Raw genomic sequence first — 243,793 nt, forward strand, 5'->3', positions numbered from 1 at the left:
GAGTTAGTGCGCACTAACGGGGAGTTAGTGCGCACTAACGGGGAGTTAGTGCGCACTAACTCGAGTTAGTGCGCACTAACACGATTTAACGATAAATCGTTAGAATTTCTATTGTATCGTGTTCTATAACGATTTAAGACGATATAAACATTATCGGACGATAATTTTAATCGTTGAAAAACGATTCACATCCCTACCCGTTTCTCCTTTTCCTCACTACTAAAACTGCCACCGAGAAGGACTATTTCCACTGACATTTTTGGCCATCAAGCTATAGTGAGCGGGACTACAGATCCAGTCACATTCAAACCAGCAATGTATGGCATTCCCTGCAGGCATTAACATCTTTCACTCGACCAATACAAATGTTATTTTAAAAAAAGCTATTGTATTAGGATTATATGTGACTTGGGTGGAGGCTAATACAGTAACCTAAGTATAGTAATGCACAATTTGTTTTGAGAGAGAGAGAGAATGAATCTATAAGACCTGCATAGTAGTTAAGTATTTATATCTCTATAGGGGGGCCACCTGTTAGGTCGAGGTGAGGTGTTAGTGGTGGTTTAGGGTTTAGGGGCCAGTCTCACATGTAGAGTGAGACGTACGAACAGCACAGTACACCTTGGTGAAGATTTGACATCATTTGGATGAGGAAAGTCTCTCAAAGATGAAATTTCTACTGTGTTCTCTCACCCTAGCTTGATGGTTTCTATAAGGGGTAATAGTGCATGGAAAACGCGCGACAACCCCCCCCCCCCCCCCCGAAATTAAAAGCGCTCATCACATGCAAATGCATGTTGATGAGCCTATTAATTAGTCACCCGGAATACTGAAAGTAAAATATGCGACCAAGGCGCACATTTTACTCTCAGAAATTAACACCTGCCCAAGGCAGGCGTTAAGTTCCAAACAATCCTGAAAAGTGTACAGAAAAGCAGAAAAATTCTGCTTTTCTGTACACCCTCCGACTTAATATCCTAGCAATATTAAGTCAGAGGAACCAAAAATTTAAAAAAAAATATGCCCGCTGGTCTTCGGGCTAAAAAACAGACGCTCAATTTTGCTGGCATCCGTTTTCCAAACCCATAGCTGTCAGCGGATTCGCAAACTGACACCGGTAAAATTGAGCGTCAGTTGTTGGTCCCGCTGACAGCCAACCCTAACGCTAATAAGGAGGCGCTAGCGATGCGCTATTGTCCCTAGCACCTCCTTATTAGTGTGCGGCCTCATTTAAACAGAGAATCACGCACCCAGAAGAGGTGCCTGGGCGCATGTTGGAATAGCAGCTGCTCAACACGGAGCGCCGGCTCTCCCACACTTTTTAATGAATCGGCCTGTAAGACGGCCTGCTGTCTGTCGTCGTGTTTCATGATTCTCTGCTTCTCTCCTTCATTTGAAAAGAGAGATGCATAGAAAACAGAAAACATGGAGGAAACAGAGATCCATTGAAACTACGAAGTAATATCAATCAGTTATAGTTAAACATGAGCAAGAGTTTGAGTCTTATTTTACTTCCCAATTGCAAGTCTCACTAAATAGTGTACAGGATTTATTGAATTTGACGGAGTTTCCTGACATCCCTAATAATGGGGTATTATGTGCCAATGTTTTTGCACAGCATTGTGTTTTCAAGATTTCTAAATTGACAGTTGCTCTAGACCAGGATAGTGATTTGGTATCTAGACAAGATTTTGATACGAATGAGGATAGTAAATGGAGTGTGTTGGGATTTGTGGGTTTCATGGACCCTTGGCCCAAGGTGATGGTTGTTACAGCCTGAGGGGTGGGGCCCCACATGTTCACACCGTCGGGAGGCGAGGTCAGCTGTAGCAGGGAACAAGGTAGTAGTGCAGTAGAGAGAACGTCCTGTGTCACTACCACGTGATCGCAGACAAGCCCAGAGCTGTGCCATGAGGCAGACCCCAAGGAGCGGAGAGTGCAAGGACAGGGTCTCCAGTAGGCGAGTTGCAGAGACTGTCCCAAGGGGTGGGACAGCGTAGTGATCAGAGCTCCGATATGATAATGTAGGGGCTACCCCGAGGAGCAGGGAAAGTGCAAAGTCAATCTTGGCAGTAGTAACGTAGGCTGCTCCGTGGTGCGAGGAAGCTAGAGTGAGTCACTCATATAGAGACGTAGACACTGCCCCGAGGAGCGGAGAAGTGCGGGGCAAGTTGCTGATATAGAGACGTAGGCACTGCCCCGAGGAGCAGGGAAGTGTGGAGCAAGTCACTGATGTAGAGACGTAGGCACTGCCTCGAAGAGCGGGGAAGTGCAAGGCAAGTCACTGAGTCGCTGATGTAGAGACGTAGGCACTGCCCTGAGGAACGGGGAGGTGTGAGACAAGTCGCTGGTGCAAGGCAGTTCTCAAGGCAACCCTGAGGAGCGGGGAGGCCAGCAGGTAGGACCTCTGGAGAGGTGCAGGGACCACCCCGAGAAGCGGGGAGGTCTGGAGACAAGTCTCCCAAGGAGGCGCATGTAGGGCCCCCGAGGAGCGGGTACCCAAGCCAGAGTCCAGAACTGCAGGTAGAGATCCGAGTCCGACACCGAAGTCCGAGGAGACAGGAACAAGCACCAGTAGCAAAGGAACTCATAAGAACATAAGAAATTGCCATGCTGGGTCAGGCCAAGGGTCCATCAAGCCCAGCATCCTGTTTCCAACAGAGGCCAAACCAGACCACAAGAACCTGGCAATTATCCAAACACTAAGAAGATCCCATGCTACTTATGCAATTAATAGCACTGGCTATTCCCTAAACTTGATTAATAGCCATTAATGGACTTAAGAACATAAGAACATGCCATACTGGGTCAGACAAAGGGTCCATCAAGCCCAGCATCCTGTTTCCAACAGTGGCCAATCCAGGCCATAAGAACCTGGCAAGTACCCAAAAACTAAGTCTATTCCATGTTACCGTTGCTAGTAATAGCGGTGGTTATTATCTAAGTCAACTTAATTAATAGCAGGTAATGGACTTCTCGTCCAAGAACTTATCCAATCCTTTTTTAAACACAGCTATACTAACTGCACTAACCACATCCTCTGACAACAAATTCCAGAGTTTAATTGTGCGTTGAGTGAAAAAGAACTTTCTCCGATTAGTTTTAAATGTGCCACATGCTAACTTCATGGAGTACCCCCTAGTCTTTCTATTATCCGAAAGAGTAAAAAAACAATTTACATCTACCCATTCTAGATCTCTCATGATTTTAAAACACCTCTTTCATATCCCCCCTCAGCCGTCTCTTCTCCAAGCTGAAAAGTCCTAACCTCTTTAGTCTTTCCTCATAGGGGAGCTGTTCCATTCCCTTTATCATTTTGGTAGCCCTTCTCTGAACTTTCTCCATCGCAATTATATCTTTTTTGAGATGCAGTGACCAGAATTGTACACAATATTCAAGGTGCGGTCTCACCATGGAGTGATACAGAGGCATTATGACATTCTCCGTTTTATTCACCATTCCCTTTTTAATAATTCCCTATATTTTGTTTGCTTTTTTGACTGCCGCAGCACACTGAACCGATGATTTCAATGTGTTATCCACTATGACGCCTAGATCTCTTTCTTGGGTAGTAGCACCTAATATGGACCCTAACATTGTGTAACTATAGCATGGGTTATTTTTCCCTATATGCATCACCTTGCACTTGTCCACATTAAATTTCATCTGCCATTTAGATGCCCAATTTTCCAGCCTCACAATGTCTTCCTGCAATTTATCAAGACAATTAGCATAGGGCTAGAAAGGTGCTTATAAACCCCAGCTTGTGTTGTCATCAATCAGGGACGCCCCTGAGTTTCCCGCCATAGCGTCTTCAAAGAGAAGCGTGGTGGCGTGCACGCCTAGGTAGGCCCGGTGGAAGCATGGTGGTTGGTGGCATCCCAGCCATCATGAGAAGTCTTGGGAGGCAGACGGCATGCAGCAGCAGCGGCTAGACACAGCTGCGAGTTTGCCTGGAGAAGCGAGCAGGGCTTCACATGATGTGAGTTGGGTCAGCCGCGGCCGCCCACGGCCGACAGTCATAACAGAATGCTTTTGAACAACTGGCTTCTACTGAGGTCACTTTGACTGTCTCTGCATTAAAGTCATCGCATTGTCTGCTGGATGTATGTCTTTTTGGGTTTACATGCTCTGCAGGATAGAGTTTCAGGACTATTGACTATATTGGTGAACCTGTCACTGAGTGAGCGCATTTTCCTAGTGCAATATAGGAGATATTGTTCATCCTATGTCGAAAAATAGCTCTCTTTCTTGGACGGATCTAGTAAATTATCATCTTGTTTCATTCTTCCTCGATAAGTAAAGTTTTGAAGAAGATAGTACTAACTCAACTAATGGAGCATGTAGAACAAAATGCTGTTCTTAGTGGCTTTCGGCAGGATCACAGCACTGAGACCTTGTTGGTCTCTGTTGCCGACTTTGTGCTGCATGAATTGGACCAGGGTCACTCTGCTATTATTTATTTATTTATTTATTTATTTTATTTATTTATTATAGTATTACTCAACGTTCCGCAGTATTCGACTCTATTCCATACACATTATTGTTGCAGAGATTTTAGATATTGGAACAGGCAGTAAGGTAGGGTGGCACTTTTCTTCATTTCTGTCAGCCTGCTCTCAACAGGTGCAGGTGGGTCATTTTATATCCAATTGGGTTCCTATCAGTTTTGATGTTCCTCAGGGCTCATTATTATCACCGTTGTTGTTTAACATATATTTGAGCCCTTTGTATCACACGATGGAGGACATAGAGATCTTTGTAAAATTATACGCTGATGATATTCAGTAGCTTCCGGTGACTTCCCCTATAGTGAAAGTTGTTAGGCTCATTTCCACCACTGTAGAAGATGTGAATCAATGGCTTAAACAGAATAGATTAGTTTTGAATATTGTAAAGACCAAGATTTTATCTGTCATGTATAGAGATGATTTGGCCCCTCCTTGTAAAATACAGATAGAGGGTATAGGTGTTGCTCCTGTGGAGGTTGCCCGTGTCCTGAGTGTATATTTTGACAGATCATTTACCCTTCAGTCTCAGTTATGAAAGGTCGTGAAAACTGGATTTTTTAAGTTGCATAAATTATGCCATTTGAGGTTTATACTGGACAAAAAATGATTTGTTTTATCTGTCATAGATTATTGTTCTGCCCTTTATATGGGCTTCCTAATTGCTGCTTGTGCTCATTACAATTATTACTAAATGCGGCGGCCCGATTGGTAGCCGATGTTCTTCAAGAGATCATATTCCCCTATTCTGTGGGATTTACCCTGGCTAACAATTGAGCAGAGAGTTAAACTCAAGATTCTTATTCTAGTGCACCAGGTTATATATGAAGTTAGCCCAAGATATTTGAAGTGTTTATTGCCATTATACCAGCCCCAGTAGTCGCTACGCTCTATGGGACAGCAACTTTTAATTGTTTCAGCACCGGCGTCTGCTAGGTTACAGAGTACACATCATCGTGGGTTTTTTCTCAAGTGGCTCCCACCCTCTGGAATAGTCTCCCTGGGAACTTCCAGCTGCTAGCGGACTACAAGTGCTTCAGGAAAGTTTTAAAGGATCCATTATTCTGTGAGGCTTTTACTTACTGACTTCATTTTAAATAATTGGGGGGTTTTTGTTTTGTTTTATTGATTGTTTGTGCTGCTGTTTATTTTATTTGATTGTTATCTGCTACAAACAGGTTGTCTGGTAATACAGCAGATTATAAATTTTTGTAAATAAATAAGCTTTCTTCAGAAAATGGTCTAAAGTGAAAGAGGTCAATTTTAAAATGAGTGTGTGTGCGCCCATATATGTGCGTATCGGCGAGCAAAAAAAGATATGCTGTAATTTTTAATTGTGCGTCCATTTGCACGCATGTTTTAAAATGCACCAACTACGCGTAAGCATGCTCCTAATTTTAAGCGGTTACTCGAGCACTGCTAGTGTGCGTGCGACTTCCATAGGACCTTGTCAGCTTTTATGCCTGAATGTCGGCAAATTTTAAAAACATGCTGGTGCGAGGGATCAACTCAGTTTTCCAGTTAGTCCACCAGTTTGTCCAGTTAAGAGCAAGGTTTTTCAGACTCCTCTGATTCTCCATCCTACATGTCCCCCAGCTTACCCAGAGCCCTCTTCTATAAGCCCTAAAACAGGAGATCTACAGACTTCTCCTCATCAGGAGCAGAATTAAAGTTATGCGGATATCTGGTGTATGTGCACTGCGGTTTCTGGTGTACGTGCACTGCGGTTTCAGAATTGCACATGTATGTCTTGGGCACACCGGTACATACATGTATATTTTGAGGCTTTTTTAAATCTGTATTGCTCGTGCATGGTCCACATACACATGAATATAGATATTTTTATGCGAGCAATACCCTTTAAAATGAACCTGAAAGGCTATAAGAGCTATGCACTTAAACACTGTGCATTCCTGTTTGATCCTGATAAACTGTCAACACCACCAATCCGAAGTACTAGAATATATGCAGAGGTAAAGATAGGTCATCCATTTTCAATTACTATCACAGTTACCTAATTAGTACATTTGACAGCCACCATAATCAATTTATCAGACATGCATTGATCTTGATCACTTCCCTGTTTGCATATCATTAATCCATGAGTTTGAGAGCTAACGTAGGAAAAGACAATATTGAAAGTCATTCCTCAAAGAGAAATATCTGATCCAGCACCTGGGGAACATTGGCATTGCAGGCACCGCCAAGCTGCTAGCAATAACTTTCAAAAAGGAGATAGAGCAGCTTTTAAACTAGAACAAGGGGGAAAGCCGACAGTCACTCAGCAGTGCATGGTTCGGAGAAATGTATCCTTGAAGGATACAAATGAAACAGAAGAGTTAGGGCATCCCAACAGAGAGGTTCCATTAAAAGCATACGTAGTCCGTCTGCCTATATATAAAAAAATCACCGAAGCTAAAGATTTCCAACTTATCCCTAACAACTGAAAAGCAGGTTGCCGGAGTCTTCACTTCATCTTCTCTTCTTCCTGTGTGGGGAACCACAAGCGTGGTCCGTGATCTGTCTTCATTGGCTGATGTGGTAGTACTGCCTCAGTATTCTGCAAGCAACTTGAGTGGGGAACCACTAGCGTGGTCCATGACCAGCCTACCCAGCTGTGTAGGGTGCGCCACCTGTGTGGTCCGGGACCAGTCCGGCTAGGTTGTGTAGGGCGCATGATGTGCAACTCACGGCCCTCCTGAGTTTCTTTCCCTACGTGACCAGAGTCTCATTTCACTCCACGTATCTAGAATCTCCTTTCTCTCTAAGTGTTCAGAGTCTCGTTTCACTCCACTTCACTTTCAATGCATATACAGCATAGTTCTCTGCTTCAACGGCAGGGGAGAAGAAAAACTGATACTTCACACATCCAGCAGAGCTCTCTGCTTCAACGGCAGGGGAGAAGAAAAGAGGGTTCGCACTCACAAAGCGGGGAGTAGCTGGCTTGTTACGGCGGTTACTACCCCAAACCAAATGTGCCTGATACTTCACTTTCGATGCATATCCAGCATGGCTCTCTGCTTCAACAGCATGGGAGAAGACTGATACTTCACGCATATCCAGCATAGCTCTCTGCTTCAACGGCAGGGGAGAAAAAAAGAAAACTGATACTTCACGCATATCCAGCATAGCTCCCTGGTTCAACGGCAGGGGAGAAGAAAAACAACCAATAAGGGCTGTATAACATAGTCTGGGTAAAACAAATAAGCATGGGTGTAGCTTGCTTATTGGCAGGGGAGAAGCTTGCTTATTGGCAGGGGAGAAGAAAAACAACCGATAAGGGCTGTATAACATAGTCTGGGTAAAACAAATAAGCATGGGTGTAGCTTGCTTATTGCGGCGGCTACTACCCCTAACTAATCAAGCTAGATATTTCACTTGGATGCAGCTCCATCACTGCTCTCTACATTAAAGGTGGGGGTGGAAGGGAAATAGAACCAAGAGCTAAGAGAAACAGATAAGTATGAGAGAAAAAATGTGTGAAGCTTGCTGGGCAGACTGGATGGGCCATTTGGTCTTCTTCTGCCGTCATTTCTATGTTTCTATGTTTCTATGAGTGTCGTTCCACTCCACATATCCAGTCTTGTCCCACTTCAAGTCTTTGTCTTCATTTGATGTCTTCGTCCCTCAACCACTGTCCGTCCTTTCGCAGTTGCTGCTCCCGAGTGGCAGGTCCGAAAGGGCTATCGAGTGGTTGGAGGACTACTCCAGAGACCAACATTGTGTTGTTGGGTCTCCTTTGCTGTGTATTGGTTCGGAAGTGGCCAGGGCGCTACTTCCAATACTTCTAGAAACACCAGCCCATGCTTGGACACTCTTCACCTGCCTTGGCGCTTGCCGGAGCTCCTCTGTGGCTGCATCGTGGCCCAAGGGTACACAAAATCACCAGAGATGGGTCCGCTACCCATGTTCCCACAACAAAAAGGTGAGGTGAAAGAGGCTATTTTAGCCTCTTTAACATCCTTCAAAAATTTGAAGAAGGATCCATCTGAAGAAAATAGGATAAAACATAAGCATTTTCAAGTAAAGTGTAAAACACTGATAAGATAGGCAAAGAGAGAATTTGAAATGAAGTTGGCCATAGAGGCAAAAACTCATAAAAAAAACTTTAAAAAATATATCCGAAGCAAGAAACCTGTGAGAGAGTCAGTTGGACTGTTAGATGACCGAGGGGTTAAAGGGTTTCTTAGGGAAGATAAGGCCATTGCAGAAAGACTAAATTAATTATTTGTTTCCATGTTTACTAATGAGAATGTTGGGGAGATACCAGTCCCAGAGATGGTTTTCAAGGGTGTTCAGTCAGGCGAACTGAACCAGATCACTGTGAACCTTGAAGATATAGTAGGTCAGCTTGATAAACTAAAGAGTAGCAAATCACTAGGGATGTGAATCGTTTTTTGACGATTTAAAATATCGTCCGATATATTTTAAATCGTCAAAAAATCGTTAGGGCCACGATACAATACCAATTCCCCCGATTTATCGTTAAAAAATTGTAAATCGGGGGAAGGGGGAGGGCAGGAAAACCGGCACACTAAAACCCCCTAAAACCCACCCCCGACCCTTTAAATTAAATCCCCCACCCTCCCGAACCCCCCCCCCCAATGCTTTAAATTACCTGGGGATCCGGCGGTGGTCCAGAACGGCGGCGGTCTGGAACGGCCCCCTCAATAGAATCGTGTTGTCTTCAGCCGGCGCCATTTTTCAAAATGGCCGCTGCAATATGGCAGCGGCCATAGACAAAAATGATTCGACGCAGGAGGTCGTTCCGGACCCCCGCTGGACTTTTGGCAAGTCTTGTGGGGGTCAGGAGGCCCCCCCAAGCTGGCCAAAATTTTCCTGGGAGTCCAGCGGGGTTCCGGGAGCGATTTCTTGCCGCGAATCGTTTTCGTACGGAAAATGGTGCCGGTAGGAGATTGCATTACTCAGAAAATAATTCCCCAATACCAAAGAATAACCAGGAGTCAAGAAAAAGAAATACAGTAGGCTCAGGTAGGATTACACATGTGTCCCATAGTCACCCATTCGTGACAGATTTGCAGCCAACAAGTATACCCCCCCACTCAAGCAGGTCATTAAGTAAATCATTAAAAACCAGGATTACAGTGGGCTCTGGTAGAATTGGACCAGTTACTAGGAGACACACACAGTATCAAATGCAACAAGAACAAAAAGCCTTCCCTATATTAAAAACTGAAGTCCTAGAGAAAAACATTGAAGTGTTACCAGAAAAGAGAGAAAACCAATGCATGCAGAATTTCAAGATACATAACCAAAAGAAAAAGCAAATTGAGATGGATAACTCTGGCATCAGTGGCACAACTGCAAAAGGAAAGAGTGAAGTGAATAACAAATCTCAACTAAAGTCTCATAAGGAGTACAGGAAAAGCAATAATCTTAAAGAGAGTACCTGGAAAGCTATGACCACAAATGCTCATAGTTTGGAAATAAAATACCAGATCTGCAGGCCCTAATGATAGAGGCAGAAGTGGACATTGTTGCTATCACAGAGACATGGTTCACAGAATCTCATGATTGGGATACGGCAATACCAGGCTATAACTTGTTAAGGAAGGACAGAGTGGATAGAAAAGGGGGAGGTGTGGCTCTTTATGTCAGAAACAATATCCAAGCATCTGAGCTACAAGGAAGTTGGGGCAAGGAAGAAGCACTATGGGTAGACCTAAAAACAGATGATGGAGCATCAATTTATATTGGAGTGGTTTACAGGCCCCCGAACCAAAAGGAAGAGCTGGACAGAGACCTGGTTGAAGACATCCATAAGATAGGTAAGAAGGGAGAAGTGGTGATCGTGGGTGACTTTAATATGCCAGATGTAGACTGGAAAATCCCATCTGCAGAATCTAAAAATAGTAGAGCAATAGTGGATGCCATGCAAGTAGCTTTGTTCAAACAAATGGTATTAGAACCCACGAGAGAAGGAAATATACTCGACTTAGTGCTCACTAATGCAGATAATGTCTCTGATGTCGAGGTGGGCACCCACCTCAGCACCAGTGATCATCAAACAATATGGTTTAATATCACTAAAAGAATAGGGAAAAGAACCACAAAGACCCGAGTTTTACAATTCAAAAACACAGACTTTGAGGAAATGGGGAAGTACCTAGAGGAAGAACTAAATGGATGGGAGAATGAGAGAGATGTGGATCAGCAGTGGATCAATCTAAAAGGAGCAATCACCAAGGCAACTACTCTTTATGTTAGAAATGTAAAGAAAAGCAAAAGGAAAATGAAACCTATCTGGTTCTCAAACGAGGTGGCTGACAAAATTAAAGCTAAAAGAACAGCATTCAAAAAATACAAAAGATCCCAAAGGGAGGAGCACAAAGAAGAATATTTGATTCAACTGAGGGAGACGAAGAAATTAATCAAGTTGGCAAAAAGTCAAGCGGAAGAGAGGATTGCCAAGGAGATAAAAAATGGTGACAAAACATTTTTCAGATACATCAGCGAAAAGAGAAAAGTCCATAGTGGTATAGTGAAATTGAAAGGTGGAAATGATCAATGTGTGGAGAGAGACGAAGAAATGGCAGAAATATTAAATGAATACTTCAGCTCTGTATTCACTAAAGAAGACCCTGGAGAAGGACCATTTCTACACAAGAAGCTGGAGGGTAGTGGAATAGATGAAAATCATTTTACAGTAGAAAATGTATGGGAAGAGCTAAAGAATCTGAAAGTGGACAAAGCCATGGGGCCTGATGGGATTCATCCAAGGATTCTGAGGGAGCTCAGAGATGTGCTGGCGGGTCCGCTGTGTGACCTGTTCAATAGATCCCTAGAAACGGGAGTGGTGCCGAGTGATTGGAGAAGAGCGGTGGTGGTCCCGCTTCACAAGAGTGGGAACAGAGAAGAGGCTGGTAACTACAGACCGGTTAGCCTCACTTCGGTGGTGGGAAAAGTAATGGAGTCACTGTTGAAAGAGAGAATAGTGAAATATCTACAGTCCGGAGAATTGATGGACCAGAGGCAGCATGGATTCACCAGGGGAAGATCCTGTCAGACAAATCTGATTGACTTTTTCGACTGGGTAACCAAGGAATTGGATCAAGGAAGAGCACTAGATGTCATCTACTTGGATTTCAGCAAAGCTTTTGATACGGTTCCGCACAGGAGACTGGTGAATAAAACAAAAAGCTTGGGAGTGAGTGCCCGAAGTGGTGACCTGGATTGCAAACTGGTTGACGGACAGAAGACAATGCGTGATGGTAAATGGAACTTTCTCTGAAGAGAGAGCGGTTTTAAGTGGTGTACCGCAAGGATCGGTGTTGGGACCGGTCCTGTTCAATATCTTTGTGAGCGACATTGCGGACGGGATAGAAGGTAAGGTTTGTCTTTTTGCGGACGACACTAAGATCTGCAACAGAGTGGACACGCCGGAAGGAGTGGAGAGAATGAGACGGGATTTAAGGAAGCTGGAAGAGTGGTCGAAGATATGGCAGCTGAAATTCAATGCCAAGAAGTGCAAAGTCATGCATTTGGGGAGTGGAAATCCGAATGAACTGTATTCGATGGGGGGGGGAAAGGCTGATGTGCACGGAGCAGGAGAGAGACCTTGGGGTGATAGTGTCTAATGATATGAAGTCGGCGAAACAATGCGACAAGGCGATTGCAAAAGCCAGAAGAATGCTGGGATGCATAGAGAGAGGAATATCGAGTAAGAAAAGGGAAGTGATAATCCCCTTGTACAGGTCCTTGGTGAGGCCTCACCTGGAGTACTGTGTTCAGTTCTGGAGACCGTATCTACAAAGAGACAAGGACAAGTTGGAGGCGGTACAGAGAAGGGCGACCAGGAAGGTGGAGGGTCTTCATCGGTTGACATACGAGGAGAGATTGAAGAATCTAAATATGTACACCCTGGAGGAAAGGAGGAGCAGGGGTGATATGATTCAAACTTTCAGATACTTGAAAAACTTTAACGATCCAAAGACAATGACAAACCTTTTCCAACAGAAAAAAATCAGCAGAACCAGAGGTCACGAGCTGAGGCTCCAAGGAGGAAGACTAAGAACCAATGTCAGGAAGAATTTCTTCACGGAGAGAGTGGTGGATGCCTGGAATGCCCTTCCGGAGGAAGTGGTGAAGTCCAAAACTGTGAAGCACTTCAAAGGGGCATGGGATAAATATTGTGGATCCATCAGGTCCAGAGGACGCATATAAAGAGCAGGTAGTAAAATACTGCACGGAGCGGCAGTAGCCACAGAGGCATTCACGGAGCGGGATGCCAGTGGCCAGTGGTAGGTGTCCATATAAAGAGCAGGTAGTAAAATACTGCACAGAGCGGCAGTAGCCACAGAGGCATTCACGGAGCGGGATGCCAGTGGCCAGTGGTAGGTGTCCACCTTCATGGAGCGGAAGGATGGAGGGCTGTCATCTCCCAATTAAATAAAAAACAAAAACAAAAAACAAAACAGGGATGGGATCCATCAGGTCTAGAGGACACATATAAAGAGCAGGTAGTAAAATACTGCACGGAGCAGCAGTAGCCACAGAGGCATTCACGGAGCGGGATGCCAGTGGCCAGTGGTAGGTGTCCATATAAAGAGCAGGTAGTAAAATACTGCACAGAGCGGCAGTAGCCACAGAGGCATTCACGGAGCGGGATGCCAGTGGCCAGTGGTAGGTGTCCACCTTCACGGAGCGGAAGGATGGAGGGCTGTCATCTCCCAATTAAATAAATAATAAAAAAACCCAGGGATGGGATCCATCAGTTCTAGAGGACGCATATAAAGAGCAGGTAGTAAAACACTGCATGGAGCGGCAGTAGCCACAGAGGCATTAACGGAGCGGGATGCCAGTGGCCGGTGGTAGGTGTCCACCTTCACAGAGTAGAAGGATGAAGGGCATCCATCTCCCAATTAAAAAAAGAAAAGAAAAAAAGAAAAAAAAACAGGGATGGGTTCATGGGCTTATAGGTATTACCAATTATTAGGCTTTTCAATATTTGATGATAGTTAATGTGACTTTCAAGGCATTCTTCACTTTCGGTGCATGTCCGGCATGACTCCTTGCTTCAATGACAGGGGAAAAGAAAAACTGATACTTCACACATTTCCAGCATTGCCCTCTGCTTCATGGCAGAGAGCTATGCTGCCGCTTACCCAACTAATCAAACTTAATATTTCACTTGGAAGCAGCTCCAGCACTGCTCTCTACATTAATGGTGGGGGTGAAAAGGGAATTAGAACATAAGGTTACTAAGAGCCAAGAGAAACAGTTAAGTATGAGAACAAATGTGTGAAGCTTGCTGGGCAGACTGGATGGACCGGTTGGTCTTCTTCTGCCGTCATTTCTATGTTTCTATGTTTCTATGACTGCAGGAGGTCGTTCAGCGGCGGTCCGGAACCCCCGCTGAACGACCTCCTGCAGTCGATCTCCTGCCAGCGCCATTTTCCGTACGAAAACGATTCGCGGCAAGAAATCGCTCCCGGAACCCCGCTGAACTCCCAGGAAAATTTTGGCCAGCTTGGGGGGGGGGGGCCTCCTGACCCCCACAAGACTTGCCAAAAGTCCAGCGGGGGTCCGGAACGACCTCCTGCGTCGAATCGTTTTTGTCTATGGCCGCCGCCATTTTGCGGTGGCCATTTTGAAAAATGGCGCCGGCTGAAGACAACACGATTCTATTGAGGGGGCCGTTCCGGACCGCCGCCGTTCTAGACCACCGCCGGATCCCCAGGTAATTTAAAGCATTTGGGGGGGGGTTCGGGAGGGTGGGGGATTTAATTTAAAGGGTCGGGGTGGGTTTTAGGGGGGTTTAGTGTGCCGGCTCACGATTTTAACGATTTTTCACGATAGTTTACACACCCAAACGGCAACAATACGATTCACTCCCCCTCCCAGCCGAAATCGATCGTTAAGACGATCGAGGACACGATTCACATCTCTACAAATCACCTGGACCAGACGGTATGCATCCTAGGGTACTGAAGGAACTAAAAAATGAAATTTCTGATCTATTAGTTAAAATTTGTAACCTATCATTAAAATCATCCATTGTACCTGAAGACTGAAAGGTGGCCAATGTAACCCCAATATTTAAAAAGAGCTCCAGGGGAGATCCGGGAAACTATAGACCAGTGAGCCTAACTTCAGTGCTGGGAAAAATAGTGGAAACTATTCTAAAGATCAAAATCATAGAGCATAAAGAAAGGCATGGTTTAACGGAACACAGTCAACATGGATTTAGCCAAGAGAAGTCTTGCCTAACAAATCTGCTTCATTTTTTTGAAGGGGTTAATAAACATGTAGATAAAGATGAACCAGTAGATGTAGTGTATTTGGATTTTCAGAAGGCATTTGACAAAGTCCCTTATGAGAGGCTTCTAAGAAAACGAAAACGTCATGGGATAGGAGGCGATATCCTTTTGTGAATTACAAACTGGTTAAAAGACAGGAAACAGCGTAGGATTAAATGGTCAATTTTCTCAGTGGAAAATGGTAAACAGTGGAGTGCCTCAGGGATCTGTACTTGGACCGGTGTTTTTCAATATATATATAAATGATCTAGAAAGGAATATGACGAGTGAGGTTATCAAATTTGCGGATGATACAAAATTATTCAGAGTAGTTACATCACAAGTGGCTTGTGATACATTACAGGAGGACCTTGCAAGACTGGAAGATTGGGCATCCAAATGGCAGATGAAATTTAAGGTGTTGCATATAGGGAAAAATAACCCTTGCTGTGGTTACATGATGTTAGGTTCCATATTAGGAGCTACCACCCAGGAAAAAGATCTAAGCATCATAGTGCATAATTAATTAATTAATTAATTAATTTAGGATTTTTATATACCGACCTTCTCAATACAAGTATCAAATCTGGTCGGTTTCCATAGAACAAAACTGTCGCGTTTAAGGCGTTACAATAAACAGAGTTTCTGAACATAAGAACATAAATAAATATTACATAGACAACAATAACTCGTCAAAATAATGTGAATAAATATAGGGAATGGCTAAAAAAAGGGGAAGTGTAACTTGGGATATACAGTTAACAGAAAACTGTGTTGATGGGCAAAAACATGAGTAATGCATGAGCTCGAAGAACTAATAATACTTTGAACTAATAATACTTTGAACTAATAATACTTTGAAATTGTCGTCTTAGTGTGCTTCAGCAGTCAAAAAACCAAACAGAGTGTTAGGAATTATTAGGAAGGGAATGGCTAATAAAAAAAAAAAGTCATAATGCCTCTGTATCGCTCCATGGTGAGACCACACCTTGAATACTGTGTACAATTCTGGTCGCCATATCTCAAAAAAGATATAGTTGCGATGGAGAAGGTACAGAGGAGGGCAACCAAAATGATAAAGGGGATGGAACAGCTCCCCTATGAGGAAGGCTGAAGAGGTTAGGGCTGTTCAGCTTGGAGAAGAGACAGCTGCGTGGGGATATGATAGAGGTCTTTAAGATCATGAGAGGTCTAGAATGGGTAGATGTGAATCGGTTATTTACTCTTTCAGATAATAGAAGGACTAGGGGGGCACTCCATGAAGTTAGCAAGTAGCACATTTAAGACTAATTGGAGAAAATTCTTTTTCACTTAACGTACAATTAAGCTCTGGAATTTGTTGCCAGAGGATGTGTTTAATGCAGTTAGTGTAGCTGGGTTCAAAAAAGGTTTGGATACGTTCTTGGAGGAGAAGTCCATTAACTGCTATTAATCAAGTTTCTTAGGGAATGGCTATGTTGCTCTGGAGGTGGACCCTTGGCCTGGTGCAGGATTGGTACAGCCCTCCAGTCGGACCTGGAGAGCGCCTACCATCAGGAGGCAGAGCACAGGAGGAGACAGAGGATAGCTGGACCTTCGGCAATAGCAACCCGGGGTTCCCTCAGGTTGAGCCCTTGGTTACCCGGGCCACCTGGTCTTAGGTGGGCCTCTCAGGGTCTCCTAAAGAGGAAGCACAGGTGAGTGCTCACCATGAACAAGGGTGCATGGTCGATGTCCAAGCAAGAATGTCCAGAAGTCGCAGGAGGCCAGAAGAGAGTGTCTGAGTGGATAGTGAAGATCAAGGCCAGAGTAACAGTCTAGAATCATCATCCGAAGCTGGGAGTAGTCAGGTCAGGCAAAGGTCAAGTTCCAGGCAGCAGTCAGACGAGGTCAGTGGACAGGCAGAGGTCAGTTCCAGGTAGCAGTCAGATGAGGTCAGTGGACAGGCAGAGGTCGGTTCCAGGAAGCAATCAGACGTGGTCAGTGAACAGGCAGAGGTCAGATCCAGGCAGCAGTCAGACGAGAACAAGAGCAAGCAAAGGTCAGTACCGTGAGATCAGTCCGAAGGTTACTACCAGGGATGGAGAGACGAAGGAACAGGAGACACTGGAACAGGAGACACAGGAGACACTGGAACAGGAGACACTGGAACAGGCAAACTAGAGAACACCGGAGTGTAAGACCCGAACGAGGTGCTCGTCGGACCTGCGCCCTGGCCACCGCGGAAGCGGACGCCGGACAGAATGGTGGTCCCAGGATGCGGTCAACCGGGAGTGGGTCCCGAAGAGCCACTGGACAGGCAGGTGTGGAATGACACGATTCCAAGGCAAGGAAGTGGTGTCTGACCACTTCCTTAAATCCTGTTGTCAATCAGGGCGCGTGCTGCGGAGCTGATCTCTGCCCAGGAGGTCCGCGCGCGTGCCTAGGGGCAGGGCCGATGCAATGGAGGGCGCCGAGCCCTGCTGTGAGGCCTGGACGGGAGACTGTGAGCAGGGGAGCCGGGGACACTGCAAACTGGCTGCGGCTATGGAGGAGGAGAGGCCGGAGCTCATGGATGGGAGAGAAAGGTGAACAGGGCCGGCCACGGAGCGGACGCGGCCGGGACGCGCAACAGTACCCCTCCTTCTAGGCCTCCCCTTACTGGCCTGGGCTTTTCAGGGTGAGCCCGATGGAACTTTGCGAGGAGGTCCTTGTCATAGATGTGGTGGGAGGGCTCCATCCTGAAGCCCTCCCACGACAGGAGGTATTCCCAATGGCCTCTTCATTGCCTGACATCAAGTTAACCTGGAGGATGTCTTCGGGTTCAGCAGTAAGTTGGGTAGGAGCAGGAGACCTTCGAGAAGGCCAGGTCAAGATTAATGGCTTTAATAAGGAGACATGGAATGTGTTGTGGATTCCCATGGAGGTGGGAAGTTGCAACTGGTATGTAGCTGCTCCTATGCGTCGGATGATTGGGAATGGTCCAATGAACCTGGGAGCCAATCGTTGTGAAGGCAGACATAATCTAATGTGTTTTGTGCTGAGTCAAACTTTCTGGCCTGGTCAGAACAGAGGTGCAGTGCGACGGTGAGCATCAGTGAAGCGTTTGGCTTTCTCGGCAGCCTGACACAGCCTCTCCTTGACCTGATTCCAGAGACGGCGAATCATCTGTGCCATAGACTGAGCTGCAGGCGAGGGCACGGAAAGCGGCACTGGTAGAGGTAGGCGTGGCTGGCGACTGACTACTATGGAGAAGGGAGAGACGTCAGTGGCAGAGGCGACATGGGTATTGTGGGATAACACGGCCCAGGCCCAGGGCAAGAGGTCAGCCCAGTTATCCTGCTGATCATTGATGTAGGATCTTAGGAATGTCTTCAGAGAGCAGTTTGTCCTCTCGGCTTGGCCATTCGCGTGAGGGTGGTAGGCCAAAGTCAGATTCAGGGTAATATCAAACTTTTTACACAGGGATTTCCAGTACTTGGCAGCGAATTGTGGCCCACGATCAGAAACGATCTCCTTGAGTAATCCATGTAAGTGGAATACATTGTTCAGGAAGAGTTTTGACATTTCAGGAGCCGAAGGGAGGCTCTGTAGTGGAACGAAGTGGGCCATTTTTGAAAAGCGGTCGATAATAACCCAGATGACCCTGTTGCCCTTTGATGGGGGCAGGTCGACGATGAAGTCAGTAGAGATGCTTGACTGGGGTTCGGTGGGAGCCGGAAGAGGTTGGAGGAGTCTCCAAGGATGGCCAGTCGGAAGTTTTTGCTGTGCACAGATGGGGCAGGAGTCCACATAACTGCGGGAGTCTTTAACCATGCTAGGCCACCAGTAATGTCTTCTCAACATCTCAAGGGTCCGAGCCCGGCCAGGATGGCCGGCCAACTTCGAGTCATGGGCCCAGCGGAGGACGCACTCTCGGAGATGGTGTGGGACCACCGTCTTCCCGGCTGGTACCGTGTTGGTCACTGTGAGAGTTATGCAGGCTGGGCCGATGATGTGTCTAGGAGTTTCCGACGTATCTTCTGACTTGAGGGAGTGAGAGAGGGCATCCTCTCGGCTGTTCTTTGCTGCTGGACGGTAGCGGAGTTCAAAGTTAAAACATTCAAAGAACAGCGCCCAGCGGGCCTGTCTGGGGTTCAATACCTGGGCTTCCTTTAAGTGTTCGAGGTTCTTGTGGTCTGTAAAGATAGTGAACTTACGCTGTGCTCCTTCTAACAAGGGGCTCCATTCTGTTTTGATCCAGTTTGATTCACTCAGTTTTAGTTTCTGTAAATTTTCAAAAAACGGTCTCTCTTCTCTCTTCTTTCAACTCTCTGATCTCTTTCTAAGAATTCACTAGAAGCACAACATGAATGGAGCAAATGATGCTGATGAAATTGCAATTAAGCTTGCAATTAAGATAAATCCCTTCATGATTAGGGGTACAATTCTTTTGATTATTATTGTATTACTCTGTCAGCTAAATACATGGGAGAAAATTAGATGTCATTACAAAGCACATTATATTGCTTATAATTTAAAGATAAACATAATGCCAGGAAGGTAACAGAAGGAGGGTACTAGGGGAATAGAAGAGAGGGACTTTTACAGGATAAAAAAAGAGAACAGGAGACACCAATTAAAGGCAGGTCTGTAGGCTAGGAACCCTTCAGGGACTGCTCTGATTTTGGCAGGGGGTCCAAGCTGGATTCCTACCACTTGGTTCCATGTCATAAGGAACAAACTAGTCCTGTCCTGGTTTTACCCATTACATGCACAGATTTAAGAAAATAGCACAACACATATGTGTATGCAGTGTATTATTTATCTATTTTGTTATTTATCTATTTTGAAACTGTTATTATTTGTGATAATTGTGGGTGGATCATTGGGCAGGTGGCAGATGACCACGCCCATGGGGGAAGATCCCGAGAGGGACAACCGGTCAGGCTCAGAGTTGGGAGACAGACACACACTAGTTCTTTTATTAAACTGTTTTGGAGAACCACCAGAGGTGGCAGTAGTGAGCTGGAAGAGCCCGGCTGGGCTGTAGTCCCTCAGGCACTGGAACAGCGATCCCAGGATGGCTGAGCTGTAGAGAAACTGAGATAGTGAGTAGGCAGAGTATGCAGAGTTCAGGAACAGAACCTTGATGGTAACACTCATACAATAGTCCCTTAGAACAGCCCAGGAGCTGAAATGAAGTAGACCCTCGAGGAGCGAGTACCTGGTTCCAGGGAAAGCTCTGAGAGAGAGATGGTAACTCACTGCTGTTGTAGGCAGCGGTGACTTCCGGGCAGAAGTTATATTCAGTAGCAGGTCCGGGAACGTGGGCCCTCGAGGAGCGAGTACCGGTTCCAGATTGCGACCTGAAAAGCAAGAGAGAGAGCGAGACCCCCGAGGAGCGGGTATCCCTGGTAAAATCCAAGGAGGCAGAGTAGCAAGGTATGCGGAGAGTGAATCCCATCCGAAGCGATACCTGGAGGCAGCTAGGTAGGAAACCCTTTGCTAACTCGATTAGCTAGCAAAACAAGAGACCTTAAATATCTGGCGATGATGATGTCATCTCATGGGGACGCCCCTGAGGTTCGCGCCACAGCTAGTACTTGAGTTGGGGCCGCGCGGCGCGGGTGCCCTTAGGCCTCAGGAGAACATGGCGGAAGGCAGCGTCTAGCCGGTCCGGGAACGCTGGAGGAGGTCGGCAAGATGACGCCGCAGCAGCCAAACTTCCATCAACCAAAGAGGGAGTCGCCAAAGTGGTAAAGTGGGCGGAGTGGAGACATCGGGCAGCGACGGTCGCAACAGTACCCCCCCTTCAAATGGCAATCTCCTCTTCGGGTACCGGGCTTGGGTTTAGAAGGATGCGCGATGTGGAACTGACGAAGCATCTCTTTGTCCAGAATATTGGTCTGAGGCTCCCAAGAGTTTTCTTCGGGACTGAAACCTTCCCATGATAGAAGGTATTCAAAAGTATTGCCTCTTTTTCGAACATCCAGAATCTCTTCGACTTTGAACTCTAAGTCGTCTTCTGCATTGATGACAGGTGGGTCATGAGATTTGGAAGTAAATTCGCTGAGTATGAGCGATTTCAGAACTGAAATGTGGAAAGCATTATGGATGTTGAGACCAGGTAATAGCTTCAGACGGTAGGTGACTTTGCCAATACATTGAAGGACTGGGAATGGTCCCACGTAGCGAGGAGCAAACCGAGAGGAGGGTAGTTTAAGTCTGAGGTGCTTGGTTAACAACCAGACCTTGTCTCCTGGCTTGAAGACTGGAGCTTGCGAATGGTGCACATTGTAGTACTTCTTAGCACGGTCACTCACTTTGATTAGATGTCCTTTGTCTGAACCCACAGATTATGGATATCATCAGTAGTGGATTGAGCTGCTGGGGACGTCACTGAGAGCTTCAATGGAAGTGGCGGTGTTGGAGAACGTCCAAAAACCACTTCAAAAGGTGACAATCCAGTAGATGTTGCTGGATGAGAGTTGATGGCAAATTCAGCCCATGGAAGCAGTTCTGCCCAGTTATTCTGTTGGGACATGACATAAGCTCGAATAACCTGCTTCATTGTTTGATTCATTCGTTCCGTCTGGCCATTAGACTGCGGATGATAGGCTGAGGTGTAGTCTAGAGAGATGTCAAACATTTTGCACAAGGCCCTCCAGAATCGTGCTGTGAATTGGGACCCACGGTCGGATACGATGTGAGAAGGTAGTCCGTGAAGGCAGAATATGTGCTGTGGCTCATCAGGTACATTCTCTGAATGAAAGGAGCGTGACAGCGCATCTGCTGTGGTGTTTCTATCTCCAGGGCGGTACTTCAACACAAAATCAAAACAATTGAAAAATAAGCACCATCTGGCCTGTCTGTAATTCAGATGTTGTGCATGGCGGAGATACTCTAGATTTTTATGATCTGTGAATACAGTTATTTGATGTTGAGGGCCTTCGAGCCAAGGCCGCCATTCCTCGAATGCAAGCTTTATTGCCAAGAGCTTTTTTTAAAAAGTTTTTATTTATTAATTTTTCAAAACTATTACAAAGTAATAATCAACTTTGCAAAATGAAATATTAAAGTTTTGAACATACATTCTAATCACACAACTTATAAATAAGAAGTAAACATATTTGTTGAAAAACTAAACATCATAGAGGCAATTCCAAGAGAACGAAATTTGTAAGTGAGGAGATTTTTTTTTTTTTAAACTTATAATAGAATAATTTGAATATATATATATTAGTATATCCAAACAATATACTAATTACTTACACCTCCATCTTTAATATATATCTGCATCCTAGCATTAAAAAAATCTTGCAATTGAGATACCTCAAAGAAAATAAAAACATTTCCCTGTTGTTTTATTACACATTTAAATGGGTATTTTACAACCATAGTTGCCCCCAGTGCCATGACGCTGGGCTTTAAAGAAAGAAAAGCTTTGCGTCTAATCTGAGTACTTCTGGCAAGGTCAGGGTATACCCTGACCTTACCACCTAAGAATTCAATACTCATGTTTTTAAAATATGCCTGCATAACCAGATTCATTTCCTGTTGGGTCTGAAATGTTACTAATAAAGTGATCCGATCCAAAATCTCATCTTGTGTTTCCTCCAAATATTGGGTTAAATTCTGGAAATCTATAGATTGCTTAGATTTAGTATTTTTTTACTTCATTTTGCTTATAAGGTAATTAAATTATTTTCTTTATAACAGAAATTTTTTCAGAGGAAATTTTTAAATTTTTTTCCAAATATTTTTTTAAAGGTTGTCAATAAATTTTCCTCTCTTAATTTAGGGAAATTTAATAATCTAATATTCAAATGTTTTACTGTATTTTCTAAGTATTCTATTTTCCTCAAAGTAGCAGATCTTTCAACGAGTAATAGTAGTGGTTAGATCTTTTAAACCTCTAACTTCCCCTTCCAAAGAAATAATCTGTATGCACTGATCTGAAAGGATCCGTTGATGATCTTGAGTAACAGAGTCCAGTTTATTGGACACATGCTGTAATAGCTTTAATTGTTCTTGAATGTTATATGCCAATCTTTTCATTAGATCTGCCAAAGAGTCTAATGTTACAGCTGATTTTTCTCCAGTCCCCGCTAGGATGCTGTTTCCTTCATCCAGATCTAATTTAAAATCTGGAGTTGAAGACCTAGCTGTTATGAATACGCTGCCCGCGGGGTTCCCCCCCGCGAGCAAGCTGACTCACCGCTGCTTTCTTTGCCGAGGCGGCAGGACGCCGCCCTCGGCCTTCCCACGCGGCCCGGAGGCCGCCCTGGACTGTCTTCAGCTCCGCGGGCGGAGCCGCGGCTTCCCTCGGGGCCCGGGACGCCCCCGATGCCATCTTGTTCTTCGCAGCGTTTAGGCCGCAGCCCCGGGCTTGATTAGCGGCAGGAGCCGCCCCCGGGGCCTCCCGCAGCAGCTGGTGCCGCTTCCGACATCTGGGCCCGCCTCCCTGGCTTCCTCCTGCCTTCTCTGCGTCTTACGCGACGACGCTGTGCAGGCCGCTGTCCACGGTCCTGCACAGCCCTGTTCCTGCTCCTGCCTAGGCTCGCGGCCGCGTCTCTTCACATTATTTAAAGGGCCAGACACAGGAAGTGTCTGGGCCCCACCTAATGACTGTTTCCTGGTTCCAGCCCTATAAAGGGGCTGCTCCGTCAGTTCTTCGTTGCCTTGCATCGTGGTCAGTCTTCGCTCTGGAGGCCCCCGCCTGACAGAGCTCGTTGTAAGGTCTTCTTCTTGGAGCTCCTCACCTTGATGTCTCGTTCCATGTTCCATGTTATGCCTGAGGTCCATGTCCAGGTTTCTTCATCTTTGTCCTGGTGTTCCTGCCTTCCTGATGTTCTCGCCTTCACTCCGCCTCGTCCTCGCTCTGGAGCCTTCTGGTACTGGTAGGCCGGGGGTCCCTCAAATGCAGTATTCCTGGGTGGACTAGGCTGCTGGTGGACGGTCATCCTGTGCTCCTGAGCCGTGAAGCCTGCTGTGTGTTCCTGCGCTGTCCCGCTCCCGTCGTGGTCCGCGACCAGCCTTGGGGCTATGTAGGGCGCGTAACGGACAGGGTGGTCCGCGACTCAGTCCCGCTGGTGGCCTGAGTAGGGCGCCCTGAGAGACAGTGCCAATGTCCTTGCCTTGTGTCTTGCCTTGATGCTATGTGTCTTCGTCTGCCCTATCCAGCCATGTGTCTTGCCTCGGATGCCGTCCGCATCATCCAAGCCATGAATCCTTGTCTTGGATGCTGTCTGCATCAACCTCATCAAGTGTCTCGTCTGCGATGCCGTCCGCATCGATCCTGGTGTCTTGTATCCACAGCTCTGGTGTCATGTCTTCTGCCAAGTGTCTTCGTGCCATGTGATGCCGTTGCATCAACTCCAGTGTTTCTATGTCAAGGCCCGTCTGCCCTCAACCTCAGGCCAGGCCTGCTGCTCCATGCTGCTCACAGCAGGTCCGAAAGGGCCCAGAATGGTCGGAGGACCATTCACCTTCCAACATCCACGGATGTTTGGCTTTGGGAGCTTGCTGGCCTGGCAGAGGGTAGAGTGTCCAGCCACGCGGGGCCACCATCAACCCTTGGTTCGGCCCTGGACGGCCGGGGTTGGGCTGAGGCCCATGGGCACACGAAAACCACCGTTCACAACAGAATGCAAGGCCTTTCGAGGCCGATACATAACACTAGCTTTCTCCAAACTACCCTCAATGTTCCCAACATGCTGGGGTAATGGAGCGAGAGTTTCTCCTCCTACTCCAGCAACATTCGAAGGAGTTTGTGGGGAAGCTATAATCAGCTAGCGAGGTAGGGGTGGGCTTAGTGATATTTCCCCTGGTGAAACTTGTGTTTCTCCCACATTCCCACCTATGGGATTTGCCAAGCCCTGAGTTGATGTTGAAACAGCATACTCAGAAATAAATCTTTGTTGTAGCGAAGGTGATTATTCTGCTGGGTATACTGTCACCTTGGCTTTACGTTTATGAGGCATATTATACTAAAGAGATTAAATATTCAAAGAATATATCCAGAGATACCCTTCCACATTACCAAACCTAAGATTCGCCTCTTGGTGGGACAGCTATCAGAGGAAATAACAATTTAAACGGAAATATTAAAATATATTAGCCTTCACAAACTAACCCAAACTAATCCGGGCTAATCCGGGCAAAGCCTCGCGCACCCCTTAGGTGCACGCGGCTTTGGTGGTGCGCCAACAGCAGTGGCGCGCCGCTCAGTGCCGATCTTAGAGGCACTCTCCAGCCCCTCCCACTGATGTCAGAGTCCAGATGGTAATTCAGGGTCCAGATGGTAATTCAGTGAGAACAAACTCACACAAAGCTTCGATAATGGTGAACCCCAAGAATCTCCTTAAAGCGTTCAGGCTGGTAGGTTGGGCCCAATTCTTGATACTTTCAAGTTTGTGAGGGTCTATTTGGAAGCCTTCTTTTGACACAATGTAGCCTAGAAAAGACATTGAGTCTTTGTGAAATTCACACTTAGAGAGTTTGGCGAACAGCCGGTGTTCGCAAAGACGGTGGAGTACTTGCTTGACATCTGCAATGTGGGTGTCCAAATCCTGGGAGAAAATTAGTATGTCATCCAGGTAGACCACAACATTCTTGTACAGCAGGTCCCGCAAGATGTCGTTCATCATGTTTTGGAAAATGGCGGGTGCATTGCACAACCCGAACAGCATTACTAGATACTCGAAGTGGCCATCTCGCGTGTTGAAGGCCATTTTCCATTCATCGCTGCTCCGAATGTGAATGAGGTTGTAGGCCCCCTTCAGGTCAAGCTTTGAAAATATCTTGGCCCCTTGCAGCCAGTCAAACAGCTCCGAGATTAACGGCAAGGGGTAATGGTCTTTGATCGTGATTTCATTTAGACCTCGGTAATCGATACATGGACATAGGGTACCGTCCTTCTTCCCCACAAAGAAAAAGCCTGCACCGGCTGGCAACTTTGATGGTCGGATAAAGCCCTTCTGGAGATTTTCTTCAATGTATTCTGACATTGCCTTATTCTCAATGGCTGAGAGAGGGTACACTTGTCCTTTTGGTGGCTCAGCATTGGGCTTCAGTCTTATGGCACAGTCATAGGGCCTATGTGGAGGAAGAATATCAGCTGCTTCTTTGAAAAATACATCCCCGAAGGAAGCATATTGGGCCGGCAGTCCTGGCATCACTGGAGTTGTAGGCATGTAAATGATAGGCTAGATTTCCTTAAGACACCTCCCGTGACATTCTGGGCCCCAGCAGGAGAGATCCAAGGATGCCCAGTCAAATTGGGGTTGGTGCACTTGCAACCAGGGTAACCCCAGGACAATAGGGTGCATGGCCCTTTCCAGTACAAAGAAGGAGAGCGATTCCTTATGGAGAGCGATTCCGTATGGAGAGCTCCAGTGCGGAGAATAATAGGTACGGTTTGGCAAGTCACGTTGCCCAGTAAGGGCTCTCCATGAATGGAGGATAACAGTAGTGGATCTTTCAACTTGATGAGGGGAATCCTCAAGTATTCCACTAGACATCTGAGAATGAAGTTGCCTCCTGCCCCTGAATCCACCAGGGCAGGAGTCTGAACCGTGACTGGTCCGTAGGTCAAGGAGACTGGGAGAGAGAGCTGAGGAGAGGGCCTAGTGAGGCCTAAGAACAGTCCTCCTGCCGAACTTAGGCCCCGTCCGTTTTCCAGACCAATGTAGCATGTAGAGATGTCGTGACCGGGCTGACCACAGTACATGCAAAGGCCGTGCCTCTTCCAAAGTCTTCTCTCTTTGGAAGTCAAACGTCCATGACCAAGTTGCATCGGTTCATCTTTATCAGCAGCAGGGATTACTGGAACCATCCGAGGTGCAGATATAGCACTAGCCTGTTTCAACCCAGGTAACACCTTAGGCTGGAGTTCCTTCACTTTGTCCCGGAGCCAGTGATCAATCCGAGCGGCAATCTATTTCAGAGGCTGAAAGGTCTATGCCAGGATAATTTGAAGGCATTTAATCTTACCTTTCCTTTTCTTTTTAACCATTTTCTGATTATAGTGTTTTCTGTTTTTTATGACTCATTTTATATTAATTTTAGAGTCAACCTTTTGTTTAATTAGTTTTAAAGTTTATATTATTTATGTTTATGAATTGGAATGTTTTAGGTTTTTTTATTTTATCCATTTCAATTGAATATTAATCATGTAAACTGTTATGATTGACTGTTAGAATAACGGTATATAAAAGTCTCTAAACAAATAAATAAATATAGAGGTGCACATTAAAAGGGGCTGGGTCTGAAACACCAACAGTGACCTCAGCTCCGCAGATTAGAGAAAATAGAGGAAAGGTAACCTCCTCTAGGGATGTGAATCGTTTTCCATATCGTCTTAACGATAGAAATCGTGTGGCAGGGCAAGAAAATCGTGTTAGGCATGATTTTTTAGTTAAAAAATCGTTAAAAATCGTTTTTTCCGATTAGTGCGCACTAACGGGAGTTAGTGCGCACTAACGGAGAGTTAGTGCGCACTAACTGAAAATGATACAATTTGACACTTTTCAGGTCAGTTAAGGTCAGTTTAGGAATGAATATGTATTCCTATTGGCTGCCCTCTTATTTATTCATGTTACCAAGCTTCCCACTGACAGTATATGGGGGATGGGAAATGGAAACAGTTGGTAGCTTGACAAAACAAGTAATGTGATCAGTCAATGTGACTAGAACTTGTGCCCTAACCCTGATACCAGGGGTATTGTGATCTTCCTGCACACAGTGCCCTATTCCTGATACCGGGGGTGTTGGGATCTTCTTGCACACATCCCGGTATCAGGGATAGGGCACTGCATGCAGGAAGATCACAACACCCCTGGTATTAGGGATAGGGCACTGCGTGCAGGAAGATCACAACACTCCTGGTATTAATAGGGATAGGGCACTGCATGCAGGAAGATCACAACACCCCTGGTATCAGGGATAGGGCACTGTGTGCAGGAAGATCACCCCGGAGGAGTGAGGGTCAGGCAGCTCCCCCCTGTCTGTGAAGCCAGCCTCTCACTAGTAATGCAGGGAGGGAGCTGTCTCAGACTTCACCATCCTCCTCCCCCCCCCCCTCACCCACACACCATTCACTAGCTGGGACATGGGGGAAGTCAGGAGTGAGGGTCAGGCAGCTCCCCCCTGTCTGTGAAGCCAGCCTCTCACTAGTAATGCAGGGAGGGAGCTGTCTCAGACTTCACCATCCTCCCCCCCCCCTCACCCACACACCATTCACTAGCTGGGACATGGGGGAAGTCAGGAGTGAGGGTCAGGCAGCTCCCCCCTGTCTGTGAAGCCAGCCTCTCACTAGTAATGCAGGGAGGGAGCTGTCTCAGACTTCACCATCCTCCCCCCCCCCCCCCTCACCCACACACCATTCACTAGCTGGGACATGGGGGAAGTCAGGAGTGAGGGTCAGGCAGCTCCCCCCTGTCTGTGAAGCCAGCCTCTCACTAGTAATGCAGGGAGGGAGCTGTCTCAGACTTCACCATCCTCCTCCCCCCCCCCCTCACCCACACACCATTCACTAGCTGGGACATGGGGGAAGTCAGGAGTGAGGGTCCGGCAGCTCCCCCCTGTCTGTGAAGCCAGCCTCTCACTAGTAATGCAGGGAGGGAGCTGTCTCAGACTTCACCATCCTCCCCCCCCCCCCTCACCCACACACCATTCACTAGCTGGGACATGGGGGAAGTCAGGAGTGAGGGTCAGGCAGCTCCCCCCTGTCTGTGAAGCCAGCCTCTCACTAGTAATGCAGGGAGGGAGCTGTCTCAGACTTCACCATCCTCCCCCCCCCCCTCACCCACACACCATTCACTAGCTGGGACATGGGGGAAGTCAGGAGTGAGGGTCAGGCAGCTCCCCCCTGTCTGTGAAGCCAGCCTCTCACTAGTAATGCAGGGAGGGAGCTGTCTCAGACTGGTATCAGGGTTAGGGCACTGTGTGCAGGAAGATCACAACACCCCTGGTGCCAGGGTTAGGGCACTGTGTGCAGGAAAATCACTTAAAATCTACACTTACCAACAATCAATTACATATATTTGAACTGTGTACAGTTCCAGCCAGGACCACCTTTCTAAAATGCACAGTGATTGGCAAATTCAACATGCACTAGCATTTCAGGTGCCTGCTAACAAAAATAATAAACAAACAAGTTCTAGTCACGTGAGTGCTGATCATTACATTACTTTTTTTGTCAAGCTTCCAACTGTTTCCATTTCACATCCCCTCAACCATTACCTCAGTGTTAGCCTTGGTAACATCAATAGATAAGAGCACAGCCAGCCAATAGGAATACATATTCATTCCTAAGTGACCTTTACTGACCTGGGAAGTGTGAACACTTTGTTTCATTTTCTGTTGGTGTTCGTTAGTTTCCAGTTCCATTTCCCATCCCCCCAACCATCACCTCAGTGGTAACCTTGGTAACATCAATAGATAAGAGGGCAGCCAGCCAATAGGAACACATATTCATTCCTAACTGACCTTCAGTGACCTGGAAAGTGTTTATTTGTATCATTTTCAGTTAGTGCGCACTAACTCCCGTTAGTGCGCACTAACACGATTTAACGATTTTTAACGATAAATCATTAGAATTTCTATTGTATCGTGTTCTATAACGATTTAAGACGATATTAACATTATCGGACGATAATTTTAATCGTTGAAAAACGATTCACATCCCTAACCTCCTCACTAATTTCTACAAAGATGAGAAGCCTACAAAACTGTTCCAAAAATTTCCTCCTCTTTTGAAAACTTTAAAAACATAATAGGGTAATTTTAAAAGGAATGCGCGTGCACCCATAAATACACGTATTGGTGCGCAAGCAGAGTCGCTGCAATTTTAAATTGTGTTCACGAGTACTTGTGTTTCATTTTAACGTACTCTTCCTGCGCATATTTCAGCTAGGGCTTTAGCGACTTTTACACGCGTATGCAGGTGGGTTTTAAAACCTGCTCGCGCGAGGGAAAAAACATTTTTTCCAGTTTGCCCAGTTCATATCGAGGTCGAGACCTCTACTTGACCCCGAGTCCTCACGCTTGCTCCTCATCAGGATCCCCAGACTTGCTCCTCAGCAGGAGCAGAAGTAAAATTATCCGGATAACAAACCGATGGTCAGCTTTTATAAAATGCGGACTTACGCACCTCAGTCTGGCCCCGCCTCAGAACGCCCATGCTCCACCCCCCTTTTCACCACCTTCTTCTTGACACACGCATGGGTAGGGTAGGTATGTATGTACTTCGCAGCTTCTTAAAATGCGCGTTGCTCGTGCGAGGCCCACATACGCCCATGTCTGGCCGTTTTTGCACAAGCAAAGCTTTTAAAATCGTCCCATAGGAACAAAAGAAATGTGTGTGCTGGTCATGCCATCTTAGAAAAGACATAGCAGAACTAGAAAAGTGCCCGGGGGGGTTCAAGAAAAATATTAAGAGGATGAAATGACTCCCCTCTGTCAAGTCAGGTTAGGGCTCTTCAGCTTGGAAAAGAAATGGCTGAGAGGGAACATGATAGAAGTTTATAATATCATGAATGGGGTGGAATGGGTAAATAAAGGTTGGCTCTCCTTTCAAAAATACTAAAACAAGGGGACACTCCATGAAACTAACAACCAGCAGATTTAAAACTAATCCTGGAAAGTACTTCTTTCACTCAACGCACAATCAAGCTGTGGAATCTGCCAGAGGACATGCTCAAGGTGAGTAGCATAGCGGTGTTTAAAAATGTTTCTGGTGGAAAAGTCCATAACACATTATTAGCCAGATAGACTAAAGAAAGCTATTGCTATCCCTGGGAGTGAGTATCAGGAAATAGATCTATTTTATGGGACCTGCCAGTACTTGCAACCCAGACAGACCATTCTCAGAGACAGGATGCTGGGCTCGATGGGCCTACATCTGACCCAGCATGGCATTTCTTAATGCTCTTATGTTCATGCTAGGTCAGACTAATGGTCCATCGAGCCCAGCCTTCTGTCTCTGACAGTGGCCAGTCCAGATCGCCTGGAAATGCCTGGCCAATCCCAGTAGATAAGTCTGTTTCATGTTGCTCTCCCCAAGGAATATCGAGGCACAGAAACCAAAGTCTCTCTGGCTAATAATAATTTATGGATCTGCCCTCTAGAAATATGTCCATACCTTTTTTTGCAAACTGTGTTATATTATTAGCCTTCACCACATTTTCTGTCAACAAGCTCCATAGCTTAATTGTGCGTTGACTGAAAAAAATATTTTCTTAAATTTGTTTTATGGTTTCCAGAAGACAAATACAGCAAATTATTGAGGCAATGAAGACACATCAGGCAGGATTCATGGCAGGCAGGAAAAGGGAAGGACCACTCCCGTGGGTCCGCTTTTTATTGTACATAAATTCAATAGCATACAATGTGTCATCACATCATTGGCTCCTCTCCCCTTAGCATACAGACGTGTCACTACACTATTGGCTTGGCTCAGGGGTTGTGTACGGATCATTTCATTGGCTGCTGAATCCTATACCTCCTGTCTTTATCCTGCATCTGACTACGTGGCAACTAGCTATTCTTTCAGGCAATCAGGGTTAATTATAAGCTAGAGAAATACGTGACAGTCAGGTATCCTCTCCTTAGGCAGAGAGGTTTAAGCACTAGTGTTGCTTCATTCAGATAATCATACACAAATACAAAGATTGCAGTATTGAAGAAATCCCTCCAATCTTTAGCAAGCATCATTGTCTTCTTCATTCTACTCCTCCCCCCCTACAACTGAGTATTACGATACTGAAAGTGAATTTACAATTCGCCTGCAAATTCTACAAGATAAAGAGTCTAGGTTTTTCTTGGAGACCGACAATTTCTCCATAAGTAATAAGGTATGCATTTGTATACATCATTGTTCCAAGGTTGGCGCATCTTTACTTACCCTTTGTACCAATATACATTTTTTAATTATACAACAAGCTTTGCACATATATAGTAATAAATATACTTATCAGACAGATCATAATCATCAGAAATATCTAGTAAGCCTAGGGATGCATCCAGCAGTACTCTTAAATTTGCTTTAAATATGCTGCCTGCTAGTTTCAGGGAATGTGCCCAGTCCTAGCACTATTTGATAGTATAAATAACCATTCCATATTAACCTGTTCCACGCCACATATAATTTTATAAACTTCTGTCAAATTTACTCTTAGGGGCGGATTTTCTAAGTTGGCAGAACTTAGAAAATCTGGAAGTAACGGGGGGGGGGGGGGGGATAGGGTGGGCTTGCGCTAGCCGTCAGCGATCGCACAGCCGCGGTGCGATCGCTACCGGCAACGCGCTGAATAACTACACCTTTTATGGTGTAGTTATTCAGCGCCGAATAACTACACCTTTTATGGTGTAGTTATTCGGCGCGAAATGGCGCCTTACCTTTTCGCTGTCTGCGGGGAGTCGGCCCCTGTGACACCCCGACTCCTCCTCTTCCAGGGCCGACTCCACCCTGATGTCCCTTTCGCAGTCGTGCGCTACAATTTCTAGCTGAATATGTTCTGTAATTTATATTAATCTACTCTTTGTTTGCAGCTCTTTCCTGACGCAGCTGCACAGTGAAGTACAAACTATATCAGAGGACTCATCACCTCTACACAGGAATCTTGCTATTAAATCCATTTGAAACTTTATACTGTGGTTTTTCTGAGGACAGACCAAGGGTTGTTTGGCGATATACCCCCTCTGCTTCATTTATATTCTGTCCTTCCTGACACTTCAAAGCAGATTACACTCAGGTATTGTGGGTATTTACCTATCCCCAGAGAATGCACAATCTAAGGGGTAGATTTTCAAATAGCGCGAATTGGCCTACTTTTGCTGGCGCATCAGGCGCAAGCAAAAGTACGCTGGATTTTAGTAGATACGCGCGGAGCCGCGCGTATCTGCTAAAAACCTGGATCGGCGCGCGCAAGGCTATTGATTCTGTATAGCCGGCGCGCGCTGAGCCGCGCAGCCTACCCCCGTTCCCTCGGAGGCCGCTCCAAAATCGGAGCGGCCTCGGAGGGAATCCTCTAACACCCTCCCCTCACCTTCCCCTCCCTTCCTCTACCTAACCCACCCACCCGGCCCTGTCTAAGCCCCCCCCTTACCTTTGTCGGGGGATTTACGCCTCCCAGAGGGAGGCGTAAATCCCCGCGCGCCAGCGGGCCTCTTGCGCGCCGGGACGCGACCTGGGGGCGGGTACGGAGGGCGCGGCCACGCCCCCGGACCGCCCCAGGCCGTAGCCACGCCCCCGTACCCACCCCCAAAACGCTGCCGACACGCCCCCTAAACGCCGCGACGACCGGGCCCGCCCCCGACACGCCCCCCTCAGAGAACCCCGGGACTTACGCGAGTCCCGGGGCTCTGCGCGCGCCGGTAGGCCTATGTAAAATAGGCTCACCGGCGCGCAGGGCCCTGCTCGCCTAAATCCGCCCGGTTTTGGGCGGATTTAGGTGAGCAGATTTTGTACCTGAGGGGGAAGTGACTTGTCCAAGGTCACAAGGAGTATCAGTGGATTTGAACCCTGGCTTCCCTTGTTCGCAGCCTGCTGCTCTAACTACTAGGCTACTCTTCCACTCAATTCAATCTGCCCTGTCATTTTCCAAAATGGAAAATTTAAAGAAGATAGTTTATTTCTTCAAATTTTAAAGTTTGCCCTATCAAACTATCCCAAATGGACAGTTTTAGAGAGGCAAACTTTACACTTAACAAAAATACATTTTTTACATTGTAATGACCAAATTGCACCTTTTTTTCTCTGTAGCAGGTATAATTAACTTTTGTAAATTCCTATTAAACAGTATTAAATATTAAAAGCAAGATGCACCAGTAAGGTACACATTAGCTTTTTTGCCCATTGACAAAGCATGGTCAAAAACCACCTTAATAAATCAGGCCTACAATTAGGTAGCAAAGTGCGACCTGTTGTAAATAGCCCTTTTAAATTCCCCAACAGTGTTAGCTCTAGGTTGTAAATGATATTGAATATTCTAGAAGTGGTATCCCTTTAGCACTAGCACAAAACTAACTGGAATTGAGTCCTGATCTCTAGTAGCTTGAATGGTTGTCATATAGTTATATTCCTCTCAGGTCTCAATGACCACACTGAGTTCAGTACAAAGATAAGAAACTGTCAATGAAATACTGATTAGTGAAAACTTGTCTTGTGTGATATTCCTCCAAAAATAGGCTATCATCTGCTCTACTGAGTCTCTCTTTTGTTTAAAACTGAATAAATAACAATCAACAGCTTTAAATTCCCAGGTAACTTGTTTGATGATAAAAAGGCAAGATTCTGAGGATCCCAAAGTCCCGTACATCACATCACACAGAATGTTTCGGGGTATTAAGATGTTGCTGTCAGTGGAAGAAAAGTCTTTGAAGATCAGGTTAGGCCCATACAGATGAGGCAGCAGCACTGACAACTTGGTTGACCTTATCTGAGGCTCAGTGCGTCTGCATCCTCTTTTTTTTGTAAACTCTTTATTTCGTAAAGGTTAGAATATAAGAAAAACAACAAGGTAGCAACATCCACTGGCATCCAGAACAAAATCCAAGATGACAAACCATTACTCAGAAAAGCAAGTAGGGTTCTTTCAAGGCTCAGAACCTTGGAAAGATTATTGATTCAATAATGGGTAATTACAATAACGTTATCAGAAAAAGAAAAAGCTAAGGGGTAGATTTTAAAAAATTACACGCGCGCATATGGACACGAGATTTAATAACATGCGCATGCCAGTGCGCTCTTGTTATAAAATCACGGGCGGCGCACACAAAGGGGGGGAAGACTAAAGCAAAAATCACACGGCGACGCATCGCCGGGCTTCCCCAGTTCCCTCCCAGTCCGCTCCAATTAAGGAGGGGACTGGGAGGGAACTTCCCTACCCCCTACCCTAACCTCCCTTCCCCTCTCCTACCCGCCCCCTATCTTTATCCTAGACAGCCCCCATTTTTTTCCAAAACAGTAGTAGCAGGTTGCGCGCGCCGGCACAGCAGCAAATGGCCGCTGTACCGGTGCCTCCAGCCCCGCCCCACCCCTTTGCCGAGGCCCGGCTCTTGTGCGTGTAACCCCTGTTTTTTTGGCATGCTCGGGCCATTTAAAAACCAGGCCTTAAATGTACACCCAAACGATCATTACATTCGAGCAGGCAGCCAAGACTATACTCATCTTTCTATATGTTTGGCAATGTCTGTTTCCCTCTCTTTGATATTCCATTTGAAGTGTAGCCCCTAGGCAACAGAAAAGGTTGAAAAGTGTAAACTGCAGAGGATGTACCTTGGGTTGTGTGATTTCCCCCTCAGGGAAGTGGTATAAAGGACAAGAGAGCAGGGAAGGTTCCAGATAACACAAGGTTATCCAATGGTCTGAGGCAGTGTATGGAAACTCTTGACTGACACATTTGCTCAGCCCCTAGGGAAGGAAATATAACCCCCGGTTAGAGTAAGGGTGGGGGTCCCCCCTCACCCCCAGAGTCACCATGTGAAGAGAAGGCAGCAGTCTGAACCCTCTCCAGGGGTTTCAAAGGGGAAGGAGGGAAAAAATGGCAGAAATCCTCCACCAGGGTCTGAAGGGAGCCCGTGTAAGGCACCTGGAACTGGATTTAAGAGTTAAAAGTACGGAAAGAGGAAAGGAACTGGGAAAGGAAATGTTGGGGCAAGAAAGAAACTCCTGTGCCCAACTGGATCTTGGAATCAGGGTGGAGAGTCTCCCATTTCCTCTTACTGCAAGGGATGTGAATAGCTCGAAGCCATCCTAGAGATAAAGTGAGTCCTTAACAATTTACGAAAGGGGGAGAGGAGATCTTTACACTGTGGGCACTTAATATGTACATGGACTGTATTTTAAAGTATCTGAGGCCTTCTAGGAAGCAAACAGAAGAGTCTCTCTGGCGTTTCTATGAAGTTGGACGCTGTACCTTATCTACGGTAACTGAAGCCATCTCAATAATCTGTCTGTACTTTCTGGAGCAGCAGTTTGGTTGTGGACGTTGGGTTTTGTGACGAGCTTGTGTGCGAGTGCCCTGTACTCAGTGTGGCCTTGCAGCCCACGACCCCACAGAGACCCCAGGCCCCCCAAGGTAGAGAAGGTGAGCCCCAATGGACAGGAGGTTAGAGAAGTAAACAAAACAAACAAATCACTCTAATTTAAAATGTACCTAAGGTTAGAACTTCTAAATTTATCTGAGTAACATAAGCATCTTCAAAATCAGGTCAGAGGGTGAAGACAGCAATGGCTTCTCAATTCTGGGACTATAATTATGTCTCTGGGCTGATGAGTAAATGTCAAACATATGCAGGGAAAACATGTGTGAAACCAGCACTTTTCCACCCTCAGCTCCTGGCAGTTGTTAAGATCGTGCAGCAATACCAAATAATCCAAATTGGCTCCGGACCCCTGCCAAAAGAACAGTGCTAGCATCACACAGTTTAAAAATTGAAGATCTACCCCTCTCCCCTCCAGGTCTTCCATACAATCACACGGCACCGGTCTCCGAGCCTGCCAGCGCCATTTCAAAATACCAACCCAGTGAAAAGGGGTGATTGACTCATTTGGACATACGGTTCCCAGAGATGGAGTAAGATGTGTCCGGTGGGGGGAGGGGGGGGGAAGATATCCAGGAGAAGGCATCAATTTTTGAATTGGCACTGGTTTATTTTGCAGGAGGGAAGGGGGATCCCCAGCTCCTGCATTTCATTTTTTTTTTCTTTTATTTTCTTCATTGGTTTTATTTTGAAACCTAATAAACAAACAAATGAAACAAACCCCCCCCCCCCCAAAACATGCAATGAAAAAAATAGAAGTGCAAACTATGTAAATTAGCCTTTTTTCTTAGGCCATATGTATACAAATACATCTGATGAATATTCACCGCAGTCAACCCTGAAAACCAGGCTTGTCTGCGGTCCTCACTGAGCATCTCTGAACTATAAATAAACTGCATGGACTCGGAAGGGCTACCTGACCCGAGTACTTCCCTCACTGTTCCCACCTCCTGCAGCCCATTTTCATCTCATTTTTTTTATTTCTCTCACCTCAACAGCATCTGAGGACGTAATTAATAGAACTGGCGAGGCTAACGTATTTACATTAATTCTGCAGTAGCAATCTATACTCCGGAGGTAAGGACTGCAAATAAACCTTAAATAATCCTGGATCACCAATTTTTTTTTTTGATTGGGTATTCATGACCTACTCAAAGCCGTGAACACCTGAATTCGAAGTCCATATCCCAAGGAAATACGGTATATAACACACCAGTCAATGCTGAATGGGCTGTTTTCAGAGACACACACACACACTGACAGCCATGCAAGATGCTTGGAGGTTCCTCCTCTTTGACAGGAACTGCCTTGTGCTTCAGAAGGAAGTGATGTTTTCCCAGGCTTGTTACAAGCTGATCCACAGCTTGCTCCATAACTATTCCATCATTGATGAACCTGAGGAGAACTGAATATTTATATATTTACAGTTTGTAAATGTTTCATGTAATCTACTATGGACAAGTTATGTAACATGAAATTTTAAGAACTACAAATGTTTTGTAACCAACACAGTGATATTGGTTGCTATTGTACCATTACTTCTTTTCTTTTTTTTTTTTTTTAATAAATAAAACATGTTTTGAATTTAAAAAAAATAATTCCCAAATGTATATATATAGGGCAGATTCAACTATGGAAAATTCACACACATCTCCCTGAGTATCTTAATTTTCTAAGGCAGTGCTCCATGAGCACTAAGGTTGCATTCTTTATGCTCTGTCATGCTGTTTAAGGACTGTGCTAGTGTAGGTAAAGTGGGGTTATGTGATTACACAGGAATTCGGTACAGCAGCTTCTGCTCAGATGAACTGAGCTTGCTACCAGCACTGCTTACCAGCTATTCTGTCTTTCTGAATTTTAAATTCATGTTGTGAATACTGGAGAATGATAATCTCCCTGGTAATTTATCTTTGCTACATAAAAGACCAGCCTGTAACATCTCATACAGATACATATCTAAATATTGGAGAGATTTGTTCTTACCTGATAATTTCCTTTCCTTGAGTCCAGCCAGACCAGTCCAGACAAATGGATTATGTATACCCACTAGCAGATGGAGACAGAGATTAAAAGGTCTGCTGATGTCACCCTTTATAGGCTCCTGTGCTGACCTCAGCCTGCCAGTATTCGTTGTAACAAGCTAACATTAAATTTTCCCCTCTATTCACTAACAGGGGCCTTCCAAGGAGAAACAGAGAAATTATATACATTGTCATTGTAAGACATATTCCTTCCTTCCTTTCATTTTCTTTTCTCCCTTTATTTTTTTTTTTCATATTGAACCTCAGAATATGCACCTTAATGTAATATCCACAGCTACAATGAACATTTGGCAGAATAGGGAGGGTCCTGCACTGGTCTGGCTGGACTCAAGGAAAGGAAATTATCAGGTAAGAACACATTTCTCCTTCATCCAGCCAGACCAGTCCAGACAAATGAGATATATCCAAGCTATTCCTGACCTGGGTGGGACGCTGCCAAACTTGCTCTCAGAATCTCCAAAGTGAAGGAGGACTCCTTCTTGGCACTCATATCCAAATGATAATGTTTTTAAAAGGAATGTAAAGAAGACCATATCGCTGCTTTACAAATCTCTACCAGCAAAACTAAATGACGCTCCATCTATGATGTCTCTTAAGTTCTAGAGGAATAAGTTCTGATCTTCTTGGGCAAAACCTTACCCTTATCAACACAGGCTGCTGTAATCACCTCTTTAATCCAAAACGCCAAAGAGTATTTCATAGCAGCTTCTACATTTCTTGGTCCACTGAACAACACAAAAAGATGATCAGACTTCTTGAAGACATTAGTGACTTTAAAATAACAAAAGAGTCCTCCTTATGTCTAAAGAATAAAGCTGTGCCCATTCTTCTGTTATGATTCCCCCTGCAGCTGTGCCACAGGAGGAATCTCACCTTTTCTGGAGGCCACTCCGAAGCCAGGGTCTCGCCTTCGAACTATCCAGGATTTGTTTCAGGGCCTGGGAGGCCTTTGAGGTCCTTGGGGCCTGCCTGAGGCTTGCTTTGGTCTGTATGGACTTCCTGGTTGAGACCACACCCTTTTCCCTAGGGGCCAGCCCACAGCACTTCTCCTCAGTTATAGGGCCAGCTAGGTGTGGCCCATCCTAACTCCTCCCAGGGAGTTGCCTGTCTACAGCAGTATAAAAGGATCTTCACTTCAGTTCCTGTGGGCCTTCGGATCGGGTTCCACAGTTGCCTGTGTCTTCAGACTGGTCCGGGTCCTCCATGGTCTCATTTGCTTTGATGGCTTCATGTTCAGTGTCCTCATGTTCCTTGTTCCAGCTCTTCCTGATGTTTTGTTTCCTGTGCTCTTGAGCCTTCTGTTCTGCCGGCTCTTTGGTTCTCCGGGTGACGCGTCTTCGTCATTGGAGTTGCCTGCAGTGGACTCATGTCCTGCGCTCCTGAGCCTCCTGACTTGCCAGCCCCTGTGGTTCTCCGGATGACATCGGCTCCGTCATGGGAGTCTCACCTCGGCTGGATTCCTTCCCTGCGCTCATCCTGCTCTCCTCGTGGTCCGTGACCAGCCTCCTCGGGCTGTGTAGGGCACGCAGTGGGACAGGGTGGTCTGCGACCAGCCCATTGGGTCCGCCCGTGAAGGTGGGCTGTGTAGGGCGCCCTGAGAGACAGTGCCAATGTCTACCTTCCCAGCTTCTTGCCTTGTCTGTGATGCCGTCGCATCAGCCCTTCGTCTGTGATGTCTTCTATGTTCCAAGGACTCCGTCTGCCCTCGTCCTCGTTCTGGCCTGCCGCCCATTGCCGTACCCAGCGGCAGATCCGAAAGGGCTTGGAACGGTCGGAGGACTGTTCAATCAACATTGCCTTGTTGGTTGTCCAGGGTGTGCAGGTCCGGTTGAGGGTCAGACCTTGTTCTCTAGTCCTGGCTTCAGTCATGTTTTGCCTTGTTACCCATGCTCGCACCAGCTCATCTCCCGCGGTGTGGCTTGGGGCTCCTCCCTGGGTCATGCTGTGGCCCAAGGGCTCACAACCCTGTTTGAGAGATGACCGCGCCTCCGTGCCTCGGAGAGTAACGGCCGTCGGAGGTTGCGCTCGTAACATCTTCCTTATACGAGCCTTAGCAAAAGAGGGTAAACACACTACTTGGTTAAGGTGAAAAGCTGAAACTACTTTGGGAAGAAATGAAAGCACTGTATGAATCTTTACCATAAACACCAAAAATGGCTCCCTATGTGAGAGTGCTTGCAATTCTGAAATTCTCCTAGCTGAGCAGATCACTACCAAAAGCACTGCCTTAAGAGTGAGAATTTTTAGTGAAACATCCCTGACAGGTGAACCTGCCAAGAAAGACAACACCAGATTCAGATTGAATCTGATCTCTCACCAGGGACCCGATATGCTTGACTCCTCTAAGAAAATGGGATACATTATGAATGCAAGGATAAAGGTTTTCCTAACACTCAAACCCTATAACATGCAATAGCTGCTACCCGAACCGTCAAAGAATTAAGAGCCAACCCCTTAACCAGACCTGCCTGCAAAAATTCCGAAATGCAAGGAATCTGAACACCAGTTTTTAAAGATTCACGGACTCCCCCCATAAGCCAAGGAAGCAGAAGTCTTTCTCGCACTGAAAAGAGTATTCACCACTTCCTGGGAACAACCCTTCTGAGTCAGCGGAGCCCTCTCAAGAGCCAAGCCATAAGACAGAACTGATCCAGCTCCTTGTGGAGAAGCAGGCCTTGAGACAGAAGATGCCTGTGCTCAGGCAGACATATCCGTTCTCCATTCAATAACCTGACTGGATCTGCATACCAGGGACGTCTGGGCCAGTCTGGAGTAACCAGAATCATGAGGTCCCGATGACCAGAGATCTTCTGCAGAACTCTGGGGAAAACACATACCGGATTGCCTCTGAAGGCCACTCCTCAACCAAGGCATCCAGACTGGCTGAACCCAGCTCTGTCTTTTCCAGTGAAGAACCGATGTGTAGGGAGATATCCACGTTTTACCACTGAAAGCATGAAATATGAATCACAATAGCCAAGAAATGCACAGGCTAAATACTGACAGGCCCCAAAAGCGCTGCCACAGCAAGAGAAAGAACTTTTGCCCAGATGAACTTTAAAACAGCACTGTCTCCGTGGAAAAAACAGGAGATACACTGAATGATTCTTTATCAAGATGTGCCTGTGTGTAGGGGCCTGTTTAAATAAAAAAAAAAAAGCAGACAGAGTGACAATACTGCAACTTAAGCTGATAAGCCAGGAGTCAGGAACCAGACAAGGCAGAGTCTATAGGTCGGAAAGACCCCCACCCTTGCAAGAAAGGGGGAGCAGTCAGAGACAGAGAATAACACTCTGGCACACAGATGAGGCAGTTCTGTTCTCCCCCCCCCCCCCCCCCCGCCCCGAAGGAAACGGGAAGGGGAAAAAGACCTGCAATGTGGCAAAGATCCTCCACCCACCACGTGATTATGCATGAGTTTATGAATATTTATTAGCTGGAAAGTATAAGGTGGGGTAAAATAAGACTCAGGAGGTGAAGGCCCCCCCGAAGGAGTGTATCTGTTGCGTTTGTGCCTGTTCTAGCCCTCGCTCCACCCTCTCTACCTTAGTGTCAACTCCCTTCGGGTCTGACGGACAGATGCTGCCGTGGCTTCTCCTCATCGTGCTTCCTGGAATCTCCGGGCTGGCCTGACGCTGCGGATCCACCATGTTCCTGATGATGTAAGGGCGCGCACGCGCTCCAGAGTTTGTACCAGCAAGGGCGCGAACCTTGGGGGCGTCCCCCTCGTAGTGATGTCATCCACTTCCATTTTAAAAGGTCTTTGCTTGCAACTACAAATTGAGTTAGCAAGGGGAATTCTTTCTCCGCTGCTTTGCCTCCACCACCTTACCAGGGGTACCCGCTCCTCGGGGCCCTCGCTCTCTCTTCTTGATTTCAGATTGCTAAAACGGAATCCGGTACTCGCTCCTCGAGGGCCTACGTCCCTGAAAGCTCAGAAGACTCCTTACTGCTTGGAAGTGATCGCAGACGTGAACACGGTGAGTTCTATTACAGATAGGAACCGGTACTCGCTCCACGAGGGCCCATGTTCCTAAATCCCTGCTCTACTCTCTTCTATTTCAGAAGCTATTATATACCTATATCTTGTGTATTAATATTATAGATTGCAGATAGGAACCGGTACTCGCTCCACGAGGGCCTATGTTCCTAAAACCCTCCAAAGATTCTCTTCTCTTCCATAAGCCATCTCATACACAGATATTGTGAGCTCTCATTCCAGACTGCTTATAGGAACCAGTACTCGCCTACGGCTCCTGTTCCTGAATATACTGAAGACTCTGTTGCAGAGAAGCCATTACAGATATCTACAATTGTGAGTGTATCATCTACTACTGGTTATGTATCCAGCATACCCTGTCTACTCACTACCTATAGTCTCTCTCTACAGCTCAGCAACCCAGAGGCCGCAATTCCAGTATCTGAGGGACTTCAGCCCTGCCAGGCACATCAGCTCACTACTGCCACCTCTGGTGGTTCTACTTCCTGTCAAAATAAAAAACTATCTGTGTTTGTCTCCATACTCCAGCCTAATCGGTGGTCCCTCTCAGGATATCCTCTTGGGGGCGCTGTCATCTGCCATCGGCCCAGGGATTCACCAATTTACCTCAAGTGTTCATTCCTTACACTACTAGGGCGGTATTATACGACTGCCACTCTGTGGGAAGCCAACCCACTACAGATCATTAACTCCACCTACAGAGTATTACAATTGTTAGCTCTTCCCCTTGGCAGGGTGATCCATAATCGATTGCTAACTCCCTGGCGGACTTATAACATATTGCTATCCATAGCAGCAGGGACTGATAACAGATTGTTAACTCTTCTCTCTCCAGAAGGAGATCCATTTCAGACTGCTAACTCCTCCCCCTACAGGAGGAGCTTGATAATAGATAGCTAACTCTGAGCAGCAGAATTATAATAGATTGCTAACTCCTCCTCTCTGGAGGAGCAGATATACAACAGATTTCTAACTCTGCAGTCTAATCCACAACAGAGTGCTAACTCCTCCCTTCTTGAGGCATAGATCATAACAGATTGCTAACTCCTCCCTTCTTGAGGAGTCAAGCCTAACAGTATCCTAAAAGCAGACCGTAAGAGTGAACCCTGAGAGTGACCCAGAAATGAAGAGCGAAAGGGGAAGCTGAAGCAGACTAGCACTCCCTGCTATCAAGGAGGAAGATTAGGTGTGGTCAAGAGACTGGGGCAGGAGACTGGAGAGAGGAGATGCCCTGCTCAGGTGCGGAGGGTCACACGATGTCTGAGATGGAGAGGGACGAGAGCAAGTCCCAGACTGCTTGGCAAGTACCAGAGCCAGAAGCCAGTCTCCTTCCTGGATCGCAGCCTCTAGCTCTGCCAGAACCCGTCCCAGGGTCTAATCTCCTTGCCTGTCCACACTCTCCAGCTCTCCAGCCAGTGCCTCTTCAGAGGTAGACAGAAGAGATCACCTGAAGCTGTTCCATGGGTAAGTGAGTTAGCCATAAGTTAATATATTAAGCAGGCTAAGGTTTATGGCATGTTTGTTACCACCCATGGTACAGAACTTTCTTTAGGGAAAACTGGTGCTTAGTGGCCAGGATGTTAGAGACAGGAATTATTGTTATTTTCTAAATGCTAAATCCTGCTGGATCTGAGAAATAAAACTCTGTTTCTGAGAAGAATACATGTTGTCTTTTCCTGACTTAGGATTGTGAAGTATGGTAGGAGGAAAGCTGGAAGTGTCCCGTAGCAGACAGGTCCCTGCTCCCCTAAACTTTCTTATAGATGCATTTTTGCATTTCTGTTGGGTCACCATAAGGTTCATGACGGGATATCCCCACTTGTGTACAAAGAGATTGAAAGCTTCCTGAGATAACTCCCGTTCTCCAGAAACTAAGAATTTGCGACTGAGAAAATCTGCCTGAACATTTTCCACGCTGGCTATGTGTACCGCCGAAATTTGCTTTCCATTCTCTTCTGCCCAACGAATCAATAGCTTCATCTCTTCAGCCACCTGATGACTTCTGGTGCCTCCTTGATGATTCACATAAGCTGTTGACATCACATTGTCTGATAAAATGCTGACCGCTCGACCTTGAAGTGAAGGAGAGCCAACCAAACTGCTCTGGTTTCCAAACAACTGATGAACCATTTCATTTCTTCCTCTGGCCATCATCCCTGAATGATCCTGCCCAGACAAGGAACTCCCCAACTTGACAGGCTGGCGACGGTCATAACAGTCACCCAAGACAGTGACCGAGATCTACTCTCTTCTCCAAATTCTTGGTGTTGGGCCACCAGCATGAGCTCACGCCAACCTGCCCTGGTACAGAAAAGCCTTACTGAGTAGTCCTGCGACTGAAGAACCAAATCCAGTGCCACTACCTTTCCTCTCCCATACCATCAACAGGTAATAATTCTGAACATGCTATGGTCTTTGCCAGGTACCTAAGCCCATCCCCTAAATTCTGAAATTCTGTTCTAGACAGGTCATTGGTCTCCGAGTGGCTTATAACATCACTTTTCACATAGTTGTTTAAGGACTGCTCCTACTCTATAGCTTCTACAAGTACACATGCATCATTTGCCAAATGTGTTAAACAAATCAACTACTGCTTTTGAAATCTAATACATTTGTCTAAACCATACAGGTTCAAAGTGAATTCAGAGCTTTGATGGGGATTTTCAAATACTTGGCCGGAAACTGGCAGATTTTTATTTTTTTTTACTGGAGATTCAAACATGTTAAAAGGACTTTCAGGAGTTGACCATGCTGGATAGACCAACAAAATGCAGAATACAGGAGCAAAATAGACTGGAGACTCCTAACACAATTCTGAACTTGGAGGCTATGTTTATGAATTAACATCTCTTCTGGTTTGTGTAGTTAACTTAAACAGTCCTGGGATCTTTGCAGCCATAAATGTCATGGGAGGTCTGGGAGTTAATGAGTTAAATGCAGTGGTGGGACTGTGTATAGGCCAACACACAGTTTGCAGTTTCATGCTAGTTGGGCTTTCTTTGCTGCTGTTACATTTGCTCTGGTAAGGCACTCAGGCAGAACTCTGTAATTTGAGCTCAAACCCTATACTTTTGAGCCACTGCTCTCTGACAAAACTGGCAACATAGATTTACTGTCATTATTTTCCCTATCAGTGCTTTGCTTTCTCGGTTTCTTTTGTTGCAGGGTATTGTATTGCATACAAAGGGATCTTACAATATTTTTGAACTAATTTCCTGGAAACACTTTTTGGGAAATGCCTGGATTATCGGTGGGGGTGGTATCTGGACAGCAAATAAGACAAAATGCAAATGAGATATGCACATTCTTTAGTGCTTGTGAGTAGCAAAAAAAATAAAAAAAAGACTTGAAAGAAATAAGAAAGAGATCAAACGTTTACGTTTTGAAGAGAAAGAACTAGCCAGCAATCGGGGATGGATTAAGGATACCATGTGCCCCTGGGTGGTACCCAGGGCATGGGTCCCTCTCTAGGCTTGGGCTCCTCTCCCTTCTTTAATCTGTCACTGCTGGGAATGCCCAGATATTCCATCTTGGTAGCACTTTCCTTCTAGTTCCCACTACTCTCCCTCTGGTCCTTCCTTTAAAGCACAGATAATAAAGACTATTCTTAAAGCTTTCTTTTTAAAACTTAATGTAGTTAAGATGTCTCAGATCTGCATTATGTTATGATGATTTCAGATCAGTAGTACAGGCACTTATTTGTTTTCTCTACCTTTGCATATTGCAATAGTACCTATTGTGGACTACCTAAAAAACTGGACAACCTGCAAGCTCTGCAGGTTGTCCAGAACTCTGCAGTCTGTCTTATGATGGCCTGTGGAAGAAGGGAGCACATGACCCTTAAACTGATGGCTCTGCATTGGCTCCCAGTTGCCTCAGGAGTAAAGTTTGTTTCCTCCCTTTATATCTAAAACCTTGCAAAAAGATGGTTCAGAATATTTAAAATCATTACTAACCCGGTACATTCCAGCCCATTCAGTCTGATGTGTGGAAAGTGGACAGCTCGTGATTCCATTTATGGGCAAATTTTTAATCCGTCGCGCACATAGAATCCGGGGGTTACACGTGTAGCCGGGCCTTGCGTGCGCCGCACGCATTTTAGAAGGGGTCCAGGTGTGCACGTAACTCCCATTACGTGTAGAAGTGCCAGACCAAAGAAAAGGAGCGATCCTGGGGGCAGGGAAGGGGCGGGGCTGGAGGCGCCGATACAGCGGCCATTTGCCACTGTGCCGGGGAAGCGCGTGCCAGCAGGTGGCTGGTGCGCGGAAGTTATTACTGCTCCAGAGGAGCAGCAACTTGAAAAACAAAAAAAAAACCGGTAAGGTAGGGTTGGTTTAGGGGGCAGGGAGGAGAGGGGAAGGGGAAGGGAGTTTAGGGTAGGGGGTAGGGAACTGGGGAAGCCCGGGATGTGTCGCTGCACGAAAACTACATTATTCCACCCCCCTTGCACGCGCGAATTATAAAATCTGGCACACGTGTGCGTATCCTGATTTTATAACAGTTGCGCGCCAGCGAGCACCTGTTATAAAATCAGCACGTCCATGTATACCCCTTAATGATTACTGGCTGCAGTCCACACAGTGTCCAGCTTTTCAAATTGCAGGTCAGCGCACAATTAAACACTGGAATTTGTTGCCAGGTGTTGTGGTTAGTGCAGTTAGTGTAGCTGGGTTTAAAAAAGGATTGGATAAGTTCTTGGAGGAGAAGTCCATTACCTGCTATTAAGCAAGTTGACTTAGAAAATAGTCACTGCTATTACTAGCATCAGTAACATGGGATAGACTTAGTTTATGGGTACTTGCCAGGTACTTGTAGCCTGGATTGGCCACTGTTGGAGACAGGATGCTGGGTTTGATGGACCCTTGGGCTGACCCAGTACGGCAATTTCTTATGTCCTCATAATTGGCATGCTTTGCCTATGGCCCTAGGCAGGAGACAGATTTAGGGCAGTTTTGAAAAACATAGAAACATAGAACCATAACATAGAAACATAGAATTGATGGCAGAAAAAGACCAAATGGCCCATCCAGTCTGCCCAGCAAGCTCCCACACTTATTTTCCCATACTTATCTGTTTCACCGACCACCAAGTTCAGGGCCCTTGTTGGTAACTGTTTGATTCAAATTTCCTGCCACCCCCTGCCATTGATGCAGAGAGTAATGTTGGAGTTGCATCAAAGATGAAGCATAAGGCTTAATCGTTAAGGGTAGTAACCGCCGCATCAAGCAAGTTACCCCGATGCTTGTTTACCCAGACTGTTGGATGTTGTCTGAATGTAAATCCTGTTTTCCACATTTCCCCCTGCTGTTGAAGCAGAGAGCAACGCTGTATATGCATTCAAAGTGATGTATCAGGCTTAATTGGTTTAGGGTAGTAACCTCCGTAATAAGCAAGCTACCCCACACTTATTTGTTTACTCACACTGTGTAGTTTAGTCCTTGTTGGTTGTTGTCTGAATCTAAATCCTCTTTTCCACATTTCCCCTTGCTGTTGAAGCAGAGAGCAATGTTGGAGTTGCATTAACCATGTGAAGGCTTATTGAGTAAGGGTAGTAATCACAATGTGGTAGCCTCCATTCCAGCAAACCACCCCCATTGCTCTTCTCTTCATTCCCATCCTCTAGCCTTTATGGATCCACAGTGTTTATCCCATGCCCCTTTGAAATCCTTCACAGTTTTATTCTTCACCACTTCATTTATTGCGGCATGGTGATGAAACAGTTTTTAGTCTTATTCTTTTATATTTTGGTTTTAACTAATTTATTCTGGCAACATCTGGTTATTATTTTATGTAATTTTGTATTGCTTTGTGCATCCTTTTAGATGTTTCATAATTTTACTGTTATTTGTATTGAAAGATCTTGTACTGAAAATTGTAGAATAGAAATGTTTTAAACAAATAAATATTATTCTATATGATAAACTTAGATGCTCTGCTCTGATCATCTCCTAACTCATGCTTCATTCCATTTTTAGGTAGAGATCCCAGTATAGAAGATATTGATGGTAATTTGATCCATTTGATAGTTTGCTATAGCTAGGTTCATTATTTCATGGCATACAAGCATTAATTCATTCCTATCACTTTAAGAGTAGAGAGGAAATCTTTTATAAGAGTGCAGCATTTCTCAGCTTTCCAGACTGATTCCTTTACAAGCAGACATCTGTCATCTATTGCCATGATTTCAGTCTTTTCTTTTTCAATTACTGCACCAAACACATGAGTATTTCTAAGGCTGCCACATCGACCAAGTGAACCCAAAGAAGCTGAGCCAGTCTTGGCTTTTTACCATGCATTGTAATTCTGAACAAAGTTTTGAGTCGCAGCCCTGCTTCTATTCATACAGTTTGATGAGGCCTCCCAAAATGGGCTACATCACACACACACACACACACACACACAAAGGGTATCCACCACCAGGTTTCACTTCAAGTTGCTAAAAAAAGTAAGCTCACACATACACACAGAGAGGCAGATACCCCACTACCAGATAGACAGAGAGAAATAGATTCCTCATATCTATACACCCACCCATACCAACAGAGAGAAAAAGACACCCAAATAGACATAGACAGACACAGAGAACCCACAGACATCCAGAAAAGCAGACACCCCACATTCTGACAGAAAAACAGATAGGTATAAACCACAGCACACCAGACAAGCACAGACACACTCACTCCACACCTAGACACATAGGTCACACACCACAATGGTAAAGGCTGTGACCTCTCTCCCTGGGTAGAGACCTGGCAGCAGCAGGAGCTCCTCAGCTGAAGCCTGAGGGTGGCAGCTCTTTTTGGGGCTGTGGACCACCCCAGTGCTTCACCCATGTCCAGTTCTGCTGAAGTTTCTCCCCACCTGACTCGTCACAGCAGAAGCAGGCTCCACTCTCCAGCCCATTGAGAGTCGCATGGCTGAGCCATGGCATGCTTACAGTTGTGTCACTACATCCTGGCAGCTCCCTCCCTCCTGAGCTTGCAGCAATTCCACAGCACAGAGACTTGACAGCGTAGCCATTTTTATCTCCATGATTGGCTAGTCAATGTAGCCCCCTTAAGGACTGTTCCCCCCCCCCCCCCCCAGTTTGCCCACCCCTATTCTTATCCACTTGGGGACCAATGACTTCGCTAGAAACAGAAGTGATGTAGTGCATAAGAATTTAAGGCTTTGCCCCTTTCCTCCCACATGGGTTTCCATAGTAACAGGAAGCCTGTTTGGAAGGAGAGAGCAGGGTTTTCAGCATAAGGCAGGCGGCTGCAGGCCCGGCCTTGAATTTCTTTTTTTAAGTTGCTGCACTTTAGGTAAGCAGATGGGGAGACACAGCAGCAGTGGCAATGCTCTGGTGCCTATCAAAATTTTGCACCAGAGGCAGTTGCCTATGTTGGCAAGACCTAAATCCAGGCCTGGCTACACAGCTGACTTCAACATGTAGTTCAAAACCTGGTGCAAAGAAGTACTTAGATATATTAAGGGCTGGGGCCATACAGGGAACAATAGAAGGCTATATTGTAATCATTTTTTTTAAAATTTTATTTAAAAACATTTATCACCCGCCACTCCAAGGATCGTGGCAAGTTACACTAATAAAAAATAATCATAATCATAACAAAAGAATTAGAATATAACAAAGAACACAAAAGACAACAGCTTGCATTCAGCAATAGTCCTGGTAATAAATGGAAAAAAATTTCACAATCAGCTGGAAAATGCCTGTTTAAAAAGCCAGGTTTTTAGGTTCTTTTTAAATTCCTTAATGTAGCTATCAAACGTAATTCTTCTGGGATGGAGTTCCACAGTATGGGACCAGCTTCTGATATTGCACACTCTCACACTTCCCCTAAATGTGCCTGATGTATTGTAGGAATGACTAATAGACCTTTATTGACTGACCTAAGAACTCTTGTGAGGTGAGGACATGGAAAGTAGCGCCCAACCATTTTACTGTGAGAAAAAAAGAATCCTAAGTGAAAAATTCAGATTGTACATTGATAGGTGTTTACACTTAGTGGCGGGGGTGGCAGAATGAAACTGATGGATTCAGGCTACCACCGCCAATGAAGATTGCGGGGAAAAACTAGGGAATACGTATGGAGCTATAAAGAGTTTAAGCAAACTAAGTAGTAATAGCTGGAAAGCTTAAACACAAATGCTCATATTCTATGCAATAAAAGTACAGGTCTACAAGTCCTAATGGTGGAAGCAGACCTAGATCTTGCTACTACTGTTTTATTGTAACTGCATTCCTTAGCCTTCTCTTGTTTAATGTTTTACTACTATTATTATTATTATTATTATTAGGATCAATGTTATTTTTTGCCTTTTTGTTCCCTATCCACTTGTTAATTGTAAACCGACATGATGCGATATTTTATCGCGAATGCCGGTATAGAAAAACTTAAAATAAATAAATAAATAACTAACTAACTAACTAACCATTGAGATGAGCTTCAATGAGTCCCATGAATAGAATATAGCCATGCCCGGCTATAACCTGTTTAGGAAGGATACAAATGAAAGAAAAGCACTTTGTGTGAAAAACTAGTATAAGTATGCATGTAATATCACTCCCTTGACAGTGGACACAGTCAGACTGCACAGGAACACAACGTGCGTACTTTTCATCTCTCGTACACCCAAGGCGTTGCACATCCTTAAAATCGTCAGCAGTCTCCTTAACATGTTGATGTAATGCATTTTGCTGGAATCTACAGGATTGATCTCAACTAACAGTTTCTTTCCTCGCGCGTGGTGGGAAAGTCGCCGCGCAGGATTCAAGCGAAGGGCAGATTCGTTGTCCCCAAGTACCCCTGGGAGGGCATCAGCACAGAACCGTGCCCATCACACGCCGCCCTCCGCATCGTCACCCCTCTCTCTCTCTCTGCCTCCCGCGATTCCCGCCCACCCACCGCCTCGTTCCCCGGCCCTGGAGACGGCAGAGCGGTTCACTAGGCAACGGCGTACCCCCGGGGGTCACGTCGGGCCTGCGTATGACGTCGAGGGGGCCAGCTGTCAGTGACGCCGCCTGGCCGGGTAGCAACCGGCATGGCGACCTGCGGGGAGCGGGTGCGGCCGCGCGCCGGGCGCTGAGGGGCGTGTTCGAGCGCGCGGAGCATCGGGAGACCGGGGGGGGGCGGGGTGGACGGGAAGATGAGGCTGCCGGAGGATGCAATGGACGGGCGGAGGAGCAGAGGTAGGGGGCCGCAAGGAGGAGGAGGAGGAGAGTGGTGCGACGCCTGAGAGGCATCTTAGGGTTTTTGCATCCATTTTGCTGCTTTAGTCATATGCCTGATAATCTCCGATTTAACTCTGAATAGTCATTGGGTAGTTGGCAGCAACAAAAATAAATACCCCCCCCCCAAATATCTATATATAGGTATTTTTATAAATATTAAAAAAAACCCCACCCCAAACTTTCACAATAAGAAATAGCATGCTTCTTCTATCCTGATCGCCTGCAAAGCTGCCTCCTTGAATTCTCGTGGGGAGGGGAAGTCATTTAATTTAATTTAACTTAATTTGATTTCCCTTTCCTGCTAGCCCATTTCTGTGGGAATGCAGAGCAGGAGTGACCAATGTCTGTTTCATATGCAAACTTGCTGTCACTTAAAATATCGATGGTAGGGATGTAGAGAACAATTGCAAATTAATGGGTTGGAATAATGCACAAGAACGTGAATATTTTAGGAAACAAATTGTGCCATTCGATAAAGATTGGTTCTTTCAGCTCAGCGGGTCTTGCTCACTGATTAATTTTGTTTGAGAAATAAAAATGAAACAATTTAATACCACTTAGAGGGCCTTTGGTGCGTACACAAAGCCAGACAAAGTAATAATGTTAATGCATTTGGAGCAAGGATTATGTATCACAAAAATATAGATGCACAACAGGCAAGCATTTTCCAGGGGAAAAGATAGTTCTAGAGCAAGGAGACTAAAAGTGGGCAGAAGCAGAATTAAGGTAAGGAAACATTTCTTCATAGAAACATAAATACATAAGATTTCCCATACTGGGTCAGATCAAAGGTCCTTCAAGTCCAGTCTCCAAAAGTGACCAAGCCAGGTCACAAGTGCCTGGCATGATCCCAAGAGGTAGATAGAATCCAAACTACTTATCTCAAGAATAAGTATTTCTGCAACTCTATCTTAATAAGAACATAAGAAATTGCCATACTGGGTCAGACCAAGGGTCCATCAAGCCTAGCATCCTGTTTCCAGCAGTGGCCAATCCAAATCACAAGTACCTGGCAAGATCCCAAAGGTCGAAAAATTCCATGCTGCTTATTCCACAGATAAGCAGAGGATTACCCTAAATCCACCTTAATGGTTTATGGGCTGGTCTTTTTCAGGAACTTGTCCACCTTTTTAAAACCCAGCTACACTAACAACTTTCACCACATCCTCTAGCAACAAATTCCAGTGTTTATTTATTTATTTTATTTATTTATTCCATTTTATATTCCCCCAATTCCAAATCCAAGGTGGATTACAGTTTTTACATTCATAAATTCATCACATAATACATAAAAATAAACATATTAAAACCATTAATACAACTAACACAACATATAAAATAAATTTAAAAACTCTGCACTTTAAAGTTCTCATTAGACTATCATCTACTTCTCATATACTTGTTTAAAGAAAAAAGCCTTCACCTGTTTTCGAAATTTTAGATAATCTGATTCTTGGAATACTTCCACTGGCAATGAGTTTCACAATTTTGGAATTGCCAGGGAAAAAGATCAGCCAATTGTAAATTTTAATCGATAAGATGCCAGCAGGGGAAGAACCATTAATTTTTGCCCAACAGAATGCAAAATGTGTTTCGGGTTATATCACTGTAATCTATCTGTTAAACAGTAATTCTCCCAATACATGGTTTTATATGCCGTAGTCAAAGCTTTAAAACAAATATATTCCCTTATCGGTAGCCAATGTAATTTCTGACGATATGGTGTCAAAATTGAACCATATGGTAAACCAAATATAACCCGTATAGCAGCATTTTGCACTAGTTCTAAAATTGTTATAAGCTTTTTCGGTAATCCCAAATAAAGCAGATTACAATAATCCAATTGTTTTAAAACTACTGCTTGCATCACAATCCTAAAATCTTCCTCAGTATACTTTTTAATGGACATATCATCTTCAGTTTTAAAAATGCTACCTTGGCCACCTTAGCTATTTGAGGTTTAAACAAAAGTTCTAAATCTAAATAGTCCCCAAATCTCGAACCTCATTATGAATTTTCAAGGGATATCCAAACAACATTTCCTTATAAGTCAATGCTAAAGGAGCTGATCTTCCTAACCAAGTAACAACTGTTTTCTCATGATTTAATATCATCTCATGTAGTTCCATCCAAGTATCTACCTCCTTCAGTACTGATCTAAGGTCAGCGATAGGTACTCCACCCCTTTGTCTACTTGAAATAAAAATTTGGACATCATCTGCATAGATTTTAAACAAAGTACCTAATGACTGTAATACATTTGCTAATGAGCTAATGTAAATGTTGAAAATTGCAGCTGATAGACATGATCCCTGAGGGACACCTCTATTAATCAGATACCATTCTGGAATATCTCCATTATTGCTAACTCTTTGAACACTCCCAGTAAGATATGACTGAAACCATTTATATACCAACCGACCCACTCCCATCTCTTTATTAAGCAACCCACCATGAGGAACACATCAAAAGCTGATTTAATATCTAACTGTATAAGAATTCCAGTATAACGTCTATCTAATTCTTTGTAAATATCCATTAAAGAGACTAACAAGGTCTCTGTTCCAAATTGCTTCTGAAAACCGAATTGTTCTTTGTGTAATATCTTGTTTTCAACCAAAAAATCTTCTAATTGTATCAAGACCCATTTTTCCATAATCTTACTAGTGGTACAAAAATTAGACACTGGGCCATAGTTTGTTATATCTAAACAATCTTTAGTCTTACTTTTGGGAGTTGGTCGTACTGTCACTTGCTTTAAAAATTCTTTTACCTGTCCAGAATTAAAAGATTGATTAATAATGTTAATTAGAATCATATCAGCAGATGTCAATAGTGCTTTTATTATCCCAAATGGACAAGGATCTAAATCACACCTTGTTATCTTAATCATTGATATTACCTCTTGCAACCTTCTACTAGTTCAAAAGTGTCCCTTTTCCACTCCTGTTCTTTCATATTACCACTACCTATCAACTTAACATTACCTCCTGCACTCCAATATTCTCAGTTTTCTTCTTAAAGTAACATGCTAATTCGTCACATGTTGGAAAATCCTGTATATACTGTGAGGGTGTTATTAATCTTCTCATTGTTGTGAACAGTTCCAATGGTTTATTAAAGGACTTATATTCTAAGAATAATATTTCTGAGTTAGTAAGTAAGTTAGTAATATTTCTGAGTTTAGTTATGCGTTCAATAAAAAAATAATTTCGGCTATTTGTCTTAAATGGCATCCTAGTAATTTCATTGATTGTCCCCTATTCCTTGTGTTTTTTGAAACAACTGATTCGCATTGTTATTTTATAGACCTCTATCATCTCTTCTCCAAACTGAAGAGCCTTAACTTCTTTAGCCTTTCCTCATCGGGGAATTTTTATCCCTTATCTCATTTTGGTTGCCCTTCTGTGTACCTTTTCTAATTTTGCTGTCTTTTTTAAGATGTGGAGACCAGAACTGCACACAGTACTCAAGGTGCGATATAGAGGCATTATAATATTCTCTGTTTTTTTCCATTCCTTTCCTAATAATTCCTAGCATTCTATTTGATTTCTTGGCTGCCGCACACTGAGCAGAGGATTTCAACATGTTATCCACAGTGACACCTAAATCCTTTTCCTGGGTGGTGACACATAATGTGGAACCTTGCATTGTGTATCTTTAATTTGGGTTGCTCTTTCCGACATGCATCACTTTGCACTTGTCCACATTAAATGTTATCTATGTCTACCAATTATATTTATGTCATGATGTAAACCTTTGTGATCTTCATTTGGAACGATGGTATATAAAATGGCATCATAGTGGATAATACTTTGAAATTGTTGGCTCAGTGTGCTGCAGCAGTCAAGAAAGCAAACAGAATGTTAGGAATTATTAAGAAGTGAATGATTACCTCTGTATCGCTCCATGGTGAGACTGCACCTTGAATACTGTGTACAATTCTGGTTGCCGCATCTCAAAAAAGATATAGAGAAGGTACAGAGAAGGTACAGAGAAGGGCAACCAAAATGATAAAGGGGATGGAACAACTCCCCTATGAGGAAAGGCTGAAGAGGTTAGGGCTGTTCAGCTTGGAGAAGAGACGGCTGAGAGGGGATATGATAGAGGTCTTTAAGATCATGAGAGGTCTTGAACTAGTAGATGTGAATCGGTTATTTACACTTTCGGATAATAGAAGGAATAGGGGGCACTCCATGAAGTTAGCAAGTAGCACATTTAAGACTTAACGGAGAAAATTATTTTTCACTCAACGCATAATTAAGCTCTGGAATTTGTTGCCAGAGGATGTGGTTAGTGCAGTTAGTGTAATTGGTTTCAAAAAAGATTTGGATAAGTTCTTGGAGGAGAAGTCCATTATCGGCTATTAATCAAGTTGACTTAGGGAATGGCCTCTGCTATTACTGGCATCAGTAGCATGGGATCTTCTTAGTGTTTGGGTACTTGCCAGGTTCTTGTGCCCTGGTTTGGTCTCTGTTGGAAACAGGATGCTGGGCTTGATGGAGCCTTGGTCTGACCCAGCATGGCAATTTCTTATGTTCTTATGGCTAAATAGATACAATCTGTCATTTGGATTCTCAGTTTCCTAGTCTTGCAAGGTTCTCCTGCAATTTCTCACAATTCTCTTGTGGTTTATCTAATTAGAATAATTTTGTATCAGCAAATCCCATCACCTTATTTGTTGTTCCCATCTCTAGGTTATTTATCAATATATTAAAAAGCAATGGTCCTAGTACAAATCCCAGGGACATGCCACCATTCACTTTTCTCTATTGAGAAAATTGACCATTTAGACCTATTCTTTGATTTCTATATTTTAACCAATTCTTAGTCCACAACAGAACCTTGCCTCCTATCCCATGACTTTTTAATTTCCTCAAGTGTCTGTCATGAGGTACTTAGTCAAACACTTTCTGCAAATCCAGATACACTATATCAACTGGCTCACCTTTATCTACGTTTAATTACACCTTCAAAAAAATGTAGCAAATTGGTGAGGCAAGACTTCCTTTGGCTAAATTCATGTTGACTTTGTTCCATTAAAATTGTCTTCAGGTACTGTAGCTGAATTTAATGATAGTTTACAGATTATCAACAGTAGGTCTACAATTTAATTTTTCAGTTCTTTCAGCACTCTGGGATGTATATCGTGATGTCCAGTGATTTGCTACTCTTTAGTTTGTCAGTTTGCCGTAGTACATCTTCCAGATTCGTTGAGATTTGTTTGTTCCTCTGAATCATCACCTTTAAATATCACTTATGGCATGGGTATCTGCTTTACATCTTCCTCAGTAAAGATTGAAGCAAAGAATTCATTTGGTCTGTCCACTATGGCCTTGTCCTGCCCTAACGCCTTTTTACTCTCTCGCAAGCTTTTCGCTTCAAATGTACCTGAAAAAGTTTTTATTACATGTTTTTGCTTCCACAGCAAACTTCTATTCAAATTCTGTCTTTGCTTCCTTATCAGTGCTTTGCATCTTACTTGCCATTGCTTATGCTGTTTCCTGTTTTCTTCGTTCAGATCCCTTTTCTGTTTTTTGAAGGCTGTTCTTTTCTCTAGAATAGCCTCCCATCTCACCTGTTAACCATGCAGGCAGGCATTTGGTCTTCCTTCCAACTTTTTTAATGCATGAAATACATATGGACTGGGCTTCCAAGGTGGTATTTTTAAACAACATCCATGCCTGATGTAAACTTGACCTTTGCAGCTGCTCCTTTCAGTTTTTTCCTAACCATTTTTTTCATTTTATCCTAATCTCCCTTTTGAAAGATAAATGCTATCACAGTAGATTTCCTTAGCATCCTCCCTCCAGTTATCAAGTCAAATTTGATTGTTATGATTACTGTTTCCAAGATACCCCACCACCATTACCTCTTTTACCAAATCATGTGTTCCACTAAGGATTTGCTCTAAAATCGCACCCTCCTTGTCTGTTTTTGTATCAGCTGCTTCATGACAGTCATTTATTTCACCTAGAAGCTTTTCCTCCGTAGCATGTCCTCATTACCCATCTACCAAGAAAATTAAAAAAAAAAATTCTTAGAGCTTTCTTCAACTGGCATTTTGACTTGAAATTAGGCTATAATCTTTGGTGTTGTAGCTTTTCTGTTTAGTTCTTTAGTGTTTGCCATTTGATGTATTATGTTAACTTTTTTTTCTCCTGATGGTTATGTATGTTTTTATCATAACCCGCCCCAAATCTTGGAGGGCATGGGATATCAATCCTTATTAAATAAATTCCAGGGTAATTGAAATCACCCACTATTACTTTATTTCTATTTTTGTTAGCTTCCCTAATTTCTGTTAGCATTTCATCATCTGTTCTTTCTGGCCAAGTGGATGGTAGTGCACCTCCACTGTTATTCTATTCCCCTTCTCACATGAAATATCCATAAAGATTCAACAGTGCATTTTGTTTTCTGCAGAATTTTTATCCCGTTTGACTCTGTCCTCTGTAACATATAGCGCCTCCCCTTCATTCTGTCATTGCGATGCAATTTGTACCCTGGTATTACAGTGTCTCATTGGTTAGCTTCCTTCCACCATGTCTCTGAGATGCCAATGAAATCTACCTCTTCATTCAATGCTACACACTCTAACTCTTCCATCTTATTTTTTAGACTTCTAGAATTTGTGTACAGACATTTCAAAGTATGCTTATCAGTTGACAGGTCATTTGCAATCTTTCTGCTCTGTTTGCTCTTTCCTTAAAGGCCCATGGGCTGTTTTAGCATTTATTGCAAGCCCTCTAAGGATGCCCTAACATCCCTGTTTTGTTAGTAATCTTCAAAGATACATCATTCTGTCCCTTGGGAATCAAACTACCGACTAGTTGCCCAGGAATCCATATTCTCATCTTTTCAGATCAAGTAAGTAACCTTTGCAAACTCACAATTTTAATACTTACAATCAAATACTAACTTCTAGGAGCTCACAAATAACTCAAAGTCCTGTTTCTAAACGCACACAGTTCTTAACAATTTCAAACAAATACTAACATATAAACTCAAAATTAGCTCAAATCGTACTAGCTTTGAACTGTCACAATTCTTAACAGTGGCAAGCAAGTACTACTACAAGCTCACAAAATAACCCAAATTCTTATTTTTAAACTCACACAATTCCTAACAGTGGAAAAACTATTACTTCCCTTAAAAACTAACACACAATAAACACAGCCAGTAATAGTTTAATCATTTAAAAATATATATTTTTTATTTTAGGTGTTCTTTCCCAGCAAGTCCAAATTACCACCAGCAGATAAACCTCTGCAGTCAGTACTCCTTGTGTAGTAGGGAATACAGGGAACAACCTGCCAGTTAAGTTGGTGGAGGTCGAAACAGTAATTTAAGGTGGTCCAGGATAATCGTAGCGGAGTCTTAGCTGCAAACATATGAGGGTAAAAGCCTGAGATTTGAGGGCCCCTGCAGAATTACATCAGGACTGGGCAGACTAGATATGTCATGCTCATATCATTGTCTATGTTTCTGTGAAGGATAATTTCCTATCACTTAAAACTGTAGTTAGTGGCACTTGTTAATGAATTTAATGTGGTACAGTTTTGGCTGTAGTCTTATTTTCCTATTTCATCACATTCCAAAAGAGGTTTTGCAAAGCATGTTAGAGTACAGAAGAATTTAGTTTTATGGCATTATTTCTTAAGGTTATACGTCGCTCATGTGATTTGTACTTGGCAATCGATCCTCTCAGGATGCATGTGTCTATGGAGATGATGTTGCAGAGTCAAAATAAAACGACACTGTGGTAATGGCAGTGCATGGAAACAAGTCAAAACAAAAGGTAACCATATCAGCACAGGTCTGTGGAGACCGCGTGATAGGCGAAGAGCAGAGGTTCCCAAAAACTCTCGAGAAAACTTAGCAAGGAGACGACAAAATTGTCAGTGGGACATTTATTTTAAAAGGTTTAGGAGCCTGCACACTTTCAGTTATTTACGTAGAGAAAATGTCAGTCTTGAAGCCCACGTGTGGTAACCAGAAAAATAAAATTAAATGATGCACAGAGGTAGCGATTAGATGTGGTTAATTTCATTAATTATTCTAAAGTTCCCATCAGATATTGCTTACTATGAGCCACTAGCACAAAGAAAAACAAAAGGAATCTTTTCATCATGTAGAGCACACTTTTTTTTTTTTTATTGCTGTCTCAGTTGATTTTCTTCTGCACTGTCACTGGTTCATCAGCTGAGATGGAGAATATTTTTACTAGGTCTGTGCATTGGAAACAGAGATGTCACTCCCCAAAACAAAAGGAACAGGAGCATGTGCTTTTCTTTAGAATGGGTACCAAAGAATCTACTGCAAAAGAAGGTCATTGCTAGTAGAGATGTGAATCGGAACCAGAATCGGTTCGGATTTCAGTTCCGATACACATCTCTATAGATGTGAATCGGAACCAGAATCGGTTCAGATTTCAGTTCCGATACACATCTCATTTGCTAGTCAAATATTTAATGGGCAAATTTTGTAAGCCCTTTAATGTAATGTTTCCAAGAAAAAATGGAAAAAGATTTTTAAAAGTCCTGAACAGAGCACAAAAGAAATAATCAAATCATCTGTAAACACTGTGATTTAATATATGGTAACGTTAATAAATCTACGTTATGACCTTATTTTGTGTAACTGTTTTTGCATTTTTGTAAACATTCTTTGGGTATTCCCAATGCAGCATTAAAGCAAACGGGACTGGTTTGAATACTGTCTGTGATTTTCAGAATATTTTGACAGGCAGCTTGATGGAAACTGGCACCACCATGGGAAGGGTGCTTCAGGGCTCATCTGTTCAGTTTATAGGTCTCAAATAAGATTTTTCTGTAACATTCTCACTTGCACATGGATAACATTTCCTGCTATAATAAGAAATCAGTAACACACTTATAAAAACAATAATTTAATTTAACAGGAGAACAGTTACCAAATTCAGCATTTTAGTTAAAAAATCGTTGAATCCTGATTTGTTTTAAAATTGAAACATTGGTGATTTTGGTAACTGCATATGCCTATAAAATTATTTTTTCTTCATATGTTTAGTGCAGACTTCTTTTGTCAGATGGTGCTAATTGCACAGATGTTGAGCTCCACCTGGTTCAGCTCACCAGTTATTCTGTAATGAAGTTAATTTGAATTCCTTACATGTATGACTTCATGAAATAACATCATAGACCCCTAGATTCATCAAAATGCTATAATTTTGCATGGATAACACCCGCAATCAGAAAAAGGGGCGTGGTTATGATCATTTTAGAATTATTGCATCATGCATTATCTTACCGCTTCGCATAGGTAGTTTACCGCAACATGCGGTAAAGTTTTCGCACCCCGCAATACTTGTAATTCCCTACATGCTAAGTGCCCAGACAGGCATTTACACTTGGGGGGAGGGAGAGAGAAAGATTCTTTATAAGACCTTCATAGTACTTAACTATTTATAGCAGTATAGGAGGGCCAGCTATTAACTCGAGGTGAAGTTTTGGTGGTGGTGTAGGGTTTTAGGGCTAGTTTTACATGCAGAGTGAGACTCTCTACCAGGGTTCTATCAAGCTAGGGTGAGAGAACATTGAAGAAATCTCATCTTTGTGTGACTTTGTTCACTCCAAATGATGTCGAATCTTCACTGAGGATTACTGTGCTGTTCGTATGTCTCACTCTGCATGTAAAATTGGCCCGAAAACCCTACACCATCAGCAAAACCTCACCTTGAGTTAATAGCTGGCCCTCCTATAGCAGTATAAATAGATGATTACTGTGTGCCACCCCAGAGGCTCTCTCTCTCCACTCCTCTCCATTTCTCTCCCCCTCCCTTCTCTCTCTCCTTCTCCACAGGCCCAAAAATGCCCGAAATGCAATTTGCAATCTTTATCGTGAATTGCGTTACAGCCGTTTTTGACAATTCGCACAGCTTAATACCAGGAAAAAAGGTGTAGTTATTTCTGGTATTAAAAGCGTGCGATAGCTTGTGTTATGCTATTGCACAGTGCAATAATGTCCCTCATTTTCATTAATCCCACCTAAACCCCTCCCCAAACCCACCCCTTTGAAAAATTTGCATTCGCGCCTTGCGCTACCATAACTATCGCGTGCGTTATGGCGTTATCGCAGGCATTTAACGCCATAACGCATTTTGATGAATGACCCTGTAAGAGAAGTAACAAAGAGGGGAGGGAGTGACATCATCGGTGGGGATGGCAGCCTAATCTAAGAGCGACCCTCCTGAAACATTTATCTACCTCCATCGAAGCTGATCCAGCATTTGCCCTTATATATACTAGCTGAACTTAAGATCTGGAAACGGTGCCATGTCTTCTAAGTGCAAAAATATCGACTTTCGTCAATTTTCATACTGCAAGGAAGGAGAAACTGAAGCCGAAGCTCCCAACAGTGAAATATGCAATACCCAAGATGGCGGCTCCATGAAACAACTCGAGGAGGAAATATCCAATTTAGATTCTAAAGTGCATATTTCCTCGGATATGCCTACTAGATCGGAGTCAGAGAATGGTTTGCAAGCTTGAGAAAAGATATAAAAACATATTGCCAAGAAATGCTTGAGCACATGGATGAGATGTGGGAGGAAATGGCGTCCCTAGGCCATCGAGTGGATGATATAAACACCCGCCTGGACTGCCAGATCAAAACTACTAAAAACCCCAAATAGCTTGCACTGACATCCAAGCTGACAACAGGATCTTGAAAGCTAAGCTTTATGACTTAGAAAACAGAGCCCGAAGAAGCAATTTACTCTTTTGAGGATTTAAAGAACCTGTGGGGAATGAGGACTGCAGAGCATTAATTACCCAATTTTGTCGGTTTCTCCTGACATCGCCAAACAGAAGAAGCACCTGATCCACTTGATATAAAGCTAGATAGAGCCCATCGGGCTTTACGCGCTCCTATACCCAATCGAAGCAGAGACATCGTGGTATGCTTCCACGACTACAGCTTGAAAGAACTAGTGGTGCAAGCAGCAAGAAAACAAACTGTCTGGTATTGGGAGGACCAGGATTTCTCCATCTTTGCAGATCTTTCCCAGGCCATCCTCCAAAACCAGCAAGACTTTAGGGAGGTTGCCGCCTTCTTAAGGAAAGATAACTTCTGTTACAGGTGGTTGCACCCATTTTGGATTTCTTTCTCAATGGATGGAATCACACACAACTGCAAGCTCCAGAAGAGGCATCACCAGTCTTAACATGTAGGAGCTTCACAAGCACCCGAGCATCAACCAAGGCAGCTAAACCTGCTAATTCTGTTGTATTGTAAACTGACATGATTTGTATATCATACAAGAATATCGGTATATAAGAATCCAAAATAAATAAATAAATAAATAATTCAAGAACTGCACTACCAGCGAGGCAGAGGATCAGGAAGTGCAACAGCAGGCTACGCAGACACTCAGGAGGCTCATTATCCAGCCAAGGATATCTAGCCCCTGGACCCTGTAACTTCATTAGGTACCTATAGGTACCCTACTAAACAAAGGGCATATTTATGCGTGGTTTATGATCTCCAATTATGTACGGCATTCGATCTATTTACTAAATCATTTTGTAGTTAAATATATAGTTATATGACTTATAACTTTCTTTGGGTGATTTCGGGACGCCATTCTGCTGATGACAGCAACTCCTCCATGGCAGGCCGTGGTAACGGTCCGTGTGGAGGTTAATGTTGGCCAGTTTCAGACCGGGGGGGGGGGGGGGGGAGGATGTTAATTCAGGGATGGGTGAATGCTGCCACTACTGTTTTTTCTCTTTTAACCAGAGCAGAACTTGTATCCGCTAATGTGTGTGATTCTCCTATGGACATTCTTAATTCTTTTTCTTTTACAGCTTTCTCTCCGGCCACACCATGGTTTACTTTATCTCATAAAACTGGCACACGGGGCAATAGCTCTGTATTTAGTAGATGAGGAATGCGGTAGCTATAAATCACTTGCTGTGCACTTTTATCCGATTAAATGACACCATTCCGCTTACTCTCCATTAACGCTAAGGGGCTTAAGTCACCGCAATAAAGGAAACTGTTATACTGTGAGCTAGTTCTAAATAAAGTTGATATATTCATTCAGGAAACCCATCTGTCCTGTCGTTATGAACATCTACTCTACTCTGCTAGATTTCCCTATCAATTCTTAACGCCTCGTAGTTTATCTGCTAAATATACCGGGATGTGTATATTGTTATCCAAAGATTTTATTTGTGAATGTACCCTTTGTATATCAGACCCACTAAGAAGATACCTGCTTCTACAGGTATTGATTAACGGTCTAGCCTATACATTAGTAAACGTTTATGTCCCTAATAAAGACCAGGCTACTTTTTTTCAAAAGCTACACCAAATACTCTTCACACATAGATCTGGACCTTTAATCCTGGGCGGCGATTTTAATGTAGTCCTATCTAGCAGTCTTGATACATCTAAAGGCATCTCTTATCTGGACAAATCTCATGTAGCATCTCTAAGATCTCTCATGGACGATTTCCAGTTAGTAGATATATGGTGTTTCCAGTATCCAAAATCACGCTCCTGTACTTATTACTCAGCGGCACACGACTCTTACTCAAGAATAGATTACATGTTAATAGATAAATCCCTGACTCACAAAACCACAAAGGTAGAGGTGGGAATTATTTCCTCGTCCGACCATGCCCCAATATCCTTAGAAATGTACTTTGACCAGTATGATAAAGGGAGAAGATTCTGGCGCCTCAATGATTCGCTCTTGCAGGACTTGACCTACGTTGAGGCTACTACCTCTACCATCCAAGAGTTCTTTCTTAATAATGAGAGCTCAGTGACATCCCCACTCATAATTTGGGACTGTTTTAAAGCCTTCATCTGGGGAGTGTTCATCTCCCATTCCTCTTTCCTAAAAAGACAGGAAAAGAAAGCTAGCACTACGCTACACCACGAAATTCAATCCCTCACTAGGCGACACTCTTCAAATAGGTCCATCGAGTGGATGATATAGACACCTGCCTGTTTTAGCACAGCTTACCAGAGCCCGAGAGGACCTACGTCGTTTAGAAGCTGAATGTATAGCTTACTAAATGGAATTGGCCAAACAAAAATATTTTGAAGGAGGGGAAAAAGGAAAGATGCTAGCAAACAAATTGAGAAAGATTACCTCTCAAAATCATATACTAAAGGTTAAAAACAAGGCAGGCCAGATACTCACTACCAATACGGATATTAGGAAACAGTTTCTTAAGTTTTTCCAGAATCTATGTAGCTCAAATTCTCCCATCTCTAAAGAAGAAATTACATATCTGAACAAAGTAGCTATAGTTCCTTTGACAGAGGAAATGTAGACAGATTTCTACTCCTGAAATTTTGATGGCTATCAAGAACCTTAAGTTAGGTAAATCCCCTGGACCTGATGGCCTGACAGCAAATTTTATAAACAGTTTGCCCCAATTCTGGTATCGTATCTACAGAGAGTATTTAACTTTTTACGCAATGGTGGTTCCCTGTACGTACCAGGATCAGTCCAGGACACCTGGGTTGTGACCCCGCACCAGTAGATGGAGACAGATTAAAACTTGTGGGCGGAGCTACATATGCTCCTGTGCCAGTCACAGCCCCTCAGTCTTACTCTGTCTCCAGTAGGTGGTGCAGGTGTAGTCACAGCCTCTGGGTGCCCTGAGGACTGATATTTAGTTTAGTCAGGGTTATTTTAGTTCTTTTAGTAATTTTAAGCTCAGTTTGTTTCTAAGGTAAATTTTTTTATTCTAATTTTGGTTAGAATTAGTTTAAAAGAAGCTGTCCGTCCTGCCTCCCAGGGGGGTGGGAAGGTTCTGAGAGGACCATCCCCCCCCTGGTTGAGGCCGCTGCTGAGGGTCGAGGACCCGAACTGCCAAAGCAGCAGCGTTGGGGTGACACCGGGGAGCCCGGTTCACTCACCCCCAACAGGAGCAGGAGCCCCAGGACCCTGGACAGCGGCAGGTTTGATTTAAAAAAAAAAAAAAAAAAAGTGTATTTTATTTTTTTTTTCGGCGCTTTAAATTTTATTTTTAATTTTCCTTCGCGTTCCCGCGCGACTGTGAGGATGCCTCGGGGTACAGTTTGCCGCGCTTGCGGCTCGGCGCGCGCGCGGCTCTCCCGTGAGGGGATTTGTTCCGCCTGCATTCCGGGCGGGGAGGGACCTTCTACAAAGAGCAGGGGGGTCCGTTCCCGGTCGGTGCGGTCGCCGTCGCGCACTACCGCCGTTCCTGTCACGCCAGCTGACCCCTTCCCGCTCAGTGCGGGAGCGGCGGCCATCTTGGCTTCTGTTCATGAAGTCAGGCAGGAACCTGCAGGGGATTCTGCCGTGCCTCCCGCGTTGTCGCCTCAACAAAGGTCTTCAGGGGGGGCTTCCACCGGGGGGGCTAAGTCCCCGGATGAGGATGGTGATGATTCGGTCACCTCAGATTCGGAGTCCTCGTTTTCGGCGGATTTTGCCCTCCTGCTGCGCAAAGTTTTAAAATACAAGGGCCGCAGACGCAAGGAGCTGCATAGCCACTCCAAAGGGGACACTCCAAAGAAGAAAAAATCCCGGGATGACCCTGCGACAAGAAAACGGACACCAAGAGGTGTCCCGCAGGATACAGATACCGACTCCACCTCACAAGATGAGGTGGTTCCGCCTGATGAGCCCCTGACGGGGGTCGATGGTGCGACGGGGGACAATTCTGCCCAGTCGGGGCCGGGCAAACCTTCGCAAGCCGGTGATGGGGACGACCCGAAGGTGGTACGTCTTTTCCGAAGGGACGAGCTGTCCCCGCTTATACCGGCAATCCTCAGCGAGTTAGGGGTTGAAGCCCCACCGACAGTCTCGCGCCCCGGAGCAACTATGGATCCAGTCCTGCTAGGACTCACTGGTCCAGCGGTAGCCTTCCCATTCCATTTCTCGGCGTCTGACATTTTGTTTCGGGAGTGGGATACTCCTGAACTAGGTCTGAAGGTATCTAAGGCAATGGATAAGCTCTACCCTTTGCCAGAAGACGCACTGGAACTTCTTCGGCTTCCAAAGGTGGATTCAGCGGTGTCGGCAGTAACTAAACGTTCCACGATTCCGGTCACTGGGGCCACAGCCCTTAGAGACATACAGGACAGGAAGCTTGAGGTGCAGCTCAAAAAGATCTTCGAGGTCTCAGCGTTGGGGGTCCGGGCTGCCATTTGTAGCAACTATGCCATGCGGGCTAGTTTGCGCTGGGCCCAAGTTATACAGGCGAATGCAGGTCTTTCTCCTGAAGAGGCCACGCAGGCGGATCGCCTAGAGGCTGCCATTGCTTATAGTGCGGATGCTCTCTATGACCTACTACGTACTTCAGCAAGATCCATGGTCTCTGCAGTCTCGGCGCGTCGTTTACTTTGGCTTCGCAATTGGTCGGCGGATGGATCCTCCAAGGCTCACCTTGGAGCCCTGCCCTTCAAGGGGAAGTTGTTATTCGGCAAAGAGTTGGATGATCTCATGCTTTCTCTTGGAGAGAACAGAGCTTTTAAACTCCCAGAAGACAGGTCCAGAGCCCGATCCTCCTATCCGTCCAGGTCCCGGTTTCGAGGTAACAAGAGATCTCGTCCACAGAGGTCCTCGGCTCCTTCTTATCGCTCGACTTCTTCCCGGGCCTCTTCGTGGCCACAGTCCTTTCGTGGGAAACGTTACGGCAGACAAGGAGGCACCCCGTCCGGCACGGGTCCCAAAGCCTCTCAATGAGATACAGCGGGTTCATTCCTTACGGCAGCCGCTGGCCTCCGTTCCAAACGTAGGGGCGAGGCTGACCTTGTTTTTCGAGGAATGGGCCAAAATAACTTCCGATCAGTGGGTTCTCAACATCATAAGACACGGTTACGCGTTAGATTTTGTACGGACTCCAGCAGACAAGTTCCTGATGTCGCCCTGCAAGTGCCCAAAAAAGACGACGGCAGTGCTAACCACCCTCCGGCGCCTGGAAGATTTAGGAGCAATCGTCCCCGTTCCTCCCAATCAACAAGGCACGGGTCGTTATTCCATATACTTCATCGTGCCAAAGAAGGATGGCACGGCCCGACCGATTTTGGACCTCAAAGGAGTAAACAAGTGTCTGCGTATTCCACACTTCAAGATGGAAACGATTCGGTCAGTGATTGCCTCGGTTCGTCCAGGCGAATTCATGGCCTCCTTAGACCTCACGGAGGCGTACCTCCACGTCGGAATTCATCCGTCTTTCCAGAGATTTCTCAGATTTTGCATCTTGGGCAGACACTACCAATTTCGGGCTCTTCCCTTCGGCCTCGCCACGGCTCCGCGAACATTTACAAAAGTGATGGTAGTGGTGGCGGCTCACCTTCGACGAGAGGGTTTCCTGGTGCACCCCTACTTGGACGATTGGCTGATTCGAGCCAAGTCCGAAACCTGTTGCCGTCAGGCGGTAGCCAGAGTCCTCCAGTTGTTGCAGACCTTAGGTTGGGTTGTCAATCTCAACAAGAGTCAGCTTGTTCCTACCCAGTCCTTGGAATACCTGGGAGCTCTTTTCGACACGAAGCAGGGCAAGGTTTTTCTGTCCACGGATCGTGCACGCAAGCTTCAGTGTCAAGTGCGTCGATTATTAAGTCTTCAGCTGCCGCTGGTTCGCGATTATCTGACGGTTCTGGGATCTATGGCGTCCACACTGGCGTTGGTTCCTTGGGCTTTTGCTCATCTGCGACCATTACAATTTGCGTTGCTCTCCCGTTGGAAGCCGGTATCAGAAGAGTTCCACCTACCACTTCCACTCACGACTCAGGCGCGGGAGAGTCTTCACTGGTGGCTCGATCCGGGCCATCTCTCTTGCGGAGTGTCTCTGTTGGTCCCCGACTGGACAGTGGTGACGACGGATGCCAGTCTCTCCGGTTGGGGAGCGGTCTGTCTAGACAAGTCGGTACAGGGCCGATGGTCCTCCGTCCAGTCGCAGTGGTCCATCAACCGTCTGGAAACCAGAGCGGTTCGCCTGGCTCTGCAAGCCTTCCTCCCGTTGGTCCAAGGGAAGGCGGTCCGTGTGTTGTCAGACAATGCAACAACAGTATCATACATCAATCGCCAAGAGGGGACAAGAAGTCCACTTGTGGCGGAAGAGGCAAAGCTCCTGATGAGTTGGGCAGAGCGCCATCTCAACTCCATAGCAGCGTCTCACATAGCCGGGGTCGACAATGTTCAGGCGGACTTTCTCAGTCGACACCACCTCGACCCCGGAGAATGGGAGCTGACGGAAGATGCCTTTCATCTCATTTGCGATCGGTGGGGGCTGCCCCACATGGACCTGATGGCCACGTGGCACAACGCGAAGGCTCCTCGGTTTTACAGTCGACGTCGGGAGCGAGGAGCCGAGGGCATCGATGCGCTGGTTCTTCCTTGGCCAACCAACGTGTTGTTGTACGTATTCCCTCCGTGGCCAATGATAGGCAAGATCTTAAGGCGCATAGAGTTGCACCCGTCCAACGTGATCATGGTAGCGCCGGAGTGGCCACGGCGCCCTTGGTTTGCGGATCTCGTTCAGCTGTCGGTGGATGCTCCCCTTCGGCTACAGGGGTTTCCGGGGCTCCTTCGTCAGGGCCCCGTTTGTTTGGAGGATGCGGATCACTTCTGTCTCGCGGCATGGCTTTTGAGAGGCAACGTCTAAAGAAAAAAGGCTATTCAGATGCGGTGGTAGCCACGTTACTGCGGTCCAGAAAGCAGTCTACGTCCTTGGCTTATGTACGTGTCTGGGTAGTTTTTGAGGAGTGGTGTATCAGCCGAGGGCTAGATCCCATTTCCGCGTCCGTCTCTGATATTCTGGCTTTTCTTCAGGCCGGTCTAGCCAAAGGGCTTTCTTGTAGTACCCTTCGTGTACAGGTGGCGGCGATTGGTTGTTTGCGGGGTAAGGTTCGCGGTTCCTCTCTGGCCCTGCATCCCAATGTCTCTCGTTTTCTTCGGGGGGCTAAACATCTTCGTCCACCACTACATCATCCATGTTCCTCCTGGAATCTTAATTGGGTCCTTTCTTCTTTGTCTACGGCTCCGTTCGAACCCTTAAAACGGTCTACTCTTAAGGATCTTACTTTAAAGACCGTTTTCCTGGTTGCGATTACCTCGGCTCGGAGAGTCTCGGAATTACAGGCTTTGTCTTGTCGGGAGCCATTCCTGCGGATTTCAGATACGGGAGTTTCCCTGCGGACGGTTCCGTCTTTTTTGCCAAAAGTGGTGTCACCGTTTCATTTGAACCAGTCTATTGAGCTTCCTGCTTTCGCAGGTGCTGAATATTCCGACCCGCAATGGAAAGAATTGCGGAAGTTGGATGTGCGGAGGGTTCTCCTCCGTTATCTAGAAGTCACTAACCCTTTCCGGGTGTCGGATCATCTCTTTGTTCTATTCTCGGGCCCAAAGAAAGGAGGCCCGGCTTCCAGGACGACAATCGCACGGTGGCTTAAAGAGGCCATCGGCTCAGCGTACGTGTTACGAGGGAAGCCTATCCCGAACGGTCTCAGGGCTCATTCGACAAGAGCTCATGCTGCGTCTTGGGCGGAATCTTCTCAGGTTTCGCCTCAAGAGATTTGTAGAGCAGCTACCTGGAAGTCCTTACATACCTTCATTAGACACTATCGGTTGGATGTTCAGGCTGCGAATTCTGGGGGTTTTGGAGAGAGGGTACTCCGAGCGGGACTCTCTGCTTCCCACCCTCGGTAATTTAGCTCTGGTACATCCCAGGTGTCCTGGACTGATCCTGGTACGTACAGGGAAAGGAAAATTAGTTTCTTACCTGATAATTTTCGTTCCTGTAGTACCAAGGATCAGTCCAGGATCCCGCCCGTACTGTTCTGAAGAAACGGAGAGTCCGCTCATTTCTTTGTTAACTATTCCGGTTATTGCTTCGTTCCCTCGTTTTGGGGTTCTGTTCCGGTTGGGGGTCCTTGAATGGCTCCCTGTTAAGGTTAGTTATTTAGTTTGGTTGTTCTATTTTTTGTCTACTTTGACATTACGTATGACTGAGGGGCTGTGACTGGCACAGGAGCATATGTAGCTCCGCCCACAAGTTTTAATCTGTCTCCATCTACTGGTGCGGGGTCACAACCCAGGTGTCCTGGACTGATCCTTGGTACTACAGGAACGAAAATTATCAGGTAAGAAACTAATTTTCCTTTCCCTATTACCGGACTCCAATCTAGCCGGTATAACAATCATCGCTAAACCAGGACGGGATCCTGCACTCCCTGGTTCTTATAGATCCATCTCACTAATAAATTTGGATATAAAATTATTAGCCAAAATATTAGCAGACCATCTTACTCACTACATCCCATAACTTATTCATCAAGATCAAGCTGGATTCATTCCCGGCAGAAAAGCAAGTGACAATGTGCAAAAAAGTATTAAAATTATCTGTGGAGCTCACAGAGACCAGATTGACACTCTACTACTCGCCATAGATGCTGAAAAGGCATTCGATATGGTCCACTGGCCAGTCTTATTTTCTGAGCTAGATAAAATGGGCTTTGGTGTCTTCTTTCAAAATGGGCTTTGATCTTTTTATCATAAGCCCAAAGCCTGACTTAAAATCAATGAAGGCTACTCCGATGCTTTTGAAATGCAGAGGGGTACCTTTTATTCGCCCTGTTTCTGGAACCACTTGCCATTACCATTAGAAATGACCCGCTTGCATCTGGATTTCAATTAGGCAATCAGTCTTTCAAATTATCCTTGTTTGCAGATGACATCTTATTCACTATTTCCAAGACACACACTTCATTGATAGCCATTGAATCCAACCTAACCTCTTTCAGTGCAGGGTCTAGCTTCAAAATTAACTGGGATAAATCGGAGCTTTTAAATATCACATGCAATTTACAGCTAGAATCTCACTTAAAATCACAACATCCTTTTAAATGGGTGTCACATAAAATTAAATACCTGGGCGTCCAGATTGGTAGACACTTAAATGTTCTATACTTATTAAATTATGTCCCTTTATTCAAGAAAATGGGAACGCCTCTTCCTAAAGTGATTGGGGAGAATCTCTAAAATTAAAATTAATATTTTACCAAGGTTTCTTTGTTTCAGACCCTTCCAATATTACTCCCCAAATCCAAGCTAAGAATCTGGCAAAAGAAACTTCTTCATTTTATATGGAGACACAGATCGCCCAGAGTAGCACGATCTGTTCTATATAAATCCAAACTAAATGGGGGTTTAGGAGTACCTAATCTAGCATGGTATTACATAGCGGCCCAAATACAACCTGTCATTCAGTAAGGGGTAATAGCGCATTGAAAACACGCGTCCAACCCCCACAAAACTAATAGCGCCCGCAACATGCAAAATGTGCAGCCAAGCAGCACATTTTACTTTCAGAAATTAGCGCCTACCCAAAGGTAGGCATTAATTTCTCTCGGCACCAGGAAAGTGTACAGAAAAGCAGTAAAAACTGCTTTTCTGTACACCCTCTGACTTAATATCATGGCGATATTAAGTCGGAGGTCCCAAAAGTTAAAAATAATAAAAAAAAAAATAATGTAAAATCGGTCCGTGGCTCGCGGGCTGAAAACCGGACGCTCAATTTTGCCGGCGTCCGGTTTCCGAACCCATGGCAGTCAGTGGGTTTGAGAACTGACGCTGACAAAATTGAGCGTCGGCTGTCAAACTCGCTGACAGCCGCCGCTCCTGTCCAAAAAGAGGCGCTAGGGACGCACTAGTGTCCCTAGCGCCTCTTTTTAGCGTGGGCCCTCATTTGAATATTTTTTTTTCTGAATTGCTCACACAGGAGAGCGGGCGCTCGCCCGCTCTCCTGCGATTTTTACTGTATCTGCCTGATAGATTGGTATAATTCCAAAACGGTAAAACACTGGGTCCAAATTAAGCAATTCTGGATGAAAGATATGCCTCTTCCGGCTACTCTATGGCAACCTCGTCATTCTTGGCACCCATGTCTCACAACGGCTCCCACCACATGACATACTTTGAAGCTCTGGTTTAACTGGAAGCATCGGCTAGTAGGCTTAACTTCATATTTCCACTCATCTTTTCTCTTTCACAAGCTCCAGTTCACTCCTTGCATACTTACTCAATACTTTAAAGCATGGAAGAATAGAGGACTGTTTCTCTTTGAACATGTATGTTTAAATGGAAAGATGATCTCCTTCAGCATTCTTTAATCTAAATATCAAATCCCACATTCAGAATTCTTATGTTACTTCCAGATTAAACATTATATAGCGGACATACAAGCAAGATGAGCCCTGGCACTTGAGAAATCCCTTTTTGAAGGTTATTGTTCACAGGCTGACCATATGAGGAGATTGATTTCTAAGATCATATGTATTGCTGAATGCCAGGCAAAGGGACAAACCCGCCCACATAAAAGCTTGGGAACATGATTTAGAAACTTCGCCGTCAACTGAGGATTGGCTTAATATTTTCCAATCAATCAAAACATCCTCAATATCCTTGCTGTTGATAGAAAACAGCTATAAGCTATTATTTAGATGGCATTATACTCCAGAAAAGCTCCATAAGATTTGCCCTCAACTGAGTGATTTATGTTGGCGGGGTTGCTCTTCCTTAGGATCCTTTCTTCATATGTGGTAGGAATGTCCGTATGTACAAAGCTTGTGGCAGCAGATATCTACCATATTATACAAAATATTGAAGAACCCAATCAGACTGTCAAAGGAAATATCATTATTGAATCTCCTGGCTCTGGCTGAAAATTCATCTACCCGGATTCTAATTTAGCAAATTTGCATTGCTACACGAATGGAGATAGCTTCGAAGTGGAGTCAAGATGTGGTTTCCTGGCTGGACAGAGTATGTATCATGAACAAAATCACGGCTTCCAAACACCTCAAGCTTGATAGATTTTCCTTAGTCTTGGACCCTTACTTAGCTTGGAGACATTCAGCTTTATCTTGATAGCTTATGATGCAAGTTAATCTCAGGTTTTAGGGTTTTTCTACAAACATGAAGGTATTCCATGGGACACTAACTGTCGTACACCTAGCGATTAACCTGTTGTTGTAAACATATTCTTTATTATTGGCAGAGGGGGAGGGAAGCGGGAGAAGGGTTATTGGGAATAAGTAAAACTAAATTTGTTGTCAAAGTACAATGTCAGCCAAATTATGTTTTGTGGCAACTAAGTGTTTGTTACCTTGGACAATAATAAAAATTGCAAATAGAAGAAATAGCAAAGAGGCTCATTGGAACAGTCAGGATAGCAAACATTTGCTAACATTAGCTAACATTAGCCCTAACTAATACCCAAACACCTCCACCTTCTTCCCCCGTCCTACCCTCCCCCAACCCCTCCCTGACCTCCCACCCCTCCCCTCTCCCTACCACCCCTATGGCATCCCATCCTCCTTCACCCCCCCTCCCGCCCTCTCCTCCTTGTCTCTTGTTCTTCAATTTTTGCTACACAGCCCTCTATCCAGCCCGCCTCAGCTGATTCCCCCTAGCCCCCCCCACCCTATCTCAGCTCCCTGCTAGAGTGCCCCAGTGACTGTTGTCACCAACCTGTTTACCAAGTTATTTAAGTTATATAAGATGTTATATTCATATTTGTATAAGTTACCAATTGGTCACCACTATGTATAAGTTGTTTATCCTGTAAACCGGAGTGAAGGCATCCCGCTATACTTCGGTATAAAAAAGCCTCGAAATAAATAAATAAATAAATTTGGCCTGTGGATTCGGTTTTCTGTTTTGACTGTGCATAAAAAATAACACACACAAAGAATAAATAATGTTTTGTGATGTTCTTTTTGGAAGGATAGGCAGGCTGGAGCCTAATAGGTAAACATTATAAACGTGGAAAGGAGTGAAAATCATTGGGGAAAAATAGAGTATAACCGGCATGATGTGATTGTATCATGAATGCCGGTATATAAAATTTTAAATAAATAAATTTAAATAAATAGTGAAAAGGCAATAACAAACCAAACATGTCAAAATATGGATAATTCAAAAACTGGCAGAATTTGCTATTTTATTTCATCAACAATTTTCCTGTTATCTTGGACATGGTGACATTTAATTTCTGTGCTGGCAAAACAGTTCCTAGAATGAAGTGATTACAAACAATTCATTAATTAAGTCTTTTAGATGTGTCATTTTTTCATTCTGTTCTGTCCTATATAAAGCTGTATGCTTAAGATAATTCTTTCACAATTAATTCTTGATTAATAGACAGAGAAATCTGTAACCTAAATTAATCCCGTATTCAGAATATCAAGCAGAATGCTTACTTTTGTGTAATACCTCGTTCACTCATTTTATCTGCTAGAAGATCTGTTTGTCTAAGATTAGATCCGTTGAGATGAGAATGACCCTAAGCACCAATGAGGTAAGAATGATAAAGCGCTAGTGCAGGCTAGCCCATGTGGAAGACCTGGGTTTGATTCCTAGTTCAGGTTTTCCATTCCCCAGATTGACCAGGGCTGGGAATGCTCTGGAGTCAGCATTCGTAGCCCCTGCTGGGAAGGAGATGCAGCCATTGCTCAACAGTGACACCTAGTGGCTGGATTTAAGACTCATAATTGTAGGGTTTTGAGAGGAGCCCTGCTGTAGGGCTCCCTTGGGGGATATAAAATAGAGGAAACATTTCCTGGTAGTTGTGATCTTAGCCCCAGTTCCAATTAAGCCAGAGCTTTCCAAACCAGTACTGGAGACCCCACAGTCTGGTTTTCAGGATATCCGCAGTGAATATGCATGAGAGAAATTTGCATATACTGAGTCTCCATGATAAGCACATATATCTCATGTATATTCATTGCAGATATCCTGAAAACCCAACTGGCTATGGGGTCCCAGGACAGGTTTGGGAAGCTCTGCATTAAGCTGAAAGCCCAAAAGAGCAGGAGGAAAGTGACATTCCCCTAGCCTCGCACCCCCCCCCCCCCCCCCAAACAAGCCATAAAACACTAGGGTGTCCTTGTTAAATGTCATTTTGCTTGGCTGACTGGCATGCATTCTGTATTTATAAGGCAACTTCATTCAAGGGAAGGCAAACTGTTCCATAGTGCAAAATCATTTCATCCTATTACTTAAAAAATCTTTATAAAATCTTTATCTATGAATTTGAAATGTGGTGATTCCTTATAATAAAGAACTACATTAGTGATCTTAATTTATCTGCTTTCATATTTTGTTTCTGTTCTAGTATGTTGGATGGGTTTCATACCATATTTCCATCTCCCCTCCCAGACAATCTACCCAACGAACAATGTTTTCTTTGCTGGCTGAAGACGGAGTGAATTCTCCTGAGATTATACCTCTGTGCCAGATTTATACTTGCGAGAGACATGGCCGTAGAGGCAGCTATCTCGCCTCTCACCCAGTGCATACACCCGAGCTCCGTCAGTTCTAGAGGACGAGAGACTCAAACTCTTGTGCTACAATGTGTGTCATGGTGAAAAGTAGGGTAATATTTGGTACTGGTATTTCTCATGATCTGCATCTCCTTTCTAAACTGTATAATATCTTGTCAGAAAAGTAACTGTTTACAGGGGTCTAAGAGTACATTCCATGGTGTAAATTTTGCAACATATCTCTTGGCTGGCAATGATGTGCTTTCTTTTTTTATTCTGTACTCATGTTCTAAGGTTCTTACTACTATTTACTATGCATTTATTTTTTCTGACCTTTTTTTTTTTCATATTTTTTTTTTGTGAAGTGAACAGGTCTCCATCCATTCCCAAATATGGTCTGGCAAGTCCATTTAAAGGACATTTCAGTACTAAGAGCAATGGTAAGTGTATGTTTTTTATGCAATAAATTGGTTTCTTTCTCTTCATGACTATGGGCCCTTTTTTGTTCCTGACCCAAAATAGGTTATTCAGGATTAGTACCAGGTGGGGATAGGGTCTGTGAGGAATTCTGTACAATTCTGTGGGCTGTCAGCTTTCTTTTTACATTTCTCATTTAATTATTTGCAAGATGTCATGTCAGAGCCTGAACCTAGACTGGTGCACTATATTCTCGTGTCTGTTGTAAAACCAACTCAGTAACCATCTATATACATTTTATGGAGTCTTAGTTGCCTTGGGACATTTTCATCTGACTTTCAATGAGGTGGTTTTATTGTATATTAAATTAATGAGCATATTTTTTTGTCTTAAAAGATTTTTATTTGTATTTTGGTTAAAAGATCAGCTTGCCTAATAGAATCCCAAAACATATCTAGTATTCAGTTCCTCTGTTTGATTAATTAGAATATCATGCTTCAAACCCTAAAAAGCAACTAGATTACTTTTTGCATTAACCTGGTTCATTTCCTGAACTGGAATGGAATTTGTGGTTAAAATTCATTGTACTTCATCCCATTTTGAACTATTAAAGACCTGGCTCTTCAAACAGGCATACCCAGAGTAGGACCCTACTCCATAAATTCACCCCCGCAGTTTTTGCCTCTAAACTACTAACACTCATGCCATGTTATGATGTTACTATGTTAGGATGTTATCGTGTGTTATCATGTTACTTCTCTACTTATCTGCAGCCTTATATCCCTCTCCTTCGTTAGCTTCTCCTCTAGATTCCTAGTTACCCCAACCCCTTTCTCTGTTTAATGTAATTTCTACCTGCAGTTTTGGATGTAAACCGATATGATGTTCTTACTAATATCGGTATAGAAAAGCCTCTAAATAAAATAAATAAATATTCAAGTAATAAAATGGTTGAAAAATAAATGTTTTCTGTAAGAAGTATTGTCATATTGATGGTCCAGCATCTAATAACTGGGTTCAATTAACATCAGGACTGGATGTCAGCTGCATAATGTATTAGGGGATACCAGAATTCATTTTGGGCCAAAAGCTGACAATGGGAACTTTAAGTGTAAAACTGGATTGCTGTAGGTTGTATGATTATTGGAACATATTGATATTGCCTTGTAGGCTCACTGCTGTACAGAAGCACTGCTAATCTCTGAAACGCAAACTGGAAAGGTTTTTTAAATAGTGCAGTGCTGAAGTTATAAATAGTTTTAAACAAACAAGTGAACTTGTTGTTTTTGTTTGAGAATAATGTGCTTGATTGAATCTTTAGCCACTTTGTAGCCAGGTTTTGCTTCTTTTAACTGGCTGCAACTGACTTTTTGATGTGCCACCTTAAAGTTTGTAACTATCAGGTATGTTTTGATGTTACAGCTTTTTGCACTGGCTCTTCCAGCAGACTGAGTGATCAGTTCCGAATCCAAGATCACATGACTGCTCACTACAATAAAATTCTTTCAGCAAAAGGTAAAAATATTCATATGTGTTTGTCACCCAATTTTCCTCTATAGTTTTGTTGAGTACAGAGCTTATAGCAGCTTGGCTAATAGAGAAAACATTTCAACATTAATTGGACTTTTTTATATATGTGTGTCCTTCATTTATTTCAGTATACTAGTATATGTCTGGTGGTAACAGTTTCCTAGAAACAATGTCTGATCAATGTAACTTGTCTTATTTTGAAAATTTGATTCATTGTGTGTGCATCAGCAAAATATTTTTCAAAACTATAAAAATTTTGTATTTTATAATTCATAAACTGAGTTTCTGGGTTAATATTTAGCACAATCTTATAAGTACTGTATTTATTTATTTAAAATAATGTATATCTTAAACTATCTACAGTCCTAATCGGATAATAAAGATTACATATGTAACAACATAAAACCATAACAGAAACAATACATATCATTTGACATCATAACACAAAAAGTGACCGATTACCTATAAAACACCACCTAATCCTAACACTAACCATCTAGGCCTGTATGATAGCTACTGCCATGCACCATCAATTTTAAATTGCCACAGATCCACTAGCTGATGTTCCAGTGGTCTGGCTAAATACAATGCCTGATTGCTTTCTGAATGTGTGGGTGCAAATTATCGTCCTTAAAGGGTCTGTCAGAGAATTCCACAATAGTGGGCCTGCCATGAAGAACATTCATGCCTGGGATTCCACAAGTCTGAGGGTGCATTGAGCAGATTATACCCAGAAGTTCTTAGTAAATGGGGAGCCTATAAATCCTCAAGACCACATTTGGGAAAATTAGTACATTGTCACTTAGAGCCTTAGGTAATGCTGAGTTTTCTTTATCTCACACTGAAGTATAATAGGCACAGTTACAAGTTGCATAACCTCTTGGAAGCCTAAGCTATCCATATTCAGTCAGTGCAAGCACTGGATAGTCCCTCATCCTGACTGATCAGCAAGACACCGGGAGAGCAAGTAGGGTTGCTAACTTCTAATGCTAGCTGGGACCAGCACACAGGCCCTATGTCTTTCTCTGCGCACCCCAGTTCCCAGCAGATACAGGCATACCCAAGCAAACATTTCATTTAAGCAAGAACACATGCACCCCAGCACATGAAACTGGTAGTTCTGCTGATAACCACTAACAGGAGGAGCAATTTGATTGCATTCCCTTGAATAAAATTACATTGTGGGGGCAATTTTCGAGCTGTCTGCATTGGTGCAAAGTCCATGAGTAATTTTACCCAGACTTTTTTCCAGTTTTGAAATTGAAAGTACCTGAAAATTATCTTGGGAAAACTACTGGTAGACACACACGCAATTCTGTGTAGGTAGTTTTCCTGAGAAGAAATACACACACACTTTTGAAAATTCAAAAGAATTCTCTTAAGTGCAAGCCCCTCTCCCATCCTACCCTTAGGAACACCTCTTCTCACTGCGGGTAAAGTTATGAGTGTAGCAATACTACGTGTAAGTTTACCCACCCACAGGGAGGGCAGTTTTCATAAGCTCATTTCCATGGGTGAAGCACTGTTACCTGTGGAAATGGCTTTCGGAATTACCCTACCTTTGTACTGCATGCATTTTTGAACCCAGGTTGGAGCAACAACCCGAGGTATCTTAGAAAACTGCTGATGACCCTTAAAATCATGTCCTGCTGTATGTTGCGTAGGAGGTGGATCCTTGGGCTGAGGTGGTGTTGACGCAACCCATAGGCGAGGGCCTATGGGTCCCCACCGTCAGCAGGCGGAGTCGGCTGAAGCTGGAGACCACTGGAGCTTCACCTATACCAGCCCACGTTCCCCTCGGGTTGAGCCTTCAGGTGCCGGGGCCAGCAGGACTTAGGCGGGCCTCAAGGTTAAGTACAGGGAGTAGATGGTTCAGCCCAGAGACAGCAGCCAGCAGATGGCGTGGTCCTATCCTGGATGGGATATGGAACAGGAACTCAAGCACCAAGGAACAAGAAGGAACTGAAGGTGCCTGAGCAAAGGGAGGCCGAAGCCTTAATAGTCCAGAGAATGTGTCCAGAGAATAAGGACAGAGGCATCACTGTCAAGCTTGAATGGAAGCTGGCGGCACTAGGAAGGTGTAGCATGCAACGTGGAACTCTGGACTCTAGAAAGTCTGAGGCGAAGTTCGTAGCAATGGTCAAGGCACGGAGAAGGCAGGCGTAGTCAGTCGTAGCAATAGTCAAGGCACGGAGAAGGCAGGCATGGTCAGACGAAGCAATGGTCAAGGCACGGAGAAGGCAGGCGTGGTCAGACGTAGCAATGGTCAGATGGAGCAATGATCAAGGCACAGAGAAGGCAGGTGGTCAGGCTTGGGGAAGGCAGGCAAGGACAGGCGTAGCAGTGGTCAGGCTTGGAGAAGGCAGGCAAGGTCAGGCGTAGCAGTGGTCAGGCTTGGAGAAGGCAGGCAAGGTCAGGCATAGCGATGGTCAGAACCAGGAAGTCAATCAGCACACAGACGAGACAAATACGGAACAGGAACCAGCAACTTGGAGAAACAGGAACATGAAGCAAGGCTCACGAAGAAGCAACGAGTACAAGGAAACTTGGAACAGGAGACCAAGGAGACCTGTTGCAAAGGCAATGCTTCAGTGCGAGGCCTGAGCATTTAAGCGCGGAGGGAACTGACGTCAGCATCCGGGTCCATGGCCAGGTTCCCGCCGCGGGCTCTTTAAAGGTTTTACTGGTGTGCGCGCATACGCCTAGGGAGGGGCGTGGTGCCGCCTGCGGCGTCTCTCCGTGAACCCCGTGGAGAGGCCCGACGGATGGAGGCATCCTGGCTGGAGGTCCCGGGAAACGGAGCAGGGCCGGAGGGGCTGGCGGAAGTCCGAGATGGGGACTGGCGGCCCACCACCGTCAGCAATGAGGAGCTGGAGCCCGAAGCTTGTGTAGAGAGGTGAGAGGGCCGCACCGCAGGGCTGCCGCAGGCAGCAAGCGTAACACTGTAGAGTAGATTTTCTACCACTTTCATCTCTTTTTTTCTTTTCTACGAATATTAAGAATTATATTCATAGTAATTAGCAAAGAAACCAGAGTTCAGATCAAAAAAATGAAAAACATGAAAATTAAACCATTTTGGGGTCAATATTCAAAATTGGCCAGTTCAGTAACTTAGGCCTAGATTCATCATTCCGCTATAAATGTAGTGGAATGATGAGCTGCCACGAAAAAAGGGGCTGGGACAATAAAAGGGGTGGGGGGGGGGGCAATAGTGTGCAGCTGGCCGCATTGTGGCGATGCGGTTTCGTCTGCCGCAGGTGCAGCCGTGTTGCACACTATCGCCCCCATAGCGCCACGGCAAAAGTGATGCTATTTCCTGTGCTACTGCCGGCGATAATGTCCAAAACATTATCGCCGGCAGCAGTGCCGCCACCTCATTACCCTTAACCCCACCCAAACTCCTCCCTAACTCCACCCCTTCCCCTTCACGATAACGGCCCATCGTATTTTAGAAAATGACCCTATTAGCTGGTTAGAACTTATCCAGCTAAGTTTCGATGTATATTCAGCGGCTTAGCTATGTCGCTGAATATACACGAATAACTGATCACTTAATCATAGAAGTCTAACCGGCTAAGTAACAAGTATAAGAAAAAAAAAAAGAGTGCATGGCTTGCTGGGCAGACTGGATGGGCCGTTTGGTCGTCTTCTGCCGTCATTTCTATGTTTCTATGTTTCTATATGTTTCTAAGTTTAGACCTGTTCTAGGGCACATCTAGCTTAGTTGTACAATTTATGTGGCTAAGTCCAAATATCGGCAGTTAATCACATAAGTTGTATGGGTAATTCGCCCACTTTATGCTCACTTATGTCGCTAACATTTTAGCTGTTTAAAGGGCTTATATAGCTAAGCAGCAGCTGCTGAATAGGACGTATTATTCAGTGGCTGCTACTTAGCCGCAGAAGTCCTGCTTATCCAGCTAAATAAGCACTGAACGCGCTTTGAGTATCAGGCCTGTTGTAAACATATCTACATACAAGTCTTATTTGACTTGGAAGATAATACCAAAGAGGGAATATTTTTTAAAATGTTGTGTTTATTTTTATAAATGATGTTGTACACTTTAGAGAGAGAAAATCTTCTTCCCTGTACTTACCCAGATCAGTCCAGACTTCTGGGTTTTGCCTCCCTTCCAGCAATGGAGACAGAGAAAGTTTCGCTGACACTGGCATATAACCTGGTGTGCCACCTGCAGTTCGCTAGTATTTCTCTGTCTCCAGCAGATGGTGGTGAAGCAAAACTTGCAGTCTGAGTAGTTTAAAAAAAAAAAAAAAAGCGGATTACAATTTTAAACTGGAAGAGTTCCTCCCAGAAGATTAGTAGGTCCTGGTGCGGCCATCCCTTCTGGTTGAGGCTTGGACGAGCAAGGGGTTGGAAGCCCCTTCTTACTTCGGTACTTTCGCCAAGGAGGGGGATAACTGGTGGTGCCGGTTCCCTCCCCCCCCCACCCCCACTAAGAGGACAACCAGTGCTGCAGCCCTGCTTCAGGGAAATGTTTGCTTATCTTTTAAAGTTTGATTTAAAAAAAAAAAAAAAAAGTATGAAGTGTTTTTCTTTTTCGATCGAGGCTCGTTAGCAATGTGGTGGGGGGAGTTGTAGGTGGCTCGGTGGGGGGAATCTGTTCCTCTTCATATTTCTTTTTGCAGCGGCGGCCATTTTCGCACAGCAGTAGACCACTGGGGGCCATACAGCACTGCAGTTATGTGCAGCCTGTGGAGAGGAAAGCAGAATCTGTTCCCGATGCCGCTCCAGGGGAGAGGGCAGCTCGGGGATGGCATAGAGACCGGCGGAAAGGCATCGGGCACCAGCAGGGTCCATGAGGGTTACCAATGCAGGTGATGGCATCGTCTCGATTTTAGCAGGAGCGGTGGCTATCTTGGCTTTCTTCTCTGCAGCTGCTGAAAAGGCGGGAGAAGGGGGAGCCCTTCCCTCACTGCTCTCCCCAGTCGATAGAAGACCCACAGAGGCCCAGTGGTCTTGAGTACCTCTGTTTGAGGAGGATGAGGACCTCCTGGGTCAGGATTCTGAGGATACTGCTGCTTTTTCTCCTGACTTCATGCTGCTTCTTCACAAGCTTACTGCGCCAGGAAAGCCACAGGACACAGATTTTCCAGGAGCAGAAGTCCGTAGCATCAGGGTTGTAGCAAGCAGTCCAAAAGATGTGATTGGGTGGGTCAACCAAGGTTCAGCGAGCTCTAAGTCAGACCACCCACTCTATGGACACATATGAGCCGTCGGGAGAGTTGGATGGTGGGGAGCCTCTGGTGGAGGTACCTTAGGGGGCGAATATTCCTCCAGACCATCAGGATCCAGATGAGGAACAGGGTCAAACCCCTACTGTGGAAGGAGACAATCCGAAAGTTCGTCAGTTTCACAGAGAAAGCTATGGCCCCTGATTCCTTGTGTTCTGAAGGAGCTCGGAATAAAAGAGCCGCAGGATGGATTTGACCATGGAGGGCTTAAGAGATCTGACGAAGGCCTTTCCTTTTCATAAGTTGGTGAAAAAGCTGGTGTTTCAGGAGTGTGAGACTCCAGAGACAAGCTTGAAGGTGGGCAGAACTATGGATAAGCTGTATCCCTTGCCGGAGGTCACATTGGACTTATTGTGTCTGTCAAAGGTGGATGCCTCCGATTTCGGCTATTACAAAAAAAACTATTCCTGTGGTTGGTTCTGCTGTGCTTAAGGATATGCAAAATAGGAAGCTAGATTTTTGAGGTGTCTACCCTGGGTTTTCGAGTGCAGTATACAGCAGCTTTATGCTTCGGGCTGGTTTGTGCTGGGTGCAGCAATTACAGTTTGGTAAGGCAATGTCAGTGGCAGAGTCCAAGCAGGGCAAGTGGCTGGAAGCTGTGGTGGCCCATGGAGTGGACGCATTGTATGACCTCCTCCGCACTTCCTCCAGGACTAGGATGCCTGCGGTCTCGGCCAAGCAGCTCCTTTTGTTGCTGAACTAGTCGGAGGATGTTTGTTTAAGTCTCACCTTGGGGTGTTACCCTTTAAGGGGATGTTACTTTTTGGCGAGGACTCAGAGGCGCTGCTAAAGCAGCTAGGTGAGAACTCCCAGGGGGATGTGAGGTCCTGGTGGGGCCATCCCCCCTGGTTTGAGGCGAACGAGCAGGGGGCTGGTGACTCTTCTAATGGCTCGGTCTGGAGGTCCGTGGGGTGGATATTTGGTGGTCCAGATCCCTCATCCCCCACGAGGCAGTGGTGGAACCTGCTGGCAGTTCTGCACTGAAAGCCCAGTGGAGCAGGGAAGTATCACTGTTATACAGTTTGTCCTGGGCTGGTTTGCTAAGGTTTGGCAAAAGGCGAATGATATAGCCAGTGGTCCGGCTCCTTTCTGATCTCCCATGTGGCCTGCGCTCCTGGAACCTGAACCTCTACACCAAAGGAGAGTATTGGTTTCTATGTATCTCAGAGAGTAAAAAAAGAAAAAAGAGAAGAAGGAACTAGGAGGAGAAATCTGTGCAGCAGTGAGGTTCCAGAGGGGGAAGCTACCTCAGCAGCTTGGGGAGCTCAGCAATGTGGTTTTTAGTTTAGCAGCTTCTTCGCCTAGGGAAGAGGCCAGGTGTTGGCTCCATAGCACTGAGGGTCTGTCCCCCTGCATGCTGTTGAGACACTGGCGGTGCTACAGGTGCCGGAAGGAACAGCGTGTGCGTGCAGCAAAAGTGTTTGGGAGTTTGCATCTAGTATGACTGCACCGGTAGACCAAGCTTCGTGGGTGATGGGGTCCAGTGCTGAAGCTTTCCCTATCAGCGTGGAAACGGTGGCCATTTTTTGATCCCCTAACAGCTTTGGCGAGAGAGGTAGGGGAATCCCCTCCTCAACTATCGCAGGTGGTTTCCTGTCCCGCAGAGGTGCAGAGAGGCACTTGCACTGAGGAGTCGTCTCTGGTCCTGGTAGAGGTCTCCTGCTGGTTTTAACTGGCTTATGTGCTATCAAGTAAATTTTAAAAGCCCGCTGCGCGTAAGAAACGGGTTACATGTGTGGCTGGGCCTTGTGCACGCTGCGCGCATTTTAAAACAGACCTGGTCACGCACATAACCCCTGTTACATGCAGAAGGGGACGGGCCAGGGAGCGTGGGGGGGGGGGGCGGAATGGAGGCTGGCCGGGACAGTGGTCATTAGCCGCTGTCCCAGGGAAGCACATGCCAGTAGCCAGCTGGTGCATGGAAAATACTTCTGCTCCAGAGAAGCAATAAATAGGTAAAATCAAAAAATTTTGGGTAGCTAGGTAGGAGTTAGGAGTCGGGGTGGAGAGCGGAAAGGGAAGGAAGGTTAGGCAGGGGAGTAGGGAAGTTCCCTCCCAGTCTGCTTCTTAATTGGAGCGGACTGGGAGGGAACTGAAAAAAAGACCACTTGCGTCATCGGGCATAATTTGAAAATCCCCCTCCCCCGCGCATATGAGGATGTTAAAATCCAGCGCACATGTGCACGTGTACATGCGTGCACCAACGTGCGCATATTATAAAATCAGTGGGTCCATGTGCATGCATGGTTTTGAAAATCACCCCCAAAGTGTATTTCGAAGGGCGCTGGCTCTTGGCTTCAGTCTCCATGGATTCTCAGCCAGCCAAGAGGCCTAAGCAGTTGAGCAATTCTTCACGCCGATGATATTTGATGCCAGATGTTAAACGAATCCAGGCCTAAATGCGCGGAAGGTGCAGGTAGGGTTTACTTAGCCATGTGGTAGTCCACAGCAACGGTTCTTTTTTCGTGTGTGTAGGCATGTGCGCAAACTCTCGCTGCGTGGTGGTTGCACATGCATAAGGCCATGCCCTAGATTTAGGTGCGTATATCTGCATCCTAGTCTCGAGCATGTATTGGCACAGCTATTTGTGCGCATACGAATATGACCTATAGGAGCGCGTTTTTGCGCATGTACTTGTGCACGTATGACCGTGACCTGGTCATGAGCACGTATTTGTGTGCATCCTGGAGGGGTGTGTGTGTATTACCGTGTGGCATTGGTGTGTGCACAGGAGGCCGCCTAGAGCCAAAGTTCAGGACAGCTAGGCACAGGGGATTAAAAGGTCCAAGCGCCTTGCTATCTGTGAGACTTGCTGTCTGATAGCAATTCAGTCCTCATTCTGTCTCTATTTGTGCCAGCAATTTGACTACTACAGTGTTTGCCCATGTGGAGACATCCCCTCGGCCTATGGTGTCTCTGGAGGGGGAGTGGAGGAGTAGGAGTCGAGGCAATGGTCAGTTCTCCTCCCTTGTTCCCGAGGGCAGAAACAGTGCTCCCTTGGCTGCAAGGGATTCTCCTGTATGTTTTTTCGCCATGGCCGCTGGTGGGCAAAGTCTTATGGTGGGTTGAGAGACATCCAGGGGAAGTGATTCTGGTAGTGCCGCAGTAACCTGGTTTGCGGATTGGTTCAGTCTCGCAGTGGACGGGCCACTGTGGCTCACTCATCTCTCCAACCTCTTACATCAAGGTCACTTCTGTCTCACAGCTTGTTTTTTGGGAGCAAGTGTTTGAGGGGTAATGGATATCCTGATGATGTCATTTCCACCCTATTGCAGGCCAGGAAAACATTGACGTCTTTGGCCTGATTGCAGGTGTAGAGAGTTTTTTTAGATTTGATGCAAAGAGCAGAGTGTTACTCCTATTCGGGCGACTATGGCGCACATTTTGTCTTACAACGAGGCTTGGTAAAACAATTGGTTTTCAACTCTCTCAGAGTTCAAGTGGCAGCTATAGTCTGTCTCAGGGGCAGGGTGCAGGGTGTATCCCTGTTGTGGTGCGATTTTTCTGGGGGGAGCGAAACATTTGCGACCTCTGGTAGGAAGTTGTGTCTCCCCTGGAATCTTGATTGAGTTCTCAGAGGATCATGTGCGGCTCTGTTTGAACCGATTTGAAGAGCTAGAAGAATTTCGGAGGTATGAGCTCTGTAATGCAGGGATCCTTTTCTAAAGATAATGGAGGCGAGAGTCTCGTTGCGTACAGTTCCTTCTTTGCTGCCGAAGGTGGTGGTGTTTTGTCACTTAAATCAATTGGTGGAGCTTCCAGCTTTTCTGAACCTGGATGATTCGGTACCTCATAAGAAGGAGTTGAGTTATTTGGATGTGAAGCATGCCTTGTTACGTTATCTTAACGTCACTAACAGCTTTAGGCTGTCTGATCATCTTTTTGTGCTATGGAGTGATGCAAAGAAGGGTCAGATGGCTTTGAAGGCCACCATTGCGCGGTGGTTGAGAGAGGCGATGTTTGGTGTACATATGTCAGGGCCATGTGATTCCTATTGGCTTGAGGCCTCTCTATTCGGTCTCAAGTGGCATCCGGGGCCGATTGCCAGCAGGTGTCGCCACAAGAGATTTGTAGGGTGGCTGCGTGGAAATCGTTGCACACTTTCGCCAGACATTTCTGTTTGGATGTCCACACTCCAGATACCATGGGCTTTGGTGATAGTCTACTTTGAGCAGTTGCAGTCCCACCCTGTTTAGGGAAGCTTTGGTACATCCCAGGAGTCTGGACTGATCTGGGTACGTACAGGGAAAGGAAAATTGGTTCTTACCTGCTAATTTTCGTTCCTCTAGTACCACAGATCAATCCAGAGTCCCGCCCAGTTTGGAGTGCTTGATCTGTTATTGTAAATACTCTGAAGGTTGGCACAGGTTGTCTTTTTGGTTTTCTTTTGATCTAAAGGTTGGACAGTATTGTTTTTATTAAGGGTTTTTTCCACATCTTGCTAATTGTTCCTGAGAGATGTGTTAAGTGTAGGCATATTGGTTTAAGTGCAGTAGCATCTTGGCTTGGGTATAGGTCAATACTAGCAGACTGCAGGTGGCTGTTGTGTCCGTTGGTCTTTGACGGCTTCACCCCGCCTACCTCTCTATACTTGCGGCTCTTACCGCTCACCTTGGACTGATGGCCGCCGCGGCGTCTGCTTGCTGTTCTCTCTGGTATCCCCGGACCGGCTTTAGTGCTGCCTCCCGCCATTCTCCTTCAAGGTACCTCTAGGGCACGTGTGCGCACGCCGCCCTCATCTTTATCTTCATGTTGGCGCGAACCTCAGGGAAGTCCCCCTGTTCTGACGTCACGACTCCAGGGTATATCTGCCTATAGTATTTTCTACCTCGTTGAGTTAGCAACAGGATTCGTACGGATGGGATTTGCTCTCCGTTCCTAAGCTACTCTGCCACTCCAGCTCTACCTGGAACTCTTACTACCCTTCGGGGTCGCTAACGGGGTACCCGCTCCTCATGGACTTCTCTGCTTCTTTCCTGTGCTATCAGGAAACTGGTATTCGCTCCTTGAGGACCCCTGTTCCCTGTGTCGCTGCCTGCTACTTCTACCTTTCTACTTGGAAGAACTAACTTGTAGTCACCATCAGTGAGTACAGAAAACATCTCTCTCTCCAGTACTGCTTCGCCGGAATCAGGTACTCGCTCCTCGAGGGCCTGCTCTCTGCTCTGGTGCCAGACCTCTTGTCTAGTGGAAACTCTGCTACTGCTACACTGCTCTACAGAGGATCTGCTGTTCCAGCGTTCTGTGAGAGACGCGCCCAGCTTGGCTGTACAACCACTACTCACTATTGCCACCTCTGGTGGTTCCATAAACTGTTTAATAAAAGATTCAAATCTGTGTTTGTCTGTCGGGAGTTTAGCCTGACACTATGGTCCCTCACGGGACTGCCCCCCGTGGGCATAGTCAGCTGTCACAGTGTCCAAGGATCCACCCAAACACCATTAACCATAACAGATTGCTAACTCCATGGATCCGGCTCAGCTCAACGCCTTGCAGGCCTGGCCTTGCGCATTGCTGAACAACAAGACGCATTGGAAAAATTGACTACTGCGTTTCATCAGCTGCACGCACAGAAGAATCAAGGTTCTATATCCAGTAATGAAGGTCAGTTACCTGAAGTAACTATAAAGACTATTGTGCCTCTTGCTGCTCCAGTATGTTTTTCTGGAGAGATTCAGAGAACTAGAGGCTTCTTTAACCAGTGTTGTATGCATTTTGCATTGCAACCTACTCATTTCCCCACAGCCTATGCCAAGTCTACTTATATTCTGTCCTACCTGGATGGAAGGGCCTTGATTTGGGCTTCCGCGCTGTGGGAACTCAAAGACCCTATACTTCAGGATATTGACGGATTTATGGACTTGTTTAAATCCGTTTTTGATGATCCTTCCTGATATACTGTTGCTGGTTCTACATTGGTGGACCTGAAGTAAGGCAACCGACCCCTGGCTGATTTCACTATAGAGTTCAAGACTCTTGCGACTGAATTACATTGGGACCCTAGATGCCTGAAAACTCTCTTCTTCAAAGGTTTGGATTCCCGCTTGAAGGACGAGCTGGCTGCTTGCGAAACACCTGACTCGCTGGATGAGCTAGTGGCCTTAGCTACTAGAATTGATCACTGGCTTAGTGATAAGGTGCAAGAGCTCAAGCCTTGTAAAGTACCTTGTAAAGGAAGTTCTTGCTAAGCCTGCACTCAGGATGGTTCCTTTGATCCCTGTTGCCATTGAGGAAGAACCAATGCAACTTGGTCGCAGTCACCTGACATCTAAAGAGAGAAGACTTCGGAAGAGGAATGAATTGGGCATGTACTGTGGACAAGCTGGTCATGCAGTTCAAACATGCCCGATATGTCTGGGAAACGGACGGGCCTAAGTCCTGCAGGAGGACTCTTCTTAGGCCTTACTACACCCTCTCCTCCGTTCTCTCTCCCTGTCTCTCAGATCTGTGGACCTTTGGAGTTTCAGTCTCTTGCCCTCAGTCTTGGTGGACTCAGGGGCAAGAGGTAATTTTATTCTTCAATGTCTAGTGGAACACTTGAGGATCCCCCTCACCACTATGAAGACTCCACTACTCGTTTCATCTATACATGGGGAGCCTTTACTGGGTGCTGTTACCTGTTGTACCGAACCAGTATCCCTCCGCACTGGAGCTCTCCACATCGAACTAATTTCCTTCTTTGTGTTGGAGAAAGCCATGCACCCTATAGTTCTGGGGTTACTCTGGTTGCAGCTGCATATGCTGCAATTCAATTGGGCCATGTTGGAACTCTTCCATTGGGGCCCAGAATGCCATGGCAAATGCCTAAAGGAGGTTACTCCTATTCTTTGTATGCCTACAACTCCAGTAATGCCAGGACTGCCGCCTCAGTATGCATCATTTCATGATGTTTTCTCCAAAGAAGCTGCTGACATCCTTCCACCACATAGAACTTATGACTGCGCCATAAGACTGAAACCCAATGCTGAACCTCCTAAAGGATATGTCTACCCCTTGGCGGTGGTGGAGAATAAAGCCATGTTGGAGTACATTGAGGAAAATTTGCAAAAGGGTTTCATTAGATCATCTAAGTCTCCTGCGGGCGCAGGCTTCGTGGGAAAGAAGGACTGCACACTGTATCGATTATCGAGGTCTGAACGAGATCACGATTAAAGACCGATACTTCTGATCTCGGAGCTTTTCGATCGACTTCAAGGAGCCAAGATATTCTCAAAACTTGACCTGAAGGGAGCGTATAACTTGGTTCGCATTCGCGAAGGCGACGAGTGGAAAACAGCTTTCAACACTCGAGATGGCCATTTTGAATATTTGGTGATGCCTTTCGGCCTGTGCAATGCCCCTGCCATGTTTCAGAACATGATGAACTACATTCTGCGGGGCCTTCTGTTCAAATGTGTCATTGTCTACCTAGATGACATCTTCATCTTTTCACAAGATATGTCTGCTCATCTAGCAGATGTCAAACAAGTATTACTGAGACTTCGAGAACACCATTTCTACGCCAAATTGTCGAAATGCGAGTTTCACAAAGAATCTGTGCCTTTTCTTGGCTACATTATATCAAAACAGGGCTTCCAGATGGATCCCCAAAAATTAGAGAATATCGAGAATTGGTCTCAACCTACCAGTCTGAAGGACCTGAGACGATTTTTGGGGTTTACTAACTACTACAGAAGTTTCATAAAGAACTATTCTTCTTTGACAGTGCCCTTAACTACTATGACACGGAAAGAGGCTAATGCTTCAGAGTGGTCTGCGGAGGCCATTTCCGAGAAATTAAAGACTGCCTCTTCCACTGAGCCATGTCTGCGTCACCCGGACCCCAACAGACCCTTCATCATGGAGGTTGACCTTCAGGCGTTGGAGTAGGGGCCGTGTTGAGCCATACTGGAGATTCTAAAGCCTTACATCCCTGCTCCTTTTTCTCGTGGCGCTTTTCTCCTGCAGAGAAGAACTATGGGATCGGAGATAAAGAGCTCCTGGCTTATTAAAATGTATGTATTTTTATTTATTAGCTTTTATATATCGACATTCGTGGATACATCATGCTGGTTTACAATATAACTGAAGGAGGAAATTACAAAAAATCCAGGGTGGGGGGAGAGGGAACAGATAGGAAGAGAGAAGGGGCAAGAGAAGAGGGGGGGAAAAACAGGAAGAGGAGAAAAGGAACAGTACCTGATGGAAAACAACAGAAGAACATAATAAGTAGCATTGCAAATTATACACTCAGTAAGGGACTGTGTATAACCTTATACCTTGTGGATAACCTTATATAAATTATACACTCCAAAAAGTATTATATACAATAATAACAAAAAGTATTATATACAATAATATACATTATCTTTAACTAGTACATACAGTAGACACTATATATGACATTACAAATTATGCATTCAGAAAGGCAACTATATATAGACTAGCAGGGTTGCTATAGGGAAAAGTAAGGTTTAAAGGATAGCGGAGAGGGGTAAAATAAAAGGGGTATAAAAGGGTTACTATAGGGAAAAAGAGTATAAGGACAGGGGAAGGGGGAAAGGGGTATAAATGGGAGTAAATAAGGAGGTGAAGAGAAATGGGAAACAAAACAGAGTATAATTAAAGGAATAAAGGAGAAGGCTATGAGTACGTTAATGGCATTCGAGAAATGGCTGCCTTGGCTCGAAGGCGCCCACATCAAATTACCGTATTCTCGGACCATAAGAATCTAGAGTATCTCCGTCATGCGCAACGTCTTAACCACAGACAAGCCAGATGGTCCTTGTTTTTTAATCGCTTTGAATTTGTGTTCAAATACCGTCCGGGAGACAAGAATACCAGAGCCAATGCCCTGTCTCGCTCTTTCCTCTCTGAGGATGTTCCTGAAGAACCTCAGCATATCATAGACCCAAAGAAAGTAATCTTGGCGGCTACCCATTCCGTGCCTGCCGGTAAAACGATTGTACCGAAGAACCTCAGAAAGAAAATTTTACATTGGGCTCATGATTCCAAGCTGGCTGGCCATCCTGGTTAACGCAGTACCCTGCTGAAATTACAGAAGCACTATTGGTGGCCTACTATCAAGGAAGACACGTACTCCTATGTAGTGTCATGCTCCAACTGTTCCAAACATAAGCCTACTTCTGGTCAGCCTTGGGGATTGCTGCAACCGCTGCCAGTTCTGGAGGAGCCATGGACTCACATCACTACAGACTTTGTAGTTGATCTGCCTCTTTCTGGAGGAATGAATACTATCTGGGTGATGGTTGACTGTTTCAGTAAGATGGCCCATTTCGTGGCGCTGCCTGGCTTACCCTCAGCCTTGGAGCTTGCTAAACTCTTCATCGTCCACATCTTTCGCCTACATGGCCTACCGAAGCACATTGTCTCTGATAGAGGATCGCAATTCACGGCAAAATTCTGGAAGGCTTTGTGCAAGCTATTTGATATTTATTTATTTATTTATTTAATTTATTTCTTTTGTATACCGACATTCGATCGAGATATCACATCGGTTTCCAGATAACTAAAGGAATAGGGTGGTAACAGCCCTATTTTACATTATAACATGGTATTAAATAGATATAAGAATATTTTACATTATAACATGGTAATAAATATAACAAGTTGTAACAGAACTAACAGGAGTACATGGAACATTAGACTATAGTATATAACATATGTACATAAATGGCTTGTTGATGAGGATAAATTATGGTAAGGAGAGCAGGGAGTGTAGAGGGGGGAGGGGAGAGAAAGGGATGTGTGGGAGGAAGGTAGTGATAGGGAGGGAAAGGGTGGTGGGAGATGCTTGTGTAGGGAGGGAGAGGTGTGGGGCGAGATGCTTGTGGAGGGGGCATGGAGTGGATGGTGCGATTGGGCGGGTTATGTGTCGGGTGGGAAAGCTTTTAAAAATAGCCATGTTTTGAGGTGTTTTTTGAAGACTTGCAGTGAAGGTTCGTTTCTGAGACAGGTGGGGAGGGTGTTCCATAAGGTGGGGCCCGCTATTGTTATGGCTCGTTTGCGGGTGACGTTGAGGTGTGCAGCTTTGAGATTGGGGACGGCTAGGAGTCCAGTGTTGGTGGATCTGAGAGTTCTTTGAGTGGGGTAAGGTTGTATTCCGTTGTTTAGCCAGTCCATTTTGTTGTTGTTTATTTTTTTGTGCATGAGGGTGAGGGTTTTATACTGGATTCTTTGTGTAATGGGTAGCCAGTGGAGTTCTTTGAGCGTGGGTGTGATGTGAGGGGATTTTTTGTTGTTAGAGATGATTCTGGCGGCAGCGTTCTGTAGAACTTGGAGGGGTTTGATGTGTATTTCTGGTAGTCCGAGGAGGAGGGAGTTGCAGTAGTCGAGTCTTGACAAGATAATTGATTGGAGGACTGTTCGGAAATCGTGCTCTTGGAGAAGGGGTTTGAGTTTTTTTAGTGTCTGCAGTTTGAAGAATCCATCTTTGATTGTATTGGAGATGTGTCGTTTAAAGTTGAGTTGGCTGTCAATTGTTACGCCTAGGTTTCTTGTGGACGGCGTGAGTGAGGTTTGTGAGATTTGTGGCACTCCCGGGTTGATTGAGTTTCCTGGGTGGTCAGAGGGGGTGCACATGAGTGGATAGGAGGGATGGTCATCGTGGATGTGAATGATTTCTGTTTTGGCTTGGTTGAGACATAGTGATAATTGAGATAGTAAATGGGATAAGTTTGAGCTGAGTTTGTTCCATTTTTCCATAGTGAGTTGAATGGAGTTGTTTATGGGGAGTAATATTTGTATGTCGTCTGCATAGACAAAGTAGGTGAGGTTTGCCTCTGATAGGTATTTGCATAGTGGGATGAGGTATATGTTGAAGAGGGTTGATGATAGGGAAGAACCTTGTGGGACTCCATGAGTGAGGGGCACTTGTGAGGATTCAGATGAGTTCATCTTGACGATGTAAGATCTGTTTGAGAGGTAGGATTTGAACCACTTGATTGTGGTGTCTTGGAGACCAATTTCTTTAAGTCTGGTGAGGAGTGTTCTGTGATTGATGGTGTCGAAGGCGGCTGATATATCAAGAAGTATCAGGAGGTACGATATCTCTCTGGATTATAGATCTGCCTATCATCCCCAATCTAATGGCCAAACTGAGAGGATGAATAGGTCCCTAAAACAATTCATTCGTGCCTATGTGAGTTGCCGTCAGAATAACTGGGCTGAACTGTTGCCATGGGCAGAATTCGCCATTAACTCACATCCAGCGTCATCCACTGGATCAACACCATTTGAAGTGGTTTATGGACGACTACCTTCCCCGCCACTTCCCCGCCACTTCTCCCAGTGTCGTCCCTAGCAGCTCAGTCCACTGCTGATGATATCCATCAGTTATGGATTCAGACTAAAGATATGCTAATCAAAGCGGGTGAACAAGTAAAGAAATCATGCGACGCTCATCATTCTAAAGCGCCTGAATTTCTATCTGGTGATAAAGTCTGGCTGTCAACTAAGCATTTGAGGCTAAAGTTACTTTCTACTCGATTTGCTCCACGCTACGTTGGACCGTTTCCAATCCTCCAACGTCTTGGCAATGTTACATACAGTGTGAAGCTACCGCCTGGATTGAAAATCCACAACGCATTCCACGTTTCTCTTTTGAAACCACTCATTCTCAGTAAGTTCTCATCCAAGTCTTCAGAACCAACTTCTATTACCACAGAAGAAGACCTTGAATATAAGGTTGAAGCTATTCTGGATCTAAGAAGACGTGGCAAAACTTGGGAATACCTTCTGTCTTGGAAAGGTTACGTCCCCCGAAGAAAATTCTTGGGAGCTGATGGCAAATATCCTGGACAAAGAGATGCTTCTTCAGTTTCATCAGCTGCATCCACACAAACCTAAACTTGTAAAAGAGCCAGAGGCCGTCCTTTGAAGGGGGGTACTTTTGCATCCGTCGGTCTTCGACGGCTTCGCCCCGCCTATCTCTCTCTACTTGCGGCTCCTCCCGCTCACCTTGGACTGATGGCCGCCGCAGCGTCTGCTTGACATTCTCTCTGGCGTCTCCGGACCGGGTTTGGTGCTGCCTCCCACCATTCTCCTTCAAGGTACCTCTAGGGTGCGCGTGCACACGCTGCCCTCATCTTTATCTTCACGTTGGCGCGAACCTCAGGGGCATCCCCCTGTTCTGACATCACGACTCCAGGATATATCTGCCTACAGTATTTGCTAGCTCGTTGAGTTAGCAACAGAATTCTTAAGGATGGGATTCGCTCTCCATTCCTAAACTACTCTGCCACTCCAGCTCTACCTGGAACTCTTACTATCCTTCGGGGTCGCTAACGGGGTACCCGCTCTTCGGGGGCCTTTCTGCTTCTTTCAGGTGCAACAGGAAACCGGTACTCGCTCCTTGAGGGCCCATGTTCCCTGTGTCACTGCCTGCTACTTCTACCTTTCTATTTGGAAGAACTAACTTACAGTCACCATCAGTGAGTACAGAAAACATCTCTCTCTACAGTACTGCTTCGCCGGAATCAGGTACTCTCTCCTCGAGGGCCTGCTCTCTGCTCCGGTGCCAGACCTCTCTAGTGGAATCTCTGCTACTGCTACACTGCTCTACAGAAGATCCGCTGTTCCAGCGTTCTATGAGAGACGCGCCCAGCTGGGCTGTACAACCACTACTCACTACTGCCACCTCTGGTGGTTCCATAAACTGTTTAATAAAAGATTCAAATCTGTGTTTGTCTGTCTGGAGTTTAGCCTGACACTGTGGTTCCTCACGGGACTGTCCCCGTGGGCGTGATCAGCTGCCACAGTGTCCAAGAATCCACCCAAACACCATTAACCATAACAGTGGCACACCAGGTTATATGCCTGTGTCAGTGAAACTTTCTCTGTCTCCATCTGCTGGATGGGAGGCAAAACCCAGGAGTCTGGTCTGATCTGTGGTACTACAGGAACGAAAATTTGCAGGTAAGAACCAATTTTCCTTTCATAAATGAACTTCCTTATAAATATGAGAAATATAACAAAAAGGAAAAAAATATACTAGTTATTTTATTAAGTACTCAAATTCCAAAATAAGAGGATTTTTGAAAATATAGATTCACAGAAAAAAGAGAAATTAAATCAGTTTTAACCAGTCCAGAGGAAACCCCAGTCAAGTAGGATCTGATATTGTGGGATCCTTTTTTATGAAAGTCAATAATTGACCTGAAACCCAGAAGAAAAAAAATTATTCTTAACCTTATTGGAAGACAGAATCCACTCCCAAAGCAACCATCTTCTGCTTTATGGTCCGAAATGTTTTGTTTCCCTCATGTATCTTTTGAGGAACATCTGAATACAATTTAATCTTAATTCCCATAAAAGTATTATCTGGGTTCTGAAGACAGTATCTTAAAACTGAGCTTCTGGCTCCAAAACAAAAAATGAAAATAATGGAGCTTTCAGAGTGGTCCTTGATTTGTGTGGTAAAGCCACGAAATATTTAAACACTCCTATATATACTTCTTGAATAAATTCACTCCTGAAATAGAAAATATTTTAAGAAAATTCAGAATTCCAAAGTTTTTATTTTTTAAAGTTTTCTTCAGATTTTCATTTTTCTCTTATTGTTCAATTTTTTCTGTCACGTGCCAAATTAAATAAAGAAATAGCAGATCACTTGATGCCTAGAGAGGGACGGACATAGCTTTCCCTCTCAGGTCCCGTCTCAGGCCTCAAGCCCCATCCTAAGCCATCGTTTCACATTTTTTTTTCCCGATCCGATTTGACAATTTGAGGAACATCTCCAGGCCCTATTTTTGATCCCCATGACTTCGAGGACAGCGAAAAAGGAACGGGATGCGCGGCACACTGACACCCCCCGCCGGAAGAGGAAACTGGGCTTGCCGAGCCGGTGCTGCCGGCTGTGATACAAGTTATAAAGGTGGCTCTCGCAGACGCTTTGGCACCTGAATTCAAAAAGATCTCTGTACAACTGGCAGAGCTTTCTGGAGCCTTAACTGGTTTTGAAGCCCGTATAGGGGAGGTGGAGTATCGCATTTCCAAAAACCAAGATGGCCTCGCGGCGGCCCAGCAAGAAATCGCGCAGCAGGAAGCACATATGGAGGGCCTGGAAAATCGTTCGCAGCACTCCAATCTCGGGTTTGTGGGGCTCCCGGGTTTTCTGGAAACATGGCTCCTGAAGGAATTGGGCCTCTCCCTGCAGAACGGGCCACTCCGCGTGGAGCGTGCACATCGGCTGGGGCTGCTGAAACAGGCCGCAGACAGGCCCAGGGTGATCATTGCGAAAATTTTAAATTTCGCCCATAAAACGGAAATTCTGAGAAGTATGCATGCGGGGAAGACTCTAACATACAATAATAAAAAAAAAAGTGCTGGTCTTCCAGGACTATTCTGCCGTGCTGGCAGCACAGCGAAGGGCCTTTACTCCTGCTTGCAGCAAGTTATTTGCCTTGGGGATCCGTGCAGCACTGGTATATCCTGCTAAGGTGCGGGTACAGACCCCACAGGGGGTGCGCTGGTTCACAGATTCTGAAGAGCTTTAGAAGTTCATCAGGGAAAAGGAGCGAGACAAATCCAGATCTGATTGCACTGACCAGCAAAGAGAAGATTAATCTCTGTGTGGTTTTCACCTGATGGTTCTGCTGGATCATGTTTCCCTGCACCTGGCTGGCGGCTGAGGGTCATACTGGCTAGCTGGGGGCGGCACTCAGGTTTTTTTATTGAGTGGCACAGCAGTTGAAGCTTTCCTATTGAATTTGTTGGGTAGTCTGGACCTAGTAGCGGACGCTTTGCTGAGGAGTCATCAGTTTTTTTTTGGACTGTGAAGCCTTTTGATGTTCAGATGTTGGACGGTTGACCTCAGCGGGGCCTTTTGGAGGGGGTCTTCCCTTGTCTCTTTTCTCTTCTAGCCTCAAGATTTCTGGCTATGGTGAAGCCATGAATTGTACTTTTTGCTCCAACTCCAATCTGTGAGGGATGGAGGTCATGTCACGTTCTGACTTGGTTGTAATGCTGCTTAAATTTGACAGTCATGGGTGGGTCTGGGGTCTGGGATGGAGCCCTAGCATATGGGGAGGTGATCTATGGTGCCCTATGGGGTACTCTAATGGTAATGAGTTAAAGTGGAGGATAAAAAGGGTTGGAGGGGGAACAAAATGGTTGGGGGAATGGGGGCCCCCCCATTGGCTGACGCTGACGCCGACGTCACCAATGCCAGAAAAAGCGCACCAAGGAGGAGGGATTTAAACCAGGTCGGGACCCGGAGGCGCCGTGCGCCAACACTGCACACCAACGTTGTGCGCCGAATGGGCGCAACAAAGGGGCATGCCCCTTTGTATGCCCTTTAGTACACCCCTTGGAAACACCACAACACAAGAAGACCAGATGACAAAATCGGAACAGACAACACTGAAAATGGACAACAAACATAATGAACTTGGAATACAGCCTATCAAAACCTGCCTAAACAAAGGTAAATACGGGAAAACTTACTCAAATAATCACAGAAACAGACACACAACAAACAAAACCCAGAAAACAATATCTAGTAATATCATACAAATAAAAAAGACCAAAACCACAAACAGTGCTATTTCAATTAATTTAGTAATGATAACCTTCCTATTAGTCATTGCACAATCAATCACTAAGAAATTCTCAATAATTACAGACCTACTATATGAGCTTTATTGCAGTTACAGAATCATGGTTAAAAAAATCAGACACTATTTTAAAAAACCAAATAGCCCACAAAAGCTATGATGTCTTCTCAATCCCCAGAATAAATAAAAGAGGGGGGGGACTACTCCTAATAATTGAAAAAAAGTTTAAATGTAAACTAATCCCGATATCCCCAGAAACCACGAAATTGCACTATTTGACTTTGAACCACCTCCCCCTGTACATAGGTTTGTACATAGTTTTCCCAGCAGCATTATCAAAACAAATTGGACATGCTAAACACATGTCGTTTCTATAGTTTCTTCCTATAATCCCTGTTATGCCCACCTCTTTATCTGTTACCTGTTTGAAGTGTTTTTTCTCGTTTCAATGTAAATCGCCCTGCGAGGCGTTAGTTTCATTTCCTTGTAAACTGAGGTGATATGTATTTTATACAGGAACCCCGGTATATAAAAACTAATAAATAAATAAATAAATAAATAAATATTTGAAATCAATTACCTACAAATCTGCTTATTATACTGCCCCCCCAAGCCTACTAGAATTAAACATCTCCCCATTAATTGAATTCCTAATAACGCACTTAAAAACCTCAAAACCTACCATTGTACTAGGCGATTTCAACCTACATATGGACACAAATCCCTTATCAAATAACTGCCAAACACTATTAGACATCATGACAGCACTAGGTTTCACCTAACTACTAATGAGCCCACCCACAAAGCCGGACACTCTCTTGACCTATCGTTTATCAACCACAGCTACTTAGAACGCATTAAAACAGACTACACACAGATCTCCTGGTCAGATCACTTTCTCATTCAATCCACCATCAAATTCATAGAACAACAACAACAATAAATAGAGAACCCATCGAATTCAAATATCGCCCACCTTTTAACATAGAAACCCTGAAAGACAAATTAGAAGAAAAACTAACTAAAATGGACTACACCAACTGCTACTCCGCAACTACATCATGGATGCAAACCACTAAGAAACTAGCTGATGAGATAAACCCAATAAAAGATATTAAAATAAATGAACCCAAAGAAACAAAACCCTGGCATAATGAAAAGATAAAGGAATCCAAAAGAAATCTGAGAAAAAAAGAAAAAGAATGGAGAAAAACCAAAACACCTGAAAAACTAACTAAATACAGAAAACACCTGGCCTATTATAAACAAGTTATCCTCAACGCAAAGAAACAATATTACGATACTAAAATAGAAAAATTTGCAAATAACCCAAGAACCCTTTTCACCATTGTAAAAAATCTCACTAATGATAAAACTGATGCTCTCCAAAACCTACCAGTAAATAGATGTAATGAAATAGCCACATTCTTCAATGCCAAAATTATGAACCTAAAAAATAAAATCCAAACAAAACATTAAAATGCAAAAAAGAGCCGTTAATCAATGGACAGAATTCAATGAAATTTCAGAACTAGAAGTTGAAACCATGCTAAAAAGAATAAACCCCGCCCCACATGCAGATGACACAATACCAACCATGGACATAAAAAAAAGTAGCCAACACAGTCTCCCCGATACTAACAAAGATTATCAATCTATCCTTAACAGAAGGAACCATGCCAGACACACTGAAAGGGGCAATCGTAAAACCAATTTTAAAGAAAAAAAAAACAGTGATCCGCGCATTCTGAACAATTATAGGCCAGTATCTAACTTACCATTAATAGAAAAATCTATACAAAAGCAGCTAGCTGAACACTTACGGGCGGATTTTAAAAGCCCTGCTCGCGTAAATCCGCCCGGATTTACGCGAGCAGGGCCTTGTGCGCCGGCGCGCAGAGCCCCGGGACGCGCGTAGGTCCCGGGGATTTTTGAAGGGGGCGTGTCGGGGGCGGGGCCGGATGACGCAGCGTTTTGGGGGCGGGGCCGGATGATGCTGCGTTTCGGGGGCGGGACCGGGGGCGTGGCGCCGGCCTGGGGGCGTGGTCCAGGTCTCCGGACCAGCCCCCGGGTCGGAAGATGGCGCGCCAGCAGTCTGCTGGCGCGCGTAGATTTACGTCTGCTTCTCGCAGGCGTAAATCTAGGGACAAAGGTAAGGGGGGGTTTAGATAGGGCCGGGGGGGGTGGGTTAGGTAGGGGAAGGGAGGGGAAGGTGAGGGGAGGGCGAAAGAACGTAAAAACATTGAAGTCATCCAAAACCCAATCATACTCAAAAACAACCAAAAAATAGAACTAGCAGAGAAAGTAAGAAACCTTGGAGTGATAATTGGCACAGAACTTAACCTGAAACAACACATATCGTTAAAAGTAAGGGAAGGATACGCCAAACTCATGACTCTTAGAAGACTAAAACCTCTACTTACAACTAATAACTTCCGTTCAGTGTTACAAGCTCTAATTTTCGCTAAAACTGATTATTGTAACGCCCTCCTACTTGGCTTACCATACACCACGATTAGACCACTCCAAATACTGCAGAACATGGCCGCTAGAATTCTGACTGGTAAAAGTAAAAGAGACCATATCACTGAAATCCTAACTGAATTACACTGGTTACCCATCGAGCAAAGAATACAATACAAAACCCTATGTACCATACATAAATTAATACATAATGAAAAAGCTGAATGGCTGAGCACAGCCCTTCGCATACACGTCCCTCACAGAAAACTGAGGTCAGCAAATAAAGCTTTACTGACCATCCCCTCAATTAAAACAGCAAGACTAACCCAAGTAAGGGAAAGAGCGCTTTCCTTAGCAGGACTTATGCTATGGAACTCCATGCCTGTCGAGATCCGCTTACAAAGAGACATCAAAACCTTCAGAAAAAATTTAAAAACATGGTTATTTAAACAAGCGTACAACAAAGAGAAAGGAGAGTAGAACATAAGGAAAATGGGAGGCGATCTGCAGAACACCCAAGCACACTACCCCAATCTGCACGGGTATGTATTTTTATTTTTATATATTTTCGCTCACCACCAAAGAATAAGATACTATAGGTTCTCTATTTTAAATCTGTTACTAAAAAGAATGGACATGATGTATCCCACCCACCTATTAGTAATTATAACAAACTATGTTACTGTGAATTGTTGGCACCTGTTTAGTGGATAGAATTAATTATTTTTTCCAACATTAATGTTTGTGCCTTATTGTAAACCATTGTGATGGTACCTAACTTAACGACGGCATAGAAAAGTTTTTAAATAAATAAACTGGGGGGGAGGAGGGGGAGATGGTTAGGAGGGCAGGGGGGGATGGTGAAGGGGTTTGCTCACCACATCTGGATATCACTGTCTTTGGATTACACTTGTTGGGGGTCAGGTTTCCTTTATGAGTCAATAGGCCTGTTATATGGGGGGGGCGCTCCTGCTGGGAGGGCACCCCTATCGGTTTGAGAAATTTCAGGTCCTGTGATGTCAGGCTAAATAGATGTCGCGGAGTGGTTCTAGGTTAGTCTCATGGAATGAATGTGGCATACATTCGCCTATAAAGCGGACAAAAATTTGGCGGCTTTGAGGTGGTTATGCTACAGGAAACACATCTCACTGACCTGGAGCATGCGAAGTTACGCCAGAGTTGGGAGGGGGAGGTATATTTTGCCTCTGCATCCACTAAATCGGCAGGGGTAGCCATATTAGTCCATAAACAGGTATCTTTTTGGGTCCAGACTGAAATTAAGGACCCCAAAGGTAGATACCTTATTCTTGTGGGTGAGCTTAATCGGACTCCCCTGTATGCCCCCAACACCTACAACCCGTTTTTTTTTTGGGAGCTGTATGGCATACTTCTGCCTTATGTTTCCCATACACTCTTGGTAGGGGGGGGGGGACTTTAATGCGGTCAAGGATCTATTCTAGATGTGTCCCAGTCATCATCTCTGGGGAGAGAGCCTAGTAAGGGAATTGCATTTTTTGAACAATTTCTCCACTTGGTGGATGCCTGGTGAATGCTGCATCCCTTAGAGAGGGATTTTACTCATGTTTCCAGAGCTCATGCCTCTCACTCCAGGATTGATTATTGGCTGGTCAGTGCGCATGCCTTCACTCAAATTGCTGACGCGGGCATTGGGGAGATTGTAATCTCAGACCACGCACCAGTTTGGCTGGAATTTTTTGATGCTTCCCCCTCTCGCATACGACCTCTCTGGCGATATCCTTATTTTTTGACTGAGGATGCTGCCTTTCAGGCCCATTTGCGTACCAAGTGGTCCGAATATGTGTCGTTTAACAGCAGGCATGTTACCTGCCGGAACTCTCCCGATGGCATCGGCGTTTCCCCCTGACGCTGGCGTTAAATCGGGACCTTGGCCATGCCCCCTTTTGACGTCAGACGCCAGCGGAAGTGCTGGGCAGCGCGGGAAACCTGCCCTATTTAAGGGGGCTTCTTCTCTTCCGTGTTGCTTCGGCCACAAGTGTGTTGGGGAGTTTCTTTGCTGTGTTTCCTGCTGCTTGCTGCCTGTTTGACCCGGACTGCTTTTTGGATTATTCTGTCTGCTGCCTGCCTTTGGATAAGTTGCCTTGGTTCCTGTTGCTTGCTGCCTGCCCTGACCTGGACTGTTACTGGATTACTCTGCCTGCTGCCTGCCTTTGGATAAGTTGCCTTGGTTCCTGTTGCTTGCTGCCTGCCCTGACCTGGACTGTTACTGGATTGCGTTACCTGCTGCCTGCCACTGGACTACTCTTTCTGGTTCCTGTCATCGCTGCTGGCTCTACCTGGACTACCAGGGGTGTCCTACCCAACGCTACTCTTTGAGCCTCTGGTTCCAAGAAGTTCAACTACTCAAGGTAAGCGGTCACCGGCCTTGGTTCCACGTACCAGTGTAACAAGGCATATGGCCTCTCCTGTGTTATTTTGGTGTACGGCCAAGGCGGTCCTTAGGGGCGATTTTATTTCTTACCTGGCTCACCGTAAAAAGACTATGGACCTGTCAGATCTCACGGCGCATCTGCATCGGGCTCAGCAAACGCTTAATTCAGCACACACCCCAGTGAATAGGGAGCGCTATATGTCTGTTCAAATTGCCCTCAATTCCTTAATTAATCAGCGGACAAAAAAAAGCCTAACCTATTATCAATTTAAAATGTTTCAGTACAGTAATAAATCTGGGAAAATGCTGGCGAATTTGGTCCGCTCTGCACGGGGGCCGAGGCATGTGGCGGCGCTGCGTGATTCCACAGGACGGGTGACAAATGATACCTCAGCTATCGTGGTGGCTTTTCATCATTATTATTCAGGGCTTTATGTTTCTGAGGGAGGACCTGAGGAGGGGTTTGCTGATTTTATGGCGCAGCGAACTTTGCCCCATCTCTCGCCTCAGCAACCCGACTATCTAAATGGCCCTATTACTGTGGGCGAAATTGAACAGGCTATTCGTTGTTCTCCCCGGTTTAAGGCGCCTGGCCCAGATGGGTACTCAGCCGAATTTTACAAGGCACTGGTTGATGTTCTGAGTTCCCCACTGGTGCAGGCGTATAACAAGTTGATTCGCTGGGGTGAATATCCAGCACATACAAATTTGGCTCATTATTACCTTAATACCCAAGCCAGGTAAGGATTCACGTTCCACGGCCTCCTATAGGCCTATTTCATTGTTGAATTTTGACCAAAAATTGCTAGCCAAAATATTAGCTTCCCATTTGGCCACCTTGTTGCCGGTTTTGATTGCTCCAGGTCAAGTAGGTTTTGTGAAACGGAGGTATGCTTTGACAAATATAAAGCTGATACTAAATAATATGGCTCTGTGTGCGAGAGTGGCAGCCCCCTACATGGTCGTCAGTTTTGATGCTGAGAAAGCGTTTGACCTCATGGAGTGGAATTACTTATTTCAATGCCTGCATGCTATGGGATTTGAGGGGCTATATACCCAGGCAATAGGTCTGCTTTACAGGGAACAGAGGGCTTTCCATCATTGTTAATGGTACCAGGTCCGATCCTTTTCCCATTGCTTTTTATATTAACTTTAGAGCCTTTTTTGTGTTCCATCCAGGAGCATAAGGAAGTTAGGGGGATTAAGTATCGGAATATCATCTTCAAATATGCAGCGTTTGCGGATGATATTTTGGTCTTTCTGACGGACCCTAGGAAATCATTGCCTCCATTATTATGGCTATTTTCAACTTTTGGAGAGTTTTCTGGCTTGCTGATAAATTGGGACAAGTCTGAGGCCCTCATTGCCCCTGAAGAATTAAAAGGTGCATGGGAGAGAGATTTCCCACTGCAGTGGGCCAAAGAGTCTATTAGGTATCTGGGTCTATACATCTCCACCAGTCTGACCCAGCTCTATCGTCTCAACACTCCCTGGGTTCTGGATCACATGGTGAACAAATTACAAGCTTGGAGGGCGCTACTACTATCTTTAGTGGGGCACATTAACCTCTTTAACCAAGTGGTTGTATCTAATCCAGAATCTACCAGTTTACTTAAAATATAGGGATGTGACCATGCTAGATAAGGTGTTGCGCTCCTTCCTATGGCAGGGGAAGAAAGCCCGTATCCCTCTACTCTGGCTTAGGGAGAAATGGGGGAAGGGGGTATGGGGGTCCTGAATTTAGCTAGCTATAACTTGGCTGGCAATTTGCGGATTATCCATGACTGGATACTGGGACAATCGTTTTTTGTAAACTTATCTGTGGAACAGGCGTTGGTGGCCCCCTTGGATTTGCGCTATGTTCTCCAGGCACCCACCTCAGAATTGCCTGAGTCCCTGTAGTGGCATGTGCTTTTAGAGCCCATGTGCTGCACGTGGCGTCGTGTAACTAAATTGTTGGGGGTGCCTCGCGTGTGTGCTTATTTTAATGCCCATTAGAGGCAACTTGGGGTTCACCCCGGGGTTGCACTTGGGGCCTTTGCTCTTTGGGCAACTCAGGGAATTTTCCAATCGGGTCATGTGCTAGATGGGGAGGGCCAGATCTTATCCTTTCAGGAATTGAGGGACTTATATCTCCTCTCAGGTTCACAGGTTTTTCCCTATTTGCGGATCCGTCATTACTCTCACACCCTTTCTTTGGTAGAACGCCAGCCGACTGTGTTTCAGGCCCTGGATGCGATATTTTTGCTAGATAAAGCTAGCGCACTCTCTTTGTCGGCCTACTATAAAGCTATTAGGAAAATAGTGCAGGTAGAGATGTGCCCCATATTGACGGTCAGATGGAATAAAGATGGGCGACTGGCTCTTGCCTCCTCCACTCTGCAGACCTGTTTTGGGCACTGTGGTGACCACTAATATGTACTTTAGGGAAATGCAGTTTAAATTGCTGTACAAGGCATTCCTATCCCCTCATGTTATGTATCGAGCCAAATTGTCCACATCGGGGCTATGTTCTAAATGTAAGGGGGGTTCCGGGAACTCTATTTCACATCTTCTGGGATTGCCCTCTAATTAGGTGGTTCTGGGGTTGTGTTTCACAATTTCTAGCAGATCTGTTGGACATGAATGTAATGGTTTCACCTGAGTCAGTGTTATTTGACCGCATGGATCCATCCATCATGCGGGGCGCAGCATAAAGGTTGTTGCTTTGGAAGGCTGGACTGGTAGGGAAATGCCTCATCTTAGTGCTCTGGAAGGTCTCAGAAGTGCCTTCCTTCTGGATGTGGAGGAACAGTCTGCACCGGCTGATGTACATGTTGTGTCCGTCGGTGCCCCCCTCTCTCCGCCCTCCTTACCTCTCTGGCGCCTCCCTCTCTGACCACGGGAAGTTTGGCTGCTGCGGCGTTCTTCTGCCGCAAGTCTTCGGGCGTTCCCAGACTGGCTCAACGCTGCTATCCGCCATGTTTCTGGAGGCCTAGGGGCGCGCACGCGGCCCCGACTGAAGTACCGGCAATGGCGCGAACCTCGGGGGCATCCCCCCGAAGATGACGACACCCGCGACAGATATTTAAGGTCTCAGTATTTGCTAGCACAACGAGTTAGCAAGGGTTTCGCTACCTAAGCTACTTTGCCTCCTCAGACTTACCAGAGGTACCTGCTTCTCGGGGGCCTCACTCTCTCCTTTGGTTTTCAGGTGACAGTCTGGAACCAGTACTCGCTCCTCGAGGGCCCTTGTTCCCAGACTTGTTTCATATACTCTTCTGCCTGGAAGAAATAAAGAAATTGCTTCCTTTTTCTGAATAATGTCTTTTTCTCAGAGATTTGAAACATCAGACACAGGGCTTCAATTTTGCAGAGTAATTTACTAATTGCCTACTTTGAAGTGGATATAAGACATGGACAACATCTTTTTAATATCCATTATAACTTTGTTTTGTGGCATGCTGCATTAGTAGGTGGTTTTGGGAGCTGAAAACAATTAGAAATCTCTAAGTCCACAAGCACTTTATGTATAATACGTTTAATGGAACTTACAGTGGTAACTTCAGTGCTTCCTTCATTCTCTCTTGTGTTAATAGTAGAAACATAGACATAGAAACATAATGGCACAAAAATACCATATGGCCCACTGCTCACTGTCTGACTGAGATAGGTGTTTTTGCACCTTAGAAAAGGTATTTTGTATTGGTGACTCTGGGTCATATATCTTCTCCTATCATAGCTCATTGTAATCCATTCCTGGATTTCTGGAAGTGGGAGTGGACATACGGGAACTCAAAAGGATGTCTGGGAACACAAAAAGAAGAAACAGGGAAGAATATCTGTGAAGCTGAAAGAGACTAGAAAAGAAATCAGGGTGGCAAAAGCTTGAGTAGAAGAAAAGATTGCCAAAGAGGTGTAGCGTGGTGGCAAAACATTTTTCTGATATATCAGAGAAAAGAGGAAGACCAGAGATGGCATTATAAGACTGAAAGGAGACAAAGAGCAAAGTGTAGAGAAAGGTGAAGAAAAAGAAGAAATACTAAACAAATACTTCAGTTCGGTTTTCACTAAGGAAGACATTGGAGAAGGATTGTTACTGGCTAACAAGAGTACAGATGCGAGTGGGATAGATACATCCCCATTTACAGAAATGTGGGCTTGGGTGGAACAAGGAAACCTGAAAGTGGACAAGGTCATGGATCCGGATGAGATATATCACAAGATATTGAGGAAGCTCCTAGAAGGGCTGGCGGGTCTACTGAAAGACCTGTTTGATAGATCCTTGGATACGGGAGTAGTGCTTTGGGACTGGAGAAGGGCGGATTTGGTCCACTTTACAAAAGTGGACCAAATCCAAATCCAGGGAGGAGGCTGAAAACTACAGGCCAGTTAGCCTTACCTCGGTAACATGGTTTACCACAGGAAGGTCCTGTCAAACAAATCTGATATTTTTGATTGGCTGACTAGAGAATTAGACCAAGGAAGAATGCTCGATGTGGTTTACTTGGATTTTAGCAAGGCTTTTGATATGGTCCCACATATGAGGCTCATAAATAAAATGAGAGGCCTAGGAGCAGGTCCCAAGATGGTGGAATGGATTACAAATTGGCTGACTGACAGATGTCAGCGAATAGTGGTAAATGGACCTATTCTGAAGAAAGAAGAGTGATAGGTGGAGTTCTTCAGGGATCAGTTCTAGGACCAGTTCTATTCAATATCTATGTGAGTGATATTGCAGAGGACATAGAAGATAAAATTTGTCTTTTTGAAGATGAACGAAGATATGCAACAGATTGAACATACTTGGAGTGGAGAAAATGAGAAGTAACCTAGAAAATCTGGAGAGGTGGTCAGAGGTTTGTCTGAGATTCAATGCCAAGGTTTGGACAGATTCCTGGAGGAGAAGTCAATAAACTGATATTGATCAAATTTCTTAAGTCTACTTGATTAATAAAAATTTATTGACTTCACCATATTTCTTTAGCCACTACTTAATCACTGCACGATAGCTGCATAGGATCTATTTATTGTTTGGGATCTTGGCAGGTACTTGTGACCTGGATTGGTCACTGTTGGAAACAGGATACTGGGCTTGATGGACCCTTGGTCTGACCTCATGTGGCAAGTTCTTATCTTGTCTGCCCACCTGTCCAAAAATATCTTGACAAAGATGGGATTCAAACCTACATGTGTAGAGCACAATGGATTAGCAGTCCATCACCTTAACCACTCACTAACCTTGTCACATAGTAAATGACAGCAGGTAAAGACCAATTGGCCCATCCAGTGTGCCCAGTTGAGATTCTTCCTTTGGTTATCTATCACTCTGGGTAGATGAAAATATAAATTTCCATTCACAAAAGCCAGCTCTTTCTCTTGCTTGTCTTTTACTTGATCTCTCAACTTCTTCCTACCACTGTCCTCAAATTTTCTGGAGAACTGGAGTCTAATCTTTCGTCTACCGTGAGGTGCGCCATAGACAAAGAATCTGGTCTGGATTTGGCACAGGGAAGCTGAGGAATCTGCAGCCTCATCTATTGCTCTGATGTCTGGAGATTTCACACCACTGCTTGTCTCATTGGAATGACAAATGAGTCTATAGTCCTTGCAAACGCTGCAGTCCGAGATGACTTGGAAAGGTAAACATAGCCCTTGCATTTGTCTCAACATGCCTGAAACAGCTTGTGAATCACTTCAACGCTTAAGGATTCTCCGAAAAGAGAGGAAGCTGTTTTTCTGCTAGCATGTGTGCATGTTAAGTATACTTTGTATGTTATTGTGTAAGCTGCTTTGATTAGATCTCTGTATTTATAAAAGCAGCCTATGGAGGAGGAAAGATGGCTGCCTGAGCAGACGGCCCTCACGCTCCGCTTTTGTTTCCTAGAATAAAAGTTTTCTACTGCAGCCAATCCTCACAAATGGAAGGGGAAAGTTAGAGTTTACCCGGCTGAATTTAATCTTTCCTCGGATCAGTGATTTATAACAGAGTTCGCCGTCTCTTCACCAGACTTTTGGGCTTCAAGCCCCGCTGGTACGACAGGGAGAGGAGCCCCGTTGTCGCCTGGGGAAATCTCCTTGAGCCCACCGGATCCACGGCAGCCTCTCCTGGCTACTCCTCCAAGCTCCGTCGTCACTGCTAGGGCATGGGATGATGACATCACCGAGCAGCCTCAGTTGGCTGGGATTGCTGGCGTCTGCCTGGAAAAGGACCTGCTTTCTCCACGAGTCGTGCAGACCGAGACTCCCAAGGAGAGGGGTGCAGTCTGTGGCATCTATCCTCCGTTGGAATCAGAGGAGAGTGAATCGGGCAGGACGTGAGCGAAATCAACATACAGACCTCAGGGATTAGAAAACCAGAGGTTGTCACTTTGGAATCCCTATGGGATTTGATTGCAGGTATGTCCTCTACATTTAGGGAACAGTCCTGTCGTTTAGAGGTAGTAGCCAAAAAACTGGGCTTGGTAGCCAGTGACCATTAACAGGTGCTTCAAGAGCACTCTCAAGCTATTCAGTCCTTGAAGAAAGATGTTAAAAGCCTTCAAGATGCCTCTATTATAACAAGTCGGGATTGATTGATTTCCTCGAGAAGGCTGGAATCTGTTGAAAATTATCTGAGACATTTAAATTTAAAGCTGTTGAACTTCCCTAAAGTTTTGGGTGAATTACCTATAATAACTTTCAAAAGATACCTACAAGATATCCTTAAGATTTCTCCTGAACAAGTTCCCGCTATAAAGAAGATCCTTTTTCTGCCACAGAGATCGGGTCCTTCACAGATTTCGGTGGTTAATAAGGTAGATATATCAAACTTAACTGAATCTCTTGAAAATTCAAATGTAGAGATCCCAGAGAACTGCATTGTTTGTATCCCTTTTTTTTGTTTTGTTTTAACATGACCTTAGCTTTGTGATGAAATGTTATTTTAAGAATCTAAATGCTATGTATTTGGGAGATAACTGTCTGGATCTACCCAGACCTGGCAAGACCCACTCAGATGTGTCGCAAAGCTTTTTTTTACTAATGCGTAAGGAAGTAATAACTTTAGGAGCAAACTTTCAACTACGTTATCCGTGTAGATGCACAATAAAACTCTCTGGGAATACTTATGTTTTTTATAACCCAGATCAATTAAGGGAATTCTTGAATAGTAGAGTATTAAATCCTGTAACCACCTAATAATGTGGATCATTATAATATATTTATAGTGAAGTAAGCAGGCTATGTGCTTCTGTATTAGTTTGTATTGTAGCTCCTCTGTTTTCTTTATTACATTTTCCTCCTCCCCAATGTTTCTTACTTTGGAAATAAAAGAGTGATGTTTTTCTTTTCTTTATTGCTAATTCTAATAGAGATTACTTAATGTCTCTTAATGTTTCATACAGAGTGTATCTTTGTTTAATAATTGTAAAAGCTTGATTAAAAAAAAAGCAGCCTATGAATGAAAATGCAAGAAAAAGTAACCACAAAAAGAAATGCCAAATGCAGCAACTCACTTATGAGTTGTCATCTTGCCCCCATCAAGAAGGAAATATTCTAAACTAAGATTAAGAGAAAAAAAACAAGCAACATATAGTAATCTACCATATCTGGTTACAGATTCTGTGAGTTTTATGAGACTGTCACAACAGTAGCCTTGCTAGGTGGGGAACAGAATAGTCTTGCAGGGACTTATCCTGAAGAAAACGTTTTAAGATGGACAGCCTCAAGAAAGAGATTTTCCTGATATATACAGTATATATAGGGGGTAATTTTCAAAAGGAGTTACATGCGTAAATGTAGCTACTATTGTAGCAATTTTCAAAAGCCATTTACTCAAGTAAAGTGCACTTATGTGAGTAAATCCTATAGACAAGTCAATGGCATATATTGTAGCAATTTTCAAAAACCCACTTACTCAAGTAAAGTGAATTTACTCCAGTAAACCTGGTTTTTACTCGAGTAAATGCTTTTTAAAATCAGGCCCATAGTGTCTCTGTATGTGTGTGTGTGTATAGTTTTTTCAGGGAAATGTTATAGAACTAGTTTGCTGATGCATCCTTAGGAAGCCCTTGTTTGTTCTGCATATTCCTGGCAACATCCGTGAAAACCCAGATTCTCTGATCTTAGAAGACATTCTCTGTTTTTGATGAATAGGCATAGCACCTAGTTTGTATCCAGATTTGAGGACACAAGAAACCAATAAAGTAGCCTGTGAAATCCTCTTCTGGGATGTTTGTATGGAGCTGAGCCATCCAGACTGACCATCCATTGACAAGCGCAAGCCGCATGTCTCCTTCCTTCTGGTTGACATTGATAATAAATGGGGACAGTGAAGTAGCATATAGGAGCACAGAGGGAAGCCTCTAGAGGAATTTTAAGGATTTCCAGAAAATATATATTTTTTAACATCTCTGCTGAGAGGTAAATCTAGATACTAGAAAATAAAAATTAAAAAAAAGGGTAAGCTGCTTTTTTTTCCCTTGTAGCATTCTCAAGAGTTTCAGTGTTAATATGGAAGTAAACATTGTTCTTCAGAGACAAATTGGAAGCTTGCACAGTACACATTTGATTGCATTATATGACATCCAAATTCCTTCCAAGACAAGAATCCTGGTGTTGAAATTTAGCAACTGACTCAAAAGATAAAGAACATAACCAAAAGATACATGTGGTTGGAGTAGATTCCATCCTAGAGATCATCAATATTCCCTAAGGGAACATTGCTTGGTGCCACAAGTTCCTTCTCTGAGAGGCATCACACAGGAGTTGGAAAAAGCACTACTGTTGGCACACTAACCTGCAAATGCACACCAGCAAGGCTTAGTGTGTCTTCAGCTGATCAGTCATTCCTTGCACCAGTGCACAGGAACTCGGAGCAACACTAGCAGCTGAAGGTCCAGATCAAACCTACTCTACATCTGTAGAACATTCACCTGCCGAAATTTGGGCCTTAGCACTCGCTGTCAGTAAAGCACTCCATTCTTCTCCCCTGCCCCTATCGGTCTCAGATTTCCCAGTACCGTCACAGATGTCAAGGACATGTCAAAGATGACTGTCTTGGAGGTCGTCAAGAGAACTCTAAGCTCATGAGGGCCACAGCAGCTTCTTACTCCTTTGGCTTTCCTACATCACACCAAATATCTTCCCCCTCCAATAAGAAAACAGAAGAGTTCGTACATCCAGAAACCAGTATCAGAGGCTCAGAGGGGTAAGCATGGGGACTCGCTCTTCTTTTCACTATCATTAAAAGGTAAAAATGTGAGGCTTAAGCTGAAAAAATACTTTTGAGGCAGCAGAGCATCAAATGGAGGCCTCTAACCTGGTGAACACCATCTTGGGACCTCCTCAGTTTTCTCCCACTTTAAAATTTCTACATAGGTATTACATTATTATGCAATGAAGTTTTTGTTCCTTTTACAGGGCTACTGTTTACATGTTTTTATTAAGAATGTAAAATAATACACATGTAAACATTTTTGACAATATTATAGAATGTTTAGTGAAAGTATATTCCCAGTGAAGGTACTGACTGCTTCAGAAGCTGAAAAGCCCCACATTCTGTGCTGAAGAAATTAAACTTTTATAAGCAACACAGAGTAAACTAAAGTGAATGCAGATCTAAGTACAGGCACATTCTACCATTCGCAGCCATTAAGGATAAGAACAGAACAAACCTGTTTTCATAGAGCACAGTACATTTCTATACAGTTGCATGCTGTGCCATGCTCTAATTAAGTTTTGTTTTCCATAGATACAGAATATAGGACAGGGTATATTTAGGATGAGTCTTCAAAACAGTGTAAGTACCTATTATTCTTCCTCCGGCCATTTGGTATATTGGAGTAAACATATTCTTCTTTCTATAATGTTGGCCAGGGAATATTTTAAGACTTCATTTGCATATTGATTTGAGCCATTTGAGGTTGACCTTTGAGTTTAATCTGTCACACCTCAGATTATTTTTGCCTATAGAATATCTAGAGCAGTGGTTCTCAAACCTGCCATTAGGAATTCCCAGCCGGTTTTCTTTTCAGGATATCCAGAATTAATATGTATGAGACATACTTGCTCAAAGAAGAGGCAGTATAGTTAAATATGTTTAGGACAATCGCAGTGGCTCAGGTGGCAAATGCTACACACTACCATATGGAAGGTCCCTGATCTGATCCCATAGTCAGATTTTCTTGTCCTCATCCCTAATGGGCGGGGAAGCAGTAGAGAGGTGGGAAAGAGTCACTGTCATGGCTTAAGGGTGACACCTGCTGGCTGGATACAGAGCCCTTGCTTGCAGCGTTCCTGAAGGAGCCCTAGTGCATGGCCCTCAGTCTGGACTTTCACTGCAATGACTGTTCTCAGCGTAAGTTGGGAGGAGATATAAAAATAGAGGGAAAAATCCCCAGGTAGCTTTAAATAAAGGTTCATGACGCCAGATCCAAGCCTGGGTTCCAATTGAGTTGGAAGCACAAAAGAGCAGAAGGAGAATGCGGGTCAAAGAAGAAAGTAAATATATCTATGCACATTCATTGTGGATCTCCTGAGAAACCAGCCAGCTGGGATTCCCTGAGGGCAAGTTTGGAAACCACTGATCTAGAACATCCTAACTAGTCAGGTATGACCAAATAAATCAGAGCAAAATGTTTGCAGAATTACAGTAGTATATTTGAAAACACAGCCAGGCGTATGTTGTGCAATGCATGTTAGAATTCCACCACGAACCCAGATGACCCCTGGCAAGTGTGTTGAGCTCATGTAGAATTCCAGCATAATGGAGTTCATTTAGTATACTTTTAGATTGTGAAGTTAAGGGATAATGTCTGTGGAGCAGGAGACTAAAAAAATGTTCTAAAATAAATTTAATGACAAGGTTAAGGCAGGATAAGGGCAACTAAAATGATAAACTGGATGGAGCGGCTCCCCTATGAGGAAAGGCTGGAGAGGTTAGGGCTGTTCAGCTTGGAGAAGAGACGGCTGAGGGGGGATATGATAGAGGTGTTTAAAATCATGAGAGGTCTTGAATGAGTAGATGTGAATCAGTTATTTACACTTTTGGATAATAGAAGGACTAGTGGGAACTCCATAAAGTTAGCAAGTAGCACATTTAAGACTAATTGGAGAAAATTATTTTTCATTCAATGCACAATTAAGTGTGGCTGGGTTTAAAAAAGGTTTGGATAAGTTCTTGGAGGAGAAGTCCATTAACTGCTATTAATCAAGTTGACTTAGGGAATGGCCTCTGCTATTACTGGCATCAGTAGCATAGGATCTTCTTAGTGTTTGGGAACTTGCCAGGTTCTTGTGGCCTGGTTTGGCCTCTGTTGGACACAGGATGCTGGGCTTGATGGACCCTTGGTCTGAGCTAGCATGGCAATTTCTTATGTTCTTATGTTCTTATATTAATTGACAAAGCAGCAGGCTATCTTTTGCTTTGATAATATTTCTATTTTACTGTATGATTAGAAACAGATAAAAGTGAGAGTCAACCAGTCTAAAAATTGCTTACACTTTACTACAGTATAGTATAAAGTACTCCTTTTCTTATTATGACAAATACTAGTTAGTCCAGAACACAAGACCTTTAGTCATTCAGAAATAAACTTTTCAAAAGACTACCAGTTTTATACTTTAGTAATGCCTGGAATTCTGTTCCATTAAGAAATTCCATACTGGATCAGACCAAAGGTCCATCATGCCCTGTCTCCAGCAGTGACCAATCCATGTCACAAATATCTGGTTGGATCCCAAAGAACAGGTTCAGTCCTTCCAGTATTAAGCAGTGGCTTTCCCAAGTTTTCATGGCTAATCCAAGAACTTGTCTAAACCCTTTTTAAACCCAACTATGCTAACTGCTTTCACCACATCCTCATTCACATCAGATACTTTGTAATTGGATGCTGTACTCTTATGAGCTGACTAATCTCACAATCAACATAGCTGTTGCTTAATCATAATAAATGAAATGAAGTCATAAAAGTCAAAATTCAACCTCAGCTATTCCTATACAATTAACATCAACCATTTGGTGGTATCATGTATGGTAACTAAATCATTTCAACCACCAAAAGAAAACAGCTTGAAAAAGTATTTCTGATTGATTACGCTCTCAGCTCCCACTAATATTTCACAGATAAATTATATATATTCAGTGAGGGATGCTGCTGTATTTTAAAGTTATCTTGATTTAGTACATGGTTTCCCAAACCTGTCCTGGTATTATCCATTTGGGTTTTCAGGATTATCCAAAATGAATATGCATGAGAGATGTTTGCGTATGTTGGAAACCCCGTACATAGAAATGGAAACGTGTATGCATATTCATTGCGGATATCCTGAAAACCCAGCTTGCTGTGGGGTCACCAGCACAGTTTTGGGAAGCCCTGACTTAGTGGATAGAAAACTGTGTACAGTGCTGGGCACTACGGATTTTGAACAACATATGATTCCACAGAGGAAAACAGCATCCATAACGTACTGTGGATTGAGAGGATGTGCCAGAAGAATGGCGCTGCAGCAGTAGAGCCTTGGCATATTCTTTTCTGCCCTTATAATATCATACTGTATTTAGTGACTAGTAAGATGAGCAGCTGTACAAAACTGCCTGTGTGTGCAGATTATGATGAAGGCAGGAACATGTAACAATAGGCCCTAGGAAACATTCTGCCCTATGTAAATGAGGTTTGCAACTACATACAGATGTGAGAGATGGCTTCTTCTCAGGAAGAATCTCCTGTACCATACCTTTTCATGCTCTAAAGTAATTGTACCTATCCTACAGGCAATAAGATTAAGAAGATAATTTTGGAAGTTATATTAATCTATTTAAGGAAATTAGCCATGTTTGTAAATTAATTATTTTTTTTAAGTATCGCAAATGTCAAGTAAAGACTGCTCATGTCTTATTTTCCTTTTTTTCAGCTGCAATAGACTCCTCTATGCCAAAAAGTATGCTGACAAGCATTAAATGTAAGTATTTTATTTACAGTTGTCTTTTTAGGGCTCCTTAAAACCCACAAAAATAGCAGGATTGCAGTAGACTGGAATGTAGGATTGAGATACATGATATCTCAATTGTTTCAGTGATACGGAGTGCATATAAAAGGAAGAATGCACTTATCTTCAGTACTAGTGTAACAAAATTATGAATTTCTTTTCCTTTAAAAAAGTAAAATGGCATATTTTAAGTGTCCTTTACCTTTTAAGAAGAATATAAGTTTATCATTGAAGAACATGCATCATTCAGATAAACAAATGTCAGATGTTCTTTGAAAGCAATGGAAATTAGTTACAATTCAATTCTAAAGGTATATACATTTTATAAATGTTTTGGTCTCAAAAGCTTGTTTATTTTTGCCTCACGTAACAGTATACAAGAGAACTTCCAGAAGTAGTATGTAGCTGAAAATATATTAAATTTATTTAGACCTGTTGGAGCACTTTATATCTTTTTTTGTTCCTGAAATATTTAAACCAAATGAGATGACCATTTGACTCCAAGGAAAAGAATCCCTTCCCTCAGCTACCCTCTCTCTGGCCTTTGAGGAAAACTTATCATTTATTGGAAGATTGTTTATATTTTTGGTTTGTTTAATTAAAGTTGTTATTTAATTTGGCATATATATTCCACTTTTAGAGGGAAGTTCCCCATTCAGGGCAGGTCACAAACATAAGTCTAGACAGCAATCATCCCTCTTAGATAAACTAACCATCACCCACCCTTATATTAAACATTTAATTCATAATTTAATTCATTGTTGATTATATATATATATTTGGCATATATTTTGATTATATATATATATTTGGCATAATTTAATTCATTGTTGATTATATATATATATATTTATCTCTCTCTAATTGTTTCTTAGTTTAAATTCTGTACTGTCTTCCATTGCCCAGGTTTTACGCTCCCTGTTTAATGTAACTTTACTTTCTACCTTGATGTTAATTGGTTTCCCCTCAGTTACATTGTAAACCGGTACGATAAGACCTAGTCTTGAGCATCGGTATAGTAAAAGAAATTAAATAAATAAATAAATAAAGCCATATTATAAACACACAACAGGCAGAGTAAACATATAAATCAAAACAGCAGCTAATCCCTAAATATAAAACAAACAACTAAATAAAACAAAACATGAAAGGCAAAAAGCTTTGAGGCTGGCTTACAGCAAAACTAAATTTATTTACTCAATAAAACATTAGGTATAAAGCAAAATAAAATCTATATATTCAATTAACTCTAAATTGCGTGTGCCATTAAAAGCATGTTTACGTATTGTAAAGGCAAATTGTCCATATCTCTCTCAGTATTAAAACACACAGAAATCTACTGGCCTCCTGCAATCTAATGGCCCATAGATTATAATTTAAATATGTTCTTAATACAAGGATCACATTGGATAATACTTCTCTGAGTTTAAAAAAGTTGAAGGGTTGAAATTACGAATGGTACTACTGTTTACAAGTTTCAGACTTGTGCTAATTCAACCGCTTTTGTTGAAGATGGAGCTCAACCCACTATTAAAAGGCTGGTGTACCTCTGGCATGATAACCTCCCCTTTTCAGATTTGGGTACTTCTCTTTTTCTTGACTTACAATATGTCAAGCAAGATTACAATTACTAGAATGCATTGGGGCTCAAGTTAATAAAGGCAGGTATGCACTTTCCAGCCTCTAATCCTAAAACTGGGCACTTACTTTGAAAGACTATTGTGCAGGGCTGGCCAACTCCACAAACAAGCCCGGTTTTAAGGATATCCACAATGAATATGCATGAGATAAGCATATGATGGAGGAAGTGCATACAGATCTATCGTGCATGTTCATTGTGGGTATCTTGAAAACCAGACCTGGTTGTGACTCTTGAGGACCTGTATTGGCCACCTCTGCTCTAGTTTCAATATCTAGGTTCTAAAGTGCTAGGGTCTTTTACAAAAGCTCTAGATAAGAGCCTAATAATAGGAACAACAAATCATAATCTAAACATAGAAAGGACGACAGAAAAAGACCAAACGGCCCATCCAGTCTGCCCAGCAAGCTCCCATACTTAAGTTTCCCATACTTTTCAGTTTCACTGACAGCCAAGGTCAGGGCCCTTGTTGGTTACTGCTTGACTCCAACCCCCTGCTACCCCCCCCGCCGATGAAGCAGAGAGCAATGTTGGAGTTGCATCAGAAGTGTAGTATCAGGCTTTTTAATTAAGGGTAGTAACTGCCGCATCAAGAAAGTTACCTCCATGCTTATTTGTTTTTCCAGACTGTTCAATTCAGTGTCCTTGTTGGTTGTTGTCTGAATGTAAATCCTTTTATCCACATTTCCCCTTGCCGTTGAAGCAGAGAGCAGTGTTGGAGTTGCATTAACCATATGAAGGTTTATTGGATAAAGGTAGTAACCACCATTCCAGCAGCTACCCCCATGCCTCTTTTCATTCATTCCCATCCTCTAGCCTTTAGGGATCCACAGTGTTTATCCCGTGCCCCTTTGAAATCCTTAAGAGTTTTAGTCTTCACCACTTCCTCCTGAAGGGCATTCCAGGCATCCACCACCCCCTCCGTTAAGAAATATTTTCTGGCACTGGTTCTAAGTCTTCCTCCCTAGGGTTTCAAATCGTGACCCTTAGTACTATTGAATTCTTTTCAGTGGAAAAGGTTTGTTGTTGACCATGGATCATTAAAACCTTTCAAGTATCTGAAGGTCTGTATCATATCACCCCTGCTCCTCCTCTCCTCCAGAGTATACATGTTCAGGTTCTTCAACCTCTCCTCATAAGTCATTTGATGGAGACCAGCCACCATTTTGGTCGCCCTTCTCTGGACCACCTCCATCCTGTCCCTTTTGAGATACAGGCTCCAGAACTGAACACAGTACTCCAGGTGAGGCCTCACCAAGGATCTGTACAAGGGGATTATCACTTCTCTTTTCTTACTAGATATTCCCCTCTCTATGCAGCCCAGCATTCTTCTGGCTTTAGCTATCGCCTTGTCACATTGCTTTGCTGACTTCAGGTTGTAAGACACCGTCACCCCAAGATCTCTCTCCTGTTCTGTGCACATTAGCCCTTCACCCCCCAGCACATACAGTTCTTTCAGATTATCACACCCCAGATGCATTACTCTGCACTTCTTGGCATTGAATCCCAGCTGCCATATCTTTGACCACTCTTCCAGCTTCCTTAAATCCCGTCTCATTCTCTCTACTCCTTCTGGTGTGTCCACTCTGTTGCAGGTTTTAATATCATTTGCAAATAGACAAACTTTACCTTCTGTCCCTGCCGCAGTGTCACTCAAAAGACTTTGAGCAGAACCGGTCCCAACACTGATTTATTTATTTATTTATTTATTTATTTAACTTTATATACCGACTTTCAAAATAATATCAAGGCGGTTAACAATGATTAGAACTTGCAGTAGCAAAATTCATAAAAACCAAGAACTCGTAAAACAGGTAACTTACTAAAAACTCACTAAAAATAACATAGTTGATTCCAATATAGTAATAAGCTAAAAATAAATAAAATCCATTAGATTAAAAACTTAAAACATAAAAACAAAATAAAAGTCTTAAAACCTACATTTTCCCATTTAAGCCCTTCTAACTGCCCCTCTATCATTAACCAGGCCTAAACCATGGCAGTTCTTGTCCTGTTTTATGGCTTATTATCCCAGTGAACCCTTATCTCCTATTGTCATCCATTAGCAAAGTAAGAGAAAGAAGGAATCAATTGACCTCATTAAAAGCTCGTTGAAAAAGCCAGGTCTTAATCTGCTTTTTAAAGCTATTGATATTCTCCTCCAATCGAATATCAACCGGAAGGGAGTTCCACAACCCAGGACCAGCCAGGGACAATGCTCTTTCTCTAACAGAGCCTAAGTGGGCTAGTTTGGGTGACGGGATTGAAAGTAGAGCTTGCCCAAGTGATCTCAAATTTCGTACTGGGACGTGAATACGCAGGGATGCATTAAGCCATTCAGAATTGTTTCCATATATAGCTTTGTGAATTAAAGTAAGGCACTTAAAGTGAATGCGAGACTGAACCGGCAGCCAATGCAGCTTCATCAACACTGGAGAAATATGATCATATTTCTTTATGTTGGATAGCAAACGAGCAGCCGCATTCTGGAGAAGTTGCAGAGGACGAATAGATGACAAGGATACTCCTAACAGGAGCGCATTGCAATAATCTAATTTTGGTAAAATCAGAGCCTGCAAAACAATTCGAAAATCGCTTAGATGCAATAGGGGCTTCAATTTTCTTAAGACTCTCAACTTATAGAAGCCATCTTTTATAATAGACTTAATTGATGGCTTCATGGTTAACTCGGAGTCGAGGATCAAACCCAAATCTCTTACTTCTCTTACAATCTTATGAGACTGGGTATGGGCTAGTAGATCAGTCTCTATTTTCTCAGTGATCTTGTTACTGATGAATAGAATTTCCGTTTTTGCATCATTTAGTGAAAGTGACATGTGCATAAGAAGTTGTTTTATAGACGTAAAGTACATGTCCCATAATTTCAATGTATCGGATAGAGAATCTTTAATGGGTAACAAGATCTGAATATCATCGGCAAACAGATAGTGTACTAATCCTAGCCCTCCACTTAACACTATTCTCTCTTCAGAGTAGGTTCCATTTACCATCACACGTTGTCTTCTATCTGTCAACCAGTTTGTAATCCACGCCACCACTTTAGAGCTCACTCCCAAGCTTCTCATTTTGTTTATGAGTCTTCTTTGTGGGACTGTATCAAAAGCTTTACTAAAATCCAAGTGAAACACATCGAGCACTCTTCTCTGATCCAGTTCTCTAGTCACCCAATCAAAGAAATCAATCAGATTTGTCTGACAGGACCTTCCCTTGGTGAATCTATACTGCTTCTGATCGAGCAACCCACTGGATTGTAGATAATTCACTATCCTTTCCTTCAGCAGAGTCTCCATTAATTTTCCCAACACTGAGGTGATGTTAACCAGCCTGTAGTTTACATAAGAATATAAGAAAATGCCATACTGGGTCAGACCAAGGGTCCATCAAGCCCAGCATCCTGTATTCATCAGTGGCCAATCCAGGCCATAAGAACCTGGCAAGTACCCAAAAACTAAGTCTATTCCATGTTACCATTGCTAATGGCAGTGGCTATTCTCTAAGTGAACTTAATAGCAGGTAATGGACTTCTCCTCCAAAAACGTATCCAATCCTTTTTTAAACACAGCTATACTAACTGCACTAACCACATCCTCTGGCAACAAATTCCAGAGTTTAATTGTGCGTTGAGTGAAAAAGAACTTTCTCCGATTAGTTTGACCCCATGCTAACTTCATGGAGTGCCCCCTAGTCTTTCTACTATCCAAAAGAGTAAATAACCGATTCACATCTACCCGTTCTAGACCTCTCATGATTTCTAGCCTCCTCTCTGCTCCCACTAAGCAGGACCACCACCGCTCTTCTCCAGTCACTAGGCACCAAACCCTATTAAACAGGTCACACAATGGACCCGCCAGCACATCTCTGAGCTCCCTCGGGATTCTGGGATGAACCACATCAGACCCCATGGCTTTGTCCACTTTCAGTTTTCCAAGCTCTTCCCATACATTCTCTTCCATAAATGGAGTTTCAGCTACTCTACCACCTTCCACAGTTTTATTAACTAGCAACGGACCTTCTCCAGGGTCTTCCATAGTGAACACAACTGAAGTATTTGTTTAATACTTCCGCCATTTCTTCTCTCTCCATACATTGATCCTTATCACCTTTCAATTTCACTATACCACTTCAGACCTTTCTCCTTTTTCTGATGTATCTGAAAAATGTTTTGTCACCTCACTTTATTGCTTGGCAATCCTTTCCTCTGCCTGACTTTTTGCTTTCTTGATTACTTTTTTTTGTCTCCCTCAGTTTCACCAGCTAATCCTCCCTGTATTTCACTTTATGGGATCCTTCAAGAAATATAAACGCTGCTTCTTTTGCTTTTATTATATCAGTCACCTTCTTTGTGAACCAGATCGGTTTCTTATTTCTCTTACTTTTGTTTACTTTTCTAACACATAGACTTGTTGCTTTTGTAATTGCTCCTTTTAGTTTGGCCCACTATTTTTCCACCTCTCCCATTTTCTCCCAGTCTTTAAGTTCCACCTCTCCCATTTTCTCCCAGTCTTTAGATTCCACCTCCTGGAATTTTCCCATTTCGGCAAAATCTGTATTTTTGAACTGCAAAACTCGGGTCTTCGTTTGATGTCTCCGTATCCTATTTGCGATATCAAACCATAAAAAGAAGGGCAACCAAAATAATAAAGGGGATGGAACAGCTCACCTATGAGGAAAGGCTGAAGTGGTTAGGGCTGTTCAGATTGGAGAAGAGACTGCCTGAGGGGGGATATGATAGAGGTCTTTAAGATTATGAGAGATGTTGAATAAGTAGATGTGACTCGGTTATTTACATTTTTGAATAATAGAAGGACTAGGGGGCATTCCATGAAGTTAGCAAGTAGCACATTTAAGACTAATAGAAAATTCTTTTTCACTCAACGCACAATAAAGCTCTGGAATTTGTTGCCAGAGGATGTGATTAGTGCAGTTAGTGTAGTTGGGTTCAAAAAAGGTTTGGATAGGTTCTTGGAGGAGAAGTCCATTAATGGCTATTAATCAAGTTTATTTAGGGAATAGCCACTGCTATTAATTGCATGGGATCTTCTTAGTGTTTGGGTACTTGCCAGGTTCTTGTGGCCTGGTTTGGCCTCTGTTGGAAACAGGATGCTGGGCTTGATGGACCCTTGGTCTGACCCAGCATGGCAATTTCTTATGTTCTTATGTTCATTTGATGATCACTGGTGCTAAGGTGGGCACCCACCCGGACATTAGAGACATTATCCCCATTAGTGAGCACTAGGTCGCTTATAACTCCCTCCTTTGTGGGTTCCATTACCATTTGTTTGAACAGAGCCCCTTGCAGGGCATCCACTATCTCTCTACTTCTGATAAATTCTGCAGAAGGGATCCTCCAGTCCTCATCTGGCAGATTAAAATCACCAACAAACAATAATTCCCCCTTTTTCCCACCTTTTTAATGTCTATGATCAGATCTCTGTCTAGTTCTTCCGTCTGAGTCAGAGGCCTGTACACCACTCCAGTAAAAATAGATGCACCATCATCTTCTTTTTAGAATGGCCCATAAAGCTTCTTCTCCACCCCACTTTCCTTGCAGTTCAGTTGCTTGGATATTGTTTTTGATATAAAACGCTATTCCTCCCCCTTTTTTGTCCTTTCTGTCCTTCCTTAACAACTTATAGCTCGATATGAGAGTCCGTGAACTGTGTCTCTGTGACAGCAACAATGTCCAAGTCCGCCTCCACCATTAAGGCCTGCAGGTCTGGGATTTTATTGCCCAAACTACGAGCATTTGTAGTCATAGCTTCCCAATTTTTCTCCCTTGCTATGTTGGACTTCCTAGGAAACTTTTCAGTTTTTTTGAGCTGAATGATTTTGTTATTTTCACCTGTCATGTCCTCTAGTGTTTGTATTGCTTGGGGGTGACAAGACAAAGGCCATCTCCTGCCACTCCCATTCTTTAGTTTAACGTCTATTAATGTAAGGTCTGAATTTCTCACTTAACTTCCTTCTTCCTGCTACAGACAAATATAGACCATCTTTTCCATATAGCCTTTTATTGCTCCATACATGACCCCAGCCTCCAATGTATCTATTTTCTATACATCAGTTTTTGAGCCAGGTATTGAACTTATTTATATGGCAAAGCCTCTCATCTCCTTTTCCATGCATAGATAATACTTTTGAAAATGCAGTAGCCTTTGCAGTGTTTCTTATCTTCATGCCTAGATTATGGAAATCTTTTTGAACTTCATGGATACCATTTCTATTGAGGTCATTGGTCCCCAAATGGATGATAACACTGATATCAAAGATCCTGCTTTTTCTTCAATGACTATCTGGTTTGCACTTCTGCTAGCTGAGGATCCTGGAATGCATTTAACTATAGTGTCACCATCAGAATATGCTCCCAAATTGTTTCCTCTGATTATTGAGTCTCCCAGCAGAAGCAATTTTCTAAAAAGCATTATGTTTTACCTGATAGCTTTTCAACACATTAAGGGGACAATAAACAAATATAGCCCTGAAGGAATTTGAGCACAAAACTCACAGTAACAATATGAGGAGTGTGTATGCAATTCTGTTTAACAATATTAGTTCTAACACTGTACCTCTAGCAGGGGGAAAGAGAGAATATATTCAATAGTAGTAGTGAATACTCTTTGAGGGTAGTTTTCAAGATTATTTCCATGGTCAAAAATAGTGGTGTACCTGTGGAAATAGGCTTTTAGAACAGGGCTTCCCAAACCTGTCCTGGGTACCCCACAACTAGTCGGGTTTTCAGGGTATCCATAATTAATATTCTTGAGATAAATTTACATATGTCGAGTCTCCATGGTATGTACATTTATCTCATGAATATTCATTGTGGATATCCTGAAAACCCGAATGTCTGTGGAGTCCCCAGGATAGGTTTGGGAAACCCCGTTTTAGGTAATTGCTTGCCCTGTGTGCGGGAAAACGTATGCGTCACTATGCACTTGACTTTCTCTGAGGACAAGCAGGATGGCAGTCCTTACACATGGGTGACATCATTGGATGGAGCTTGGCATGGAAAAATTATGTCAAAGTTTTTAGAACTTTGACTGAGCTTCATTGAGCATGCTCAGCATGCATTATATCACACGTCCATGCAGGGTCCCATTCAATCTGTTCTTTTCACGGAGCCTGTATCTCAAAGTCGGGGATACTTTTTGGCTTACTTTTCAACTTCTGTTTTGTTTTGCGATTCTTTTTTGCTGCCTCGCATGGTCGACGCAGGGTCCCCCGGTTCTCCCGTTAGCATTCTAGATAGGTTTTTTGATGTTTATTGGTAAGTTTATTTTCATTGTCGATAACCCCGGGCCGGTTGTGGGCTTGGTGCCCACTGGCCATCAATATCAATTTTGATCTTGTGTCGCTATTTTGCAACATGTCCACTTCGGGTTTTATGTGTTGCTCCAGGTGTGCGAGGACTATGTCTGTCATAGACCCCATGATAGATATATCTTCTTCCTTGGGGCATCGCACAAAGTTGAAGGTTGCAGCAAGTGCACCAAGATGACCCTGAAGGGCTGTAAGGTCAGATTGATAAGCTGGAATGCCTCTTTGGGCCAGCGAAGACCAATGAATCGGCATTGAGGGACCTCGAAGCTGCACTGATGGACAATGAGCCTTCGACATTGGTTCTGTCGAGGTCGTCTGCTGAAAGGGATGCTGGATACTGGCCGCCTTCGGGTTCCGCCAGGTCAAAGGCATGAGGTTTGTCAGCTTCGGCACTGGGGAAGGACCGTTCCAAGGATCAAGGGAAGCCGAAGAAGCATCAGCATCCATCCTTGTTGATGCACAGTGCTGGGCATGGGGATGCACCAGCTCATTCTATGATGCCCCCAAAGCAACCCCACAGCAAGGAGCGCCAGTCCTCCATCGATGCCGGGGGTAGGTAGACCATGGACTCCATTGGTCCTGATGCCAGCTACCGATCATCCTCTCGGTGGTGCATAAGGCCTGGAGTGCGGAAAACATGAGGTCCGCTGACCTGTGATGTTTTTGAAATGGCATCAAGGGTCTCTGCAGCAGAAATTGGCACCCACAGTCTCGCTCGGCTGTGGACCTCGGATCTCAGACTCGCTGACGTGCCTGTGCACAGGAGAGAATCTCTTCGGAGATAAGGTATAGGATGCGATGGCCCATATCCCAGACCACCATGTGGTCCTTCAGCAGCTCTTCAGCATGCCAGACCTGCTCTCCTCATCCAGGAAGTTGGCAAGGTCAGGGCAAAGGAAGACCTTCTTGTGCCTGAGGAGGTACTATTCTCCACCCTTTTGCTACCATCAACAACACCAGGGCTCTCATGGCTATCCCAGGCAGCAAAGAGCCCCGAAGCCCCAGCTGAAAACTCGGTCAAGTCCAGGGTCAGTGTTTTGACTGCACTGTAGGGAGCATAGCCCAGTCGCCCATACCCAGGGTGATGGAACTGCTAGTAGGGGGAAGGCTGCAGGTCTTTGTGAACTGGTAGCCCACTGTAACTTCAAACCAGTGGGTTCAGTCCATCGTCCAACAACGATAACAATTGAACTTATTGGATGCCCCACCAATTGCTCCCCAACCTCTGGGGCCCAGTAGTGCATCAGGAGGTACTAGTAAGAGAGCAAACCTCCCTCTTATCGGCCAGAGCTGTTGAACCCATTCCACCAGGGTAAAGAGGGTGGGTATTTTACTCCTGGTACTTCCTGATACCAGAGAAAAAGGCAAACTCCATCCCATCCTAGACCCTAAGGGCCTTGAACAAATTCATCAAAAAAGAAAAGTTCAAGATGGTTTCCCTAGACACCTTGATCCTCTTCTTGCAAAAAGGGGAATGACTGTGCTCCCTAGATCTAAAAGATGGATACACACATATCTAGATTTTCCCAAGTCACCAGATTTATCTCCGATTCGTGGTGGGAAAACACTTCTAGTATCATGTGCTGTCTTTTGGGTTTGTGTCAGCTCCATGTGTCTTCACGAAATGCTTGGCCATGGTGGTGGTGCACTTTCACAGACTGGGAGTTCACATTTTCCCATATCTGGACGATTGGCTGGTCAAGAGCACCTTTCAGGCGGGGAGTGACAGGTCCATGCACTCGATTATCCTGGTGTTAGAGACACTAGGGTTCATCATCAACTACACATCTTAGCCTGTCACCTCAAGTGGACTTTATTGGATCCCTGCTAGATACAGCTCAGGCCAAGGCCTTCCTGTCTCGGCAAAGGGCCATCAACCTGATGACCATTATGGCAGGGATTCAACAGAGAAAGCAGGTGTCAGCTTGGCACATGTTGAGGATGTTGGGCCATATGGCTGTGACAGTTCATGTCACTCCCTTGGTATGTTTAAATATGTGAAAGGTCCAATGATCCTGTTGTCGCAGTAGTGTTAGGTCACGCAGAACCTCCAGGATCGCATCTGAGTCATCTCATCTCTCTGGGATTCTTTGTCCTGGTGGCGAGTAATTTAAAATCTGGAAATGGGGATCTCCTTTCAAAATCATCCTACCAAAATTGTCCTCACCACGGATGTGTCCACCTTGGGTTGGGAAGCTCATGTAGATGGGCTCAGCACTCAGGGTCTAAGGTCCCCCAGGAATATCTTTATCAAATCAATGTCCTGGAGCTTCACACAATGAGGCACGTGCTATGGGCTTTCAGAGATCAGCTGTCCAACAAAGTTATCTTGATCCAAACTGACAATTAAGTGACAGTGTGGTATGTCAACAAGCAGGGAGGTACGGGATCATACCTCCTGTGCCAGGATGTGGTCCAAATCTGGTCATGGGTCCTATCCCACAGGATGGTGCTCAAGGCTATGTACCTGGCCGGAACAAGAACATGATAGCAGACAGACTGAGTTGGGCCTTCAGATCCCATGAATGGTCTCTGGACCAAGGGGTCGCGAATAGGGTCTTTTGCCTCTGGGAAAGCCCGGATATGGATCTCTTCACAGTGCCTTGGAACAGGAAGGATCCTCAGTTCTGCTCCCTGTACAGGACACATGGCAAACCAGCCTTAGATGCCCTCGCCCAACATTGGGCGAGGATCTTCCGTATTCATATCCTCCAGCTTGACTGGTAGTGAAGACTCTCTCGAGGACAAATGGACTATGATCCTCAAAGCCCCTCATTGGCCAAGTCAGGACTAGTTTCCATTTCTGTGGGAGATGTCTATCCAGAAACTGATCAGACTGGGGACTTTCCCCAGATCTCATCATACAGGATCGAGGCAGGTTGCAGCATCCCTACCTCTAGGCCCTGTAGCTCACAGCCAGTATGTTAAGAGGTTAATATTGCATCTGCATGATTTCTCGGAAGATGTGTCTCAGGTCCTGGTGGTTTCCAGAACTTCTGCTATGGACTAAAGTGCAGGAGGTTTTCCGTATGGTGTGAGCAGAAGGCCCTAGATCCATTTTTTTGCTATCCTCAAAACTGCTTGACTACCTTCTACACCTATCGGAGGCTGACTTGAAGACCAGCTCCGTTAGAGTATATCTAAGTGCAATTGGCGCATACCACCATGGTATAAATGGTACGCCCATTTTTGTACAGCCATAGTTGTATGTTTCATGTGGGGCCTGCTTCAGTTGAAGCCTCCCCTAAGGCCTCTCGCTGTGTCTTGGGACCTTAATGCGGTGTTGGCTCAACTGATGAAAGCTCTTTTTGAGCTGCTGCACTCCTGTGATCTGAAGTACCTGACCTGGAAAGTCATATTTTTGGTGGTGTTCACTTCAGCACACAGAGTCAATGAGCTCCAGGCCATAGTAACTTATGCACCTTACACTAAGTTTTTCCATGATAGGGTGGTCTTTCACATGCACTTTTCTTGAGAGGGGTGTTATGTAATATAAGAGCAGTGACTGGGCCCGGCTTAGTCTAGGGGGAAATGCATGTCTGTTTCTAGTGCTTCAGTATTGCATTACATGCAGAGTCTGGCTTCTTGAGGTTACCATTCTAGTTTATGTCTGTATATTTATCTTTTTAATTTGTGATCACTTATTTTGTGTTTGTTGAGGGTCATTTTGCAAGTGTGCGACTATGGTGAGGTGTTCTGCTAGCATGTAGTTTCTGGTAGGGATCTGTAGTGGTCCTCATTGTGTTATGCCAGCAGGAAAGGTATTGGTGTAATATTTGTATTGCTGCCTAATCATAGGTAGAGTTGGTGCTTCTGGAGTCCTGTGAGCTGGTGCTGCTGTTGTATGGCAGGTTTGCTACATATGTACTAAGTTGTTTCATCTCCCCCCCCCCCCCCCCCCCCAACCAGGATTTTGTATGTGCCTGGTGTTGGAGAAAATTTGTGTTTGTTACTTACATGATACCAGAACTTTTTGTATGGTGAGGTGTAAGGGAAATATCCTGCTCTGCCCCCATTGTTATAGGGCTGTGTGTATGTTGGGGAGTGATCTGAGATCACAAATAATCGCTTAGTACTGACATTTCTGTTAGTAATGCTGTTTTTGTCATTTGCTCCTTTCCCACTATGTCTAGTTTTGTCGCATCAAGCATTTAATTAATTGGTCTAGGAATGAATAATTACACGCTGCTTCTTGCAAAGAATTTATGTAAGATGGAATGACAAACTGTAAATGTTAAGTAAAAAAAAATTGGCAGTGGGAATGTGGGCGGAGCTTGGTCCCCTGGTTGCCCCTGTTTCTTAGCTAGTATGTATCAGCTAAACAAATGTTAGTAATGGCCACAATAGCCATGTGTGCCTGAGACTTGCCCTGTCCACAGTATCTTATTGCTCTCTCCATTAGCTAACCCTGACCTCTTTTGCCTTCTGCATAGTGCTGCCAGCCTTCAGCCCCTCTCTATTTTGACGTCATGTCCTCTGCTTTGTTCAGTGTCCCTGCACATCATGAAACGCCAAGCTTAGTAATAGTCAGTTACCACTCCACTGGGAAGCCGTTCCATGCATCCACCACCCTCTCTATAAAGTTATATTTCCTAAGATTACTCCTGAGTTTTACCCCCTTTCAACCTTATCCCATAACCCCTCATTTTAGAGCCTTCTTTCTGTTGAGAGAGGTTTGCCTTCTGTGCATGGAAACCTTTGAGATATTTAAATCTCTTTGTCATAGCTCCCCTTTCTTGCTTTTCCTCAAGGGTGTACATGTTCAGATTTTTAAATCTATCCTCATATGCTTTAGAACAAAGGCCACTGATCATTTTAGTAGCCTCCCTCTGGACCAACGCCATCCTGTTTATATCCTTTTGAAAGTTTTGGTCTCCAGAATTGTTTCCAATATTCCAAATGAAGTCTCACCAGGAACCTATACAGGGGCACTGTCACCTCTCTTTTTCTGCTGACCATTCCTCTCCCCCTTTGCAGCCAAACATCGTTCTGGCTTTTGCTGTCACTTTGTCCAACTGTTTGGCCACTTTAAGATTATCAGATAAAATCACCTCCAGATCCCGCTCTTCTTTCATGCTTAGAATTTCACTCCCAATACTGTACCTCTCTCTTGGGTTTTTGCATCCTAAATGCATAACTCTGCATTTTGTTGTATTAAATTTTAGTTGCCAGGGCCTAGACCATTCTTCAAGCATCATTAGATCCCTCCTTATCTTTCCCACACCTTCCTGGCTGTCAACCCTGTTGCAGATTTTGGTATCAAATGCAAGATGTCCTTCCACAACATCACGAAAATGTTGAAAAGAACCAGGTCAAGGGCCAATCCCTCTGGCACACCACTAGTAACTCCCCTTTCCTTGGAATGAGCTCCATTTACTGCTACCCTTTGTTGCCTCCCACTCAACCAGTTTCTAACCTATTGACTTTAGGGCCCATCCACGAGTGCTCAATGTGTTTGTAAGTCATCTATGAGGAAATGTGCCAAATGCCCTACTGAAATGCAAGTACGCTACCTTTAGCACTCTACTGATCCAACTTTCTGGTCACCTACTCAAAAAAATGGTCAGATTCATCTGACAAGATTTAGCTCTGTAAAAAAAAAATGCTGCCTTGGGTTTTGTAATCTCATAAACTGCACTATCCTCTGTTGCATTAATAACACAAATAGAAACATAGAAAATGACAGCAGAAAAGGAGCAAACAGTCCATCCAGTCTGCCCAGGGCTCAGTGTGTGTGTGAGTGCATGCATACCCCAGTTACACATATATTTGTATGAGAACTAGAATAAGCATTTTTGAGAGATGGAGTTAGAATGTATGAATTTTCAAAAGTACACATGTAAGATAACCGGCACAAGTTACGCTCTCCGAAGAAGAGGTATAACTTTGTACAAGTTAATCTGTGCGTGTAACCATACCAATTATCAGTACACTTTCAATGGAAACGTATGTGCGTATATTGTCACTTTGAAATTGTGGGGTAAAGTGTACTCATAAAAGGCTTTATTTGACTGAACATAGTCATAAAATTACTCTCTAAATGGCTAGGTTAGTTGACAGAAGTTGTAGCAGGGCTCTTGTAGATAGCTGTGTCTGCTCTACTGGTCTTTGCAGAATGTTCCTGTTTTGATGAAGGGAAAGCAGTCTTTTTCTACAGTTCATCTTTTTGTGATCACATTTTCTGGATGATGGAATCAGAGGTTACAAAACATGATGCGTTATGCTGGATAAGCTATGTAGGAGGTCATTGCATGTCTTGTCTCAAACTAATACCTGCTGCTGCTTTTGCTGAAAATTACCCAATGTGCCAAGCAAACTGCTGTTCATTGTGCAAGATCACCTCTCAACTCCTTGGCTGAATATTTTGCTCCAGGTGGTGTTTCAGAACTTTATGCCTGTTCATTCTATGAGGGTAATAACAATCAGTACGCACTACTCTGTTACAAAGGTTAGATATCAAATATAAAACAGAGGACTCGGCACAAATTCAATGCCCATGAATTTTAAAATAATTTTTATTCCCAACAAATTTTTTATGTTTGTAATAGAACCCACATGTGCTACATCTTACAATTATTAAAAACCCATCTAACGACGCATACCCATATAATCACCATTCATACCATTCATACATATAAAATCACCCCAATACCTATAGAACATACGTAAACATTATAAATATATACCTATACCATCAAATGTTAATATGCCCAACCCGACACAATTATCCCAAAATTAATATACATACAACATACAAAAATTTATATATTGGCTAAACGCCTACATACAAAATATATTAAATTTACAATCATGTATTGTATATATGCTGGACATATGTATTCATTGTTATACACACAAAATATATATTGTCTTTGTTGTACACCTTGGTTGTTATACACCCACAGGCTACCTGTTTCACCCAAATGAATAGGGCTTCCTCAGGGGACAAGATGTATTATTTTAAAAATACTACCACACCATCATCTTCTCATTCCCAATTTTCCTCAATGTGTGTACTCATCGCATTGATGGCAACGATTTGTAAAATATATCAATTGCACATGATCCCGGTCTCTATATCCACGTCGGCGATTGAATGTTGCTCATGATCAACAAACTTTTAATAAATTCAGCGTAATTCAACAGTCCAAAGACAATCCTTCAAATTACTTTCAATAGACAAACAGTCTCAACTGCGTCAACTTCGATAACTTTTTCTTCAAACTTCATGGGTCATTCACCATGATTTAAGAATGCTGCAATGTCAAAGCATCATAGATATTTATTATCACTTCCTCCGGTAACAATGTTAACCTGTAATGGAAGCCCACACATAGGAGTCGGCGTGTGGGCTTGGGTGACCAACACGATATCTTCTCTTGCCAGCAATGCCAAGAGATGACACCCAAAGGGCGAAAATTGCATCAGGAGAAAATACAACAACTTTTCAGTCTACAGTTGATTCCTTCGCCATCGACTTCATCGAAGTCATCACTGGTAGGAGCCCCCAAAAAAGTTTTATTAAAAAAACGCTGACTGGACGGTTCGGGAGACAGATCCTCGCCTACACCATCGACGGCATCGATACATTCGGCTACGGAGGTAAGGCCTAAACATAAACACCGTCATTGGCATGCCTCTGCATCACCGTCCGTATCTTCCCGCGAGGAACCGAGCGAAAAGCGGCCTAAGCACAAGGACACCTCGATGCCTACTAGGCCCACCACAGAATCAGTTATGTCTCCACCGGTGCCGATCGCTTCCCCAATGCCGCAAGACTTGACATCATTTATAAAGGAAGCGGTATTGCAGGCCATAAAAGAACACCTGCTGGCGACATCGCCGATGCCGGTGACGTCTCCCTTACCTACGACGTCACTGATGCCGGCACAACCAGTGCCGATGTCCGATATACGGCCGAGGACGGCACCGAGTCCGGGAACTTTCCCGATGCAGGGAACTGGCCCGATGACGGGAACCTTCCTGAAGCCAGGACCCTTCCCAAAGCCGCAAGAAACATCGATGCAACGAACAACAAGCATTTCTTCGATACCGATGTCGATGCCTCCTCTTTCCTCGGAGATAACATCGATGCTATCTGCAGCCTCGGTTCAAGTGTCGATGCCTATCGCTACTACCGCTCCATCATATGGAAGGATTGAAATATCGACGATACCATCGATTCAAACATTAAAATCTTCGATACCATCGATGCCACGTACAACACAGACGATGCCACTTCCTTCTGGAGACACAGTATCATCTGAAGCAGCACTGTATTCAGTAATACAAAAGAAATACCAAGATTTACTGGATTCCTTGCCTTCAAATCCACAGGAAGAGGACTCTTCTCCTCAGGAACCCATACCAGGACCCTCTGGTTTGGCTCCTCCACCAACAACTAGGAAGACACTACAAGACACTCCAGACTATGACACATGGAGTGATACTCAATCAGACACTTCTGAAACCTTTATGTCTGACCCTTCCCCACCACACCCTAGGAAACAATCCCCGCCAGAGGATCTCACTTTTTCTGCTTTTGTTCAAGACATGGCTGACTCTATCGCTTTTAAATTAGAGTCAGAACAAGATCTCCGTCACCAAACACTTGAGGGGTTGCAATTTGTCGACCCTTCTAAACAAATTATGGCAATACCTATCCATGATGTTCTCCTACAGCTTCAACACCGACTGTGGGAACATCCTTGTTCTGTTCCCTCAATCAACAAAAGGATGGACTCAACATACTTAGTGCAAGCCACACCTGGCTATCAGAAATCACAACTACCACATAATTCAGTAGTTGTAGAATCTGCACAGAAAAAAGCTAAGAGGACAAGAGTGCACTCTTCTAATCCTCCTGGGAAGGACAACAGATTTCTGGATTCTCTAGGCTGCAAGGTGTTCCAGGGTGCAATGCTAAATTCAAGGATAGCAGCCTATCAATTATACATCACCCAATACCAGAGAAACCTCTGGAAGCAAATGGAGGACTTTATCCCATCTCTTCCACAAGAATTTAGAGAATCTGCACAAAACCTCATAAACAAAGCTTTTGATGCTGGTAAACACGAGGTAAGAGCTGCATACGATTCTTTCGAAACAGTATCAAGAGTTGCAGCTTCGGGTATTAGTGCCAGGAGATGGGCCTGGCTTAAGGCCTCAGACCTTAGGCCAGAGGTCCAAGATAAATTGGTGGACCTCCCCTGTACAGGGGACAATTTATTTGGTACAAAAGTACAGGAAGCGGTCTCCCAATTAAAGGAATATAATGAGACCTTACGACAGCTATCCTCCCTTCCTCAGGACCCCACTACACATACTACCCGAAAAACTCAAAGGAGGGACATGAGAAGACCTTATTATCGTCAGAAACGATTTTATCCTCCCGCAACTAGGCCTAGACAATCCAGAACTCAACACAGAACACAACCTCGTCAGCAGAGAGCACCTAGGCCCCAGCCTGCTACACAATCAGGTCCTGCTGCAGGCTTTTGAAGCTATATCCAGGGAACGAAGCCTTTCCATAAATCCTCGACCAGAACTCCCAGTAGGAGGCAGATTATCCAAATTTTACAACAATTGGATAACAATAACAACGGATCAATGGGTTCTGTCTATAATATCTCGAGGATACCAACTCAATTTCCTCTCAATTCCCATAGAGTTTCCACCAACTCAACTTCATCTCAACAAACATCACATGCCTCAACTACAAATAGAATTATCCACCCTTCTGAAATCCAGGGCTGTAGAGCCAGTGCCCCGGTCTCAGCAGGGCAGAGGATTCTACTCCCGTTATTTCCTCATTCCAAAGAAAACAGGAGGCCTACGTCCCATCCTAGACCTCAGAAATCTCAACAAATTTCTCAAAAAAGAAAAGTTCAGAATGGTTTCTCTAGGCACCATGCTTCCACTTCTTCAAAAAGGGGATTGGCTTTGTTCTCTGGATCTCCAAGACGCTTACGCTCACATTCCAATATTCCCTCCTCATCGCAAATATCTGCGCTTCATAGTAGGTCACCAACATTTCCAATACCGAGTTCTGCCTTTCGGACTAGCCTCTGCTCCCAGAGTATTCACAAAATGCATGGCAGTAATAGCAGCACACTTGCACAAACAAGGTGTTCATGTCTTCCCATATCTAGACGACTGGCTCATCAGAAGTCAGTCTCTACAAGGAGCTCTCACTTCTCTCAATCACACAATCACCATACTCCATTCCATGGGTTTTCTTCTCAATTATCAGAAGTCCCATCTCACACCGTCACATGTACTACAATTCATAGGAGCAGAGCTGAACACCATCCTGGCAAAGGCCTTTCTACCTGAGGATCGAGCAGAAACACTATCCCTATTGGCAAACTCAATTCATTCAGTCAAACAAGCAACAGCTCATCACTTTCTAATCTTACTAGGCCTCATGGCCTCCACAGTTCATGTCACTCCTATGGCAAGGTTAGCCATGAGGGTAACTCAATGGACTTTAAGACCACAATGGATCCAAGCCATTCAACCACTGTCCTCTCCAATTCAAGTAACCCACCAGCTACGCTCATCTCTACTTTGGTGGGCGAACAAGAACAATTTGCGCAAGGGCCTACCCTTCCAGCAACCAGTCCCACAAATAACGTTAACTACAGATGCATCCACCTTAGGTTGGGGAGCCCACATAGACACTCTCCAAACTCAAGGGACTTGGACAAAACTCGAAGCAACATTTCAAATCAATTTCCTGGAGCTTCAAGCTATACGCTATGCGCTACATGCGTTCAAGGACTGCCTTTCAAACAACACTGTTCTCATCCAAACAGACAACACAGTAGCCATGTGGTACATCAACAAGCAAGGAGGTACGGGATCGTATCTCCTCTGTCAGGAAGCTGCACAAATTTGGAGCTGGGCCCTCGACCACTCAATGTTTCTCCGGGCAACTTATCTAGCAGGCATTCACAACGTACTGGCAGATCGCCTCAGTCATCAATTCCAACTACACGAATGGTCCCTGGATCTCTCAGTAGCGACCAGGATCTTCCAACATTGGGGACAACCAACAATAGACCTCTTTGCCTCACATCTGAATCACAAAGTGGACAATTTTTATTCTCTACACAAGCAGAAGAACCAGCCAGCCAAGGATGCCTTTGCTCGCCCTTGGAACTCAGGCTTACTATACGCGTATCCTCCAATACCACTCATAACCAAAACTCTAGTGAAGCTACAACAGGACAAGGGGTCCATGATACTCATAGCCCCATTTTGGCCTCAACAAGTATGGTTTCCCACACTTCTAGACCTCTCAGTCAGGGACCCCATTCGCCTGGGAGTAGCTCCCACTCTCATAACTCAGGATCAGGGTCGATTGTGCCATCCCAACCTCCAATCCCTAGCCCTGACAGCATGGATGTTGAAAGCTTGATCTTACAGCCACTCAATCTTTCAACCCATATCTCTCAAGTGCTTATAGCTTCACGTAAGCCTTCCACAGAAAGAACTACTCTTCCTAATGGAAAAGATTCACTTTGTGGTGCAGACAAAAAGATATTGATCCTTTCACCTGCCCCACCATTTCTCTGCTAAACTACTTATACCATCTTTCAGAATCTGGTCTCCAGACTTCATCTGTAAGGGTACACTTAAGTGCAATTTCTGCTTACCATAACAAGATAGCAGATGCACCGATCTCCACACAACCTCTTGTCAGCAGGTTTATGAGAGGCTTAACTCATCTCAAACCACCAATTCGGCTTCCAGTCTCAGAATGGGATCTGAATTTGGTATTGACAAGGCTCATGCATTCTCCTTTCGAACCCATTGATTCCTGTGATCTAAAATTTCTCACATGGAAGACTATCTTCCTCATAGCCATTACATCAGCTAGAAGGGTTAGCAAGTTTCAAGCACTTGTCACGTACTCACCTTACACAAACTTCTTACATGACAAAGTGGTTCTCCGCACACATCCAAAATTCCTCCCCAAGGTAGTTATGGAATTCCACTTGAACCAATCCATAGTTTTACCCACATTTTTCCCAAGGCCTCATTCTCACCCAGGAGAAACAGCCTTGCATACCTTGGACTGTAAGCATGCACTATCCTTTTATTTGAACCGCACTGCAGCCTACAGGAAATCCAATCGGCTCTGTTTCCTATGAACCAAACAAACCGGGTAAAGCAGTGGGTAAACATACTCTATCCAACTGGCTAGCAGATTACATACAGTTTTGCTATGAAAAAGCAGGCCTTCCTCTCCAAGGGCAAGTAAAAGCACATTCAGTAAGAGCTATGTCAACATCAGTAGCACACTATCGCTCAGTGCCAATCCTTGACATTTGTAAAGCAGCAACATGGAGTTCTCTTCACACCTTTGCAGCTCATTACTGTTTGGACAAACAAGGACGACAAGATTCAGCCTATAGACAATCTGTCTTAAAGAACTTGTTTCCAGTTTAATCCCAACTCCTTCCACATCCATCCTGCTGTAATCTTTGGCTGACTCATTTCAATGATAATTCTTCAGTGTTACTTCACTACAAAATGACTCAGCCTCTAGCTTGCTAATCACCCATATGTGAGGACTAGCATCCTGCTTGTCCTGGGATAAAGCAAAATTGCTTACCTTGTAATAAGTGTTATCCCAGGACAGCAGGATGTAATCCTCACAGAACCCACCCGCCACCCCGCGGAGTTGGGTATGTTACCTTTTATTATTTTATTTTTGCTAAAGCTTATTGCTACATACAAGACTAGAGTGAGACCCCTGTGGCAGAGAATATCATGGCATGCCGGGCATGCTCAGTGGCCTCACAGGGCCAGTCAAAAGTTTCTAGAAACTTTGACAGAAGTTTTTCCCGCACTAGGGCTCTACTTAATTATGATTTTATTGATTGTCAAGGCTATCCGCAGCATTGTGTGGATAAGGCACAATCATTAATTGGCCCATGTAGAGGCTCCCTTTACCTAATGATGCCCTCAAGCAGAGATCCCTAAATAGTAATTGGGGATGGGACGCTCACTGCTCAAGGCATGAGGAATCAAGTAGCCCATCAGTCAACTGAAGACACTCCTTTTAATTTGCTTCTATTCTTTAGGGTCAGGTGGTCAGGATTTTTCAGCCAAAGTCATTTTTCAGCCAAAGTCATTTTTCAGCCAAAGTCATTCCCATTCCCATTTTCAGCCAAAGTCATTCCCATTCACAACTCTCTCTCAGATGCCCTTGCCTTCTGGAACACATGTCTTGCCAACATCAATGACTTCCTCACCAACATCCACCTCGCTCTAAACTCCTCCAAAACAGAGCTGCTCCTTATCTCTCCTCACCTCCCTCCCAAACCACCAATCTCCAACGATCCAGCTTTCAACGTCATAACACCCCAACCCACAGTAAGAGACCTTGGGGTTATCATAGATCAACAACTCAATCTCAAAAAACAGATCAACTCCATCCTCAAAGAAGGTTTCTTCAAGCTTCACATCCTGAAGAAACTCAGACCCCTCCTCCACTATCATGACTTCCGCACCGTCGTCCAAGCCACCCTTTCCTCAAAGCTGGACTACTGTAATGCCCTCTTCCTTGGCCTACCCTCCTCCACCACCAAGCCCTTACAAATGCTCCAGAATGCCATCGCCAGGGTCATCACCAACTCAAGGAAAGCTGATCACATTACCCCAATACTCAAAGAACTCCACTGGCTCCCCATCGCATCCCGAATTCTCTTCAAAATTCTAACCATAGTGCACAAGTCCATCCACTCGCACAATCCCAATTGGTTGGATGAACCCTTTCGTCCTATACGCACTGAACGACCCACTCGCACTGTCAACAAAGGCACCCTCTCCATTCCCCCTTTGAAAAAAGCCCACCTCTCCTCTACTAGGGACCGTGCACTATCCATTGCAGGCCCTAAACAATGGAACGCCCTCCCTACCACTCTCAGGCTAGAGCCATGTTACGCCAAGTTCAGAAAAAAACTTAAAACATGGCTCTTCCGACAAGCCTACCCTGATTAAGTACACCGACTTCTGCAAGTATCTTGCCTACGCCTTGTATATTCCTGTAAATAGTCCGTTGCAGTTTTTATTTATTGCTTTAATTCCTCCACCTCCTGCTCTTTGTATACTCCTCCTTGTTCGCCCTCCCTGTTCATTGTAATTTCTACCTTTAAAGTTACATTGTAAACCGGTATGATGTATGCATACTAATACCGGTATATAAAAGTTTTTAAATAAATAAATAAATAAATATATGATTCCCTGATGTGGGATCAAGTCTCTGCATGTGGCAGAAGAAATAGGTCTGTGGTTATTCTGAATGGAGAAGCACATAAAAGGGCTCTCTGCCGCTCCTATAGCAGGAGAGAATGTACAAGCGGACTTCCTAGGTCACCACAGGCTGGACCTTGGAGGACAGAGTCTATCCAAATAGGGAGAACCAGTGATGGATTTGTTGGCATTCAGCAGAAACACATAGGTCTGAAGATTTTTCAGTGGAAGAACGGTAAGAGATTCATCCAATTTGGATTCCCTGATTCAAGACTGGCCAGTTCAGAGTTTCCTTTGCGGCCTTTGGTGGGCAGAGTTTTGCAGAAGATTTCTAGGCACTAGGGGCTAGTGATATTGATAGCTTCCAGTTGCCCAAGGCATTCTTAGTATGCAGATCTAATGAGAATGCTGAGCAAAATTCACTATATTTGCCTCAGGGGTCTACTGTTTGCGGGATGGTTGTTCATGAAGATCTGTCTTGGGTTTATCGTTCAACTTGGTCCCTGAAAGGGCTTATCTGTTAGAAAAGGGATGTTCTCAGAAGGTTGTAAATACCCTTATGTAGTTCAAGAACGTTTTCACATTCTTGGCATATGTGAGAGTCTGAAAGTTGTTTGAGATTTGGTATTCAATTAGAAAGATCTCAGCTAAATGAGCGTTGGTGCTGATTCTCTTAGAATTCCTGCAGGGGGTATTGGATAAGGCTTGGCCCTCATCTCTCTAAGGTGCAGGTAGCAGCTATTGCCTGTTACAGAGGCCGGTTGATGGGCAGGCCTTTATCATCTCATTTGAATGTGTATTATTTCCTTCAGGAATTATTTGGGTTTCTATAAGAGAATCAATACCTCCCTAGAATTGGAATTTGGTGTTAACATACCTGGTTGGTTATACTTTTGATCCTCTAAGACTGATTCTCAACTGGTGTGTTGCGACTCTCGGTGTCCCACTGCCCGACTTGTACTTCCCTTCTGCCCAGGAGTGGACTGGCTGATGCAGTTGGTAGGGGAGTGCTGTCGCCAGAGGCCAGGCTGGCGGTGGCTGAAGTGCAGAGAGACCCTGCGTGCTGCTGTCAGAGGCCAGGCCGGCGGGGCCGAAGAGCGGAGAGAACCCTGCGTGCTGCCACCGGACGCAAGGCCGGCGGCGGCGGCTGAAGAGGGGAGGCTAGGATTATTGGGCCAAACAATGAGAAGAGGCTCCACGTGAGCTTGTGTGTGTATGAGAGTGGAAACGTTTTGTGTGTGTATGTGTGTGAGTGGCAGCTTTGTGTGCCTGTGGTAGAATGGGTGCCTGGGGGTGTGAGTGGCAGCTTTGTGAGTGTTTGTGTGGTAGAATGGGTGCGTGAGTAGAAGCTTTGTGTGTGTTTGGTAGAAATGGGTGCCTGGGTATGTGAGTGAGAGCTTGTGTGTATGTGTTAGAATGGATTCCTGGGTGCGTGAGTGGCAGCTTTGTGTATGTGTGGTAGAATGGGAGCAAGAGCATTTGTGTGTGATTGAGAGCATATACATAAGTGAGAGAGCATGTGTGTAATTGAGAGAGAGACTGGTCGGAGGTGATATGTTTCTGTGAGAGAGAGACAGACTGGTCAGGAAGATGACTGGTGTGTGTGAGGAAGAGAGACTGGTCAAGGAGGTGACTGGTGTATGTCTGAGAGACAGACCGGAAAGGGAGATGACTGGTGTATGTGTAAGGACAGAGACTGGTCACAGAGATGACTGGTGTGTGTGTGTGTGAGAGGAAGAAAGAATGGTCAGGGCAGTGACTGGTATGTGTGTGTTAGAGACAGAGTCTGGTTAGGGAGTTGACTGGTGTGTGAGAGACAGAGACTGGTCAGGGAGTTGACTGGTGTGTGTGTGAGGAAGAGAGATTGGTTAGGGAGGTTACTGGTCTGTGTGAGACAGAGACTGTTTGTGGGCCCTAAGGAAGAGGACCATGAGGACAGAGCTTCAGCAGCCACTGCTGCTTCTGGTGAGTGCTATTGGCCTGCAAGGGAAAGGAGTAGGAAAGTTGCTGGAGAGGGTAAGGAAAGGTGGCTTTTTAAGTTTATTTTTCTTGATTGACTGCCATTTTAATTATTGGGTATTATGTGATATATCTGCTGTTTTGATATATTTTATTGATATTTGGACTATTTTAAATAATTTTTATGAGTTTTTAATCTGATGTTATTCTGTTCATCAGCTGTTTTGAAACATTTATTAATACAGTTTTACAGTTATTTCTTTGTGGGGCTCTATAGCAGCTTGGCTTGTTCTGTTTTCCTAGTAGGAGGTATATATATTAGTGTTTAGGACCTGATTTAATATTTGTAGTGTTGCCTTTTCATAGATAGGGTTGTTATGTGTTCCATAATACAGGTGTAACTTTGTGTGGGATTAGTTTGTGTGCATTATTGCAGATCCTGGGACTATGTTAGGTGCTATATTTCTCTTTCTGTTTCTCCAGGTTTGCACTGCATGCAGAGTGGCTTTTTTTGGTTTTCCATTCCAGTTTGTCTCCATATTTATAATATGTGATCTTTCTGTACTTGGTGAAAGTCAGTTCTGTGTGTGTGCCCAAGGTGAGGTATTTTACTAGCATGTAGGCATTTGTATCAATCTTATTTGTTGTGTTTTCTCAATAGGTCATGCATTAGTGGTAAATTACTGTCTTTTCATAAGGAGGGGTATTGTGCCTGCCAGTAAAGGGAGTTTGTTTTGCTTTTACTGAGATGTCATCAGAATCAGAATATCTTTTTTTTATATGGTGAGCTGTACGGGTAATGCCCTAGATCTGCTCTGCACCCATTGCTGGGGGTCGAGGGGGTTCCTGAGGATGCAGAATGTATATTTACATTTAGCCCCGAGATGGTGACATGTTCAGTGTGTCACGCATGTGAGAACCATCTGTCAGGTGTGTCCCGGCTGATAAAAGCTTGAGAACCACTGCTCTAAGAGGTGCATTGCTTAAAAGCTGCTCACTTTTAAGGTGGGGCTTCTGGTAGCAGTTTGTTACACCAGATGAATTTCAGAGCCTCTGGCTCTGTTGTGTAGAGATCCCTTTTTTGGTTTTTCAGAAGAGGCGGCGCAGATTCTCATGGTTCCTTCCTCCTATAATTACACATTTTTTCATCTTAACCAGATGGTATGTCTCCCTTCCTTTCAAAGGCACGCAGGTGGAGAAGAGCATGCCCAATTTCAGTACTTACTTATTTATTTATTTATTTATTTATTTATTTAAGGTTTTTATATACCGGCAATCATGAGCACATATCTTGCTGGTTTACATGGAACGGGAGTGCATTAAATACAACAACTAGAACTGTGGTGATCGAAGGAGCAGTTACAAATAACAAGGGTAGCAGAACTTGGATAAGAAGGAAGAGATAGGAAAGAATAAACGGTTGAACGGTATTCAAATAAATTAAATGCTATGTAAAAATGGCATGATTAATGGCTGAATATTTGAAGTCCTTGGTTTGTATCTATAACGTGATATTAGATTGTGTCTGGGAAAGCTTGCTTGAATAACCAAGTCTTAAGTCCTTTCCTAAAAGTTAAGAGGCAGGGTTCCAGTCTGAGATCTGTGGGATCTGTTAGGATCTGTTAGATCTGTTAGGAGAGTTCTGCTGTAATAGTTTCATAACCTCGGAGTATTGTTTATTTGGTTTAGTGGTTCTAGAAGGGTTGGAACAGCTTTAAAGGCATCAATAGCTCGTTGGTGTAAAGACGTGATGGTGGAGACTTACATATTCAAGGGCTTGCTGCTTCCCAAGAAACTGAGGGCATACCCTACCAGGGCACAAGTGGCTTTGTGGGCAGAACTTCGCCTGGTGTCACCATTGGAGACTTGCAGAGTGGCACCCTGGTCTTCCTTGCATATTTATTCAAAGCACTGTCATCTCAATTGTCGAGTCAGGGAAGAGGCTTCCTTTGGTTTGGAAGTCTGGAGAGCAGGCTTGGCAGAGGCACAGCCAGCAGAGGGATATCTTGGGTACTGATCTGCCTGGATGAAGAAGGAGGAGAAATTAGTTCTTACCTGATAATGTCCTTTCCTTGAGGCCAGCCAACCCAATCCAGGAGCCTCCCTGTTCTGCCATGTGTATTATTCTCCGGATTCGTTTTCAGAATAACTGCTTGCGTGTGCTAGTTGGCACACTGGATGTTAAGGTAATAAACCTTGTCAAGGAATGTAGATAATAGCTGTTCCATTTCTTGTTCCTGTTGGTTTTCTCCCTTGGAAGCCTTCTGGTTTTTGCTTGAGGAGGGGAGGGGGCAGGGGAGGGAAAGTATAGTGTATTAAAAATGCTTATCTTAGTTTCTTGCATAGAATACTGGCAGGCTGTGGTCAGCCTGGGAGCCTATAAGGGGTGATGTCAGCAAACATGTGAGTCTCTGTCTCCATCTGCTGGTTGAGAGGCATAATCCTTGCATCTGAACTGCTCTGATTGGACTTGAGGAAGGAAAGTATTAGTTAAGAACTAATTTATTCTTTTAACACATGGAAAGGGTTTTGAGTATTGCCCTTTCCTTCTTATAATAAAGAATTAGGGGACATCTGTTGAAATTACCAGGAAGCAGGTTTATGTCAAGCAGAGAGAAATACTTTTCCATATAACATATAGCTAGCTGACCTGTGAAGCTCTTTGCCTTGAATGTTGTAGACATACCAAAAATCAAAATAATCACCACCTAGTGGGCCAAACCTGTACTCAATAAAAAAACAAAAAAATGTTGACCCACCACTCTAATTCAAAAGTTTGTGGAAATAACTGCTTCATCTATTCATAAAAATATTAATAGGTAAACGGTGGTAGTTTCATATGTTTGCTAATAATAGAACCGTCCAGGTTACCTAATAGCTGAGAAATATAATCATTAACTAACCACTAGCCATCCTTGAATTTAATAATTGCAGTCCCACAAGATCATATTTTTTTGAAAAATGTTTCACCATTAAAAATTGTGCTGTATTGTGTAATGCTTAAAGTGCCATTCATTAAAAAAAATATGTATTTATATCACCGCTGAAGAATGATTTGTAAACCTTAGTATCTGCTGTTTATAATTCAGATGGAATTAGTGCCATCAAACTATAGACATGTTTAGTGTAATTTCTCAATACTCTGCTTAAGCGGCAATATAAATACATTTTCCTATCATGTAGCCAGATGGACTCAGGACCAATGGGTTATATGCTCCCCTGCCAGCAGATGGAGACAGAGTCAGGTTTCAAAGCTGATGTCACCCTACATACACCCCCTGCAGTGACCTCAGCCCGTCAGTATTTCTCCGTCTCCAGCAGATGCGGACATGCTTTCCCTATGGAGATCGCCGTACCTTTTGGAAGAAGAAATTCTACTTTTAAATTGGAGAAAGGTTTGAGCCCCGCTCTCCTGTGGTGATACCTAAAGGTCCCTCCCCCAGCTGAGAATTCCTGAGGTGATTGCTGAGATCCCTCAGAGGTGTGCCTTGGTCCCGTAGCCAATTCCCTGCGTGGACTTTGCTGCTGCAGCAGCTGAAAGGCAGCAGGTGCAGGAAGCCGAGCGCTACGGTGACGGCCAAAGCCCTCTCCCCCCTCAACTGGAGACCGTCTCTGTACTCAGCCAGTAAGCGCTGAGCCCAGGTAAGTAAAAAGAAAAAAAGAGGATTTCCTCCTGATTCAGAGAACTTGGAGAGGTTTCGGTAAGACTTCCTCTGGTCTCCTTGCTCAGCGCACTGTACCGACGTCGGTCCCGATCCTGTTGGGGTAGGGGAAGTGGGCTTCTAAGCGAGTTGAGCAGCCCCCACGGTGGGCTAGGCCCTGCTTTAGGCTTGGTCGGCACACTGCGTGGTAGGCCCCAGCGGCGCCATCTTGCACGCATTTTTGTGCCTGTATTGCCCGCCATAGAGCTTTGGTGCGTGCAGTGCGTATCAGCTCTGCGCACACGCTGTGCGCATAATGCACGCGTACATACGCACACAACTTACTAGCCGCAGAATACAAGTAAAGCCGGCTGCATGGGCTGTGCGTTCACCTCGCTGTGGTCTGCGTAGGCGCATAAAATCCATCTGAACACACAGTTATTGTCGCCAATGGCTCTGGCAGCAAAGAAACACAAACACCTTTCTCTCTGCGCTGCTTGTCATATTAGGGCTGCACAATCTTACCTGGATTTTTGCTTATGTCAGCACTGTGAGGAAGCCAATACGCCTAAATTTTAAAAGCCCCGCACGCAGTAAAATCGGAGGGTTACGTGCGTGGCTGGGCCTTGTGCCAACCGCGTGCATTTTGGAATGGGCCCGGCCACGCGCTGAAGTGCCGGGCCAACTAAAAGGGACAGGGTGGGAGCTGTCCGGGGAAGAGTACGCTGGCAGCCAGCCGGTGTACAGAAGATACTTCCACTCCAGAGGAGTAGTAAGTATGAAAATAAAAAATTTGGGGATAGTTAGGGCAGGTTTAGGGGAGAAGAGGGAGGAAGGTTAGGGTTAGGAAAAACGCAAATTGCATCACAGCGCGTAATGTAAAAAATCGCCCCTGTGCGCAAAAGAGGCCACCCGCCTGCACATATGTGCACAGATATTAAAATCCAGCGTGCACGTGGGAATCCTATTTTATAACATGCGTGCGCCGATGCATGTATGTTATAAATAGCCACGTCCCTGTGTGCGCGGGCTTTTTAAAATCTATATTTTAAAATCTATATTTTAAAATCTATATTTTAAAATCTATATTTTAAAATCTATATTTTAAAATCTAGGTTTTAAGAAACTTAAAACCTGGCTCTTCCAACAAGCTTACTCCATCACACCCCCTATTACATAACTCCCCCTCCGACCCTTACCCTTACTCGGATTTCCTGATATGACCACCTCTATGCTTGTCGATTTGGTACTGTGCACTAATTCTGTATATAGTTTTGATGTAAATAGTTTTGATGTAAGGGCTCCCCCCTAATTTCAATTTATATGTTTCCTAGTTCAGTATATTATCTGTTTTATGTAAGGGCCCCGCCCAATGGTTTTGTGTTCACTGTAAACCGATGCGATGTGCGAACGGTCATCGGTATAAAAGAAACGTTAAATAAATAAATAAATAAATAAATATATATGTATTTATATTAGGGATGTGCTATCATTCAGGATGAATTAAGCAATTTCAACTCTTGAATTAGAGTGGTGGGTCATCGGGTTTTTTTTTTGTTGTTGTTGTATGTGTAGAGGCAAATATTATAAACAGGTTCAAAAATTGCCTAATTTACCCTGGTTCGGGACCCCGAAACCCGAATTAATTTTTCCCAAAATTTCGGGAAAAATTTGGTTTCAGTTTAGTGCGCACTAACCCGAAATTCAGATCCCCCCCCAAATTACAAAGGCCCGAACCGCGGGAAATATCGTATTTCCCACGGCGGGCCGAAAACGAAGCCCGAACCAAAATGTTTGGGCTTTGCACATCCCTAATTTATATAGTAAATCTTAGTATCCGCTGTGCATAATTCAGATGTAATTAGTGCCATCAAACTATAGACATGTTTAGCGTAACTTCTCAATACTCTGCTTATGCGGCAATATAAATACATATATTGTTTAATGAATGGCATTTTAAGCATTACACAATTTTTAATGGTGAAAAATTTAAAAAAAAATGATCTTGTGGGACTGCAATTATTAAATTCAGGGGTGGCTAGTGGTTAGTTAATGATTATATTTCTCAGCTATTAGGTAACCTGGACGTTACTATTATTAGTAAACATTAGAAACTACCTCTGCTTACCTATTAATATTTTTATGAATAGATGAAGCAGTTTTTTCCACAAACGTTTGAATTAGAGTGGTGGGTCATCGCTTTTTTATTTTCTATTGTATGTGTAGAGGCAAATATTATAAACAGGTTCAAAAAGAGATTCAGCAAATTTGTGGAAGATATATGAATCATAGGCTGTTGAACAGCTAGGGATGTCACCTCAGATTTAATACATTTCTAAACTGCCCCAGCTTGAATCTGCTAGGGTATGACAGGATGGGTAACTCAACACATGCCATGTTTCTTCTATACTTCTTGCAGCTTGTCACTGTTAGAGACAGGATGCTGGGTTTGATCAGCTTTTGGTCTGATCCAGTCTGGTACCTGCTGTGTCCCTTGCAGCTGAATGTGAATCTTTACAGATGTCGTCGTGTATGTTTGTACAGTGCTGCGTATGTCGTGTAGCACTATAGAAATGTTAAGTAGTAGTCGTATATCTATAGCAGATAGATAACTCCTGAATTCCAACATTAACCCAGTTTCAGTCCCAGCCAGCAAACAGCTGGTGGTAGTCCTAGCATAATGAGTCTGAAGCTTACTAGTTATTTTCACACTCCATGTTTTTTTGTCAACAATTAAGAAGTCCTCGGAGCATAGAGCTTCTCGTGTTAAGGCAATTAGCAGTTTCATTTTCTGTGATATTGCTTGCTGCTTCATCTGTGTTGATCAGACATGGTGCATGGTTCTGAACAATGATTTCCGCAGAATAGCTAAGGCAGTGGTCATAGTCCAGCGGCTGTCATTCTTAGTTGAGCTTGTTCAGGCAGCATAAAGATGACCTTTGTGTGTATAGCTAACCATTCTTCAACAAATATTCCTGACAGCTCAATATTAGAGCCTATATTAATTTCTCAGTAAGTAGCTGAAATCTGCTTGAGTGTTTTGTCAAGTGAATACAAATGATAACTTGCTCGGACATTCACACTCAGCAGCAGTGTAGTGGTATAACAATATGTAGGTTTGTTTAGTAGTAACATACCTTATCTATCGGCAAAAAACTGCTAAGAATCTTTGTCCTTAATGTAGTCCTACAAGTGAATGCCTCTTTCCCTAGTTGCCCCTTCTTTATTTCAGTGGTGCTCAAACTCATCCTCTGGGGGGAGGGGCAGGCAGGTGACCAGGCAGGCTCTAGCCAGCCAGGTTTAAAGGCAATGCACGCAAATATATATCATGCATATTCATGATTAAGGATATCATGAAAACTGACTGCGGGAGGAGAGGAGTGAGTGAGCCCAAGAAACAGTTTGAGCACTACTGTTTTATTCAATGATCTTACTCTCTGTAATAAACTAGTCTCACCTCTGATTTTACAGTGCCAGCGGGGAAGTATTTAATAACCAATATCGCTTTCCTAGTAGCAGTATTAAATAGCCCTTAGAGTAGAGTTTTTCACACTACACATGGAATTGTTACACTTGTTTTACATTTGAAAGAAACCAAAACATAAAGGCCAACTTAGCATGCAGTAACTAGCTTAGCTATGCGGTGTGTGATAATGGAAACTGGAAAGCCTGTGTACCTCAGTGAAATAGCATCCTGACTGGTGTCAGGTATCAGAACAGTTCTGATCTTCAACTGCCAGAAGTTTCTTTCTATATATAAAAAAAAAACCTGCTTTTCTGATTTGTGCTAAGTTGTTCCTTTGAGCGTAGGTTAAAAAAATCAAAATCTCAATATGTACGACATCAAACAAGTCTTCACTGCCTCACACTCACTGAAATGTTCAAACTTGGAATGGATGCTTTTAATACGGCCAGGGTGAGGGATTTTTGAATTATTTTTTTTAGCGAGTCTAAGTAGGGTATGTATGCAGAGGCATGGCGTCAGGAATGCTTTCCACATGTGTGTGTTGTCTATGTATAGCCTGCTCTTCCTTCCTTGCTTTCTAAATCTGAATTTATACCAGAATGATTTATGCTGAGGAACTTGGAATACTGCTCTGCAGGGGAGGGAGAATGGGATTTTGGAATGAAGCACCCACCTGCATTCTGCAGCTTTTAACCTGAATGTAATCCGCCTGAGAAGCGGAATATAAATCAGAGCAGCATTCACAGCCCCTGGGAGAGAGCAGCAGCTACCGACTGGCCTCCCCCAGCACCCTTGCTGTGAATCAGGGAGGGTACTGGAGTTTGTCACTCTCTCAGAAGATTGTTGCTGGACAGGAATGAGGAGGGATGAAAATTGGAGAAAACACCCAAGTAACTGTGAATGTCAGCTCATGGCTCAGTAACCCAGTTAGGGCAAGTTCTGGTGGAGCTGGAAGCCCAAAAGAGAAACCCAACAAACTCTCTTCTTTTAAACTATTGCCTGAAAAAAGGACCTTAATAGTTCTGAAAACCTTTCTGTCAGTATATTGTCACTGCCCAATTACTTTCTTTTTCATTTTCTAACTAAAAATCATTTTCTGAATGAAGATTCCTATTTAGAAATATTGTCAGGTTGATATTCAAAGGCTTTGTCCTGGTTCTGGACAAAACCAAAGTGCCCAGCCCACTCCCTAATTAAATTTTGTCCATGTAACTCAATACCCACACAAAATTTACCAGACAAAAAGAGGCAGTGCCGGGGGTCTCCCAGGAACAGGGTAGACCTTAACCAGTGAATACTAGTGCTGATGCCCACCTAAAGCTAGCCAGGTAAGTCTGTTCTGAAGAATTGGTGCCTTAAACTTAGCCGCATAGCTTTCCTGTTCACTGGCTCACTGAATATCGACTTGTGCACAGCACTGCCATGCAGAGAGATCTGGGTTTGATTCCCAGTCCAAGGTTTCTGCTGCGTAGGGAGTATTTGCAGGCCCTGGGAGAGGTGAGGGGTGAGGAGAGGGAGTCATCGTAATTGTGCAGTGGCAACACCTAATGGCTGGATTCAGGGCCCACCGTTGCAAGCTTCTAGAAGTAACCTTAGTGCATCTATTTTCTCGCTTGACTGAGGACTGTCGCTTCAATGCAAGGCTAAAATACGTGGGGATGGGATTTAAAATAGGGTGGAAATCCCTGAGTACTTGCAAATGAAGGCTTGTGATTCCAGCCCTGGTTTTAAATGGACTGGAGGCCCAAAGGAACAGGAAGAAACTAGATTAAAAAAAATACTCTATGATTATGTGAGCATATCTCTCATTCAGGTCAGTTTGGAGTTAATGCAACGGGAATATGGAAAATGTGTGCATGTGTTTGCATTGGAGCATTTTGCTATATTGTGGTGCATTTTAAGTTAATAAGTTTTCATCTGCTACTTGTGCTGCATGCTTCCTGGAAGAAAAAAATCATGCAGCTACAATTTTTTTTAAATAGATCCCAAGATAAAAAGAGAGCAAAAACATACAGATGACAGCAATTTAACAATTTACAAACCCCAAGGCATGTTTCAGGTGAACTTGAGAGAGATGGATTCATGCACAGAAAATCCTAGCAACTTAAGTCACTCATAAATTTCTGATACTGGCTTGATGTGTCATGGTAGTGCATGATGGTGCCAGACGAGGGTAATGCATCAAGTAAGTGGCTGTGCCTGGCTTGGATCAGCCCTAAGAGGGAAGATCGCTGTCACTGAGAAATGAGTGGTTTATAGAAGGCAAAGTGGAAGCTTCAGTTAAATCTGTGGATTTCCAAGCAAGGTAAGTATCAAAGAAGGTGGTTTACAACAAATTTATCAAAGATCAGCCACACAGGATCATTACTGGTATGCCACATCAAAGAAAAAAGCTCTCTATACAATGAGAGTAATTTTTCAAAGGCATTTCTGGGGGTAAAAAGGTGCTTTACCCATGGGAATGACCTGTTATAAAATTCCCTGCCCTATGTGGGTAAATTTATGTGTAAATTTCCTGAAAATAAATTCAGCTCACAAATTAGCAAGTGTAATGATGTGGGTAGTTTGGTGGGGTAATTTTCAAAGGGAGTATTTTCCTTTTGAAATTAGTGTAACTAACATGCCTGTGTTTGATTTAACATTTCTGAGAGCTGTTATAAAATTACTCCCAATGGGTATTTAAAAAAACAAAAAAAACCTACACCTGCCCCTGACTCCACACTTAGACCAATACAGAAACCATCAGTTCATTGCATGCCAGTCTAGTGCTGGATATTTTGTCTTACTTTATTTATTTATTTATTTATTTATTTATTATATACTGATGTTCCTGTATAGAATACATATCGCACCGGTTTACAGAGAAATTTACCTCTTTTCTAGAAATTATGAAAATTGAAAAGCACATTCAGAAACATGTCCAGGCATATTCTCTTTAATAAATGTGCCATTTATGTGGACCTCAAGCTTGAAACCTTTAATTTGTCTAGATAGTCACAGATTTCATTAAAAGAAAGCTGTACTGTGCAATAGTTCAGAAGTAGTAACACCCTTTTCTTAGCGTCCAGACAGATGAATCCAGAACCAGTGGGTTATGCACCTCTACCAGCAGATGGAGACAGAGCAAAGCTGACATCACAGTATATATACCTCTGCAGTGACATCAGTCCGCCTGTATTCTCCATCTCCAGCAGATGGTGGACGTTTATCTCCCTACTGGGGATTGTTTAAAGTTTTCAGAAGGAGAAAAGAAGAAAGGAAATTAATTTGCCCCCTCTCCTGTAGTGATACTATAAGTTCCCTCCCTCAGTTGAGAATTTCTGAGGTGATATATAGATTGGATTTCCTCAGATGGGTGCCTTGGTCTGATAGCTGGTTTTCAGCTGGCATGGACTTAGCTGATTGTACAGCTGAAAGGCAAGTGGGTGTAGGAAGCTGAGCATGGCAGTGATGGTTTATGCCCTCTTCCCCCACAGCTGGAGACTGAATCTGTACTCAGCCAGGATGGGCTGAGCTCAAGTACAGCTTAAAAAAAAAAGAAAAGAACAGAGAAGGCGGGGTTTTCTGTAGGGCTTCCTCCTTCCTCCAGTCTCCATGCTCGGCGTGCCGATCCGACATTCATTTCCGCCTCCGAGGGAGTTTAAGGGTCATAGGCAGCCTGTCGGGTTGAGCAGCTCTTTTGGGCTAGACCCTCTCTTAGGCTTTTCTTTGTGCACCGTATGGTGAGCCGCAGTGGTGTTTTTGTGTGTTTTCCTGTGCGTTAGGCTGCCCTCTTCAGGACTGTCAGTTCATGCGAGTGCGTCTGGCTGTGCGTCTAGTTTGTGGATGCTTAGTGGACACCTGCTTGGGTGTCCAGTTGGTAGCGGCGTCTAATTTAGGCACATACTTTCCTGTATGTACAATCTTGGCAGCATTGAGGGACCTCAGTTTTTGGGCGCTCATCAAGGCATAGGGTTGTACGCTTAAATTTTGGATGTCTGTTTTTTGCAGTGCGAATTCAGCTGGATGTACACTTTTCAGTCACCTGTTAAGCGTACTGATAGACTGATGGCGCCTCCAGCTAAGAAACCTAAGCGCCTTACCCTCTGTGCTGCTTTTCATATTCGGGCTTCTCAGCCTCTAACTCATGCCAGTGCTGCTTGGAGACTCAGGGAGAAATGCCTTCGTTCTTCGTTAGGGTTAGGGCCTGATGAGGACCTGGGTAAAGATTTGTCAGAAGGAGCGCCTGACCTTGGAGTTCCCTTAACTGGTTCGTCAGCAGAGGAAAATAGTTCAGTGGACACAGGACATATGCCTCCTGGTTTTGGTATGGATCCTTCTGCCTTTCCTTGGGTGGAATTTTTTAAGGATTGCAATCCTTCATGCACAGTCCTCAGCTCAGACCAATCTTGCCAGGTCAGAGTCGCAGGTGGTGATCTCCTGCATGCCTGGTGCTGTGGTTAAATGTCAAAGTACACCTAGATTTGTAGCCGTTCTTCCTGATAGGGATCTGGATGGCACAGATGATGTAGCCGATCCTTACTCCCTGGAGAATGGGGAAAGTCCTCCAGGATTGGAACCGTGTAGGACTATGTTGTGGTTCTTTCATAGAGATGAGTTGCTGGCTCTAATTTCCCAGACATTAAACATGCTGGGAGTCCCTGGGGTTGAATCCATGTCTAAGCCAAAGAAAAATTCAATTTTGATTTCTGAACATAAGAACATAAGAACATGCCATACTGGGTCAGACCAAGGGCCCATCAAGCCCAGCATCCTATTTCCAACAGTGGCCAATCCAGGCCTTAAGAACCTGGCAAGTACCCAAAAACTAAGTCTGTTCCATGTTTACATAAAGCCTCTTCTTTTTTCCCTGCTATGGAGCCCATTCAAGAATTGATTGATCTTGAGTGGGGTGCCCCGGAGGCTGATTTCAAAGGGGGACCAGTCTTGGAAAGCCTGTACTCCCTGGATCCAGTGGCAAGAGAGCAGTTGCGCTTTCCGAAAGAGGACGCACTTTTGTGTGCCATCACCAAGCGAACGACTATCCCTGTGGAGGGAAGAGCGGCCTTGATGGATGCTTACGATAGGATTGAGGCCATCCTTAAGCAAGCATTTGAAACAGTGGCAATGACTTTGCAGATAGCTTCTTGTTGTTCCCTGGTGTCTCGCTCCTGTTTACTTCTCTCTCAGGAGGTCGATGAATCTGGTGTGAATTCCAGGTCAGTGATGGAGCCAGCAGCTGCCTTTTTGGCAGATGCAGGGTGCGATTTGGTCTGCAGCCTCAGCCAGAGGGGTGGCTTCGGTAATAGTGACCAGGCATCAGTTATGGCTGAGAAATTGGTTGGCTGATGCGACCTCCAAGGCTAACCTTACGAAGTTGTCCTTAAAGGCTTGCTCTTGTTTGGGAGCGAGAAAATGGCCAATAAGTGGGGCAAGTCCCCAATTCCTCGGTTGCTGGAAAATAAGAAGTAGACGCCGCGCTCCTTTAGCATGAGAGGTCGTGCTAGGGGATCCAAGCTTTTCGAACAGGGGAGCAGCCATTCAGAGGACTCAACCTTTCGGTAGGTCTCAGTCCTTTCATCCCAGAGAGCCCAGACAGGGCACAGGCTTGGGTAGTGGAGCTTCACCTAGCCTCCAGTGAAGGTGTGCCGACCCACCCCCGAGAACAGGAGATAGGGGTTGCCTCTCTCTCTTTTATCAGAGGTGGGTCGAAATCACATCAGATCAGTGGGTCTTGGAGGTGATATGAGATTGATATGGCCTGGAATTTCGCAGTGTTCCTTGGCAAGTGTTCATAGTATCTCCTTGAAAGGTAAACTTAATATGGGTGAATTTACACGTGACTCTCAAACATAATATCAATCACAAATGAAATTTATGAGAGCCTACATTTATTAACCAAAATAACCAAAATAACGCAATTAAAGTAACAACATCAATACTATATAAATACCACACTCTATATGCACCACACCACATTCATACCTTAAAAACATCCGTCACCACACAAAATAAAACTTTTTGGCTTAGGCATGTACCATCAGTACATATACCATCAATGATTGGAAACAGTTAGAACAAAGGTCGTAAAGTTCTTATACTGTCACAAAATACTACAGCTTTGCAAAGGTTAGTACACAATATTTTTGCATCAATAATCAGTACTAACCATTTTTCATCTATTATACTGAGGCCCAAAAAAATGATACAATCAGATGGTAACAATCAACAAACCTATACCCTTTATGTAGAGTATATTAATAAATGTACCACTCTTTTCTTAATCAAAACTATCACATTAGAATACCTGATACTTCACACAATCTTCTTCATCACATCTAATGTATAGATTCACTCCATATTATCAATAGTAATCACTGGGCCAAAGTTGAGCTACTGCATAATCCCTTGACTAGAAAAGACATATATGTCCCCAATCACTGTTAATCAAATGTACATCCTTCAACGGACAAAATCTAATCTGCCATATTCTACTCACTATCTCATAAGAACATAAGAAAATGCCATACTGGGTCAGACCAAGGGTCCATCAAGCCCAGCATCCTGTTTCCAACAGTGGCCAATCCAGGCCATAAGAACCTGGCAAGTACCCAAAAACTAAGTCTATTCCATGTAACCATTGCTAATGGCAGTGGCTATTCTCTAAGTGAACTTAATAGCAGGTAATGGACTTCTCCTCCAATAACTTATCCAATCCTTTTTTAAACACAGCTATGCTAACTGCACTAACCACATTCTCTGGCAACAAATTCCAGAGTTTAATTGTGCGTTGAGTAAAAAAGAACTTTCTCCGATTAGTTTTAAATATGCCCCATACTAACTTCATGGAGTGCCCCCTAGTCTTTCTACTATCCGAAAGAGTAAATAACCGATTCACATCTACCCGTTCTAGACCTCTCATGATTTTAAACACCTCTATCATATCCCCCCTCAGTCGTCTCTTCTCCAAGCTGAAAAGTCCTAACCTCTTTAGTCTTTCCTCATAGGGGAGTTGTTCCATTCCCCTTATCATTTTGGTAGCCCTTTTCTGTACCTTCTCCATCGCAATTATATCTTTTTTGAGATGCGGCGACCAGAATTGTACACAGTATTCAAGGTGCGGTCTCACCATGGAGCGATACAGAGGCATTATGACATTTTCCGTTTTATTCACCATTCCTTTTCTAATAATTCCCAACATTCTGTTTGCTTTTTTGACTGCCGCAGCACACTGCACCGACGATTTCAATGTGTTATCCACTATGACACCTAGATCTCTTTCTTGGGTTGTAGCACCTAATATGGAACCCAACATTGTGTAATTATAGCATGGGTTATTTTTCCCTATATGCATCACCTTGCACTTATCCACATTAAATTTCATCTGCCATTTGGATGCCCAATTTTCCAGTCTCACAAGGTCTTCCTGCAATTTATCACAATCTGCTTGTGATTTAACTACTCTGAACAATTTTGTGTCATCTGCAAATTTGATTATCTCACTCGTCGTATTTCTTTCCAGATCATTTATAAATGATCTGGTCCCAATACAGATCCCTGAGGCACTCCACTGTCCACTCCCTTCCACTGAGAAAATTGCCCATTTAATCCTACTCTCTGTTTCCTGTCTTTTAGCCAGTTTGCAATCCACGAAAGGACATCGCCACCTATCCCATGACTTTTTACTTTTCCTAGAAGCCTCTCATGAGGAACTTTGTCAAACGCCTTCTGAAAATCCAAGTATACTATATCTACCGGTTCACCTTTATCCACATGTTTATTAACTCCTTCAAAAAAGTGAAGCAGATTTGTGAGGCAAGACTTGCCCTGGGTAAAGCCATGCTGACTTTGTTCCATTAAACCATGTCTTTCTATATGTTCTGTGATTTTGATGTTTAGAACACTTTCCACTATTTTTCCTGGCACTGAAGTCAGGCTAACCGGTCTGTAGTTTCCCGGATCACCCCTGGAGCCTTTTTTAAATATTGGAGTTACATTTGCTATCCTCCAGTCTTCAGGTACAATGGATGATTTTAATGATAGGTTACAAATTTTTACTAATAGGTCTGAAATTTCATTTTTTAGTTCCTTCAGAACTCTGGGGTGTATACCATAGATGATTAGATGTCTTCCATGGATGATTAAATATTCTTCCTCCTGTAATGGGCACTCTAAATAGATGCTCTTCCCAGTGAATGCACTAAATGAATGCCTTACCCTTCCCTACAAGGGACCCTCATTTTACCACAACGGCTTCATCAAGGGAAGCATAAACTGTAGAAAAAACAAAATGACATGGCATATAAATATATTCATTCTTTCCAAACGAACTCTCAAAACAAAAATGAAGATTAAAACGTAGGAACCAACAATGAACTGACCTGGCGTACCACCTAATGATCGATTTGTTTCAGCAACACACACCAACGCCTGCAAATGAATTACAGGTTCTAGGCGTTTGAGCTCAGTGTTTCCTGTTGGCTGAGTACTGAAATGATTATCTGTTATTAATCAAGTTTTGCTAGTTTGTCCTCGGTTGGCTTTTACAGAGAATACCGGCAGGCTGATGCCACTACAGGGATATATATACTGTGATGTCAGCTTTGCTCCGTCTCCATCTGCTGGTAGAGGTGCATAGCCCACTGATTCTGGATTCATCCGTCTGTCCTAAAGAAAAGGAAATTATCAGGTAAGTAGTAATTCTCATTTTCAATTCAAATTTTACTGCTAAGTCGGCATTTTTCAAGTTCTGTGTTACATCTCTCTAGTTCCTCCAACCCCCTGGGGCCAGTCAGATTTGAAACAGTATTACCTGACATGATATGGAATCTTTTCATGTTGTGTGTGTTTATAAAGGTATTTTTGAGATCACTGTCAATGTGGATTAATGTAATCCAGTGAATGGGAGATAATTTGTGGCTGTCTTTCCAAAATGGTTGCTGTTCCATGTACTTTTAAAAATAAAAAGTAAAAAAAAAAAGTACCTGGCAGAATCCCAAACAGTAGATGGATCTTATGCTGCTAATTCCCAGGGATAAATAGTAGTAGTAGTGGCTTTACTGCAGGTGAATGATTTCTCATTCTACTATTAGAAATTCTTCATTTCTGCTTCCTGATTCTTATGAAAGTCCTATATATATACTATTTGTATAGTTTGATTATTTTTGTGTTTTGTTTTTTTATCTTTGCTTAATGCTACTTCAGACAGTTTTTTAAAGGATGGAGAGGTGGTATATAAATGCATATATGCGTTGTATTATGTATAATAACTGTTATGGGGTGCTGGGCTGGAGATGGGATACACCCCCACAGGTGCAGTGCAGGACTGCAAGGTTGGACAAAGGCCAGTCTTCTGCCTAACCAGCCCCTTCCCCTGCAGGTTAGGTCCTTGGGTTCTGGGGACTGGTGGGGCTTGGCTGCAGCGGCAGTACATCAAGGCTGGAAGTTGGTCTTATACTGGGCTAGGCAAGGCTGGACCAGGCTGAGCTGGCTGGACAAGACTGAACCTGAGGACTGGATACTGGAGCAGGGGGACAGTGGGATACTGAGCAAGGGCTGGGGCTGGATACAGACTGAATAGGACATAGAGCAGGGACTTGGGGCTAGATACAAACACAGACTGAGAAAAGGCAAGGGAAGAGGTACTAGGGACTGGACTGAGCAGGGAACGACAAGTCCAGACAAGGACAGGAGTAGACACGGCAGACAAGGCCAACACAGAACAGAGAATGCTGAGGCCTGAAGGCAGCAATACGGAAGGCCCATAGGCTGCTAAGCATAAGACCTGAAGGCGACTAGGTGAGGAGAGGCCTGGGTAGGCCATCGGGCAAGGCAGAAGGTAAGAGAAGGCCCAGAGGCCACAAGGTGCAAGGTAACAGAAGACCCGGAGGCCACAAGACATGGAAAAAGGTAAGAGTGGCCAGGTCAGAGAACCAAGGGTGACTCCATGAAGAGGCCCTGAGGTTTTGGCGAGGCAGGGTTAAATGGTGCTGGAGCTTGGGTATGGTATGAGCAGTGAGGAGGAACTTGTCAAGGCTGGAAGTGAGGCTTGTTGAGGACTCCTGGTGGAAGAAAGGCTGCAGAACAGGCTGAACCAGGGCATAGAGAGCCTGTGAAACAGGGAAAACCATGTCAATAACTTCTCCAAGAACATTTTCCAAATTTTTTTAAACCCAACTAAGCTAGTTGCCTTTCTCCGAGGACAAGCAGGATGTTAGTCCTCACACATGGGTGACATCATCAGATGGAGGCCGGGTCCTGAACTTTGATCTCAAAGATTCTAGAACTTTCAAACATGCTACTGAGCATGTGCAGCTGTGGTCATCACCCTGTCCCCTAGGCAGAGTCCCTCAGTCTCTTTCTTTCTGCGGAGCCATGTGGTCGCGGGAGCCATGTGCTCATGGTATTCAGCTTTGCTCTCTTCCTCTACAGTCTTTGTAAGTGTAAGTGATTTCATCTTCAGTGCAGCTGTTCTCTTTCCCTTACGTTACTGTAGTTTTCTTTCTCTTTTTCCTCTTTCTTCTGTCTGCCTGCCGCATGGTGGGCCTTAGTCACCGTGCATTCTGGCAGAGTCTATTATTATCCCTTATTAAATAAATACCGCACCTCCAGTTTAGTATCTCTCCTCTCCTTGCTCTGTCTGTTTTTGTACCTTTGTCAGGTTCTGGCAGGACTGACTGAATGCAGTCCATGGGTGATGCGTATAGGCCGCTGAGCTTGGGGATTCGCCCGAGTTCCTCCTGTGCAGGAATTCCATGCCATTTCACTGATCGATCGGCATCGATGGAGGTTCAGACAGTGAAGAGATCGAGGACCACACCATTCCTGGAGGGGGGGAGGGGGGAGAGCTCATCCTCCCCACATATAAAGGAATTAGTCTCCATGGGCAGAAGCCCTGGACTATGTAGCCTCACCTCCTGCTTGCCTGTGATGGCAATGCAGACTCCTTGAGGGAGAGGGTGAGCAGGAGCCTGGGCAAGTAGCTTGCTGCCGCACCTTCAGCGCCTTGCCCAGCAACTGTTGCTCATGCACATCTTTGACCAGCGCACCCTGAAATGAGTATCCGAGGGGCCACTCACCAGAGCAGAGGTAGCTGCAGGAGTCCCAGTCTTCCCCTCCCTTCTCTTTCCCAAACCAAAGTAAGAGGGAACAAAGTTTAAGGGGCACGCTGCTGGCCTCCGGATGATATAGGGCTCACAATGACCCAATTTGAGGTGACTGTTGCAACGCCTATTGCTGGGAACCAAGGGAGAAGAAGCCCCAGATCTTCTTTACAAATGTTGGTGTGACAGTTGTCTCGTACAAATGTAATAGGAACAGTGGGGGATGGGTGGGGGGTTAATTGTGGGTAGGCAAGAGGAAGGCGGTGGTCCCCACCTGAGACAGTCATGAAAGAGATGTGGCAGTCATATGCGGAATACACGGTAACTAAAGCCAGCTGTCTGCACCATACTGGCGTCTCCCTTTTCCTACAGTTGAATATAGAGGGAGCTGGTCCATTGTGATGGGTTTGGGTGTCTGCTCCCTCTCTCCCTTTGTTAAAAAAAATGTGGAAGAGAGACTGATGAGGTTTTCAGTACTTCCTTAGCTCTTCTTTTGACCTTATGAATCCTCATCCTGTCCACACTGTCTGAAGGCTGGTGGGTCATGCAACATTTTTAAGAACATAAGAACATGCCATACTGGGTCAGACCAAGGGTCCATCAAGCCCAGCATCCTGTCTCCAACAGTGGCCAATCCAGGCCATAAGAACCTGGCAATTACCCAAAAACTAAGTCTATCCTTTGTTACTGCTGCTAGTAATAGCAGTGGCTATTTTCTAAGTCAACTTAATTAATAGCAGGTAATGGACTTCTCCAAAAACTTATCCAATCCTTTTTTAAACCCAGCTACACTAACTGCACTAACCACATCCCCTGGCAACAAATTCCAGAGTTTAATTGTGCGTTGAGTAAAAAAGAATTTTCTCCAATTAGTTTTAAATGTGCCACATGCTAACTTCATGCAGTGCCCTCTAGTCCTTCTATTGTAGGTATTCCTTGGGCATGAAATGGTTGGAAAACACTGATCTAACTGTCCAACCGACTCCCTCACAGGCTTCCTGCTGCAGATATATTTAGAAGAAGGTTTTATTTTGAATTTTTGTCTCTATGGCCAGCTTCTTTTCAAATTCTCTTTTTTGCCTGTCTTATTGATTTTTTACATCTAACTTGCCAGTGTTTATGCTTTTTCCTATTTTCTTCAGTTGGATTTTTTTTCCCAATTTTTGAAAGAAGTTCTTTTGGCTAAAATAGCTTCTTTCACTTCATTTTTTTAAAGACACCCTTAGAATTACCTAACCTTTCTTTTCTTTTTATCAGGCACACAAACTAAAGATTAATTTACTCCACAATCTCACTCTTCCCCCAAAATTACCCAGTAAAGCGAGTCTCACCAATCCTCTTCAGCCACCAGCAAAATCATCTTTTGCTCCCAATGCTCCCTCATGATCAACTTTGTCATTCACTCTCTCTTTTTGAAGGTTATAAATGTGGGAGGGCAAGACAGTAACCAGCATGCTCTTAACTAGCTCTTTCCGCAGCACCATTAAGCTGAAAGCATATGCTGCATACGTCTGTAAGCAGTAAGATATAATATCCAAAAGTACTGTAGCACAATAAATCCACAGGGAGGTTTAAAACAAGTGTCATTAACTCACTTCCATTCAGTGACTCAGAGGATGATTGAAAGTCCTTTGCAGAGGACAGGCTGCTTGAGATTCAAAGTTAATAGCTGCTCCTTCTGAAAGAAAGAAAAAGAAATCTGCACTACCAGGTTGGCAAATATCAATTTTTTTTACAAGATCAATATTAATTCATTAAAACAGCTTATGGTGCCAGGTTGTGTTAATTGCTTTTTGCGGAAATATAGAAACAGGGAATGAATAGGGTTCAGAATGTCCTGTTCTCCTGACCACGAGGGAATAGTGAAACAATACATTTGTTGAAGCATTTGATTAGAATAACTCTTCCAGAGTGATTAGGAGTCCTTGTATCAAATTATCAAGTTTTCACTCTTATTTGACATGACATGTTGTTGTCAGAGAAGTAAAATTCCCTGAGAAGAGTCATGCCTCGGGTCTCTTGCTGTCAGAGAAGTAAAATCCCTCTGTCACTTTAAGCTGTCGGGGAAAAAAAAAAGAGGAAAGGTTTTTACTTTTTATTAATCAGTACCCTGTACGAGGACCGGCAGCTTACGGGGGAAGGAGCGGAGAGCAGTTTTCTCTCTCTCCCGCTCGCAGCAGCCAGGCACAGAAGGACTTTACTGTTCCCACGGCAACTCCTCCCCCCCCCCCCCCCCCCAATGCCTCGATCGCCATTTTGTATCAACATGTGGAGAGCCGGCCTGCTGCACATATCGAGCCTGTTTCTTTGCCGGACGGGGACATGACTTGTTTGTATGTTGTTGACCTAAAAGAAGTTTGCCTTACACATGAAATGAAATACCAGGAATGCAATAGCATTTAGATGATACTTAAGGAAAGAAGTAATTTCATTGTTAAATTATACTTTTGGGGAGATCAGCACTATGCTTGTTTGAGTATCAATAAATGAGTGATAACTTTTGATATCATTTCTACACAGCCTCTTTGTCTAACTAGAGTAGTTGGTTTAACACACCAACAGGAAATGTCGATGCGTTAAACACACATGCATAAAGTTCAGTTCCCATAATATACAATTGACATTTCAAACTTCTTTTTGAAAACCTTCAGTCCAGAATGTAGGACATTTTTCACAGATGTTTCCGTAATTCCTTTTAAGGTTTTTATTTGATCCTGCTCCTGTGACCTCCCCTTGCCTTTTTCTTCCCCACTGACGTTGTCCACCAACTCTCTATAGCTGTAGCTTCCCAGGACATACAGGAAGTCTTCCCTCTTGGAAGCCCTGTAGGATAGTGGAGAGCTGACGGGGAAAGTTGAACATACGGTATTACTAAGGCAAGAGGAGCACAAAGTGACTTGGGCTTCAGTAATAGCAAGCTTCTCCTCTTCTTTCTACGCCTGTATGCTATCCTCCCTCTTCCCAAATGCTGCATTGATACCTTTACACCATATCACAGACATGACAACTCTATGGCATTCCATTGCCCAGTGAACACAATGAGTGAGAGATCTGAATTTGTTCATAAGAGGTATTTGATATTAACCAGTGGGCTATTAACCTAATCATTTATTTGCACTGTCATCTTACAGCTGCATCAAGTTTTCTTGGACAGTAGTTCTCAGCTTTGTCCTTGGGCCTCACATATCCAGTCTGGTTTTCAAAATATCAACAATGTATGCACGTATAGTTCATCATATTCAGTAGAGGCAGTGCATACAAATAGACCTCATGTATATTCATTCTGGGTATCTTGAAAACAAGACTGAATGGGTGGGTCCTAAGGCACAGGTTGAGAAACACTGTTCTAGAGTACCACTCAGTATTGAAAAGAATGGAAATAGGGATGCCAAGTGATGCCAGGTCAATCGAACAGACTGACACAGTCCTGGGTTTGCTCCATTGCATGCATGGATTTGTGGTTCTGATATTCTTAAGGATACTTAGCGTAATGGAAATATAGATAGATAATACACAAATAACCCAAAAAAAAGATAGCATAAAAAGTTTCATTTTAGTTTTTGTAAACATTTATAGTTTAATCCAGCAAGATTAATAAAAGTATAAAGAACGTATTAAATAACTACTGGCAGTTATATTGAAATGGAGGAACTCCACTTATTAAGTTCATGATTATACTGTTTAGATATATCTCATTAAAATAAAATCTTTGTACTGTTGAGAGGTAATATACTTCCTTTTGTCTCAAGGTAGACTTATCTTTAGAAGCAGATTTATTTGGCCCAATAAAATGTATCCCTAACTCAGTAGTACAAAGTTAAGATCAGAAGAATTTCCAAAACATCCTACACTATTAAAATTATTGCTGGCATATGATCTACTATTCACCAGCAAGCAAAATATCTCATTAGGTACATCTTGTATAAACTTCTGTGAGGGCAGTTTCTCCAAATGGGTTTGTTTTGGGTATATCTTTTGACAAGAATGAAGCTCATTCTTAAGTCAGGATGTGTTGAGAATGATCCCAATCTCTCAAATTTACTGCTAATATCCTCAGTACTTGCATTGTACTAAACAGAGCTGCCTTCTGAAGTTCATAGGATGTAATTTTTATAGGCAGCATATCAAAGTGTGCTTGGAAATTTTTCTTAATCAGGCCAGTGGCACCCAGTATAATTGGGAAGGACGACCAAAATAATAAAGGGGATGGAACAGCTCCCCTATGAGGAAAGGCTAAAGAGGTTAGGGCTGATCAGCTTGGAGAAGAGAAGACTGAGGGGGGATATGATAGAGGTCTTTAAAATCATGAGAGGTCTAGAATGGGTAAATGTGAATTGGTTATTTACTCTTTCGGATAATAGAAGGATTAGAGGGCACTCCATGAAGTTAGCAAGTAGCACATTTAAGACTAATCGGAGAAAATTCTTTTTCACTCAATGCACAATTAAGCTCTAGAATTTGTTGCCAGAGGATGTGGTTAGTGCAGTTAGTGTGGCTGGGTTTAAAAAGGTTTGAATAAGTTCTTGGAGGAGAAGTCCATTAACGGCTATTAATCAAGCTGACTTAGGGAATAGCCACTGCTATTACTAGCATCAGTAGCATGGGATCTTCTTAGTGTCTGGGTACTTGCCAGGTTCTTGTGGCCTGGTTTGGCCTCTGTTGGAAACAGGATGCTGGGCTTGAAGGACCCTTGGTCTGACCCAGCATGGCAATTTCTTATGTAATTTCTGTATCTTTTCTTGGTCTCTGATTGCATCTTTGGGTATTTAAGGATCTTTGCTTTCTCCATATCAGCAACAGAATAGTTGCTGGGTACTGACACTTCTGTCAGCAATGTTGTTCTTGTAGTTTTCTCCTTTTCCATGATATCTGGTTTTCTAGCATCAATCTTCCTGTTGGTGGGAATAGGAATGTCCCAGGTGGTCACAACTTCTTTCTTCTCTTCTATTAGGGATGTGTTCCAAGTGTTTGTTTGGTATGTCAGTGTTATAATATTTACACAGCTTCCAATGAATAAACCTTGCTATCTTGTTGTGCCTTTCTATATAAAGGTCGCCTGACAACAGCACATCATATCCAGTGATGAGATGTGTAACCATTTCCAGTTCTGTTCCACAGAATCTGTGCTGTATATAATCCCTAGTGGCTGGCAATGTAATCTAGTAGTGTACAAATGTTCTATTGTTGTGAGGTCTTCTACTAGATGCACACCATCTTGGAAGTGATCAAGGAATTCACCCAGTTTCCCCCTCCAAAGAATGGACATAATTCCCCAATCTATTGGATACTGATGAGGAATGCCAAAAGTACTCTTATCTGTATGACCTAAAATGCTTTTGAGATGGCATGGCGAAACCTCTGCTATGATGTTCATATGTTTATCGTTGTCTTGACTAGATAGTAAGCTCCATGGAATAGGGACTGTCTTTTATCTAGTAGTGCTTCAAAAATTAGTAATATGTTTATAGGCTTCTGGGATGATGTTACAGTTATCACATGATTTCAAACTTGCCAGCTATGGCTAAAATTCTTGAAAAAATGTGTGATGCTTCAATTAGATGATTTCTTAAATGAAAATAACACACTTGATGATCAGTTTGCTTTTCGGAAACGTTTGGTGGTCCGCAGGCTGCTCCTGTGAACCATCACATTCACCTCTCTGGCCAGGCCGTCCCCACTGGCTCTTGAAGTGCCCAAATGCCACCAGTCCTCCAAATGGCAGGACACTGCTCTATGAAGCGGCGAGACCCTACTGGCCTCATCAAGCTGTTCTCAACATAGGAATGCCAGTTTATGCGTGCGAAAGCCTTTAGGCCTTTACAGAAAGCTGGAACATGAGAACAAAGCATGTTTACATGCCCCACTTGTGTAACTGGTCTTTAGAGAACACCTTTTACAGGTAAGCAACTTTGCTTTCTCTAGGAAATGTCCTACTGCTGTTGTATATTCTGTAAATAAACAATATGGCTTGTATTTCCAGAATTTACTATATGTATTATAAGATTATAGTGTTTTTACTCAAGCCTAAGTGTATCACAAAGTCATTAAATTAACTTGTAAAACTAAAACATGGCTTAATTTTTGTGGTTGCAAGTAGTGCCTGCAGCTGATTTATCATAATTGCCTGAAGTGTTTTACAGTTAAATGCACAAATGGCTTTTTGTAATAAAGGTCAACACATTCCATTGAATTCAATGAAGCAATTGGTGACTACAAGCAATTACTTTTTCTCCCAAATAATTTGTGAAAAAATAAATTGTTTGCAGAAAGTGAAAAGGGCAACTGAGTGGTGAACACAAAGGGAATGAATGCTTTAGGTATTTATGTATAAAGATGTACAATAATGCATTAACCATGTCAAAATTTAGTATAACACAGAACTCTATTTTTACAGGGTCAGCCCTTTGAAACAGTCATGCTGTGCTTAGTCACCATAGTTATTGGATATTACGGAAATTCACTGTTGCTTTCAATTGTGAAAGTTGCATATTGCTGACAGTTTTAAACATCTGACATCTCAGAGTGCATTTCATACAAAATGTATCCCCAAGTAGTGTAAATAATGCAATCCGGATTAGTATAGTGGACATTTAAAATAGCATTGTGACATAACCAAAGAAAAGTGTCTGTGATATTGCATTAAATTCTTGTGGCTGACTACACCTGAGTTTTTGCTCAGCTTTATTAAAATCCTTTTTTAAGCCAATAATTAATGGAATATAAAATCATTCGGTGACAGGACTGATAATAGACAAGAGAAAAAGTAGAAGCAAATGATAGAAAATTTATGTTAAGATATCTAAAAGAAGTCAAGCTGTTGACATAGGATGTCATCGACAAGATTTGGAGAAGGAGCCCAAGATTAGGCATTTTCTGTATAAACAAAGACTGAAAAAATGGTTGAAATAGCACAAGTTTGAAACATGAGCTGTAACAGAGCTTGAATTTTAGCGCTAACCATTTGCACAGCTTTTGTAAACATCTATAATTCAATCACCTTTAAAAAAAAAAAAGTATGAAGGTTTCATGGTGCCTTGTTTGATTAAAGGCACTAACCAATGACAGGGTAGCTTTCAAAATGCTCAGTGATGTCACAATGTGCTCTGACAACCCTGAGATTTCCCCGGAATTGGCCTGTTTCCCTATAGGAGATAAGAAAGAGGAGGGATTCTAAGTGTCAGGGGCATTGAGTGCGTGTGTAAACTGAACATGAACATGAAATTAAATGAACAATTCAGTCAGAGACACAGGCATAAGGATAGTTTCTCTATAGGAAACTTGACTAAAAAGACTTCATTCAGCACATGCTTATAACAGGGACTTGGGCTGGAAAAAGAGGTCAGAGAATACTAATTCTGGACATTTAGAAAGCAATTTTCAACAGCCCCCATAGGTGCAAACCACCCAGGCACTTTTATTTATTTGAAATTGATTTTCCGTTTAGCCTTGTGGCTCAGTGCTGAGTCTGGGAGCCCTCTTGGTATGGGGGTTCAATGGTTTGAAAGGTTCATAGCGTGTTGTCATTTAGTTTTATTGGATTACCCCTGCTCGTGGGAAGAGGTTGCTTTGTGAAATTCATACTGAAATGCTGCAAGTGGCACAGTTCCTTATAAGGCTAATTGTGGCATAGCTTTCATTCTCTGTTTCCATCTGCCGGTAGTGCATCTGGACCGATCTGGTAATATTCCAGGAAAGAAAATTAACATGTAAGGAACCTAAAGTTATCCAAACAAAGAGAGGAAACAATTCATTTATCAACAATCACTAGTGAAAAGATTATTTAACAAAAGGGACAACGTCATCAGACTTTTGTGCTACACTTTTAATCCACTGTCTCTCGCCACGCAATGGGCCGCAAACAGCATCAGCCGCTTATAGGCACTATAATGTAATCACTTGACGTTGTACCCCAACCTTTAACCACCCGTTTCATCAACCCAATTTTCACACACCAAAAACAATTTTTCTTATTTTTATTAAACTGACATATTTGTATTAAAAAATACTTAGCTCCCATTATAGCGTTCCAAACACTGCCCCAACATGGACCATGTTTCGGCTGTCACCAGCCTTCGTCAGAGGACACCTCGTATCAGCATATAATCCGGACGCCTCCTTTACCCATGCTTTTATCCTAAGATAAACACACCATTAAAAACATTCTCACCAAGTAAACCATTCACACACCATACATTGAATACTATGTGTATCCACCCACTGTCCATTATATTACTTACTCTAACAAGAAAGATCTGTAGAAATCGATTTTACATTCAAACGTTCTTTTTATCTATACTCCCTTCCACAGTATAATGGCCCCTCAGCGTTTAAACTAACTCCTTCAATTCCTCCAAACTTATATATCCACTTCCCTCCCCGGAAGTCTAACATGTCAATCACAATAAAAAATCCATTAGAACAATCATTTTTGATTGTGATTGACATGTTAGACTTCCGGGGAGGGAATCTATTAAATACAAATTGTTTAATACTAAAAAATTAAAAAAATTAAAAATCGTGAGTTCCAAACTACTTCATGTTCTGGAGAAATTTTCAATACTTCAAACAAATATCTTTTGAAGATTTCCTCTGCAGGGATTTTTTCAAACTCTGGAAAGATTTCCTGTTTTAAAGTATTCTCAAAAATCTCCAATTTAGGCCTAGATTTTCTAAGCTACCGCGCTACTGGCAGCAATAAGGTTCTTACCTTATCGCAGCCAGCGATCTTTCCGCCGCGTCCGCCCCGACACCTCCCCTTCCAGTCCCGACTCCACCCCGATTTAGGTATCGCACGCAAAAAGTCCCTTTTCGTATGCGATCGTGTTTGAAAATGACCCCCTTATTTTGAAGCACCAAGTTATCCTGCATCAGTATGTTATGTTCCCACCGAACTGTATAGTTTCTCAGCAACTTTCAATCTTTGGTTACAATTAGCACAGTCTCAAACCAAGAATCTTTCTCTGCTAATTTTCTGAGCAGAAAATTGAACAAAATGACCCGAAATTGACTTACCCAGATTTTCCCAGGCCATGCATAGAAAGAAGGCCCTGAGACGCTAGAGTTGCAGAGCCCTGTTCTCTCACAGCCGCTGTCCAAGCCGGCACCATCAATGTCAGCAAGCAACTGAGCAATGCTCCCAGATTGAGCAGCCTTGTCTCCGGGGCTATGCAAGATCTCAGCAGCCAGAGAGGTCTGTAACCCTTCTCTCATCACAGTAACCCCCAAAAGCATTTCACCCATAGAGGGAGTCAAAGTTGCTTCTCCCAGGACCACAAAACAATCCATGGATTCGGAGGAAGGAAAGCTGGACAGCTCAGCAAGAAAGGAACGCACTTCACGCTTCCTCTTGACCATGGTGATGAAAATAACAACAGGTAAATAGAAGTTTGAACAAGGAACTGGGAACAAAACTAGAGCTTGGCAGCCATCTTGCTCCTTCCCTCGACTGTGGTCATTTTTAATTAAGGTGTTGTACTCTCGGTTTTTTGAAAACCTTTATAGTAGATTTGTATTTGTATCACTTTTTTGTAAAAACACTGTAGAAATAATGCTGGAAAAACATTCTTCTTCATCACTGTTACATTATGGAAACGCAAACTTGAGAAATTGAATGCCGCCAGGTTCATTATTGAAAGTACTGTGGCATCTGTCTGGTATGAATTAAGCTGGTGTTATCCAAGTAAAGAATAAATATTGAGTTGTTAAATTCATTCAAAAGAGTTTGTGGGGAGCTAATATATATTGTGTCTGCTATGCTAAAGGGTCCTCACAAGAGCAGAAATGTTTTACTTTGCCACCTCTTATTGTTAATGATGAGTCTGAATAAAGCATTATTCAATTTTTTTGTGTTATGGCAATTTTATATTTCCGGTTTCAGAAAGATGTCTAAGGTAGTGACTTTAACAATAGCATTGCAAATCTTAGATTCAGATGCACAGTTTTTATTAACATGTTCTTCAAGATCCAGACAAAAGCCAAGTGGGATATTGCATTGTAATAACAAGTGTATCTATAGGGCTGTTGAGAAGTAGAATCTCAAAACACATTATGGTAAATATTACAGATATTTAGAAAATATAAAATTAGCTCGCGAGAGAAGGAAAAGAAATCCTCACTAACTACTTGGAAAATGGAGGCACCTACTCAAGTTATCCACGACCCTTTGAAATGTTTTTTTTCTTTTTCATAAATTTTTCATTGAAGGTCCTGTAAATTAATAGTATTATATTTTGGCAAATCTCATTGTTTAAAGAGGACAGTAATTAGTAATGTTGTAGAACATGGTCAATTTCTCTTTCTAGTTATGTGTCGCTTACTTTGCCATTTTGCTTCTTGGAATTCTGCTTCCTTTCTTTTCACTTATAAAATACCATACGAGAGTACCAGAGAAGTATTAGTACAAGCCACGGGAGGATGTATTTAGAGACCTTCATAAAGTGGAGTGGTTAATAAATCGCCTAAATAGGTATTGCATCGCAATAGCAAATAAAAGCACCAAAACGTTAACTTTCACTCCATAAATTGTAATCATAGAGCTCGCTACCAACCCACATGAAAGATTGTTTTAAAGTTTTTTCAGAATTGCAAATTAAAAAAGAAAATCATGCCCCTTTTTAAACTTTGAAAATAGCAATATAGATGACCAAGAAGAGGCTGAAATATAGAGATCAATCACAAGAGAAAAATTCAGCTCTGTAAGAACTCTATAGAAAGAAAGGTCTAGCAACCGTCATATCTGGCCACGTATGCTTAATGGCTTATATTGTCAAGCCCATGGAGCACTGGGCTTGTCTAATCATAGGTTGCGTGGGACTTATGAATTCTCTAGGCAGAGATATATAATAAAGGCAAGCAGTGTAATATAACTAATGCGTGCACTTATCTTGATCCACAACTCAAAGAAATAATATGCGAGATCCTGGAATGCATCCTCCGACACAGCAGTGTTTCGGAGTGTATAACTCCTTCTTCAGGTGGTTGCATACAACGAAATAATTCTGTGTGGAGGCAATAAAAGAGTTCTGAGAAAATGGCAGATATGATGGTTGCTAGACCTTTCTTTCTATAGAGTTCTTACAGAGCTGAATTTTTCTCTTGTGATTGACCTTTTTAAACTTTAGCAGCTGCGACTGTAGTGTCGTCCCATCTATGTCCCTCCCATTCCCCAGTCTCCTACTGCTCCCATCACCTCTGATTGACCCATAGCCATACATACATACATTGTTTAATACAATGGAATAAAAACAAACACAGATATTGGATTAAAAAGGCCACAGTTTATTAACTATATGTACCCCTAGACAAACTGGTACCTGAGTCGGTATGGCAGTTGCCAAAGACCAGGCTACACCACCATCTCTGCTGCCTGCCGTAATAACCAGGCAAGGCAGCATCGAACCCAGGCCCCTCACCTTGTCCCCAAGCAAGGGGGGACCCTGACTTGTGGTGTGTGGAACACCCCACCCAAGGCGCCAGTCAACTGCTGACCTGGACCGTGATGCCCGCCTGCACCTCGTTCGAAATGCCCCTACCGGCCCGGGTAACCATCTTCCCCTTTCTACTGCGACATGAACCCTACGATTGCACATTTCACCATCGTGTGACTATGTAACACGTGCTGCTAGCTGCCTCAATTGCGTATTGCAACAGTAAACATGCCACACTAGCTAACATTGGGTGATATCCATCACATATTCAAGCAGTTAAATACAGATTAACCAAAGGTTCTTACAGCTATACAATTGACTAACATAAAACCTGTAGCATTAGTCGACCTGAAATTTCCTGTTTAAAAGGTAAGCGCAACCCTGGCCAGGAACAAAGAGGCCAGATGCGCCTCGGTCGTGGCTCTTTAAACGGGCTGCGACATCATCAGCCCGCAGCTGCTCCTCCCCCTCCCCTCGCTTGGCTGCTTTACCGTCGCATCCAGCTGGGCCGAGGAAGGAGGGGGACGGGAAGCCACAGCTCAGCTCCCCCGCGACACTGGAGTCCCACCGGCTGGACGCATCCGGGCTGCCAAGCGTGGCATGTGGTTATGTGGTGGGCACGGGGGTGCGGGCCCACTTGTTTTGTTTTTCAAAAAGATTTTCATCCAAACGTATCTTATTATGAAGCGTCCCCTGCCTTTCTTTTTACAGCATGCATCTTGATGTTTTTTCTCTTGACCTGTAGCTGTGTTTATCTGTGATCAAGGCATTCTGCAGGTGACAGATGAAAATGCAATGTGGGATTTGCCTTATGTTATTGACCTTCACAGGTTGAGTACTGTTTGTATTGTAGATGTTAGATGACAGATTCGCAGGGCTAGATGCATTGAATATTTTGTGTAGACACAAACTAGAAAACTCCTGGGCACATCTTGCCGATTTCTAGAACAAATGAAGACTGATACCCATTGGGGTTAGCCTTATAGCGGTTTTTTGTGGCAAATCAGCCAAATGAAGTATATAATATTGTCAGTAGTATTTTTCATGTCTTTAGTCATTTGAGTTCCCGCTTTAAAGTATAGAAAGATGTTGCATAGAACATTTGTGTCCAATGGCACTTATAGGCTTCAGCTGCATGGGTACTTGACACCCCCTCCCCCCCCGCCCAAAATATCAGATCCACCTCCCATATCACCTCTTCGGTCTCATCTCCTGATAGCAGGAGTACCCAAGACACTCAGAGCACCCACAGACCTATTGCAGATAGTGGCAAAACTTATTGAAACTGTTTAAACGCACATGGTGTTCATCATGAAAGAAGAATGCATATCATCTCTGGGTGCCCTTTTGGAAGTAAAATAAAACTTGAATCGATAGTCGAGGAAAACGAATTGAGGCCCAAAAACCAAAATGATCAACAAGGATTATTGCATCTAAATGAATTCCCAGGAATTTTATTTTGGATTTTCTTTTCCAAGACAGTGATCAGCAACGGAGAGAGAAGCTCAAGAAGGAGGTAGCCAGGTATGAGCGAGACTGTCTGTCAGCCAGATGCCTATCCAGGCCCAGTTCTGGAGCTAGCCAGGTTTCATCTGAGCATAGAAAGGTAATGGCTGTTCCTTTCATGTTATACTAGATGTGGCAATGTGATCGCTTGTGTTAACTTCTGGCATTTGCAAAATTGGGCTAATTTTCCATTTCTTTTTTTGTAAATTAGAAGTTATGCAGGTTTCATGTTACTTCATTGAAACCCCAGTGAAAAATTGTAATAAAATCTGAAAGAAAAACAGTCACTGTAATAGAAAAGTGGTGATGAGCAGAATCATTGATAGTGGGGAAAACACATGGTTCTAAGCTATCTAAAGCTTTTTATTAACATATAAAGGGGTGAATTGTAAAAGGCTTTAGGGACCCGAATTTCATTTCATTTTACATTTATAGTTTGCTTTTGTCTGGGGAAAAAAAGATCACCAGACTATTTACAACAAATTACTAAATCTACAATAAAAATATAATAAAAAAAACATAGATCACCCTACTCGTACTAAGTGTAGAGCAGAAATTACATAACATAAAGCAAATTCAATCATAAAATGTAGTAATAGTTATCCCAGGACAAGCAGGATGCTAGTCCTCACATATGGGTGACATCAGTAATGGAGCCCTATGTACGGAAAACTTCTTTAAAAGTTTCTATGAAACTTTTGACTGGCACCGGAGTGCCTACTGAGCATGCCCAGCATGCTATGATATTCCCTGCCACAGGGGTCTCTCTTCAGTCTTCTTTTTTCCGCGAAGCGGTTAGCCTCGCGGTTTGATTGGAGTCTGAGGTGATTTTTCATCTCCAAAAAAAATCGGAAAATTTCGACAAATTTATATCAAAAAAAGGGATTTTTTCCCATTTGTTACCGGCTGGTAACTTTTTTCCTTTTCGATTCCCGGCTGGGAACAATAAAACTCGGGCTTCGCGTCGACGGCCGTCTGGCGCCATGGCCTCCGGGTTTAAAAAGTGCCCGAATTGTAATAGAACAATGTCTATTACCGATCCGCATGGTGAGTGTGTTCTTTGCCTAGGCAAGGATCACAACATCCAGGCGTGTTCATCCTGTGCTGAAATGACCACAAAGGGTCGGCGCCTAAGGGCAGAAAGGATGGAGCAGCTTTTTTCAGTCCAGCTGCTGCCAAGACCGTCAACTTCGGCCCAGTCATCGCCATCGGCCTCGGTTCGGCAACTACTATTAAAAAAGAAACTTCCAGCTGCGGGGGACGCTTCCACTCCATCCCCGTCGATTTCATCGAGGGCATCCACTTCAGGAAGCGACAAACAGCCTGAGAAGCATCGCCATCGACATCGACTGCGGAGGGAGTCGGTGTCCGGAGACACTACCACAGGTACGGCTTCTCCAGCTAAGAAAACCCGGACGGAAGCAGAGGCTCCAAGGCCTACTGACGGGCGATCCCCACCAATATCGATGCCGGGTTCCGAACCTCCTCAGGGCCCTGAGGAGGAATCGGCATCGCCAACACCGCCTCCCTCCACAGCTGCTCTGTTTTCACCAGCTGTGCGAGTGGAACTTGATGCGCTCATTCGTCAAGCGGTGCAACAGGCTCTTCGAGACGCAATTCCGCCATCGATGCCGATTCCACAACCATCGATGCCCATCTCCGCACCAACGATTCCGGGGTCATCGACGATGCCGCGGGAACCGACATCGATTCCAACCCCGGTGCATTCACCGTTACCTCGTACGCCTCCTCCGATTCCGTCTTCGGTGCCACCGATGCCCATGCCAGTGCCCTCACCAGGAAGGCCGATGCCAACACCGGTTCCTCGGGAGGATGTCCCCATTTTGCACCCAGTTTTCAGCAAATTGGACACACTACTGGGAATCCTGACAAGGCAAGCACCGCAGGATCCACTTCCAGGCCCTTCAGGGGTGCCAAGGCCCCCTAGGCCACATTCGCCTGTAAGACCGTCAGTTCCTTATCCCAAGCCACAGCAGGAACCGGATGATTCCAATTCAGAATACTCTTCGGAAGAAGATTTATTCTCAGAACCATCTCCAACTGAGGATCACAGAAAGTCTCCACCGGAGGATCTTTCCTTCACAAACTTTGTTAGGGAAATGGCTGATACCATTCCATTCCCTATACAAACAGAGGTGGATCAGAGACAAAAGACTTTGGAAGTCTTACAGTTCGTAGACCCTCCAAAGGAGATGTTGGCAATCCCAGTTCATGAAGTCTTACAGGAACTTCAACACAGAATCTGGGAGCATCCAAGTTCTGTCTCACCGGTTAATAAAAGAGCTGAGGCCACGTACTTAGTACAGCCAACCCCGGGATTCCAAAGACCACAACTACCCCACCAGTCAGTGGTGGTAGAATCCGCCCAAAAGAAGGCGAAGAGACAGAAATCTCATGCTTCAGTGCCGCCTGGGAAGGACAGTAGGTTGTTAGACAACCTAGGCAGAAAAGTTTTCCAGGGTTCCATGCTGGTATCGAAAATTACATCCTACCAGCTGTACATGAACCAATACCAAAGGAACCTTTGGAAACAGGTTCAAGAGCTTTCTCTGACCCTACCGGATCAATACCAAGAGGCATTTCAAGCACTGGTACATAAAGGCCTTGACTCGGGGAAACACGAAGTCAGGGCCACTTACGACTGTTGTGAGACAGCATCAAGGTTGTCCGCATCAGCTATAGCTGCACGACGGTGGGCATGGCTGAAGGCATCGGATCTTCGCCCAGAAGTCCAAGATCATTTGTCTGATCTACCATGCTTGGGGGATAATCTCTTCGGAGACAAGATAAAGGAAGCGGTAGCGACGCTTAAGGACCACTCAGAGACTTTGAAGCAATTGTCATCTCAGCCTCAGGAGTCGCAGGCCTCTTCTAGAAAGTTTCCAAGAAGAGACACTCGAAGGCCTTACTATCGCCAACGAAGATACTACCCCCCAGCAGGTAGACAGAGGCCTAGCCGCCCAGCACAGCGCCAGCAGCCTAGGCAAAGGCAGCCGAGGCCTCAGCCGCCTCCACAAACAACGGCCACGTCTGGTTTCTGAACATCCCCAGAGAGCAGCAGCATAAATCCGTTCCCCGAAACACCTGTAGGAGGCCGCATTCAACACTTCTTCAGCAATTGGGCCTCCATCACCACCGACCAGTGGGTGTTATCCATCACGACTCACGGTTACAGGTTGGATTTCTCAACTACCCCAGTAGAGAAACCACCACTTCACTCTCATTCAATAAATCAACACTCCATAATTCTTCAAACAGAATTATCCACCCTTCTGAAGGCCAGGGCCATAGAACCAGTTCCTGGTCCTCAAAAGGGCAGAGGATTCTACTCCCGATATTTCCTCATTCCAAAGAAAACAGGAGGCCTTCGTCCTATCCTAGACCTCAGGAACCTCAACAAATTTCTCAAGAAAGAAAAATTCAGAATGGTATCCCTAGGCTCCATTCTGCCTCTTCTTCAAAGGGGAGATTGGCTCTGCTCTCTGGATCTTCAAGATGCCTACGCTCACATCCCCATCTATCCTCCTCATCGTCAATACCTGCGATTTCGGGTACTAGATCAACATTTTCAATACAGAGTGCTGCCATTCGGACTCGCATCAGCACCCAGAGTATTCACAAAATGCATGGCTGCAGCAGTGGCACACCTACACAAACAAAAGGTGCACGTGTTTCCTTATCTAGACGATTGGCTCATCAGAAGTCATTCAAAAGAAGGTGCTGTCGCGTCCCTCAAGCTCACCATCCAAGTCCTTCATTCTTTGGGGTTTCTCATCAATTACCAGAAATCCCATCTGTCACCAACTCATCTACTACAGTTTATAGGGGCAGAGCTCAACACTACGCTAGCGACCGCTTTTCTACCAAGAGACCGTGCTCAGACACTTGTCCTCTTAACTCACGATCTCCGCAACCGATTCAAGGTGACGGCTCACCAGTGCCTCATTCTTCTAGGGCACATGGCTTCCACGGTTCATGTGACTCCCATGGCCAGACTGACCATGCGACTTCTACAATGGACACTCAAAACACAGTGGATACAAGCCACTCAACCAATGTCCACTCCTATCTACATCACACCAGAGCTAAAGGCCGCACTTCTCTGGTGGACGCTAATGCCCAACTTGCTCAAAGGTCTACCTTTTCAGCAACCAGTGCCACAAGTGACATTGACTACAGATGCATCCACCTTAGGATCGGGGAGCGCATATTGGTCATCTAAAGACACAGGGCAAGTGGACACGACTCGAAGCCACTTTTCAGATAAACTTCCTAGAGCTTCGAGCTATACGCTATGCGCTGCATGCATTCAAAGACTGCCTATCACACAAGACTGTCTTAATCCAGACGGACAACACAGTAGCAATGTGGTACATCAACAAACAAGGAGGGACAGGTTCGTACCTCCTTTGTCAAGAAGCAGCACAAATCTGGGACTGGGCCCTGACACATGCAATTCTTCTACGGGCTACCTACCTAGCGGGCATCCACAACACAGTGGCGGATCGCCTCAGTCGTCAGTTCCAACCGCACGAGTGGTCTTTGGATCCAACAATAGCGTCCAAGATCTTCCAGCGCTGGGGACAACCGACGATAGATCTCTTTGCATCCCAGCTCAACTACAAAGTGAACAATTACTGCTCTCTACTCCGACAGCAGAACAGCCTACCAAGGGACGCATTTGCTCGCCGTTGGAACTCCGGCCTGTTATACGCGTATCCTCCAATACCACTTATAACCAAAACACTAGTGAAGCTACAACAGGACAAGGGAACTATGATACTCATAGCCCCATATTGGCCTCGACAAGTATGGTTCCCCACACTGCTAGATCTATCAGTCAGGGATCCGATTCGCCTGGGAGTAGCTCCCAATCTCATAACTCAGGAACAGGGTCAGTTGCGCCATCCCAACCTTCAATCCCTGTCCCTGACAGCATGGATGTTGAAAGCTTGATCTTACAGCCTCTCAACCTTCCATCCACTATATCTCAGGTACTTATAGCTGCACGTAAACCTTCCACTAGAAAGAATTATTCCTACAAATGGAAACAGTTTACGCTGTGGTGCACTCAGAAAGATTTAGATCCTTTCACTTGCCCCACTACCTCGCTACTAGATTACCTTTACCATCTCTCAGACTCTGGCCTTAAGACATCGTCTGTAAGGGTACACTTAAGTGCAATCTCAGCTTATCATACCAAGCTGGGAGATGCATCTATCTCCACACAACCTCTCGTCAGTAAATTCATGAGAGGCCTAACTCACATTAAACCTCCCGTTCATTCCCCAAGCATACAATGGGATCTGAACGTAGTACTCACTAGACTTATGCGTTCTCCTTTTGAACCCATAAATACTTGTGACTTTAAATACCTTACTTGGAAAATGGTTTTCCTTATAGCCATTACATCAGCTAGAAGGGTCAGTGAATTACAAGCACTAGTCACATACGAACCTTTTACAAAGTTCCTCCATGACAGGGTAGTCCTCCGGACACATCCAAAATTCCTTCCTAAGGTTGTCACGGAATTTCACTTGAACCAATCGATAGTTTTACCTATATTCTTTCCTAGGCCTCACTCTCACCAAGGAGAAAGAGCCTTACACACTTTGGACTGTAAGCGTGCACTCTCCTTCTATTTAAACCGCACTACAGCCCAAAGAAAATCCAGTCAGCTGTTTGTATCCTATGATCCAAACAAACCAGGTAAAGCAGTGGGTAAGCATACTCTGTCAAAATGGCTAGCAGATTGCATACAATTTTGTTATGAGAAAGCAGGCCTTACTCTTCAAGGGCGAGTAAACGCACACTCAATCAGAGCAATGTCAGCCTCAGTGGCACACCTTCGTTCTGTGCCTATTCTGGACATTTGTAAAGCAGCAACATGGAGTTCTCTTCACACTTTTGCAGCTCACTACTGCTTAGACAAAGAGGGAAGACAAGATTCGGCCTATGGACAATCCGTCTTAAAGAACTTGTTTCCAGTATAACCCCAACTCCTTCTACATCCAACCTGCTGTGATTTCGGCTGATTCATTTCAATAACAATACCTTACGGTCACTTCAGCACAAAATGACTCAGCCTCTAGCTTGCTAATCACCCATATGTGAGGACTAGCATCCTGCTTGTCCTGGGATAAAGCAAAATTGCTTACCTTGTAATAGGTGTTATCCCAGGACAGCAGGATGTAGTCCTCACGAAACCCTCCCGCCACCCCGCGGAGTTGGGTCCGATACGTTTTATTATTTTATTTTTGGCTAACGCTTATTGCTACAAAACAAGACTGAAGAGAGACCCCTGTGGCAGGGAATATCATAGCATGCTGGGCATGCTCAGTAGGCACTCCGGTGCCAGTCAAAAGTTTCATAGAAACTTTTAAAGAAGTTTTCCGTACATAGGGCTCCATTACTGATGTCACCCATATGTGAGGACTACATCCTGCTGTCCTGGGATAACACCTATTACAAGGTAAGCAATTTTGCTTTATTGCATTATAGTCTTTTTCACTTCTTTTTATGTAGTCCTCCACGATTGACAGTCGTGCATAAAATATGAACGTATTTGTGCCCCAGTACTCATTGCTCTGACTGTCTCGTGTAAGTACAATCCTGAGTAAAGAAGCCAGTAAACCATTCGCCTTGGATTACTTTCTGATGTTTTCCAGGCCAGACATCAAGTAAGGACTAACGAGGTCGATATTCAAAGGGCTTTGCCCGCCCCTCTAACTGCTGAATTAGATAAATTAGGGGCGTTTCAGAGCAGGGCGAAGTTATCCAGATAACTTACCTAGATAACTCCACTGTCCGGAGTCACCTGGGCATGGCGGGTCATGCCTCAGGGGGCTGTTCTGAACTTACCCATTTTGAAGCAGTTGACCAGCCATGAAAGGTGGAATAGAAATCTTAAATTACAATTAAATGAACCTACCCAGCTAACTTTGGGTTTGTCTGAGAATGTTGAGAGGCACAGCTGCGCCACTGAATATACAGTTTGTTACCTGGGTGACTTACCTGGACAGCGTGCAGCTGAATATGGGCCTTCAAAACTCTTTGTACTACAGGGTGGCCCATGGAAAAGGAGCCCGCCTCCAATACCAGTGCCACGCAGGCAGGCTACCGTATTTTCCGGCGTATAAGACGACTGGGTGTATAAGACGACCCCCAACTTTTACAGTTAAAATATAGAGTTTGGGATATACTCGCCGTATAAGACTACCCCTCTTCCAACGCATTCCAACATTTACAGCAGGAGGGAGTGACTCGAGGAGCGAGGGCGTGCTGCCCGATTGGCCGGTGCTGGGCAAAAGGGGCTTGCTTCGGCAAGCCCCTTTTGCCCAGCACCGACCAATCGGGCAGCGCGCCTTCGCTCCTCGAGTCACTCCCTCCACTCACCGGATGCAGTAAAAAAGTTCATTCTGCGCTCCCTCGCTCCCCGATTGGCCGGTGCTGGGCAAAAGGGGCTTGCTTTTACAGCATCCAGGGGAGTGACTCGAGGAGCGAGGGCGCAGGGAATGCACCAGATGCTGTAACTTTGGATTACCGGCGACAACTACGGTATAGGCCCTATAAGACGATACCCGGCGTATAAGACGACCCCCGACTTTTGAGAAGATTTTCAGGGGTTAAAAACTCGTCTTATACGCCGGAAAATACGGTACTTTTCCATGGGCCACCCTGTATAAAGTGATCTCTTGTTAACAGAGTGAGATTTTGTCATCGGTTTGCACTCACAGATTACATTTTTAACTTCAGGATCTTCTGCTGCGTATAGTCTTGCCATGTGAGATTAAAACCTGTCTCAAATTCAGTTACTACATTTGTGACATTTGATGCAGTAGTAATGAACATTTCCACAGTACGGAAAGTAATGTATTTTCATTCTTAAGTAGGGTTTGCAGACAGATGGGCTTTTTGTGGTCTTTTTCTATGTTTAAGAGACTGCTGACAATAATGGTATTTTTAAAATATATTTTTCAGTTTAAAATCTATCCTATTCATATGAGTCTGTTCATTATATTTGACTCTTGGCATGTTTACCATGAGCTAGAATATGATTTTTGCAGAAATTTGCTACAAAATCACAATGGAATGAAATATTGTCATATGGCTGATGACATCTTAACCTGTTTTGTTCCGAATGGTTTTTTTTTTTTTTAATTCAAACAGTGTTATCAGTCGTGAAGCACTTTATTTTCCTTTTGTGACTGAGATGTGTAGGTGCAGTATTATTAATATTTTTCTATTAAAATGCATTGAATGTGTCTGTGCGGCTATGTTAAAGTTGTGGATGGAGACAATAAGTAGGCCTTAGTATATTTACAAGAAAACTTAAATCAGTTCTTTTTTTTAAAGAAATTTGAATTATCATATAGCATACAGAATTATACAGAACAGTATAAGAGGGACAGGAGGCGTGCTGGTGCTTCTGGCTTCTTTTCTAGCGGAGGTATTGATGCTTATTGTGTCTTAGCAACTTAATGTCAGGAATAGATTTTTCGTTATAGTTGCAAGACATTCTGGCCAGTTTTGACATATTGTGTAAATGTGTAACAGTTTCCAAATGATACACATGTCCTTTTTATCCCTTTCACAATACTTCTGCACCTTTTCTGATGAGTTCTTCCTCTGGACAGCATGTGGAGATCATGGATGAAGCAGAGTCCTTGGACTGGTCAGCGTATAAATGGCAGATTGTTATCCTGTAAAACTTTTTAAAAAATCAGTAGCCCTTTGAGTAATAGGTCTGATGTACTGAGATATACTTTGAGAATGCTGAGAAGTTTTATAGTTTTGCTCATTATTAAAACTCCACTATCACAGGGACAGTGCTGCAGAAATGTTTGTTTGATTTATGGTCTGGGAGTATCTGGCAAGTCACCACAGATAATCTTATTAAATTGCTTTTCTTTTCTTAGAGCTATCTTCAGTAAAATGCTGAAGTTCTGTGGTGGTATATATGAGAGAATTTTCATAAAATTAGAGTCTGTTTAGAAGTTGAATACACTTTATCTAAGAGAGATCACTAGGCATAGACAGCTATTTTGGAATACATTTGAACAGTAACTGTTTTAGCATAAAGCAGAACGGATTTATGGCATAAATTTGTTTTCTAAGGGGCGGATTTTAAAACCCCTGCGCACGTAAATCCTCCCGGATTTATGCGTGCAGGGCCCTCCCGCGCCGGCGCGCCTATTTTGCATAGGCCGCCAGCGCGCAGAGCCCCGGGACGCGCGTAAGTCCCGGGGCTTTTTAAAAGGGGCGTGTCGGGGGCGTTGCCCCCGGGACCGGAACACGGAGCGGGGCAGCCGGCCGGTGCACGCTGATTTACGTCTGCTTTTCGCAGGCGTAAATCATGAAACAAAGGTAAGGGGGGGTTAGATAGGGCCGGGGCTACGCGCGTATCTTATAAAATCCAGCGTACTTTTGTTTGCGCCTGGTGCGTGAACAAAAGTACTCGATCGCGTATTTTTTGAAGATCTACCTCTATCTTTTTAAAGATGGGCTTTCAGTATTTTTACACACAAAATTTGTAAGGGCTTATTGCATGAGATCAGTGTTATGGTAGTTTGCTAAATATTCTGTATGTATGTAAACTTGCTTAAGCATCTTGTGGGTCTCTTCATGTCTCCTGCCTTTTTAGCTATATTGAAATATTTCATTTGTGAGATGCATGACCACAAAATATAGTTCTGGTTTCTTGGCCCACAATAGCTTATTGAACTAATTAGTCAGGACTATAACCTTAACACACAACTTTGTTTTAAAGAATTTGTTGTTTATAAACTTTTACTATGCATTCAGTAAAAAGTACAGTCTCGAAAGTCACAGAATAGAGATGGAAATGTAATGAAAATAAAGGAAAAAAATGTCAATTTCAAATCACTCATGTTGAAATAGTATAAGCTCACAATAAGGAGAAATAATTCAAGAAAAGAAAAACAACCATGCTAAATCATCCTGAAAGAAAACATTAAAAAAAAAAAATCACAGTTTGTAAATTCTGGCCAAGCCAGGCAGGTTGACCGTTTCTGAAGAAATAAAACTCCAATTTCTGATATTCTTTAGAAAGCCTTTCAAAATAATAGACTCAAAAGCCACAAGATTTATCCTGATTTCTAACTTTGCACTTGTTCTGGTGCCTAAGGAAAAGCATTGCTCCAGATTGGAGCATGGCTGTACAGCAATCTAAACATTTTCATCTCCTGGCCTGTGTACTGCAAGCTAGATCAGGAAAAGCAAATTTTAGCTTCAAAAACTACATCCTGTTCCTTAAAGAATAATCTTACTACTTATCACTTCTATAATGCTGTGCAGTGCTGTACAAAAGCATGAGTTCCTTCTCAGCAGAGCTTACAATCTAATCAAGATAAACCAACAAGGCAAAAGAGACATTGGGAATTTCATTTATTAAGATAATGGTTAACATCCATAAGGTTGTAAGTGGGATAATCAGGGGATTAGTATTTGAAAGCGGCCTCACAAAGGTGGGTTTTTACACTGGATTTCAATAAGGCCACAGAGAGCATGATAGACCAACTCAGGAAGTCTATTCCAAACATGGTGCAGCCTGGTGGAAAGCCCAGAGTTGGGAATTGGCAATAGAGGAGAAGGGCATAGAGAGGCATGATTTAGCGAATGAGCCGAGTTCAGGAGGAGGGGTGTAGGGAGAAGTATTGACTGAGCAGCTGCAGAATGAAGACTCTTGTAGATGAGCATGGGCTATATGTGGAACAGGGATCACAGGGTTGTAGTGAATTTGGTGAAAGATAATTCGTGCCATTGAATTTTGGATAGACTGTCGTGGACAGATGGTTCACTAGGAGACCTGTGAGGAGCAGGTTGCAGTAGTCTTAAGCAGGAAGTGATGAGAGAGTGGATAAGGGTTCTGGTTCTCAAAATCCAATTTCTGTCAGGTTCGTACACAAAAGTCACAACCACGGAAACCTTCCCTAAACATGTTGTCTCCTCCATCGCAACTTCCTGGATCAGTTTAATAAAAGGATCAGTGCCTTCTGACATCCAGACTGCTGCTCCTGTGTGCCAGGGAGTTAGTATACAGCGACTGTCGGGGCAAGAACGTTCTTGCAAACTTTTAAAACTTCAAAGAGAAATCTTTTAAATTGATCAGTTGCTGGAACATTTTTAATCACAGGACAGCTAATCAGACACAAGTTCTTAGACCTGAAGGAATTTTCTGTATTTTCCAGCAGATGGTTAGTAAGCTTATTTTCCTTAATTCGAGAAGCATCTGGGAATGCCTTCTAGGGCATGTACTTTTCCTATAATAGAGGAAGCTTTTTTTTATTTAGTCTGGGCAGAAAAGTTAATGTCCAGAAATAGCACAACAGAAGCATTATTAACCCTAGTAACAGCTGTTTTGAAATACCTGTTAAAGTAATATTAGTAGGAGGGTGCAACCTAAAATTAGCCGGTTATATCTGCTAAGCAACTCTTAGAAAAGTGACCCTATTGTTACTATCTTCATATATTTATTTATTTATTGGAACTTGATATTCTGCTTTCACAAATTAAGCCCATAGCTGCCGACAACAGTAAATTCCAAAATAGACAGCTGAATCGCTCTTAGCACATATAATGGGCAATTTGCTGTTATCTGTGTCCTTCTTTACCCTTCTCCTCCACTGCCAATTCTTGATTCTGTATTTTCTGCCTTGCTGTGCCATTTGGCTGGAATATCTGATTTGGTGTATCATGTTCCCTCTCTGGCCACATTCAAATCCAATCTAAAAGCCTTCTCTACAATATATATGCTTCCCATTGACTCTTGTTTGTCTTGACTAGTTTGTAAGCTTCATGGAGCAGGGACCATCTCTGTAGGGCACTTTATAAATGATAAATTGTAATATTAGTAATTACACTGGAACACAAAAGCATAACATTAGTAAAACAGACCCCAAATCAGTATCAACTCGCGTTCTTCCGTAGCTACACTCAGCTATTCCTAAAGGGGCAGATTTTACAATCTACGCGTGGGCGTAGATTTGTTCGCGCAACCCGACGCGAACAAATCTACGCCCGATTTATAACATGCACGCGCTGCCGCGCAGCCTGCCTCCATTCCCTCCGAGGTCGCTCAGAAATCAGAGCGGCCTCGGAGGTAACTTTCCTACTGCCTCCCCTCCCTTCCCCTATCTAACCCACCCCCCAGCCCTACCTAAATCCCCTCCACCTTTATTTAAGAATTTACACCTGCCTCGTGGTCCCTCGGCATGGCAGCTGTTCTGGAGGGCTCGGCCCCAGCCCCAGAATGCCCCCGGGCCGGCGCCCCCCCCCCCACCCCGGAACGCTGCCCCAACCTGCGCGCGCTGCAGGTTGGGGCAGCTTTTTGGGGGTTACGCGCATAACCCTTTGAAAATCTGCCCCAAAATGTCTGGCTAAACATTTTTCTGAAGGGGAGAGAGCTCACCTCCAGCCTTACCTCGAATTCCTTAGGAGTGGGGCAAAAAACCCAAAACACTTTGGGGCAGATTTTCAAAGGATTACGCGCGTAAGATATGCACGTAACCCCCGAAAACCTACCCCTGTGTGCACCGAGCCTATTTTGCATAGTCTCGGTGGCACTCGCAAGCCCCAGGACGCACGTATGTCCCGGGGGCTTTCAAAAATGGGCAGTCCGGGGGCGGGGCGGAGGGCGTTCCCGAGTCCTCTGGCATAGCGGCCGTGCCGGAGGTTCACGTGCCAGCAGCTGGTCGGCATGCACAAGTTACGCCTGCCTCAGGTATATATATATACATATAATATCTATATACATGGCTTTTTTGTGAAACTGGTAGCCCTCATATACTGATCATATTGGAAGGAGATTTTAATATAACATTTGCTTCTACTCTGGACAGATTTCCCATGAAACCTCAACTTCCTGCTCATTGTATTATAGATTCCCTATCTATGTACCATTTTACGTTTAATAGATGTATGGAGAAAGTTTTACCCTACCGACAAAGCATACACCCATATTTCTAGGGCCCATGAGACCCAATCTAAATTGGATTATCTATTGATTTCTGATTTTTTTTTCAAAGTATTAAGGTCAGAAATCAGTCCATTTGACATCTCGGACCTTGTTCCTGTATGGTTGGACATGGAGGGGTTTGCTCATCATTCTCAAACGAGGATTTGACAGTTCCCCACCTGCTTATATGGACTTGAAGTTTTACTCTCTAAGTGGAGGGAATTTGAGGAGTTTAATAGATCACATCAATCAGATCCTTTATTATATTGGGAGACAGTAAAAGCTGCATTAAGAGGGGGAAATAGCTTACTTGGTTCAAAAAATGAGGTTTTTAATGAGAGAAATATTGCGGTTGGAATGCCAATTACAGTGTGACAAACATGGCAGAAACCCATACTCTACAAATAGGGCAAAATTTATAGCTATAAGTTAGTATAGTTAAAGGCCAGCAGATAGTTTCCTTTTTTGGCCTAATTTTTATATATTCTTTTTTATATAGACATTAGTGGTTAATTTTTTTAGGTAGATCATTTAATTTTGTATTTCCCATTTCTTTCTTTAAATTCTGCTGATTTCTTGCAGAAGTCCTGGTTTCTTCTATTCAGCTGATCTTTCACTTTTATTATATTTATTTTTTATTTATTTATTTGAGTCTTTTCTATACCGGCATTCGCGAAGGGAATCGCATCATGCCGGTTTACAAATAACAAGGAGTGAACAACAATAAAGTGATAAAAAACATTAACAAGTGCTAAAAGAAGGGAAAATTGCAGTTACAATAAAACAGGGACATATTTCAACTTGGAAACAGAAGAAAAGGAGATAGTAATTTAACAGTGAAGAATAACTGGGAAAGCCTGCCAGTTTAAAAGGGATTGTACAATTGATGGGATTGTCAAAACTGTTGATTATCCTGAAGGGTGTTCTGAGTTAATTATATTGATTTTGGGTTTGATTGTTGTCTGGAAAGGCTTTCATAAATAACCAGGTCTTTAGTCTTTTTCTAAAAGTTGGAAGGCAGGGTTCCTGTCTCAGGTCTGGAGGGATGGATTATATATTATCTTAAGTTTCCTGCTACGTTTCTGCTCTGTGTGATAAGGAAAGAGGGAAAGACAAGTTTTCTTAAGGCAGATGGTGGGGTAGATAATAATCACAAGCTGAACTGTTAATTAGCCAAAGGCTGTGAAAATGTCGAAAGTATATGTCAATTGCCATCAACTTACCAAAGATGTACATATGAAATTGCAAAGACTGCAAACAAAAAACCTGTTGCTTGCAAAGTGATGAATGTGTGACTTTAGTAAGTGAACGGTGTCAAAACCTGAACTTCGGAAGCACCAACTATCAGATGGCAAGTAAACTCTGTTGAATTGGAAAAGTTTCAGTATCTTGCATGAACAGTGCCGGTATAATGTCACAGCAAGACTTCTACTGATTGAGCTGAAAGAACTTATTTACTAATCAACTCTCTCACACCCAGCTATGGAGGATCTGTATAGAGCAATTTACCTGCCCTGAAGTATTATTTGAAATAATTCTTTACTGAGATTGACACAGGATTAATTGCAAACTTTGAACTCCTCTTTACAGTTTCAATAATTTTGGGCTGGTATTAAGCAGTCCAAACTGTTTGTCTCCCAGCCCTGATGATCTACCAGGGGAGTTCTGAAACTTGCTGATCAATGACATCTGTCTTCTCTTGGGGAAAGCCTTTGAGGCTCCTTTGACTGTTGAAGAAAAGCCTTATAGGACAAATTGAGCTACCATTGTTGTCTTTTAAGAATATAAGGCTTGCTATGCTAGGTCACACCAAAGGTTCATCAAGCCCAGTATCCTGTTTGCAGCAGTGGTCATTTCAAGTCACAAGAACTGGCAGAATCCCAAGGGGTAAGAACATAAGAACATGCCATACTGGGTCAGACCAAGGGTCCATCAAGCCCAGCATCCTGTTTCCAACAGTGGCCAATCCAGGCCATAAGAACCTGGCAAGTACCCAAAAACTAAGTCTGTTCCATGTTACCATTGCTAGTAATAATGGTGGTTATTATCTAAGTCAACTTAATTAATAGCAGGTAATGGACTTCTCCTCCAAGAACTTATCCAATCCTTTTTTAAACACAGCTATACTAACTGCACTAACCACATCTTCTGGCAACAAATTCCAGAGTTTAATTGTGCGTTGAGTGAAAAAGAACTTTCTCCGATTATGTGCCACATGCTAACTTCATGGAATGCCCCCTAGATAGCTTAGATAGATTCTAAGCTGCTTATCCCAAGAATAAGCAGTGGATTTCTGCAACTCTACCTTAATAATGCTTAATGGACTTTTCCGGGGTCGGCGCGCGCAACGGGGTGCACACTTGTGTGCGTCGAGCCCTAGGGGGATCCCCGATGGCTTTCCCCATTCCCTCGGAGGCTGCACTGAAATCGGAGCGGCCTCGGAGGGAACTTTCCTTCCGCGCCCCCCAGCCCTATCTAACCCCCCCTCACCTTTGTTTAATATGTTGCGCCTGCCTCTGGGCAGGTGTAGGTTCCGCACAATCCCCTGGCACGTCCACTGTGCCGGAGCCATTGGTCCCACCCTGCCCCTTTCACAAAGCCCCGGGATATACACGCGTCCCGGGGCTTGTGCGTGTCACCGGGCCTATGCAAAATAGGCTCAGCGCGCGCAGGAGTGGTTACGCGCGTAAATCCTCTGAAAATCTGGCCCTAGGCTTATAGGACCCTGGAGCAATAGGATATTTGCCTGTTTTGGGTAATCAATCTCCAACATGTCTCAAATTCACAGCCATGTTATATAATTTCATATTGGGCAAATTCAAACTTCTCTTTCCTAAGGTCTTCATAAGTTGAAATAAAGAGATCCGAGACTTGGCTGGACTCAAGTTAAATTTAAATAAAACCAAAGCACCTGTATAGAAAAATCAGTATGTGACAGGGGATTTTTTTTCCTTTTAAGTGGACTAATACTACTATTAAATTTTTGGGCATTCTTTTGACCTGTCTACTCCTCAGGAAATGAATGCTCTTGGTTTACTAGAAACTACTAAGGTGACCTTAAGATCTTAGATGCATCTTATGATCTCTCTATTAGGTAGAATACATTTGTTTAAAATGGTAATACTTCCCAAATGGCTTTGTTTTTAGGATACTTCCCAAATGACTTTGTTTTTAGGATACTTCCCCTGCTGTTTAATTAAGAACAACCTAATTTCCTTGTATAAGAATTTGAGGCATTATTTTTGGAGGGGTACAAAATCTTGTACCTCTTTATTTCAACTTATAAAGACATGAGATAAGGGAAGTTTGAATTAGCCCAGTTTGAAATTATATGATATGGCTGCAAATCTGAGAAATGTTGGAGACTGGTTTCAGGGGACCAGCTATTATACCCCCTTTGAAATGAAATCAGTTGCAGTTTTTCCCCTCTTGCTAAATTTTATACTACATGCTAGTGGACACCCCAGCTTTCCATGCATTAAAAAAATCACCGTTTACTCACTCCTTTCCAAACGACTTTGTGCTGGATAGCCTGCAGGCTTCATTGCATTAGTTTCCCCTGTTCTACCTATAGGAGGTAATAGTACTTTTCACCCAGGAATGCTTCTGGGGATTTTTTCCTATTGGAAGAGGAAGGGATTGGTATTGGTAGGATTCTTTCTGAAATCAAGTGGGGATATATACTCCTTGCCGGGTTTGCAGAGTTCTTTTGAATTTACTGGTAAGGATTTTTATGGTTATCTTCAAGTTCATTGTCATATTTTGTCATTGAAACACACATATTTTACTGAAGATAAATGGGCTACTCTGAAGGACGAGTTTGATATTAATAAACATGGTAGGCTTACAGTCTTCATCATATAGACTTTTGAGTATTTTAGACAATACTTGGTCTTTTACAGAATTATGGAGTAAATGGATACAAGAATTACAGATTCAAAAACCCATTAACATTTTTATTGGATGTCTTGCTCAGTTATGTAAGCTCTCCAATAATGTTCAGATACGAGAAAAACAATACAAAATTTTGAATATAGCATATATTTTTTCACAATGTCAAGGTTTTTGGTTTTTTTTAGCATGGATTTTAGCAGTATATATATATATATATATATATATTTATTTATTTTTTTTTATATACTGACATTCGATCTGAGATTTTACATTCAGGTACTGCAGGTATTTCCCTATTCCCAGAGGGCTTACAATCTAAGTTTTGTACCTGAGCAATGGAGGGTAAAGTGACTTGTCCAAGGTCTCAAGGAGTGACACCGGGACTCTCTGGTTCGTAGCCCACTGCTCTAACCACTAGGCTATTCCTCCTCCCTTATATTTGAAAATATACACATATGTTTCCTTGTTATGCTGCCACTGTCATCTTACTGGTATTGCACAGTTGGGGTTCTCTATTTGTTGTAGAACAATCTCTCCTCATTGGTTGTCTTTTGAATGATTCTGAGTTCCTTATTGAATCTTCCTGTTTTGCTTTGTGTCTCTGTTTTCTCTTGTCTGCCCTCATTGGTGTCTTGCCACTAGGATTGAATGAGTCACTTTGCTGCCTGTGGTTTACTTCAGTTGGAAGTGGGCTGTTTGCAAGCTAGCATCTTCTCCTGACTCCTGTTTCAAGCTGAACAGAAGCGTTGCTTTTCACATTTTACAGCTTCTGTCTCAGCTCCAGTTGCCTCCTTTGGACTTCTGAGTTTCCAGACAGAACTTATCACAATTGTGACAGTCTCTCCTTTCTATGCAACTGCTCTTGGTCCCTTTTCCTTCTTTGAGTATTGAACTGTTCATCATTCTAATAAATGTTGATTGGTATTCAACAATTGAGTTTTCTCTGGAATCCGAAGCTGGGAATACGGTTTTAACTGACTTCACAGGCATTCAAGCTAAGGAACAAAAGCTGAGGGCAGTACAGTACTATTGAATATTCCTTTTGGACTTGTACTAAGATACAATTCTGGAGGAACGTTTATGCTTATCTAGAATGGGTTCTCTCCAAGAAGCTTTTTTTTGTGTGTGTGTCTTATGCATTATTTGGAATTGTTCGTTCTTTGGATTTTTGTACATCACTTCCGAAATTGTGGCTTTGCAAGTTTTTTTTTCTGGCGAAGCTTAATGTATTACATTATTGGAGACAACCAGATACATTGGAGAAATAAAGTGCATAATTTACTGGTTACGGAACAACTTACCAGCAGATGGCTGAGGAAGAAACTTGTTTTGCACTTATGGTTCCCTTACATTTCAAAGTTTCCCCATAGAGCTCAGAGTCAAATTATAAATTATATTTGACCATTTGTTTTTGAGTCTTCCCCTGGTGTGTTCAGTTTAAGGTTGGGAGGGGTTCAGGGTGTGGGTTGGGATTGTACTGAGAAATGGTATTTATCTTTAAACGTTGTACTTGCTACATATATGGTGTGCAACAGGAACTTGTGTGTTGCTTGTTGAATAATCTAATAAAACAGATTTTCATTTAAAAAGTAAAAAATTCCAAAATATCAATAAAATATTTTAAAACAGCAGCACATCAAATAACAGCAAATAATAAACTAATAAGAATTAAAACATCTCCCATTCTCCATAACTGGGATCTTTTGATTTCCAGTCACTCTGAGATTGTGGGAGGGGTGGTTGCACAGATTTTATCTTCTCTTTCTCTCTTACACACTCACACATGTTCATTCTGTCACACACACAGGCTTTCTCCCACATGCACTCAGGCTCTCACACACACATGCTCTCATACACATGCTCTCTCACATACACATGCTCTTATATTCTCATTCTCACTCACATAGGCTCAGGATCTCCCCTTCTGTTCTGGGCCACCTCTTCAGCCACCATCTGGTCCCCTCCTCCTCTTTTTCTCTTCAGCTGCCAGCAGGATGGGGTCCGCTGGCAGCTGCCAGATTGCAGGTACTCTTACATTTGGGAGGTCAGTGCCTGTTGCGTTCGTGCCTATTCTCGCCCTCGCTCCACCCTCTCTACCTTATGGCAACTCCCTTCGGCTCTGACGGACAGATGTGGCCGCTGCTTCTCTTCGCCATTTTCTTCCTGGAATCCCTGGGCTGGCATGACGCTACAGATCTGCCATGTTCCTGATGACGTAAGGGCATGCACGCTCCAGACTTTGTACCAGCAAGGGCACGAACCTCAAGGGCGTCCCCCCGTAGTGATGTCATCCGCTTCCAACATAAAAGGTCTATGATTGCTAATTCAATTCGAGTTAGCAAGGACAAGGGTAGGAACCCCTTCCTCACAACTCTTGGGGCATTCTTTCTCCACTGCTCTGCCTCTATAGACTCACCTAGGGGTACCTGCTCCTCAGGGGCCCTGCTCTCTCTCTCTTTGATTTCAGATTGTTGTACAGGATCCGGCACTCGCTCCTCGAGGGCCTACGTTCCCGAATACTCAGAAGACTCCTATTGCCTGGAGGCAATCGCAGACGTGAACACAGTGAGTCCTATTACAGACAGGAACCGGTACTCGCTCCACGAGGGCCCATGTTCCTAATCTCTAAGACTCCCTTCAGTCTAAGACGTTATCGTGGGTACGGAGATCATGAGTTACCATTGCAGATAGGAACCGGTACTCGCTCCACGAGGACCTATGTTCCTAATACCTTTCTCAGACTCTCTTCTTCCTCAGAAGATTTACAGATAGGAACCGGTACTCGCTCCACGAGGGTCTATGTTCCTAAATCTCTCCTAGCCTCTCTTCTATTCCAGAAGCCATCCCATACACAGTTATAGTGAGTTCTATTTCAGACTGCCTACAGGAACCAGTATTCGTCTGCGGCTCCTGTTCCTGAATACTGAAGACTCTCTGTTGCATAAGAAGACATTACAGATATCTACAAGTGTGAGTGTATCATCTACCACTGGGTATATGTCCAGCATACCCTGTCTACTCACTACCTATAGTCTCTCCTTACAGCTCAGCAACTCAGAGATGGTGATTCCAGTATCTGAGGGACTTCAGCCCTGCCGGGCACATCAGCTCACTACTGCCACCTCTGGTGGTTCTACTTCCAGTCTAATAAAGAACTATCTGTGTTTGTCTCAATACTCCAGCCTAGCCGGTGGTCCCTCTCAGGATCTCCACTTGAGGGCGCTGTCATCTGCCATCGGCCCAGGGATTCACTATTTCTACTAAGTGTTACTCCTTACACTAATAGAGTGGTATCATCATCTGCCACTCTGTGAGAGCCAACCCACTTCAGACCATATCAGATAGCCTACTCCCTGTGAGGATCATACAGGTTGCTGACTCCTCTTTCTTCAGGAACAAAGCATAACACTTTGCCAACTCCTCCCTTCTGGGGGAGCAGAGCACTAACAGTTTGCTATCCTCTCCTCCTTCAAGAGCCAAGCCTATTAGATTGCCAACTCCTCCCCTCGGGAGGAGCTGATCGCTATCAGATCGCTCACTTCACCCTCCTGGCGGGGTGAGCGCTAACAGATTGCTAACTCCGCCCTCCTGGCGGGGTGAGCGCTGACAGTGCCCTCCCCTCGTCCATGTTTCTGGCGCGGGACATGGGAAGCATCAGGAGTTACATTGAAGGAAACTCATCTCCTGCTGCCATAGGTCCATTTTCATAATAAGAACTGCAAGTTTGGCCCTGCATCAGCCCCAAGATGATGTTCACTTAAACACGACTCCTATTGCTGGCTTGGGAGAGGGAGATGCATCTCAGCATTGGATCGGACAGGGATTTGGTTTATCCCTGATCAATCCAATGTATAAAACTGGGGTGCCAAAGGAATGGCAAAGCATTTATTTGGAGTGGCATGTTCCATCCTGTAGCAACACCTATATGCATGTTACCCGCGATGTTACAAAACTACCTTCTATGTGCTTAATGAGGGAGTCGTCTTGCTTGGTAAATCTTCCTCGATTGATTTGTTTTAAATAATAGAAAACAGAACGGTTGCAGTAAAGGAAAGAGATGATGTTAGATATTTGATTCTGGCACTTTCAGCACAAACCTGGGGATTAGCATCACTGTCGTCATGGTCTGAACATGGCTTTCCCCATGACACACAGTTGACAGTAATCACATCCCATGGGTCTACAAACTTGTTCTGTCTCATACAAGAGAAGCAACAACAATTAATATCCTAATTAAGTAGACAGAGTGGCCATTAAAATGCATTACATCACAATGATTTTTCCAAAAGTATCTCCTGTTAACCATTTATCTTAATTTAAGGTGAACTTCCTTGCATCTTTTCTTTATATATTCATGACCTTATAATCCTCAAATGTAACTAAAATCATAATTCTTTTGCCCAATATAAGAATTTTCGAAAGCTGATGACCTGCATGAACTTTTGAGACTGCATATTATTTACTTCTTCAAATTTAACTGCAAGGCTAATGGCAGTAAACATATATCCTTTTTCTTTACTTGCAATGTTTTATTTGTTGCTTTGTAAAATTTAGAGGATTATCATCGTTCTGGTCTATCCCGCTGTGATCTAGGCTGCCTTGCTTCTCTTACTTTAAGCCTTAACAGTGATGTATATAATATAATATTTATAAAATTATAATATAAAATATTTATAAAAATATTTATAAAAATATAAAAAATATAAAAAATTTATAAAAATTTATAAAAATATTTATATATTTATAAAAATATTTAAATATAAAATATTTAAATATAAAATATTTAAATATTTAAATATAAAATATTTAAATATAAAAAATATTTATAAAATTATAATATAAATTATAATATAATATTTATAATATTTATATTTATTTATTACTGTTAAACTATAATATTTATTTATTACTATGTTAAATTAACATACAGTTATATTGTTCCATCTGTTCTACGGTTATATGTAAAGCCAATTATATCGTTCTATCTGTTCTTCGGTTTCATGTAAAGCCCCTCTCTCTGTGGGGCAGTTTATCGTTTTATGTAAATCGGAATGATTTGTAGTTCTTACAAGAATTTCGGTATATAAAAATTAAAAATAAATAAATAAATGTTGCCGCTTACAAGTTTCAAACTTGTACTGAATCATAAAAGTTCAATGAATGGTCAGTAACATGGTTTAAAACTTTGATCGTAGTACTGCTCACAAATTTTGAACTTCTACTAATTCAACCACTCTCCTGCTCTATCTGCAGTATCCTTCAAATATCTCTCTGTGTCCTTGCTTTACAGCCCATAGCTTCCACTTTATAATGCAGGAAAGGTAAATTGGAATATCTGAGAAGTGCCGTGCTTGTTATATTTAAATTTGATATTCAGTAATTATGTATATCTTTACTAATTCTGAAAAACATGTTAGTGAAAAAAAATTGACTGGATAAAATATCGGGAAGGCTTAGAAGATCCCTGTATTTCTCACTCGCTATTGACCTTGTGATGGGAACTGTCTTGAAAGTACAACTGAAGCAGAAACTGTGCAAACACTAACAGTTTTTTTTGTTTTCAGTCTGAAAAAATTAACATATTTATTCAGCAAGTATAGTATTTATGCTTAAATATTTTGTAAATACTTTATATGTCCCAAGATAAGAACATAAGAACATGCCATACTGGGTCAGACCAAGGGTCCATCAAACCCAGCATCCTGTTTCCAACAGTGGCCAATCCAGGCCATAAGAACCTGGCAAGTACCCAAAAACTAAGTCTATTCCATGTTACCGTTGCTAGTAATAGCGGTGGTTATTATCTAAGTTAACTTAATTAATAGCAGGTAATGGACTTCTCCTACAAGAACTTATCCAATCCTTTTTTAAACACAGCTATACTAACTGCACTAACCACATCTTCTGGCAACAAATTCCAGAGTTGATTTGTGCATTGAGGGGCGGATTTTAAAAGGAGCGCGAATAGGCCTACTTTTGTTTGCGCTCAGGCGCAAACAAAAGTACGCTGGATTTTAGTAGATACGCGCGGAGCCGCGCGTATCTACTAAAAAACCTGGATCGGCGCGCGCAAGGCTATCAATTTTTTATAGCCGGCGTGCGCCGAGCCACGCAGCCTACCCCCGTTCCCTCCGAGGCCGCTCCGAAATCGGAGCGGCCTCGGAGGGAATCCTCTAACACCCTCCCCTCACCTTCCCCTCCCTTCCTCTACCTAACCCACCCGCCCGGCCCTGTCTATACCCCCCCCCTTACCTTTGTTGGGGGATTTACGCCTCCCTCTGGGAGGCGTAAATCCCCGCACGCCAGCAGGCCTCCTGCGCGCCGGGCCGCGACCTGGGGGCGGGTACGGAGGGCGCGGCCATGCCCCCGGACCGCCCGGGCTGTAGCCACGCCCCCGTACCCGCCCCCAAAATGCTGCCGACACGCCCCGAAAACACCGCGACGACCGGGACCGCCCCCCCGACACGCCCCCCTCGGAGAACCCCGGGACTTACGCGAGTCCCGGGGCTCTGCGCGCGCCGGTAGGCCTATGTAAAATAGGCTTACCGGCGCGCAGGGCCCTGCTCGCCTAAATCCGCCCGGTTTTGGGCGGATTTACGCGAGCAGGGCTCTGAAAATCCGCCCCTGAGTGAAAAAGAACTTTCTCCGATTTGTTTTAAATGTGCCACATGCTAACTTCATGGAGTGCCCCCTAGTCTTTCTATTATCCGAAAGAGTAAATAACCGATTCACATCTACCCGTTCTAGACCTCTCATGATTTTAAACACCTCTAACATATCCCCCCTCAGCCGTCTCTTCTCCAAGCTGAAAAGTCCTAACCTTTTCAGCTTATCATTTTGGTAGCCCTTCTCTGTACCTTCTCCATCGCCTTAGCGAGATGAACAGGAGCGTCTCTCTTTCTGCTTACTCTTTTCCTCTATGCAATGCCGCACTCGGCCTGCAAACAAAGGGCAAGAGAGCGATTGGCCTCGGAAGCTCTTTCTCCCTTTCCTTTGGTGGGACCTATGGACGTCCATGTCCATCGGGGAGCAGCTATTCCGGGAGGGAAGAAGAGCTTGCACCAGTTCCTGAGCTGCTGACATCCTTATCTCCGGAGGAGAGGTCTCTGCCCATTAACCCTGCTGAAAGATGCTCCCACCAGCCATGACGAGACTCAGAGGTGCTTCGGATGAGTGCCCATAGGAGTCTCAGCCAGAGCCTGCAATGATGAAGGGAAGCGCCTCAGCCCCACAACAGAGCTTTGGGGAAGTAGGAGAGGTTTCTGCTGGAGCTGCCCTGCAGCAGGCCATTGAGACTAATGGAGCTGGTAAGATCTTGGTCATAGTCTGACGTCGATTTGGGATGAATACATGTTTTGAATTCAGATATCGCAGTTCAAGTAAATTCTATTACTAATATAGTTAATGGTTCGGATATTCACTAAAGACTGTTGAGAAAGAAGCTGGAGAACATAAAGTGGTGTTGGAATCCCTTAAATTTAGTCTTGAGAGTTCCACTGTTACTCAACAAGCGTTAATTAAGGAAAATCAATTACTTCAGTTTAAATTAGAGAATTTGCAGAATCAAATGCGAGCGAAAAATCTACAATGCATTAACTTTCCAAAGTTCTGTTTGTTTCACCTAAAGACATTTGGAGGAGTATCTAATAGAAATATAAAAAATCCCAGATGCTACGCTTTCAATAGTTTCCAAGATATATTATATTCTCCCACTGAAGAAGAGTTCACTGGAGAGTAATAACATGCAAGTTTTATTACCTACTGAAACACTTAAGATGGATATCTCAGCAGTTTTGGAACAGTCAAATGAAAATTTGGCAGCATCTTCAACTCTGATTGTTACTTTCTTGCTTGAGACTGACAAGGATTGGATATTTTAAAAATATTTCACACATTGAACAGAGCTTTTTTTGAACCATAAAATTCAAATATTGCCTGATCTCTCAAGACAAACCCAGAGGAGAAGATGTTAGTTTCTCTTACTAAAGCCCAAAGTGCTGGAATTAGGATCGTTATTTGTATTAAAATTTCCATGCAAATGTTTGATTAAGCATCAAGTGGCTTCTTATTTGTTTTTTCAACCTTTTCGATTAATAGCTTTCCTTTCTAATAAAGCTGGAGTTCAGTTTAGTTCTTCTCCGGCCTCTGGCTAATGAGCTCCTTAAAGCAACAACTTGACCTCTCATATGATATGCTGGCCCATTATCACTAATTCTTATTATTATAGTATGGTTTCTTTATGGATAGTGTAAATCTTGGATCATTTATTGTGGGCTTGACAGATATGTGGTATTAGTTTGCTACATTTCTTTAATTTTTCCTATTGTCAGTTTTGCTGTAATACATGTATTGCCTTTCAAGTGAATGCTTGATACTATTTTGTAAATGCATAAATAAATGAAAGAAAGAAATAAAAAAAACAAAACTTTATATATGAGTCGTATCAACCTTAAATTATGCCTTTCTTCGTGGATGTTGCTAATTAGATCCATTTGGAGCAGTGAACACACAGTCTTTTGAGCTTACAATTGCTGTAAGTCTGTCTCCAAAAGGTCGAGGTTATTATCATGACGGTTTCAAAGAAGGCAAAATATTTGTCCGTACTATACTGCTCCTTGGTGACAAATTGGTTTGCAGCCTGTGGCTTTCAGTGTATTCCATGAGTATTATGAATTGCTTTTCACTTTCATATTTAGTTACATCAGATAAGGCAAAGGTTTGTTATGGTGGTTCTTATCTCAGCCGAATGCTTAAAGCAACACTATATAGTTTTGCTTTGGTAATCCAAGTGACTGCTGTTCGTTTAATTTGTTGTGCAGAGTTATAGTAGCTCTATTGACCCTGGAGAAAATGGGAATCCTTGAAGGTTATGATACCTTTTATTGGGCCAACATCAAAAATATCAGCTAGGAGCTTTAGAGACCACATTGGTCTCATCTTCAGGTGCTACCTTTTTCATCTTTTAGTTCATTTCTATGAAGACATTCGGATATTTAAACCTCTTCACCCATCACTAGGAATAAAGAGGCAATCAGGACACAGCCACGTCCATCCTGATCAAAAAACCTATACAGGCAGCATAGTTAGTACATGAAGTGTACGAATATATAGCGTGACCAGGAAGCATGAGTCTGCCAATGGGTGCACTGCTTTTCTTCCAAAAATCCACTCTACATTTGGTCTCCAAAGCTCATGTATTGCAGGTTTTTTTGTTGTTGAGAGTCCTTTAAAAGGAACCACAGGCTTCAGAGATTCCTAAATGGTACAACCGTATTAGAAATCAAATATATTAGGACAAAAAAGGAAACCTAGAGTGAAGGTCAAGGAACATTCAAATTGCTAAAGTGAAGAAGATTAACTGAAAAGACTTTTGATTGCCTGTGACCCAGAATTATGGGTTTGGTCCCCATTTTTAACATAAATGGAAGAACAATTTTTCTCCATGCAGACTTTGTCCCGCCCGCCCTGCAGCTGCTTATTGAGGGAAGTTTAAAATAACTGGGTGAGAAGGCTTTTGTGCCATCTGCTTTAGGGAAGTTACGTTTTATTCTCAGTCTGAAAATCAAAAATGAAAAAACAAAATGCCGTGAGAATGTTTATTTAATAGTTGATTAATTGCATATCATACAATTCTAACCTATGTGGTGTGCAATAAAATAGCTAGCACATTATTCAGTAGACTCCGTATTAGAAAGAAATCCAGGTCTAGCATGATACTTTCCTGTGAATGCAGCCCTAGTGCTGATTAGGAGATGCTTTCTGTAATTTTTTTTGCTATCTGCCACATGCAGTAACACTAAGCAGTTCTGGCAAAAAGATGTCTTTTCTCTTCCATAATTACTTTAGCTTATTAAATGTGATTATATTGCCTGCCATACAGATAGGGACCTTCATTTTCAATTTTTTTTTTCCGGGAATTTATCACAGTTTGTTTATGACAAGAACAAAAACAGGAGAAAATCAGTGGAAATCTGGGTAAATATCATAGTTTATTTTGGAAGACAAGCCAGTATAATAAAATAATAATGAGCAGATTTTCCCCCTCAACTGCATCCCTATCTCTGCTCCCATCCCCTAACATGTCCCTTTCTCTCCCCACACCCCTGAGAATTTCCCTCTTCCCTCACCTAGCATTGCGACAGCCCTCCTCCTTTACTGGCGGTGCCTCCAGACGTCTCCTTTCTCCTTCTCACTGAGGCTCCTGCGCTCCGCAGCCCTGCACTTCTGCTTTTGCGGTGGGTGTGGCTCACTTCAAAAGCTGCATTGGCAGCACCGAGCAGCAGGCATCTTGGCTGCCTGGGGGGAGGAGGAGGAGGACGCAGGACTTGAAACACCGTATCGGCAGCACTGGTGGACGAGCGCTGTCACAAGTGTGGGGGGGGGGGGGGGAAGGGGGGGACTTGAAACGCTGCAGGTGCTTTGGCCCACTCTGGCTTCCAACAGATGCTGGAGGCCTTGAGACACTGCATCTGCAGCTCTGGAGCTGCTCCATAATCAGCCTAAAATTAAGGTGAAAATTGATTTAAACTGAAAACGAAGGACCCTACATAACAGAATATCAAAAAGGTTTACAATTAAAAAAATAAAAATACATAAAATTAAAAAAACATAAAAACATTTAAAAATTAAACTATATCACTTTCAGTGATAATAAAAACATCATAGACATACATAACATAAAATACTAAAAAAAAACAAGTAATAAGTAAACACCTAATCTTCTTGACTATATAGAGATACTGACTCATAGCAGTAATCGCCTGCTAACCTGTAGAGCTAAAAGGCTGATTGAATAACTATGACTTAATGGATTTTCTAAACTTTACGAAATTTGACTCCTTGTGATATTCATGAGGAATCGTATTCCATGTCAGAAGGCCCTGATATGTAAAATATTCCTATCATGCATATTCCAGCCTCATCTCAACTGGACCTGGTAATTTCAACAGATCTAGTTGGGATGAATGCAAAGTCTTACCTAGAGAATAAGGAATTGAAAGGTCAGATAAATAACAAGGCTGACCACTTAATAAAACCTTAAAAACCAGACACAGTATCTTGAATCCAGCTCTGTAAATAATTGATAACCAATGTAGATTCATTGAACAGGGAGTTACGTGATCGAATTTCTTGCCACAGATAATTTTTGCAGCAGTGTTTTGAATCAGTTGCAGCCTATGCAGAGCTGCAGTAGGGAAGGCCTTGAAGCAGACTATTACAATAGTCTAGATGATTTAAAACCAGTGCATGCACGATCATTTGGAGATCACACCGTTCCAAGTAAGTGCATAGCCAATATGCATAGCCAATATGCAAATAAAAAAAGAAAGAGATCTATACTAGGGTTGAGATGGGTATATCCCTATCTGGACTAATTTAGAATTGTTCTTACTGAAAATGGTGTATTCTTCAGTTCTAAATAAGTCTTTCAATCTGGCCCTAAAACCACTGGCACAGAAGATAAGAAAATCTAGTGAAATCACTGGATTTAAAATCTTTAACCTAGTTTATAAAATGTTGTTATATGCTGATGATATTGGATTATTCCTCACAGAAGTGAATAGATAAGCTCCAGCCTTGCTTGAACTATCAGGAGTTTGTAGTAAACTCCCTGGATATCAAGTTAATTATGCTAAATCTGTTTTGTTAAAAATTGGATTCCTACTTAGAATTCCAGATAATCTGCACTCTTTTTATCTAATAGACACTGGGGTAGATTTTTTAAAAAGTACGCCGGATTTTAATAGATACGCGCATAGCTTTTAAAATCCGGGGTCGGCGCGCGCAAGGCTGTGCAAAATCGGCAGCCTGTGCGCGCCGAGCCGCGCAGCCTGCCTCCGTTCCCTCTGAGGCCTCTCCGAAATCAGAGCAGCCTCGGAGGGAACTTTCCTTCCGTCTCCCCCCACCTTCCCCTCCCTTCCCCTACCTAACCCACCCCCCGGCCCTAACTAATTATCCCTACCATTATTCCAAAAGTTACGCCTGCTGGGCCAGCTGCTGGCGCGCCATGTTCTGGTCCAGGGGCTGGTCCGGAGGCCGTGGCCACGCCCCCGGGCCGGAACCATGCCCGCGGCCCCGCCCCCAGAATGCCCCCGATGACGTGCCGGCCACGACACGCCCCGACATGCCCCCCGCCCCCCCCCCCCAGGAAAGCCCCGGGACTTACGCGCATCCTGGGGCTTTGCACACACCGGTAGCCTATGCAACATAGGCTCGGCGCGTGCAGGGGGAGCTTGGGGCAGGTTTTCAGGGGGTACATGCGTACCCCATTGAAAATCTGCCTCACTGGATTTAAATATTTGCGTATTCATGTTTCTAATATTTTGTGATCATACCAATCCATCAGTAATTTAAAAAAAAACAAAAAACAACCTTCAATCAAATTTAGCGAGGTGAACTAATTTCCCACTATCATTACTGGAGAGAGCGTACTTAATGAAAATGGTAGGATTACCGTGCTTATATCTTTATCAACCTTTGCCTTGTAGTGTCCCATAAATGTGAATTTTAAGACCTGCGCGCGGAGCACATTTACGTGCGTTTGCTAGGTCGCGCACATGGACACGGCGATTTTATAATATGTGCACACATGGAATAAAATCGGCTACAAGTGAGTGCACGTGTGCACAATTTTACATTGAAGTGCACATCTGCGTGCAAATGCTGTCTTGATCATCGTGTAAGTGGGGGGATTTTAGTAGATACGTGCGCTGACGTAATTACCCGTTTCCCCAGTTTGTTCCCAGTTTGCCCCAGTAAAGGACAGCACTTCCTAAACCCCCTAAGTAACTTGCTTCCCTTTTACCCTAATTGCCCTGACCCTTAAAACCCCGCTGACTAGCCTAGTTTTTTTGTTTCATGACTTACATGTCATAAGTTACGCAGATAGGGACCCCGGCACGCGTTGGTGTGCATAAATATACGCTGCTTTCATTCATGTTCCCTGGAATGTCCATGCCCCTCCAGACCATGCCCATGCCCCTTTACTTGCATACTGGGCACATCTTAAAATCCGCATGGCACATTCTGGCCAATATGCACACGTATCTTCCGGCTTTGGTGAGTGTAGGGCTTTTAAAATTCACCTGATAGTGTTTAGTTCTCTCTGTGGGGCGATCTCCTCCATTCTCTGGAAGCAGAAAGTTCCCTGCATTAAATTTAGTTCTTTGCAATTTCCAAAGGATAATCAGGGGTTGGAGATACCAATTTATTTTTATACTATTTGTCAGCATGGCTGATAGAGTTTAGGTGGTTTGAAAGTGACTCCAGGCTAGAGTAGCTGGACTTGGAGGAGATTCAATCTGTTTGACATGGCTTGATCGTGCTGTTGGGTTACCCTCATAGTTCACTCACTTTATAAAAACTTTGTAGGAATTATCTGGTTATTTTCCATACTCTTAAAGTTTTAAAGGCATACCGTTGATAACTTACGGGATAGAGAGTTTGAATGGCTGGTTGATAACTTTCAGTTATCATTAGCCACTATGTCTCTAGCTTTGAATATTTGATATGCTAAAAGAATTAGGCCTAGATTCATCATTTTGCTATAAATATAGAAAAAATAGTGCCCATGATAAAAATGGGCGTGGTTAGGCTAATTTTCCTGGTACTGCATCGCATAGTTATTGTACTGCACGGGTGTTAAATTTATCGTACCTGGGAGGCGCTCTACCACCGCTGAGAAGATGGCTGCGCATTAAGGGGCGGATTTTAAAAGGCCCGTGCGCGTAAATCCTTCTGGATTTATGCGCGCAGGGCCCTCATGCGCCGGCGCGCCTAAAGCCCCGGGACGCACGTAAGTCCCGGGGCTTTCGAAAAGGGGCGGGAGGGGGCGTGTCCGGGGGCATTCCTGAAATGATGTAGCGTTTTGGGGGCGGGCCCCGGCGTTTTGGGGGCGGACCCGGGGGCATGGTCGAGGCCTCCGGACCAGCCCCCGGAACCGGATGACGGAGCGGGGCTGCCGGCGACGCGCGCAAAGTTAAGGGGGGGTTTTAGATAGGGCCGGGGGGGTGGGTTAGGTAGCGGGAAGGTGGGGGGAGGGCGAAGAAAAGTTCCCTCCGAGGCCGCTCCGAAATCAGAGCGGCCTCGGAGGGAACATGCAGCTCGCGCTGGGCTCGGTGCGCGCAGGTTGCGCAAATGTGCACCCCCTTGCGCACGCCGACCCCGGATTTTATAAGATATGCGTGGCTACGCCTGGTGCGCGAACAAAAGTACGTGCTCGCGTATTTTTTAAAAATCTGCCCCTAAAGGAGCTCTCCCTCCCGAGACACACGAATCAGCTTTAAAAGCCGGGGCAGCATTAAATAAAATGGCAGAACAACATCAGTCCTGGGGGACAGAACTCTCCATACGTCAAGATAAGATTGAGGACTTAGAGAATAGAACCAGGCGGTGTAACATAAGAATTAAAGGAATCCCTGAATCCCCAGAGAATAATAATTTAGTGGCAATAGCTGCAAAAATCTGCACATTCATCCTGCAAGAGGAAAACAAAGCACCTGACCCCACAGAAGAAATCACTCTAGGGTCTATAAAAATAGAGCGAGCTCACAGAGCATTGAGGCCCAGAGTTTAATCCAAACCGAGAGACATTATCATCTGTCTGCATAGTTTTGTCCAAAAGTCTCAAATACTAGATGCAACAAGGAAACGCAATAATTGGATGTGGGAAGGGCGTCCATTAAATATATATATCAAGATCTCGCACCATCCACCTTACGGAAAAGGTATGAGCTACGGGAGGTCACGGCCTATCTCAGGACAGAAAACATTAGATACTGCTGGACCTTTCCATTTGGATTACAATTTATGATAAATGGAAAGTCTCACCGAATCAAGACCATGGCTGATGCTGTAGTAGCTCTCAAAAAGGATGGATTGCACCCGAACATCCCCTCAGCTAAGATGCTGCCCAAAGCCCAGAAGATTGATGATCACCCAAGATGGCACAGAATAGGCAAAGGAGGGAGCCGTCTATGTAGACATTCCGAAAATTCAAGAGCCGCACTGTCCGATCAAGGATGAATACCCACGAACTTATAAGGAAAACGATATGCTGCATATCCAAAAATGACAGTGCTGGCCAATGAAACATACGGTCCATCGACTGGTATATAAATTCACCAAGTTCTATCACAGACGTGAGATGGATATCTCGAAGTTACAAGAAATCTCTTGATTGCTCACCGAATGTTATAGTTTGTTTGAGGTTTGTGTGTTTCCGGGGGGGAAGTGGGGGGGGGGGGGGGAGAAGTTGTTTTTGGTGCTGGGGGTTGACTCCCCTGAAGTGGGATTAATCACCCTGGAGTTTGGGTGGTATATTATGGTTATTGGGGGCACTAAGGGGAAAATCTCTTCAAAGAAACTATTGTTTATCACATGCTGTCTGAATTAGATTGATCACTAAGCATCTGTCATATGCCTATGGCACATAATACGATTAATAATATGCCAGCAGCAGATAGAATCATGTCCATTAATGTAAAAGGGCTCAACCACTTTTGCAAGCAATTCTTGTTAGAACAAGAGCTATTAACTCACAGGACAACCATTGCAATGATACAGGAAACCCACTTGAGGAAAAGGCATGAGCACTTGCTCTCCCTTTGCCAATTCCCACATAAATACCTCTCAGCAAGTACAAAAGGGGCAAAATATGCTGGAGTGGGTATTCTGATTTCCAGAGATTAGTGCACGAGGTACTTGAGCTAATTTCAGACCCACAAGGCCGTTGTATATTATTAAAGCTCCGTATAGAAAAAGAAATAGTCACTCTCGTTAATATATATGCACCCAACACAGGGCAGGGAGTGTTCCTTCGCTCCGTAGATAACCTATTAATTAATCATGTGGAGGGATTTCTAATTATAGGAGAAGATTTCAACCTCACCCACAACCCTAAATTGGATAATTCGACACAGGCATCCACCTCATCGGGTCATGCGAGAAAACAGTTAATCTCTCTGATACACCACTGGAAGTTGGGGGACTTATGGAGGCAGAGATACCCTCACTCATAGTTACATATTCTATTCCTCTGCACATCAACTTTATTCTAGAATTGACTACTTTTTGGGAGACCCACAAGTACAGAATAGGGTAGTGGGAGCAGGTATTGAACCCATTGGGGCGGATTTTCAGACTCCGCGAATAGGCCTACTTTTGTTTGCGCTCCAGGCGCAAACAAAAGTACGCTGGATTTTAGTAGATACGCGCGGAGCCACGCGGAGCCACTAAAATCCTGGATCGGCGCGCGCAAGGCTATCAATTCTGTATAACCGGCGCGCGCCGAGCCGCGCAGCCTACCCCCGTTCCCTCCCAGGCCGCTCCGAAATCGGAGCAGCCTCGGAGGGAACTTCCTTTTGCCCTCCCCTCACCTTCCCCTACCTAACCCACCCACCCGGCCCTGTCTAAGCCCCCCCCTTACCTTTGTCGGGGGATTTACGCCTCCCAGAGGGAGGCGTAAATCCCCGCGCGTCAGCGGGCCTCCTGCGCGCTGGGACGCGACCTGGGGGCGGGTCCGGAGGGCGCGGCCACGCCCCCGGGCCGCCCCGGGCCGTAGCCATGCCCCCGGGCCCGCCCCCGGAACGCTCCCGACACGCCCCAAAAACGCCGCGCGGTTCGGGCCCGCCCCCCCGACACGCCCCCTCCGAAAATCCCGGGACTTATGCGAGTCCCGGGGCTCTGCGCGCGCCGGTAGGCCTATGTAAAATAGGCTTACTGGCGCGCAGGGCCCTGCTCACCTAAATCCGCCCGGTTTTGGGCGGATTTAGGCGAGCAGGGCTCTGAAAATCCGCCCCATTATGTGGAGAGATCAGGCGCCCATATGGATACACATCCTCCTGATATCTCAATCACCAGGACAATGCTTCTGGCGTTTGAATGAAACCTTATTAAAAGACACTGCTTTCATAGCCAAACTAGGAGCACAGTTGACGGAATATTTTCGCCTCCACTCAGCTTCAGTCTCGTCTCCCCCAACGATTTGGGAATGCTCCAAGGTAGTGGCTAGGGGCATATTTATCTCCCTAGTGACCTTCTGCAAAAAGCAGAGGGAGCAACGACGTATGACATTAAATACAGAAATAACAAGTTTGACTCAACAACATATGACCTCTCAAAATCCATCGATATTGTGACGACTAAATGAGGCTAAGGCAGAACTGCAGACCTTAAACACAGGGACTGTGGCTTTCGCCTTGGAGATAACCAAACAGCAATTTTATGAGGGAGGAAATAAGGCAGGACGTCTCCTGGCCAGGTAATTGAGAACAGTGTTGGCCCAAAACAATATTGCTAAAATTAAAGATAAAACAGGAAATATTGTTACCTTATCAAAGGGAATTCGCAACTGTTTCACTGACTTGTATGCGACATTATATAAAAAGGACGATCATATTCAAGAGCCAGAGATAGACCATACTTAGAAAATCTACCATTGATAGTATTAACTCCCGAACAACAATCTCTTCTTGATAGACCCATCTGGGAGTCTGAGGTAAGACTAGCTATAAAAGCTTTAAAACCCGGTAAATCCCCTGGACTAGATGGTCTAACTGGTACTTATTATAAAAAGTTATCTCAAATATTAATTGCCCCTCTTACTGGAATGTTTAATTCCCTGCGAGAAGACAACTCACTAGCGACCCACGCAAATGTAGCGGAAATCACAGTGCTGGCAAAACCAGGTAGAGACCCTATTAATTGTGGCTCTTACCAACCCATCTCGTTAATAAATTTGGATCTCAAACTTTTGGCGAGGATACTAGCTAGCTGAACGACTAAAAATAATTATCCCTCTGTTGGTTAATAACGATCAAATGGGATTTGTTCCGTCCAGAGTGGTGAGCAATAATATAAGAAAAGTAGTGGACTTAATAGATTGGGTTCAACATAAACAGATACCATCAGCCTTATTATCAATTGATGCTGAAAAGGCCTTTGACCTTGTACATTGGCCATTTCTCTTTAAAATATTACAAAAATGCAATTTGGTAGATTTTTCCAACAATGAATTGTAAAACTTTACGATTTGCCAAAAGCACGGGTGAAGGTGAACGGAGGATATGGACCTAGTTTTAACATACAACGAGGTACTAGGCAAGGCTGTCCGTTATCCCCCATGATGTTTGCCCTATTTCTGGAACCGTTTGCGATGAAGGTCCATTTATCAGACAACATTAATGGGGTGAAGATCCAGAATCTACACTTCAAGCTGTCATTCTTTGCGGATGACATTTTATTTACGCTCACGGAACCTGAGATGTCACTCGCGGGAGTGATGAGAGAATTAGTACAATTCCATAAAGTTTCGGGTTTTAAAGTAAATTATGAAAAATCTGAGCTCTTGAATATTAATCTCCCAAGTACTGCTATAGTTACTATAAAACATGAATATCCATTTCGCTGGGCGAAATCATCCATTAAATATCTGGGTATACAAATTGGAACATGTATTGCCAATCTCTTTGCTTTAAATTATATACCACTATGGAAGGAGCACTTTTCTTGGTTGGGCCGTATAGTGATCATTAAGATGAATATTTTACCTCGTTTACTATACTTCTTCTCCACAAAACCCTTCTACATATCAGCAGCAATCTTGAAGCAGTGGCAGAAAAAAATATACGGCTTCATCTGGAAAAAGAGGCCTCCAAGGCAGTGGTTCTCAACCTTTTTTCTATTGGGACACACCTGGCAGAAAATGCTTACAGGCTATTTCAAATACAACTTGCTATATAAAAAAGATATTCTGATTCTAGTACTATCTCAGTAACAGAATGACAAACTCCCTTACTACCAGGCGCATTGTAAAATAGAAAACCTGAAAAAAAAACACTCAGCACGTGTGTAGCAACCTTCCATACCATTGCAACACTAATTCCAAGAACTCAATAGCCCTTCCTGTGAAAAGGCAGCAGTGCAGCACCAATGCATGGCCTATTGAGAATGAGAAAATGCAACAAAGAAGATTGATATAAATCCCTACCTACTAGTAAAATACCTCATTCCAGCCACACATACAGGTTCGACCTTCACCAAATACAGAATAAAAGACCACAAATTACAAATGTGGAGACAAAAACTGGAATGGAAACCTCAAAAAGTCACTCTGCATGCAGTGCAAAACTGGAGAGCTAGAAACAGAAATGCATATCCTCCTACACTAAGCAAAGTACAAAGATAGAAGAAATGCACATTCCCAAAACTGAATATTATGGCTCTTGCACCCCGTCACTCCCCTTCCATGCCTGCTTCATCTTTCACTTTCCCAATTATTCTCTTTCATTCATCTGCTCACACTCACATCCCTGCCCAGCATTCCTGTCCCCCCATATCCTCTTCCCTGTGCTTCTTCTCTCTCCTGCTTGACTCTCCTTACCTGCTTCATCCCATCTCCCTGCCTGCCCAGCTACCCCGACCCCCTGTTTCTCACCGCTTCCTGCTCAGCAGCCCCCACACTCACCCTCCATACACAGGTAGAGGGTGAGGGAAAAGAGGTTGGGGATGCTGGGAAGATGAAGGTGGAACGGAGAGGGAGTGTGGGGGCTGCTGAGCAGACTGCAGGGGAAGATAAAGTTTGTGTCCCATCAGGCCCAGAACAGCAGGAACTGGCAATGTCTCACTCTGATCTAGGTGAAGGAGGAAGCAGCCTTTCACTGGGCCAGAAAGAAGAGAAGGAAGTGAGAGTAGTCTCCCATCAAGCCCAATGTAAGAGAAGTCAACCAAGTCCCACCCGGGACCTGTTGAGAACCACTGCTCCAAGGGTAGCACAAGCAGTATTATTTCTTCCCAAGAGCGCTGGAGGGTTGGGGGCTCCAAATTTGCTCTGGTACTTTGCAGCAACACAGTTCAGAGCATTAGTGGATATTTACAATAAGGTTGAAATTAAACAGTGGTTGCGATTGGAACAGATACAGGAAGGGACAACAAGCGACCCCTCGGCAGCCCAGACACACAATAAGGCTGCTGGCATATGTATCACCGGCATTAGGCAATACTTTGAAAGTATGGACACAATGGAAAGCTAAATTAGTGGGATCCTTTAACTACTTCCACCTTTCTCAATTATTTCATAACACAAGTTTCCCCGGAGGAATGGGATCTTCCCACTTTAAAGTTTGGACAGCTCACAGTCTTATTCAGATAGGGCAACCATTAAAAGACAATAGTATAAGAGACCGAGCAGTTTTGTCAGATTCGGGGAACTGCTTAGCATACGCCCAGGTTAAACACTTCTTACTGTCCTTGATTAAAGCGAAATCTCTAAGACTATCTAAATCTATGCTTGAAAATTATTGTGAACATTCGGATAAGATGCGAGGTGTCACTTCTAAGATATATACCCTCCTGAACACGCATTCCCCTTACTCATTCCCTCACATACAGGCATGGAATCAGGATTTGGGGGTAGAGATGGAAGACGCTGACTGGGATACGGTGTTTCAAATCACAGCAAAGGCTTCGATATCTGCTACCATTCAGGAGCACTGTTACAAAATCCTTTATCACCGGCACCTCACCCCAGTTAAACTCCATAACATATTTCCAATGACCTTGAATATGTGCTGGAGGAATTGTGGTCAAAAGGGTGATTTTATACATAGCTGGTGGCACTGTCCGAAGGTGATTCCTTTTTGGAAAGAGATTTATGTGTGGCTAGCCAAGTTAATAGATGGTGTAGAAAATATGAATCCCAGATACACTCTGTTAAATATTCCAATCCCAGGCCTTGACATTCATACCCACACATTTTGCTCCCAAGCCTTTATAGCAGCAAGGAGCAAAATTGAAAAGGCTTGGAAACAACCGCTACCTTCAACAATACCTATTGTGATCCATAGCTCTATACCCAATACCAGATGGCTCACTTGACAGCTATGAAACAGGATAAATGAAATGCTTTTCACACAGTATGGAGATACATGAGGAGATGGGTACAGAATTCAAATATATAATGGAGGGAGTTAATGGTAGATTCTATACCGATAGCATGACAGGGGGTGTTTAGTAACTTTCTAATTTTCTTACAGAACAGCAGCAGAAAATGAAAAAACATCACATACACCTTTTATTTATGTATTTATTTATGTATTTAGTCATTTAACTGTATATTTTGGTCTTCTTATACATTATTGTATTTTCTTGTAGTTAATTGAAAGGCTACTATGAACATGAAGAGAAGGGGTGGGTGGGTGGGGGTGTTACAAACATTTATAAACACATTTTTGTCCATTGTTATTTACTATGGCAATTGTAATATGTTTATTACAGTGTACTGTTCAAATGGTCAATAAAGAACATATTAATTTAAAAAAAAATGTATCGCACCTGCGTTATTTTCATATCGCAAGCTGAGAAATCCATCGCATGCTGCGTTACTGACTGGACAGCTTTTATCGCGTTTTGGGCTGCTGGGGAGAGAGAGAGAGAGAGAGACTCTGTAGAGACTCACCAAAACATTAACTATTTATACCACTGTAGAGGGGGCACTAGTAACTTGGGGTGAGTTGGATTTTCGGGATCAGTTTTACATGCACAGTCATACGTACAAACAGCACAGTTACCATCAGTGAAGGTTTAATGTGATTTGGAGGGATGAAAGGTGAAAGAAGAGTAGATTTGTTCCATGTTCTCTCTACCTTGCTTGATGTGCAGTTACAATCCGTGCGGGCAGCGCACACAAGGGGGTCGAATTTTGTAAAAGTACATGCAGCAACGCAATTGAGCCTTCCCGAGTTCCCTCCCAGTGCGCTCCAATTAAGGAGCAGATTGGGAGGGAACTTCCCTACCTCAACTCCCTCCCTCTTCCCCTCTCCTCTCCTCCCCTCCCTACCCCCTAAACCTTACCTATCTTTTTGTTTGTTTGTTTGTTTTAGAACTTACTTCAGGTCCCCAGACTGCTGACGCACGAGTCTGTGGGACAGCGCTCAGTGGCATCCCTAGTCACTCTCATTTTATGTATCTGCAAACCAAGAGCTCCAACTAATACTATCTGTAGTTTTGCTATATAACACTTTCTCCAGAACAAGGTAGCACTAAAAATTGCCCTTCACTTAATAAAAGAAATGTCACTAGATTTATATTTTCCTCATGTATACATATATATTATTTTGAGTTATTTTAAAGTTGAGAACCACCATGTTTCCCCCAAATAATCACCCAGTTAAAGGGAAGAAATGATGACAATGTGAATTAAGGATTATCAAGCTTTAATGAGCATTTTTATTTTTAAAAAGTTATTTATTACAAAATATTCTCATAGGCATAGAATAAGAGAGCCAGACCAGTAACTGCACAAAAGCAGCAACAAATTTTGCTATCACAAATAATCTTCGGAGCTGCTTGTCGATGATGATGTGTAGTGTTCAAAAGTCTTTTATCCTCAACTCTCTAAACACATTCTGTTCTGTATTTTCAGAGTTCTTGCACTGTTCAAGATGGCATCGAGGCAGAAAATGGGCAGATGTATGGCACAAGATCACTCCTTTCTTCACCCATCCAGGATCTGATTCCACCAGAATCCACAAAAAAAGTCAATGCAAAATCTATTTCTGGCACCTACCACAAGCCACCCACACCACGAAAGCATTTCTATGCAGTGTCTCTTTCTTCCTCGGAGGGAAGCCTTAAAAGCAATGCCAGTTTTCAGAAGTTTCAGGATCCCCAGAAAAAGACCTACAATGGGGACCTTCTAGATTTGCATTCTGACCAGTTTACTAAAAAGCAGCAGCGATTTACTCCACGCACGTTAAAAACAGAGGCCAAGTCTGTGCTCGTGCAGTATAGATATTATACACCTGCACGAAGAAAAAAGAAGGATGAGGTGTCAGAAGCAGAGACGCAGACTGAAATAAGCAGGTAACTTGTCTTAGTTTTGTCAGATCAAAGGCAAAATATGCACAGATAATCTACCTTATAAATGGGCCATGACCGACGGCCCGCACATGCGCAGTAGAGCTGCGCTCTACTGCGCATGTGCGGGCAAGGACGTCGGTCTTAGCCAGCGTAAAAATTTAAAAAAATGGCGGTGTCGGGTGGCAGCGGCAGCGGCGATGGCGGCGTCGGGCAGCAGCGGCGATGGCGGCGTCGGGTGGCAGCGGCAGCGGTGATGGCGGCGTCGGGTGGCAGCAGCAGCGGCGATGGCGGCGGCGGGTGGCAGCGGCGGCGGCGGGTGGCAGCGGCGTCAAGCGGCGATGGCAGCAAACGACGACGAGGAGCAGCGGCGGCCAGTAGCGAGGGAGGGAGGAGAGAGAGTGGGAGGGAGGGAGGGATTGAGGGAGGGGGAGGGAGGGGGAGGGACTGAGTGAGAGGGAGGGAGGGACTGAGTGGGAGGGAGGGAGGGATTGAGGGAGGGAGAGGGACTGAGTGGGAGGGAGGGAGGGATTGAGTGAGGGGGAGGGAGGGACTGAGTGGGAGGGAGGGACTGAGGGAGGGGGAGGGACTGAGGGAGAGGGAGGGGGTGGGGAAGAGTGAGGGGAGAGGGAGAATGAGGGATGTGAGTAAGTGGAAGGGTAAGAAGTTGTGGAGCAGAGAAAAAGGGAGTGGAGGAGGGCTGAGGGAGAGGGGATGGGATTGAGACAGGGTGGGGAGTGACTGAGGGAAGGGGAGGGAGGTGAGAGTGAGGGGAAGGAGCCAGTGGGAGACAGAGAGTGAGTAAGACTGAGGGGTGGGAAGGGGGTGAGTGACTGAGGGGAAGTGGGAATGAGGGAGAAAAAGTGTAGGAGGGTGCTGTTTTCGAAAATGGACCGAAAACAAAAATGTAATGTAGCCCGTTGTGACGGGCTTAACGGCTTGTTAATATATAAATGAATAGTGCCTCTTGTGCTATTGTCTCACTTCCAGCACTAATTATAACAGCCAGTTTTGTTTCCCTGTTCATTGGCATGGGTTAGCTGTGTAATAAAGACAGAAGGCTTCTGGAGACCACACCTTCAAAAGGATATAAAACGGTTGGAATTGGTCCAGAGGGTGGCGGCTACTAAAGGTCTTACCTTTGACAGTCAAGATGATCCTGCGTAATACTTGATTATTAATATTTTATGGTTAATAGTTAATGATGTTAACATATTACCCTTAAATCTCAATGTTTTCTGTAAATCCTGTTGCTGTTAAATGTTTTACTGTTTAATTGTTATATGTAAAGCCTGTTGCTAATTTATCGTTTTACTGTAAACCGAGGTGATGTATAACTATACGTACCGCGGTATAAAAGAATCTATAAATAAATAAATAAATAAATAAAATGATCTTCGATCTTCGTTCTAATGCATATGGGGATAGACTTAAAGATCTAATCATGTATACCCTAGAGCAGGGGTCCCCAACCACAGGTCCGCGGACCGGGACCGGGCCGTTGGGGGGTTTTTGCCGGTCCGCGGCGCCGCCAAGCACCGGCAGGTGTGTCGCACGCTCCCGGTCTCTCCCGCTGCCATTGCCGCCGGGCTATCAGCACGTTCAAGCCCAGTGGGAACGGCAGCGGTGCTAAAAGAAGCTATGGCACCCGCGGCTGGCCTTTTCTTCTTCCCGCACCTGCCCCCCCCCCCCCCCCATGACCCGGAACAGGAAGTGATACGCGGTGCGCGGGAAGGAGAAAGAGCCATGCCGCGTGATAAAGTAGCAGCTGCAGCATCAGCCCCAGAGCAATTGAAGCAGCCGGAAAAGAGACAGCAGCATGAGCCTCCCTTGGCCGATGGGATTCTTCTTTCTTGGCCTGCGGGGGCAGCTGCAGCTACCATTTGTGCTCGGGGGTGGGGGGGGAGAGGAAGTGAATGAGAGAAAGAGAGAGAAGCAGCCAGCCTGCCTGTGTGTGAGAGAAACTGGTCAGAGAGCTGATGTGTGTGTGTATGTGAGAGACAATGAAAGTGATTGCTCAGGGAGATGACTGATGTGTATATGTGAGAGTGTGAGACATTAGTCAGGGAGGTGACTGATGTGTGTGTGAGAGAGAGAAAAAGCATGGAAGTGAGAAGTCTGGGAATGTGAGAAAGCATGGGCATAAGAAGCCTGGTGTTTGTGGGGGAGGGGGTGTGTGAAAGAAAGCATGGGAGTAAGAAACCTGGGTGAATGTGCATGCATGAGAGAGAGAGACTGGTTGGTAAGGTGACGGTGTGTGTGAATGTGAGAGAATGTGATTCAGGGAATGAGAAGCCTGTGCACGTGGAGAGCGAACATGGAAATGAGAGAGACTGGTGTGTGTGTAACAGAGAAAAAGTGATTATGGGAATGAGAAGCCTGTGCATGTGAAGAGAGTGAGCATGGGAGTGAGAAACCTGGGTGTGTGTGAGACACAGCATGGGAGGGAGAAGCCTGTATATCTGAAAGAGAACATGGGAGTGGGAAGCCTTTGTGTGTGTGCGTGTGAGAGAGAGAAAGAAAGTGATTATGGGAATGAGAAGCCTGTGCATGTGGAGAGAACAAGCATGGGAGTGAGATACTGGTGAGTGAGTGAGTGTGTGTGTGTGTGTGTGTGTGAGAGAGAGAGAGAGAGACAGAGAAAGTGATTATGAGAGTGAGAAGCCCATATATGTAAGAAGAACACGGGAGTGGGAAGCCTGTGTGTGTGTGTATGGCATGAGAGAAACTGTTCAGGAAGGTGACTGGTGTGTGTGTGCCAAAGACTGTTTGGGAAATGATTGGTGTGTGAGAGACAGAAACTGGTCATGGGGGCATGACTGGTATGGTGTGTGTGTGAGAGACATGGGCACTAAGGAAGAGGACCATAAGTATAGAGCTTAGCTTCTACTGCTGCTTCTGGTGTGTGCCACGGCCTGCATGGAAGGCGAGTAGGAGAGCTGCTGGAGGGGGTAAGTAAAGGTGGCTTTTTAAGTTTATTTTTCTTGATTGACTGCCATTTTAATTGTGTGATGTCTGCTTTTTTGAAATATTTTATTGGTGTTTGGAGAATGTTTAATAGTTTTTATGAGTTTTTAATTGTTGGAAGTTATTCTGTTCATTGCTGTTTTGAAACATTTATTCTGCTTATTAGTATAGTTTTACAATTATTTCTGTGTGGGGATCTATAGCTGCTTGCTAGTTCTGTTTTCCTAATAAGAGGTGTATTGGTTTTTAGGACCTGATTTCATATTTGTAGTGTTGCCTTTTCATAGATAGGGTTGCTCCTATTTGAGTGTATTCCATAATACAGGTGTAACTGTGTGCGGATTAGTTTATGTGCATTAGGTCGGTTCTGTGTCTGTTACCGAGATGAGATATTTTACTAGCATGTAAGCATTTGTATCGGTCTTATATGTTGTGTTTTCTCAAGAGGACATGCATTAGTGGTAAACTGCTGTCTTTTCATAAGTAGGGCTATTGAGCCTGGAAGTAGGAGTTTGAGTTGCTGTTACTGAGATGACACCAGAACTAGAATATCTTTTTTGTAGGGTGAGTTGTATGGGGAATGTCATAATTCTGCTTTACATCCATTATTGTGGGTCAGGGGGGTTCCCGTGGATACAAACTGTACTTTTACATCTAGTCCCGTGACGATCATGGGTCAGTGTGTCATGCATGTGAGAACCTATGGTGAGTTGAGTCACATTCACATTATAAATGTCATAATCAAATGATGTGTGCACTAAAATCCAACCCCTCCATAACCCCGCCCCCATATGACCAAAGCCCCACCCCTGCCCCACCCCCACCCCGCCCTGACGGGCCACGGAAAAATGGTCTTGCTTGAAGCCGGTCCCTGGTGCAAAAAAGGTTGAGAACCACTGCCCTAGAGCAGTGGTTCTCAACCTTTTTTCTGTCGGGACACACCTGACAGATGGTTCTCACATGCATGACACACTGACCCATGATCTTCACGGGGCTAGATGTAAAAATACAGTTTGCATCCACGGGAACCCCCCTGACCCACAATAATGGATGTAAAGCAGAATTATGACATTCCCCATACTACTCACCCTACAAAAAAGATATTCTGGTTCTGGTGTCATCTCAGTAACAGCAACTCAAACTCCTTCTACTTCCAGGCTCAATAGCCCTACTTATGAAAAGACAGCAGTTTACCACCAATGCATGTCCTCTTGAGAAAACACAACAAATAAGACTGATACAAATGCTTACATGCTAGTAAAATATCTCATTTCGGTAACAGACACAAAACTGACCTAACATACTCCCAGGATCTGTAGTAATGCACATAAACTAATCCGCACACAGTTACACCTGTATTATGGAATACACTCAAACAGGAGCAACCCTATCTATGAAAAGGCAACACTAAAAACCAATACACCTCTTATTAGGAAAATAGAACTAGCAAGCAGCTATAGATCCCCACACAGAAATAATTGTAAAACTATACTAATAAGCAGAATAAATGTTTCAAAACAGCTATGAACAGAATAACATCCAACAATTAAAAACTCATAAAAACTATTAAACATTCTCCAAACACCAATAAAATATTTCAAAAAAACAGACATCACATAATATTAAATAATTAAAATGGCAGTCAATCAAGAAAAATAAACTTTAAAAGCCACCTTTACTTATCCCCTCCAGCAGCTCTCCTACTCCCCTTACATGCAGGCTGTGGCACACACCAGAAGCAGCAGTAGAAGCTAAGCTCTATACTCATGGTCCTCTTCCTTAGTGCCCATTTCTCTCACACACACCCCCCATACCAGTCATGCCCCCATGACCAGTTTCTGTCTCTCACACACACCAATCATCTCACAAACAGTCTTTCACACACACACACCAGTCACCTTCCTGAACAGTTTCTCTCATGCCATACACACACACACAGGCTTCCCACTCCCGTGTTCTACTTACATATATGGGCTTCTCACTCTCATAATCACTTTCTCTTTGTCACACACACACACACACTCACCAGTCTCTCACTCCCATGCTTGTTCTCGCCACATGCACAGGCTTCTCATTCCCATAATCACTTTCTTTCTCTCTCACACACACACACACACACCAGTCGCCTGACCTCTCTCATGCATACACACACACAGGCTTCCCACTCCCATGTTCTCTTTCAGATATACAGGCTTCTCACTCCCATGCTGTGTCTCACACACACCTAGGTTTCTCACTCCCATGCTCACTCTTCACATGCACAGGCTTCTCATTCCCATAATCACTTTCTTTCTCTCTCACACACACAAACACACACCAGTCACCTGATCTCTCATGCATACACACACACAGGCTTCCCACGCCCATGTTCTCTTCCAGATATACAGGCTTCTCCCTCCTATGCTGTGTCTCTCACACACCCAGGTTTCTCACTCCCATGCTCACTCTCTTCACATGCACAGGCTTCTCATTTCCATGCTCACTCTCCACGTGCACAGGCTTCTCATTTCCTGAATCACATTCTTTCTCTCACATTCACACACACCAGTCTCTTTCTCTCACACACACCGTCACCTTACCAACCAGTTTCTCTCTCTCTCTCATGCATGCACACACACACAGGCTTCCCACTCCCATGCTCTCTCTCACATAATCAGGCTTCTCACTCCCATGCTTTCTTTCACACACACCCCCACAACACCAGGCTTCTTATGCCCATGCTTTCTCACATACCCAGATTTCTCACTTCCATGCTTTTTCTCTCTCTCACACACACACAAATCAGTCACCTCCCTGTCTAATGTCTCACACTCTCACATACACATCAGTCATCTCCCTGAGCAGTCACTTTCATTGTCTCTCACATATACACACACATCAGCTCTCTGACCAGTTTCTCTCAATCACGCACATGCTCTCAATCACACACAGGCAGACTGGCTGATTCTGTCTCTTTCTCTCACTCACTTCCTCTCCCCCCCCCCCCCCCCCCAGTACAAATTGTAGCTGCAGCAGCCTCCTCCTCCAGCCCCCGCAGGCCAAGAAAGAAGAATCCCATTGGCCACTGGAGGCTCATGCTGCTGTCTCCTTTCCCGATTACTGGCTGCTTCGATTGCTCGGGGGCCAATGCTGCTGCCGCCGCTACTATTTTTCCACGCGGCACGGCTCTTTCTCCTTCCCGCGCACTGCGTATCACTTCCTGTTCCGGTTCACGGGGGGGGGGGGGGCACAGGAAGAAGAAAAGGCCAGCCACAGGTGCCACTGCTTCTTCTACCTCCACTGCCATTCTCACTGGGCTTGAATGTACTGATAGCCTGGTGGCAACGGCAGCAGAGAAGGAAGAGCAGTGGGAGAGACCGGGAGCACGCGACACACCTGCCGGTGCTTGGCGACACACTGGTTGAGAAGCGCTGCACTTGAGGAAAGGCAGGATAGGGGAGCTTTATAGACATTTAAATATCTCAAAGGTTTCCATGCACAGGAGGCGAGCCTCTTTCAGTGGAAAGGGGGCACTAGATCATAGGGTCAGGAGAAGAGGGTAAAAGGGGGTAGACTCGAGTAATCTTAGTAAATAATTCTTTACAGAGAGGGTGGTGGATGTATGAAACGGCCTCCCAGAGAAAATGGTGGCGACAAAAGCAGTATCTGAATACAAGAAAGCATGGGATAAATACAGGGGATCTCTGAGGGAGTGATGGGAATTATAAAAGCTAAATTAATTGGGTGGATGGCCCGACTGGATGGGCCATATGGTCTTTTTCTGCTATCATGTTTATGTTTTTACTTATCAGCATTCATCCTCTGGTCTCTGCGTAGTTTGCATAGAGCTTGAGAGATGTGGAATGAGTCAGAAGTACCTCTGTATTGTCTCCTCAAGTTGTTACAATGATTTCAGATTTCCTTACCAACTGTTATGTACACTCTTTGCTGCTGGTTAGGAAGCAGGAATAGTATGGGTCTGCAAAATCAAAACAGATTCCTCAAAAAACAAACATTAACACCAAATATATTTTTCTTTCATGCACATTCATGAAGTTTGTGCATGAGTCCTTCCTGTCAGGTGGGAAATAGGAGCATAAGATAATCCAGCGTTAATGCGACTGACTTGTATGAATCCATTCCAGCTACATTTTTAAATTAGATACATTCTTCTTTTTGTTTGCTTGGGGTTTTGCTAGTCTCAGTTTTTCTCTTTTTAAGCCCCATCCTTTCAACATGCGCACACATACAGCAGATTTTAAGGTCCGCAAAATCATATATATTAGGTGATCCAAAACGAGCAGATCAGGGCAAAGAAAGATGAACCACAAATTACATCACATTGGTGCTAGGAGGAAGAGAAACAAGGATGATGCATTAGCAAAATGATGATATGGTAAGAGAGAATTTGCTTGATTAACTACTGTAAATATTTTGGTTGGTAAATAAGTTTTATATGAGAGGTTTGTGCAAAAATGAATTTCAATAAAATGTAAAATTAAAAAAAAATATATCTTTTAAAATAACATAATGAGAGATCATTCGATTGGCATTAACTGTGCTGGACTACCTGTATTCAAGTGTAAATGCTCCTTCTCACAGGACAAGCAGGATGGTAGTCCTCACATATGGGTGACATCACAGAATGGAGCCCAATCACGGAACACTTTTGTCAAAGTTTCTAGAACTTTGACTGGCACCTACTGGGCATGCCCAGCATGGCACTAAACCTGCAGCCAGCAGGGGTCCCTCTTCAGTCTTCTTTTTTCCGCGCAGCAGTAGCCACGCAGGTTAAGGAGCTCCACAGAGATTCCTGACAGGAATTTTCCTCACGGAATTACTAAAAACTTTCATACCCCACAGGGGTCCCTCCTTCGAATTTTTGACTCCGCGGTACTCCAGTAAGTTTTTACCCGGTTTCGATAGATTCCCGTCGAGTTTGGCCCTCGTGGCCTACTGGCCATCGACCGTACCACGGCTACATTTTTCAAAGGCCATGGCATCGGGGTTCCGTCGGTGCCCAGACTGTACTCGCACCGTGTCCATTACAGACCCGCATAAAGTCTGTGTAATGTGTCTCGGGTCGAGCATGATGTCCTGACTTGCACCAAATGTGCCTTAATGACACCAAAAGGTCGCAAGGCCAGAATGGAGAAAATGGAAGTTCCGTTCTCTTCCGTTCTCAAACTCCTACGCCATATATCGCATCGACGTCGTCTGAACCGGCAACGTCCACCTCGCGCCAGTATCGGCCACCAGCCGGTGACCGTCCGGCGTCGACGACTTCTCGGCCTTCTCTCTACAATCCCCTTAGGACCAAGGGGATTGTAGAGAGAAACATCGGCATCGACACCGCAAGTCTCGGACCATCGAGGAAGGAAAATCTTCGACCTCGCCATCGACCTCGCCGCCAACGAAGAAACCCCGTCCAGAAAAGGCACCGACCCTTTCTGCGACTGGGTCACTGAGGCAACCCTCACCCGGACGGGTATCGGGAGCCGCAAGTCAGCCTTTAAAGGTGGTCCCTCTGGCTATGCCTCTGCCTCCTTCTTCCCTTCCGGAGCTGGGGCTGCTTGCTCCAGGTCTCCGTGAAGAACTGGACTGGATGGTTCAGGAGACCATAGATAAGGCGATGCACAGACTCCAAGTTCCTCCGACACTGAAACCGGTGTCGGAGGAACTTGGAGTCTGAGCATAGCTCTCTGCTTCAACGGCAGGGGAGAAAGTCTAATACTACGTGCATATCCAGCATAGCTCTCTGCTTCAACGGCAGGGGAGAAAGTCTGATACGTGCATATTCAGCATAGCTCTCTGCTTCAACGGCAGGGGAGAAAGTCTGATACTTCGTGCATATCCAGCATAGCTCTCTGCTTCAACCGCAGGGGGAATGAAGAAAAGTGGATCTATATACAGAAAACAACCAACAAGGACTGAATCACATAGTCTGGGTAAACAAATAAGCATGGGTTTAGCTTGCTTATTGCGGTGGTTACTACCCCTAACTAAGCTAGATATTTCACTTAGATGCAGCTCCAACACTGCTCTTTGCATTAATGGTGGGGGTGGAAGAGAAATAGAACCAAAGGGTTACTAAGAGCCAAGAATAACAGATAAGTATGAGAAAAAAAAAAAGTGCGAAGCTTGCTGGGCAGACTGGATGGGCCATTTGGTCTTCTTCTGCCGTCATTTCTATATATTTATATATATATATATGATTGTAGAACCAACCACCGAATCCCATTCCGGCAGCACTGGCACCGCTGCTCTCGAAGATGGAAGTGCTTATAGCCGCTTTTCCACCGATGGATCCTGGGTCACCGATGGCTCCGGTGCCCTCCCCACTTACCCTGTCATTGGGAGGGGAAACACCGTTCCGCATTCCTCCATCGGGAGTTCTTCCAATGCCTCAATCATCGATGCCGATGCGCCCATCAGCACCACCGATCCATCCATCGATGCCCTCGATGCCTTCATTGGTGCCTCCAGCACTTCCCTCGATGCCTTCGGAACCTAGACCGGGACCTTCAGGAATACCATCGTCCCGTCCTTCTCAGGCTCCTGGAGGGGCAGGTCCTGATCCCTATGACACATGGACCGACGATTCTTCTCAAGACACCGATGACTTGCCATTGCCACCTTCTCCTACTGAAAGCAGGAAGCGTTCTCCTCCAGAGGACCTATCCTTCAAAAATTGTGTGAAGGAAATGTCTGAATTGGTTCCCTTCCAATTGCAGACTGAACAAGATGACAGACATCAAATGATGGAGCTGTTACAATTCCTGGATGCTCCCAAGGAAATAACCTCCATCCCTATTCACCAGGTTCTTTTGGATCTCCTCAAAAAGAACTGGGAATACCCTGGCTCTGTTGCTCCAGTCAACAGAAAAGCTGATACCAGAAACCTCAGCTGGGTCGCCAATCTGTGGTTGTAGAATCTGCTCAAAAAAGGGCAAAAAGATCAAAACCCCACTCTTCCTTTCCCCCAGGTAAAGGAACAGAAATTCCTGGATGCCATTGGCCAGCGTGTCTTCCAGGGATTGATGCTTATCTCTCGGATCGCCTCCTTCCAGCTATATATGACCCAGTACCACAGGGTCTTATTCAAGCAGATAGAGGACTTTGCAGAGTCCCTGCCTTAGCAATTCCAGGAACAACTTCTAACCCTAGTACACAAGGGTTTCGAGGCAGGGAAGCATGAAATAAGATCTTTTTATGATATCTTTGACACCGCTTCCAGGTATCTGCAACTGCTATTTCGGCAAGAAGATGGGCCTGGCTTAAATCTTTGGACTTGCGCCCTGAAGTACAAGACAGATTATCTGATCTGCCCTGCATAGGAGACAATCTGTTTGGGGTACAGATTCAGCGGACGGTAGCGGAACTCAAGGACCATCATGAGACCCTTCGCCAGCTCTCTCTGATGCCCTCCGAGTATTCCTCCAAACAGTCTTTCAGGAAGGATACTAAAAAGTCATTCTGCTGTCCAAAGAAGTCATATCCACCACAGTCTAGGACTCATTCCACGAGACCTTTCCAAAAGGCCCAGTCTCATCAACCTCGTAAACAAAAGCCACAAGCAGCTCCTCAGCTAGGCCCTGCTTCCAGTTTTTGACTCCTGCATAGAGAACAGCAGCTAGTTTCCACTGCCTCAGATACCAGTGGGAGGTTGATTATGCCATTTCAACAACAGGTGGCACACAATCACCTCAGACCAGTGGGTCCTTACCATAATCTCTCAAGGTTATCGCCTGAACTTTCTCTCCATTCCACCGGACTCTCCACCTCTACCAGCGTGGAGAACTTCCGACCACTCACTACTCCTGGAGCAGGAGGTCTCCCTCCTCCTCCAGTCCAGAGCAATAGAACCAGTACTTTACTCTCAGCAAGGCCTAGGATTCTATTCCCGATACTTTCTAATCCCCCAAAAATCGGGAGGCATTTGTCCAATTCTGGACCTACGTGCCCTCAACAAGTACCTCCAACGAGAAAAGTTCAAGATGGTAACCTTGGGTTCCCTCCTTCCTCTTCTGCAAAGAGGAGACTGGCTCTGCTCTCTCGATCTCCAAGATGTGTACACACACATTGCGATAAATCCATCTCATCGCAGGTTCCTGAGATTTCTAGTAGGCCCCAAGCACTATCAATGCCGAGTGCTCCCATTCAGCCTGGCATCTGCACCACGAGTCTTCACCTTTCTGAACCAGTTTCCCGTGTCCTGATTACTTTGCGGAAACCTTCCATGAGAAAGTCTTACCTATACAAATGGAACAGGTTTAAGTCATGGTGTTCTTCTCAATCCCTTGATCCCTTCACCTGTTCTACCACAAAGTTTCTAGACTATCTCTGGCACTTGTCAGAATCAGGTCTAAAAACTTCCTCCATCAGAATGCATGTCAGTGCGGTGGCCGCCTTCCATAAAGGTGTCGGGGAGGTTCCTATTTCAGTACAATCCCTCGTAACACGTTTTCTGAAAGGCTTGCTTCACCTCAAGCCTCCACTACGCCCTCCAGCCCCTTCTTGGGACCTCAATCTGGTTTTGGGTCGGCTCATGAAGCCACCATTCGAGCCTCTCCAATCCTGTGATCTTCGCTATCTCACATGGAAAGTGATTTTTCTTTTGGCAATCACATCTGCTCGCAGAGTTAGTGAGTTACAAGCCCTAGTTACCTATCCGCCTTACACTAAACTTCTGCAGGACCGGGCAGTACTCCGCACTCACCCTAAGTTTTTACCTAAGGTAGTATCGGAGTTTCACATTAATCAATCCATTATACTACCTACCTTCTTTCCCAGGCCCCACTCCAATCCAGGAGAACAGGCTCTGCATACCCTTGACTGCAAACGGGCTCTAGACTTTTATCTAGACTGTACAGCTGCCCACAGGAAAAGCACTCAATTATTTGTCTCTTTCCATTCCATCAAATTGGGGCAGCCTGTGGGTAAGCAGACTCTCTCCTTCTGGTTGGCAGACTGCATATACTTTTGCTATCAGCAAGCAGGCATTCCACTTCAAGACCGTGTTAAAGCACACTCTTTGGGGGCCATGGCGACTTCAATAGCACACCTACGATCGGTGCCGCTTCCTGACATTTGCAGGGCTGCTACCTGGAGTTCTCTCTATACCTTTACAGTCCATTATTGCTTAGACAAGGCCGGAACACAAGATTCCATCTTCGGCCAGTCTGTCTTGCGCAACCTTTTTACAACTTGATGTACCAACACCCTTCCGCCTGCCCGTTAGGGTTCAGTATGCCCTCTACCAAATTCCACCCCGGTCCTTGTGCCTATTGCACATCTTGGGTACATTTGATGTATTTCTCGGACATCCTCAGCTCGGTACTCACCCATATGTATTATGTTAATTTTCCTATCACTTCTCTGCTCCAAGTTGTACTTATCCCTGTTTTATTGTAACTGTAACTGTTCAGCACCTGTTATTTACTTCGTTCACTATACCTTTCATCACACCCTTGTTTATTGTAAACCGGCATGATGTGATACTCTCACGAATGCCGGTATAGAAAAAACTAAAATAAATAAATAAATAAATATGTGAGGACTACCATCCTGCTTGTCCTGTGAGAAAGCAAATGTTGCTTACCTGTAACAGGTGTTCTCACAGGACAGCAGGATGTTAGTCCTCACGAAACCTCGAGCCCCGCGGTGTTGGGTTCTTATGTTATCTTATTTTATTTTTCGGCACTTCCTGTAGCTTTAAACAAGACTGAAGAGGGACCCCTGCTGGCTGCAGGTTTAGTGCCATGCTGGGCATGCCCAGTAGGTGCCAGTCAAAGTTCTAGAAACTTCGACAAATGTGTTCCGTGATTGGGCTCCATCCTATGATGTCACCCATATGAGAGGACTAACATCCTGCTGTCCTGTGAGAACACCTGTTACAGGTAAGCAACATTTGCTTTACTACTGACTCTTCTGTCCCTGCATTCTGGTGAAATGGGCAGAGAGACCTGTGTCCAGCCTTTTTTCTGAAAACAGAGAGAGAAGATATTTACAGTCGTATGTGGCATCATGCTGTTTTTGCAACATTACGGCACACTGAGAAGTTTAACACATTTCTTTTTAAATCCCACAGTTTTAGAAAACATGTTGTGGCGCCTGAGAAGAAAGATGTGCTAGAAGAGTCTCATTGGGCTGTAGATGAGGTAATACTATCCTGCTACCCAAGATATAGGTACAAACCATAGTGAATCTACCGTGCATAGTGCCAGCACAATTGTCTCTCTCTCGGGGTAATGTTATTTTCTCTTCATCCAGGCAGACCAGGCCAGATCAAAGGATTATGCATTCCAACAAGGAGATAGAGACATCCCTTATATACCCCCATGCTCCATTATTCTCTGCATCAAGTAGATGATAGGCAAGCATCTATTGTTGTGTACTCGAGCCTGTTGGCTTATGCAGGAAAACTACTTAGAGCTCCTGAGGTGAAAGACTAGCTTCTCCCTCCCCCAGTTGAGAGAGGGTTCCCAGCACTTTGCAAGTAGAAAAGACAAAAGAGAGGATAAGGCACCGGGAGCTTCCTCCTCCTCCTTGCCTGTTTTAATAAAGGGGAGCTGCAGTTTTAAGCTTTTTGTGCTATCCGTTTAAAATAAAAAAATTTTTAAAAGCCAGACAGGGTCAGATTTGCTGCTCGCCGGCAGTAACCACGGCAGCACTGGAACTCGATTTATAGCTGCAGGGGACAGTTTTCTTCAGTCTGCCCAGTGAAAGGGGAGTTTGCTAAGGAATTTTCTTAGTGGGGTTGCTTTTTCAGCTGCAGCACACGGCTTCATTATGGTGTTGACGGGGAAAACATGGGAGAGACACTGTGCTCTGCAGGGCGTGTTACCTTGGGAGGTTCAGGTGAGAGCAACTCAAAACGTTTGCCGGGAGTGTGCCTGGGACCGAGTGCGGGGGGGCGGGCCGGGCCTGACTAATAGCAATTTTGTGGCAATGGGAAGGCTAGGTTTGACAGAGCCACTGTTTAGGGATGCTGGAGTGAATTCTTCCCTGCCTGCTCTGGCAACCATGTCACAGCATCGAGCTTTGAAATGAGGTTCCCCCCCCTTGAATACTGTGTACAATTCTGGTTGCCACATCTAAAAAAATATATAGTTGCGATGGAGAAGGTACAGAGAAGGGTGACCAAAATGATAAAGGGGATGGAACATGTCCCCTTTGAGGAAAGGGTGAAGAGGTTAGGGCTATTCAGCTTGGAGAAGAGATGGCTGAGAGGGGGATATGATAGAGGTCTTTAAATTCATGAGAGGTCTAGAACGGGTAAATGTGAATCGGTTATTTACTATTTCTGATAATAGAAGAACTAGGGGGCACTCCATGAAGTTAGCAAGTAGCACATTTAAGACTAATCGGAGAAAATTCTTTTTCACTCAATGCACAATAAAGCTCTGGAATTTGTTGCCAGAGGATGTGGTTAGTGCAGTTAGGGCCTTATTTTCCAATATCGCATTGGTAACGCATTAGGGGGCATTACCAATGCAAATGAGGCTTCTTTCGTGCAGTGGGGAAACATCGTGTGCGGCGATGTTTTCGCCATTCGCGAAAACATTAGCGCCGCACGCGATGTTTTCCCACTGCATGATGATTCTTTCAGTCTTTTATCACGGTGCACGATAATTGCTGGTTTCTCTTATCACGGTGCACAATATTTCGATAGTCCCAGACAGCCTGTTTCAGGCTCCTGGGGGGGGGGAGGGAGAGCGAGCGAGAGAGAGAGAGCGAGCCTTACTATAGTGCCTATGCCCTACATAGGTATTTTAACCCCTATAGGAGGGCCACCTACTAACTCGGGGTGGGGATTAGGTATGAGCGTCGGGGGTTGGGGGCCACTTTCGCATTCCACATGAGACCTACGGACAGAACAGTGGTCTCTAGTGCAGATTTGCTGGCTGTCGGAGTGAGGACGCTCACTCCAAGAAGTGGTTTGGGCAACGTTCTCTCTACCTAGCTTGATGGACACTCTACCTGGGCAACAACATGCTAGGTGGAGAGAATGTTGGCCAAATCTCCACTTGGAGTGAGCGTCCTCACTCCGACGGCCAGCAAATCTGCACTAGAGACCACTGTTCAGTCCGTAGGTCTCATGTGGAATGCGAAAGTGGCCCCAACCCCCGACGCTCATACCTAATCCCCACCCCGAGTTAGTAGGTGGCCCTCCCATAGGGGTTAAAATACCTATGTAGGGCATAGGCACTATAGTAAGTCTGTCTCTCTCTCTCTCTCTCTCTCTCTCTCTCTCTCTCTCTCTCTCTCTCTCTCTCTCTCTCTCTCTCTCTCTCTCTCTCCCCCCCCCCCCCCCCCCCCCCGAAACAGGCTGTCTGGGACTATCGTGGATGGCGGTAATCTTTTTCAGGCCCATAACACGAGGTTGGAGTTGTAGTTATTAGCCGCGCTAACACTGCGGCTGTTTTGCCACACACGATACACAGGTTCCCGCTTTACATATGCTCCGCCCCCTGAATACCAATTGACTGATTTATCGCACGCGGTAAAGTGCTTGGAAAATGAGGCCCTTAGTGTAGCTCGGTTTAAAAAAGGTTTGAGTAAGTTCTTGGATGAGAAGTCCATTAACGACTATTTATCAAGTGCTCTTCTATCAGGTCCGATCCTGTCTCAAGTTGACTTAGGGGCGGATTTTCAGAGCCCTGCTCACCTAAATCCGCCCGGATTTAGGCGAGCAGGGCCCTGCGCACCGGTGAGCCTATTTTACATAGGCCTACCGGCGCGCGCAGAGCCCCGGGACTCGCGTAAGTCCCGGGGTTCTCCGAGGGGGGCGTGTCGGGGGCGGGCCCGGTCGTCGCGGCGTTTAGGGGGCGTGTCGGCAGCGTTTTGGGGGTGGGTACGGGGGCGTGGCTACGGCCCGGGGCGGTCCGGGGCGTGGCAGCACCCTCCGTACCCACCCCCAGGTCGCGTCCCGGCGCGCAACAGGCCCGCTGGCGCGCGGGGATTTACTTCTCCCTCCGGGAGGCGTAAATCCCCGGAGAAAGGTAAGGGGGGGGTGTAGACAGGGCCGGGCGGGTGGGTTAGGTAGAGGAAGGGAGGGGAAGGTGAGGGGAGGGCGTTAGAGGATTCCCTCCAAGGCCGCTCCGATTTCGGAGCGGCCTTGGAGGGAACGGGGGAAGGCTGCGCGGCTCGGTGCGCGCCGGCTATACAGAATTCATAGCCTTGCGCGCGCCGATCCAGGATTTTAGTGGATACGCGCGGCTCCGCGCGTATCCACTAAAATCCAGCGTACTTTTGCTTGCGCCTGATGCGCCAGCAAAAGTACGCCTATTCGCGTTTTTTGAAAATCTACCCCTTAGGGAATAGCCACTGCTATTAATTGCATCAGTAGCTTGGGATCTTCTTAGTGTTTGGGTGCTTGCCAGGTTCTTGTGGCCTGGTTTGGCCTCTGTTGGAAACAGGATGCTGGGCTTGATGGACCCTTGGTCTGACCCAGCATGGCAATTTCTTATGTTCTTAAAATAAAATAAACATTTTCCTGCTCATTCTCTACATATTCCTCCCCTTCGCCTCTCACAATTTCACTTTTGCACTTCCTTCTGTCAGTAGCATATCCAAAAAATGTCTTGTCTCCCCCATTTTACTGTATTTGCTACTATTTCTTCTATTTGAATTTTTGTATTCCTGACTTCTTTCCTAGCTTCTCTTAGCTTTTCCAGATATCGATGTGAACTCTTGTAGTTCATGAACGCCAACATTTTCAGCTACTTCTTAGAAAATCATGGTGGACTCTTTTCCCTCTTTCATTTACTTTCTTTTGAAACAAAAAGGTCAGTTGCTCTTATATCTCCTTTTAGTTTTTCCCACTGCTCTTCTACTTCATCTAATTTTCCCATCCATCTAACGACTTCCTGAGGTAGTCCCCCATTTTATCAAAGTTAGTTTTCCTGAAGTCTTTGTCCCTCACCTTGGAATGAACCTTCATTTCCTGTATTCTAATACTGAACCACACCATCTGGTGGTCACTGGATCCCAGATGATCATCCACTACAAAATCAAAGATACTGGCCCTGTTGGTAAGCACCAGGTCTAATATTGCCCCCTCCCGTGTGGGCTCCTTTAGCAGTTGACAGAACAGTTTTCTCCTTGCACAGAATCCAGGATCTCCCTGCTTCTAGAAGACACCACGGTCGGGATGTCCTAATCAAATCCGGCAGTTTGAAATCCCTCGCAAGAGCCACCTCCCCTTTTATAGCAATTCTGTGAATATCCACCATTCAGTCTCTATCCATTTCTTCTGTCTGTGATGGAGGTCTGTATATTACACCAATATAAATTGATGGATCCATTCCATCTTTCCATCTTTACCTTTAAAGCCCTGCGGTTCTGTTGCTTAAATAATGTTTTACATGTAGTGCTCTGCTTCCTACCCTGCCCTTCCTGAATAGATTGTATCCCTGTCATGCTTTATGTGTACCATGTCTCTGTGACAGCTGCTATATCCAAATTAGCTTCTTCCATGAATGCCTTTAGATGCGGGACTTTATTTACCATACCATGAGCATTAGTGGACATAGCTTTCCAGATATTGCCCTTTTCTTCCATTTTTCTACAAATGTTTAATCTTTTACTTACCTAAGGCCATTCCCAACGATCCTAGCTTAAAGTCCTCCTCAGTAGGTTTGTCATTTCTAGAGCTTTAGGGATCTCCTTGCAAAAAGTCATGTGACTCATTGTTGTGACTATTAGAATGCAAAATTGTTGATAATGTATTATGATATATTTATGTATATATGTATTTTTAATTGTAAACCACTTTGGCTTGCACTTCTGTGCAAGGAAGGCGGTCTATAAATATAAACACATTTTTCTCTGTAGATGCTGTGTTAATGTTAAAGGTTGTCAGTCTGGTTTCACATCTCAGCTTAGTTCCTAGTGACATCTTTATAGATGTCATGCAGACTTCCCTTGAAGCTTCCATTGTTCTCCAGTGAGATCATGCAGCTTGTAGGGAGGAGGATGACCACAAGCATCATAATTATTAGAAACTAAAACAATTAGAGTTCTAAAATTCCAGCAGATTAATTTACATGGAGGTCAGTCTAACCTTCTAGGAAATGAAGCAAAGATGTGCAAACACTAGAGCTCTTGGGAATAATACCCTAAACTGCATGCTGCTTCAGTAAGGGTGAATAATGTACCACCCATTGCTGTGTTTTGTGCTCTTTCAAATATGGGAAATCCAGGCCGAAAACCAATTATCAGATTCTTTTCCCTAATGGGGTAAAAGAAGGTAACTGAATTATATCTGCAGATTGGTTAACCCAAGCACTTCACCGACTGACTCCTCTTCACAGCTGCTTTTGTTTTTCCTCTCTGGAGATTTGATGACTCACCGCAGTCTGTGTGTCGTAGGATGAACATGCTGAGGAGGCGCTGACTGCAAAGGACATGGATGAAAGGATCGTTTCTTTCCAAGCTTCAGAGAATTCGCCAGGGTGGGATGAGCTAGGTGATCGTCAGTATTCTTTGTCTAGGTACATCATCCCCATCAGCACTCATTTCCCAGGCACTTATATATTTGAGGAATGCTTCGGCTTGCCCAGATAGCATTCAGTGTACAGAACAGGATAACACTAGCATGTACATTAGCCAGATGTGGAGAGAACAGCACTGGCTTCATCTCTGTAGGCCTTCTGCTTTGCCCATAATCAGCAGAAGATATATTCCAAGGGAGCAACCAGCTCCCCACTGCAGAGACGCTGGAGATTAAGTCAGTTTGAGTTAGATCCTTTTGTTTTTCACTGAAAATGAACTTACACTTCCAGACAAGAAAGAGTACGAGTCAGAAATGTTTAGGGCAAGTAATGCAATAGATCACCAGAAAGTATTGTATTGAACTTGACGTTGCCAGATTGCAACACAGTTTTTCTGTAAATTCACCCAGAAAGGCAGAAGTGGTTGAAATTGTATTTTATTTTTACAAGTAACTCTCTGCATTCAATAATTAACATAATGCAGCTATGACTCTCCTTTTCCAAGTCACCTGTTCTAGGACCCAGTGCAAGAAGGTGTGTTCGGCAGAGCACAGAGTTTTATGCGCAGTTGTGCACACATTTTTTTTGTGCTCATACTTTACTCCCAATGCAGCAATGAGGTTTTCACCCAGAAAGATGTGTGCATCAAACTATGCATATTGCTGAGCACTCTCACATGGAAATCCCACGCTAATGAAGGCATTAGCTATTGCCCCTCACTGCAGAGAAGCTTAACTCCTCATGCCTTAATGCAGGAAAGTTTAGTCCTGATCAGAGGTAGAGTCAAATTAGCTTGCTCCAGGAGTTACATTTCCAAACCAGGGAACTGTAATTTGGAAATCTTATTGTGTGCACATAAAAGATTTGTATGCATAAAATAGATTTATGCGCATAAAACATCTTTTATGTGAACAAAACATGATTTTTGTGCATAAAAGGTGTTTTAGGCACATGGAACCTATCCTTACTGCCCTGGGCTGAGTTTATTTTATTTTTCTCCTCTCCCCACTCCTCTCATTTATGGTACTTAATCAGAGATGGGAAGGAGGAGGCAAACTCAGGAGCATAGGGACAGAGTGAGGGCCGTGACTCTGGACTTTTGCTGCTGCTGCTTTTTCTCCCGTTTTATGTTGGTTTGTACTGATTAACAGGAAGTAAGAAGAGGCTCCCCTTCCCCTGAGTTAAAATGTGCGTTCATCTTATATAAAAGGCTGAGAGCACACATTTTAATTTAGGTTTGTGCTCACATTTCCAAATTGGCGCACTCCTGATGCTTTAGTTTATTGCTGGAAGCAAAGGAGGTAATTTTCAAAAGGATTTATGCACATACAGTAAATGGCCTTTTGAACAGTACTACAAAATGTGCTTCTTTTATGTGCGTAGCTCCTTTGAAAATTCATCCAAACTGTATCTTTACATTGGCCTGATAGTAGCCTCAGAACTGTACGTTTTCCACTCTTCTGTCTCTATTATTAAGGCTATAGATTAGGTGTCAAAGAGTAGTTTAGTTACCTAAATTATACAGAAAGATCTGTACATATAAATACTGCTGTTATAATGTTGCCTACTTTTATTTTTCCTCAATTTAGAGTTTCTTCCTCTAATAATTTGAAGTCACCTTCTCCTGTAGTGAGAAAAATCAAAATTGAGTAGGTATCTTTTTGCTTATTTTAACTCCTAAATGAAACTGAATAGTCAATAGTGATGTGTATCATTGTTACCCAGATGCATGTCTGCTTAGTAAGCAATCACAAGAGTTTTCAGAAGTACATAGAACAGCAGAAGTGGTAACTATCCCACGTGCTCGCTGCACAAGACATGTTCACATTGCCATGGCAGGCAGAGAGAGTCTGTGTGTGCACGCACAGCCAACAGAAAGGATTTGAATTGGCTCCACTGTGATTATCTGAATCATCCATAATTATCTGTTTGTTTTTTTTTAACTTCTGATTTTATCCATTTTTAATAAAAAGAAAAATAAAGCCCTGTAACTGTCTGGGAAGTAAAATTGATGTGAAAAAGGCTTTGTCTTAATCATGCTTTCCACCTAAATTTAAAATAAATTGACTAAATAAACCTGGATTCATTTCCAAGCCAATCCATCAAACCCAGCATGCAAAGGAGCACATAGAAAGATATCTCGTCGAGCCTGGCAGCTGGGGACAGGCATGAGCAGGAAAGATCTGCGAGTTCTCAGGATTTGTCTGCAAAGCCTGCGCATCACCTAGGGACAGATGTGTTGAGCATTTCTCCTAGACACAAAATGGGAAAGAAAATCCTTTTTGGTCATCGAAAATATATTTGTAGCCGTATACATTTGTCACAGTGTTGGAAATTAGCGTAAATAAAATGTCTTCTAAAGCTAAGTAAGACACAGAACACTAATAATGTTTACATAAAGAACCATCAAAGTAGCTGGTAGAGATGATACTTGTGAAGTGTAAAGCTGCCATCTTTTGGGACTCCCGAGGGCCTGTCCTTGCTCAGGTAATGTTTGCAGAATGGACTTTAGTTGCTGCAAAATTTTTTATCATTAAGGGAGCAAGTCTCAAAACAGTTTTCTGTGGGTGCCTGGTGTTTCTCAAAGTGTTTCTGATGTCATAGTGGATGCTCAGCTGGGATCCAGTGATCACTGGATGGGGTGGTTTAATAGTAGAGCGTAGGAGATGAAGACTCATTCAAAGGTGAGGGTCCTAGAATTAAGGAAAACTAACTTTATTAAAGTGAGGGGAGAACCTCAAGGTATTGTTAACTGGATGGGAAAATCGAGAGGAAGTGGAAGATCAATCGACAAAACAACAAGTGCAGCTAAAGGAAAGGGAGAAAAGAGGTAAGGAAAAAACAATTAGCGGTCATAAACTACAAGAGATTGCAGAAAGAGGAAGACAAGCCCCCATATCTAAAAAAGCTAAGAGATGCTGAGAAATTCCTCAGGAAAGCAAAGATGCAATGGTAAAATGGGAGGGCAAGACTTTTTTTTTTTTTTTAAGATATGTTAGTGATAGGAATAAATGCAAAAGTGGCATTGTAAGTCTTAGAGGTGAAGAGAGAGAATACAAAGAGGCTGCCAAGAAAAAAGGAAAATGATTTAACAAATAGGTGTTCACTGTGGAAGGGCCAGGAGCCAGGACCATATAAAATGGTCTCATACAGGACTGAAAGTGAGGTAAACTTCGTCAGTTTTCAGAAATCTGTATTCGTGATCAAGTTAACTAAATTTAAATAAAGCGATTGGGCCGAATGGGATACATCCAAGGGTATTAGGGGAACTTGGAAAAGTTCTGGTAGCTCTGCTGGCTGCCCTCTTCAATGCTTCTTTAGAGTCTGGAGTAGGCCCAGAGGACTGGAAATGGGTGCCTGTGGTTCTTGTTCTCAAAAGTGGAAGCAAGATGGATGCTTGGAACTAGGTGAGCAAATTATCGGAATTGCTGCTAAAGTAGAAGATAATGCAGATTCTGAAATCCAGTGGATTGTGTGATCTGTGGCAGCGTGATTTTACTAGAGGTAAATCTGTAGAATGCATCGGATGGTGACCAGTGAGTTTCATCAAGGGAGAGCACTAGATGGTAGTGTATTTACATTTCAGCAAGCCCTTTGACATGGTTCCTCGCGTGCCCTAAAGTGACAGAGGGTAATGGTAAATGGCGTTTACTCCAAGAAGTGGGGCATTACTAGCGGTGTGCCACAGGAATCAGTTCTTGGATTGATTGTTTTCAATGTTTTTTTGTGAGCGACATTGCGGAAGAATTATCGGGAAAGGTTTATCTTTTTGCTGACAATACCAAGATCTGCAACAGGATAGACAGCCAAGAAGGTATGGAAAGCGAGGAAGGAGCTAGTGAAGTTCAAGAAATGGTCTAGGATCTGGCAGCTAAGATTTAATGCCAAAAAATGCATATGGGTAGATTTTGAAAGGTGCGTGCGAGCGATTCCCGGCATGAGCACATGGACGCAGCGATTTTATAACATGCGCGTACCGGTGTGCGTGTTTAAAATCGTTGGACCACACACGCGCACAAGGGGGGGGGGGTACAATTTTGCAAATTTTGCGTGCCGATGTATCCCGGCCTTCCCCAGTTCCCTCCCCGTCCGCTCCAATTAAGGAATGGACTGGGAGGGAACTTAGCTACCCCCTACCCTAACCTCCCTTCCCCTTCCCCCTCCTCCTCCTCCTCCTCTTTCCCGAAACCCTGTCTCCCGTTTCTTTTTAATTTTATTTCATTGCTTACTGCTCCGTTGGAGCAGTAGCAACTTGCGCATGCCGCCACCTCCAGCCCCGCCCCCCTGGATGCCCTTTTCCTTCGGCCTGGCACTGCTGCACATAACAGGAGTTATGCCCGCGGCCAGGCCCCCTTCTAAACTACGCACGGCGCACGCAAGGCCCGGCTGCGCACGTAACCCCCGTTTCCCCTGCGCACACCTTTTTAAACATCTACCCGTATGACTGCAGAAACTCAAGAGAGAGCTACAGTATAGGGTTTGAAATTATTCTTAAGCAAGCATGGGATTTAGGGGTGATCATATCTGGTGAACTGAAGATGGCAAAATGGGTAAATAAGGTGATGGCAAAAGCCAGAAAGATGCTTGTCTGCACAGGGAGAAGAATGGTTAGTAGAAAAAAGTCAGGTGATATTGCCCCTGTATAGGTCCCTGGTGAGACCTCATTTGGAATACTGCGTGCAGTTCTGGAGATCGCACCTTCCAAAGGATATAAACAGGATGGAGTAGGTCTAGAGGGCAAGTAATAAAATGGTGAAAGGTCTTTGTTCTAAAGCATATAGGGACAGATTTAAAGATCTAAACATGTATACCCTAGAGCAGTGATGGTGTACTCCAGTCCTCAAATGCTACAAACAGATCACGTTTTCAGGATATCCACAATGAATATGCATGAGAGACAATTTGCATGCACTGCCTCCATAACATGCAAAATGTCTCTCATGCATGTTCATTGTGGATATCCTGAAAACCCGACTGGCTGGGGGGTCCCCAGGACAGGGTTGGGAACCACTGGGATAGACTAAGGAGTAATCTAAGCAAATATTTCTTGACATAGAGAGATAGTAGATGCATGGAACAGCCTTCCTGTGGAGGTGGTGGAGACAAGGATGGTATCTGAATTCAAGAAGGCACGGGATAAACACAGAGGGGCGGATTTTAAAAGGGTTACGCGCGCCGAGCCTATTTTGCATAGGCCCAGCGACGGGCACAAGCCCCGGGATGCGTGTATGTTCCGGGGCTTGAAAAAAGGGGCGGGGAGTGGGCGGGGCCGAGGCCTCCGGCACAGCAGCCGTGCCAGGGAATCGCGCGCCGGCACTTGGCAGGCAGGCGTAAATAAGAAAATAAAGGTGGGGGATTTAGGTAGGGCTGAGGGGTGGGGAAGGGAGGGGAAGGTGGGGGGGGGCGGAGGGAACGGGGAAAGCCATCGGGGCTCCCCTAGGGCTCGGCGTGCACAAGTGTGCACTCCCTTGCGCGCGCTGACCCCGGATTTTATAACATGCGCACACGGCTGCGCGCGCATGTTATAAAATCGGGCATAGATTTGTGTGCGCAAATCTACGCCCGCGCATACCTACTAAAATCTGGCCCAGGAGATCTCTGAAGGAGTGGTAGGGATTGTGGTGCTGAGCAGTTGATGTGCATGGGCAGACTGGAGAGGTGATGTGGTCTTTCTGTTGTCATGTTGTCATATAAATATAACCCTCATGTTATATTTATACACGTTTATAATGTATTGATCACCCCCCGTTTTATGTAAACCGACATGATACGAATCTCCGTGAATGCCGGTATAGAAAAACTCAAATAAATAAAAAAAAAATAAATAAATGTTTCTCTGTTTCTCTTCCGCCAAGTCATAGTTCATTTTCTATGTAAATGGATATTTACCTGTAAGGAAATAAAACATTGAATATTGCTCCCTCCCCAGAGAAAAGAGGTGGAGCTGGGGGCAGGATTAGGGCTGGCCAAAAGAAATATGCAGGGGGATTTTGAAATCCCTGCACATTGTTTACCCTGCTTACTCTGTGTGGTACAGAAATCCCTGCTGCAATGGCTGCTGCGAGATTTTCAAAGGGCTAACTCCATGGGATGGGATGGGGTAGGGGGAGGAGGTTCCCTTTGCAAATAGGCTTGCAAACCAGTGAATAGGAAGTCCCTGTGGGCCTGCAAGCTACAAAGAGAGAGCTGAAAATAGCGCTCTTTATGCACATCTTAAAAAACCACGTCAACTCTACCCAACTACTTGGGTCAGTTCTCTTGTAACTCATTTTGGGCCAGATTTTCAAAGACCTACGCGTGTAAGTCCCGGGGCTTCGGGAAAGGGGCAGGGAGGGGCTAGAGGCCCCCGGTACAGCTGTCATTTGCCGCTGTGCCAGGGGATCGCGTGCCGGCAGAGTGCGCGCAACTTGCTCCTGCCCAATAAAGGAGCGGACCGGGAGGGAACTTACTCAACCCCCTAGCTAACCTGCCTCCCTTTTCCCCCTCTTCGCCCCGACCCCTAAAACTCCCCTGACTCACGTTTTTTTTGTTTCATTACTTACCCGCTCTGCCGTGCAGCAGCAGCAGGTGTGTGCCAGTCCGATCCCTGCCCCCGGGCCACCCCTTTTTTGCTCAAGTCATTCTTCATTGTGCACCAGGAGATTTGCACGTGTAGGGCCTTTTGATTGTAAGCCCTCTGGGGTAGGGAAAATGTGAAAGCGCTTATCCCTGGGAGTGAGCAATAAGAAACAGATCAACTGTTGGGGATCTGACAGGTCCTTGTGACCCAGACTGGCCACTGTCGGAAATGAAATGCTGGGTTTGATGGACCTTGGAATGAGCCAGCGTGGCACTTCTTATGTTCTTATTTTAAGAAGCACTTTAATTTTATTTTATTTTATGTTCCCAATATCATGAAATCATAAATGCATATCCCTTTTATGAAGACACAAACGAACAAAACAAAAAGAAGAAAAAATGCCATTTTTATTTAGTTTGACTTGATGACTGCTTCACAGTTATACTCTCAAAGGAAGTACAGTATAATACAAATAAAATATAAATCCATAATCCATCAATCTTCTATGTCTGAAGGCAAATATTAACTCCATTTGAGAGATCCAAAGAAGGAAGATTCAGAGCAAAGAACAAAAGAAAATATTTGCTCAATTGCCAGATGAAATGACTTAAGGAAAGATAGTTTTATATAGTTGTTCTTTACTAGCTGCATAAAATTACAGATGCAAACATTATACAGCCCTGCATTCTGAGAGCTAGTATTGTTTATACAATAGGATATAACAGGACAACTTTGATCATTAATAAACGTTTTTATGGTGCTTCTGCACAGAAGGCCTGTAAGCATGGTCTGTATGCTCACTCCTGTGTGTATATTGTTGACCACCCCCAAAGACCCAATGACATGTCGCTGGCATGTCCAGCTCACGGAGAAGGACGATCTGTGGTCTTTGGGGAATAAAGGCTGGCCAACCAAAGAGCAGCATTAGGAGGGTGGTTTTTCTCTCTCTTGTTCTTAACCAGGCTGTGGAATATGAGGCTGTTACACAGGAGAACACAGGACAAAAACTGGAGCCTTCCTCCTTCCCTATGGTAGGAGTGAAAAACAAACATGACTGGAGAAGAGGAAAATAAGCAGAAAAATATCTCTCTTCTAAAATAGATTGGCTTTTCTGTTGTCCCCTACAGAGAAGAAGAGCTGCTATATTTGGAGTTTATTGCACAGATCACCAATGAAATCCTGGCACTTGGATTATTTTCCAGCAGGTTGGATATTATTTGGAAGACGTTTTCATTTGTTTGTAGCAATGTGGAAATTGCAAATGATGTGTACTTTTTTATAGCCATCTTGACGTACTTTGCCCTACTTTGAAAAAATGGTAAAACTACAGTTATCTAAGGTTAAATGCATAATTTTATGAGCATGCAGAAATATAGTCTTAGTCTTTTGATAGAGTATTTATGTATATTGTGATTATCTTTAAAGATTAAGCACTTAAAGGTAAAATCGCTGGCCGACTTAATGCAGCATATTCAACATATTGATCTGTCCTGAACCATTACTATTTGTAGCATAAACATCTCCAGCCAAAAATGTGGAGTGCAGCGTTCTAATGGCCATATTGGTTCTGGAGAAAACTGGATTATTTGTAGGCTGGGATGCCTTTTAAAGGGTCAACAAAAATGTTATTGTAGTGGCTGAACTTTCAAGACCTCCAAAAAATGTGTTGCTACAAAAAATATTAAATTATATCAGAAAGTAAATGTAAAGCAGCTGTACTTGTCAGATTACTGCTAATGATCATTTCTATAGTGCTACTAATCATATGCAGTGTCGTATGTGCTCCTAAGAGAGAGTCCCTGCTCTGTGGAGTTCACAGTCTAATAAAAACACACAGCACCAGTGTTTTAATGTTTTTATTAATTATAGTTTATGTTGCTTGTTCTATAATTGTGCAGAACCTCTTGTTGGCAATGTGGTTTTATATATGTAAGAAATAAAATGAGAGATGCTTCAGGAAATGTATTTATTTCAGTAAACGTAGTAATGATGGCAAATACAGACCAGTTGGCCCATCCAGTCTTCCCAGTTCAGATTCCTCATCTGATTTTCTACCACTTTGGGGAAATGAGCATACAAACTCCCATGCATAAATCAACACCCGTTTCCCCTCCATGCCTGTCCCAAGCATATCCTCAGTCTGCCACAGTGCTGACCTCAATTACTAGGCCATTTCAGTCCTTGTCATCTTCCTGTGAGAGGAGCACTTAATCCAATACTCAGGTTCTCATCAATGTTGTCTTTTCAAGTTTTATAATAATTCACACAGCTACTAAAATTACTGAGGCTGTTGTCCAAAGCATCTGGCCTCCCTGTGATCATTAATGATCAGGTTTTGACCATGGTCACTCTGTTGTAACCACCACTCTTACAGCTTACCCCAGAGCCTTCTTAGAAGTCCAATGAAACCGTACTACTGCTGTTTGTGCTTCTAACCGCTGGTCTGGGCAGGTGCACAGTGCTGTCTTGGAAGTTTGAGACAGTTGTACCACTGCTGCTCCATGCAGGTTACCCCAGTGTTTCTCTCCCATCTTGGTTTGGTGATCATACAATATCCCATATTTAATCCTACATTTAGCCACCATCTCCCCCCAGTCCCCTTCCCCAATACCTTACCAACAAGCTTTAATATAATTTAAACAGCTACCAAAACTAGCAAAGCTGTTGGCCTAACATTTGATGCCTAGGTCTCCATGGACTTACCAGACAGTATGTGACCACCCTCTGTTTCCATAACTATGTTGATGTTAAGGGTTGGGGGGTGAGTTGCTATTTTTTTCAAAATATCAGGGCACAAGACGGGAGGATCAGCTGCTGCTTTTTATTTTTAACCAATATTCAGTAAGCTGCTGAGCAGCAGTTACCTGGTTAATGTAGGTGAGTATGTTCAGCGGGAAACCTAACTGAATATACCAGCTAACGTTACCCACTTATCTTTAGCTGGGTAACATACCGCTCCCCAGCCTACAAACAAATCGGATCAAATATTGACTGCACATTAACACCAGGTTGTTGGTTAAATGTATTTTTTCTGATTTCAAACGAGTATTTACTAACACGTGGTGCATTTCTTCCTTTTCCATCAGGGTCTTGGCACGAGTTTTTGAGCGTCATATAGAAGATAATAAACACCGCTTGGATGAGGTTTGTCCATTTCTACCTAATTACTTTAATTTTGGAAAACATTCCTAAGGCTCTTATATTATACACAATCAGTTTGCGAAACATCTTTGGTACTGTAGCCTGAAACTAGCTAATAGGGCGGAGAGTTGAAAATGTGTAGCTGTTTGTTAAATAGTTGATTAAGAAAGAAGCATGAGCAGAGGGAGAAGAAGAGAAGAGAAGCGAAGTTGAAGATTAGGGACTGCAGCTTTTCCCCATCCTGCAGATTAAGTGTAAAGCGTTTTCCACAGGGAGGTAAGCATGCAGTGTCCTTACTAGCCAAGTTACATCTCTGCTGTGCTGTAAAGCTAGAGCACGTGTGGGGCCAGAGCACATTTGTATTAGTATTTGTATTTGTATTAGTCGTGTTCCTCGCTTTTTGTAGAAGAGATGATTGAGTAACTCATGGTTAGTACGCGGAGAAACATCTAATATTGCAAGGAGTAGGTTCTGAGAGTCTCATGGCTCACTTCTGATGATCTTGAGGGAAGGGGGAGGGTCCTTTTGTAAGGGCTTTCTGTGGGTTCATCACTGCTTTACCTGCAGAAATGGCCCTTTAGAAACTTGCATGACCGATGCAAAATTACGCACACGCTTTTACGTGCATAGGGAGAGGGGTTCCAGGTGGGGCTGGGACTTAGGTGCATACTTTTGATTTTAAAGGGTATGCCTGTACATTTTCTTGGCAAAACTGAATGCACCCGATAGCAGATGTAATTGTGTGCGCATGGTTTTGCCAGGATCATTTTCAAAGCAGACTTATGCACGTAAGCACTCTTTGAAAATTGCTGTGACTTATGCACATATTTGCCAGGTAACCTGTATGTGATATTATAGAATTACTCCCTAAACCATGAGGAGTGGTAGAGTAAAGCAACTTCGTAAAAGAAAGTTATTGTCCGATGTTCTGTCATCTAGTTTAGCCAAAATACTTAACAAAGCTGTACATTTTCCTAGGGTAAAATGCGCCATCTATTGGATATACTTAGAATGGATTTGGGCTACAAAGCGGAGGAAAGCTCCGGGAAGCTGACTGATGGCAGCAGCAACGAGATGGCAACATTGCAGCAGGAAATTTCAAAAACCACAGGAGAGCTTAGAAGAGGAAACCTCAGAAGAGAGTATAAAGACAGCAAAGAGTTTTTAAGGACAGGGGAATTATCATTGCAAGATCAGGGAGAGAGCCAAGTTCTCCAAGCAAACACAACTCTACAGCAGATTTCTGAAAACAGCCACCACCTGATGGAAGATCCAAGAGATGTGCTGAGTGGCAGGATGGATTTCTATTTAGTACACCAGAAGAAAGCTCCTGAGGTTCTACACAGCCTGGAAAAATATCACCACCTTGAGGAATTTCTGGAGGCAGTTCCAAAACGCACCCCTGCTGATGAAACAGAGTCTTCCGCAGTATACCCCAAAACTCCTGATGATTCAGTCGCTCTCAAAAAATCTGACTCCTTTGAAGAATTTCTCCAGAAAGGCCCAGGAGAAGAGAACAGTAATGAAAGAGAGCCTTCAGCAGCACAGGAAGAAGCTCCAGGTGTGCTCCGGCCATTGCAAAAATATCATCATCTTGAGGAATTTCTAAAAGACGCGCCCAGTAGAGAACAGGCTTCTTTCCCCAGGATGCTCCAGGAAGGATCTCCAGACAGGATGCACACATCAAACACTGTCAAACATGAAAGTGCTACTGAAGAGGCAGATGAGTGCAAGGAACTGCATGATCTTGATGGAAGCTTTTCAGAGATCTTTCAAGATTCCAAAGACGGGGCATATGACAGTGCAGCAGAAGATTTAGTTGAAAACCTTGCCGAGACAGGAAGTGAAGAAAGTGGCATATATTAATGTTTTTAAATGTTAAAAGCCTCTAGAAGTTGGTGAGCCATAAATGGCATCATCTGTTATATCTAAACATTGACTACAAGTTCCCTAGAATGGGTTCAAATATTCAAATCATGCTTAACTGATCCAATCTGCAACACTTTTACAATCACCATCAGTCAGTGAAAACTTATATATACTGGCACATGGTGTGTAAGTAATGCTTATTAAATATGCTGAAATGGCTATATTTATAGTGACATTACAGATCTGATACTCTTTTTTATGTAGAATATGTTCACTAAATAACTAATTTAATAATGTCTGTATAACTTGAATCATCCCTAAGAACTCAAGATCCATCAGAACACAGCTGTGGATGACACCATTTGGCCCATCCAGTCTTTCTGGTCCCTCCCCAGGGGTTTATACATGAAATGCAACAAATAATTCAGGCGATCCCCGTGTGCACATATTCCCATAGATGGAAGAACAATCTCATGTCCTGATTCTATGGAATTTTCAGGAAACCTTCATTAGCAAAATATACGTGCCATATAGCACTTGGGCATAGAGTTTGCATGCCTGTTAATTCCCTAATATATTTGTGGAAGTCTCCACTGGCTCAGGGACTTTTATTATTATTGTAGTAAGCAAAGTGAAAAATGCAGAATAATATAAAGAGAAAATCTTTTGAATCACCAAAATCAGTTTCAAGCTGTTCTAGTAACTGACCAAGAGGAAGCAAAACTGGTTTGCAGACAGGAGGCGCACACACCCAGCCTGCGGAGTGCTGTACTGTAACCTTTTTTCATCATTAGATCTGGATTTGGATTTTGGATTTACTTACTTTCCTTCCCAGCCCATACTGAAGGCTAGTTCCAATTCTGGTACAGTAGGTAGGTGCATGTCATGTTTCAGCCTTGCTACCTAACATCAAAGGTTACAATTACGATTGAGTACATCCAAACTGGCACTTGTGTACTGTTCTGTATGGTTCGTGGTCTGCCACTACAAACGAAAAATTGAGTCCGCGTGCAGATGTGATGTTCATGTGCCCAGAATGGCTGAAATGTGGCCCATTAGATTAGGTCGCTCGCACTGGATCTGGCTCATAGGCATACTACATGTGTGCATGCTTTGTTTGCTGCACAGACTTGCTGCCTCTTGGAAACTGATCTTTGTCTACTGTATTTCTAATGTGAATCTGACTGACTTAGCTAAATGGAGTGCTCCATACTGCCTCAAACAAATAATTTCACTTTTATCAGTATTCCTTCTAAGCATAAATTGCACAGCTCTGTAATGAAGTCCACTTTAGTTATAGTATATAAAATGTGGGCGACTGCCAGCTGGAATGAGACCAATCTGCCATGTCCTGTCTCAGTGACATATTTCTGCACTTGACTTGCGTTTATTGCAGTCTTTGGAAGTCTATTGTACACTTCAATTATAGGTTCTGAAAAATGTCTTGCTCACCCTCTACAACTCTCTCCATACGTCCCTCTTTGTACCCATTTTTATAGCCAGAACAACCTCAGGCTGCCTCATTCCTTTCTATTTTCTATTCCTTAGTTGTTTTCCTCTCTCCATTCTCGTTTTGTCCCTCAATCCCGTTAGCATTTCCCCGGTACGTGAAACGATACATCGTAGTTACTAGGACTGCACAGGGATCTGTTAATCTGCACTAGAAGACTTTCCATATCAGTGGGGATCTGGAAACAGGGTCCATATGAGATAATTAGGAGTTTTCATTACAAAGCAGAAAAGATAAAGAAGGCTTTGGACCTATTTAAATGGATTTTCTGTCCCTATGACTATGTAACCTACTGCTGTCT

At 44.0% G+C, this 243,793-nt stretch overlaps 1 protein-coding gene across 6 annotated transcripts; it reads left to right on the plus strand.

The window, feature by feature from the left end:
• The first annotated feature begins 50,850 nt into the window (after positions 1-50,850).
• On the plus strand, positions 50,851-242,217 carry SPATA7 (spermatogenesis associated 7). Of its 6 annotated transcripts, XM_029597738.1 has the most exons (13): positions 50,851-50,990; positions 75,692-75,766; positions 77,166-77,258; positions 115,827-115,874; positions 172,198-172,325; positions 211,537-211,976; positions 213,011-213,133; positions 225,007-225,076; positions 230,292-230,413; positions 232,003-232,062; positions 238,100-238,177; positions 240,059-240,116; positions 241,092-242,217. In XM_029597738.1, exons 1-13 carry the CDS (start codon positions 50,948-50,950, stop codon positions 241,977-241,979), a joined length of 2,226 nt encoding a protein of 741 aa, XP_029453598.1. In that variant the 5' UTR covers positions 50,851-50,947; the 3' UTR covers positions 241,980-242,217. The 6 variants fall into 6 exon arrangements, with proteins under 6 accessions (XP_029453598.1, XP_029453599.1, XP_029453603.1 ...); XM_029597739.1 differs by lacking the exon at positions 213,011-213,133 and having other exon boundaries at positions 50,854-50,990; XM_029597743.1 differs by lacking the exons at positions 50,851-50,990; positions 75,692-75,766 and having other exon boundaries at positions 77,242-77,258; positions 172,202-172,325.
• The last annotated feature ends 1,576 nt before the right edge of the window (positions 242,218-243,793 follow it).

Source organism: Rhinatrema bivittatum, chromosome 4 (assembly GCF_901001135.1).
Source record: "Rhinatrema bivittatum chromosome 4, aRhiBiv1.1, whole genome shotgun sequence".
Classification (NCBI taxonomy): domain Eukaryota; kingdom Metazoa; phylum Chordata; class Amphibia; order Gymnophiona; family Rhinatrematidae; genus Rhinatrema; species Rhinatrema bivittatum.

Coding starts and splice junctions, on each gene's coding strand:
- SPATA7 (XM_029597738.1), top strand. CDS start 50,948: ATGAGGCTGCCGGAGGATGCAATGGACGGGCGGAGGAGCAGAG. Junction 50,991..75,691: donor GGACGGGCGGAGGAGCAGAG/GTAGGGGGCCGC, acceptor TTTTTTGTGAAG/TGAACAGGTCTCCATCCATT. Junction 77,259..115,826: donor TAAAATTCTTTCAGCAAAAG/GTAAAAATATTC, acceptor CCTTTTTTTCAG/CTGCAATAGACTCCTCTATG.